Source organism: Bactrocera dorsalis, chromosome 1, assembly GCF_023373825.1.
Source record: "Bactrocera dorsalis isolate Fly_Bdor chromosome 1, ASM2337382v1, whole genome shotgun sequence".
NCBI lineage: Eukaryota > Metazoa > Arthropoda > Insecta > Diptera > Tephritidae > Bactrocera > Bactrocera dorsalis.
Window position 1 is genome coordinate 11,468,856 of NC_064303.1, and position 288,358 is coordinate 11,757,213.

At 35.8% G+C, this 288,358-nt stretch overlaps 9 protein-coding genes across 21 annotated transcripts; 5 read left to right on the forward strand and 4 right to left on the reverse strand.

Moving 5' to 3' along the window:
• Positions 1 to 11,450: 11,450 nt before the first annotated feature.
• On the reverse strand, positions 11,451 to 15,148 carry LOC125778490 (zinc finger MYM-type protein 1-like). Its single transcript, XM_049456655.1, has 2 exons — positions 14,480 to 15,148; positions 11,451 to 14,075 (listed from the first exon to the last, which is right to left on the reverse strand). The coding sequence occupies exon 2, from the start codon at positions 13,706 to 13,708 to the stop codon at positions 12,725 to 12,727; it is 984 nt and encodes a 327-aa protein (XP_049312612.1). The 5' UTR covers positions 13,709 to 14,075; positions 14,480 to 15,148; the 3' UTR covers positions 11,451 to 12,724.
• A 13,722-nt stretch (positions 15,149 to 28,870) lies between these two features.
• Positions 28,871 to 31,129, reverse strand: LOC125778489 (uncharacterized). The gene is made up of 3 exons (XM_049456643.1): positions 30,769 to 31,129; positions 29,582 to 30,716; positions 28,871 to 29,524 (listed from the first exon to the last, which is right to left on the reverse strand). Exons 2-3 carry the CDS (start codon positions 30,362 to 30,364, stop codon positions 29,264 to 29,266), a joined length of 1,044 nt encoding a protein of 347 aa, XP_049312600.1. The 5' UTR covers positions 30,365 to 30,716; positions 30,769 to 31,129; the 3' UTR covers positions 28,871 to 29,263.
• A 6,559-nt stretch (positions 31,130 to 37,688) lies between these two features.
• LOC109579779 (hemolysin E) lies at positions 37,689 to 39,386 on the reverse strand. The gene is made up of 2 exons (XM_049456663.1): positions 39,230 to 39,386; positions 37,689 to 38,755 (listed from the first exon to the last, which is right to left on the reverse strand). Exon 2 carries the CDS (start codon positions 38,732 to 38,734, stop codon positions 37,817 to 37,819), a length of 918 nt encoding a protein of 305 aa, XP_049312620.1. The 5' UTR covers positions 38,735 to 38,755; positions 39,230 to 39,386; the 3' UTR covers positions 37,689 to 37,816.
• A 6,998-nt stretch (positions 39,387 to 46,384) lies between these two features.
• On the forward strand, positions 46,385 to 47,906 carry LOC105229635 (uncharacterized). The gene is made up of 2 exons (XM_011210050.4): positions 46,385 to 46,543; positions 46,614 to 47,906. Exons 1-2 carry the CDS (start codon positions 46,478 to 46,480, stop codon positions 47,760 to 47,762), a joined length of 1,215 nt encoding a protein of 404 aa, XP_011208352.4. The 5' UTR covers positions 46,385 to 46,477; the 3' UTR covers positions 47,763 to 47,906.
• Positions 47,907 to 84,345: 36,439 nt separating this feature from the next.
• Positions 84,346 to 86,611, forward strand: LOC105229650 (maltase A3-like). The gene is made up of 6 exons (XM_049456583.1): positions 84,346 to 85,043; positions 85,098 to 85,351; positions 85,413 to 85,611; positions 85,679 to 86,130; positions 86,183 to 86,332; positions 86,416 to 86,611. The coding sequence occupies exons 1-6, from the start codon at positions 84,426 to 84,428 to the stop codon at positions 86,489 to 86,491; spliced, it is 1,749 nt and encodes a 582-aa protein (XP_049312540.1). The 5' UTR covers positions 84,346 to 84,425; the 3' UTR covers positions 86,492 to 86,611.
• A 4,075-nt stretch (positions 86,612 to 90,686) lies between these two features.
• On the forward strand, positions 90,687 to 93,256 carry LOC125778480 (maltase A3-like). Its single transcript, XM_049456595.1, has 6 exons — positions 90,687 to 91,369; positions 91,424 to 91,677; positions 91,740 to 91,938; positions 92,011 to 92,462; positions 92,515 to 92,658; positions 92,734 to 93,256. Exons 1-6 carry the CDS (start codon positions 90,752 to 90,754, stop codon positions 92,807 to 92,809), a joined length of 1,743 nt encoding a protein of 580 aa, XP_049312552.1. The 5' UTR covers positions 90,687 to 90,751; the 3' UTR covers positions 92,810 to 93,256.
• Positions 93,257 to 96,055: 2,799 nt separating this feature from the next.
• On the forward strand, positions 96,056 to 120,409 carry LOC115066416 (uncharacterized). 5 transcript variants are annotated; one of them, XM_049456619.1, is made up of 4 exons: positions 96,056 to 96,184; positions 96,237 to 97,298; positions 108,624 to 108,694; positions 108,751 to 109,165. In XM_049456619.1, exons 1-4 carry the CDS (start codon positions 96,139 to 96,141, stop codon positions 109,006 to 109,008), a joined length of 1,437 nt encoding a protein of 478 aa, XP_049312576.1. In that variant the 5' UTR covers positions 96,056 to 96,138; the 3' UTR covers positions 109,009 to 109,165. The 5 variants fall into 5 exon arrangements, with proteins under 5 accessions (XP_049312576.1, XP_049312565.1, XP_049312571.1 ...); XM_049456610.1 differs by lacking the exons at positions 96,056 to 96,184; positions 96,237 to 97,298 and adding exons at positions 107,343 to 107,506; positions 120,041 to 120,409 and having other exon boundaries at positions 107,559 to 108,694; positions 108,751 to 109,012; XM_049456608.1 differs by lacking the exons at positions 108,624 to 108,694; positions 108,751 to 109,165 and adding an exon at positions 97,427 to 97,963 and having other exon boundaries at positions 96,237 to 97,369.
• On the forward strand, positions 117,964 to 120,048 carry LOC105229637 (uncharacterized). The gene is made up of 3 exons (XM_049456661.1): positions 117,964 to 118,614; positions 118,667 to 119,753; positions 119,806 to 120,048. The coding sequence occupies exons 2-3, from the start codon at positions 119,037 to 119,039 to the stop codon at positions 120,034 to 120,036; spliced, it is 948 nt and encodes a 315-aa protein (XP_049312618.1). The 5' UTR covers positions 117,964 to 118,614; positions 118,667 to 119,036; the 3' UTR covers positions 120,037 to 120,048.
• A 2,628-nt stretch (positions 120,410 to 123,037) lies between the features above and the next one.
• LOC105229639 (uncharacterized) lies at positions 123,038 to 203,066 on the reverse strand. 9 transcript variants are annotated; one of them, XM_049456523.1, is made up of 11 exons: positions 202,508 to 203,066; positions 202,265 to 202,432; positions 165,305 to 166,206; positions 129,541 to 129,647; positions 127,856 to 127,967; positions 127,419 to 127,740; positions 127,131 to 127,345; positions 126,884 to 127,042; positions 126,374 to 126,801; positions 124,168 to 125,195; positions 123,038 to 124,070 (listed from the first exon to the last, which is right to left on the reverse strand). In XM_049456523.1, exons 3-11 carry the CDS (start codon positions 165,988 to 165,990, stop codon positions 123,909 to 123,911), a joined length of 3,219 nt encoding a protein of 1,072 aa, XP_049312480.1. In that variant the 5' UTR covers positions 165,991 to 166,206; positions 202,265 to 202,432; positions 202,508 to 203,066; the 3' UTR covers positions 123,038 to 123,908. The 9 variants fall into 9 exon arrangements, with proteins under 9 accessions (XP_049312480.1, XP_049312501.1, XP_049312475.1 ...); XM_049456544.1 differs by having other exon boundaries at positions 124,168 to 124,880; positions 125,004 to 125,195; positions 202,265 to 203,066; XM_049456518.1 differs by lacking the exons at positions 202,265 to 202,432; positions 202,508 to 203,066 and adding an exon at positions 200,828 to 202,167.
• Between the last annotated feature and the right edge of the window lie 85,292 nt (positions 203,067 to 288,358).

A 288,358-nucleotide genomic window follows, 5' to 3' on the forward strand; every position in this document is an offset into this window, starting at 1 on the left:
AGGGAAAAAATCCACGCCAAATGCACGGTGATACTCATTGTTTTGTTTTCGATGTTGGTGGTTTTGTGCATCATAAATTTGTTATGGAGGGACAAGCAGTCAAAAAGAAATAAGGAGTTCTATTTGGCCGTATTGAGGCGTTTTCGTGAGAACAACCGTCGAAAACGGCAGGAATTGTGGAAGAACAATTGATGGTTTAACAATGCACCATCGCTTCGAGCTACTCTTGTGACCGAATTTAAAGCGGAAACCGCAATGAATACCATCAATCAACCACTGTATTCAGCAGATTTGACTCTGCATGATTTTTTCTTATTTCTCAAACTGCAATTGCCACTCCGTGGAACCGGTTTTCAGTCGATTAAAGCGATAAAACAAAATTCACTGAAGAACAAAAGCCTCCAAAGGGTCTTATAAAAAGTATTTCGAGGACTGCAAAAAGCGTTGGTTTAAGTGTTTTACATCTAGTGGTGATTACTTTGAAGACGACAAAATAAATATTGTTGAATAATTAAGTATTTTTCGTTTTATTTACAATTTCCAGGTCCGGATTTTTGTCAAAATGTATTAAATAATGTAGCAATTGCTAACCCGTAGTCCAAAAATTGTAATGCAATCATCAATAACTGCACTATACTATATTTATGGACGTATTTGCATACAATACATATCCATATACCATACATACAGTAGCTATCAACACCCGTCATTCGCCTGCAGCAGCAGTTTAGGCATCATATAACGATTTTGTACATAATCAGCGCGTAACATCATCATTTTGAGTGCATATTATTATCAGCGCTAACGGCTCTTGCATGGACTAGAAGTTAATTTGATACGCTATGAGTTTAAATCGGTTGAATTATTGACCGTGAATGAATGTGAAATGTGAGCACAACTCTGTTGGAAAATACTAAGCAGCTACAGTGTCTATATTTTTGAATTTTTTGTCTATATTTTTGGTGTGAGAGGAAATGGAGAACTAAATGAGTCAAAATAGTTTATCCAGTCTCTTTTGAAATATTTATTACGCTTGATGACTTATTTAAATATTTTGATATAATTTTTTAGAAGTCGTCCGACGACATAAAATATATTTTTTTTTAAGTTCAGAGTTCCAATCGGGCTTTTGATATTGACAAATAAGAAAATTTTGAATCTCCCTGGGATGGTATTTACATTCCACATACATATGCTAATTTTTAGACAAATTCCATCATTTGCATTGATTACTATTCTACAAATGCATACACACCAAGCAAAATCAAAATGTTTGGCAAATTTAATTATAATATGACTGATTTTGAAAATTTATATTGAATTAATAATTTTGTTTGTTTCAAATACTAATCTTACAGGCTTTCGAAAACTTTAATAGTAGTACGATTTATGATTACTTCAAAAACAAGAGCGAAAAGTACCGACAAATTGTAATTGTAATGAAAAGTAAACCCCACCATATGCAATACACCTATGCCGATGCTTTTTCCAGACCTCGAAACACTTCTCATAAGCACTTTTTGGGGTGGCCTTTAGTTTTTTCAGCGATTTTTGTTTTATCTCAACGCCTCAATATGGTCAAATAGAACTCGTTATTCCATTTTGATCGCTTGTTCTTCCATAACAAGTTCATAACCGCGAATATCGAAAATAGTTTTTTTCTTCTAGCCAATCAGGTACTTCGTTAGTCGGTAAAACGATAATCAGTTAACTTTACAAAAACAAAACGCACGCAAAAACCGCCGAGTAATGACTATCGAATTCACAAAGCTGTTCTGAATACCCCTAATATGTGTACCGCTGAGCTTATGTTATCCACAATAAAACGACCCCTTGATTAGTCGTAAATCTCAACGGGAAATAAACAACATTGTTTTTACTAATTTACTACCGCATCAGCTTTTCCTCGCTTTATATCCTTACCAAAAAAGTTATGGGCTGGTAAGTTGAGGAATGTTGGCAAGCCTTAGAGGACCCACATTATATTAGTTACATGAAGGAAATACTCGTTAATGGCTGCTAATGGTTCTATGTAAACAGTCATACAAATAAATATATTTTCAAGTATGTATGAGTGGGTATATTTTTAGCAACAGCTTCTTACATGACTGATAATAAACCGTATATTGTTTGCATCTTACATTAATTTCACCAGACAGAAAGCCATATCCACAAAAACATTCACAAATTGTTATCAAAATATTTACTTACGTCCGTAGATGTTTACACACTTAAACTCCACACACTTCAGGACGATCTATTAATGCTGCGTATCTTTTATCAACCCAACCAAATTGGGAAGGAATGCCTTAGCGTGTAAACTTTCCTACTACCCAAACAAGGAAAATCCCTACCGCATAATGATTATACGGCTTATTAGCGACAACGTGGTAAGCACTTTCAGAGGAAAGAAGAATGTGAGGCTTAAACACAAAGTGGCAATTTGAGCTGGCTAAATGGAGCCGAAAATCTTGGAAATAAAACAAACACACGCCAACACCAAACCAGCGAAAACCAGCAGCACCCAGAACCACAAGTACTGGAATAGTGTAAAGTGTTTGTCCTCTCGACTTTTCTTGCCTGAAATTGATTTTCAACCCTAAATGGCATTTAACGCCTCTACTGTTCGACAACAGCAACGCCCCAATCAAAAGTATGAGATTATTAGCTAACCACTTGGTGTCCGCTGCATGAACCAAAGTATCTATGTGTTCTGTAGCATGCAATATAAACATGTTCATAGTCTTAAATACTAGTATATTGTATATGTCTTTTTATTAATATTTTCTCCTCCGAATTGAAGTGAGCCAGGTCCTTCTCCACTTCGTCCTTTCAACGGAGTGAAGGTCTTCCTCTGCTTCCGGCGAATACTGCGTCGAAGTGTTTTAGACGGCATGACCAAGCCAGCGTAGCCGCTGTCTCTTAATTCGCTGAACTATGTCAATGTTGCCGTACATCTCGCACAGTAGTATTCCTTGTTGCCAATACGCAAGGAACCATAAGTAAGCCCTCGGAACTTTTCTCTCGAAAACTCGTAACGTCGACACATCAGATGTTGTCATCGTCCATGCCTGTTCGCCCATCCACTTTTTTCGGGCAGCAAAGAGCCAAACATTTATTTATAACAATAATATGCGGACATATGTGGGCCTATGTGTATAAGTTGACCGCATTTGCAGCAAGGCATACATATACAAACATACAATTTATGTACTTAATCGTTTACAGTGAGGTGATATTGTCAAGTGCGCTGCTTGGGAACATGTGTAATGGTCGGCAACATATGTCATATAATACATATATATGTATGTATAATGTGTGTTACGTTAACTTTGAGGACACTCTATCATAAAGGCACAATAGGGGTGTATGAATGACCAGTGCAGGCCAACTAGCCAAATATGTCAGCACTGCGGAACACTACTTGTCCCATGCAGCAGCCGAAATACTTTCAAGTGTGGCAATGGATGCCAAAATGTCAATTACCGAAATGTACTTGCAACACTCAACAAAAATATTGGAAGCCAAGACTTATAGACGAGTGAGTTTATGAATGTTGGCATGGTAACCCTGCAGGAAAAAGAAAGAATAATCTTTTTAGTATATTCTACGTAATAAAGTCATCAAACCGATGCCGTTTCAACGTTTTCAAAAAAATCTCTACTATGCCTTCAATTGAACAGATTGGAAGGGTATAACATCTGTACTTGTACATATAATGTCTGCCGAAGACGATCGTATACATAACATTAATATAGAACCCACCAAGATTCTCATACTCTTATGTGTATATATAAACTTGTATACTTCCTCATAAAGTGTGTCTCCCTAACCCACAAAGTAAAAAATAAAATTCCAATAAAAAGAAACTGAGGCGCCGTCTGTGCTAGCATTTCCGCAGGCGCGACAACAAATCAGCGTTCATCCGTAAACATAAGTTTTATGTGCCTTATATCATTGTCATAGATATGTTATCAGTGTACAAACGCACGCACTGGCATTATGGTCTTATGATATTCATTACAACAATCAAAAGTCAGCTAGCACATATTCAGGGATTTATTGACGGTTGAAGGACTAAAAATATTTTTATGAGCGTTCAGTTATGTGTTATCCTGCTTGCGGCGTATTAATGCGCTGTGTGGGCGAAAAACAGAGACTAAACACAACAAGCAGACCGTTAGACATGCCAAGATACTGAATATTGGAAGAATAAATGTGTTTATGTCTACATACACAATGGCAATGTTGTGGTGGAGCGAAGCTCGAATTACCTTGATTTGGATGAGTTTAGGCTGTTTATTGGATATGTAAGCGAGTATATGTATATAGGGTTATTTATTTGATCACAAGCGTAAATCTAGACGATCTCGTGAATTGATGATAACAAAAACGAGATGTGCTACAATTTAGAAACCTATTAGCATCTTATAAGAGGAGTAGCCAGGAAGTACTACTCGTATTCTAAAATATGAATCTCAGATATGGTACCACAATGTTTCCAGAGTCGAAATGTGATTAAATTTTCACTCCTTGCTGATTTATATGCGGTCTAATAGACTATTGTTGCTCTTATATAAATCCGGTTTAAAAGTTTGTTGTGGAAAAGCTATAGTTGGTAGGTGTGCAACAAAATACAGAAATGTATGGTTAAGTAGAAAGTAATATTCATTATCGGACAAAATTTGTAACGGCTGACTACAAGCGATACTTTTTGCAATAACCTTTTTTCAATAGATCACGCATGAGTCGTGTCCACCTGTCATGTTTTCTTGGTTCAATATTGTTTGGCATTTCCTCAGACATTTGATCAGACGTATGTCTGAATATCGTTTAAGAATCGTTTATTATGAAAATTCACGTTCTGTAAATATTGTAAAGGGTGATTTTTTAAGAGCTTGATAAATTTTTTTAAAAAAAAAAACGCATAAAATTTGCAAAATCTCATCGGTTCTTTATTTGAAACGTTAGATTGGTTCATGACATTTTCTTTTTGAAGATAATTTCATTTAAATGTTGACCACGGCTGCGTCTTAGGTGGTCCATTCGGAAAGTCCAATTTTGGGCAACTTTTTCGAGCATTTCGGCCGGAATAGCCCGAATTTCTTCGGAAATGTTGTCTTCCAAAGCTGGAATAGTTGCTGGCTTATTTCTGTAGACTTTAGACTTGACGTAGCCCCACAAAAAATAGTCTAAAGGCGTTAAATCGCATGATCTTGGTGGCCAACTTACGGGTCCATTTCTTGAGATGAATTGTTGTCCGAAGTTTTCCCTCAAAATGGCCATAGAATCGCGAGCTGTGTGGCATGTAGCGCCATCTTGTTGAAACCACATGTCAACCAAGTTCAGTTCTTCCATTTTTGGCAACAAAAAGTTTGTTAGCATCGAACGATAGCGATCGCCATTCACCGTAACGTTGCGTCCAACAGCATCTTTAAAAAAATACGGTCCAATGATTCCACCAGCGTACAAACCACACCAAACAGTGCATTTTTCGGGATGCATGGGCAGTTCTTGAACGGCTTCTGGTTGCTCTTCACCCCAAATGCGGCAATTTTGCTTATTTACGTAGCCATTCAACCAGAAATGAGCCTCATCGCTGAACAAAATTTGTCCGAAAAAAAAAAAAAAAACCGAACACTGATTTTGGTAATAAAATTCAATGATTTGCAAGCGTTGCTCGTTAGTAAGTCTATTCATGATGAAATGTCAAAGCATACTGAGCATCTTTCTCTTTGACACCATGTCTGAAATCCCACGTGATCTGTCAAATACTAATGCATGAAAATCCTAACCTCAAAAAAATCACCCGTTATTTCGCGCGCGTCGCTCAACATATGGTCAACATAATCGGTCTTCAAAACATACTATTCCCAAACCATCATCATCTCGAGACCGAGCATTTATTAGGGGATAAGTGGAGAGTCGATTCGGCGTTTAAAGATGAGGTCCACTTCTAGCTCATTGCGTATGTAATAAAGCAAAATTGCCGCATTTAAGGCGAAGAGATTGGCGACCGTTATCGCGCCATGATAACGGACTATTTGATCCATGAAATTGAAGCTCGACGATGTTTGGTTTCAACAAAAAGGCGTCACTTCCCACACATAGCATCAATCAGTGGATTTATTGAGAGAACAGAAACAGACAGTTTACGTTTTAAGCTGGTCGATTGGCCACCAAGATAGTATAATATCACTCTTTTAAACTTTTTCCAGGATATTTAAATTGTAAAGTCTATGCGGACAACCCCGCTTCGACTCAGGCCTTGGAGCAAAACATCCCGTGTGTCATTCGCCTGTTACCAGTCGAAATGTTCGAATGAGTCATAGAAAATTGGACTCAACGAATGAACCATCTGAGACATAACCACGGTCAACATTTGGAAGAGATAATCTTCAAAAAATAAATGCCAAAGAATGTTCTTTCAAATGATAATAAAAATTCCTCAATAAATTTGAAGTTTCTGTGTTTTTTTTTTTTTTTGAAAGTAAGGAACCTCAAAATATATCAGTTTGTAATATAAAGTATTGTGTTAATTCGAACCTATTGAGCAGTCCAACAAACTACTCGTTATCGTAACACCCTTTGTACTTTAAATGAATCTTTCCGTAGATATCCTGGCATTTAACGACCTCATGTGGTCAGCATGAATAAGTCAATCGCATTTCACAAGAACATACATTCTTGGCATCCCCTCATTGATGAGCCAAATGTCAATCAATTATTACGAGATATTATTTATGTTTTGCTGGCTTATCACAAGCTTGTTAACTGAAATTGAATCAATAAAAATAAATATATTCCGTATTAGAGTGTTCTTGTTTTGATGTCTTTGCTGGTGGATAAGTGAAAGGCATGTATGTACATATGTCTTCGCAATCATTGAATACGAGCCGATAATCAGCCATACACATGATTTCTTTAAATTTATGAGTGTCTTGTACACAAAATTGCATAACTTATTGCAAGCAATATAGCATTAATTTGAAAAAGTGTGGCAACAGATCCCTGGAAGCTCAGAAGGAAGAGTAGGACTAAGTTTTATAGAAAAGATGAGATGAAAGGATGGTTTCTTTCAACATACGCATTATTATAGCCAAATGATAATTATAGCCAATTAACAGAGTCTATTCCGTCCATTGTGCTATATTTTGTTGCTCCAAATAAACTTCTAAAACAAAGTCAGATATTTAGGAATAATTTAATCAGCATTCATAAATATTATAATTTTCTTTTTTTTCTGCTCATTATGAAATTTTTTCAAAACTATAATACAAAAACCTCTACAATGGTCAATGTACATAGTTAACAGAATCGACATCATTCAACGAAAAGCTAATAAGGTAACGCAAATCGTTATAAATATTATGTATTAAAACGGTTTCATAGAGTCCTTTTTTAATACCGCTATCGTTTCACATCCTTCTCCACACTCCTGTCATTTCTGCCAACTTTCAACACAGCTTGTGCCACAAGTACTATTTACTTAGGTAAACGTTTGCGGCAATTGTGGCATTTGGCCCCGCAAATCCCAGTTTATTGCCCTGATTGCTGTGTTGGCAGTTTAATGCGACCTTAATGGTATACGGCTTATTGCCAACCACAATAAAAACCATTAACGTAACCGATATCCCTACGAAGGACTTGCCTACTTGCATGTCCCCGCTGCAGCTGACTCACACAAATATTTGCGCGAATTCGAAAAATAGATATATATATACTTTTGTAGATGTATATACTACTATGTATTTGAGTATAGGACTTTCTATGTATTTACGATTAGACTCACATAGCAAACCCCTATATGCACACGAAGCACAGAATTGGCTGAAGTTTTATCTTTCTATAGGAAATTAGTCTGAGTTTTTACGATGCTAACAAAACGTGAACTTTTTCCAATTTCTGTAGCGCTTAAACATTTTACTTATTTATACAAAATTTGTGGAATTGGAGTGTATATCTATACTCGTATCAATGTGACTTATACCAGTTTATATAGTATTATAAATGTCGTGATAAATTTTAACACACACACAAAAATGCATTTGTACATACATATATAATAGCTTGTTTACCATATGTAAGGCATTACATCAATTTATATTTTCCGGTGGAGTAGATTAAATGGTCAATTATTTGACAATTACATTCTTCTTCTTTATTGGCGTAAATACACTGTTTGACGCCAATTGGAGATTCCAATTATAGAAACATCCGTCTCTACCTGGTCTTTCCAACGGAGTTCTATATATAGGAGAACCATAAATCTTCCGCTGAATCTTTAGTTCGAAAACTCGTAACGTCGACACATCAGATGTTGCCATCGTTTCCACTAACCAAAAGCAACGAAAAAGAAATCTCACATATTGTCAACTTAAAATAAAAACAAACAGATGAATTTGAAGCAACACATGACGAATGAATGGTTGAGTAAGTGAGTACATACCAACATCATCTGGTACATACGAGGCAACTAAAACCAAAACCGTCGAAGAAAATACAATCAATTAAATTCTATAAAATTTTAACTACAAACCAACGACAGACGAATGTGCGATAAACTGGCAGTCAGTATGAGAGTGCTGCTGTCGCCAGAGCTTGTTGAGTGTCTCTGAATTTGGCACAGATCTTATTATATTATACGCTCACTTTAATTTATTTTTGTGGGTTCTGCTTTTAGTTTTACTCAACCGAATTGGAAGTGAAAGACAGTAGACAAGCTCAAGCGCATTCTAAGTGGCGATGATGGATGTGAAAAATGTTGATGAAGTTCTGTGTACCATACACTGACATACAGTATAGTTATATACAAATTTGCCAATTGAAAAGATTCAAATGCTCACTACATTGTACATAACAGGAGCCTTAAGAAGAACTCCAACGCAGGCTATTAAACTGGTACTAAACCTGCCACTTATAGACCTCTTCGCAGAAAACTGCGCAGCAAAATTGGCGGGACGACTACTGGCTGCAGAAGAACTTACATAAAGAGCCTTCAGGTATAGCTCGGTGGGTAATGGCGGTTGGGCAAACTACACGATCCCACTTTTTAACTTGGAAGGAAGGTTCAAAAAAAGCTTAGAAAAAGATGGTTGGCGTAAAGGTATGTTAACTACTCTCAAAACTATAAACACCTACACTGATGGCTCGAAAATGGACGCTGGCAGCGATTGTTTGACGTGCAAAAGTTTTGTGGCTGTGCACAGGCGCAACCCTACTACGTTTGTACTCACCGAATTTTGCTCACAGCCACATCCAGTGCCACATGCGTTCCGCTACAACATTGTGTGTTTATTTCAAATTCAATTAAAGTTTAAATCACATTTAATCAAATAAAATTAAGGCTGAGAATGAGAAAAGTGCTTCCTATTGTTTGAATAGAAAATTCTGCCGAGTAGCTGCCTCTGCTGCAGCACAAAATTTTTGCGTTAGAAGCACGAGTAGTGGCTGCCAACTGTTTTATTGGCAACCAGGCAGTTGAATTAACATACATATCTTCCCCTAAACTGCAAAACAACGTATCATCAAAAAAGATTTAAAATCGTTGTCAGATATAAAAACTAATATATAACCATTTTATCACGAAAAATATAACTTTATTTCAATATGAGTATATGATAACCAATATATAACCACTTTATCACGAAAAATATAACTTTGATTCAATATGAGTATATGATAACCAATATATAACCACTTTATCACGAAAAATATAACTTTGTTTCAATATGAGTATATGATAACCGATATATAAACATTTTATAACGAAAACTCTCACTTGCGTTCCATATGAGTGTATGATAACCAATTAATAACCACTTTATAACGAAAACTATAATATATAATATTGTAGTGTATGATAACCGCTACATAACCTTTTTACTCGTATTACCAAAACTCAAAATTTGTTTCAATATTAGTGCCTTCTATTATATCGCTTTTCCTTCGTCTGAAAACTTATGAAAAGTGTTGTTACGTCAATTCCTTGTACATTTTACTATCAAGAATAAATCGTTATTTAGGCAGGTGAATAAGTCACGCATAGACCACTTTTGGTCCTTTATGAAACCAGATGAAGCTCAATTCAATTCAGATCGATAAGGATTCATCCTTTACGTTGCCTACACTTGAAGGGAATTTTAGCAGACTCTGTTGCTTCACCAGAGAACATAAAACATAGAGAAGGTGCAAATCGAAATCTGTATGACGGTTCGATTGCGCGGCTAACAGAGCTGATAGAATCAGATCAAGGAATTCGCCGTGCTCGCTGGTATTTAGCAGAATTGAGCACGTGCAGTGGCAGAAATATATGTAAATGACTGAAAATAAATAAAGAGAATTTGCTTCGTAGAAAAATATACAAAATATACAAAGGCACACAGAGAATGTAAAAAAGCATTCTCTGAGTGACATATGTATGCATATATTGTATTATATGACCATTGTCACATATGCGTGATTTTCACATATGCATGCTTATATTGTATTATGTGAACCATTGTTACATATGCGTGATTATTTTGTATCAAATGAACCATTTTTTTCCGAAAAATGGTAAAAATTTTAATTTTTTTTACAAAATCGGGAAAAATTAGGAAAAATTATTTTAATTTTATTTCTCTTTATTTTTATTTTTTAATTTTTAAATAAATTAATGTTTATTTCGACTATTTCAAAGTGAAGATGTGCAAAATGAACTTCATTTCTTCAAAGAAAATTGATGACCTTCATGAAATATGCATATTCACATTATTTCGTTATCATTTCCATATTTGTACCAATAGAATTTCTATGACACATACATACATACATATGTATGTATATTATTTCTTTGGCACATTTGTAGGTATGTTACGAAAACAAAATGCGAGCCACATACATACATATGTACATACCTACATTCATAATAACAAGTGCCGCACGCATCTTTTCGCATCTCCTTTGTCACGGACAATCAATGGCCGAAACTCGAAGAGTCACGCCCGGAACACATAGAGCGGGGCAGACTGCAAGCGACATCTGTCAAATATTAAAATACACACGTTCTTATGGACACAGTTATGAAGTTGTGCAGCTGTCTAAATAACTGTGTCCTTAAGAATGTGTCTATTTCAATATCAGATTCAGATGGCACTTGCAGTCTGTCGCGTTCTATGTGTTCAGCACATCAATTTGTCGAAGCACTGACGCGTTCAGATTAGAGTCTGTCTTAATTTTGCGTAGGATTTCAGCATAGGTAAGATTCCCAGTTTTTGAGATTAATATGGCCTGGGGCTTTGTCTTCGGCAATTTCGTAGACTTTTGGTTAGCTTCCCTAGCTATTATGTTCCACGGTTCCTCCATTGGTTTCGGAGAGTCGCAGTTAGCCTCTTGTGATGTTTTTGTGCCCAACTGAGTTGCTGGTAGTGACTTTGTGGTGCCTTCTAAATTGTTGGTATTGACGCTGTCAGTGGCGTAACTATACCGTTCGAGGCCCGTGGCAAATTCATCGAATGGGCCCCCTGCCCTCCCACTTCCCCAATATATAAAGAAGCTGAACCAACAACAATAGTATTTTTTATTTTATAATATTTATTTATACACTTTTATTTGTAAGAGTTAACTAATAAATCACTACGTGAAGTAGGTACATACAAACTTTATAATTATAATTTCTTGATTTGCTAATTATTCACTTTTAATTAAAGGTACCTAATTTAAAGTACATATTGAACTGAAATCACAATTTTATTTTAAGTACACAATTTTAATTATTAAAATTCCTTTCTTCGGACTTTCTGTTCAGCAAAAGTGTTATTGACATCATCAAAGTTCAAATTTCGGGCCATAGAATTTTCGATGGATAGAATAGCCAAATTGCTTAACCTTTCTTGTCCCATAGAATTTCTTAAATAAGTTTTTATCAATTTCAGTTTTGAAAATGATCGCTCGGCACTAGCCGTAGTTACAGGAATGGTGAGAAATAACAGAAATGCAGTGCACACTTCAGGAAAGCTTGAAGATATAAAATGATTCTTTATTATTAATAAGACGACCTTTCTATTTCGTGTTTAAAAGAGGATCGAAAACTGAGAATTTCTTTGGAAAACGACATAGATATATCTTTTTTATATAAATGGACAAATGCTAAAGCCTTTTCCAATAAATCAGTATCATTCAAGTTTTGCAAAGTGGCAGGCTGCAAGACACTAAAATTGGAAACAATTTCAATCATTCCAAGGAAACGCGATCTAAGTTGATTAATGATGATGTCTAATACACGATAGAATACGTTCACTTTAAACAAGCTTTCAGGATCTTGGAGACGTTCATCCTCACAAATTTCATCAAAATGACGTTTCACTTTTCTCTGACGAGTTTTAGGAAATTCAGGGTTTATAGACCATTTAACTGCAATACTATTTGCTTCCGTTTTTAAATCTTCAAATTCATGTCGATACTTTTCAAGTTCTTCTAGACAGACTTGCAAACGCTTTGAAGCATTTGAAAGATCGACGGCTTTAGATTGAAGTGCTTTAGAAGCCGCGTCTATGGTTTGTAAGACTTTGCAATGGAAAACCAGCAACATAATAAAATTGTAGTTCTCTACCTTCTTCTTTAGCAAGATAGCTTCATTTCTCTCATCTGATTTGGAATTTGATAAAATGGTTTTTGTTAGCGCTTTTTGAACATCAACAAATCGAACCTTTAAAGCAAACATGGCATCAAAGCGTCCTGCCCATCAAGTTGGATTCATTGTTTTTAATGTTACTGAATTTGATGATATAACGGTTTCTCCTTTTTTGTTGTCAGATATAAAACTAGATAATATATTCCATCGTCTAATACTATGGCCAAAAAAATTATAAATTTGTTGCACAGTTTCGAATAATGTTTGTATTTCTATGACCTCTTTTACTGCATCATTTACTACCAAGTTTAAATTATGAGCAGCACAATGGACATACACTGCATTTGGCTCTATATCTCTTATGAGTTTTTGAATTCCGCCATAAGTACCTTTCATAGTATTAGCTCCATCGTACCCTTGTCTACGGCACTTATTCAGAGAAATACTTTTGCCATTTATGGATTTTATTATCTGCTTGGACATTGCTAAGGCAGTTTGATCCTCATGAAATCTTAAAAATGACTCTTTAATTACGAGAGCCTTTGGAGTTCCATTTTCATCTTTCTCGATTACACAGTAACGGTAAAGTTCACACAATTGATCTGTTTTGGAAATATCTTGAGTAGTATCAAACAAAATGGAATAAAACGGCGCGGTGACTATTTCATTTACCAGGGCATTTTCCACTTTTTGAACCAGAACAGCAATGAGGTCATTTTGTATTTTTGGACTTAAGTATTTAATCTGGTCCTTAGGTTTGCTTAGCAACTCTTGTAAAATAGGTTCGTATTTGGCTAATAACTCAACAATACTCAAAAAATTTCCTTTTGGACCAGAATCGTTGCCATATACCGTTTCTTTATGACCACGAAAAGCTAAATTACAGATTGAAAGTATCAGAGTAACATCAAGAAGTCTAGTGAGTACCTGGCGCCAAAAAAAATTTTCTCTCTTGATAATGGACTCTTGCTCTTCATCTAGTGTTCCATGTAACTGCCACTGTCGATGTACAAAACATGAATGCAAATGTTCTTTCGATGTCTCATGTCTTTCTATGGCTTCCACAATATGTTTCCAATCATCATTGCCTTCCATTCAAATATTTTGTATATTTTTAGACGCCCTATTTGCGAATAACCAACATGGTGCACAATATGCTTTTTGAAGCAATAGAGAATAGGACAGCCATGTACGTTCTAACTTTACGCCAGATTTAGAAACAGTGTAATAATATTTATCTAAGAAAGATCTATTGTTACTATCCCTTAACAAGGGGCCTTTTGGTTTACAGTTGTGGTTGCTCTGAATATAAATATTCACTGTTATCGGGCCCTGCGATATTGCCACTTCTTCTTGTATACTATCTTGATTATTAAAGTACTGACTTATTTTAGGTAACTTTTTATTTTGTTCTTCAGACTCCTTCTTTCGCTTTCTTTTTTCGCTTCCACTCTGATACTTTCTAGAACAAAACCGCAAAAAGTTTGTAATAATACTATAGCTTTTATTTATTGAAAAATCTACTTAATTGCTAACAAATGCCAAAAAAGCGACCGTAAAAATGTTTATAACGAAAGTCCACCGATTGTTCAAAGTTCAATTCAAGTGTCAAATTTTGTAAGTTTTGAAAGAACGATGAACATAGGTACCGAAATAGTTTTGGTGGTTACGAATGTCAAAATAGTGAATTGATTTTGAAATGCGCGATGAGAATCATTATTTTAAATAATAATTTCGTAACTTGTGATTTCAAACTTTACTACCGATACCTACCGACGATGTAAATGATTAATTTTATGGGTAGATTAAAAATTAAAATAATTGTAATAGTATAAATTAATTTAAATATTAGAATAAAATTCTTACCCAGTAGACATTGTCAACCTATTTTCACAATTAACTAATTAAATATATCTTCACTTGCAACAAACAACCAAATCTTACAACAATAAACTGCTAATTGCTTGGTGAGTTCTTGCGTAATACAATAGTGGAGTTTTTCATATATACAAACTCGAATCGGGGATTCCCCAAGCATCAGCAAGTATTACCAACATAAATTTTAAGCAGTGTTGCCGTTTGAGAAAGAAAAAAATACACCAAACTCATTTCAAAATTGCGCTAAATTTTAGCTGTGCATTTTTAATGGCAATAAGAGAAGATGTGCTTTTATGTGAATTTATTTAACCATTATTACATTTATCAAAATCAACTAAATTAAATAACTGAATATCTTTCTGGTCATCATTACGTTCGGGTGCGATTGGTGTGCCTTCACCAGATGCCGTTTCTTTTTTTACAGTTTTAGTCATTTTCTTCAAACCGTGTTCAGGCAACATAAAAGTGTGGCAATTTTTCTTAAGAACTTTCAACTGATGACGTATCATTATAATTGAACTCTGTTAGTAAGATCAGAGACAGTCATAACATAACACTTTAATGTAAAAAAGAGACAAAATATTAAACGCATCAATAACATTGTTGTCGGCGAATACTAAACCCTTTGGGGAATTCCCAGCTCGTTATTTTCCTAACGTTTTAACGGCTCTGACAATTAACTTATTGGCTTAAATTTACGATCGTCAATAATTTTTTACAATTTTCTACTAGATTCCGAAAAATATTTGTTAGCGCATTGTATTGAGAAAAAAAGCGCTGAAGAGTCTAGAATTGCGCTATCTAGCGCGAAATGCGCTTAAACGGCAACACTGATTTTAATGGCGGCAATATACCTAGTCTCAGCGAGACACCCTGAGACATGCCCAGTGAATATAAATATAAACCAATAAACAAATTTTTGAGGTATGTTTGTCCACACATGTTTCCGAAATTATTACGAGTAATTGGATTTTGACCATTCTTTCTAAAACTGGGTTAAATTTTTTTTTTACTAATGCATTGAAAGTTTAATACCTAGGTATATTTTTTTTAGCTATGTATGCAACTAAGAAGGTAACAAATAAATTAAAGACAAAACTTTTTTTTTACTTAAGTAATGTGTATGTGTAATAATAAATGTTGGGAATTGAGATTTCCTCTGACCGGGGGCCCCTTCGGGCTGGGGGCCCGTGGCATTTTGCCGACTTGCCACCCTGTAGTTACGCCACTGGACGCTGTCCTTCATTATAATCAGGCATGGGCAAAGTCTTAGCAGGTGCTAAAAGAGCGTAAGCTATCGTATACGTACACACACCGATTGTCACTAATACGCACAAGCGAAGAGCGTAAAACGAGCACTTACGATGGAACAAAGCGATGTTAAAATCAGTCTGCAATCAGAAGTTTAACTGAGTAGGTTGATGCGCACGAGTTGTATCCCGTATATAAATGAACACATATGCGAGTATAAACATGGAAGACCAAAAAACGTTTCAGACAGAGTGGGAATTTGAAATTTTTTTTCTTTTGAATAATTCTGGGAAGCCGCAGTGCTTGTTATGTCAAAAAGTTTTAAATTTTGTATTTAAGCAAAATTTAAAAAGACATTTTATAATCTTTCACAAAGAAATAAATAATTTAAATAACGAAGAAAAATTAATAAAATTCTTTGAATTAAAACACGTATTTTTAATTAACGCAAACGTTAATGAACCAAGTTATGATTTAAATTCGGCATTTTTAAAAGCATCGTGTATTGTAAGCTACGCATTAGCAAAGAAAGGAAGAACCTTAGAGGATGGGACTTTTTTTAAAGAAATGGCAATAGCGGTGCTTCATTGTTTTGGGGAAACTGGAATCGAATTAGCAAGAAATATCAATGATATTCCTTTGTCCCGTCGAACAGTTACCCGACGCATTGGAGATATTTAAAATTATATGTATTTAAATTTAAAGAAAAAAATTTTGTCCTCCAAATATTACTCGATTGCCTTAGATGAAAGCACTGATATCCAAGATATTAGTCAACTTTTAATTTGCATAAGGACCGTTGATGAAAACTTTAATGTCTCAGAAGACATGCTTTGTTTGCGAGGATTGCACAAAAATGCAACCGGGAAAAATATATATAAGGTTCTACAAAATAATTTGTTCTCATTTTCTGAAAAAGAAAAATTATCATCCATTTGCACAGATGGAGCACCTACTATGATAGGCAAAAAAGATGGTTTGATTGGACAGCTTATTCGTAATTATATTAATATTTTTACTTTCCATTGCATTTTGCACCAACAGCAACTATTTGCAAAAAGTTTTAAGGTGGGGAATGTAATGGAAACTACAGTAAAAATCATTAAAAAAATTCGCGGTGGACATAATGCTCTCACCCACCGAAAGTTTCGCCAGTTTCTGGAAGAAACCGAAGCAGAATTCCACGATGTTCTGCTTCACACCGAATTGAGGTGGCTTAGTAGGGCTAAATGTCTAGAGCGCCTATTTAACCTGAAGACAGACGTTCTTTTGTTTTTTGCGGAAGATACTTCCGTGGATACAAAAGAATTAATTAATAATTTAAATAATCCAAGTTTTTTGTTAAGTTTTGCCCTTTTGTGTGATATCACCAATTTTTTTCGCAATTAAATTTGAATATGCAAGGTAAATACAAATTTATTTTTGATTTTACAATTGCTATGGATGCTTTTAGAAGACGTTTGGAAATTCTCGAAGAACAATTTCGAGCTGGAGTATTGGATAATTTTAAATATACTAAAGAAATATGTGACCGTTTTAATATGCAACAAGAGTTTCGACAATATTTTAAGTCCTTTGAGGATCTTAAAACTAACCTAGATGGCAGATTCAAAGACTTCATCAAAGTTAAACGTGTAATAAGGTTATATGAGAATCCTTTGCTCTGTGACATCCAAGAGCAAGAGGAACATTTACACAAAGAGCTCAGTCAACTTCAGAATGATATCAACCTTCCTTTAGACCGTGGTATTCAATTTTGGAAAAATATTGATGAAAATAAATATCCTATTTTAAAAAACGAAATTTATAAGTTGTACTCAATGTTTGGAACCACATATATTTGCGAATCTGCGTTTTCTGCTATGGTAGATATACATAAAGAATTCCTATAGAACAAGGCTTTCAGACAAACATTTAGAAGACCTGCTTAGAATAAAGGTAGCAAATTTTGATATAAATTATGACGACCTTCTTAAATTTATTACAGAATGAACTCTTTTTTTTTGACACTCGGATAATTGTTTGAAATTAACTGACCTCTTGAAATGTGTATTCATAATATTTCATATTATAATAGCTTTCATTTTCTAATAGCTTTAACTTTATTGAAGTTTCGTTATATATTTAAAATATTCGATGAATTCAAATATAGATTTATATTTTCTTTTCATATACAAATTTAATTTATTTTTAAGTTTTTAAATGAATTAGATTACTAATTTATAATTAACTAATAACTTAAATTTTATTCTTGCTTGAAATGAAAAATAATTATATTTTATATTCAATGGTTTATGCACATATTCTTAAAAATGTACATATGTATATACATACGTATTCGTAGCATTGGGGCTTCGTGCGACATAAACCTACTCGTTCGACATCTGCAAGCAGACTGATTATTTTTGGTTGCTGGTACGCTTGGTCCCACAGTAAGCGCACTAACACAATCTCATTTTGTGATGCTTGTTTGATTGCGATGGTGCCCATCCCTGATTATAATTGATCGTTTAAACTGACCAATTAGATTTGTTCTCGCCCGGGTTTTTTGCGAATTAAAACAAGTTCGTTTCGTTTGTTGTTGTTGATCTGCTCCTCTGTTATTGGTTCTTCAGAGCTCTTTGCGCGGCCTCTTTTCGGTTGGGTAATTGGGAGAGATGCCGCCTCTCTAACTTCTCTTGTTGCTTGTTTTTGTAGTTTTGCTATTTGATCTATTATACTTCGCATGTGCTGGTTGACATGTCTTTGCTTCTGGCTGTGCGTGAGAGAGATTAGCTCATCTATTAGCACTCCCAGAGCGGAGAGCGCGTTCTCTCCTTCGCTCATTGATACCACCAAGCAATCACTGCTATAGGTTTTATTTGCAGAAGACATGTTGACTATGCTTGAGTCGTTAGTCGAAGCTAAGCCATTGCCCACAGGAGTCAGCTCGCAGGCAGATGGTTTAGCAACTTTAATGCTCTGTAATATGGGCATTGTTGTCTGTCGGTCCGGCGATCGGGGAGTCTTATTGCTCCGAGTGAATGGGCTAACATCCTCCTTATTACCAGTAAAGGTATTTGCTTGTTTGGCTTTAGCTGACATTTCCTCAGCTACGCCTGCAGCAATCCTTTAGTACTGGTGATCACGTAAATTCTTCAGGAATGAATCCTTCGGTAATTTCTTTTAGTGTGGAACGTGGGTTGTGGGATGTGTTGTTTTTTGTGGAAGGGAGAGAGAGAATATGCGCTCTCTGCGAATTCTCTTTTCTGTGACCTTCGCACAAGAAAAAAAATAGATATTATAAATATTTGTTCACTTACTTCTTTTACACGAGAGCACCTGCTCAGTTTTGTAATTAGTCTTGGATGATGTGGGCACTGCGTTTTCGCGCGCTTGGGAAATAATTTTGGGGTATTTTCACTAGTAGTTGGTGCCATAAACGGAGCACCAGAAAACACGTCACTTTCACTTCACTTCACATGTGTACGCATATGTATGTTTGTATGCTTGTGCATTATTTGTTCGGAAGTGTAAACAAATATATGTACATATGTATAAGTGTATATGAATGTATGAACATGCAGATCAATGCGCGCACATGAAATACATTGATAAGTGATAAAATCATGATTTGAATTTCTGAACGCGCACATGCGTATAAGTACATGCAATCATATGAGCAGATAATAAGATTATGATATGAGCATGTGCAGAGACATAAGATAATATGATGTATGTACATACATATAAATATGTATATTGTTGTGATAAATTTAATAATATTTATTAGTATAGTATATTATGCAAAAATCAAAGAAAATTATTAAATATGCAAGTCAAAACTCAAAAGCATACATTCATACATACATATGTACATATGTGCAAGTTAATACCACCAGTTCATATTACATGAACATATTCTTTATCTGTCATAAATATGTAACATGACACTTATGACCCATATGGTCCGCATTTAAACATTATATGTACTTTGCTAATGCTGTCCGCCTTAGGTGGTCCAAAAATATAAATATATAATTGTAAGATGAATCTTTCCACTTGAAACATATGTCCTACATATGTCCTATCTCAAGTGGATTGTAGATATACTTCCTAGAATGTAAGATTAATATTTGTATCTAGGCTTAAGCAAAATATTGTATTTAAGAAAAGGATAATAAAGAAAACGAGGCAGTTGCCCGTGGTTGCCCACGAAACTCAAACCAAACTATTAATTGGCGATCCTGCCAGGAGAATCGTAAAACTCCTGTCGGACCAAAAACAAAACGCAAACAAGTATCGCGAACTCGCGAGAAAAGAAATACAAAAATACTAGTGTGTTACTCGAAACACACTAAGCAATTAACGGCAAAATAAAAATCGCTAAGAGACATAAGAAAAAATCTCAGCGCCACAATTAAAAAAAAAAAATATATATTCGAGTGTTTGCCAACTGCCTATCGAACGCGCCACGTCTATACGGATTACGAGCGAAAAACAAGCTAACGTACGCGTTACAACAATTGAAAAAATAAATAAAATTGAGAAACAAAAAACTACAACAGTTTCACAAATAAAGTGATTTTAAAATGTGAATTGAAAAACCAAAAACTGAAAGTGAAAATTTTTGAAAATTTCAAACAAATAGAAGAAAGTGCGTGGATCTATAAACTATCCACATAAAAACAAATAAATAAAAAATTCTGTAAATCAGAAATTTCACCAAAAAACTGATTTCATTTAAACCTCGCACACGGCCGCCAACGACGACCATTGCACAACCAACCACCAAATTTCGACTTAAAAAGCAACAGCAGCAGCGAAGTCAACAAATAGCCGCAACAGTAGTAACAGGAGCAACAGCAGCAGTAGAAGCAGCAACATAAAATTAGTTGTAAGTAAGGCTTATACATATGTATTTATATTAAATTAAGTATAAAAATAGTTTATTGTGAGTATTAATTTGCTTCATGAAACTCGCAAATACATATAGTATATAAAAAAGGGCAAACCCGAAAAATAACGATTATAAAAAAGAGGCGATAGGAATAAAGAATTTTTAAGAGATCAAGATAATTTTATAATTTTTCAAAATGGCAGTGAATAATTTTACTGTAGACGATATAGCTAGATTAATAGCTACACAAACCTCAAACTTAAGAACTGAGATAACTCAGTTGAGTAATAGAATTAAAATTCTAACAGATGCGTCACATGTAACTGAGTATGAAACTCAAAGAATTAACGATTCCATAACATGTGACGAAAATTTAGACATAATAAAGTCTTTGCCAGAATTTTCCGGTAAATCTTATGTCAGCTGGAGAGAAGCTGCAAAGAATTCGATGAGCCTATATATTGAAGGTAGTAGAAGGTATTTTGGAGCATTAACTATCCTCCGAAATAAGATTGTAGGTAATGCCAATGATATGTTAACTAATCATGGCACAGTTTTGAATTTAGAAGCAATATTTGCAAGATTAGATTTTGCTTACGCCGACAGACGACCAATTCACGTAATTGATCAAGAAATGAGCGTTATGAGACAAGGATCGACATCCTTAATTGATTATTATAATGAAGTCAATCAGAAATTGACATTACTAATAAATAAAACTATAATGATGCACGGCACCAATTCAGATATTACAAAACAATTAAATATCAAGAATCGAGAAACCGCGTTAAGAACTTTTATAACTGGTTTAAATTACCCTCTAAACCAAATACTATTTGCATTAACACCTACCGATTTGCCAAATGCCCTTGCTAAAGCACAAGAACTTCATTCAAATCAAATACGATCGCAATTTGCTTTGCAATTTACTAAAAACAATCATGAAATTGGTTCACGAAACAAGCCTCAAGTTAACCGAAGATATTCGAATTTTCAGAATAACTTAAGGTACCCCCAAACAAATAATAATTCATACCAAATGTATGCCAATCACCCAGAACCAATCCAATTAACAAATAAACCCAATAACGTGCAAAGAAACCAACCACATGTGAGGAGTAACAGATATAATTGGCAGACAAATTATCAGCCAACAAATATACCAAAAAGGTCATTTGAAAGTGCACAAATAAGCGCACAACCTCAACCAAAAATTCAACGAATTAATAATATTGGTGAGAACCATTTTTTAAGGGTAAATTCCGATTTGCCGTATGTTATTAAAACCGATACAAAAACTGGGCAAATCTTTAGAATTCTCATAGATACGGGAGCAACCAGCTCATATATACGGGCCGGAATTTATAATAATAAAAACATTTTAGTAATTAAGAAGAAGGTTAGAACCATTCATGGTTCGACCATAATAAAATATTTTCATAATATCAATCTGTTTGGTATACAGGAACGTTTTTATGAAATTAACAATTTAGAGAGCGATCTTTTAATTGGAATTAATTTCCTAAATAAAATCGGAGCGACAATTGATATTCCGAATAGAAAATTGATTTATGGGAATAATAAAACAGAGAAAATAAATTTTCTCAATGATTTAATTATACTAAACCCCTTGGGACAAAAAAGTCCTGAGGCACCCGTCAATAATAATATTAGCAAAAATGATACTAAGGATAGAAAAATTAATGAAGCAAATGCTCGCAACATTTTGAAAATAAATAATGTTGAAATTTCTAACGAAGTTGCTGATACGTATAACTATAATAACAATGAAAGGAAAGATATCAACATTCCATTGCTAAGAGAGGATGTTATTAAAATAATAAATAAAGCTCATCAAAACGTGAACATGGATTTACCTTTTAGAACAGATATTAAAGCAGAAATTAGAACTGAGGATGAAAAGCCTATATGGTCCGAACAATATCCTTATTCTATATCTGCAAATAATTTTGTTAATAAGGAAATCGAAAGTTTACTCGTAAAAGGGATTATACGACATAGTAAAAGCCCGTATAATTCTCCCGTTTGGGTCGTTCCAAAAAAAGGAATAAATGAAGATGGTAGTCCGAAATTAAGACTGGTCATCGACTTTAAAAAAATTAATGAAAAAACAATAACCGACAGGTACCCAATGCCTAATCCCGAGGTGATACTTTTTAATTTGGGAGAATCAAAATACTTTTCCACAATAGATTTAGAGTCTGGATTCCATCAGATATTGATGGAAGAAAACGATATAGAAAAAACAGCATTTTCTGTAAATAACGGAAAATATGAATACCTTAGAATGCCATTTGGACTTAAAATGCTCCAAGTATATTTCAGAGAGCAATGAATAATATTTTACATGAATTTATAGGAAAATTTTGTCACGTATATGTTGACGACATAATAGTATATTCAAAAACTCTAAAGGAACATATATCTCATTTGAAATATATAGTACAAACCCTCGAAGAAGCCCATATGAAAATATCTATAGAAAAATCTAAATTTATAGAAACCGAGGTGGAATTTTTAGGATACGTTGTATCCCATAAAGTTATAAAAACTGATCCCAAAAAAGTAGAGACAATAAAAAATTACCCATATCCCAAGACGTTACGACAACTTAGAGGATTTTTAGGATTAACGGGATACTATAGAAAATTTATAGGAAATTATGCAACAATAGCTAAACCACTAACAAAACACTTAAAGGGAGAAAATGGTAAAATATCGCAGTATATGTCCAAAAAAACAATTATTAATCTTGATCAAGAAGGAATTGTTGCTTGTGAAACCTTAAAAAGAGCGTTACAAGAACAAGTTGAATTAGCTCAACCAAACTTTGAGAAAAAATTAATTTTAACTACTGACGCATCTAATGTTGCTGTAGGTGCAGTCTTATCCCAAGAAGGAAGACCAATAACATTTATTTCAAAGACATTAAATACCACCGAACAAAATTACGCAACAAACGAAAAAGAATTATTCGCCATAGTTTGGGCATTAAAGACATTACGCCATTATCTTTATGCAGTAAAAAATTTAGAAATTCATACGGATCATCAACCATTAGCATTTGCAATGTCCGAAAAAAATCCAAATGTTAAAATGAAAAGATGGCGAGCTTTTATTGAGGAGTTTTCTCCAAAAATTATTTATAAACCGGGAACAACAAATGTATTATCAAGACAAGTATTAAATAATTTAACTAGTTCATGTGAGTCGAGTGACTCAAGTGAATCACTAATAGAAACCCAACATTCCGCAGAAAGTAGCGATGAGTACCAAATTCATGAAACAAAAAAACCTTTGAATCATTTTAAGCAGCAGATAGTAATCGATAATGGAGCAAGAATTACTGTCTCAGAGACTATTTCTTCTTTTAATAATAAACGTTTTTTTAATTGAATATGACAGACCAGAAAATATAATTGATATTTTAAAAGAATATATGAATCCAAAAGTAGTTACAGGAATATTTTGCACACCTGAAGTGCTATATGCAATAAAAAACATTTTGAAGGAGACATTTCCCACGATAAAATTTCTATATACTAAACTATTCCCTAATGATATATGCAATAAAGAAGATCAAGGATCGATAATCGAGCAAACACATAATAGAGCACATAGAAATTATAGGGAAAATTTGGCACAAATTAGGCAGCAATATTATTGGCCTTTAATGATAAAACAATTTAAACAGTACGCAAAAAATTGTAGCATATGTAATAGTAATAAATATGAAAGACATCCGAAACTAATTCCAATAGGAGAAGCACCAATACCAAACAAAGAGGGAGAACAACTCCATATAGATATTTTTTTCGCACAAAAGCTTAAATTTCTTACATGTATAGATTCATATTCCAAATTTCTAATCGTAAAATATATAGAAGACAAATCAAATTTAGAAGAAAAAGTTTTGGAACTGTTACAAACATTTCCAAATGTTAAAAGTATAGTTATTGATAATGAACCAGGCTTAAGTACGATACAGTTCAAGTCTTTAATGGAAAGGATTAATGTGCAAATTTATTATTGTACACCACGCCACAGCACAAGTAATGGCCAAATAGAAAGAGTTCATTCAACACTGATTGAAATCTCCAGATGTTTAAAGCAAGAACACAACTTAATTAGTAATTTTGAATCAATTATGAGAGCAGTTCAACAGTATAATAAAACAATTCATTCTGTAACAGGTAAACAACCTTGCAACATTTTATTTAATAAAGAGCCTCATGATAATATGAAAAATGTGTTACAAAATGCTCAAGAGAAAATGCTAGAGCATCATAACAAGAAAAGGCTTCAGAAAAGCTATAAAAAAGGAGATATTATTTATGAAAAAATTTATGGGGAAAGAAATAAATTGAACCCCAAGTACAAAAGACAAGTAGTATTAGAAGATTTAGGAAATACAATTAAAATACAAAACAGAAACAGAATAATACATAAAGATAATATCAAATCTTAAATTAATATGCAAGAAAAAGAAATTTTTGTCTAAAAGTTGTCACATTTAAAAAGACTTCAATCAAAAAAATAATTATAAGTCAAGATAATATAAAAATGTATCTAGGAGTCAAATTTAATTGTACATATAAATTAAGATTTAAAATGGAACTGTTTAAATTGATAAAATAGTCAATAGCCTCACGTACTATATCCCTTTGAATCGGGACGCTTCAATTTAGAGGTGGGGGAGTTAATACCACCAGTTCATATTACATGAACATATTCTTTATCTGTCATAAATATGTAACATGACACTTATGACCCATATGGTCCGCATTTAAACATTATATGTACTTTGCTAATGCTGTCCGCCTTAGGTGGTCCAAAAATATAAATATATAATTGTAAGATGAATCTTTCCACTTGAAACATATGTCCTACATATGTCCTATCTCAAGTGGATTGTAGATATACTTCCTAGAATGTAAGATTAATATTTGTATCTAGGCTTAAGCAAAATATTGTATTTAAGAAAAGGATAATAAAGAAAACGAGGCAGTTGCCCGTGGTTGCCCACGAAACTCAAACCAAACTATTAATTTGCATATGTATAGCATACATTGCACATACAAGCGGTTGCCTGGTTGAAAGCAAAAATCTAACCAACCAATGGGCATGCATACATATATTTACATTCTCTGTGAGAGAGGTGTGTATTGTACCAGAGTTCGCAAATACTCATCACTGAGGAGTAAAATTTCTATCTTCCTCCTCAGTACAACACAATTGAGGAGCAATAAATTTTGATTTCCTCAATTGTGAGTTCAAAGGAAAGAGTGCTCTTCTAGAATATTTCTCTTTAATACTTATCTTACCTTTCGCTCTAATATTTACCGCAAACGTACGTGCTCCTCAAAATAATACTCCTCACAAGAGCGCTAAGTTTCTTTTTCTCATCTCAGGTTTCAGCACTCAGTATTTTGTATCGCTGATAAACTCAGTAATGCAGCAGAGAGTGCTCTTGAGCAATTTCTTATTCTCTTAGAGAGTATGTATATTTATAAATTTATGTTAAAGTTTAATTGTTGTTGGTGTAAATATTAACAGTTTTGGATACATGTATGATTAGCCGTTAATTTAAGTTGTATTGTGTGTATGTAAGTAAAAAAAGATGAGTTTTATTTTTCGCATCACTTGAACCAGAGAAACTAAAAACATAGAGAAGGTGCAAATCGAAATCTGTATGATGGTTCGATTGCGCGGCTAACAGAGCTGATAGATTTTTATTAGGGAATTCGCCGTGCTCGCTGCTATTTAGCATAATTGAGCACGTGGAGTGGCAGAAATATATGTAAATGACTGAAAATAAATAAAGAGAATTTGCTTCGTAGAAAAATATACAAAATATACAAAAGCATTCTCTGAGTGACATATGCACGCTTATGTTGTATTAATGAACCATTGTCACATATGCGTGATTACTTTGTATCAAATGAACCATTTTTTTCCGAAAAATGGTAAAAATTTTAATTTTTTTTACAAAATCAGGAAAAATAAGGGAAAATTATTTTAATTTTATTTCTCTTTATTTTTATTTTTTTAATTTTTAAATAAATTAATGTTTATTTCGACTATTTCAAAGTGAAGATGTGCAAAATGAACTTCATTTCTTCAAAGAAAATTGATGACCTTCATGAAATATGCATATTCGCATTATTTCGTTATCATTTCCACATTTGTACCAATAGAATTTCTATGGCATATACATATGTATGTATATTATTTCTTTGGCACATTTGTATGTTTCCGAAAGCAAATGCGAGCCACATACATACATATGTACACATGTACCTACATTCATAATAACAAGTGTCGCACGCATCTTTCGCACAGAGAACGTCTATCATATGATAGACGTTCTCTGCCCGAAGCTTCGCAGCAAATTAGACACTCGCTACGGCAAAATTTGTTCTTGCACTGAGCAAAAAAATGGATCAATTTTTTATGTATGAAAATGAAAATAATCTTGCGCAATGTATGTTGTGAGTACTTTTAAGAGTACTTTTAAGAGTAAGCGTCTTTTCATTTACCATCAGCACCACCATTGACACTTACATTGCGTTGTCCTAATTATGGTTTGGTTATGCATGAAAGAAATATACAGTGGATCGCCGATTGTTACCGCTTCCCTTGCCGCTGTAACTGCTTCGACAACAAACTAACGTAAATATGTATGCATATGTATGAGCTTGCATACATATCGACGCAGATTTTTGCGAGCCACGGAAAAATACTTATTTTAGAATTGACAATTTTTAGCTTTTGCCATCGTCGCGAAAAGACGCTTGTAGGCAAAGGCATGCTCGGGGAGATGTTACGGCGTCTGTTTATATGAATGAAGCGAGGTCGCTTGTGGCATATGCGCCTGCGTTTATGAATGAAATCGTTTTTGTTGTAAAATTTACTACAATTGGGCTTCGCCAATTCGGCTGCCATATTGACTTTTGATGCTTCTGCTATTTGAGCAGTTGTTGTTTTTGTCGAACAATGCTTCAATTTTTTGTTGGTGACATGTTCACATGTGTACGCTTATGTTTGTATGCTTGTGCATTATTTGTTCGGAAGTGTATACAAATATACATACATATGTACATATAAGTGTCTCTCTATACTTTTAAGTTCTCTGTATGAGCAGCGCGCACATGTTATATTATTGATAAGTGATAATATGATTTGAATTCGCGAAAGCGAACATAAACACATATGGTCATGATACATGTGCATATAAGTTTTGAATGATAAAATTTACGGTTAATGTACATTTATCACAATTGTAATATACATATTGCATTTTTTTAACAATATTATGATAGTTTGTTATATACATACATACATATGTTAGGAAGTATACATATGTATGTACATATGTTTTGATATATTCAAAAAATAATTATAAAATAGGCTTTATTTTCGCATTAACTACGAATATTGCTTTGAAAAAGTAATTTATGTAATTCAAATATATTCAAATTGGACATGTATTCATTAATAAGCACAAAAAAAATTCATACCAATACACATGTTTGCATATAAACATATAAGAATATAAGCAAAAGAGCGAACATACATATGTACATATTTGTATATGTTAGCTTTAGAAAAAGTCATACATATGTATGTAGCATACAGAAACTTCTCCGTCTACCAGAAATCACCTGCATATAAATACACTTGTATGTATATTGCCCTGCATTGGTGCTCTTTTATTTACTTTAACATGTTATTGCTCATAGACTCTAAAAACCGCTCAATCGCTGTTAAATATGGTGAAACACGCTCATAATTTGTATGTGGTGAAACTGGACCATCGCGACCGAGTTGGCAGTGGTGAAACTGGACCATCGCGACCGAGTTAGCCAAAAATATTTTTACGTTCTTCGCGCCGTGAACCTTCTCTATGATAGACGTTCTCTGCATATGTATGTGTAAGATGCCAGGCTGCAAATCTTTAACCCAAATGTATTGCACAAAATGTCGGTTAAATTTATGTTTATCATCGTCAAAAAAACGTTTTCAGTTGTTTCACACAAAATCATAAACACTTTTGTATTATATATTATAATATAACTAAATTTGAATTTTTACTGCTATGCAATATACTACATATATGTTTACTTTATCTTTTATTTTATTTAATATTGTTTATGAAATAATAGAACTAAACTTGAATTTGATACGTTTTACTTTAAATTATTGAAATAAACATTTTTCTTTTAAATAATTTGCAATAAATTAATCCGTATCTTTTTACATGCCAACAGGCAAGTATGCCTTAAAGCAGACCTCACTTTTTCCAACCTTGAAGGTGACCTATTGAATTTTTTTTTAAATCTGACTTCAGATTCTTGTTCCTTGTATAAACATTAGTGTATGGTAATTTTTTCAGCTCAAACAAAAATTGGCCGGTTAGAGGGTTAATCTGTTAAATATATTTAATATAATCTTTGAAGGTTATTTTATATTTGAAAATAGTACAATGGTTGGCAATGTAGAAACTGGTGTCACCGTTGGTGTAACACTTATAGCCCAAATTTCATATTTCCGATTTAGCAACTTTTGCCCATATTATATTCCTCAACATTCAATCATTGTTCTCGTCCAGGTTAACCATATCACACAAACATGGATGGATTTGGGATACAAGAAAAATCTACGGTTATTGGTTGCAAGCCCCAATCGTCGAGTGTGTTTTTGCACGGATTTTCTCCGTCGCATTTTTCACGCAAAATTGCTGTAATATCCTTTTCTGTGCAATCATCAATAGCACAATGCAGAAAAACACCGGAATACCGTCTTATTGCTTTGGTAATTCGAATGGTATAATCCAAGGGGCAGTTAAGTTCAAATTCGCTCGAACTAAAGCGAACAGGTCTCTGACATAAAATAAACAAATAGGTAAATTATACTTTTCTATACTTTTTTACTTTTACCTGTAATTCTTTTCTTTCTCTTAGAGGTGTTAATACATCCGCACAATAATATTCCACATCTACGTCCATAGCCTCGGTGTCTTTAAAAGAAAATAGGCATGACTTCTTGTTGTCACACAACTTTTTTATTCCTTCGGTTCTGTCATATTCTACGCAGTGACCCGTGATGCATGCTAGCCCAACCGTGAAAAGAGCGAGTGCCCAAGGGATGGTACTTATGGTGGCTCGTTTTACTCTAATGAAAGTATTTTTGGGACAATCAAATTCCATCTTATCGCTCACTTCTATGTATTTTTTATTGATCGACGAAAAATGACTGGCCGTTAATTGTCGCTGTACCGCTCTACAGAGACCAACATAATAATCGAAAGGATCATCATTAGTTGATGGCTTTGTGTTGCATGCGGTTGGCGGTTGTGGGATTTGGTTTTCGGATCGTTTCTCTCTATGTCTATCGCGAATGTAAAACTCTCCATTAACTATTTTCCAATCCTCTGCATCGAATGGAAAAGGTGTAGTTCTTCTGTTGACAATATCTAAATTGGTCATTATTTGATGAAACAAATTTACATCTGTAGAATCATTAATATAAAGTCGCATATCGCGATTGAGATTTTGTAGAGCAGTAAAGTGTGTGTCGTCGTTGATTATTCTATTTGCGTACTCCTCGAATGCGTTCTCGGGATCTCCGCCTCTCTGGTTCAGGGGATCGTCACGGTGACGAATATTCACCTGCGGCCCTATAAATATATTTCCGGGTAACCATGAAAGTGCTGCAAACATTTCTTCCCATGGATCAATAATGATAACCACTTCATCGTTGTCAGGAAACGGATTTTGATGTTGTATAGATTCGCCATTGGCAATAAATTGTGCCACTATTGTAGAAATGTATGCTGATAAATATTGTGTGACGCTCGACGCTAGTGTGGTTTGTAGCAAGGCAGAATGAAAAATTCACGCAGAATCTCATATGGTATTACGTGATGTCGGCTACCAGTATATCTAGAATTCTCAAATTGAATTTCACTAGGGGGCACCAATGAAGTATGACGTGGGCGGTCCCATATAGAAGAACATGGATCTTCTCGACTACTGAAAACATAACTTATTTTTTTGGTATTTCCTATTGAAACTAAAAGAAATAATTACAAAATCTGCATTGAACTCGAAATTCATGCCCTTACCGAAATAAAATAGGCAAAAGAATAACACAAAAGTTTTGAGCACCATTTTTCACCGAGCTAAGCAAACACTCGACTTGCAAACTTGCAGGATCAAAATTTCAACAGCCTGATCGCGGGCGAGTACTCTCTTGACTGAACGATTACACAGAACGGTATAACCTTATGCATCGAATGTTGGACATATTTATATGAATATTTAATCAAAGTTTTTCCCAGAAAAGTTCATCGGTAATTTTAAGCTTATCTGAAAGACATAACAGAGTACTGATCATGTTGAGTTGAATGCGTGAATTATATTTATGAGGTAGCTATAACGTCGGGGGCAGCCACATACATATGTATGTATGTATATTGATAAATATTTCGGGCGCGCGAATGCTTACGGACGGATGATTAGTTCTCTTTGTTATTTTTTTTCAGATGATTATTCTTTTCTTCTGATGGGTTTTAGAAATAAATTATGTTTGTTGCGAAGTAATGTATTCAAAATTCTAAGAAATGTTGCTTCGTTTGCAAGAATTGTATAATTGCTATATGCTACAAATGCTATAATTAGTCGCTTGCTTTTTATAACATGATAGCGGTCCTCTTATATTTTACATATTTGGTATCTAAGGGATTGAACAATTTTGATTCGAATTGAACAATTTTCGGACGTAAAGTGCTTACATCATTACATCTTATATTTCAAGAAAGTGTTCCACAAAAGGAACTCATCACTTGATAAAGATACTTTCTAAAGCACCCACGGCCAGTTAAAAATTGTGTTATATTAGGTTGTCAAATATCTCTCTTCCGCCTTTTTGTCTTTTGAATTTCGCGGCTATGTATAGAACGCTACAGCAGAGAACATAAAAACATAGAGAATGTGCAAATCGAATTCTGTATGACGGTTCGATTGCGCGGCTAACAGAGCTGATAGAATCATAGTAGGGAATTCCCCATATTCGCTGCTATTTAGCAGAATTGAGCCCGTTCTATGGCAGAAAATTATGTTAAATGATTGAGAATAAATAAAGAGAATTGCTTTGTAGAAAAATATACAAAGAAGGTTTTTTTACATTCTCTGAGTGACATATGCATGCTTATATTGTATTATGTGAACCATTGTCACATATGCGTGATTACTTTGTATCAAATGAACCATTTTTTTCCGAAAACTGGTAAACATTTTAATTTTTTTTTACAAAATCGGGAAAAATTAGGAAAAATTTTTTTAATTTTATTTCACTTTATTTTTATTTTTTAATTTTTAAATAAATTAATGTTTATTTCGACTATTACAAAGTGAAGATGTGCAAAATGATCTTAATTTCTTCAAAGAATTCATGAAATATGCATATTCGCATTATTTCGTTATCATTTCCATATTTGTACTAATAGAATTTCTATGACACATACATATGTATGTATATTATTTCTTTGGCACATTTGTATGTTTACGAAAGCAAATGCGAGCCACATACATATGTATGTACATACATTCATAATAACAAGTGTCGCACGCATCTTCTTTGTCACAACATTGGTAAAAAATCCAAGCTGTGCCGAAAAAAATAAACGAATGGCCACCGATTGTCACCGCTTCCCTTGCCCCTGTAGCAGCTTCTCCCGCCAACGTGCGTAAATATGTATGTATGTATACGTATGAGCTTGCATACATATCGACGCAAATTTTTACCCCGGAAAAATATTTTAGACAAATATTACAAATCTACAACTCCTATATTGCCACTTTTCTCGCTTCTTTCTCTGAAGAATCATCAGAAAGATGTTCAATTTATGATTTTTAGCTTTTGCCATCGTCGCGAAAAGACGCTTGTGGCAAAGGCCTGCTCGGGGAGATGTAATGGTGTCTACTTTTATGAATGAAGCGAGATCGCTTGTAGTATTTGCGCTTGTGTTTATGAATGAAATCGTTTTTGTTGTAGAATTTACTACATTCTTCGTTGCGAGTCTCTTCATATTTTCTGCTTCGACATGTGCATATATGCCACTTCATCATATGCCGTGAATACATATTCTCTTCATATTCTCGCTTAGAATATGTGAGAGAATGGTAAAAAATGTTAAAATTGCGGGGCGAAGTCCGACTCACAATGTTAACGAATCCGGCGAATTCCCTAATAAAAATCTATCAGCTCTGTTAGCCGCGCAATCGAACCATCATACACAGGCATGGGCAAAGTCTTAGCAGGTGCTAAAAGAGCGTAAGCTATCGTATACGTACACACACCGATTGTCACTAATACGCACAAGCGAAGAGCGTAAAACGAGCACTTACGATGGAACAAAGCGATGTTAAAATCAGTCTGCAATCAGAAGTTTAACTGAGTAGGTTGATGCGCACGAGTTGTATCCCGTATATAAATGAACACATATGCGAGTATAAACATGGAAGACCAAAAAACGTTTCAGACAGAGTGGGAATTTGAATTTTTTTTTCTTTTGAATAATTCTGGGAAGCCGCAGTGCTTGTTATGTCAAAAAGTTTTAAATTTTGTATTTAAGCAAAATTTAAAAAGACATTTTATAATCTTTCACAAAAAAATAAATCATTTAAATAACGAAGAAAAATTAATAAAATTCTTTGAATTAAAACACGTATTTTTAATTAACGCAAACGTTAATGAACCAAGTTATGATTTAAATTCGGCATTTTTAAAAGCATCGTGTATTGTAAGCTACGCATTAGCAAAGAAAGGAAGACCCTTAGAGGATGGGACTTTTTTTAAAGAAATGGCAATAGCGGTGCTTCATTGTTTTGGGGAAACTGGAATCGAAATAGCAAGAAATATCAATGATATTCCTTTGTCCCGTCGAACAGTTACCCGACGCATTGGAGATATTTCAAATTATATGTATTTAAATTTAAAGAAAAAAATTTTGTCCTCCAAATATTACTCGATTGCCTTAGATGAAAGCACTGATATCCAAGATATTAGTCAACTTTTAATTTGCATAAGGACCGTTGATGAAAACTTTAATGTCTCAGAAGACATGCTTTGTTTGCGAGGATTGCACAAAAATGCAACCGGGAAAAATATATATAAGGTTCTACAAAATAATTTGTTCTCATTTTCTGAAAAAGAAAAATTATCATCCATTTGCACAGATGGAGCACCTACTATGATAGGCAAAAAAGATGGTTTGATTGGACAGCTTATTCGTAATTATATTAATATTTTTACTTTCCATTGCATTTTGCACCAACAGCAACTATTTGCAAAAAGTTTTAAGGTGGGGAATGTAATGGAAACTACAGTAAAAATCATTAAAAAAATTCGCGGTGGACATAATGCTCTCACCCACCGAAAGTTTCGCCAGTTTCTGGAAGAAACCGAAGCAGAATTCCACGATGTTCTGCTTCACACCGAATTGAGGTGGCTTAGTAGGGCTAAATGTCTAGAGCGCCTATTTAACCTGAAGACAGACGTTCTTTTGTTTTTTGCGGAAGATACTTCCGTGGATACAAAAGAATTAATTAATAATTTAAATAATCCAAGTTTTTTGTTAAGTTTTGCCCTTTTGTGTGATATCACCAATTTTATTTTCGCAATTAAATTTGAATATGCAAGGTAAATACAAATTTATTTTTGATTTTACAATTGCTATGGATGCTTTTAGAAGACGTTTGGAAATTCTCGAAGAACAATTTTGAGCTGGAGTATTGGATAATTTTAAATATACTAAAGAAATATGTGACCGTTTTAATATGCAACAAGAGTTACGACAATATTTTAAGTCCTTTGAGGATCTTAAAACTAACCTAGATGGCAGATTCAAAGACTTCATCAAAGTTAAACGTGTAATAAGGTTATATGAGAATCCTTTGCTCTGTGACATCCAAGAGCAAGAGGAACATTTACACAAAGAGCTCAGTCAACTTCAGAATGATATCAACCTTCCTTTAGACCGTGGTATTCAATTTTGGAAAAATATTGATGTAAATAAATATCCTATTTTAAAAAACGAAATTTATAAGTTGTACTCAATGTTTGGAACCACATATATTTGCGAATCTGCGTTTTCTGCTATGGTATACATAAAGAATTCCTATAGAACAAGGCTTTCAGACAAACATTTAGAAGACCTGCTTAGAATAAAGGTAGCAAATTTTGATATAAATTATGACGACCTTCTTAAATTTATTACAGAATGAACTCTTTTTTTTTGACACTCGGATAATTGTTTGAAATTAACTGACCTCTTGAAATGTGTATTCATAATATTTCATATTATAATAGCTTTCATTTTCTAATAGCTTTAACTTTATTGAAATTTTGTTATATATTTAAAATATTCGATGAATTCAAATATAGATTTATATTTTCTTTTCATATACAAATTTAATTTATTTTTAAGTTTTTAAATGAATTAGATTACTAATTTATAATTAACTAATAACTTAAATTTTATTCTTGCTTGAAATGAAAAATAATTATATTTTATATTCAATGGTTTATGCACATATTCTTAAAAATGTGCATATGTATATACATACGTATTCGTAGCATTGCGGCTTCGTGCGACATAGACCTGCTCGTTCGACATCTGCAAGCAGACTGATTATTTTTGGTTGCTGGTACGCTTGGTCCCACAGTAAGCGCACTAACACAATCTCATTTTGTGACGCTTGTTTGATTGTGATGGTGCCCATCCCTGATCATACAGATTTCGATTTGCACCTGCTCTATGTTTTTAGTTTCTCTGTCTATACTTTACATTCTCTGCCGTAACGTCTCTCCGAGCATGCCTTTGCCAACAAGTGTCTTTTCGCGACGGTGGCAAAAAGCTAAAAATCATAAATTTCTTGCTGATGCTTCTTGCAAAAATCTGCGTCGATATGTATTCACGATTATACGTACATACATATTTACGCACGTTTGTTGGCGAAGCTGTCACAGCGGCAAGGAAAGCGGTGACAATCGGTGGCCATTACTTTATTTTTTTTTGCCCTTGGTTGCCCGTGGCAACGTAGATGCCAAAAAAATGTGTTCGTAAACAAACAAGACAAATGTGAGAAAGAAATAATATACATATGTATATGCCATAGAAATTCTATAATACAAAATAAGCATGCATGTGTCACTCAGAGAATGCTTTTTTACATTCTCTGTGTAACTTTGTATATTTTTTCTCAAAACAGTTCTCATTATATATTCTCGCATGTATTTAGTCATTTTACATATCGTCACCTGAAATGCAAATTAACGTAACAACATTTTCAGAAATTTACAGTGGCATGAATGAAACACGGAATAAAATGGAACATGAGTGAAACAAAATATTAATATTGGTTAAAACTTTATATATGACCGCAGAACCAGAAAATGTTGAACATATTTAAAATTATGTATATAATTTGAAGTAGTGAAGCGTAATCAATAAGACACTCAATTTCGAATTTTTTGATGATACGTTATTTTGCATTTCAGGTGACGATATATTTCTGCCACTGCACATGCTCAATTCTGCTAAATAGCAGCGAGAACGGCGAATTCCCTATTGTGATTCTATCAGCTCTGTTAGCCGCGCAATCGAACCATCATACAGATTTCGATTTGCACCTTCTCTATGTTTTTAGTTTTTCTGCTTTTACGTTCTCTGGTTTTATGTTCTCTGGTTTTTAAAACCATCCATGAAAGGTTCTTTATCATTAAACATTACTTTTCATCAGTAACGTGGTCATATGAGCAATTTGAGGCTGGAAAATATAGTAAAATTCACCCGAAGCTTTAGTTAAATTCACAAAAACCCAAACGCATTTATGTACATAATTGCCTTTGCAATCATATACGCAAACAATCGTACATAGATAGGTATTCCACAATTATACATGTCTCAGACGCACGAACGCATTCATACGCATGATTGCCATAGCCATCGCAAGCCACTTGCGACTCCGCAATCTCATGCTGCGGACGCCTGAACGCATTCAGGCCATTCTACAATGCGTCACAATCCTTCGTCGCAGACGCAAGGATAAAGCCGTGCGCTGGAATGAGAGACGCTCATGACGTCAGTAAAATCGGTACCTGTGCAGAAAAGAGAAGAACCGCTGTTCTGGAGTAGTACCTAAATTTTTTCCAGAATGCTCAATACTGTAAGATAACGTGGATAACACAAAAAATTACAGCACAAGTTGAGGGCTTTGCAGACTTTTTCAAATGCGGAGTGATTGCATGAATTTTGATTGACTGTGCAGACACAGATGAACGAACAATGAATTTGTTGCCGAGTCATGCAGTTTTGCAGAGTTTTCAAGATGAATTGCTCATATCACTCAATAAAATTACCACAATATCGACTAGTTTTAAATAAATAACAATGGAATCGAATCATCGCTCTGATAATAATCGATGTGGAGTGAAAGTCAATTCAAATCGAACTCATATGACAATGATTTTGATGAAAAATTAGTGCTGAATATAGGACGTAATCTAATAGCTTCAATTAATGCCCATAAAGACATGACTCGGTTAAAGAAGCTGATAAGTACAAGCAATATTAGTGTAGTGCTGCCTTCACCAATGGGCATTGGTATAAATGAAAATTTAAAATTGACGACAACAAATCTGATCATCGGTGGCAAATGCGAAGGTATTTGGACAAGTTATGATTGTACGACTCGAGAATACTATGTCGAGCAATGCAATGTCGTGCAAATGTCTAGACTCTAGAGCAAGAGCAGCACCAAGCTCATGTCCTTGGGGAACGATTTATTGGGATGTTACAGAAAGACTGGTAACACATGATGGATGGATCGAACCATCGACTTATGTATATCTAAGTGATGCACATTCAAAAGATTCACTATACTTTCATGGTCTTCAGTCATGCAGTGAAACGACACGAAACTGTCTAAATGGTATTTATTCCTATTAAGATTATTAAAATTGCAAAATACATGATTTGAGTAGGATAAATTGAGGGAAAAACTTTATTGAAACATCTTTTTTCGCACAATTTATGACATTACTTGAGAGAAAAGGAATAAAAAATTACCAACATGATGTAATTTTAAATATAAATTGGCAAAATTTTCTTATTGCTTTTTTCCATGTCTTGTTTGATAAGCGCTGCATTGACCTTTCAATTTATTAACAGCATTTTTTACAATAGGAATTCGAAGCGATCTAGAGAAAATGAGTTTATTTCCCTTAACCGTTCCTCTTAGTCCTGATATGTATATTACTTCTTGTGACAATTTTTTCTTAATTTCTAAGGCCTTTGTGATCGCGTTTTGAATTTTATCTCTCATAAAATTAAATGATCCCTCAATTTTCTCGAATTTTTTCCGTGCTTCGGGTTTATATGCTGTTTCCGTCATAATGAGGCTTATTATTCCCCCAAAAAAACTTTGACTCAAAGAATTCATTGCGTTCTTATTTAAATCATTAATTTTAGTCGTATGCTCTCTTTCATCTTTTCTAAAAGCTGCAGAAACGTTAGATATGACGTTCGTCAAGTCTTCAATACCAGTATTAACATGATTTCGACTGTCATCTAAAAGACCGATAGCTTTTCCCATTCTGTCTATTCCCTCATCTAAACTTGCTACAATCAACTCTTTTTGTTGCTCTTTAGTTTTGTCGCTATAATCTTCATATAAGCCAACAAATGACGTCATCATAATGTCGATGACAGAACACCATTCGAATACACAAGCTACTGCGTCGTAATAAAGATCACGGCTTTTAAGAAAATAGTCTCTAATACTCTGTATACTCCAGACGCTATATTCCCCACTATGATTGATCATTTCTTCAAACATTTTGTCAAAAGACACCCAGTCTATGTAGTCGTCCAAGCTTTGATCGAACACCTCGATGGATTGAGCCCAATTTTTTAATAAATCCTCGTCAGAAATGGGTTGATCGCTAGATATGTTTACGTTGTGGTAAGTTATAGTTCTGGCTGATGACAAGCCAACGGCAAACAGGACAAGCAATGCGGCCTTCATCGTGTAGAGAGCAGAATCAAACTGTGGAAAAAATTGGAAACATTGGTTGTTATGAATATACATGATATGATATTTCGAGGGACGATCCTCAGGAGTCAAATGATATCAATCCAAATGAATGTCCGAAAAATTACATTTATCGAAAGTTTGTTCAACTTTGTTTCAACTTTCGGTCCGAATCGGACCATCTTCAGGAAGGAATTACTTATTTTGGAGACACACGAAACACATAACACATAAAACACAAACACATATGTAAATGGTGATTGATTTTTTTTCGTGTGTCTTCAAAATAATTAATTTCTTTCTGAAGATGGTCCGATTCGGAACGAAAGCTTGAACAAACTTTCAATAAATGTAAATTTTTCGGACATCTATTTGGTTTGATATCATTTGGCTTCTGAAGATCGTCCCACAAAATATTATAAGCACAGGGAACTTGATCAATTTCATAAATACATGATAGAAATATAAACGAACACTTCTAGGACCAACCTTCGAGTATTCTTTTCAGCAGAATGAGTATTATTTTGTTGAAATCACCGACGTCCGTGCTCGACTGATGAAACTGTTTAAATGAAGATTGTGACTCCTCTATAAAGCTTTATATACTTCATATAGCGTACGCAGTCGTATACGACACCAAACAGTAAGAGTGAGCAAACTGATAAAAAATTGTACATCCGAGAAATGATCAGCGACATCAGTGGATTCTCATTTGGGTTTTTTCCCTTATCTGTCACAGTGATGCTCGCTCGGTTGGCAAATAGTTCAATCACTGACCCTTTGTTCCTTCCGGTATGACCGTTAAATTTCAAGTAAAAAATAGAACGAAAAACAAAATGACGAAAAAAAATTTACAGTCCCATGAAAAAATGTAATCATCAATTCCCCGGAATTCCCGTGCGTGACCATTAGCCTGTTCGTTAAAAATTTTTATTCGAAATTTTTATCACGAAAGCTGAAAATAGTTGAGACTTGATAAGAAAATGAATCTACGAAAATTTCACGCCTCTCGGACCACGCCTTATAGTGCCGATAGAAAATTATATTGTTAATTGCACGTCACTCATATCCCAATGGTACATTCGCTGAATTATGTATGATACATTACACAAAATTATAATTATTTACAACTTTTAAAAGTTTGTTTTGAACAATTCGGATACATTTCCCTATGTTCTTGTATGCATTGCAAAATATAACCGCAAGAAGCTGGTATCTATCTGCAGCCTTGAAAACAATTTGAGACTGTTGGAAGATATGAAATGCTCCATGGTCTCGTCTGTAAGACAATAATTTAAGAATAAAATAAAAATTTAAGAGTATTATTCTCATATTATACCTAACAATTGTCCCATGTCTTGTGAACTTAGAATAAATTTTTTGCATCCATCGCATCTGCCGGGTTTTTTAAGAGCACTGACCATTTTGACTTTTGTCTCTACTGATAGTCTGTCATCAAAAAAGGCTAAAGTGGCTGCTTCCTCTGTCAAATACCATAAATGGTTAGACAATTTTCGCAGTGCAGCATCGCTGGTTGTAAAATCAATGCTTTCATAATATTTTAAACTTTTTATTATATTTACATCGTCAACGGGAGCAGCAGTAGCGTCGGAGCATTTGAACCTAATCTTAATATAAAATCGCACTATGAAAATGCAGACATCAGCTAGTGCTGCTTTTTGTTCTTCCTGCATAGGATATTGAGCTCGGAACAGGAATATTTTTAAACAGTAAATAGCGGGAGGATGGAGTCATGTGTAGAAGTTCACGCAAGTGAGGAAAGTTCTCTGATCGCCATTCACTTGGGAGTGGCCAGAAACGATTATTTTACATATGACTCAAGCAGCTCACGACTTCCGGTCTTTGACCAAGTATTCTCTGGGTAGCCTAAGAACATCCGTTTGAAGGCGAGCTAAAGTGAGAAGGCGAAATATCCCCTACATAGGGTTGTGCGCTGGGTTTGGGACCCGCCACGTAAAAAAACAACCCCAGCGAATAGCAACAACCAGCCTCGGATGAGAGACCCCCTTTTGATGACGACCATGGAAAACGAAATAAGGACTACGAATTGAGGGCATGCACCTGGAATGTCCGGTCCCTTAATTGGGAAGGTGCCGCTGCCCAGCTGGTTGATGTCCTCGTGAAAATAAAGGCTGACATCACCGCCGTCCAAGAAATGCGATGGACGGGACAAGGACAAAGACGAGTAGGTCCTTGTGGCATTTACTACAGTGGCCATATAAAGGAGCGCAAGTTTGGTGTGGGATTCGAGGTGGGAGAGAGACTCCGTCGCCGAGTACTATCATTCACTCCGGTGAATGAACGTCTAGCCACAATCCGCATCAAAGCGAGGTTCTTCAACATATCGCTGATTTGCGCCCACGCCCCGACGGAAGAGAAGGACGATGTAACCAAAGATGACTTTTATGAGCGCTTGGAACTCGCTTATGAGAGTTGCCCCCGCCACGATGTCAAAATCGTGCTTGGCGAATGCAACGCCAGGGTGGGCAAAGAAGGTATCTTTGGCACTACGGTCGGTAAATTCAGCCTCCACGAGGAAACATCCCCAAATGGGTTGAGGCTGATCGACTTCGCCGGGGCCCGAAATATGGTTATCTGTAGTACTAGATTCCAGCATAAGAAGATTCATCAAGCTACCTGGCTGTCTCCGGATCGAAAAACCACCAACCAGATCGATCATGTTGTGATAGACGGAAGACACGTCTCCAGTGTTTTAGATGTGCGTGCGCTCCGAAGTCCTAACATCGACTCGGACCACTATCTTTGTGCAGCCAAGATTCGCACCCGTCTCTGTGCAGCAAAAAACGCACGCCAACAAACACAAGGAAGGTTCGACGTCGTACAGCTGCAACCGAAACCATTGGTTTTCGGAAAGTGCAAAAGAACAGCTGGTACGACGAGGAGTGCCGTGTCGCAGCGGAGAGAAAACAGGCTGCCTACCTCGCAACGTTACGATCGACCACAACACGTGCGGGATGGGATAGATACCGAGAGTTGAAGAGGGAAGCAAGACGCATTTGTAGACAGAAAAAGAAAGAGGCCGAAATGCGTGAGTACGAAGAGCTTGATAAGCTGGCCGACAGGGGTTATGCCAGAAAATTCTACGAAAAGATGCTGCGGCTTACAGAAGGTTTCAAGACCGGAGCATACTCATGTAGAACCCCCCAAGGTGATCTAGTCACCGATGCCCAGAGCATACTTAGATTATGGAGGGAACACTTCTCCAGCCTGCTGAATGGCAGTGAACACCCAACGCCAGGAGAAGACGAACCCGATTCCCCAATCGATGACATTGGAGAAGACGTTCCATTGCCCGACCAAGAAGAAGTTCGAATAGCAATTACCCACCTGAAGAACAACAAAGCGGCGGGGGCGGATGGATTGCCAGCCGAGCTATTCAAACACGGGGGCGAAGAACTGATAAGGAGCATACATCAGCTTCTTTGTAAAATATGGTCGGACGAAAGCATGCCCAACGATTGGAATTTAAGTGTGCTATGCCCAATCCATAAAAAAGGAGACCCCACAATCTGCGCCAACTACCGTGGGATTAGCCTCATTAATATCACGTACAAGGTTCTACCGAGCGTATTGTGTGAAAGATTAAAGCCCACCGTCAACAAACTGATTGGACCTTATCAGTGTGGCTTTAGACCTGGTAAATCAACAACCGACCAGATATTCACCATGCGCCAAATCTTGGAAAGGACCCGTGAAAGGAGAATCGACACACATCACCTCTTCGTCGATTTCAAAGCTGCTTTCGACAGTACGAAAAGGAGCTGCCTTTATGCCGCAATGTCTGAATTTGGTATCCCCGCAAAACTAATACGGCTGTGTAAACTGACGTTGAGCGGGACCAAAAGCTCCGTCAGGATCGGGAAGGACCTCTCCGAGCCGTTCGATACCAAACGAGATTTCAGACAAAGCAACTCCCTATCATGCGATTTCTTCAATCTGCTGCTGGAGAAAATAGTTCGAGCTGCAGAACTGAATCGAGCAGGTACAATCTTTTATAAGAGTGTACAGCTGCTGGCGTATGCCGATGATATTGATATCATCGGCCTCAACACCCGCGCCGTTAGTTCTGCTTTCTCCAGACTGGACAAGGAAGCAAAAGAAATGGGCAGAAATGCAGTGAACGAGGGCAAGACGAAATATCTCCTGTCATCAAACAAACAGTCGTCGCACTCGCGACTTGGCACTCACGTCACTGTTGACAGTCATAACTTTGAAGTTGTAGATAATTTCGTCTATCTTGGAACCAGCGTAAACACCATCAACAATGTTAGCTTAGAAATCCAACGCAGGATAACTCTTGCCAACAGGTGCTACTTCGGACTGAGTAGGCAATTGAGAAGCAAAGTCCTCTCTCGACGAACAAAAACCAAACTCTATAAGTCACGCATAATACCCGTCCTGCTATAAGGTGCAGAGGCTTGGACGATGACAACATCTGATGAGGCGACGTTGCGAGTTTTCGAGAGAAAAGTTTTGCGAAAGATTTATGGTCCTTTGCGGGTTGGCCACGACGAATATCGCATTCGATGGAACGATGAGCTGTACGAGATATACGACGACATTGACTTAGTTCAGCGAATTAAAAGACAGCGGCTACGCTGGCTAGGTCATGTTGTCCGAATGGACGAAAACACTCCAGCTCTGAAAGTATTCGACGCTGTACCCGCCGGGGGAAGCAGAGGAAGAGGAAGACCTCCACTCCGTTGGAAGGACCAAGTGGAGAAGGACCTGAAGAAGAAGATTAATGTCAATTCTAAAACCTCTCGATAGTCTTTTCTAACTATTCATCCTCCATGCCATACTTTGATATTTTTCTCTGTAAAGCTTTGACCAAGATTTCTTAAATTCTTTAAATAACGGAATATCGGGGCTTGATGTAAAGTGTGGAAGTTTAGCTTCAAACACTCCTCTCAGTACTATCTCAAATATATGGTGTCGACAAGGGAGATAAAGCAGCTCTCTATCAAGCATTTGCTCTAAGAGCACACAGGCACCACTCAATCGGTCAGTGTTTGAAGCTGTAGTGTCACAGAATAATGCCTGCACTTTCTCCGATACATTCCACTCCTCCAACGCATTATATACTGCTATTGCTTGTTCTTTGCCCGTTGAATTTGGCAGTTTTGAAACGGCAAGAAGTTGGTCATGGTCCATTTCTGAAACAACTATTGGCAACCGCTCAGCACTCTTATCATGGACATCTTGATTATAAAACGTATGTTATTTTTAGATACCTGCCTCTAATCTTTGTAAATAAAATCAAATTTGCACTTACTTAATGATGGCAGCATCTTACCATCCCAATGCACAACAAGGAATGGCGGAAGTGATGTTTTAAACTTCTCTTTAACTCTGCTTAGATAACGTACGTCTGCGAGACGTACACTTGTTTTATTTTTCGTTCTCTCTCTCACAACCGTTAAAAGGGAATATTCTCGCATTCAGTTTTCTCAGTCGTTAACTGCAGAACAAATATCCAAAATAAAAGTATAATAATTAAATAAAAGATCTACGTAAAAAATATCTGCAAAAGTGTTTCCATTGACATCCTTAAAGGACGAAAACTTGAATACGTCTCTCAGATGTACGTTATCTTTTCAGTACTTAAAAATAACGTTATTTAAGCAGGGTTAATCAGCTCAGCTTGCACAGAGCGCAGGTGTTTTCTTTGATGATAAATTGACGTTTGAGTTATAACCAAAGCGTCAACATTGTGGCTTGACTACTCTCGATTTCTTCAGTGACGGTATAGCTTCGGCTTGATCACTATCCACTTCGTTTGAATCATCAGAAATACTGCTAAATGATATTTCTCCCGGTTGAATTTTTGTTCAGCAATATTTCGCTCCCGACGTTCTGCTTCATCATGCCTTCTTTTTTGCCTTTTTTGCCTTTTTTCCTCTGCTTGACATAAATTAAAATCGACTGATCCAAGGTAACCAACACGACCCTGCTGTCTTTGTCCGAGAAGAAAAAGCCTATCTTCTTCAATCTTTACGAGTTTCATAACATCTGCATGCGCAACATCAAATAAATTGTCCAAATTTTTAACAAAAGCTTTTTCTTTTTCACGATAAGAATCAACGGACTTTTTATTATTTTTCTGCAGAAAACGCCACACGTCATACAATTTATGCAATTTTTAGTGCAATGGTGCTTTTCTTTAGTGGGCAAACGAGCCTTTTCCCAAAATATTAGTACTTCTCGAATTACAAGATTTGCACTTTCACACACAGATAACTTTACTACACGAATATTAAAAAAAAGTACCTGTAGAACTTGCTTATTTGATGGTAGTTTCGAGCCCAGAATACTCAAGTTGATCGAACCAACCAAAAATATTTTATTTTTATTTCTTAAATCCATTTCACTTCAAATCACTCTTTCTTGCTTGTAAATATAAACAGAATGAGCTCACCGTAAAATGAGAAACGCCAAAAAGCATTGACGCCGAGACGGTGTAACGGTACTATCTTGCTCATCAAAGAATCATAGTGCAAACAATACCAAAACAATAACGTAAGTGTTAGCAAAAGGCGTCTAGACGAAACGGTAAGTTGTCATCACTTGAGAAATATAGTTTTTGGAAATTGATTTTAACAAAAAAAATGTTTTCTTAATTCAATGCATTGATAATTTGATATAGTAAGAGACGAAATAAACTCGAATGAAGCAATATAAAATAAAAAATTTGTGAAATGTAAATAATTTTTTGTAATGTATCATACATAATTCAACGAAGATACATACCATTGGGGTATGACTGACGTGCAATTAATAATACAATTTTCTATCGGCACTATAAGGCGTGGTCCGAGAAGCGTGAAATTTTCGTAGATTCATTTTCTTATCAAGTCTCAACTATTTTCAGCTTTCGTGACAAAAATTTCGAATAAAATAATTTTCCCATACAAAGTAAGAACAGCCTAATGACCATATTGCACGACAACAAAGAGCCGAAGTAAACAAATTCTATTTGGCATTGAATCATGCAATCAACTGATAGAATTGCTTAGGGATCATTGGTCCATAGTGTACGTGATCATTTCGTAGAACAACAAAGAGCCGAAGTAAACAAATTTTATTTAGCCCAGAAACACGCGATCGGTTGATGAAATTGTATAGGAATCATAGGTCTGTAGCGCACTTGAATATTTCGTCGAAACTGTGAAGAGACGCTCCAAAATGATACCAGTTTGATTTCAGAAAACAACACAAGCACTCAATTACCAAGGATTGAGTGATAAGGAATGAGCTCGAGGAATAAGAGCTCATGTCGAAAACGGAAAAAAACAAAATAGCGATTCAAATGCTGCGAACTGATTCAATTACTTAACGCCCACTTAGGTTTTCCCCATTCAACTGAAATATGTTCTTAGTTGATAAAATTATAAAAGTATCAAAGGTCTGTACATCGTACGATGCCAAAAAAAAGTAACAAGCAAGCAAGATAATGTACATTTCACGGAAACAAACCCAATATCGCTCGAGTTTTTTCATGCGTGTCTCATCAATATGACGACGAGCGTAAAGATGCCTTCTTTACATGTATATGTGTTGCTTTCTATGACTGTGAGAGTATGATGAAGTAGCTATATAAGCCAAAACAGTTTACAGTAAACTTCAGTCGCTCATTGACGCTTATTGTAAAAAGTACTCTGAGTAAAGTCTTTTTGAGAGAAATCTTTCTTCAAAATGAAGCTGTTGTTTATAACATTATCCGCTATACTTGGCAATTTCGCCATAGCTGCTGTGCTGCAGGTAATTGAAACAAAAACATTCCATCATATATATTATTCTGAATCTTATAATTTTTTTATCATTTAAACAGACAACTGCACAACCGCCAACCGAAACACAAAGTGTAGAGTCAAATCTATACTTGAATAAATTGCAGAGCAAGAGCCATCTCGTTCGGGAATTGAAGACTGATCTACAACGTTTCAAAACTGATAGAAAGCTAAGTGACGAAACTGAGAAGTTGAACGATTACAGTGCAACGTATTCGTCTAAAGTTCAAACACTTGTATCTGGTATACGTCCTTTAATTCTCACATATCGTGATAGTGTCGTCGATGCTATTTCCGGTACATATGAATGGTGCAGTAGTGCAGATATCTTACTGGACGCAGTTCTAAAAACGTTCGTTACAAATGACACTGATTCGCGTTATGAAGTTTTACATGGTTTGTTCGATATAGACTTTGCTGCAGACTTGATGAGCAAGTTGAAAAAGACAACGGACACGTTGCACAGTGCTTCAGATTTGGTGTCAAACATTTTAAACGAATTTGATTCTGATTCAATCGTACAAAGTCCCTTGTTTGAAGTATTGTTGAGGCAAGAACTACTCAACGATGAGAATAAACGCTACAGTGGAGTTCTTATCGACACATTAGTCACAGCTATGAAAAAATTTATAAAAAATCCAGAGCTCTTACAACAGGAGCTTTCATTAACCGGGCTTGCGGATGCAGTAGGTTCACTTGTTAGTACTCATGTCAACCAACAACAAGAACCCAGACAACTCACCAACCAACAACAATATGGCCAACATCTCAACAACCAACAACAAGAACCCAGACAACTCACCAACCAACAACAATATGGCCAACATCTCAACAACCAACAACAAGAACCCAGACAACTTACCAACCAACAACAATATGGCCAACATCTCAACAACCAACAAAAACAATCAACCACCGAACAAACAACTGCCGATGCACAACTTTATGTTCAATATAGAGATCGCGTCTTGGCTCAATTTCAATTAACTAAAAATTTCTTTAACGATTATAAACGTACTATAGATAGCACCATCAGCAGCATAGACGGGCTGGAAGCAAAGATTTTGGGGAAGAATCAACAATCCTCACCAAATAACCGTGGCGCTTCTACTAATAATTTAATGAAGAATGCTGCCAGAGCATTGAAAACAAATTGTAAACAATTTACGACCTTGCGATTGTATGCATAAATTGAAAAAATTTATAATTATGAATATTCAGTTTTCAAATGTATACACAGTTTGATGGAAATTCAAAATTGTTGAATTTTTCAAAAGTATCAATCAAATGTTTCTGTTTCATAAATAAAATTACACAGAATTAAAAGATGTATATCTACTTTATTTTCTACATTGCCCTGTATTCTTTGGCCTTTTTTGGCTATATTAGAAAGTACGTGCAACTTTCAAATCACAAGCCAATATAGCGACGAAAAATAATGAATAAACAAATGCTTCATAATTTTGTTGGATGAAAAAATGAAGCTGAGTGCCGTTAGAATGTTATCACAATTACTTGTTTCAGTCACAATCAGTCGTTCTTCCTTCATCCATTTTGATGAGCAATTATCGCAATTAGTTATGTTTGTGGAGAAAAATGTCCTGGAATATGAAGATGAAACCAAGAAAAATACATGACTGTTTTATGTATTCTTGAAAATCGTATAACCAATTTCTTTCCCTTTGCTTCTCAGCTGACGTCGATGGCAAACCAGGCTAATTTTAATATACGCTCAAATGGTCAGTTGTAAGCAGTTGCTTATCAATGCTTGAAAATCGAGTGACGAACAAAATTTTATATCTCGGTGAATTTCACAGAAAAAATCTTCATGTATCATAAAATAAAGAGAAAAGTGTAATCTTAGCAGGAATATAAATATTGAAATAATCATGGTACAGTGGGATTTATTTCGACATAATATCTCATTCTGCATTAGTTAGCGTGCATGTCAAACAAACCATGTGAATATGGTATGTTCGTAAAACTATGAAAAAAACGTTATCCATCATTGAACATTCATATGCATCAATAGTATAGTCATATGAGCGATTCACGACTAAAAACTACAGTAAAATTCACGAAGACATAAACGCATTCATATACATACATAACCGCAAGCGTACCTGTCGCAGACGCACGAACGCATTCATATGCATGATTGCCGTCGCCGTCGCAAACGACGAGGCGATAGGTTAGTTTCTTAATGTACTTATTCCAAAGAGCAGCTGTTTTTTAGAAGTACATAAATGTCAAAATCGAAACTTCGGTCTTTCGTGAATTGTCATAATAAGAAATTCGGTCTTTCGGACTATGCGCTGACGAAAAAACGAATTCGGAAAAACGGGCATATACCGAAATATCCAAATACACGTATTTACATACATATCTATACTAATTATATAAAATCGCTTATATGAAAAATGTTTGTAACGGCTAATCTCCTAAAGTTCTGAAGCGATTTTTATAAATTTTTTTTTTAAATAAAGCATTTGCTCTAGGCTCGCGAGTGACATACTTTTTTTTTTAATTTTCCGAAATCAAATCCTTTTTCTTTCGGGTTGAAGTTTTTGAAAAACCAAAAATATTGCAAGCATAAGGTTTTTCGTTCACCAAACGCAGTCTACAGCGAAGCGCGCTTTGTGTGTGTGCGTGTGCCCTTGATCGTTTGCGGCACGCACTCTCTCTCTCTCTTCCATCTCTGCACATCTTTTCCAGCATAACGTAATGAAGTAAAGTACATACATATGTACATATGTATGCACTCTCTCTTCCATCTCTCGCATCTTTTCTACATAACTTATTGAAGTAAAGTACAAAGCAAAAAAGTTTGCATATATAAATGATCGCAGAACAAGTGAAATAACGCTAAACAGCACAATCAAATGCCCGCATAAATTGCCGTATGTATGCATGTATGTAGATATGTAAATACAGTGTCAACTATATTTATTCTGTTTTACAGCTACTTATTTTGCAGCAACGCACCGTTGCTTGAATTGCTTTTCTTATTGTCTTTGTACTTTTTTGTAACAAAGCACATTGAAAATAAAAACAGAACGCTCTCCGTAAGGAACATCCAAAAACCAATAAAATCAAATATTAAAATGTAATGTGGTTTTCATGTGTGTCTGCGAAATACTTGCTGGTTTCTTCTAACTTTATTGTATTTATGATCGTATTCTGCAAATGGTAGAGTAAAATTGGAAATTTATTGTCTTTAAATCAAAAGGTAAAAATTAGATTTAAGCGAAACTAATTTGGTTTCATTGGTCGAATGAATGGCATTTGCAATTTTTGTAAGGCTAAAAAGTGGGTGAAAGATGCACCAAGTATGTGTTGTAGCAAGAGACATGTAAGTGAGACATATAGGTGAGCCTTCGCTGACAATCAAAGCGCTGCTTACAGGTGAGCATCAGTCGTCCTGTCACTTAAAAAAAATATAAGAAAATGCAATGGTTGTGACTTCGTTTGGTGGTAATGAAATTAGGAAGGGTAATTTCATGCCAACGTTTAAAATACATGAACAAGTTTACCACGTTATTGGGAGTTTATTGCCAGCGCCGAACACAACACCAAAATTTAAATTGACTGCCAATATGCGAATAAATCTTTGTGGAGCTGGACCATCCAATCGGTTTGCAGAGTTCCTACTTAAAATAGGTAACGGTTGCAAATCTGTCACCAAAGACGGTTATGTATAATGCCAGATATTGCAGGAACCTGTGTTAGAACAGTTGACCAACTTATTGATAACGTGTATCCAGATATTATTAATTTGCACCACAAAGATTCTAAGTGGTTATATGAGTGAGCTATAATTACTTCGACGAATTCCGATGCAGACGAAATCAACAAAGCCGTTTGTCAAAGAATATTATCAGAATATAAAATTTACAATTCTTTTGACACAGTGACAGATGAAGGAGACGTTGTTCACTATCCAACGGAGTTTCTTAACTCTCTTAATCCCTCGGGACTACCTCCATTTCAACTAGAACTTAAAATTGGTACGCCAATAATCCTTCTACGAAATCTTAAGCCTCCCAATTTATGTAATGGCACTCGACTGAAGATAACGCACTTGATGCCTAATATCATTCAAGCAAACATTTTAACCGAACCTGCAGCAGGCGAAAGCAAAATGATCCCTTGGATACCAATGATACCTACAGATCTTCCATTTAGTTTCAAAAGAGTACAGTTCCCCGTTAAGACGTGTTTTGCGATTACCATTAATAAGTCCCAAGGGCAAACATTTAATACTGTTGGCATAGATCTTCGAAACGAAGTATTTTCTCACGGTCAATTATATGTGGCTCTGTCACGAATTGGTTCCCCGCAAAACAAACTGTTCTCATTTCTGGCAATGGAAATAAAACAAAAAATGTTGTATTCACTAAAGTTTTTAATAATTAAAATATATCCTTTTTGGTTATTGTTCCACAATACATCAATTATAGTATACCTTATTTCATATCTTGAATTAATATTTACTCTATACAATCCTATTTATTTTAAGTAAGACTTTTGAATTGTTACCTTTTCGTTATCTATTTTTAATTTTTCTGTAAAAAAAATTTAATAAACAAATTATTTATAACGTTAATGAATTTAAAAGTGTTTGCAATTAATTCAAATATGGGTAGTAAATATTTGTAAGTCTAACATAAGTTACACATTATACTCATGTATGTGTGTTTACATGTACGAATAAAGGTATTCTTTTATTTGCATTTTAAACTACATTAAATTCTTTCCAATACCCTCATCGTTTCAGTTTTTGCGGCGTAACAAAGTACGCCGGGTATTTGCTAATATAAGTATACATATATGAATATATGAACATGCAGATCAATGCGCGCACATGTAATATATGTATTGATAAGTGATAAAATCATGATATGAATTTCTGAACGCGCACATGCGTATACATGCAATCATATGAGCAGATAATAAGATTAATATGATAGACGATGTATTTATACATATATTGTTGTGATAAATTCGATTTCTATTACTAAGAAATAATACAAAAATATTTATTAGTATAGTATATTATGTAAAAATCAAATAAAATTATTAAATATTCAAGTCCAAATTGACTGTAAATAGTATCTACTATGCATTCATATAAAATTATACTCATATCATAATTATGTATGTTTACATGTCAATATTGAATTGCCGATGGCAAAACGCAAAAGCATACATTCATACATATGTATGTATTTGCATATGTCTCACACACAAGCGATCCTCTGGTTGAAAGCTAACATGAAGCATGAAAATATCACAATGCTGTTGTTGGGAGTATCATAAGGAGCATGCATACATACGTATATTAGACTTAGAAAAAATCTAACTACTTGTATATAGTATACAAAAGCATACCTACCGCCTACCAGAAATCACCTGCATATAAATACACTTGTATGTATATTGCCCTGCATTGGTGCTCTTTTATTTACTTTAACATGTTATTGCTCATAGACTCTAAAAACCGCTCAATCGCTGTTAAATATGGTGAAACACGCTCATAATTTGTATGTGGTGAAACTGGACCATCGCGACCGAGTTAGCCAAAAATATTTTTACGTTCTTCGCGCCGTGAACCTTCTCTATGATAGACGTTCTCTGTCTATATTATACGTTCTCTGCTTACGGACGCATAATTTTCTCCATATGTCTCAGTTTTCACCCATGTTCACTTAGAATTCGGGTTAGGTGGAAATCCATGTCCCCATGTCGTCTATTGATTCACGAACGAATGTCCGGTATCAGTCTGTCGATCCAACACCATTTAAGTGAGGTTTACCACCGCTGCTGACATATTGTTAAGCTTTTGACTCTCTCTTCTCTTTTGGCTCTCACATAGGACTCTGATAACGTTTGTACTCTCTCGTATTCGCCACCGTGAATGTCAACGGGCATCACTGTTACTTTAGCGGCGGCGTTTGATATTGTTCGGAGAGTACTGATAACTCTTAGTGCCGACAGCCTGTGCACTGTGCTTATTTGTCTGGCATATGCTGTAATGCCTAGCGCTTAGATCCATATTGGAGCCGCATATGATACAACCGATCTCATTACCTTTGCGAGTAAAAATCGCCGGCTGAAACTCACGCAGCCTTTATTTGCAATCATTCTTGTTTAAGCGTTCGGGATTTCATTCGCTTTACCTGCAGTGTATTCCAGGTGATCCTTAAATTTGAGCCTTGAGTCTATTAATTCTTTCAGATACTTTAGTTGAGGTTGAATGAAGTGTTGTGATCGAGTATGGATGCATCTAGTTTAAATCAATTAAACCAAGCAGCATAGCACTAAATTAAATGCGATTGACTGTGATGGCTCGCTTTTGATTCGAAATTAAATCGCTCTCTTTTTCAACATATTTATGTATTTCGTGGACTTCGGACTGCGGACTTCGGACTAATACAAACTAATTTTGAATTTTCATGATATAAAATTTATTTATAGAGTGCATTATTAATGTGGTTTTAATTGACAAAATATATACTTAATATTAATTCAGATTTTTTCTGCACTTTGGTCGACTCAAATTAAGTTTTCATGCATTTGCAACTGAATTATTCATTACATATTTTATCTCAAAACCAAAAATTAAAATTTAATTATATTCTATGTCTCATCTGCTATATAACATGACAACCAACAGCGCATTAAGAAAGTTCATAAAATTCCATTGACATTGAACAAAGCCAGCTCCATGAAATGTGACATTTTTATAGCGCTGACCTTCTTGTTGAGGCGTCCTTGGCCGCCATACAATGCATTATTATAACATTGTATTGATGTCAATCCAATGTCAACATTTTGCTGGAAGCTGTCCAATAAATGTCAACTCCTCTCATTACACTCAGTTTTTGTTGCTGTAGTATTGTACACTGTCGATGAACAGTTATGATGTTAGAAAACGATGTTTGTCTTAATTCAAATTTCGTGTGCGGAATCTTTGTGAACGTTGAAAAAGGTTTACGGTGATTCAGTTTTATCAAAAACACACGACAAGAAGTACTACAAAGCCTATATGTATATGTTGTGAATGGATGCTACAAATTAAACGAAAAAAGTTAATGTAAACGAAATTTCCTCGGTTTAAGAGCGAGATGAGAGAAATTGAAATAGCTGGGACTCAAACCTACGACCATCCAATTATCAGCCAAGTGAATAACCGCATTTAAGGAAGGGATATGTTCGGATGTAACCGAACATCTTACCTTCTTACAATTGGTAAGAATCAGGCGCGGCTCAATACTTTCAGGTGTTGCCAATATTGGAAAATGTAGCGAAATAAGTTAGACAGCATATTGTTCGTCGAAATCCTGTATGGATGGAAATAGGAAAACCTTTCCTAAGTACATGAAGGCTAAAAGAAGTATTGAACCTATTCGACCAAATTTTGACACGCAAACATACTATTATCATTTACTATTATCATATATTATTAGTAAAGGATTCTCTCCGAACATATTTTCGGTAAAAAATCAACTAAAGCCACTGGGGTCGCCATATTCGATACCTCAGTAACAGAGTTCTTAGAGGCAGAGAAATTAATCCATTTCCTAAATATGACGACATCAAGATCACAGTTGTCATTAACACCAACAACAGTTGAGGTAGTTGGAGATTTTTTGTTCCTAGAACTCACTGTTGATTTCAAAATACCATTAGTATTAATTGAAGTTGAAGAGTTCAAATTAACAGAATCACCCACATTATCATCAAAGGCAACAGATTGAGCAATATTAACAGCGAAATTTTCCGATTTGGTTTTACAGAATCAATTGGATGGTTTTTGCCACTGACTTTCGAGCACCTTCCTCACTACACATATTTAAACCATATTTTCATATTAAGTTATTTCTGGAATTTCAAAGGTACTTAGAATATACTATATTTACTAAATAATAAGAAAAAGAAATATTACACATTTAAAGCAAAATATATAAATTCGAGACACTTTGTATAAGAATATTAATTTCTTTCAAGTAAAAGCAATCAAAAATAATAAATGGATATGGACTTCCCAGTTATCAGACTTCGTAAAGTTCAACAAACCTATCAAGAGCTGCTGTCTAGGCTTTATTCTTTCAATAAATTAAATGAATAAATTTATGATTTTGTAATTTGAATCAAAAACGAAAACAGGAGAAGACGTACGAACTCCCAGACAACAGCATAGCAGAATTGGTGAGACTAGATTTTCAATTTGCAAACAAAAGCAAAAACACTAGGGTGCAGATTGAAGAACATACAACTATATAAAGGATGCATTTGTATGCAAATGCAAAACTACGACACATAAATATATGACAATCAAAATATGTATGTGCATAAGTTATCGATGCCATATCGTGCTGAAAACAGCAAGAACAAAATGAGGGCACCAATATTGCAGTTGACATACTCAACGTTCACATGGCGAGCGATATCAAAAGACAATAGAAATCGGAAACGAATTTTAAAAAGAATTTAACGTGTGTGTGAATTATGGTTTTGTGTTCGTCATACAACTTAGGGCTCATACATATGTACATAGTCGGTATGAATGAGCGGTGGCAAAGACGCTTGTGCCAAATGACTTGTACATATCATTAAATATCGTTTTTGTTGTTGCTATGTTAAACGCCATGTTGACAATTTCATTGTAACAAGTGTCATGTGTGCCAAGCGACAGCTGTAGGGGAAAAAGCTGGGTGCTTATACAATCAGCAATGGCGGGAGAGTGGCAACATGGTAGGATCAGTCGCTTGCCCCAAAGCGTGGAGGAGACACAACTCAGACATGCGACAAGGCAGTTGACATATGCAAATATGTATATATATTTGTTTATATTTTCCTCATACATAATTGCAAAGATTGATTACAAAGTTTTCAGAAATTTTACATACAGATATTCACTTAAGGAACTTAAATTGATTGAAAGCATCTTTGCATAAAAGCCACTCGGGTGCTTTAATATAAATGAAAAGCAGAAAAGTTGAAAGCAGACTAAAGTCCTTGGTCTGAAAAGGTGATATCAAGTTCAGACATAGCGGTCTAAAGCCAGTTCCGCTTCAAAAGCGGCTTTGAGCTCGAGGAAGAGTGTGGTGTGTGTCGCTCTTCCTTCCACTAATGTTTTCCAAGGCTAGGCACATGCTGAAAATCTGATCGATAGTAGATTTTCCATGGTTGATGCGGTTACAAACTTTTCGATACGGAGACACCTTCTTGTATTCTATTACTACAAACAACCATATTTCGGGCCCCTGCGAAGTCGATCAGCTTCAACTCATTTGTAGAGGTTTCGCATGGAAGCTGAATTTTCCGACTCTTGTACCAAAGATGCCTTCTTTGCCCACCCAGGCTTTAAAGTCACCAATCACGATTTTGACATCATGGCGGGGACAGCTCTCAACGGTGCGCTCCAAGCGCTCATAGAAGGTATCTTTGGTTGCATCGTCCTTTTCTTCCTTCGAAGCGTGGTCGCAAGTCAGCGATATGTAGAAAAACAATGACAGATTCTTTCTCCCACCACGAATCCTACGACCTCCTTTATATGACAGCTGTAGTAAATTCCACATAGATCTACTCGTCTCCGCCTTTGTCCCATCCATCGCGTTTTTGGATGTCAGTGATATTACGAGGATTTCAACCAGCTAGACATTGGCACCTTCCCAAGGGACCGAACATTCCAGGTGCATGCTCTTAAATCATAATATTTATAAACATATGTCCTCAATATAATTTCAGTTAGGCGGAATCGGGCCAGGCACATATTGAAATTATAATACCTTTAAAACCTATAGAAATGGAAATTCGAAACACAAATCATGCAATGCCATTATCACTTCATACTTTTTTTCTACTAAAAGCTGAATCTATTTCGGTCTCATTTGCAAATGCAAATCAAAAACGCTCAATATGCAAATAGAGCTTTAAGGAAAAATGTGTTTGAAAATAAATAAAGGAAAACACAAAATGCTCATCACATTGCGCCAACAAGCATGAGGAGCAGCGAAAAATATGAAACATGTCAATAAAAATGTGCCGACAGTCGAAAGCGGAACGAAAAGGTGGAATCTCCACAGTACTACGCAAAAGGAACTGTTTATATGTATGTGTTAGAGCAGCGGTGATGCTGTGAAAAAATGTCGCAATAAACGTCTGCTCGCAAGCGAGAAAAATTGTGTGTCACATTGCGAAATTGCCTGTCGTAAGCACACAAACACACTTGTCATATAGAATTAAACAACAATGGTGTAACAGTAACAACAAAAAACATTACAACAACATCACGACATTATTGCCAACATTACAATGCCGTGCCTAATGATGGCGTTGATGATAGCAGCGCTGATGACATCAAAAGCAATGAAAACTTCATTGAAAGCAAAGCGCTGTGTGTGCGCCATGGCGTATACGTAATGAGAAATTTGCAGTTGAATACGATTGAACTACAATTGGTTGGAAATTGCAAATGCAATTGTCACATGCATAAGTGTATACATTTATATCTTCATTAAGGTATGTTGGTATGCCGGGCGATGCAAAGCGATTGCTAAATAGTTAAATAGAACAAATGGGAGCGTTGATTTTCCACTTGCAAATACATATGGACATATTTTTTTGTTTAGGTATTTGGACTGATATTGTGTCGACTAAAAATAAAGGCAGTGGCTTATTCGTATATTGCCACCATGTTTTTACTTCGACCATATTGTTTGTTTGGTGGGAAGCTATTAACTTAAAATTAAAATATTTGTAAATTTCAGTATATCGAAAATTTTCTAACATTAAAAAATTGTTTTTTATATTATTTAAATTAAAAATTTTAAGTTTTTAAAATAACTAAATCATCAAAACACAATTACGATGAACTATGGTAGTATGACAAAAAATATTAGGTAGTCGAAAAAGTCTTTTCGTATTTCTGATCGAACTTCACTTATTTTTTTTTATATTTTTAATGACCTTTAATGAATCAAATATGTACCATTTTGATCGACCACTTCTTGCCATTTTTCCGCTAGAGATATTATTCCATCAGTGTAAAACTTTTCTGGTTTCTCGGCGAAAAACTGCGAAAGTAACAGGCTTCTCTTGAAATCAACTATAGTCCATGAAGGGAATTCTGCATTGACCGAAACAAATAATAGTCCAATGGTGCAAGGTCCAGGCCTATAGTTGAATATAACAAAACTTCTCAACCAAGCTTTTCCGGCTTTTGCCTAGTCATCAAAGATGTTTGTGGTTTCGCGTTGTCCTGATGGAAGCCGAAGCCTTTCTGTTGATCAGTTCTTACTTTTTTTTCTATTGCTTGCTTCAATCTCATCAATTGTTGACTGTAAAATGTAGAATCAATCGTTCGACCAGGCTGGAACAGCTCATAGTGAATGATTCCTTTCCAATCCCTTCAAACACTCAGCATAACCTTTCGAGGCGTCAATCCTGGCTTTGCGGCCATTTGTTGAGCTTCACCACGCCTGGACCATGATATTTTTCGCACATTATTGTAGTATTTGATCCACTGTTTGTCTCCTGTTACCATTCGCTTCAGAAATGGTTCGATTTCATTATGTTTCAGCAAAGAATCGCAGATTTTATTTATTTTATTTATTCGATCCATTAAATTTTTCACAGATAAGTCATGTGGTATCCAAACAAGCAACATCCAAAATATTGCTGACTGCCGATTTCATAGATCCCTCATTAAACTCTTTAGGAGTAAACGAGTTTTGGAGGTCTTTTGGAAAATACCTCGGCTTTCTCTGGCCAGTGGGTATCTAGATATCGGCATTTGTTTTGTCTAGACGCATACCAAATATTGTTTACAGTATTTCCTGGCAGCAACCAGGAACGTCTTTAGGGACTTGTTGCGAAGTTTCCAGAAAACATGCTTCAGCTGCTTTGTGGCATGATTGAGAAGTGTTTTGTCATAGGATTTCTACTTACCATGCATGACGAAGACATTTCTTCTCTCTGAGCTTGGTCATTGCCTCATTGGAACAGAGATGTTTGTTCCGATTGTGGACACTCTCTATGTGGTTATTGGTACTGGCATACTAATATGGGCAGCATTGTGTATGTTTCCGCAGCATAATCGATATCTGCCTCAGAGGAAATGGTGATATTGAGGTTCCAAGTACTCTGTTGGATTTATAAATTGCGAGTACCGACAAACCGACTTCAAGCAGAACTGCGCTGTGATCAGATAAGAGATCCGAACAAATGCTATGTACCTTCAATTAAAACCTTTCGAAACAGCAAGATCAAGAGCGCCTGAAATTTTCATTAGGTCGGATGGCCAGTAAGTTGGTTTACTAGCTGAATCACAGATTAAACCTTTGTTCCAAAGGCACTCATTAAAAACGGTACAGAAGGAAAAATATATATGAACTCGATATGGAAAACACATTGGTCATACTCTAATACATGCCAAATTAACTCTTTTTCACCCTTCAATTTTCAAGAATTTACTTGTATGAAAGAAAAATAATCAACAGATCAACCGCAAGCGTCACATAAAGTGTGTGAATTAACAGTAATTAAACTTGTCTCGGGTTAAACAGAGCTTTCATTTCATTACACCACTTGTCTGCAGCAAACAATTATACTATCTGTCTGGCATATCATGGCATTTCTATTAAAGATAAACCTCCACCACACACATTAATACTACCAATCTGGGTTTCCCTTAGCGCATGTATGCCGTCGAAAGTTGTCCTCAATGGGACCTGCAAGCATTGTCATCACCAGCATCATCATCATCAGCATGACCAACATCTACACTTACCAACAACGCATTGTACGGATGTGATGGACAGGAATGTTGATGGATGGACAAATGTGTGCTAGAACACTTGCAGAGGAGACAAAAAACAAAAAAAATGTAATAGCAATGTAAACACAGTGAGAATGCTAACATTAGCAACAGCAAATAAACACCGTTAAGGCAATAATAACAAAAAAGTCAAAGCGTAAAAACTGCAAACAATTTTACTATCATTGTTAAACTACGTAACTACCATACCAAAACCAACAAAAAAAAACAACAATAGTAAAAACAAAACATTTCTAACAATGAAGTGCTCCAATTACCCGTAACTGTAATGGAATTAGCTGAACGATAAACAATCAACTGACCGCATGGGCGCCCAGACGACAGAGAGAGAAAAAAAGATGATGTGCGGGTTGATAAGAGCTAAAAATATAGAAAACTAAACCAAAATTTGTGGAAAGTGGTAGAAACCGGAAGAATAATAAAACCCTGTATAGAAGTTTGTGCAAGTGAAGAAAGTTCTCTGAGCTCCATTGACTTGGGAGTGGCCAGAAACGATATTTTTAAATATGCAACAAGAAGCTCACGAATTCCGGTCTTAGACTTATCCTTTAAGTAACCAAAGAACATTCGTTTGAAGACAAGCTAAAGTGAGAAGACGAATCGTCCCTTCCTACGATTATGCGCCGGAATTGAGACCCGCTATGAAAAAAACACACCCAATGAAAAATAGCAACTAGCCTCTGGTGAGAGATCCCCCTTTTGATGACGACTATGGCAAACGAAATGAGGACTACGATTTGAGGGCATGTACCTGGAATGTCCCGTCTCTTAATTGGGAAGGTGCCGCTTGCCAGCTAGTTGGTATTCTCGTAAGAGTAAAGGCTGAACCCACAACCGTTCAAAAAGTTCGATGGACGGGACAAGGACTGAGACGAGTTGGTGCTTGTGGTCATATAAAGGAGCGCAAATTTGGTGTAGGATTCGTGTTGCATGAGAGACTTCGTCACCTAGTCTTGGCATTCACCTCGGAGGATGAACGTCTAGCCACAGTCCGTATCAAAGCGAAGATCTTCAACATTTCGCTGATTTGCGCTCACATGACAACGTAAGTGAAGAACGACGTAAACAAATCCATCTATCTTGACTCTTGAATCGCACCTATGAAAGCTATCCTGTCGCGATATCAAAATCGTGCTTGACGACTTCAACACCAGAGTGGGCGAAAAAGGTAGCTTTGGCGCACCCGTCGGTAAATGCAGCCGAGACCAGGAAACATCCCCATATGGTTTGAGGCTGAGTGACTTCGCCGGGGCATGAAATATGGTTATCTGTAGTGTTAGATTCCAGTTCTTTTTTAAAAACTTAAATTAAAATAATCGACTTTTACACGAATATATCGATTATTTATTTAATTTCTTCGTCATGATTTAATAAAAAAAACAGCTGAATGAAAACCCGTTACCCAATTAATTATTTCAACATATTTATCGCGTTGAATTGAGATCACATATCTCTACAACACCCGAAAAAAATGAAAACAAAGCAACAGAAAATACCACAAAAGAGAGGAATTATTCAACCGCCATGGCATGTCCGCGTGTCGCCGAGACCATGCCAATATGGTCCAGTTGATGTGTTGATGACCATTAAGCCTTACTAAGCTCCCTCACTTGTCTGACGATAAAAACTAAAGTATTACGAAAATGCTGGCCAAATAAAATAAAAATACAACTTTGCAAAGAACAAATGGTTCATTGTAGTTGTACAAAAACACAAGGAATATAACAGCAGACAGTTAAGTTGGAAACACTATGGACTGGCAGATTCAGTTAACTCAGTGAGTAACAATAATTTAGAACATTCGTAATTGAGGCAAATAAGCGCTAACGCACAAAAAAAGATTACAATAAACAAAGTATGAAACACAATCTGTACACCAAATGGAAATTTATTAAATAATTTATATATTACATGGAATGAATTCTGATCAGTCATTAGACGCTTTTGCGAGAGCATTCCCTACTTTGGCAAGAGATACTGAGACTTTTCATACAAAGTTTATGTACTACTCACTTTTAACTCATTAACAAAATTAACAGTCACAGATCTTACTGGCATCTTTGAAACATCGGAAGCATCAGTGAAATCAATCTAAAAGACAGAAAGCACTTTGGTTCCAAAATCACTAAATTTTTTCGAAAAACAGCATTGCGTTAATGTCTGTGAAACAATGCTTTCCGAATACCAGGATGTCATGAAACGTATATTCCTTGCGATGAGTCTTGGACCAGAACTAGGACGAATATCTTCTCTACGGCGAGCGAAACCAAAAAACCACGTCAAAGCAGGTCAAAAATCAAAATTATGCTGAAAGTTTTTTTCGATTATTGAGGTATGTGTACAGTCCGAATTTCTTCCGACTTACCAAACTATCAACAAGGAATACCATTTGCGTGTTAAGCATCGTCGTGCGAAGCTATTCGTAAGAAGAAGCTGGAATTATAAACCAACAAATCTTGGTTTTTACAACGTCGTATACTGAACTGATTCTTCGTGAGTGTTTCGCCAAATTTTCCCCCCATATTCGCCAGATTTAGCTCCATGTAACATCTGGTATTCAGCAACCTCAAACGACAACTTCGAGGAAACCATTTTAAGTTAAATTTTATTATTATTATTATAATTCTACAACATCTCTAGAATACAGTTCTAAATTTTCTGGTTGATCTGAGTAAAAGTTTTGGAGATAAACGCGTTTTTCTCGAAACAGTGTTTTTTATTTCGGTTGGCATGATTTCTCGAGAACTACTCCACTGATCTTCACAAAATTTTACACATTTTTTTGAGATACAATTTTTAAAGACTTGGATGAATGTTTTTTTTTTCAATTACAACTATTTGAAAAAAAATGTCTCGAAATTTTCACTTTACATTTTAAATTTTTGGTAAAAACGCCTGCCAAACTTCAATTTTCAGTTTTTTTTCTAAGCCAAGGTTTTTACTAAAACACTTATTCCTTTCACTTTAAATGATCCTGTAAGGAGTTATTCTGCCAACGCATGCACATCCGAGAGGTCCCCGGAAATGGCGTCGCAGTGGCATCGTTTAAAATATTTTTTCCAAAACCTTCAGAATTTCTCTGTTAATTATTAAAAAAATTCTAATAAAACATTTCATCACATTATCCGAATATATTGGGACCAAGAAGATTACTTTGAAGGAGATGACATTGATTTTGAAGAATAAATTAAGAGTTCTAAAATTATGAAGAAAATCTTACTATTTTTCGCTCATAAAGGGTGATTTTTTAAGAGCTTTATAACTTTTTTTTAAAAAAAAACGCATAAAATTTGCAAAATCTCATCGGTTCTTTATTTGAAACGTTAGATTGGTTCATGACATTTACTTTTTGAAGATAATTTCATTTAAATGTTGACCGCGGCTGCGTCTTAGGTGGTCCATTCGGAAAGTCCGATTTTGGGCAACTTTTTCGAGCATTTCGGCCGGAATAGCCCGAATTTCTTCGGAAATGTTGTCTTCCAAAGCTGGAATAGTTGCTGGCTTATTTCTGTAGACTTTAGACTTGACGTAGCCCCACAAAAAATAGTCTAAAGGCGTTAAATCGCATGATCTTGGTGGCCAACTTACGGGTCCATTTCTTGAGATGAATTGTTGTCCGAAGTTTTCCCTCAAAATGGCCATAGAATCGCGAGCTGTGTGGCATGTAGCGCCATCTTGTTGAAACCACATGTCAACCAAGTTCAGTTCTTCCATTTTTGGCAACAAAAAGTTTGTTAGCATCGAACGATAGCGATCGCCATTCACCGTAACGTTGCGTCAACAGCATCTTTGAAAAAATACGGTCCAATGATTCCACCAGCGTACAAACCACACCAAACAGTGCATTTTTCGGGATGCATGGGCAGTTCTTGAACGGCTTCTGGTTGCTCTTCACCCCAAATGCGGCAATTTTGCTTATTTACGTAGCCATTCAACCAGAAATGAGCCTCATCATAAATCGGACGTAAAGCGCGAAACACATTTCGAACCGAACACTGATTTTGGTAATAAAATTCAATGATTTGCAAGCGTTGCTCGTTAGTAAGTCTATTCATGATGAAATGTCAAAGCATACTGAGCATCTTTCTCTTTGACACCATGTCTGAAATCCCACGTGATCTGTCAAATACTAATGCATGAAAATCCTAACCTCAAAAAATCACCCGTTAGTAGTATATTATTCATCGAGCTAACAGTGTTTCGCATTGGGATGCCTAAAGATTGAACACTTTTTCCAACGAGTTTGTACAGTGAGTTGAGCTGCCGAGATATTTCAGCCGCCCTTTGTCAACACAGAACACTGGGTCAGCTGCACCGAGAATAACCCACATACAAAGTAACAAAACAATTTTTCCAGTTAAGCGAAGCGACGTGGACACAAATGGCATGGAAAATGAGTTGACAGACGGGTAGCAAGTTGCCTCAAAGTTAAACATGCGCGGTTAGAGAATTTACACATACAGAGGTGTAGCCCTCGTAGAGGGGAAAATAAGGTCACTAAGTGGTATCCAGTCTCATTGTGCTTTTATAAGAACGGCGCAGAATGGCCTGTTTGGTTGCTCGATTGGCGGCTCGCTCATTTGTGTTGATTAAAATGTCCGGTCTAACAGTGGTGTAATTATAAAAAAAGGTGAAGAGAGGTAAAAAGGACGTTAAGTGCTTGATGGCATTATAATCATAGCGAAAATAACTATTAAGAAAAAGTTTGCTTGCCATCAGTCTACAGTAAAGTATAGGGTTATATGCGTCTTGTCAAAAACTTAGGTATTACTATGTATATTTATTTCGTGCTTAATTTTGTCCGACTTTCTTTTGTTCTAAAACACAAACAAATAACAGAAAAATGTATTAAAAAATAAGAATATATAGTTTCAATTAAGCTATTTTCTTAAGAAGGTCCCAGTTGAATTATCCGCGTTTGGTATACTCATTCAACCCATAGTCCGACTTGACGTTTCTGTCAGTTTGACAAATGGGTCAGCCGTGTTTGTCCGCGGTTGAAATGAATACAAAACGCAGCAAGTCATAAAACCAGTTCACCGTGCATTGTCATGCAAATGAGTGAGTCCAACTGAATATCTGCAGGAACATATCTTACGCCAGTGAGCGAACAAGCACTTCCTTGTGGTGGGATGTGGAAGCTGTACACTTTCAATCTCCCCCTATATTCCGCGAAGAACAGCAACCGCAGTCAGTGCTTTCATTAGGATGAATGAGCAAATGAATTCTTAGGAATATCCCTGCGTTGTTTGCCTAAGTGATGGCAACGCTTAAGCGGTTGACAGTGGCAAGAATAGAAGGAACATTGTCGACTGTTTTTAAAGTAGCTGAACGATAACTGAACAGCCACGGCAAAGTTTTATTACGATGCGTGGCAATCAAGCAAACGAGAGGGTTTCGCAACATGAAGCTGTGGGATTTCGCTCGGGTCGCATTGCACAACTTGCATTGATTTGACTTGCAGATCGAAGTTGTACAGTGCATTAGGCCAAATGACTTAAAGGCAGAAATATATAAATGAGCTGCAGCTCGGAAGAAGAAGTGATGATGTACTAGGGTATGCTGCGACATAATATTGCTAAGAAACTAACGAGCGGGCAGTCAGGATGCCAGAAAATATATGAGCAGCGTTCACTTTGTTTGAGGCAAAGTTAAAGGATAATATTAACGAAAAAAGAAAACTTTTCAAGGTTTCAGAGCTACTTATTTCAATAGCCTTTTTTGACAGATCACGCGTGAGTCGTATCAAACTGTCATGCTTTTTGTTCAGCATTGTTTGGCATTTCGTCATGGAAATACATACGAATTGGCGCATTTTGCGTCGAGATCTTAATTTGGAAGCGTACCAAATACAGCTTGTACAAGAACTGAAGCCACTCAACCACCCCAAGCGATTTCGCTTTGCTCTATGGACTCTTCAAGAAGATGCGACGTTTTCGAGCCAAATTTTGTTCAGCGACTCAAAAGTGATGTCGTTGGGAACGTAACCGTCACTGACGACCGTTATCCGCCTTGATAACCGAATATTTGATGCCTGAAATTGAAGATCGTAAACCCGGCGACATTTCGTTTCAACAAGACGGCGCCACTTCACACACATCGCTTCATCTATTCACGTCAAAGGTGTTATTGAGATTAAGTCAGGTGGCTTTCCTTGAACACCGAGTTTCTTCATTACTTTTTCATACCGAAGTCCCCAGGCGTTTTTGTTAACCTCGCGTAGTTCCTTTTCCTTTCCAATTTTCTTTTCTTTCCTTCATTTAACATTTTGTCTCAGTTACAAATTTTTTACGCTGTTTTTTCTTCTTCGCCTCTTCACCAACGCTTTCATTCAACTTAACATCGCATATCTAAACATCAATACATAATCATCAAATAATTTGTAACCGAGAAATTTCACTACTTCAAAACCGGAAATAAATATCAAGAGCCACAATCACGTCAGTTCATTTACACTGAATATTATTCAATTCCAACTTTGAAATACATGAAGACGATGTTAGGTGTCCGCTCCCTCTTTGCAGTCATTCAGAGCATCATTTACGAGCTACCAACTCCAATTACTTGAACATGGATACGCCCTGCGTTACTCCGCTTACCCAAGATCCCATTCGTATGCAAGTCGCTTGCAGCACTTCTTAGTAAATTTAAGAGACGCAGCAACTTTACAGCCGAAGTTAGCTTGTATTTGTTAGTCAGAAAATATCACGTAAGCCATTGATCAGATCTGCGTGACGCGCAACCCAATTCAATATCAACAGACCCAACGGTAACCAGCCAAACTCCATCGACAAAGCAAGTAAGTACGAACGAAGCGCGAGCTTTGATATAAAAAAAATTAAAAGCCAGGAAGACGAATACTAAAAATAGAAAAAAAAAAAAAACAAAAACTCCAAGCAGCAGCATAGCAACACGTGCCAATTTTCTGGAGATGGAAATAGAACTGAAGAAGAAGAAAACGCAGTCGCGTAGTCCCATTGTCGTGCTGTCATTGCTGGATATCGAAGCAAATGAAGTGAAAGTAGTTCATGATGGCAAGCGAAATACAAAACAAGAAGATAATATCATTTGTTGTAGATTTACAGAAGGACAGACACTCTTTACGAGAACATGGTCCTTAAAGAAACTGAGTGTGAGGCAACTTCTAGTTCATTTGGAGCGTAAGAAGGAACTTTGGAAATTTAGAACGTCAATTATGTTTGAAGTCGTTACTGGCGAAATTTCATTTGCAAATTTTAAGAGTTTGATCTTTGTTGGTAAATACTTATTTAAATTATAACTTGATAGCATGATAGAGGAGGTTTTTAATAGTTTCCCTAATCTAGCGCAATTAATGTTAAGCAGGGCACTCATAAGGCAGACAGTAACATGACAGCTTGACACGACTCATACGCGATCTGTCAAAAGAAGGCTATAAAAAATAACTGTACTTGAAACACACGTTATATATGTATTATCTATCAAAAGAAAGCACTAAAGGTAGGAACTGCAATGTTAAGGACACAGCAGGCTACTGTCCGACTATAGAACACTTTAATATTTCCTTGAGCTCAACACTCTCACTCGCTCGACCTGAACACAATTAACTAAACATGATCAAACAGCAGCGCAGCAGCACAATGCCTAATTCGAAAATGCGATGCAAAGAGTTCGGGTGAAATGAGCGAGGGTAGATAATGCTGAAAGTTTCACTAATTGTTTTGTGAAGCAATAATTCTTGGCCGCCTGCTGACAACTTGACCTACCTCATACTGTCAAACTGGAGATTTACGGCTACTTAAGGTAACGGTGCTACTACGAATACTTCTTGCAACTACAACGAGTAGTGAGTAAGAGTGTGGCTGCGAAGAAAGGAGTTGAAACAAGGAATTCATTAAAAAAGTGGGGTAGCAGGCTTACAGTCATCATGACATTGAGATACGAATACAGAATACGGAGCTGCTTGGTTGGCTTGGTAGTTTGAAAATTAAAATTTCGATCAAATAGTTTCATAGCTTCAAGGCTTTCAAATTCAATGACATTTTCAATTGACTTTTCCATACGACTTTCACGTTGATCCGGAGGCAGCAGAGCCGGTTAGTAGTTAGGTGCATTAGTACATTGGGCATGGCGGGCCTCCAGACTGCGAAGAGCTTCGTTTGTTGCACAGATAAGTCCGAGTGAGTGTTAGCTTAGTACGTTTGCTTTCAACGTCACTACCACTGTAGTATCCGTGTCACAGTCTAGTTAACGTTAACAATGCAGTAAATGTTGTATGATTCCCCCTACCTCTTGCACAGTTTCCTGAAAAGAAGCATATAAATTCGACTCCTACTGCATAGATATTGACATCTACGGACACACATATATTCTTTCTCACTTTACGAAACGTAATCAGGACTTTTCACTTTCAAACAGGCAAACATACCACAGTCTACCTGCTAGGGTGAAGTGCAAATTTAATTTTGTTTCTCGAAATGAAGTTTCATTTAATGCACTCTGAGATTTTGAGGTTAGTAGTATAAAAATCGGCAAAACATAAGCAAAATTAAAGGAAAGGGCATCATCACTTTCTGCTAGAAAATATTATTGTGGGACTAATGCGAATTTAGTAAGCTACATGAAATATTTTTTCAAATATATTTAGATCTCATTTCACATAAATAACCCGTATCTTCAGCTCTATTAAGAGGTAGCTGGAATCTCAAACTTTTTGCTACTGAAATCTTTTGTAAGCATAAGATAGTGGGTAAAATAGCTGAACGATACACTGCGATTAGTAATGCGATTCAAAACCTCACCGATCTAAACGGGGTTAGATCTGCGAGTCCTTGGCCGCATAAAATCCTACTTATCTGACATCCCTCTCCCTATGGTCCGAACAACACTTTTCCTGGGCCTACCTTTGAATGGCCTAGCGAACAAATTATCTGAACCTTACCACCCAAAGGGTGCAGAATAACTGTTACAACAACAACATTAGTAATGTGATGAGTAAGTTCCTGAAACGTAATAAAATTTTCACCCAATCTGTTTTATTGCTTTCGTCTTAAATTTGTAATCCTTCTAAATTCTCTTCTTTCGATCTACTACTTGTCAACTATTACTAGTTTTGAAGCATACAGTAATTTTTGGGCGAGACAATGGCAAACACTTTTGAACAAACTTTTTTACGACCACCCTAATGCGAAAAAATTTGAGTGAAAGCGCTGGCAATTTTGGAGGCCTGCAAAGGTAAGTAAGGGTGCGTATGTATACAACGCATTATCTTCCATTTATACCGCCACTACAGCGAAGCATATTCAACAGTACTCGTCAATTAGTGTAATTAATTTTGGAGCATTGTGAGTGCCCGTGTACATATGCTTCTACCTGTAGAGAAAGTGTAAGTACCGCCAAACTTGCCCGACCCAACGTTTTATTATACTCTTGCAACCTATTGCTACAGAAGCAAGAGGCACATGTATTCTAAAAATTTTTAAAATTGGGCGTGGCGCTGCCTTCTTATATGTTTAATATATCTCTCAAACCCTTCAATTCAAGACAGTCTAATACGTCCAAGATCAATCATATAAGAACACCCATCGACAGTATGAAATTTAATGACATCGGACCATAATCTCGCTCACTTCCCTTATGACGGTAATAGTAAAAACTAGTTCAAGTACGATAAATCAATAACAGAGCACGCTACATACAATTTTATAATATTAAGTGATGAACATGGTATCGCACACTTTAAGGTGAAAACACATATCTCGAGACCCACTCGAACGATTTCAACTAAATTTGGTGAAATAAAATTGGGTGAAAACTTAACCTTACCGCCGTATAACTAAGATATAACATCCGGGTTATAGCAATCGGGTACAAACTCGGATCGATATCACCCCTAATTCGTATATATGTATATATATATATATATATATATATATATATGGTGTATATGAGTATATTGCTTGAATTGCGACCCTCTGGTTGACGTTTCTGCACCATAAGCCATTTCCATGGCTTTGATTAAAGGCAAGTTGCAAGAGTGTAAAATGTTCGGTTGCACTCGAACTTAGCTCTTCCTTACTTGTCATCTTTCAAGATAAGACAAAGTAGTCAGTGTACCACTGGTCACCGAAAAAACAATCAAATGCAGTGTATGGCTAACTAAGTGAAAGCACCACTGAACTAAAATGACTTGACTGAAGGACACTTTCAGAGAGAACCGTATAAAGGTTGTCAAGTGGGCCACCGAGAGTCGCCGCGTCAATCACAAAAAAAAAAGAAAACGAAAATGAAAAGCCGAGTTTCGCAAACACATATGTACATACACAGAAGCAATCAGCGGAGAGCTTCACATTTCGCAATCAGTTTCATTTTGTCACACAAATCAAAAGTGCTGGCAGTAGGTAACATATTGACACCACACACTAGGAATTTAGAAATTTTACGGGGACCATCACTTTAGTGGAGGAATTTTTTACAATTTTTTCTTTCATATTCGGTTATTGCAGCAACACTTTTCTACAAAATTTATGTGAAATATTCACTATATTGAATAGCACTTCAGGCTCAGCAATATTTTCGTCTTGATTGTAATATATTTTTGAAGAGTTGATAGAAAAGTTAAATATTTGAGCGGATGTTTAGTTTAAAGAATAATTTATTGAGTTACAGAAGCAGTCTATAGATTTTGATAGCCAATGTGTTCCATTATTCACCTAAGCTCCACAGATACTATAAACAACAGGAAAATTATAAAGCGAATGGAAAGATGGACTGAAAATTAATGTCTTGAACTGAAGGTACTCGTAGACACTGAACTGTCTCTCTAATATGTGGTATACCTCGCGGAGCGATCACAAATATAGACATTACTCGACATATTTGATTATATTCCACAGGCTAATTCATGCTGTAGTCGAATTTGTTCGAACTTTTTTTTATTAAACACGAAATTGAAACAAAGATGTCTTAATAGAGGCAACCATTATACAAATTGAAGCTAAAAGTGAGAAGTTCATACTCGTCAAGAAGAGTGAAGAAGGGAAAGAGAAAAGTTTCTAAAAGACATGAAGATCTTATTATATCCAATGTGTATAGAACGAGTGAATATTCTATCAGAACGTCATCAAGTGCACCTTATTTGGGTGTCAGGTCACCAAAGTATAGCCTGGAATGAACTGGCTGATGAGCTTGCCGGTTCCGCAGCTTCCACCAACATGGTAGAACCGAAACCCTTCATTGCGACTGGTCCTCACACAACAACTCACAGGCTAGCGCCAGGGTAAGTTGCTAACCTCAAAAGGTTTCCCAAGGGAAAAACTAAGGCTACACTGACCATTACAAACTCAAGAAGCACTTATTTAGCATGAGCCTAGCTTCTAGGTTCTGCGACATAGAGTCTGAAGCGCCTGCAGTCTGTAGGCGCAGAAGTAAGGCCGTGGAATCCATGTTTCCAAATAGGGATCGCATCGCCTTATTAGCACCTAGCAGTATATTGAAACTTATCAATTTGCTTGAGTTAGTTGAGACGTTGTGACTTATGAAAGCGCACCATAGACCGCAGGTTGCGCTACAATTATCACTTACTTATCTAATCTATTCTATTATATCAAATAAAACTCCGAAAATTTTTTAATATAGCTTTAAGTTTCAGAAAATGGCATTTTTGTATTTTTTATGTTCACAACTAGCACTCATTTTACAGCAAGCTCTGAAGTATACGCTTATCGACTATAAACATGCCGTCGAGGAGAGAAAGGTCTCAAGCTGTACACAGATTCATACAAAGGCGTTGACGTCGTCTTCTTCTATTTTTATGGGTAGAAAGACAGAAGGGCCATAATTTTTTTTATTACCACATTAAATTCGACAATTTTTATTAATTTTTTTTTTGTCTGTCAATACGAATCAATTTACAACCACTTGCCATTGAAGATTACTCACAATAAGTGGATCTCGCTGCATGTACTATTTATTACTACGACTTCTACATTTAATGAGTGCTTACGAAAACATTCCCTATTTTTATGACTATGTACTTATATTTACTACTATTTTCTTTCTCCTTTAAGTTCTCGTAAGAGCACTACTACGCCCTTAAATATGTCTTGGTATTTTTATGCTTTTATGTAGACTGCCGTCTCCTGATTATTTACTGCATAGTTAAGGGATATTGATTACTACAGTATATTATGCAGACGTAAGAGTACGAGTATAAGACCTACGCGCCGTAGGTCATATCTATTAAAGAGCTTCATAAATTCCATAGTGGAAGAATCGTCAAATGGATCGAAGAGAAAGGTACATCAGGGAAGCATTGTACAAAAACATGTTTTTCCCTTTTAAAGCGTTAACCAAAAATTTATAAGTCATACAAGGTGTGTTCCAAACCCACACTGATAAGAACCAATCAGTTTGTTGACGATGGGCTTTAATCTTTCACATAAAACGCTCCTTAGAACCTTATAGGCGATGTGGGGGAGGCTTATCCGACGGAAGTTGGCACAGATTGTGGGGTCTCTTTTTTATGGATTGGGCATAGCGCACTTAAATTCTAATCGCCGGGTATGCTCTCGTTCGACCATATTCTACAAAAAAGCTGATGCATACTCCTAATCAGGTCTTCGCTGCCGTGTTTGTATAGCTCGGCCGGCAATCCATCGGAACCCGCCGCTTTGTTAATCTTCAGACGGATAACTGCTTATCGAAATTCTTCATGGTCGGCCGGGCAAAGTATGTTTAGCGTCATCGATTAGGGAATTGGGTTCACTATCTCCTGACGTTATGCTTTCACTGCCCTCCAGCAGGCTGAAAGAGTGTTTCTTCTGTAAGTTCAGTATGCTCTAGGCATCAGTCACTCACCTCTGAGAGTTCTACAATATGCTTCGGTCTTGAAACCTATTGTTAGTCACACATCTTTTCGTAGAATTTTCAAGCATTACCCCTGTTGGTCAGCTTCTCAAGCTCGTCCTTCTCATGCTTTTCGTCTTCTATCTTGTTTGTCTGCAAGTGCGTCCCGCTCCCAATAATATTGCTGTCGTTGCTGCTGATTTTATGATTACTGTGTAAAACTTGTTGTATTTTGTAGTTGTGACCATTACGACGTGGAACAAGTTGGCTAACTCAACTTTTCATAATATTTTATTATTGTTGTTAGTGTTATGACTTCTTACTTTTTTTCTGGCTCGCTTCATACCTATTTTTCCACCCACCTTTCGTACTCTCTGCTGTTAACAAAAGAAATCCCACAGCTCAATCGAATTTGCTGAACCAATTTGTTTGCAAATCATTTTATCGAACCGCTGTGCGAAGAGAAAAAATTTATACGATTATCCTTTTTGGCACACTTTTCGCTCCCATACCAAGACAGCATCAGCCAAGCTGAAGCGTCCCAGTAAGTGGCGTAGGGCTATTTGCTTGATGCATCTCTGTCGTTCAGTGGTTTTGACTAACTGGTTGCGGCAGCCTCTGTCTGGCTAGCGAGGATTCGGCGACTACTTGTGCAAAGACCTACACTTGAGTGTCCATGTGTTGGTTCTCTTACACTCTCAACGTTATTTTGCCCTACGCACCGCTGTCGCTTTGAAGTAGCGTTTACTGCTCTGCGTTGACAGCTCTTTTCTTAGCTCTAACCTCGCAATTTGTCTATCTGTTTAACTGCTTGTTTATCAGCCACCAGCGTGCGCAATACCGTTAAGTGGCGAAGCGGTGATGGCGAAACTTTTGCAAATTTGCATTTTCATAAAAATATGATTGCTGTTGAACAGGCAGCAGTGCGGACAGAGGAGGTGTGTGTGCGTTGAGCGACGTTGGGCTGAACTGTAAACAAAAAACGTGGATGTGAATAAGTAAGAAAGTTGTAGAAACTACAAAAAGAACAATAAACAATTTACGGAAAAAAATCAGAAAAATAGCAAGCCCATTTTAAGCTCAAGAGTATTAGACTGCCCGCCTTGAGTGGCATATGAAATGGCCAGCAAGTGCCCCAGTATAGATATACTGACGTGAGCTCTACTACCATTACGAGTTTCAGTACTTTTTTTAAGAAAAAATGCAGATAAGTCAAATTTGATGGGGGGTGCTTATTATTATTCGAAATAACATTCTTTGGCATATATTTTTTCAAGATGAAATCTTTCAAACGTTGGCCGCGACCACATCTCAAATGGTCCATCCGTTGAGTCCAATTTTCGACAACCAGTTTGAGCATTTCGACTGGTAACTGGAGAATGACACCCGTGATGTTTTGCTCCAAGACCTAAATCGAAGCGGAATTGTCCGAATAGACTTCAGACTTTATATATCCCCACAGGAAAAAGCTTATTGGTGCGATATCGCACGATCTTGGTGGCCAATCGTCCGGCCCAAAACTTGAAATGATTTGTGTTTTCTTAAAACATACATTGATTGATGCGATGTGTTAGAAGTGGCACCGTCTCGTTGAAACCATATTTCACCCAGATCGCGAGCTTCAATTTCAGCCATCAAATAGTTGGCTTTCATGGTGCGATAACGGTCGCCATTGACGGTTACCTTACCACCGGCATTGATTTTTGAAGAAATATGGACCGTTGTCCTCAAAACACACCAAATCGTTGTTTTTTCCGGATGAAGTGGCAGTTCTGTCTTTGGAACGCTTTCAATATAAAATCTCGACGTAAAATGCGCCCATTCATACCATACGTCAGTTCGAGTTGCTGCGAACAGCGCCGACGGTGCTATATAAACTATAACTATATAATTTTGTACTTGCAACTCAAAGTCCCTTTCACTTGTCCCTTATGATGGAAATAATGTATAACTTTTAGTGAAGGAGAAGTCTCCGCAGTTTCGCTCCTCCCCCGTGGATCCGCCCCTGACATACAATTAAGTTCGAAAAGTCATATCAATAGGGCAGAATCATTCAAGTGCTTGCATATGAAGCTATGAAAGTTCTTTCTAACATATGAATTACAAAATAAATCCAAGTCAAGGAATAGTCTTAGGAGGTTCCTCTATCCATCTATCTCAGCTCAATATATGTAAATTTTCATAGCTTGAGCTGATAAAAAAACTATAGTACCAAACAACATTGCACTGAAAACCAAGCACACTTCAATGGGCCAACTCAACAATTTGGAATTGCTGTTTTCTCTAGCTTAAAGCAATTTACATAGAACTCTTGATGTAAAAAAACTTGAAAATTTTAATGAAAATTTTAAGTTGTATGTAATAGCAGTTCACCCAAACTGAGACCAAATTCATTCAAGCGAAATCGCTGCTTCACCTTGCGACGCATCTGCATAAATGACTTAAAAGCTTTTTGTCGTGCAACGGAAAAGACAGAAAGTTTATTGGCTTAGTTCACGGCAACCAACAAAATCAAGTAAGAAACAGCTACACTAATAACAAGCAAAACTCCTCCTGCTCTCCTCCTGCCTGACCGCTTAAAGAGTTTTCCTGTTGAGGATGGCACTTTCTTAAGAAGATTGCAACAGTGATATTGCCCCATGCCAAGAAAGCTGCTTAAATCGCTTGCAATTCAACTCCACACCAGTTAGGTATATACGTATACAAGTATATAATAGTAACACTGACTGACATTTTTGGTTTGTATGCACGGTGAATTTTCCGTTCGACACCTTAAGGATTTTAAGCGGCGGATACGCAAAGCGGCATTAAGCTTCAATAAAAGTCCGATAGTCGCGGCTTATACTAATTTTATTGGAATTTTACACTAGATAGCTTCTGGCTCATCTACGCGCCCTCTCCTTTCAAGTTGTTTGGATAAGCTGAATTGCACAACGGTTCACTGGTTACCGCGGATTTGACGGCGCTTTGATGGATTTAGACAACTAGATTTATCTGAGTACGAGCATTGAGTCCATTATCTGCCGGTTTGCGTCAACAGTCGGGAAATGTGAGAAAGTGGGGGTGGAAAATTGCAATGCTTTGAATTTGCTCATTATTCAAATGCTCAACTCTGGACATAATTGAGCGCGTTTAGTGCACACAATTGAGCTTTAGTGGTTTACGCGTTGCTACCAAATGCATTTATCTCATTTTCCCTAACACTAAATTCACAAAAATCAATAACTGAAGAAAACTAAAAGGTTTTTCTTTCAATTTTAGTCAAAAATTTCTTTTAATTCCTATATTGAAAAAATCAAAACCTTACATCAATAACAAGACAAGAACTTGAAACAGATATCTCCTTCTGAGATATTGAGAGCAATTCCTCAAGATTCCATGAAGAAGTTCCAATAGTAATTACCCATCTGATGAAAGACAAAGCGGCGGCGGCCGATGGATTGCCGGCCGAACTCTTCAAACACAGTCGGCGAAGAACTAATAAGGATCTTCTTTGTAGAATATGGTGGGCTCCGCCCAATCCGCAAAAAGAAAGACCCCACAATCTACGCCAACTACTGCCTCCTCCACATCGCCTCGGTTCTACCGGGCGTATTGCGTAAAAGATTAAAGCCCATCGTCAACAAACTGTTTGGACATTATCAGTGTGATTTTAGGCCGGAAAAATCAATAACTGGCCAGATATTCGCCATGCGTCAAACATTGGAAAATACCAGTGAAAATAGGATCGACACACGCTACCTTCTTTGTCGATTTCAAAGCTGCTTTCGACAGCACGAAAAGGAGCTGCTTTATGTCGCGATGTCTGAATTTGGTATCCCCGCAAAACTAATACGGCTGTGTAAACTAACGTTGAGCAACACGAAAAGCTCCGTCAGGATCGGGAAGAACCTCTCCGAGCCGTTCGATACCAAACAATCTCTCAGACAAGGCGACTCTCTATCGTGCGACTTCTTCAACCTATTTCTGTAGAAAATAATGCGAGCTGCAGAACTTAATCGAGCAGGTACAATCTTCTATAAGAGTACACAGCTGCTGGCATATTGATATCATTGGCCTAAACAATAGCGCCTAGTTCTTTTTTTCCAGAATGGATAAGTAGGCAATTGAGAAATACGTAAAGTCGTCTCTCGATGATCAAAGACCAAACTCCGTAAGTCGGCCATAGAAACTTTCGAGTGAAAGGTTCTGGAAAAGACTTATGATCTTTACGCTTAGGCAACGGTGAATACCCTAGTCGATGGAATAATGAGCTGTATGAGATATACGTCATGTCATTCGAATGAAAGAAAACACTTGAGTTCTGAGAGTTTTCGACGCAGTAGCCGCCGGGTTAAGCAGAGGAAGAGGAAGACCTCAACTCCGATAGAGAGACTAGATGGGAAATGACCTGGCTCCATTTGGAATCTCCAATTGCTGTCAAGCAACGAAAACGAAGAACAAGTGACGCGCTGTTGTCTACGCCAATAAAGAAGAAAGTGTTTCCTTGTGTGTTCCCTTTGTTGCACTCATTAACTTCATGAAACGCCATCCTCTATAAACTCCTTAAATTCTCAGCTATCTTTTGCTCCACTTTATATCTCTTAATAAATCTGGTTAATTCTACAGAGTTGAATTACAGTGTCAGATATATCTTACATTTAGCTAATCATATTTTAGTACTTTTAACCGACGTTGTTTAGCGCTTAAAATCTTATTTTCACAAATTACTTGAGCTCTTAAATGAAGACAACAAAGTGCAATCGCACCAAATTCCGTCATATAAAATCTGTTCAAATGCACTTTCGACACTTTAAACCGGCGCCAGACATAAACGAACGAAACCATCTTAAAATTATAAGCAACAGCAACAACACAAACACCAAATTACCACAAGCTCAGAGAAGAATCAATTTATTGAGACGTTAACGGTCTCCTTCCTACCCTGTGGTCAGCAAATGATATTATACGGACATGGGTAACGACGAAACAGTAAAAAAGCAAGAATTCAAAAAATTTTGATTAAGATCATTTCGGCATTGGCGCCACATAAATGCTTGGCAGACACTACCACCATGCCGCAAGCACACAAAATACTAAACATGTGAAAATATACATATACATATATGAAAAAATATAAATAAATAATAAATTAAATAAACTAAAATCCCAAAATCTGCTACCAAACTAACTCAAATTTCTCTTCAAATTTACATTTTAAGAATAAAACGTTTTCGATATATGAATTAAAAAAAATCAAAGTTCCCTATAATATTTATTCTTTTTACTTTCATCTTTGAAACACACCATTACTTAACTTTTAACGCTCAGATTGTCTTTTCACGCATTGAACTTATCTTGAATATTGTTATAATGACCTGTGACTTCATGAGCCGACGTTAACAAATAACTATTGCTACATTATCATAACTCTGTGAGAGTGCGCCAACAGAAGTTACTCATACGCACTGTTATCCGCCTCTGAACAAAGTGAATGCTTACACTTGAGTAGGCATTTTACTACTGATCGGTGGTTAGGCAAACGATAGAGTTCATGTAGATATACGTAGATGGCCAAAGGCGTTAATCAGATACGACAAGGTGTTCGTAGTTGGTGGCAACATCAAATAGAGCATTCAACTACGCTGGAGATCTTTATTTATGTGAATGTATAGATACGGCAGTGTGCTTATGGAAAATGTAACCACGCCATTTCATCGTTACAAGACGATGGACGCGTCAGTAGGACGCACAAATATGCATTACGCGCAGACAAAAGACAAATGAAAATGAATCGCCACTATTATTAATGCCGCTGGCAAAAGCTAAAACGTAAATTTCCACATTTCAATGAAAATTAGCAACCATTTCGTAATTTTTCTCATTTTTTTATGGGAAGACAAGTGGGTAATATTTGTGTTCTGAGGTAATGTGTATGCTGACGACGCAATAAATGCTTTAGATAATATAAAATGTAAAACGGAAAAGTTGAAATCCGGGCAACTGTCTGTCTGTCTATCCGTCCGTTCGTTCGGTCAAGCTGTAATTTGTGTAAAAATTGAGATGAAACTTAACCGATCACATATACAGTCCGATAACTAAGCGCCAAATTAAGATGTAAAACTCTAATTTGGTACAGGAAAAACATTTTGGAAAAGAGGGCGTGTCCTCGCCCTCTAACAAGTTTAATGTACAAATCTCCTAAACTACTTAAGCTGCATACCAAATTTGCTCGGCACAATTACTATAATAACTTCATGGATGATATCGGCAAATAACCCCGCTCACTCCCCATATGACGGTATCGTTCAAAACTACTAAAACCGCAATAAATCATAGGAAACGGTGTGAAAATTGGACGATGGGCATGGCACCGGAAATCACATATCTCGGCAGCGGACAGATCGATTTGCACAAAATTTGGGACGTAGAAATCTTTTTATATTCCTATGTCGTAGTATGAAATGAGACGAAATCGGATTACAACCATGCCTACTTCATATGTAGTACAATTCTAAATTCCACATGAAAGTAATTAATATAATGGGATTGGCACTAATAATGCCTTTATGACACCTTATGAACAAAAATTCCAACAAATCCAACAAAAACTGTTTTAGCCCCTAAGTATCGATCCGATACCTAAAGTTGAGTTTTGATCGGAAATGTCGTTAGATGTGTTATGTATATAGCTGGGATAAGGGATAATCTTTATCTAATAATGTCATGTCTGTATGTCAAAAATGGGTTGATTCGGACCAATACTTCCCTTTGTATCGCATATATCGACCAATATGTGTGGTATCCCAATGAAATGAGAAAGCGTGTTTACAGTATATTTTTATACATAAAATAAATAAATTTGAGCGAAAACTTGACCTAATTAATATCATGATTTTCGAACATCCGGCTGACTTTACTCTATATGATTGGTTTTACACCTTAAAGTATTTCCTTAGCTTTGATTCTTGCAAGTGTCGAGCTCTCTTGCCATCTCTCTAACATTTGCTTGACGACTTTCAAGCACTAAATCTTTCACGTTTTTAATATTCTCCGCAGTTGAGTCGTCCAGACGAAGCATGCCTTTAACCATCTCTGGATCGTCGTTGAAGGCTATAGTTTTTGATTTTTGAAAAATTTAATCACCGTAAGTCTACTTAAACATTCGCAACGATTCCACATACAAAATTTGGTGAGAAACACAAAAATTTAGACAAATTCTTTCTTCAAAATTTGTATCCATTGTAAAAATCGCAATGCACCACTGACGTGTACCGTCGCGCTTATAACTATTTGGCATAGCAAAATACATTTTTTTGAAATATCATTTACCCGGGGAATTTAAATAACATTTTTTAGCTACTTTTTTGTCACAATGTATTTGGGTTGAAAAAATAACAATTTTAAATAAAATTGAAATAATGTCAAGGTTTATTCGCAATTTAGTCATCATGTTTCTGCCTATCTAAGCTTTACAACTTTAACTGTGTATGTGCAACAACGCTTATGCTGGTTTGTAGGTCTTACAGAGCCACATAATCCTAGTTTTTCTGTTACTTTTCGAGTACTCGCTTGTATAAACATACATAAAAACACATGGCCCCACTCACGTAGAGTGGGCAATTACATTGCCTTTGCGGCGAAATGCACCAAATTTAGCTGTTAACTGCAATGCCGGCTGCGCGCGGTTTTCTAATAAGACCCACAAGCGCGCGTTTTGATGGCGCTTGAATGTAAACAAAACACGAAAAACTAAAACATAAAATTTTATGGGAACTTTCGCTGCAACGATGTCATTGTATTCAAGTTTGTTGGTTGTGCAATTGAATGCGTTCGCGAGATATCAGCGGATCATTGAAATAACACATTAATGAGATAGTAGGCAAACATTTTAAATAGCATTTGCTATTATCATCAACATGGAATACATGAAATGAAATTTCATTTATTTCGTTTGTGTACAATTTGCAGTGGAATTCCTGTTTAAAAATTCATATTGTTAATGTGTTTGTTGAAAAAGAAATAATATAAATTATTATTATTTTGTTGTCGACAGGCTATCAAAGGGTTAAGTTCGGGTAGAACCGAATATTTTATACTCCTGCAAGATTCAAATGAGTTGCATACACTTTTTTGTGTACACTCACGCTTGAAACATTTTACCGTGATTGATATCAACTTTTGTTGTTATAGTTGTTCCATGCAGTGTGCCAGGGAATTGTACACGGCTTGCGGAGTCTTCGTCCACTACAGTCAATCCTTGCAACTAACCTACCAATTGCACTGTGTATTTGACTCTACTGTAGCATCGGTTGTGTGGAAGGCAGCCTTGCGCCTGTGGCTATGCTATTATTTGCTAACTGCCGCGGAAATGTTGTTTCTATTTTCGATACATATGTTTTCTTTTGCTTATATTTGCGCCATTTTTTTTTAATTCAAATGTTTTAATTTTTCAGCTTGCTATTTTAATGTAGCAATTGTAGTCGGTTGCTATATGCACTACAAAAAAAGAAGTCGGACTGTGTGGGTGCTGCGGCTTGTGGTTAGAGGGTCATCCGCCGGAATTAATGCTAGGACTCGGCAACGGAGTTTCTCGCCCACCACGAATCGCACACCGAATTTTCGCTCCTTCATAAAGCCACCGTAGTAAATGACACAAGAACCTACCCGCCTCAGTCCTTATCCGCCCATCACATTTTTTGGACGGCGGTGAGGTCATCCATTACTCTTACGTGGACAGAAACCAGCTAGACAGCGGCATATTTATAATTAAGGGACCGGACATTTCAGGTGCATGCTTTCAAATCGTAGTCCTTATTTAGTTTGCCATGGTCGTCTTCAAAAAGGGGGTCTCTTGTCCAAGGCTTTTGTGACATTTTAACTGGAGGTATTTTTTCCGCGTGGCGAATTCCAAACACAGCATCTTAGACCGCTGTTCTTGAATTGTTTGAGCCATATGTAAAAAATCATCTCTGGCTACTCCCAAGTAAATGACGCTCAGAGAATTTTCCTCACTTGCATAAACTTTTACACATGACTCCATCTTCTTATCCTCTATATGTGGTAGTTTTTGTATTAATATATTTTTTCTTTAATTTTAGTTATATTTAATTTTAATTTTTTTATCCTTCATTAAGTAGCATAATACATCAGTATCTCAGAAGACCTATACTCTATATTTGTTTTGTTAGGAATGATATACTGCTGTGATCAAATTAAATGTTGTCCATTCTCCTTCAAAGTTATCCCCTTCCGTTGCCACTTATGCCAACGAATTTTCCAGTCATCACAGCACTTGGAAAAATCCTCCGTCGTGATGGCCATCAGAGCTTCTCTGATTCAGTTTTTCATCTCCTCAATTGAGTCAAAACCGTGTCATAGGACAGTTCATGTGAATTTGCTAAGCAGCGAGCAATTACACGAAGGTAAATCAGACGAATGTTGAGGCATGATATTAGTTGAAAATGTGGCGAAATTAACACGAATAACCAATGCAGTATGAGATGGTGCATTATCGCACTTCTTTGTTCAATAAATTCAGACCAAGTAAAAATCGAAGAATTCACTTTTATAGCCTCACAAAGCGACGCGTATCTGAAATACTAATAATATTTTTTACGTGAAATTTAACATAGAGTCACATCTATTGCTACCAACTTACAGAACAAAAAATTTACCGATTCAAAAAAAAAACGCGAAGTGTAAATTAAAAATTTCACTTTGATCACAGTAGTAGTTATAAGTTAACTTATAATTTTTTTGTCTTATCGTACCATATAGAATTAAGAGGAATCCCGTATGTACCAGGCACAGTATGCCGGTGAACCCAGCACGAAATAGAGCGGTTACCAGTCAAAGTACTCATAATATAAATTCAGAACCCTTTACCTCTAGAACAGTCATGAGAGCCAAGCAAAGCACATTGGCTGCTAAAGGAGAGGAACAACACAAGAAGAGAAAGAAATCGCTAAATCAAATGGAGAAAAGCCGGCACCATAAGTCAGTCTTCATAATAGGCAAGATTGTCAAAACCAGTGTAAATTAGAAGATTATAAAAGTCTAGCTATAGGAGTATTGGAATTATTTATCTTATCATAAGACGCTATAGGTCGCCTTAATAAAGTCTTCAAGTAATATACAAAAAGCACTTAAGATAACGTGCTTTAGAGATTATATACCTAAACTGTGAACTTTGTTAACATTGTTTATATTACTGTTAATTTTGAGACAGCATATTTTCTTTCGTACTGAGTAATAATTGGTCATATCATATCGTACACTTGATCAACTTTAAGTAGCTTGATTGATTTTGATTGACAGCACTATGCGTCTCGCTTTGTTATTTCGGTGGTGAAGGCTGAATTGCTTTTATAATCTGATTTTGTCAATCCACTTATGTATACTGCTTGAGTGTACAGGGTGTCAATGAATGAACGGTGAATGCAAGCGGAGTCTTGTTTACTTTATCTTTAATGAGATACAAAATACACTAAAACTACTTTTTTGGCTGGCGGGGTGTCGGAAAGTTGTCTAGTACCTTTCCGCTATTGATACTGCCTAATGACTTATCTTCTATCTGTTTCGATTGATTTGAATTAATGAAAGAAAGATTTATACAGTGTGGCACATAAGTTTTGGCACAGCAAACCAATACGTGTTTTACGATTAATAGGTTATGTCAAAATTTTTTCCATTATTAAATCCATTCTCGCTTACGCTATTATATGTAGCCGAGTTTAAAACAGCGTACCAAACGTTCTTCCTTTCCGCTGTTTGGAGATTTCTAGTGAAGCCAGGTCTGTCTCCACCTGGTACTAATACTCTAAGACGACTTCGGACGACATGACCTAGCCAGCGTAGCCGTTGTTTTTTAATTCGCTGAACTATGCCAATGCCGCCGTATAACTTTTCAGCTCATCGTTCCATCGAATGTGATATTCGCCATGGCCAACGCGCAAAGGACCATAAATCTTCCGCAGAAACATTCTCTCAAAAACTCGTAACACCTACTCATATTGTTGTCATCGTCCAGACCTCTGTATCATATAACAGGACAGTTCGTCGAGAGAGGATTTTACTTCTCAATTGCCTACTCAGTCCAAAGTAGTAGCACCTGTTGACATGAGTTATTCTGCGTTGGATTTCGAGGTTAACATTAGTGTTGGTGTTAATACTGGTTCCAAGATAGACGAAATTATCTACGAAGAAACCAACAACAATAGCTCGCCTTTAGACAGCTGAATAGTAAGAGTAATTCAACCACCATTAAGAAGCTAAATACAATATTACTGGACTACCTCGAAGGGAATAAATGCCGGTAGACTTCTATCGTTGAATTTTTTCGAACAATAAGAGATCCCACAAGAGCATGTTAAGCCTTATGTGATCCGATTTCGTCCTTCAATGCACAAATGCAGAGATATCTCTAACACTAACAACCACTTTGACTAGCAAGACGTTCGCAGATACAAATTTTCTTGCAATTCGTGCTCTTCTTGGCATCCTGACTTTGACCGCAGTATTGAAGGAGAATCATTTGTCAACTAGTGAGTTATTCAATAAAACCCACAGGAGAGATAGGCACATTGCTGTCATGAGTCGTGATAGATTCAATATGTTATTTAGACTTGGTCTGCGCCTCACCGATGCTTTTGTACCTGTTAGAAATGTGTGGGACCTCATAATGAAACAGTGCAACTAAAATTATACTCCAGGACGCTGGATCGACGAACAGCTGTTAAACACCATATTTATTTTAGTACGAAAACAAACACTTAGTTCCTTTCAGAGAAGACCGTCTTTTTATGTAAGCGTTATGAGACAAACAAAACTGATAAAAAAAAAAATAAAAAAAGTATCATTATGATTTCAAGGGTTAACAATAACGTTATGAAAGCAGGGTTAATGAATGGACTTAACTGAAGAAATCATTTGTAGCTTAATAACCTATTAGTCTGCTTTTAAAATAGCCGGCCGTAAAACGCAAAATAGTTGCTGCGCCAAAACTTATCTGCGGCACTGTAGGTAAAAATAAACATAATCAGTCTCTTTATCGCTCCTCAAGTCTGCTGAGCTGATAAACGGTTGAAACATTGTTAATAACGGCACATTAAAAGCTAAGCTAAACGCTAGTTACAAATAGTTTCATGCACTTCAGCATCGGGTTAACTGCTCGGTCTTTAATACTAATTTTCCGTGCTGCAAAATGGCTACACGAGCCTTAATGGTAGTGACTTTGTTAGCCTTTTGTGGTTGTGCACTCACAGTCGCGGCAAAGTCCTGGTGGGAAACCGCCTCGTTCTATCAGATTTATCCGCGTTCATTCAAGGATAGCGATGGCGACGGTGTTGGCGATCTGAATGGTGTCACCAGTATGCTACCATATCTGAAGGAGATCGGCATTACTGGCGCTTGGTTGTCTCCATTCCTCAAGTCGCCCATGGCAGATTTCGGTTACGATGTCTCCAACTTTACAGACGTCGATCCACTGTTCGGCACTATGGAGGACTTCGAGCGCTTGCTGGCCAAGGCCAAAGAGTTGGATATAAAGATACTTTTGGACTTTGTACCAAATCACTCTAGTGATGAGTGCGAATGGTTCATTAAATCGGCTGCTAGAGACCCCGTATATAAAGACTATTATATGTGGCATCCAGGTAAGTTGGTGGATGGTAAACGTCAGCCACCAAACAACTGGATCAGCTTATTCTACGGTTCGGCATGGCAGTGGCATGAAGGTCGCCAAGAGTACTACTTTCATCAGTTCGACAAAAAACAGCCGGATTTCAATTTTCGCAACCCCGCAGTGCGCGAAGCAATGAATGTGAGTCAATGCAAGATGAATATGTATAATTTTTGATTATGTGTTGTGTTGTAGAATGTATTGCGCTTCTGGTTGGAGAAGGGTGTCGATGGTTTTCGTATTGATGCCATTCACCACGTCTTCGAGATTGAGGCTGATGAAGATGGTAACTATGCAGACGAGCCCGTGAGTGGTTGGAGTAACGATCCACTGAACTACGGTTATGTTCGCCACATTTATACAATTGATCAGTGGGAGAACCCGCATCTGGTGTATGAGTGGCGTCAGGTCTTGGAAGATTACCGAGCAGAGCATGGCGGTGACGAGCGGTGAGCGGAGTGCATATTTCAATATGTACCTAAATTAATTTTTTTCCATAATTTCCAACAGTATTTTGATGATCGAGGCCTGGTCAGCCCTAGATATCATGATGCAATACTACGGTAATGAGACCGCAGAAGGTGGTCAAATACCCTTCAATTTCCAATTGATTTCTTATTTGGACAGGAATTCCGATGCATATCTTTATGCCGAAGTGATCAACAGATGGTTCCAATACATGCCGACTGGTAGAACACCTAACTGGGTGGTACGCAAACGCTATAAAACTCAATTGATAGGAGCAGTCTAGTAAGATGGCTTCTTCTTCTTTGCAGATCGGAAATCACGACAAAAGTCGTGTGGCTACGCGCTTTGGTGTCGAACGCATTGACTTATTCAATATACTCTTGCTCACACTACCGGGCTGCAGTATCACTTACAATGGCGATGAGATCGGCATGACTGACGTGTGGATCTCCTGGGAGGATACTGTCGACCCGCAGGCGTGTAACAGTGCGCAAGAGGGTTATGAGTGGCGTTCACGCGATCCGGCACGAACACCCCACCAGTGGAGCGACACTGCGAATGCTGGTTTTACCACGGGCCAAAAAACATGGCTACCCATCTCGGAAGACTACAAGCTTGTCAATGTAAAACGACAGCGCAGTGTGGCTTTGAGTCATCTAAACGTCTTCAAGAATCTACAACAGCTAAGAAAAACGGCAACCTTACAGGATGGTGAGACAGAGGTTAAAGCGTTGAATAACAATGTCTTAGCCGTCAAGCGGTGAGTTTGCGTGGACTATGCGAGATTTTTCTTTAACCTTCCTCAATTTCAGCTCACTACGCGAAAATTACACATACATAACGCTGCTCAACATTAACATTTTTGATCGCATTCAGAATTTCAACTTGCATGAACACTTCGCTGACCTGCCGGCGGAATTTGAATACGTCTTGATAACCGATCGCTCCATCAAGCGAAAGGGGTGAGTAGCCACAAAGAATCTAAGTAACTCAGAAATAAATTTGTTTAAACTCATTGTTTGCATCTTGCTTTTCGTATTTACAGCGATAAGACTCCCACCAGCAGCGTCACGCTTATGCCACACGAGTCCATTGTGCTGAGATCCAGCGTTCGAGTTTAGCACACTTCTGTAGTGTTTGGATGGGAAAGTGTTAGGCGGCACTCATGTCAAGCCAATTAGCTCATTAATATTATGATAATATTAAATATTATGTTAATATTTTTATTATTTTGATACAAATTATAAAGTGTTTTTATTGGCGGCATGGGCCTCTTCAGTTTTTGAAAAGAAAAAAAGTAACAGGGGCCAGATCTGGAAACACGATCAGTTATATATATTATTTTTGATCAAACACCCGCGCACAAGCAACGATGCGTGAGTAGGGGCATGGTGCAAAAACCCTATTTTTGTTCTTCGACAAATCCGGTTGTTTATTACAGATTTCTTTATTAACAGTACGATCTCTGAGCAGGAACTCATGATGCATGATTCCCCTGCAATCGATGAAAACTGTTAGCATAAACTTCATATTCGGCCTAACTTGACACGCTTTTTCGGTCTTAGTTCAGCTTCCATTGGCATGACTAAGCTTTGATTTTCACGTCATTACCAATAACCTATGATTCGTTATCGATTATGAGCCTCTAAATCACATCTGGGTCGTCGCGGACTACGTCCAACATCTTCTGAATAAACAATGTCAACACGACGCTGTTTTTGGTCGAAAGCAAGCAATTTTGGCACAAACTTCGTGGTGACCCCAAATTATTGATTAAAATCAAATGGAACGAGTCAATCGATATGTTTAGTTCCTCAGAAATTTGTCTGATAAGTACACTCACCATAAACCACAGTCAACAGTCAGTTGCCATAATTTTTACGGTCTCCCTACTCTCTCATGTGGCATTTTCGTTCTCTTCCCGCTCTCGCTTTTGGTAAAATGGAATGCCTTAAGTACATGCAAGATCTCCAAGATCATGTGCAAGAGCCCCGTAGAAAAACTCTCTTTACTCACACGGTTTCGAAAAGAATGCTGAACGGTTGTTGGTCTTTTGACAGGTCACAACCTGCTGGCATCACAAGCGAGCCGGGATGGGCTTAAGTAAGTACATCTAAAAAAGTCCAGAAAAGTAGGTATGAGAGAGACGCTGGAATTCCTACCTATGCCTTTTTTCAGCACTGTCTGGAAATCGTTGTAAATATCTAGGAAGTTCGCAGTTCAAAGGACTATATCTTAAATATCAACTCGTACTTATGACAAATTGTTCCAAGGCGAAATTGGCAAATTCACGATGTTTACGGTGGTTCAATGGCTTCATTTCATGAGTGAGAAAAATTCAATACTGAGGCAAGCTCAAATCCTTTCTCAAAATCCGCCAGGTTGTGGTATGAGATAGTCCCAATTCTTGATAGCGTCTTGGAATCGACAAACTGCGGTCTATAGAAACAATTGCCTGAACGGCAGCAAGAGCAACTATCTCAAGGAAACTCCTATAAGAACCCCTATCGACAAAAAAAAACTCTAGAAACATTGAATTTTACCATTATGATATTCATAAGAGCCGGAGTCAAAATTGGACAATGGTCGTGGCACCGCCTTCTTTTAGGCGAATTATCACACTCGAGATCCGCTCGACCGATGCCAACCAAATTCGGTACATGACATTATTTTAACATATGAATAGTACGTATGTATGTCAGAGTGTCAAAATGGGAGAAATTGGACTACAACCACGCCTACATCGCATATAACACAATTTTATTAGTCGAAGACTGTTGTTGTTTTATGTTTTCCTCATTTTCATGCACTTTTTTCTCTCTCCTTGGATTATTGTTATTTATTATTAGCATTCTGTGCATTCACGCTTGAAATATTTTGTTGTTTCTGTGTGTGTTGGGATCATCTTTTGTTGTTATAGTCGTCTAAGGTAGTGTGCCAGCGAATTGTACACGGCTTGCGGAGGCTTCGTCCACTACAAGCAATCCCTCCAACTAACCTACCAATTGCACTGTGTATTTGACTCCACTGTAGCAACGGTTGTGTGGTAGGCAGCCTTGCGCCTGTGGCTATGCTATTATTTGCTAACTGCCGCGCAAATGTTATTCTTTTCATTTTCAACCATTCCGCCTGTGATTAGTTTTGTATTTTCTACACAAATGTTTTCTTTTGTTTGCATTTGCGCATTTTTTTATATCTTCATGTTTCAATTTTTCAGCTTGCTATTTTAATGTAGCAATTGCAGTCGGTTGTTACGAGTATATGGTATGCACTACAAAATAAATATCCGTGAGTAGATGTGCGTGGTTTCGAAATTTTATTTTGAATATTTTTTAGTTTTTTAGAAAAGCTGGTGTAACTTAAGTGACCAGAAAATTAAATTAAACAATTGTAATATGCAGTTAAACCACCTTTTGCGGCTATAGCTGCTTGGACCCGAGCAAGCATTGAAACAACGAGATTTTCAAGGCATTCGGTTGAAATTTTCTGCTCCCGCACCTTGATAAGTATTTTGGTCAGTTCTGTCTTTGAGCTTGGCCCGTGTTGGACTACCTTCTTTTTTATGGTATGCCAAAGAGAAATCAGAAACTTCCATCCAAATCAGGAAGCAGAACAAAATGAAGGGAGCTCTGCCTAATAAGCTCAAGAAAGAGCAACACAGTGTAGCAACAGCAAGACACTTTAGTGATGTGGCTAGAGATACCCTGCAGGTGTCTGTCAAATGCACCAATCCATCTCACCAAGCAGCTTACAGGAGAGATGGATGTCGAGTCTAGTTTTATACTACTCACTCGATGATCCAGCGGGTGCTCACCCGGAGTTTGACTCTTCAGAAAAACTTAGCGGTTGAATGGTCATCAAATGTACGGACCAGGCTGGTTCAAAAAGTATTGCGAATTCTTTTATTTCTTATGAAAGTTTACTTCCCCCGGTGGGTACTGCGTCGAATATTCTCAGAGCTTAAGTGTTTTCAACCAATCGGACGACATAACCTAGCTAGCGTAGCCGCTGTCACTTAATTCGTTCCATCTAATGCGATATTCGCCTTTGCCAATGCACAAAGGACAATAAATCTTCCGCAGAACTTTTCTGTCGCAAACTCGTAATCTCGATTCATCAGATGTTGTTATCGTTCATGCCTATGCATCATATAGTAGGACGAAATAATGAGTGACTTATAGAGTTTTGTTTTTGTTTGTCAGATGTAGAGGTCTCCCTTTTTGTGATTTGGGTAGAGCACACTTAATACCCATCGTCGCTACCGCCCAATCATATCATGTGGTACCTTCCATTGGGATAATTGAGCTTTAATTTCCGCGTCATAACCATTAGTCCAAGTTTCGTCACCAGTTATGACCCTCTGGAGCTGATCTCGGCCATCGTGGACTGAGTTCAACGTTTCCTGATCAAGTAATGTCAACTTGATGCTGTTTTTGGTCGAAAGTGAGCAATTCAGCCTCCAGCCATTTTGGTACTTCAGCTCTAAAACAGCAGGGTAACCTTAAACCCAAAACGATGATTGACGGGCGCCTGCAACCCTCAAATGATTTGAGACCAAGATTTCAAACAATTCTCAATGCAGAGCTCAATCCGCGCAAGGACCCAGCACATGAAGCCAGCGGCAGTCGAAGCTGAAAATTCAAAATTCGCGATGCTTTTTGCAGAAACCTCGTATCTAGTTTTGCATGAGTACGTAGGAGAAGCTTAAATCTTCATATAAACAGTACTCTCTAGCAGTCCAATACAGAATGCCATAGTTATTAGCTAGTTCACAATAGAGCTCAAGGAAATCATATAGAAAGTAGGGATATAATTTTGTATATTTGCTATCCCTCCATACTGAAACTGCTTAAAATGCCATACCATTAAAGACAATTGGATATTGACTGATTTTAAGACAAGTCAGGATTTAAAGTTATATTTTAAATACACCGAGGACGCTCCAAACTGCTGCTGATAGATTTTTGATTATACTCCTGTCTGATGTTTTTAGATACTTATTTTTTCTACCTTTGACTTCTTTACTTTATCTTTCATCAGATAACAAAATACAAACTATTTTTTGGCAAGCAAGGGTCTGGAAGTAATCTTGTACCTCACTTTCCTATTTTGGTGCTGCCTAATGACTTCTCTTCAGGTGGTCTCCCTATCTATTTCGATTGAGTTAATCAAAGCAATACCGATAATATATCGTTTATAGGTTGAAAGAAATCTAATCAGTCTCTTTATCGCTCCTCAAATCCACTGAGCTGATAAAGCTGTGAAACATTGTTAACAACGGCATATAAAAAGCGGAGCTTAATTCTCGCTACAAACAGTTCTACGCATTTCAGTATCTGGTTAACTGCTCGGTCTTTAATACTAATTTGTCATCCTGAAAAATGACTACACGCGCCTTCTTGGTAGTGACTTTATTAGCCTTTTGTGGTTGTTCACTCACATTCGCCGCAAAGTCTTGGTGGGAAACCGCTTCGTTCTATCAGATTTATCCGCGTTCTTTCAAGGATAGCGATGGCGATGGTGTTGGCGATCTGAATGGTGTCACGAGTGTGCTACCATATCTGAAGGAGATCGGCATTACTGGCACTTGGTTGTCGCCCTTCCTCAAGTCGCCAATGGCAGATTTCGGTTATGATATCTCCAACTTTACAGACGTCGATCCACTATTCGGCACTATGGAGGACTTCGAGCGCATGGTGACCAAAGCCAAAGAGTTGGATATAAAAATAATTTTGGACTTTGTACCAAATCACTCAAGTGATGAGTGTGAATGGTTCATTAAATCGGCTGCTAGAGATCCCGTATACAAGGACTATTATGTCTGGCATCCAGGTAAGTTGGTGGATGGTATACGTCAACCGCCAAACAACTGGGTTAGCGTATTCTACGGTTCGGCATGGCAGTGGCATGAAGAGCGCCAAGAGTACTACCTACATCAGTTCGACAAAAAACAACCGGATTTCAATTTTCGCAACCCCGCAGTGCGCGAAGCAATGAATGTGAGTTACTTAAAGGTGAATACGTATAATTTTTGATTATGTGTTGTGTTGTAGAATGTCTTGCGCTTCTGGTTGGAGAAGGGTGTTGATGGTTTTCGCATTGATGCCATCTACCACGCCTTCGAGATTGAGGCTGATGAAGATGGTAACTATGCAGACGAGCCCGTGAGTGGTTGGAGTGACGATCCACAGGATTATGGTTATGTGCGCCACATTTACACGGTTGATCAGTGGGAGACACCGCATCTGGTGTATGAGTGGCGTCAGATCTTAAAGGATTACGAAGCAATTCATGGCGGCGATGAGCGGTGAATGGAGCACATATTTTCAATATGTACCTAAACTAATTGTTTTCCATTATTTCCAACAGTATTTTGATGGTCGAGACCTGGTCACCCATAGATATCGTCATGCATTACTACGGTAATGAGACCGCAGACGGTGGTCAAATACCCTTCAACTTCCAAATGATTTCTAATTTGGACTATAATTCCAATGCACATCATTATGCCGAAATGATCAACAGATGGTTCCAATATATGCCGACTGGTAGGACACCTAACTGGGTGGTACGTAAACGCTATAACACTCAATTGAGACTGCTACAGTTTAGTAACATTGCTTGTTCTTCTTCTTTGCAGATAGGTAATCACGACAAGAATCGTGTCGGTACGCGTTTTGGTGCCGAACGCATTGACCTCTTCAATATACTCTTGCTCACACTGCCCGGCTGCAGTATCACCTACAATGGCGAGGAGATCGGCATGACTGACGTATGGATCTCCTGGGAGGAGACCGTCGACCCACAAGCGTGCAACAATGAGCAAGAGGGTTATGAGTGGCGTTCACGCGATCCGGCACGTACACCGCACCAGTGGAGCGATACTGCGAATGCTGGTTTTACCACGGGCCGAAATACATGGCTACCCATCGCAGAAGACTATAAGCTCGTGAATGTAAAACGGGAACGCGGTGTGGCTTTGAGTCATTTAAACATCTTCAAGAATCTACAAGAACTAAGAAAAACGGCAACCTTACAGGATGGTGAGACAGAGGTTAAAGCGTTGAATGACTATGTCTTAGCCGTCAAGCGGTGAGTTTGCATGGACTATGCGAGATTTTTCTTTAACCTTCCTCTATTATAGTTCACTAGGCGAAAATTACACTTACATAACACTGCTCAACATTTTCGATCACATTGAAAATTTCAACTTGCACGAACATTTTGCTGACCTGCCGGCGGAGTTCGAATACGTCTTGATAACCGATCGCTCCATCAAGCGAAAGGGGTGAGTAGCCACAGGGAGTCTAAGTAACTCATAAATTCAAACTCATTGTTTGCGTTTTTTTTTTTGTATTCACAGCGATAAGACTCCCACCAGCAGCGTCACGCTTATGCCACACGAGTCCATTGTGCTGAAGTCCAGCGTTCGAGTTTAGCGCATTTTTGTTTGTTTTCAAAAGATTTTTCAACTATTTAACATGCCATAAATTATTATCGGTCTGATTCTAAACAACATTTTTGTACCCCAAAGTGCTTTATTACTTTGTGTTATTTATTTGTCTTTGATAACACATTTATGATGCTTCGTAAACAAGACTATAAAGTAATATGCGATTGCCGTTAATTCACATATCTCTATCACCCCCATCAGCGGCAGCTACCTTAGGGGGGCCATAAAGGTGTTAAGTGGCACTAAAGTACCCGCTCATAAATATCGCTCGACTTCGATATGCCATAAATTCTTGCATCCTACTTATATTGTCTCATAAGTTTGATTTAAAACGATTATCTTAGATTAATTATACATAGTATAATTTTGTGATAAATAAGTATATTTCCTTAAAAAGCTAAATGATTTTAAAAATTAAATTAATATATTTATTGTTTTGATAAAAATTATAAAGTGTTTTTATTGGCGCCCAGCAAATAGATTCGCTGTCAGATATCATTATTTTAAAAGAGAAAGACTTCCGAGAAAAATTTTGTGCGATCTGACTTTAGTGGATGTGATGATATATATATATATATTTATATATATATATATAAAACATAAGAATCAATTAAAAGAATAGACCTTACTTTCACATTAACTTGAAATATTGCTTTGAAAAAGTAAATTAATTAAAATATATTAAATTACACCTGTATTCATAAATATGCACAAAACGAATACATACATATGACTACACATATGTATGTATATGCATGTAAACGTATAAAACCATAAGCAAAGAGCTAACATATGTATAGTACATCTATAACAGCAATATATTATATAATTCTGAGCATAAATTATATTCAATGCTCAGCACTGTTCAAGCGCAACTGTTACAATTTCTCCTTCCGAGCAGGCAGTGGTGAAACTCGCTCATTTTGTCCGAGTTACCCGAAAGCATTTTTACGTTCTCTGCGTCGTGAACTTTCTCCGTTAAAAATGTTCTCTGTTTCCGCTTTATTTGCTGCCATTCACAGTAGTTAAATGTCAGAAATAAGGTCATTGTGAGTGCCTACCAAAACCAGAGAACGTAATTTATAAACGATATACGTTCTCTGCCAAAATTCACTTGTCGGTAATGCAGTTCGTTGACGTTCGCGCAGAGTAAAATAGGAACATATGGAGCAAATTTCATCAAGATACCTCAATGTTTAATTAATTTAAAGCTTAGACGGACGGACGAATGGACAGATAGATAGATAGTCACCCGAATTTCAACCAGAGAACGTATAATATAGACAGAGAACGTTTATCATTATGATTATGGCACATAACCGGGATTGACTGTATTTGTTGAAGGAATGTAAAAAATATTTTTAAGCGGCTTGCAAAAATCTGCGTCGATATGTATGCAAGCTCACACACAAACATACATATCTACGCTGGTTTGTATGCGAAGCTGTTTCAGCGGCAAGGGAAGCAGTGGCAATTGGCGAACGTTCGTTTGTGTTTTCGGCACAGCTCGGATTTTTTACCAATGTTGTGACAAAGGAGATGCGTGCGACACTTGTTATTATGAATGTATGTACAGGTATCCCTCGAATAACACGGTTAATTGGTTCCGTGTTATTCGAAATCGTGTTATTTGAAATTTAAAAGGTAAAACTTTATAAACGCAATAATTTTTAAATTACATATGTTCAACCACTGTCACTCTCCAAAGATTGATTTGTTTTTCCTTGAAGAGGTAGAGGATCCTTAAATTTCAATTTTTAAAAGGAATTTTCGCGGCTTCGTGTAATTCGAACCCCGTGTTATTCGAGTGTTGTCGCAATTTTTAACCGTGCTATTCGAGATTTCGTGCAACTCAAGTACCGTGCTATTCGAGGGATACCTGTACATACATATGTATGTGGCTCGCATTTGCTTTCGTAAACACACAAATGTGCCAAAGAAGTAATATACATATGTACATATGTATGTGTCATAGAAATTCTATTAGTACAAATATGGAAATGATAACGAAATAATGCGAATATGCATATTTCATGAATTCTTTGAAGAAATTAAGATCATTTTGCACATCTTCACTTTGTAATAGTCGAAATAAACATTAATTTATTTAAAAATTAAAAAATAAAAATAAAGTGAAATAAAATTAAAATAATTTTTCCTAATTTTTCCCGATTTTGTAAAAAAAAATTAAAACTTTTACCATTTTTCGGAAAAAAATGTTTCATTTGATACAAAATAATCACGCATCATACATACATATGTGACAATGGTTCATATAATACAATATAAGCATGCATATGTCACTCAGAGAATGTAAAAAAACCTTCTTTGTATATTTTTCTACAAAGCAATTCTCTTTATTTATTCTCAACCATTTAACATAATTTTCTGCCATAGAACGGGGTCAATTCTGCTAAATAGCAGCGAATATGGTGAATTCCCTACTATGATTCTATCAGCTCTGTTAGCCGCGCAATCGAACCGTCATACAGAATTCGATTTGCACATTCTCTATGTTTTTATGTTCTCTGCTGTAGCGTTCTATACATAGCCGCGAAATTCAAAAGACAAAAAGGCGGAAGAGAGATATTTGACAACCTAACATAAGGCAATTTGTAGCTGGTCGTGGGTGCTTTAGAAAGTATCTATATCAAGTAGGCCCAGGGTAACGGAATGATGTGTTCCTTTTGTGGAACACTTTCTTGTAATGTAAGATGTAATGATGTAAGCACTTTACGTCCGAAAATTGTTCAATTCGAATCAAAATTGTTCAATCTCTTAGATACCAAATATGTCAAATATAAGAGGACCGCTATCATGTAATAAAAAGCAAGCGACTAATTATAGCATTTATAGCATATAGGAATTATACAATTCTTGCAAACGAAGCAACATTTCTTAGAATTTTGAATACATTACTTCGCAACAAACATAATTTATTTCTAAAACCCATCAGAAGAAAAGAATAATCATCTGAAAAAAAATAACAAAGAGAACTAATCATCCGTCCGTAAGCATTCGCGCGCCCGAAATATTTATCAATATACATACATACATATGTATATAGTTATACCTCATAAATATAATTCACGCATTCAACTCAACATGATCAGTACTCTGTTATGTCTTTCAGATAAGCTTAAAATTACCGATGGACTTTTCTGGGAAAAACTTTGATTAAATATTCATATAAATATGTCCAGCATTCGGTGCATAAGGTTATTCCGTTCGGTGTAATCGTTCAGTCAAGAGGGTACTGCGATCCGGCTGTTGAAATTTTGATCCTGCAAGTCTACAAGTGGAGCTCCATGAAAAATGGTGCTCAAAATTTTTGTTTTTTTCTTTTGCCTGTTTTATTTCGGTAAGAGCATGAATTTCGAGTTCAATGCAGATTTTGTAATTATTTATTTTAGGTTCAATAGGAAATACCAGCAAAATAAGTTATGTTTTCAGTAGGCGGGAAGATCCATGTCCTTTTATATGGGACCGCCCGCCACATACCGTGTTGGTGCCCTCCACTGAAATTCGTCCTGGAAATACTGGTAGCCGACATCACATAATACCATTTCAGATTCTGCGTAGTTTTTTTAATACTGCCTTGCTACAAACCACGCTAGCATCGCGCGTCGCGCAATACTTATCAGCATACATTTCTACAATAGCGGCACAATTTATTTCCAATGGCGAATCTATACAGAGTCAAAATCAAATTACGATTCCTATAGACGATGAAGTGGTTATCACCGTTGATCCATTGGAAGAAATGTTTGCAGCGCTTACATGGTTACCTGGAAATATATTTATAGGGCCACCACCAGCTGTTCGTTACGGTGACGACCCGTTGAACCAGAGAGGCGGAGATCCCGGTAACGCATTCGAGCAGTACGCAAATAGAATAATCAGAGACGATACACACTTTACTGCTCTACAAAATCTCAATCGCGATATGCAACGTTATGTCAATAATCCTTTAGATGTAAATTTGTTTCATCAAATAATGCAGAATTTAGATATTGTCAACAGAAGAACTACACCTTTTCCATTCGATGCACAGGATTGGCAAATAGTTAATGGAGAGTATTTCATTCGCGATAGGCGTAGAGAGAAACGATCCGAAAACCAAATCCTACAACCGCCAATCATATCCTACACGGAGCCATTAACTGATGATGATCCTTTCGATTATTATGTTGGATTCTGTAGAGCGGTAAAGCGACAATTAACGGCCAGTCATTTTTCGTCGATCAATGAAAAAACCATAGAAGCGGACGATAGAATGATACTTGATTGTCCCAAAAATACCCACATTATAGTAAAACAAGCCACCCTAGATACCACCTCTTGGGTACTCGTTTTTCTCACGATTGGGCTAGCATGCCTCCCGGGTCACTGCGAAGAGCACGACAAAACCGAAGGAATAAAAAAGTTGTGTGACAACAAAAAGTCATGCCTATTTTCTGATAGAGACACAGAGGGTATGGGTGTAGATGTGAAATATTATTGTGCGGATGTATTAACACCTCTAAGAGAAAGAAAAGAATTACAGGTAAAAGTAACAAAGGACAGAAAAGTATAATTTACCAATTTGTTTATTTTTTGTCAGAGACCTGTTCGCTTTAGTTCGACCGAATTTGAACTTAACTGCCCCTTGGATTATGCAATTCGAATTACTAAAGCAATGAGATACTCGTCCAGTTTTTATTGGTGTATTATTGATGATTGCACAGAAAAGGATATTACACCAATTTTCCGTGAAAAATGTGACGGAGAAAACCCATGCAAAAACAAACTTGATAATTGGGGCTTGCAACCAATAACCGTAGATTTTTCTTGCATCCCAAATCCATCCATGTTTGTGTCATGAGGTTAACCAGGACGAGTACAATGATTGAATGTTTACCAATATAATATTGGGCAAAAGTTGCTAAATCGGAAATATGAAATTTGGGGTATAAGTGATACACCAATAGAGACACCAGTTTCTACATTGCCAACCATTGTACTTTTTCCACATGATCCAACGTTTTGAAGTTTTTAAATATAAAATAACCTTTAAATATTATATTAAAACATATATTTAACCGATTAAATGATGTTATCAGAATGTAAAACCTTCCAAATATACTGCGAGCAAAAAATAGTAAGATTTTTTAATTTAAATTTTGCGCGAAAACAAATTCGTCGCAATATTTTCTTGGTTGGTATGACTGTCAGTGTCATCTGTGTTAAATCTCACATCAAAATAATCATTGGTGCTTAGTATACGCTTGCCTTTCGGAAGTACATAAAGCCCAAGAAAGTAATTCCATTAAATTTGTATGCGGAATCAAATTTCTGGTGCCAAAACATTCTGAATGTTGGAAAAGGCGTCCGGTGAAAATTGCTTGGCGCGAGCAAGTGTTTCTGATTGGTACAAATTATTTGAAGAGCGTCGAGAACGCGTTGAAGACGAATAATGTTCAAGATGGCAACATCAACTGATGAACACTTCATTAAAATAAAGGAATGGGTGCTTGAGAATCAATGACAGTGATATCGTTGAAATATTAGAAGGATCAGTGAAAAATATTTTGAAATACCATTTGAGTCTAAGAAAAGTGAAATCACTCAATTTTTCAAAGAACAACTTCGCGTTAACGTCTGTGAAACAATGCTTTCCGACTACCAACGTGCCATTAAATGTATTATTACTGGCCATGTTTCTTGCATCTATGCTTGGACCCGGAAGCAGACGATCAGTCGGCCGAATATCGTGCCAAAGCTGCGCCGAGGCCAAGAAACCACATCAAAGCAGGTCAAAAATCAAGGTTATGTTGACAGTTTTCTTCGATTATCGAGTTGTGCTGCATACCAACCAGCCAAAAAAGTGCATTGAAGGCTATTCTGGGAATTGACTTTAACAGCTGTTTCGAGAATTAGAAAAAACATCCACACCAGAGTGTTGTGGCAAGAGTATAGCTTTTAAATGATAATTTAAGAATTGTAAAATTATGAACAATTGGTACAAAACATAAAGTAATCGAGATGGGTATAGTTGAATTCCGGGCGACTGTCTGACTGTCCGTCCGTCCGTCCGTGCAAGCGACAAATTAAGTAAAAATTGAGATATCTTGATGAAACTTGCTCCAGAGAATGTAAAGTCATAGAGAAGGTGCGCACTGAATTTTGTCACCGTTTCCCTTGCCGCTGTAACAGCTTCGCCTACAAACCAGCGTAAATATGTATAATTAAGTATGAGCTTGCATACATATCGACAAAGATTTTAGCGAGCCGCTGAAAAATATTTTCGAATTGTAAAATACTTAAAATCGACAAGAGCTATGTTGCCGCTTTTGTCACTTATTTCTGTGCTTTGCGGGTTTGCGGGGTTGACACTTTTCCTTCCACAGGAACAACAGAAATTTGTTCAATTTATGATTTTTAGCCTTAGCCGTCGTCGCGAATAGACGCTTGTTGGCAAAGGCATTGCTCGGGGAGATGTTACGGCGTCTGTTTTTATGAATAAAGCAAGGTCGCTTGTTTAATGTGCACCTATGTTTATGAATGAATCGATGATGAATTGTTGTAACTGTTACGCATGTGCATTTAGGGAGACCTGAAATAACATTTTGTGTAGTGCGGTTTCATAATGGCATAAAAGAGAAAGTTGATATTTAAAGAAACTATGTGAGTGCTGTGCTAAGTCTGTAATTTCCTTACACAAAAGTTGTCAAGAGCATAGATCAACAATAGCTCGTATTAAGAAAAATGAAGCCACCTTAAAGAAGTTCGTGTTGCAGGCTGAATCTGGTCCTATAGAGGAAAACGTTTAAGCCGTCAGAAGTTCCAAAAATGGAAAATGCACTCATGAAATGGTTTGCAAAACAACGAGCAAAGAACTTACCTATCACGACTGATATACTCAAGGTAAAGGCCAAATTTTTTCATGCAAAAACACAGGAAAAGCCAGGTGACTTTCGTGCTGGCAATGGAAGGATCAGAAATTTCAAAAACAAATATGGAAAAGGAACAATGCAAATATGTGGGGAAAAACTTTCAAATAAAAATCATTCACTTAACCAATTTTTGCAAAACTTAAGCAAAACAAAATCTGATTTAATTTAGAACAAGGAGCAGATATACAATGCCTATTCTACCTACGCCTGATAGAACTCTTATGCGCTCAAAAGATACCTCGGCTTCGGGACATAAAATCAGTAAAGAAAGAATAACTTTTCTTGTTTGTACGAATACGTCTGGTAATCATAGAGTAAAATTAATGGTTATTGGGAAATCATTGAATTCACGCTCACTTAAAAATTTTGCTGATTTGCCTGTTATTTACAAAGGAAATAAAAGTGCTTTGCTCACCTTGGCTTTATTTGAAGAATGGTTTCACAAAACATTTTTTCCAGAGGAGTGTAGATGTTTTGCTTTAAAAAATGTAGCTTATCAATTTAGAATTTCTTAAAACTGCAGATCAATGAGTTTCTCCGTGGCGAAAATCTTCCCGAAAAGGCTATCTTACTTATAGATAATGAGAGTTAAAGAGTACTGATGGTCAAATATTGGTAATGTGTCTTCGTCCGAATTGTACTGCTGTTATACAGCCCATAGAATGTCATAAGGCTTACGAAAATGAACAACAAAACAAGCCTTTTAGGTCACACCGTTCGACGATGAAAATCTGTAGACGAAGCTCTGCAAAGCATCAGCTTGAAAGACGCAATATGTTTTTTTATCTAATGCATGGAATGCCGTTAATGTGTCTTCAATTTGGTCATCTTTCAAAAATTACTTAGTTACGTTTACAGCTAGCAGAAGATACATTAAAAATTCACACCATTTCAAGTTTGCATCAAGAAGTAGAACCATTGCAAAAAATATCCAATTCTGAAATTGAGCAATGGATTGTTGAACCTACTTTGGAGTCTTTCGTACAAAATGAAGTTCACAGTGCCTATGATGATAACGCTACTGAAGGTGAAGAAACAAATGACGTGATCCTCAATACGAAGAAAGTTACGTCGGCGGAGAGAATATCAGCATTCCATATTTGCCTAGAATAGGCGGAGCAAAACAACGCTTCCTTAAACGATGTTATGGCGCTTCTTCTTCGTGCTTTGGCCGCCTAAATGCGCAGTTCGAACACAAATCGTGGAAATGAAATTATCCAACGGTTTTGTAATGCGCCAACAACCACCAGCCAAAACCACCAAATAACGCGCCAAACGCGGTTCAGCGCGAAAGCGACTTTGAATGCAACGGCTGGGCGCGCTAAGGCGACAGCGCACGTCGGTGGCACAAGCGGAAGAGTGCAAAGTCAATAAAATTCCACGCGTATGCAAATGCAGCTGGCGCTAGACTGCAGGGATGTGTGTATTAAAGTATTCCCAATGTGCCATGCTATGACTCTATGACCTCAGCATGGCGCTGCGAAGATTAATGAGTAGTTTATTAGGCGCTCAGTGGCGCTGCTGAGCCGCTGCTATCTCACGAAATCGGAAATCGTCTTTTAATTATTTATAGATTTGAAAAGAGATTAAAGTGCACAAATTTGTATTCGTGAAAACAAGTATTAATCGGAAATATTAATAAACAAACAGCTACAATGATGCTACGAAAATATATACCGTTTTATTAATCAGTTTGATATTAGTATATACTTTACACTACTAGTATATACACTGTAATTATAATATTTAGTTGGTCACCGCACCGAAGCTAATATACCCTTCACATGTGCATTTCTTTTAGTAACTATATATTCATTTTGTATGGAAGCTATATGCTATAGTAATCCGATCTGAACATTTTTTTCGGATATTATATTATAACCTAAAGCAGTAATCCATGTCGAATTTCGTGAAGATACCACGTCAAATGTGAAAGTTTTCCATACAAGAACTTGATTCGATCGTTCAGTTTGTATGGCAGCTATATGTTATAGTGGTCCGATATCGGCAGTTCCGACAAATGAGCAGCTTCTTGAAGAGAAAATGACGTTTGCTTAAACACTGAGGGACTTGTTCGTGTATATACAGACGGATGGACGGACAGACGGAGAGATGGCCATGGCTAAATGGATTCAGCTCAACATACTGATCATTTATATATATACTTTATAGGGTCTCCGACGCTTCCTTCTGATAGCAGAGCGCATATGCGCTGTTTTTGTGTAATCGTTCAGTCAAGAGGATACTCGCGTGAGTTATGTATGACTGCCCTAATAGTTGTAATTTGAAGCCAACCATTTATAAAATTATTTGTATAGAATAATATGTGGCTTAAGGCGTCTTAGGTTTTGATTTGAATAAACAGTTGAAAAACAGAAATCAGACAGTGAAGTAATTCTGTTGAGAGCATATAGTCTATGCGTTTAGCCCTACAAACATAACTCGTGCGATCAGACTGTTGAAATTTTGATCCTGCCAGTCTACAAGTAGAGTGTTTGTTTAGCTCGGTGAAAAATGGTGCTCAAAACTTTTGTGTTATTCTTTTGGCTGTTTTATTTCGGTAAGGGCATGAATTTCGAGTCCAATGCATATTTTGTAATTATTTCTTTTATTTTCAATTGGAAATACCAGCAATATAAGTTATCTTTTCAAGTGGCGAGAAGATGGATGTTCTTCTATATGGGACCGCCCGCGTCATACTTCATTGGTGCCCCCTAGTGAAATTCAATTTGAGAATAATAGTTATAAAGGTAGCCGACATCACATAATACCATATGAGATTCTGCGTAATTTTTTTCATTCTGCCTTGCGACAAGCCAGTGTAGCGTCGCGCATCGCACGTAACTTAGCACAATACATTTTGTATATAGCGGAACAATTTATTGACAATGGTGAATCTATACAGCATCGAAATCCGATTGCTGTAGACGTTCCAGTAGTGATCGTCATTGATCCATTTGAAGAAATGTTTGCAGCGCTTACATGGTTACCTGGGAATATATTTATAGGGCCACCAGTGAATCTTCGTCACCGTGACAATCCCCGGAACCAGAGTGGCGGAGATCCCGGTAACGCATTCGAGGAGTACGCAAACAGAATTATCAGGGACGACACACACTTTATTGCTCTACAAAATCTCAATCGCGATATGCAACTTTATATCAATAATACTTCAGATGTAAATTTGTATCATCAAATAATGGACAATTTAGATATTGTCAACAGAAGAACTACACCTTTTCCATTCGATGCGGAGGATTGGAAAATAGTTAATGGAACGTTTTACATTCGCGACAGACACAGAGAGAAACGATCACAAAGCCAAATCCCACAACCGCCAATTGCATACAACACGGAGCCATCAACTGATGATGATCCTTTCGATTATTATGTTGGATTCTGTAGAGCGGTAAAGCGACAATTAACGGCCAGTCATTTTTCGTCGATCAATAAAAAATACATAGAAGTGGATCATAAGATGGCATTTGATTGTCCCAAAAATACCTTCATCATAGTAAAACAAGCCACTCTATATACCATGCCTATGGCGCTCATTGTTTACAATCTTGGGATACCATGCCTCTTTGGTCACTGTGTAGAGCGGGACGGAACCGAAAGAATAAAAAAGTTGTGTGACAACAAGAAGTCATGCCAATTTTCTTCTGGAGACACAGACGGTTTTGATATAGATGTGGAATATTACTGTGCGGATGTATTAACACCTCTAAGAGAAAGAGAAGAATTACAGGTAAAAGTAAAAAAGTATAGGAAAGTATAATTTACCAATCTTTTTATTTTTTGTCAGAGACCTTATCGCTTTAGTTCGAGCGAATTCGAACTTAACTGCCCCTTGGATTATACCATTCGAATTACCAAAGCAATGAGACACTCGTCCAGTTTTTATTGGTGTATTATTGATGATTGCACAGAAAAGGATATTACAGCAATTTTGCGTGAAAAATGCGACGGAGAAAATCCATGCAAAAACACACTCGACGATTGGGGCATGCAACCAATAACCGTAGATTTTTCTTGCATCCCAAATCCATCCATGTTTGTGTGATGAGGTTAACCAGGACGAGTACAATGATTGAATGTTTACCAATATAGTATTGGGGCAAGGTTGCTAAATCGGAAATATGAAATTTGGGGTATAAGTGTTACCCTAATGGAGACACCAGTTTCTATATTGCCAACCATTGTACTATTTTCAAATATAAAATAACTTTTAAATATTATATTAAAACATATACATATTTAACCGATTGAATGATGTTATCAGAATGTAAAACCTTTCAAATATACTGTGAGCAAAAAATAGTAAGATTTTTTAATTTAAATTTCGCACGAAAACAAATCGTCGCAATATTTTCTTGGTTGGTATGACTGTCAGTGACATCTGTGCCAAAATTCACATAAAAATAATCATTGGTGCTTAGTATACACTTGCCTTTCGGAAGTACATAAAGTGCAAGAAAGTAGTTCCATTTAATTTGTATGCGGAATCAAATGTCTGGTGCCAAATCGTACCGGAATGTTGGAAAAGGCCTCCGACCAAATTGAACATAATAGCAGGAGATTTCAACGTATGGACCTTAGAATGAGGAAGTAAAAGCACAAATCAGCAAGGGCTTGCAATACTCGGAGCTTCGGGCTACTCGATATTGTGTTGCTAAACACATGTTGTAAAAGCACACTTGAAAAACAAACTGTGGCGGCTCTATTATTGATACAACGTTTGCTAGGAAATCCCTGGCTTGAACAGATGTATGACACATACACGCACAGTGACCATTTCGAAATTATCACAGATGTAAGCTTTCCTGTAAGGCTAAGTTTTTAGTTCAACATATCTGCAGCCCATGTGAAGCCGCCATGATTTGAAGAAAACAACACCCGATGCGAAAGCCCGCCCACTGGTGGAATAACGAGATTCAACAATTGCGAAAAATTTGTAATAATGCGATGCGCCAGAACTAGAGACGTACAGGTACGGTAGGGCATGAGGGTCTACATGAAGACTTTAAGATCAAGCGCAAGGTACACAAAATAGCTTTAAAAAATATTAAAGCTACATGATTCAGAGAGCTTTGTAATAAACTTGATGAAAATCCGCGGCGTATAAGTTGGTCATGCCCAAAGGGCAAGTGTCGACCTGTCCAGTTATTCTAAAAAATGTTGTGGAAATACTTTTTCCAACGCAAAACAAGCAGGAAGAAGATCGGGTTTTCTCCTCTAGTTGTGCCGATAGTTACCGACAAGGAGTTTATAAATGCTACTGCACGTTGCGGAAATGCTAAGGCACCGGGGCTGGATCCCAAATCGTGTCCTAAAAATTTCGCTAAAGAAAAACCCAAAATGCCTTGCAAAAGTATTTACAAAGTACTTTACCATTGGTATTTTCCGAACAATATGGAAACAACAGCGTTTGGTCTTGTTACAGAAACCAAACAAAACAGTTGGAGATCCCAGTGCGTATCGACCATTGTGCATGTTAAATACTATTGGAAAAATTTTGGAATGACGGATTTGTAAACGCCTTGAAGCCCATCTAGAAGAAGTTGAAGATGGATTATCTTGCAGCTCATACAATTTCCGCAGAAAGCGCTCGACTGTCGACCAAAATGGTGATTTCCCTGTACAGACTGAACGCCATCGGAGTCGATTTCGCAACGTATCGCACGAAGCTGAAAGCATTATATCAGGTATAATGCCACCATATATGTATAATAGCCCTTAAGCGTAAAAGTATTATATATACTATACCAGCAAAATTCTCGGCAGGTCGTTAATTACATATGTATATCAGAACGAAAGGCAGAAAGACAAAAAAAACCTAAACGAGTAACAAGCCCGTTGGGATGCAACACAAAAAAAGCGATTTAGTTCAAAATGCGCCGTTTCGTTCCATAATCTGTTTCCATAATATAATTCATAATACCCCCCTCCACTTTTCACAAGCCTCTTTTGAGTTCAACTTTACACCAACAAGGTCGTTCGCCATGGATAGGAACAGATGGTAATCACTTGGCGCTGTATCCGAGCTATATGGTGGATGCGATAAAACCTCCCATCCCAGCTCCCGTAGCTTCTGACGAGACATCAACGAAGTGTGTGGTCTGGAGTTGTCCTGGTGGAACACTACACCATTCCTGTTGGCTAATTTTGCACATTTGTGGTCGATCGCCTGCTTCAAGCGGTCCAGTTGTTCTCAGTAGATGGTAAAATTGAACGTTTAGCCATATGAGAGCAGCTCATAGTGGATAATTCCCTTCCAGTTCCACCAAACACACAGCAAAACCTTTCTGGCCGTCAATTCCGGCTTGGCCACTGTTTGGAACGATTCACCGGCCTTCGACCATGACTGTTTTTGCTTGATATTGTCGTATGTGATCCATTTTTCGTCGCCAGTCACCATCCGCTTCGTTCCGTTTCAGCAACATATCGCAGCCGTTGATTCGGTCCAGAAGGTTTTTTTGCGTCAAATAGTGCGGCACTCGAACATCAAGCTTTTTTTTTGTATCCAGCCTTCTGCAGATGGTTCAAATGATTTGGTGACTAATTTTCATCTTCTGGACGATGTCACGCGATGCCACATGCCGGTCTAACTCAATTTTTTTCATGATTTGATCGGTAATCGTCGTCACAGGTCTTCCACCGGCTGGCTTATCCATGGTGTCGTTTTCAAGCGCTCTGAATCGTCGAAACCATTCGTCCTCAGTGCGAAGTGATAGAGTACCATCCCCCCAAAGCACGACTAATCTCACGGAACGTTTCTCTAGCGGATTTGCCTTTATCGAGCGAAAACTTTAAAATAGTGCAAATTTCGACATTAGTAAACTCCATGTTTACACATCTATAACTGTTGAACGCAATAACCAAACTAATCATGCATAGCGTCGTTTTGTAGGTTATGTCAAGACCTTTCAAAAATGTGTAGTAGCGTTTTATACATAGCCGCGAAATTCAAAAGACAAAAAGGCGGAAGGGAGATATTTGACAACCTAATATAACGCAATTTTTAACTGGCCGTGGGTGCTTTAGAGAGTACCTTTATCAAGTAGGGCCACGATAACGGAGTGATGTGTTCCTTTTGTGGAACACTTTCTTGTAATGTGAAATGTAATGATGTAAGCACTTTACGTCTGAAAATTGTTCAATTCAAATCAAAATTGTTCAATACCTTTGATACCAAATATTTCAAATATAAGAGGACCGCTATCATGGCATTAAAAGCAGCCGCTAATTATAGCACATTTGTTTTGAATACATTACTTCGCAAAAAACATAATTTATTTCTAAAACTCATCAGAAGAAAAGATAATCATCTGAAAAAAAATAACAAAAAGAACTTAATCATACGTCCGTAAGCATTCGCGCGCCCGAAATCTTTATCTATATATTATACATACATACATATGTACACTGTGGCTACCACCGACTTTATACCTCATAAATATAATTCACGCTTTCAATTCAGCATAATCAGAACTCTGCTATGTATGTCTTTCAGATAAGTTTAAAATTACCGATGAACTTTTCTTAAAAAAACTCTGATTAAATATTCATTCCAGCATTCGGGGCATAACGTTATATCGTTCTGTATAATCGTTCAGTCAATCACGTACTTGCGTGCGATCAGGCTGTTGAAATTTTGATCCTGCTAGTCTACAAGTCGAGTGTTTGTTTAGCTCTGTGAAAAATGGTGCTTAAAACTTTTGTGTTATTCTTTTGCCTGTTTTATTTCGGTAAGGGCATGAATTTCGAGTTAAATGCAGATTTAGTAATTATTTCTTTTAGTTTCAATAGGAAATACCAGCAAAATAAGTTATGTTTTCAGTAGTCGAGAGGATTCATGTTCTTCTATATGGGACCGCCCGCGTCATACTTCATTGGTGCCACCTACTCGGTTTCAATTTGAGAATAATAGTTATAATGGTAACCGACATCACGTAATACCATTTCAGATTTTGCGTAATTTTTTTAATTCTGCCGTGCGACAAAGCAGACAAGCGTCGCGCATCGCACGATACTTATCAGCATACATTTCTACAATAGTGGCACAATTTATTTCCAATGGCGAAACTATACAGCATCACAACCCGATTCCTGTAGACGATGAAGTGGTGATCGTTATTGATCCATTGGAAGAAATGTTTGCAGCGCTTTCATGGTTACCTGGAAATATATTTATAGGGCCAGCCGGGAATTATCGTCACCATGACGACCCGTTGAACCAGAGAGGCGGAGATCCCGGTAACGCATTCGAGCAGTACGCAAATAGAATAATCAGAGACGATACACACTTTACTGCTCTACAAAATCTCAATCGCGATATGCGACTTTATATCAATGATCCTTCAGATGTAAATTTGTTTCATCAAATAATGATCAATTTAGATATTGTGAACAGAAGAAATACACCTTTTCCATTCGATGCACAGGATTGGGAAATAGTTAATGGAAAGTTTTACATTCGCGATAGACATAGAGAGAAACGATCACAAAGCCAAATCCCACAACCGCCAATCGCATCCAACACGAAGCCATCAACTAATGATGATCCTTTCGATTATTATGTTGGATTCTGTAGAGCGGTAAAGCAACAATTAACAGCCAGTCATTTTTCGTCGATCAAAAAAAAAACCATAGACGTGGATAATAAGATGACATTTGATTGTCCCAAAACTACCTTTATTTTAGTAAAACAAGCCACACTACATACCATGCCTTGGACGGTCGCTGTTTTCTCGTTGGGGCTAGCATGCCTCTCGGGTGACTGCGTAAAGCGGGACGGAACCGAAAAACTGAAAAAATTGTGTAACAACAAGAGATCATGCCTATTTTCTGATACAGACACAGAAGGTTTGAGTATAGATGTGGAATATTACTGTGCGGATGTATTAACACCTCTAAAAGAAAGAGAAGAATTACAGGTAAAAGTAAAAAAGTATAGAAAAGTATACTTTACTAATGTTTTTTTTTTTTTCAGAAACCTCATCGCTGGAGTTCGAGCGAATTTGAACTTAACTGCCCCTTCGATTATGGAATTCGAATTACTAAAGCAATGAGACACTCGTCCAGTTTTTATTGGTGTATTATTGATGATTGCACAGAAAAGGATATTACAGCAATTTTGCGTGAAAAATGCGACGGATTAAATCCATGCAAAAACAAACTTGATAATTGGGGCATGCAACCAATAACCGTAGATTTTTCTTGCATCCCAAATCCATCCATGTTTGCGTGATGTGGTTAACCAGGACGAGTACAATGATTGAATGTTTACCAATATAATATTGGCAAAAGTTGCTAAATCGGAAATATGAAATTTGGGCTATAAATGTTACAACAACGGTGACACCAGTTTCTACATTGCCAACCATTGTACTATTTTCAAACATAAAATAACCCTTAAATATTATATTAAAACATATATTTAACCTATTAAATGATATTATCAGAATGTAAAATCTTTCAAATATACTGCGAGCAAAAAATAGTAAGATTTTTTAATTTAAATTTCACGCGAAAACAAATCGTCGCAATATTTTTTTGGTTGGTATGACTGACTGTCAGTGACATCTGTGCCGAATGTCACATAAAAATAATCATTGGTGCTTAGTATACGCTTGACTTTCGGAAGTACATAAAGTGGAAGAAAGTAGTTCCATTAAATTTGTATGCGGAATCAAATTTTTGGTGCCAAAACATACAGAATATTGAAAAAGGAATCCGGTGATAATTGTTTGTCACAAGCAAGTATTGCTGATTGGTACAAATTATTCAAAGAGGGTCGAGAACGCGTTGACGACGAATAATGTTCAAGATGGCAACATCAACTGATGAACACTTGAGAATCAATGATTAACAGTCAGTGGTATCGTTGAAATATTAGAAGGATCAGTGAAAAACATTTTGAAATACTATTTGAGTCTAAGAAAAGTGAAATCACTCAATTTTTCGAAGAACAACTTCGCGTTAACGCCTGTGCAACAATGCTTTCCGACTACCAACGTCCCGTTAAATGTATTATTACTGGGCATGATTCTTGCATCTATGCTTGACCAGCGTAAATATGTATGTTTATGTGTGAGCTTGCATACATATCGACGAAGATTTTGAATTAGAATTGTAAAATACTTAAAATCGACAAGAGCTATGTTGCCGCTTTTGTCACTTATTTCTGTTCTTTGCTGGTTTGCGGGGTTAACACTTTTCCTTCCACAGGAACAACAGAAATTTGTTCAATTTATGATTTTTAGCCTTAGCCGTCGTCGCGAATAGACGCTTGTTGGCAAAGGCATTGCTCGGGGAGATGTTACGGCGTCTGTTTTTATGAATGAAGCTAAGTCGCTTGTGGAATGAAATCGTTTTTGTTATATAATTTACCAAATTTGGGCTTCGCATATTTGGCTGCCATAATGAGTTGTAATGCTTATGCTATTTGAGACAAATATTTTTGTTGTAGAACAATGTTTCAATTTTATTGTGTCACGTGTTGTCACGAAGCGGCGAAGATGGCATGCGCCAGCAAGGAAATCCGCCAAAACAGACAACCAAAACTAATGGTAATAAAGAGTGAAGCCAAAATCGATAGTAGACATGCTGGTACAGTTGTACCTCGATACTTGCCACACCTCAATTCTTGCAACAAAGAAGTATTTTCCATTATGTACTCAGCACTTGAGACATCCAAGAAATTTGACTTCGATACTTGCGACAAGACCTTGTTGATTTTGGTAACGGTTCCTTAGTTCAAATACCTTTTTGTAAAAGGACCGTTTTTTTCAAAGATGAATTGTTGTAACTGTTACACATGTGCATTTAGGGAGACCTGAATCAGTTTAAATTGACGTTTTGTGTAGTGCGGTTTCATAATGGCATAAAAGAGAAAGTTGATATTTAAAGAAATTTGCTATTAAAGAAAGTGCTGTGCTAAGTCTGTAATAAACTGTAACATAAAATCAGTAAAGAAAGAATAACTTTTCTTGTTTGTACGAATGCGTCTGGTAATCATAGAGTAAAATTAATGGTTATTGAGAAATCATTGAATCCAGGCTTTGCTGATTTGCCTGTTGTCTACAAAGGAAATAAAAGTGCTTTGTCAAATATTGTGTGTATACAGCCCATTGAATATCATAAGGCTTACGAAAATGAACAACAAAACAAGCCTTTTAGGTCACACCGTTCGACGAAGTAAATCTGTAGACGAAGCTCTGCAAAGCATCAGCTTGAAAGACGCAATATGTTTTTTTATCTAATGCATGGAATGCCGTTAATGTGTCTTCAATTTGGTCATCTTTCAAAAATTACTTAGTTACGTTTACAGCTAGCAGAAGATACATTAAAAATTCACACCATTTCCAATTCTGAAATTGAGCAATGGATTGCTGAACCTACTTTGGAGTCTTTCGTACAAAATGAAGTTCACAGTGCCTATGATGATAACTCTACTGAAGGTGAAGAAACAAATCACGTGATCCTCAATACGAAGAAAGTTACGTCGGCGGACAGAATATCAGCATTGTCAGTGTCACACGAGGTAGAGTGCAAAGTCATTAAAATTCTACCCGTATGCAAATGCAGCTGGCGCTAGACTGCAGGAATGTGTGTAATTAAAGCATGCCATGTGCCATGCTATGACTCTATACCCTCGGCATGGCGCTCCGAAAATTATTGAGTAGTTTACATAGGCTGCTATATATATTTCTGGACTAGGCAACACTAAGTGTTGCCAGGTGCAATCTGACATTTCCATTGGAAAGTTTGACATTTTTTAGCATAACATCACTCAGAACGTTTTGTCATTTAATCGTGAATTGTTTTATTTACAGGGAATTAAAAAATTCATCTCGGCCAAAAAATGGAATTAACTCGTGAACATTTTCGTGAGATCATTTTTCACAACTTTCGACGTGGATTATCACGACAAGAGTGCATCGATGAACTAAAATCTTTGTATGGCTATGAAGCACCATCCTATAGCACTGTGAAAAACTGTTACAACGAATTCAATCGTGGCCGATGCTCGCTCAAAGACGAATTCCGTGAAGGTCGTCCAAAAACAGCCGTTGTGCCAGAAAACATCGATGCCGTATGTCAGGGATGGGCACATTTTTAGCCCGAAAAGTTAGCAAAGTGCGCACGGGGGCTAGATGAGGGGAATATCAGTTTACGGAGAGAAGGGCATAACAAGTTGAGAAAAATTGCGAAAAAAATGAATTACATTCCTCCGTAACTTAATGTTCATCGCAGAGTGGTTGCGGCAATACTGACATTGTACACAAATTTAAGGGTGGAAGTTTACTTCATATCGGAATTGTACAGTTGTGTGAACAAAAAGGGGTAAACATAATTTGCAGAGTTTAGAGTTTCGCATTAAAATTTGTTTTTATTTACCTTTGCATGGTGGGAAATTTTAATCACTGTTAGGAAAAAATATATATATGTTATGTTATGTATCTAAAAACAATTTTATTTAATAAGAAAACAGCATATTTTAAAACTTCACAACACCTTATGGTTATTTCTATTTTGTTCACACCACTGTACATGTGATAGATCAGTCAATGGTGGTGATGCCAGTTGTAAAAATTCATTTTAGTTACAATTGGGAAAACTTTTATCAAGTTGTGGGCTTTTATACGTACATATGCAAGGCAGTTTTATATATATGCATATATAAAAAAACGATACTTGTGACCATAATATATACATATATATACATATAACGGGTGATTTTTTTGAGGTTAGGATTTTCATGCATTAGTATTTGACAGATCACGTGGGATTTCAGACATGGTGTCAAAGAGAAAGATGCTCAGTATGCTTTGACATTTCATCATGAATAGACTTACTAACGAGCAACGCTTGCAAATCATTGAATTTTATTACCAAAGTCAGTGTTCGGTTTTTTTTTTTTCGGACAAATTTTGTTCAGCGATGAGGCTCATTTCTGGTTGAATGGCTACGTAAATAAGCAAAATTGCCGCATTTGGGGTGAAGAGCAACCAGAAGCCGTTCAAGAACTGCCCATGCATCCCGAAAAATGCACTGTTTGGTGTGGTTTGTACGCTGGTGGAATCATTGGACCGTATTTTTTCAAAGATGCTGTTGGACGCAACGTTACGGTGAATGGCGATCGCTATCGTTCGATGCTAACAAACTTTTTGTTGCCAAAATGGAAGAACTGAACTTGGTTGACATGTGGTTTCAACAAGATGGCGCTACATGCCACACAGCTCGCGATTCTATGGCCATTTTGAGGGAAAACTTCGGACAACAATTCATCTCAAGAAATGGACCCGTAAGTTGGCCACCAAGATCATGCGATTTAACGCCTTTAGACTATTTTTTGTGGGGCTACGTCAAGTCTAAAGTCTACAGAAATAAGCCAGCAACTATTCCAGCTTTGGAAGACAACATTTCCGAAGAAATTCGGGCTATTCCGGCCGAAATGCTCGAAAAAGTTGCCCAAAATTGGACTTTCCGAATGGACCACCTAAGACGCAGCCGCGGTCAACATTTAAATGAAATTATCTTCAAAAAGTAAATGTCATGAACCAATCTAACGTTTCAAATAAAGAACCGATGAGATTTTGCAAATTTTATGCGTTTTTTTTTTTAAAAAAGTTATCAAGCTCTTAAAAAATCACCCTATATATAATTTAATGAAAATGCTTATATAAATATATGTATATATATATATATGTATTAATATTTGTGATATTTTCAGTTTGGTTGTTTCAGCAAAATATTCAAAGAATTTAGTTTTTTTTTTATAATTGTTCTGTTAAATTTTAAAAATCTAAGTTGCTTCTGGAAATGTATTAAAATAATAATACGCGCTATAGAAAGGGAACACATATTTTCAAAAATATAAGAATCATCAAATAAAAATATATTTGCGCGGTATGGCATTATTGATTGAGAGTGGCTAAGCACACAAATAGAATACAAACATTTGTAAACATGCTGTGGGAAAATACGTTGCTCTCATTTGTAAATATGGAGTGGTAAAACGTTGCTCTCACTTCCCTCTTCATGTTTGCCCGCGATGATCCCCTCACCTAGCCCTCAAAATGTGCACTCGTGCCCGAACGGGCAAAATGCCACTGAGGGCTAATGTGCCCATCCCTGCCGTACGTGAACTGATAATGCAAGACCGTCATGTAACATACCTTCAGATAGAGGCATGCCTATGCATTTCTCCCACCAGCATACATTCGATATTGCATGAACACCTGGCCGTAAAAAAGGTTTGTTCTCGTTGGATCCCGCACAATTTGACAATCGCTCAAAAAAAGGCTCGTGTGGATTGGTGTAAAGAAATGCTGAAAAAATACGATCGCGGTGCTTCAAAAGACGTTTATAAGATCGTCACAGTTGACGAATCATGGATCTATGCGTATGAGCCCGAAACAAAACAGCAATCGACCGTGTGGGTCTTCCAAGACGAGCCAAATCCAACGAAAAAAAAAAAACATTTTTGTTGATAAATATGCTTATTTTCATTATTAGGCTAGAAATATATATAGCAGCCCTCGTATTAGGCGCTCAGTGGCGCTGCTGAGCCGCGGCTGTCTCACGAAATCGGCAAATGTGCCATATTTTCACATTTCGCGGTAATTAAAGCTCGTATTTTAATTGTTTATAGATTTAAAAAGAGATTAAAGTGCACAAATTTGTGTTCGTCGAAACAAGTATTAATCGGAAATATTAATAAACAAACAGCAACAACGATGCTACGACAATATATACCGTTTTATTAATCAGTTTGACACTGTAATTATAATTTTTATGTGGTCATAAATATATATAAAAGAAAGTCGTGTTAGTTACATCACTTATAACTCAAGAACGGCAGAACAGATTTGGCTGAAAATTGGTAGGGAGGTAGCTTAGAGCCAGGAGACGGACATAGGATACTTTTTATCTCTTTATGTCAAAATTTAATACAACTCATAAATACAAAAATTATATTTCAAATCATAAGCATTTGTTCAAAATTCATGTTTGTAGGAATCATTTCAATATTTCATTTCTTCAAAAAAAAAAACAATAAAAACAACCTTACATCTTCGTCTATATAAATATGTATGTATGTAAAAATGAATCGCCAAAATGTATGTACGCTCATAACTTTAATACGACTGAACGAAATTTGATAATTCTTTTTTTAAAATATTCGTTTAGGTTCAGGGATTATTCGAATAATTGCCGGAAAACCCCTAAAAACAGTCCTTTTCTTTTTCTCATACAAACGAATGAATGTTTGTTCGTTAGTAACGCTAAGAGAACGGCTGAACCAATATTGATGAAATTTTAAGAGGTTGTTCGTTGTGGATTAAGGAAGGTTTAGAAATAAAAACATCTTATACTTTTCATGAAAAGTCGGCAAATTGGATAATTCCAAAAAGTAACTTTTTTCCAAAAACATTTTTTTTCAATTTCTGTTTTGTTTTTCAATATTTTGATTTGGAAATTATTTGAATAGTTCAGTCTCGATCGCTTGCTTTTTTATTCCGGCTATTCAAGAGAAAAATTATTACTATTACGATTTACGATGCTTTACGACAGGTTGTGAATTGAACAATTGAAAATTATTCAGTGAAAACTTTACGTGTGAAAGATCCAGTATTATATGAAGTGGTGGAAAGCAATATGGTTCATGGACCTTGCGGACACTACAATCCCTTTTCGGTTTATATGTCTAACAATAAATGCACGAAACACTATCCGCTTGCTTTTCTTTCGGAATCGCAAACTGGAAATGATGGATATCCACTCCATCGTCGTAGCTCATCAGACGACCATACAACTTAGAGTAGTGAATATCGAAGTTGACAACATATGGATCGTACTATATTCTCCACTGTTGTCTAATTCACATTCTAAACTCATATCGATGTTTAGTATTGCAGTTTGGTGTAATCTATAAAATACGTTTGTAAGTACGTCACCAAGGGAAGCAACATGGCGCTTAATGGTCTTAAACGATACGGTCCATACGTGAACTGCAATAAAGCGCTTTGTAGGATATTTACTTTTGCAATTCATGAACGGTTTCCGATTGTTGTGTGTCTCGCAGTTAATATGGAGATTGGCCAAAGAGTTTATTTCAGCCCAGAGAATACATTACAGCCGGTGGTAACACCGCCAACAACAAAACTAACATTGACGAGTTTTTTTCTCAACTTTCGTCAGTGATCCGCTTACGAGAACATTGCTCTATTTGAAAATACCTTGCATTCATGGAATGCATCGTCGAAGAAATAGTTACGCTGAAAGCAAGACCGAACAGTAGATGGACATTCAGGTGTGTTCTCAACTAATGCATTAGGATGAATTTACACAACCCACCCAAAAAACGATGATTGCTTCTACCTTCGGTTGCTACTGATTAATGTACGCGGCGAATTGCGTACTGTGAATGGTATGGTGTGTGCAATTACAATTGCTGGAACACGATAATCAGTGGAAACAAATGTTGGACGATGCGATAGCTACTTCGAATGCCACTGAAGTTCCCACACTTTTCGCGATAATCATTTCACCATATCAGCCTTTAAATCCGCGTCAATTATGAGATACGAACAAAAATGACATTGTCGAAGACATTTTACATCGTATTCGCTAAAAATTGGAAATGGGTCAATTCCGGTTGATGCTTCCGGTGGTTTGATATCAATTCCATCTGCGGTTTATCAATTCACGAAAGATGAACTCATCACCAATCTTCGGACATTGGCCAAATTATCTTAACTATGATTACTTAAATGCACGCGCAATATTAACTGCCAAAAAATACAGATGTTCTTGACTTAAACTGGAAGATTCAAAGTCAAATTCCGGAAGACTTGCGCTCATACAAATCGACCGATCGTCTTTCCATTGAAGACGTCGCCGTGATTTATCCAGTGGAGTTTCTATATTCTTTGGTGAGGCTTGGTATGCCTCCGCATCATTTGAGTCTCAAAGTTTGATCTGTCGTTATTATGTTTTGCTATATGCAATCGCCGAAACTATGTAATGGAACCCGACTGGTTGTGACGCAGCTATCGAATACAATGGGCTGAATGCTTGATTCAACGAATTTCTTTGAGTTCTATCGATTTGCCATTTCAGTTTCCAGCGAAAATTGCATTTGAGATGACACTCAATAGGACACAAGGATAGTCGCATAGTGTGTGCAATAAGTTTGGAAATTCTATGTTTTTCACACGGCTAGATATACGTGGCGTGCACACGAGTTGGAAAGCCATCTTTTCTGTACACCGGTACAGAAACCAAAAAATTTTGTTTATCAAGCTATGTTACATTGAAAAAAAAAAATGAAATGATAAATTCAACTTTCTTTTCATTTCAAAACACATAATTTCACGCAGGACAACGGCTGCGGGGCCAGCTAGTATTTTATATTTCAATTACATTTTTAATCATCATAGCGCAACGCAGGTGGTTGGCAAAATATTTAAAAAAATATTAGATTATATTATATGTTTGTCTACTCATATTAAGTTATATTTATAAATATTTTCTATTATTATTTTATTTTTATAAAAAATATATTTATAATATTTTATACCAAAAAAATATGGAATACTATTTTATTTAAATTTTTATAAAAAAAATATCATTATTTATTTTTATTTTCATTATTACAAGTTGTTAGTTTAAAATTTTGAAAAGCTTCAATGCTTTTATGAGTTTATTTACGTTATAAAAACTAATGGTAATATAATTAAAATAAAAAAAAAACAAATTTTTATGATCAAAAGCAAAAAAATAAAATAATTTCAAAATCTAAATTATTTTAAGGAGTCAGTGGGGTAATTTTTTTCGTATAGAAATTTTCAATTTTTTATTTTACAATAGAACTTTTTTCACATATCATGAGCTATATCGTGGAGTGTATAAAAATTTTTTTTCGCATTTTTTTGATGACATCTGTCGAAGAAATGGCTGGGTGAATGAGAGGCGGTTTTTCACTGGCGAAAACGATTTCTCATGTTTGGATCATCTGACACACAAAAATCCAATTTATTCTTAAAAAGTACGTGAATGGTTATTGTCCCTACTAGAATCATGAAAAAATGTTGATAAATAAAAAAGTAATTAACTCTTTTTTTTAATTTTTCTTAATTTTTTTTTACATACATAGATTTTGTCATAACATTGTCAATAAATTATAATAAATTATGAATTTAGTAGGGACGATAGCCAGGCGTTTTGTGAACATTTGAAAAAAATTAAACAAATCGGTTGAGTAGTTCGACCGGAATCATGTCCGCCAGTTTAAAAAAATGTGTTTTGAGAAAAACGCGTTTAAAGTTTGAGGTGTGCACTCCGAGCGCTCCGAATGTCGAGCGGTATTATTATTTTTGGGCCTCTAACGAAACCTTCTAATGGTAAAGTGGGTTACTACATTAATTCTAAGGGTATAGGGGAACAGAAAATGCAAAAAACAAGACAAAAATTCTTTGAAAAAAGATTGCGCTACTGACTCCTTAATAAATTATATTTCTTATTAATTTCTAGCTTTCTAAAAATTTCTAGAAAAAAATTCCGACATTATACATCATATATATAATCTATGATGTCTATCAGATAAGCTTAAAATTACCGATGAAATTTTCTTGGAAAAACTTTGATTAAATATTCATATAAATATGTCCAACATTCGATGCATAAGGTTATACCGTTCTGTGTAATCGTTCAGTCAAGAGAGTACTCGCCCGCAATCAGGCTGTTGAAATTTTGATCCTGCAAGTCTACAAGTGGAGTGTTTGTTTAGCTCGGTGAAAAATGGTGCTGAAAACTTTTGTGTTATTCTTTTGCCTATTTTATTTCGGTAAGGGCATGCATTTCGAGTTCAATGCAGATTTTGTAATTATTTCTCTTAGTTTCAATAGGAAATACCAAAAAAGTAAGTTATGCTTTCACATGGCGACAAGAGCCATGTTCTTCTATATGGGACCGCCCGCGTCATACTTCGTTGGTGCCCCCTAGTGAAATTCAATTTGAGAATTCTAGATATACTGGTAGCCGACATCACGTAATACCATTTCAGATTCTGCGTAATTTTTTTCATACTGCCTTGCTACAAACCACACTAGAGTCGCGCGCCACACAATACTTATCAGCATATATTTCTACAATAGTGGAAGAATTTATTTCCAATGGCGTATCAATACAGCATCAAAATCCCTTTCCTGTAGACGAAGAAGTGGTGATCCTCATTAATACATCGGAAGAAATGTTTGCAGCGCTTACATGGTTACCAGCCAAAAAAAGCCAAATATATTTATAGGGCCACCAGTGGATCTTCGTTACCGTGACAATCCCCGGAACCAGAGAGGCGGAGATCCCGGTAACGCATTCGAGGAGTACGCAAACAGAATAATCAGGGACGACACACACTTTACTGCTCTACAAAATCTCAATCGCGATATGCAACGTTATGTCAATAATCCTTTAGATGTAAATTTGTTTCTTCAAATAATGCAGAATTTAGATATTGTCAACAGAAGAACTACACCTTTTCCATTCGATGCACAGGATTGGGAAATAGTTAATGGAAAGTTTTTCATTTGCGATAGACATAGAGAGAAAAGATCACAAAGCCGAAAATCACATCGGCTAATCGCACCTAACACAGAATCATTAACTGATGATGATCCTTTCGATTATTATGTTGGATTTTGTAGAACGGTAAAGCAAGAATTAATGGCCAGTCATTTTTCGTCGATCAATAAAAAAACCATAAAAGCGATGGATAGGATGACATTTGATTGTCCAAAAAATACCCACATTATAGTAAAGCGCGCCATCAAAGAAGGCATGCGGAACGGTACCGAAGAAATAAAAGAGTTGTGTGACAACAAGAGGTCGTGCGTATTTTCTAAAAGAGATACAGATGGTTTGGGTGTAGATGTAGACTATTACTGCGCGAATATATTAACATCTATACGAAAAAGAAGAGAATTACAGGTAAAAGTAAGAGAGTATAGGAGAGTATACTTTAATAATGATTATTTTTCAGAGACTTAATCGCCGGAGTTCGAGCGAATTTGAACTTAATTGCCCCTTGAATTATACTATTCGTATTCGTAAAGCAATGAGCCACTCTGCTGTAAAAGAAACCGATATTACACCAATTTTCCGTGAAAAATGCGACGGAGTAAATCCATGCAAAAACAAACTTGATAATTGGGGCTTGCAACCAATAACCGTAGAATTTTCTTGCATCCCAAATTCATCCATGTTTGTGTGATGAGGTTAACCAGGACGAGTACAATGATTGAATGTTGAGGAATATAATATGGGCAAAAGTTGCTAAATCGGAAATATGAAATTTGGGATATGAGTGTTACACCAATGGAGACACCAGTTTCTACATTGCCAACCATTGTACTATTTTCAAATATAAAATAACCCTCAAAGATCATATTAAAACTTATATTTAACCGATTAAATTTTGTTATCAGAATGTAAAACCTTTCAAATATACTGTGAGCAAAAAATAGTAAGATTTTTTAATTTTAATTTCGCGCGAAAACAAATTCGTCAAAGTAGGTCAAAACTTAAAGTTATGTTGACAGTTTTCTTCGTTTATCGTGGTGTGGTGCATACCGAATTCATTCTCACCAGCCAAAAAAAGCGGCTATTCCGGAAATTGACCTTATCAAGTGTTTCCAGGATTAAAAACAAACGTTGGCACAAGAGTATTGTGGCCAATGCGGTTTTGTTTCAGGGGGACGGCATAGATTTTAGATGATAAATTAATGTTAAGATATCTTAATAAAACTTGCTCTACATGTTCCTTCTGTCTCTGCGCGAGAGACAAGTCACGTCAGCTGAGAACTGCTTTACCGACAACGTAACATATTCACAATGACTTTCTTTCTGACATTTTATTTATTGTGTATGGCAGCAAACAAAGTGGAGAAAAAACCTACTGGTTCAAACTAGGAAACTCTCGTTTAAAATTTGTAACCGAAATTTTTTAAATTTGAAACGAATTTGTCGGCCTTTTTAGCGAAAGAAATACCGGCTACCAATCCAATAGGACTGGAACTTTTCTTCGTTTGGAAAACGGATTGCGTTGAACATTCTTATATATCAATATTTTTGGTAGATCACGCATCCTTAACTGCCTTAACTGCATGTTTCGGTTCATCATCATACATGAATATCCAATTCACAGCCATTGATTCAAATTAGAATGGTTCCATTGTGTGTCTAAAGATGTTTAAACAGGAACACTGATCCATTCCAACACCAACTACGACCAACGGTCCCACTCAATTTCACGAAATTGCACACCACACTACGGCATTACTTCCACCAGGTTCAACATTTTTTTGGTGTAGCTTGGCTCTAAGGATTGGCCTTTAGAACGATGAATAAATGTTCTACCATCGGGTCCAATTCAATTTTCCTTAGTTTCATCGCCCGCTAATACTCGTTTCCGAACATTTTCTTACTCACTCCAATAGACTTAGCGAAAGTAATCCGCATTTTTATATTTTTTTTTTTTGAAAGAAGCCGGTTTTTCGGCTGTTGTGCTCATAAAGGCTCAGCGTCACTGAGGCGTCTTCTGCAAGCCCGCAGCAAATGTTAATCCAAGCACTGGAGGACCTAAAGGGATCAACCTGCAATTGTCAATAACCCTAAAGTTTTAGGCCTGACACTATACAGTATGTGCTCCTTCAATACTCGTACAACCGTGATTATTTTCAAAGTACAGCACATGGATAAAAGACAAAGAAACGTTGTTGGCAACATACAAGTATGTACAAGGCAATCTGCCGGACGGGCTTTAACTACGCCGCACCAATATGGTTCTCTGGATGCAGTGAAATGCAGACGAGAAAGCTTTATACATGCTAGAACACTGCACTCCGGACTATAATGGGATGCCTCTTGATGTGTCCTATCGAACATCTACACAGTGAGGCCCGTATGCGCTCAGTTAAGGAGCATTATAAAGTCCTCTTCAAACAGTTTCTGCTGGGATGTTTTTATACAAACCATCCCTGCAGTTACCTACTTGAAACGGAACCGCCTCCTAGGAGCAGAGCGACTCTTGCGCATCTTCGTTCTGGATACTGTGATCCTAAATCAACTGTAGTCCCTCAGTTTTTATGATATCGTTTTGAAATTTTGCAAACGTCATTTTCTCTTCAAGAAACTGCTCATTTGTCGGAACTGTCGATATCGGACCACTATAACATATATCTGTCATACAAACTGTACGATCGGAATCAAGTTCTTGTATGGAAAACTGTCACAATTGACGATATATCTTCACGAAATTTGGTATTAGTTATTGTTTATAGGAATAATGTAATATCGGAAGAAATTATTCAGATCGGTTCACTATAGCATATAGCTGCCATACAAACTGAACGAACGGAACAAAGTCTTGTATGGAAAACTTTCAGATTTGGCAAGATATATTCACGAAATTTGGTATAGATTATTTTCTAAGGCAACAATGTAATCTCCGAAAAAATTGTTCAGATCGGTTCACTATAGCATATAGCTGCCATACAAATCGAACGATCGAAATCAAGTTCCTGTATGGAAAACTTTTGCATTTGACAAGATATATTCACGAAATTTGGTATTAGTTATTGTTTATAGAAATAATGTAATATCGGAAGAAATTATTCAGATCGGTTCACTATAGCATATAGCTGCCATACAAACTGAATGATCGGAATCAAGTTCTTGTATGGAAAATTTTTACATTTGGCAGGATATATTCACAAAATTTGGTACAGATTATCTTCTAAGATAACAATGTAATCTCCGAAGAAATTGTTCAGATCGGTTAACTATAGCATATAGCTGTCATACAAACTGAATAATCTGAATCAGGCTCTTGTATGGAAAACTTTTACATTTGCAAGATATATTCACGAAATTTGGTAAAGATTATTTTCTAAGGCAACAATGTAATCTCCGAAGAAATTATTCAGATCGGTTAACTATAGCATATAGCTGCTATACAAACTGAATGAACGGAATAAAGTTCTTATATGGAAAACTTTCACATTTGGCAAGATATATTCACGAAATTTGGTATAGATTATTTTCTAAGGAAACAATGTAATCTCCGAAAAAATTGTTCAGATCGGTTAACTATAGCATATAGCTGCCATACAAACTGAACACATAGTTACTAAAAGAAATGCGCCTGCGAAGGTTATATTAGCTTCGATGGCACAGTTAACATTTTTCCTCGTTTTGTTTTTAAATAAAATATATTTGTTGTGTTAACTCATACACTTGTATTTGTTTTATTATTAGCAAACATCATCACGCTTAAAATTACCAGGCTAGTATAGTAGGTAATTGTATATTTAAGGTATTTATGTATATATTTATGTGTATATTCATTTATTTAAGTTAGGCTTTTAGGTAATTATTATTAGATATTATTTTAGTTTGTTTAGATGTACGTATATATGTATGTATGTTATTAATATATGTTATATGCTAATTGTATGTAAAATTGTTGTAATTTTAAAATTGATTTAGCATTTTTTGTTGTTTGCATTGTATATACAGGCATTTTTTTTGTTTTGTTTTGTTTAAAGACAATTATATTTAGAAATATGTATGTATATGTGTGTTTGTGTATATGTAAATTAGAGTGTAATTAAATTAAATTAAGTTAAAATATATATAGAGCACTTATATGGTAAGAATTAGTAGCTTGGCGTACAGTTAAGGCAACTAAAGCGTACAAAACGTGTACGCATGCGCGTTCAATTTCCATTTTATCAGCTAAGTAACTATGTTGAAATAGTATTGAAGCATCATCATACAATTAAAAAAAAAATTATTAAACTATTACAAATGTAGTTAAGTAAAAGTTGTATTCACGCGGAATTACTAGTAATTAATATTTAGTGTATATATAAATATATATATATATCGTTCATATATATGTATCTATCTATAGTTTATATGTAGTTTGAAAAAATTCTGCTAAAATCTGCTGCCCATATTTGTTTATATTTGTTTGTTTGTAGGTACTTGACGTAGGCGTGTGTGTGGTAAACTGCGCTTAGCGACTGTGAGCGTGTTGTTGTTGCGTTTTGTGCATTTGTTTTTGTTTTTTGCTACAACACTTCAATCATAGCGACTGCCACGCGAGTTGCACGCCTTGATCTTGTCCACAGTACATTCCAAAGCTGCCTTCAAATCGCTAAAAACAGGCACACCCTGACGTTTGGCCAAATCGATAAGGTACGAACGACCGCGGTTGTAATCCTTAATAGCAGCCGGCGTGAGCTATAGCACGAAAAGTAGAAAAAAATAAGTTAAGTTAATAATTTTCAGTACAAATCAAAAACAAATGTATAATAGTATATAAATATGTACTACCAACCTTCTCATTGTTGATCACACAATCGTCGGGCAGCATTTGCACGGCCAACACCACATTGTACATCAAGCCGATGCAATGCGCCGCCAGCGTCATGGGCGCCAACGAGCGCGTCTCATTCGTGATGACGAACAACAGCACGCGACTGGCATCCAGCAACGCTGGATTGTACAAACTCGGACGCATCGGTGGCAACGCCCAGCTGTAGGTCTCCTCCGACACGGTCAGCTCTTCCTCTTCCTCTTCTTCCAAAGCGGCGCCACGATATTTTCGACGTGTACGCTTTAGTGACTTCTCCTGTGCGGCGCCCAATTGACGTGCATCCTCGTACACTTTATCCGGCAAGCTGCTGTCCAGCTGTGTTGCTTGCAAACTCTCATGCAGCGCGGGCAGATGAAAGGTGACGCCTTTCGTCTTCAAATACGGCATAGCGATGTCTTGACGCCATTTGGTGCGCAAAAAGCAACTGCCACCAAGGTAGACATCACGGAAATCGGTGCCGGCGAAGGTTAAGAACTCATTATTGCCACCGTAATTGCAATTGACCGAATTAATGGAACTGCTGGATGAGAATACCGAATCATTGGAATCGCTCTCCTCCTCCGCTGTGACGCTGCTATCCGGATAGGTTGAGTGTAGTTGTGCGGCGCTGGCGTTCAGCTGCGCCAGCGGATATGCTGCTGCGGCTGTTGAGTGTGCGCTCAATATTGGATAAGCTGTGGCGGTAGTGGTAGAAGTATTAGGTGGTGTTGTTGGTGTATGAGCAGTTTGGATAGTTGTTGTGATTTCGGTTGTTTCTATAGATTCGATGTTGACAAGAATTTTTGTTTTTGCTTTACCTAACTGTGCGGCCGAACGTGATTTCATCGGTTGATCTAACGGTTGCGGTGAGGAGGTGCCACTATCACGACTGCGACTCAACAAATCCGTGCTGCTGTGACGTTCATCGCTGCCGGGTACGCTAGTTTGACTGGAGGTGCGTGAAATATTTTTACTGGTGAAATAGCTGATAGCGAAATTGCTTTCGTCACCTGAAAGAAAACCATACAATAACAATTAAGTTTCAATGAAGAAAAATTGAAAAAAAATAAATAAAGTAAAAAAAATTAAAACAAAAACAACAAAAAATTAAAAAAAAAAAATTAAAAAAAAAAAATTTTAAAAAAAAATAAAATAAAATAAAAAATAAATAAAAAAAATAAAATAAAAAATAAATAAAAAAAGTAAAAAGAAAATTAAAAAAAATTAAATTAATTAAAACAATAAACAAAATTTAAAAATTAAAAAAATAAAAATAAAAAAAAAATTAAAAAAAAAATTAAAAAAATTTAAAAAAATTAAAAAAATTTAAAAAAATTAAAAAAAAATTAAAAAAAAATATAAAAAAAATATAAAAAAAAATTAAAAAAAAAATAAAAAAAAATTAAAAAAAAAATATTTAGGAAAAAATTAAAAAAAAAATTAAAAGAAATTCAAAAAAATTAAAAAAAAAAATTTTAAAAATTAAAAAAAAAATAGAAAAAAAAATAAAAAATAAATAAGCAGGTTGCCTTCGATTGACTCGAAGCTTTAATTCTCTTGACATGTGATTTTTTATACCACAAAAATATCTACCACGATTTTGCACGATCAATTTGTATGACAGTTATACATACATATGTATATGCTATTATAGAAATCTGAGGAATTTTTATTCCGTCAATAATATATGCTGATTTTCTTGAAAATATCTCGTCAAATGAAAAAGTTATCTATACAAGCACTTGATTGCGATTGTTCAGTTTGTATAGCAGCTATATTCTATAGTGGTCCGATTTGGACTATTTCTGCGGAGACGGTAGAGTTGGCTTCGACAATAGTCTGTGCCAAATTTCGTGAAGATATCTTGTCAAACAAAAAAGTTTTCCATACAAGGACTTGATGTTTAACATTCCTTTTGTATGGCAGCTATATGCTATGCTGGCCCGATATGAGCGATTCCAATAAATGAGCAGCTTCTTGGGAAGAAAAGCTGGTGTGCAAAGTTTTAAAGCGAAATCTCAAAAACTGAGAGAGTGGGGTGCATATATGCAGACCGACAGGTAGACTGGACTAAATCGACTCAGCTCCCCACGCGGATTATATATATATTTATATAAGTTTCCTTCTGTGCGTTACAAACTTCGTCCTAAACTTAATGTACTCACTACCAGGTATAAAATATATTTACCTTGCATATTGGTAAGATAGACCGGCGGTGGTGGCACATTTGTACCCTTAATGGGCGAAATGCAACCACTTTCTTGTATTTCCTGCTGCAGCACTGAGAGATAAGCCGAAATCACGCAGAATAAATCAAAGTCGACATCCAATGTTTCGTTCAACGAAGCTGTGGGTGTGTCGGAGCTGCACGATGATGCGGATGAGCTCTTCTTAGTGGCATGCTCACTGCTGTTAAGCTCTGGCTGAGCACCAGATTTTGTACTGCGTTTTTGTAGCGCTTCCAACGTTTCGCGTTGTGTGGCGATTATCTTATTTAAATTGTCTAATTTAACTAGACTCTGAGCGTAACCTAAGTATAAGAGAGCGCGTTGACATTGTACAACTGTGATGGTGCCGTTCACGGGATTAACGCGATCGAAGGCGCCACGCACGACACTGTGTGGTGAGAAAATAAAAAAAAAAATTATTAAGTATTATTAAATATAAAAATTTATTTTATTTTCTGACATGAACTTACACTAAAATCGTTGCTATATTCGAGGGTGGATCTCTAATGCCAGCCAAAATGTCTTTGGTGCGCTGCAGACCCGATGGTATATCATCCATAACTGGTAGGCCACGACGTGTGACCAATTCCTTCAATATTAACTGATTGCGCCGGAGGTCAATGTATTCTCTGTTTTCAGTTTAGAAAAAAGTAAAAACAACAACAAATTAGTGTGTGTTTTTTGAGTTAATAAAGTCATCACATGTAATGGACTTACTGCTGGGATATTTGCTCATTAAGTATAGATTGATTACGTTTATATGGATGTAGTACCAACACCAGCTGCTTGCAGTTTTGACCCGCTATATGTGCCGCCTCAATGGCACCAGCAGAAGCGCGCGTCTCCGAATCCATAACGAAGAACAAAACTCGCGCCTTCTCTTTGGCGCGATGCTCCAGCTCGATGAGATCAGGCGTCCAATCAGATACTTGCTGTAAGTCGCAAGGAAGGAAAAAAAAATATGAAAATAAAAAAATTTTCACACAAAACCAACAAAGTACTTACGGGATTATAGAAGGAAATGCCCAGTTCATTCAACGCTGGTATAGCGACATCGGCCCGCCAGGTGGTGGGATTACATGAACCGCCTAGGAATACCTCAACCGGTGCCGATGTGTCGCTCTTGGACAATTTTCGCTTACAGTCTTCGACATTACTTAAGGATTTTGTACTACGCAATTCGGTGCCCGTTGCTGTTGTTGTTGCCGTGTGGCACAGGGTGCCGTTATTAGGCTCAACAACACGACTGCTATTGTCATTGTTTTCCTGCTGTAGAGAGCTTAATAGATTTACCTTGTCACAAATCGACGGCGAGAAAGTCGATGTGCTGTTGAGGTTAGGAAAAATTTGTATATTATCACAAAATTATTTATTATTCAAAATTATTTATTATTAAAAATTTATTTATTGTTTATTATATAATTGTTGTTGTGTTAACTCACCGAAAGCGTTTTAGATCGGCTGCCAGCACACAAAATTCACCAAAAGTTAGTCCATTCGATTGGCGGCTGCTTTTGCGTGCCAACAATTTGGCTGTTTGTAGCATTTCGGTGACTGGAAACGAAAAAAATATTAATTATTAATGACTTAAATTAATGATTTTAATTAATTCTTGATTAATTTAAATTAGATATTAATTATTTTATTTAGCTTTTACTTCTAATTAATTTTAATTATTTATTAATTAATTTTAATTATTTATTAATTAATTTTAATTAATTATTAATTACTTTTAATTATTTATTAACTATTTTAATTGGGTTTATTAATTATTAATTATTTTAATTAATTAATTGTAATTTTTTTTTTAATGAAAATCAGCTTCAAGTTAGCTGAAATTCAAAATTTTAATTCGATTTAATAATTTTTTAATTTATGTATTTTCCTAAAAGTTCACATTTTTTTTCTTTAAATGTTATTTTCTCATTTTTATACACATTCAGGTGTACCACGAAGTTTTTTACATCAAGAAAGATATGTCAGAGACCCCTTTTCGGATATTTTTAAGGACCTCTGCGTAGCTATTGCCTTCTGCTGGCTTAAATGATTATTGCCTCTGATTGTCGCTTGGTCCTATTATAGGCTCTCTAACTTGTAGTGTATTCTTCCTTTGTTGTCTTTCTTGTGTTTTTAAGGACTTCCACCACCTCTCCTCCCTGCGTGATACTTCTACGTCCTTTTAGGCAAAACTCTGACACTGATCGCCCTTTTCGTTACGTTGTCGCACCGTTTCTCGAGATTCCACAATGCTTTTCGCACCGCTTCAAGGTAATTGGCTTGGGGGTCGTGGAGCGCTTGCTTAATTGTCCTGCCTTTTCTTCTTTTTTGCGTTAAACCAGTTTATGTGTAACTCTTGATTACGCCAAAGCACTCGGCTAACTGTGCCGCTCGGTTCTTAACATCCACGCTGATACATTTTTCTGTTTTGTCATCGCTATCTTCTGATCGGCTCATTTGGCTGTTATACGCTAGTTTGGGTGAGTTTTGTCTAAGTTTGAGATTCTTCGGTGATGGCAGCTGTGTTGCTCTTCCTTTCTACTTGTTTTACGGATCCTGCTTCTGTAGCTAGGGTTTCGCTTAAGGCTATGTTTTCTCCAGTTTTGCCCGGTTGTTTTGAAGAGGTGGTTAATATAGTGGATCAAAGTATCCTACTACTCCTATGTCTGCTACGGTCTCGTATTCCTCGCCCCGACCATTTTGGTTTGTTTCTTTTTCTCTTCTTTGTTTTTGTTTGTTGTGGTGTGTTCTTTTTGTTCGAATAAGTCTCCGCTTCAAGTCACTATCTTCGCGCTTTCTAAGAATTGCTCTATATGAACCAAGCAGGAGGTTATGTTCAGAGCCAGGTTTGGGCACGAATCAGGAGTTCGTCTCCAACAAAAAAAAATTATGTTTTACTTTTTAATAAAATTTTTGTTTTTCACATTCAGCTGTATTCAATTTTATCAATTTTTTGTATTTTTTTTTTACAAAATTCCTTAGAATATTTTTTATATTATTATTTTTTTTTAATTTCATTAAACAAATTTTTAAGTTTTTTTTGGTAATTATTAAAATTGTTTTTCAACTTTTCACGCTATTTCCGGTAATTTTTGTTGTTTGCTTTTATAAAAATTTTCGAAATACTAACTTTGCTTCTCACTCGGATGGAAACTCAGCTCATGGAAGAGCTCCTGTGTGCGCTCCGCCGGCACGACATTGCAACGCGCTTTGGCACGCCAAGCGTTAAGAACTTCTCTGTAAATAGAAAAATTAAAAAATAAAAATTATAAATTTTGTATATATATTTTATTTAAAGATAAAAAATATGTAATTTTAAAAAATATTTAATTAAAAAAATTGTTTAATTTAAAAAATATTTAATTTAAAAAAAGTGTATAAAAAATACAATTTACAAAACAAAACAGGTGGCAACGTCCAACCGCACAGTTCTAACTTCGCTGTGCTGCTGGGCGGCACTAACGGTGTCCGATGCCAACAACCACATGGCGCTGGTATCTAAGTCGTTGAACGTGTGACGATTGTGCACAAATGCATTGCAGCCTCGAAGTGGCGAAGATGGCGTACGCCAGCAGGGAAAGCCGCCAAAAAAGACAACCCAAACTAGCGGTAATAAAAAGTGAAGCCAAAATCGATAGTAGGCATGCTGGTGGCTGCCGTGCGAGTTTTTGTTGCCCACAACAACAAGCGATTGCATCATTGCAGGCGGGCAGCGGCAGCAGCAACGCCAACGCACGCGCAGGCAAACAAGGCGCTCAAGAGGCGAGTGATCGCTAACTAGCCTACAAGTAGCTAGTTTTTGTTGTTTACTTCGGCTTCTTCTGCTTCTTCGCGCTTTGGACGCCTAAATGCGCCGTTCGAACGCAAATCGTGGAAATGAAATCACCCAACGGTTTTGTAATGCACCAACAACCACCAGCCAAAACCACGAGCGCACTTTGGACGGGCAAACAAATTTACAAAAACAAAAGCAAAAACCGAATATTAGACAAATGACGCGCCAAACGCGGTTCAGCGCGAAAGCGACATTGAATGCAACGGCCGGGCGCGCTAAGGCGACAGCGCACGTCAGTGGCACAAGCGGAAGAGTGCAAAGTCAATAAAATTCCACGCGTATGCAAATGCGGCTGGCGCTAGACTGCAGGGATGTGTGTAATTAAAGCATTCCTAATGTGCCATGCTTTGGCTCTATGCCCTGGCATGACGCTGCGAAGATTATTGAGTAGTTTATTAGGCGCTCGATGCCGCTGCTATCTCACGAAATCGGCAAATGCGCCATATTTTCACATTTCGCGGTAATTAAAGCTCGTCTTTAAATTGTTTATATATTTGAAAAGAGATTAAAGTTCAAAAATTTGTGTTCGTGAAAACAAGTATTAATCGGAAATATTAACAAAACAAATACACTGCGCAGCAACAACAACGTATTGCTACGAAAAACATATACCATTTTATTAATCAGTTTGATATTATATATTTTGTAATTATCATTTTTATGTGGTCATAAATATTTTTATTTTCAGTTACATTCTCAATCATCATGGCGCAAAGCTGGCAGTTAGAATAATATTAAAAAAAACTAAATTGTTTATAAAAAACAATAAAAATGTATTTTTGGTTTTATTATTACAAGGTGATAGTTTAAATTTGATTTTGGAAAATTCCAATGCTTTTAGGAGTTTTTAAATTAATTAAGTTTATAAAAATGTTATCAAATCGAAAAATTAAAAAAATAAAAAAAAATAAAAATAAAATAAAAAAAAAATAAAAAAAAAAATAAAAAAAAATATTAAAAAAATTAAAAAAAAATATATAATTATTTTTTTTTATAAAAAAATATATTTTCTTAACTAATTATTTTAATATATTTTTTAGACATATATTTTAACCCAATCAAATATATATATATTTTTTTCAATATTATGATTTTTTAGATATCATTATTTTAAATTTTTTTGAACAATAATTTTTTCAAAATTCTTAGATTTTATTTAAATTATTATTTCTTTATGGAATCACTACAATTTTTTTTCATATTTGACACAACTTTTAAAAATTTCGAATTTGGATTAAATAAAAAAAAAAATTAAAAAAATAGAAAAAACTCAGTTAAGAAATATATAATTTTTCAATTTTATATTATTTTATTTTTAATTTTGCTGTTTTTTTCTTTTGTTTTTATCAAAACAATTACAAAATTTTTGTAATTTTTTCATAAAATCGAAAAATTTAAAAAAAAAGGGAAAACTTATATTTTTTTATAAAACTTATAAAAATGTTTTAAAAAATCGATAAATTGAAAAAAATATATATTTCCTTAATTAATTTTTTAATATATTTTTTATACATATATTTTAAACTAATCAAATAATTTTTTTCTATATTATGATTTTTTAGATATTATTATTTTAAATATTTTTTGAACTATTATTTTTTTTAATTATTATTTTTTATTTTTATTAAAATTATTAATTATTTTTATTTGATATAATTTTTCAAAATTTCGATTTTGGATTAAAAACTTGGAAAACAAAAATTAACGAAATGGAAAAAACTCAATTAAAAAATAAATTATTTTTCAATTTTATATTATTTTTTTAACTACGTTTTATCGAAACACTAAACATTTTTTTTTGCAATTTTTTTTATAAAATCGAAAAAATTAAAAAATATTTTATTATTTTTTCGAAATTACAATTTTTATTTTTTTTCAAAATTATTATATTTTATGTTTACATATTTCAATTATTATTTTTTATGGAATCAATATACTTTTTTTATACAATATTTGATATAACTTTTCAATACTTCGATTTACACGAAAAAAAAATTAATGGAAAATTAAAAAAAAAAAAATATTTTAAGCCGAAAATGAAAAAAAAAAACATAATTCAAATATTTTATTATTCAATTTTATTATTTTTATTTTTTTAATTTTTTTGTTTTAAATTGTTTCCATTATTTTTGTATATTTCGTGTATATTTCATTATATTTTTTGCCTCAAAATAAATTTTCAATATTTTTTTTCCCAGCTCTCGCAACCCCATGACACCCTAACGATCTGATCTATACTCAAAAGCATCACAAGCTTTTATTGCATTAAATGATTTTTTGTTTGCGTGTTTTGTCTTGCGCTCTTAATTTCAATTAAGTTTTTGTTATTTGCCACTGTCACTGCACTTCCTATTTTTAAATGTCATAAATTGAATAAGTGAAATATGTGTAAGCATTTATGCCTGTCAACTGATGCGCTGATGCATCGAGGAGACTTTTCCTACTCACATATGTATGTCTGTCCATATGGCTATAGTATTCGCATGCATCATCATAGTTCATGTGAGCATCTGACGCGCAAAAACAAACGCGTCAGACTGTGAGTTGCTGCTACAACAAAAACGGCGATAATCGTTTGCATGTTATTGTTGTAGCGGTGAAATGTCATTGTCATCTCGACGTTCTATGGGATGAATATTTTTCGCCGGTTAATTATTATTTGTCAGCGTACTCAAGGTGATTATGACTAAACACCAGAAGTCAACGTTCTTCGAGAATAATTCTTACGCCAATCAACGTAACCGACCAGGATGCCAATATATAATAATTAAGATCAGTGAGCAATCGATCGCGTATAGTATAAAACCTGCATGCAACGCTTAGGCTTGATCAGTAATCGATAGAAGAAGTAATCTTTAATATCCCTTAATAACCCTATTACTAGATTCGAAGATTGACAGGACAGCACGATCAGTTGGGAACATGGAAGATCAGCAAATAAAAGGTATCGTTTTAAACAATGTTAATATTTTTTCATTCAAACTAAATATTAATAAAATCGATATATTATCGATAATGTACAATCAATAAAGAAATTTTGTATCGAAATCTATTAAATTGTGTTAAATGTTTAATTGTTCCTTTGAAAGTGGATATATTTTGATGTCCAGTGCGATCGACAAACGTAACACACAGAATATATCGATAATTTACAATCAATATAGAAATTTTATATCGAAATCTTTCGAAATTTGTTCTTGTTTAATTGTTCTTTTAAAAAATTTAAATATTTTGATGTCAAGTGCTATTGATAAAAGGATTTTCGATTAAAATCTTTACGATTATACATAAAAAACTTAAATTTTTAAATAAAAAAAATATGATCGGAAACATTTAAAGCATATAAGATAGGAACATATTTATGAATATTTCACAAATAGGCAGTAAACTAATTTTAAAAAAATCGATAAATTTTAATGTACAAAATATCGATATTTTTATCGATTTTTTAATCGATAAATTTAATTATCGTTTTATGCCGATTAAGTAGAATTTGTTTACAATAGTGATAATAAAATTAAAAATCGATAAATTGTAAAACATAAAACATCGGTACTTTCATCGAAATTTTAATCGATAAATTTTAATAACGTTTCATTCAGTTTAAGCAGAATTTGTTCACAATAGTGATGAAATATTATCAAAAATCTGTATTTATGTTAAGTCTAACCGCAATTTTACAACTGAATATAAAAAAAATTCCATAAATATGGTACCGTAGTTCTAAAATTGGAGCATTTAGAACATCTTAATTCACTTTTCGTACCGAATTCATTCCTGAAACATTAATCAAAAGTCCAAATATCTTAATGAGTTCTCATTTGCCTTTTGTAATTGGTTCTTCAATGAAAATAAACCAAATAAAAAATCACACTTCTTTTATTATATTATTTTTATTTATTATATTTATATTTTCCTCCAAGTGTAAGAGTAGATTAAAAAGCGGAAAACAAAACCACAATCGCTAGTGATAAAGCATACGCAATACTATTATTTAAACAATTTCTTGTGCTTATCAGTAATTAAATGAGAATATAAAAATATACGCAAACAAAAGGTCATTCATTTACAGAGTTTACTCACTTACCTACTCACACATATGATATGTTTAAGTAGGAGTGTGTACATGAATGTATGTATGCATGCATGATGTTTGTACGACTATTCATAGCGATATAATAGTAGTTAAAATAAAATGTGAAATATGTATAAGTGCACGTAGGTTCAGCCAGAAAAAATAAATAATTCGAATTAAATTAAAATTAAAAATTAATAATTATAAAATTATTGTTAAATAAAAAAATAATTAAAAATGCAAAACTAAAATAATTATTTAAAAAATAAAATTTCAAATTCAAAGAAATATGTTGAAGTGAGGTTAGAGTAATGTAGAAGAAGAAGAAATTTGAATGTATTCAATAAAAAAATATTGAAGCTATTAAATTATATTTAAAAAGTGATTAGAAGAATAATTAATTATATTATTAATTAAAAAAAAAGTAAAAAGTGGGTAAATATTTCATTCAATTATTGTAATTTTCCTGACCCTCATAACACTACTCTACAAATTTGCAGGAAAAAGTTGTGGGCGATGTGCTACAAAGTCTGCGGAGTATTTGAGAAGTGCTGATTATTAATTTGAGTTCAAAAATTTTCCATCACGTACAGCTATTTTCGTAGTTTTAATAAATAGTGATAGGTTTACAGCCTCTAACAACAACAATCACACGTGACTGTAAACTAGTGCGTTCCCACTACAGTCAAGTATACGTATCCGGATTGGACCCGATATTTTATCCACCAAGGACTGTCAACTCGGCAGTATTCTGCTGCAACAACAACAACAACAAAATTAACTGTAAACTAGTGTAATTTATTTAAATAATTTTAATAAACATTTATTTATTTGACAAAAAAAAAATTTTAACTTATAAAAACACAATAAAATTTATAAAAAAAAAAACAAATTGCAAAAAAAAATTAATTTTTTAATAATTTAATTTTTTCCTTTTTTTACATATTTTTTATTTCTTTTTACAATATATTAACTTTCAATATTATCATTTAAATTTAATTGAAAGTTATTTTTATTTTTCTAGACTTTTTTCATTTTAAAAAATTTTTTGTGATAAAATATAGTTGTTTTGCAATAATTATGTTATTTTTTTCAAAATTTGTTTTTTATGAAAAAAAAAGATTTTTTAAAACAAACTCCAAAATTGCAAAAAATTCTAGTTATTAAAATTTTTTTTTTATTCACTTTATTTATTTATTTTTTTATTTTTATTTTATTTTATTTTATTTTATTTTATTTTTATTTTATTTTATTTATTTTTTATTTTATTTTATTTTATTTTATTTTATTTTTATTTTATTTTATTTATTTTTTATTTTATTTTTTATGAGATTTAAGACAAATTTGTTAACAAAAAAAAATAAAAATAATAAAAAAATTTAATTTTATTAAGAAAAAATAAAATAAAAAAGTAAAATAAAAACAAAAATATATAAAAAAGAAATGAATAGTATTTAAAAAATAAAAATAATTTTTTTTTAAATAAATTAAGTAATTAAATAATTAAAAATAAAATATTATATATATTTATATAATAATTTATTTTTTTTATATACAATTTTTACATTATATGTATGTGCTCTTCATTTTTTTATTTAATTTTAATTTTTACTTATTATTTTTTTTTTCAATAAAATTTTATGTATACTTTTTCGCTTTATTCTAATTTAACTTAAATTAATTTTAATATTTTTTGTAAAAAATTTATTTTTAAGGTTTGCACAGAAATTTAATTTTTATTTTTTTGGAAGGTTGAATTAATATTATAATACTATTTAAACGTTAAAAAGTAACATTAAACAATAAAAAATAGTCTGTAAAAATCCAACTGAGGTCGCAACCAAAAGCCAGCCAAGCAAACCAATCAAATCAAAATCTAATCTAAAAATAACGCGAATAAATGCGATGATTATGTCATATGATTGTAAATGGTTTTGCAGCACGAAGAGAAATTGTTGCCATAGGTACAGAGGTACTAATGTACATATCTACATATGTATGTAGATACGATGGTGTTGCCATACAAGAGGTGGCATTGGTAATTCTGCACGCCGCCGACTGGCAACTGTGGAGGCAAGACAAAGCGTGGTTGGTACTTAGGTGGCTGATGATGAAGACAGCAGAGAGTTACTGGCAGATACACATACATATAAAGGTAAGTGTGTGTTTGCATGTGTAGCTTTTTTTTATTATAAAACCAATTGAAATTCCAAACTCATTACATTATCAACAAATTTCCACAAATGCGGCGTGGAGTGGCCGCTTTGCGCAGATCGCACTTATGACAAAGCGGCTGCTGGCCAATGACCACCCACACACGATTAGAGCAGCGCCAGACTGGCAGCCTCCAACCATGGCTGTTGGCTGATTGCTAACCAGCTGCGGCAACAACAAAAAATTCAGCAACTAAAAAACTCGAAAATAACAACAAACAAGCTAAAGAGACGAGAGACGTAAGTAACAACAACAGCAACAATTAAATCACCTAAAAAATTGAAAGGCAGCAGCACTGCAACAAAAATAACAACACCAGTAATGATACAACAACTTTAACAAGCCTGCAACAACAACAATGCCACTGGTTGCGCTGGAAAACTCTAAACGTGCGGCAAGTTGCTAAATTTGGCAACGCTCTGGCTTTTTACAAACTCATTTATTTGTTGATTTTTTCGAGTGGGCCGCTAAATGTTTGCTGTTGAGGTAATTGCCGTGAAGTGAGCGCACAAAATAACGCAAAAAAGTGTATTTGCTGAAAAAAGAAATAAAAATAATGAAAAAAAACAAAAAAAAATACGCCAACAACCAACACAAATCCCAAATAATCCAAACTACAATAAAAACTAATCCTAAGCATAAGCAAGATATTTAGCAAAAGCAACAACAGCAACAACAAACATTTGCTGGCATATAAATGAGCCCAATACAAACAATAATTGGAGCGAGGGCGTTGTGCTTGGTGAGAGCATAGACGAAGGCGAAGGCGAATGTGAGTATACATATGTATATATGAAAGATAAACATATGTGTGTATGTACATATGTTTGTACATGTGTAAGAAAGTTTCGTATGTACATATGTATTTGCAGACGAGTGTATGACGTTATACTGCTATAAAAAACCAAGGGCTTTATTCATTATTTTATGGTTTGTTATGCGCGCCACTTAGATTGTAGTATTATTTCGGCAGCGTTTACCAAATTTAGAAGGGTGTGCAATTAAAAAAATGAAAGTATATGCATATATGAGTATATGCGATAACAGCGGAAACAGTCGCGCCTTCGACGGCATACACAAACTTTGTAAATTTAATGCAATCAGGAAATAATAGAGATAAAAAAATTAATTTAATTGCTTGCCTAGAGTTCAAAGTATTAATTTTGATAAATAGTTCCGACAAAAAATTGATAACAAAAATATTTACTATAACAAGAGATAATGTATTAATTTGGTACAACTTGGCGTATACGTAATCTGAGGTTCATTCAAAGAAATTTGTGCTAAAGTGGGGACTTGACTACAACCGAAAAAAAAATATATATATAAAATAGTTTTAAGTAAAATTGATAACAAAGTTATAATTGGAAAAGCTACTCTAGCAGAAGAAATTAATTTTAGTACACATTGGCGTATACGTAACCTGAAGTTCATACAAAGATCTCTATGTTAAAGTAGCATAAGTCAACTTTAGCTAAGAAAATATACAAGAAAAAAAATATAAAAAAAAAAAATATAAAAAAAAATTTACCAAAAAATAAATAAAAAAGTAATAATTAAAAAAAAAATTAAAAAAAAACTCCAAAAAAATATACAAAAAATTAAAAAAATATACAAAAAAAAATAAAAAAAAAATAAATTAAAAAATAAATAAAAAATAATAATTAATACAAAAAATAATTTAAAAAAAATTAAAAAAAAATTCCAAAAAATATATATAAAAATTTAAAAAATATATATAAAAAATATATAAAAAAAATTTAAAAAAATATAAAAAAAAATTTAAAAAAAAATTAAAAAAATATATGAAATAATTAAAAATTGTTAACAAAACTATAATAAAAATATTTAGCAGAAGATATTAGTTTTAGAACACCTTGGCGTATACATATCCAGGAGTTCATTGAACGAAATTTTAGGATAACATTTCAGAAGTCCACTTTAGTAATTATTAATTAATAATAATTAACAATAATTAATTAATAATAACTAACGATAATTAATTAAATAAATTAAAAATAATAATTAATTAATTAATTAATTTTTTCTTTTTTAATTATTTAGATTTCTAGTAGAAATCTATTCACATATTTATCACTATCTTAGGATGATTCGAAGCTTTCATAACGAATGAAGTAATCGAGTCTCGAATTCTTTAAAGAGATTTACTCGAATTATATTTCGACTTAAAATGGTTTGCATATAAAAAAAAGAAGAAACACAAATATCGAGCTTAATACCCTTCACAGGTGCATTTTTTATAGCATAAAATAATATAAACGACTTTTAACTTGATTTTGATCGTTCAGTTTGTATGGCAGCTATATGCTATAGTGGTCCGGTCCGAACAATTTCCGCGGAGATTGTAGCGTTGCTTTAAACAATATAGTGTGTCAAATTTGGAAAAAATATGTCGTCAAATAAAATAGTTTTTCATATAAGAACGTGATTTGGGTCGGTTGATTTGTATGACAGCTATATGCTATAGTGGTCCGATCTGAAAAATTTTCTTGGAAATTAAACCGTTTCTTAAGGCAATGATTTATGCCAAATTTTGTGGAGACATCTCGTCAAATAAAGCCGTTTGCCATACAAGAACTTGACTTGGATACTTCAGTTTGTATAACAGCTATTTGTTATAGTGGTCCGATCTGAACAATAGGTTGGCAGATTATAACGTTGCTTTGAACAAGAATGTGTGCCAAATTTAGATCAGATATCTCGTCAAATAAAAAAGTTTTTCATATAAGAATTTTTCTACAGAACAATCTGTCTCATTCAATTACTATTATTATTATTTATTGATTTTTTTTTTTTCAAAATCAGCCTTAAAACGTCATACAATATCAAAGTTCTTAAAAAAAAATCTAACTAAAAATATTCACTCCAAATAACCTGGCAACCCTACAGCGCTCACTCAACAACCAATAGGAATAGCGTATCGCCACATCTTCGTATGTGGTTCGCAAATAACTTCGTTGCCAACGCCTGCGAGCAGAGATTTGAGTTGTCATTGCAATTTACTTCCTGCAAACCCGAGCTAATAAATCTAAAAAACTCCAGGCACACACAGCAAGCAACAAGCGACGACATAAAATATGCCACCAACCGGCCAACATAATAAATGTTGTCCCCGTTGACTTGCAAGCGGAAGCAATAATTGCTTACAACAGAGCGCAGCAATTGCGACAGCAATCAGTGCAAACCAATGCAGCCATAAAGAGCTCCCACGGTTGTGTGTCTGTGTGTTGGTAACGAAGTCGAGAGTCAACCGAACACGCGGTGAGTACAAAGTTAAGAGAGTGTGAGAGGAGAGGCGACTGAGTGTGCCAACGAGTGGTGAGAGACAGAGCGTTGTAGTTGAATGGTCTTTCAGCGAACCTACGAAGTCGAGTGAGCAAGAAAAAATGCCAACAAAACGGCAGCATTGGAGGGAACGACCGTGTGTGTGTATGGCTGTAGTGTTTCAATCGGAACCAGCCGCAAAATAATCGATGATGAGGTCATAACTAATAATAAAAATGATTCTATACCTGTACCGCTAGCCGCGAGCGCGCTGACGAGCCCTACAATCAACCAGCCAGCCAGCGAGCAGGCGAGGCAGCCAAGCAAAGCAGTCAAACAACTAGCGAGTCACACGGCAAGGGTGAGAGGGACCGGGAAGGCAGGAAACACTGCATTGTGCAGGCTAAGAAAGCAAAACAAAATAGCAACAGACACAATAAGCGCAACAACAAACCGCAAAAATATGTGAAAATTGTTGGAAAGCAGAGCTTGTGTTTGTGAGCTTTGGAGCGGAGCGAAGCCGAAGTGGGCACATAATACTCCGTTGTTACCATACATTTTGTTGTTATTGGAGGTGAATGGCAACTGCAGTCACAGCAGTGCACAGTTAGCACAACAACAACAAAGGCAATAATAAAACAGCGAGCGTGTAGGAACTGAATGGCGAATTAAACTCCCGATTGACAAGCACGAGTGCGCCGCGCCAACAGCGGCAATAAAACAAAAAAAATAACAGAAATTAACTGCGGCTGAGTCTGGCGCTGGAGGCAGAGCGAGAAGCGCATGGCTTCATGCAAAGTATATGCAGACTTGTAGACAGCATGTGTGTGTGTGTGTATGTGAGTTGGTCGTCGTTTATAGGCGGCACGAACAGCTGTTGCTTAGACTTGCTGACTACCATTCATTGCAGCGCTTTGCAGGCCTGCCTGCTTTGTTGTTGTGCGCTTTATGTTATTTGTTGTTTGCTTTTTTATTGTTTTGTTGCTTCATTAGCTAGCTGCTTGTTTTTTGTTGCTGTTGCTATCGCTTGTCCAGTTGAATTGTATTTTGGTTTTTGGTGTGCGTATTTATAACGAGCAATTTGGGCCAAATTGATTGCTTCATTAAATTGCTCGCTCATCTGCTGTTGGCCAAGTGCGGCACGCATGCAATGAATCATTTTGTGGGCATTTCGAAAGTTGGAAAATATTGCAGTTTACCCAAATTGTTTAGACTTTGAATGGACTATTTCTTGAGATGCAGCGAGTAGAGCTATTTGTTATGGAAATGTTTGTCTAAAGTGTAATTTTTTATGTTGAGGTTGGGATGCGTTTTAAGACAAATACTGATCACGTGTTTACACTATGCAATTAATTCCTGTGAGGTGTAAAAAGCAGACTTTTAATAATATTATAAACAAGTACAAAACTGACAAGAAAAATCAGAAAAAAAATGGTTTTGGAATTTAAAGCTGAAAACATTTTTTTTTTTGGAATTTTTGAAAAATGCAATATAAAAAATATATTGCAAAATCCATAACAGGGTCAGTAGCCAAAGTAGTTCAAAGGCTTCAGAAAATGGTAAAAAATCTAAGTAGACTCAAATCCACTATAAAAGGAAGGCAAATTAACAAAAATTAAAGGAAAAATAATCTACAAGCGATCTGCGGTCGGGATGAGGATATTCCTTTCTAAGGTGAGGAATCAAAATTTTTAGGGTTAAAATGGGGTTTAACTCTATTTCCACCGAAACTACGAGTCCTATCGAAAAAAGTTATATGTCACTAGTGTAGGTAATAACACGAGCTACAACTTTTGTATGAACACTGTTTACATATAACCTCAAAATTTATGTGGAAAATTCCAGTAAACAAATTTTTTGCTTTTTATTTTAATACTTTTCGAAAAAAAACAATTATTTAACTATAATTGGGGTAAACTATACCTCTCTTGTCACAAAATATATTTTTTTAAATAAAATTTGCCATCCCTCAAGTAAAATTTAAAAAATGCTAATTTTCAGTCGAGAATTCTCGTGTAAAAATGTCTATTTTTTAAATGAAAAAAAAAAAAATAAATAAATAAAAGAAACTAAATAATATAAAAAAAAAACGTAACATTAGAAAAATAATAATAAAAAGAAATAAATAATAAAAAGAAATAAATAATAAAAAAGTAAATTTAAAAAAAAAACTCATAAATTAAAAAAAATTAAAAATTATTTATAAATTAAAAAAAAAAATAAAAAAAAATTTATAAATAAAAAAAAAAATTTATAAATTAAAAAAAAAAAATAAATAATTATAAATTAAAAAAAAATTATAAATTGAAAAAAATAATAAATATAAATTAAAAAAACAAAAAACCATAAATTAAAAAAAATCTGATAAATCTCAAAATTAAAATCAAATTATAGAAATTAATTTAAATTAATATAGATTCCATAAGTTGTTGAAGAAAATTTGTTAAAAGTAAATTAATTTAAATAATTTTTTAAATTAATAGAAATAAATGAAACAAAAAATTAAAAAAATTTTAATAATTATTTTTATTCAATTATTAAATTATTTTTTTTTAATTGAAATTAATTAATAAATATATAAAATTATTAAAAAAAAAAAAACCAAAAAATTTAAAATTAATAAAAATATAAAATAATTAAAAAAAAATAAAATAATTAAAAAAAAAATAATTAAATAAAATGGTTAAAAAATTTCAGTAAAAAATTATTCAATTGTTAAAAAAAAAATTAATTAGAAATTTTCATAAAAAAACAATCGCGAAATTGTCACTGATCGGCACTGATCAACAAAGCACTCACGCTGACAGTAAACCTCAAACAACAAATATGTATATAAGATCTCGAAAATATAAACTTTTCCTTGTTTCCTTGCAATGAAATTTGAAGTAATTGCCAATCACTTAAAAGTACAAAAATCAAGTCAAGAAATTTTTCCGCATTGCAGTCAGCTGCAGAAAATAACTCAAGTAGCGCAAGAATTTCCATTGCTGTGACGTCCATGGCATAGCATCAGACTAAAAGGGGCTGCAAGCATTAAATACATTTTGTGTACATATGTATTAAATGCTATCAGCATGTTATCAGTTTATTGATTTTATATTAAGGCTAATAAAATATTTATTTTTGCTGAAATTTTTGGCCTAAGCGAACTTTTGTCTATATAATAAATAGCGATTATGGCATTTTATTATTGAGATTGACAATTTAATATACATTTTGAAGTAGAATTCAGTGGTTTTAAGAAGAAACCGGTAATCATGTGGTTTCGGTGTATATATTTTAATTACGAACACAGGAGAGAATTTTATATAAATTTCATTCAAATAAATTATTTTTATTAAAAAAAAAAATAGTTGGAAAAAAGTATCTTTATTTTAGAAAAAAAATCTTTACTTTGAAAATAAAATATACATATATAAAATTTTGAAAATATCTTTGTGTTGAAAAAATAATTATAAATTTTGAATAAAATAATAAAAAAAAAAAATTGAAAAAACTTTATTTTGGAGAAAAAAATCTTTATTTTGAAAAAAAGAAATATTTTGAAAAAAAACTTAAAATTGAAAATATCAGAATTATTTTGAAAAAAAAAAATTTTATTTTGAAAAAAAAATTAATTTGGGAAAAAATTTCTTTTAAGACAATATTTTAATAATGTAAAAAAAAATATTTACTAAAAAATCTACGTTTTATTATTTATTTTTTAATTCTTCATTTTTTTATTTTTTTAAAACCAAAAAATCAATCGGTTTCGCTCACAATTTCAATTCCACTTTACAATGTCGCGCCAAGCGGCGCATTTTAAATTAAGCAATCAAATGTGTACGCAAACAGACGACATACAATAGCAACAAAAGAAACAAAGTGCCACAAAAACAACAAACAAACAAGCGCAAAAGGCACAATTGAATAAGAAATCGTGTTGATAAAAATTATCAATTGAATTATTGCACGTTTGCTCAATTAAAACGGCTGGCTGATTGATAGTTTGAGTAATTGATTGACTTGAGTGTTAAAATGATTATAACAATATTTCGTTTCGAGAGTGTACAAATGTGTGTGTGTGTGTGTGTAAGTGAGTGAGCTTGGGCAATAGAAGCATGGACAAGGGTTACTGATTGGTTATAAAAGCTGAACAGTTGAACTAAGACTTTTAGGACTAGTTTGTAACTAGTTGAGTAGTAGTTACTTATGTTTTTACTTTACATAGTTTATAATTTTATTAAAAAAAAAAAAACAAATGTGTAAATTTTTTTAATTTATTTTTAATTTTTTAAATTTTTTTTAATTTTTAAATTTTTTTTAATTTTTTTAAATTTTTGTTTAATTTTTTTAATTTATTTTTTAAATTTCTGTAATTTTTTTTCATTTTTTTATTTTATATATTTTTTTATTTTTTCTTTTTATTTTTTTTTAATTTAAATTTTTTTTAATTTTTCCTTTAATTTTTCCTTTAATTTTTCCTTTAATATTTTTTTTCTTTTGAGACCAATAATGTTCCTCGAGCTCAGAAACGCATTAATAATTTTAAAACGTTTTCCAAATTTCGCCTTATGTCAACCTGAATAAATTTTAACTAATATTTGAATTAAATAATTTAGTTTCGAATAAAATTCATAAAAATTTCTCAAATTTTTTCGACTTCTAAATTTTCAAAAACGATCTTTTACATCAGAACGGACTTCAAAGAACTTGAAAAAACACCGCGCAAAATATGGCAACTATGCTTTGTAGAGAAGTACAACCCAAAACATTTTACTCCCTGGTTCCAGCCCACTTTTTACCATATCAGCTATTTAAAAACGCACAACGCAATAAGCGCGAAGTGCGGCCGAACAAATTAAGTTCATTGACGACATACGTCCTTGAACGAAGGCGCAGCCCTTAAACACGAACAGCAACAGACCAACAAAGGCGCACGTATCTAACGCCCGTAGTTGGGGTGTTACCGCCCAACCCCACCCCAAAACACGCGCAACCGAAACTCACCGCGTCATGTCGTCACAACTGCTTTTATTCCAATTGCATGTGGCCGCTGTACTCATAAACGTCACACTGCCATTACCATTGGCGCTGCCAAGTCCACCGAAGAAACTAACAACACTACCGAGACTGTTTCGCCTATGCGCCAACGTCAGTTTGGACACTGCCGCCGCGTTTGCTGTCGTCACTTTTGGTCGTTGCCCTGTAACCTTTTTACGGCGTTGACCCGCCGCCGCTGCTGCTGCTGCTGCTGCTTGTGTCGTTTGCGTTTGCGCGTGTTGGCAACGTCGCCATTCGCCCGACAAACGGCGCGTCGCTGTGACATCAACATTTATTTTAGTGATGATTTCGGTAATGTTAATGCCGCTGCAGCCGACGTCGTCGGCGCTACTGTTACGCTTCTAACTTGCTTGCGTTTACGACCGCAACGACTGCGTCGCTACAATGTTTTAATTATGTTGATGATGCGACTCTGTGGGCTGCTTGCGAGCGAACAGACAATAATGAATTTGTTGGCTTCGCTTCAGCAATTGCTTGATGTGTGCGCCGCCTGTCAGTCAGACAGTGAAATCGATCGTTTGATCGATCGAGCGTACGGTCGAATGGCAAAAAAAATAATTAACGAATTAGTTGTATTTGTTTTGCGCGTAAGTTTGTAGGCTCTCAGTTAATTGCCTATGATGACATCACGCACGCACTTATAGCAAAATTTTGAGCTTTTAATTGAAAAAAAATTTTTTTTTTTGCAATTCTCACGCACTCAAGTTCACAATCAACACAAACACAGTTCACTTCACTTCAACACATATACGCTTTCTTTCTTTATAGTCTTTCTTATAATTTTTTGCCAGCTAACAAATTTTTCTGACCGCTTCGCTTGTACGTCCGCACGCAAATGAATCGTCCGCGCGTTCGGCCGCAACTCCACAACTCGACTGCTCACAAATGAGTTTTTTTTGTGTCTCCATGTAGATACATACATATGTGTGTGAGGTAGAGAGGCGCTGCAACGCAACGAGTAAACAAAAGCGTAGTAATTTGAGTGTCAAGCAACAAACACAGCACGAAGTGCAACAAAAACAAAAAGTTAGTTATTTTATTCAAAAAAATAAGTAACCAAAAGCACCGATAAGTTATTGTAAATAGCGAAGTTATCAGCGCGATATCGGTTGTAATCTAATCACTAGGAAACTCCATTGATTTTGAGCGCCCATTAAGGGTATTTATTTGTGGCGCTAAGTGACATACCAGACACTGACGGACGACGACTGAACACTTAAGCCTCTTCGTTTAAGCGTTTATGTCCACTTGTGAGTTTCAATAAATCGATTTTTGTTTATGCAGAATTTTTAAAGATAGTGTAATCGACTCTCTAAGCTTTGAAAAAGTGTTTATCGACACGCTGTTCCCAGAGTCGGTGGAAAAATACTCCGAAACGACTGCACCGAACAACTTGAAACTTTCAAACGAACTTTATTTTGTTATGTTTTACAGTTAATGATCGAAGGTAAAAGAGTTTTGATAATAATATGGAACAGATTTTTTTGCACAGAAATTTGTAGTAAAAATCGAAGAATCTAATCTAATGAAAAATAAATATCAAGAAATGCGGAATTTTTTGAAAATAATATGGAATATAAAGTTTTTTTTGCAAAACAAGAAAAAAAAACTTTTTTAATTTAATTTTTTTTTTTTAATTTTTTTTTAATTTTTTTTTATTTTTTTTAATTTTTTTTTTAATTTTTTTTTAATTTTTTTTTTTTTTTTTTTTTTTTTTTTTTTAAATTTTTTTTTAATTTTTTTAAATTTTTTTTTTTTTTAATTTTTTATTTTACATTTTTGTTTTAATTCTTTTTTATTTTTTTTTAATTTTTTTTTTTAATTTTTTTTAAATTTTTTTTTAATTTTTTTTTTTAATTTTTTTTATTTGTTTAATTTTTTTTATTATTTTTTTCTAATTTTTTAAACTTAATTTATTTTTTTCTTTTTATTTTTATTCATTTTTTTCTTTAACTGGTTTTTAAATTATTTATTTAATTTTTAAATTTTTTTGTTTACTTCTTCTTCAATTATTTTTTAATAAAAAAAAATTGTAGTCAAAATAATTTTCATTATCTACATACATACATACATGCGTCAATAAAGAAGAATGTTTATATGTTTTAGGGTCTAAAATAAAATGTTCATAACCTATACTACAAATATTTGTAAGATACAGGACTGTAAGTAGCTAAGCAGTAGTACTAAAGTTATATAATATGTATAGGAGACAGACAATAACTTACTCAACCCATTAGAGACAACTACTGACAGCTGACCGCAAATAATGACAACATAACATACACAGTATAGTATACATTACATGACACAGTGAATGAGTAATAGGCTTACATAAATCAAATTGTTTATAACTATTAAAATTGTTAAAAGTTATGTAAAATTTAAAAAGATATGTAATTCTCGAAATGACAACTTTTAGTGACGATCAAAGCTTTGTAATTTTTTTATTTCAACACAACCTAAAAACAACTAAAAATTTTTAGTGCATGCTTTCACTACAAAAACAGCTTATCGTAAATGTTTTCAAAATAACTACCAAATGGCTCTCAGTGAAAGCTTTTAAGACGAAAGCTACAAAAAGCTTCAGCAGCAGCCAAAGTTTTCCAACAACTACAAATAGCCTATTGCTTTTAGTATAAGTTTTAAAAACAATTAAAAATTAAGTGAAAGCTTTTAAGGAGTAAGCTTCAAGGAGCTTTAGTGACAGTCAAACTATTATTTTTTTATGCTAACAAAATCACGAAATGGTTTTTGTGAAGGTTTGCAAAGCTTTACTGGAAGCCAAATCACAAAATGGCTTTCTGCGAAAGATTTACATATGTAGCTTTACCGACAGTCTGAGCTTACAATTTTTTTTGTTATTATTACCAAAAAAACATTTTATTCGCAGTGAAAGCTTTAAAATATTTTTAAAATAACTTTTACTGAAAGCTGCTAAGATGAAAGCTACGAGAAACTTGCTTGCCATTAAAGCTAGCGAAATTAAAAAAATGTATATTTGTTAAAAACATAAAAGCTTCTAAAGTAAATAGTTTTCGATGAAAATCTATACGATGAAAGCTTCAAAAAGCATTAGTTGACACCAAAGATTGCGAATTTAAAACATATTTGCTGGAGAAATTAAAGTGAAAGCTTTTAAAAACAAGTAACTTTCGATGAAAATCCAATGAAAGCTTCGAAAGGCTTTTTTAGTGAAATCCTAGTTAACAACAAAGCTTGCGAGTTAAAAAAAAAAAACAACTTTAAAACATATTTTCTGGAAAAATTGAAGTGAAAGCTTCTAAATAGCTTTCGATGAAAGTTTATACGGTGAAAGCTTCGAGAAGCTTAATAAATCTCATAATTTTATTTATTTTTATCCGTTTTCTTGCTAACTTTCTTTTAAATATTACCTTTTCGGTATTTTTATACGTTTCCTTGCCCACTTCCCCGGCGCCTTCGCACGTTTATTCAGCATTCAAAACAAACGCGACGCAAAAAATGTGTTAAAAGTAGGCAAAATGAACGCTAAACGCTCGTAACTTTGATGACCGACGTCGAACGCTTTAATGGCGAGGCGCGAATGTCTCAATTTTCGGCGATGATGTAAAAGTTATGACTTTACGAAATTTTTAATGCCCGCTGACACGCTTCAGTTTCGAATTTCCACTGTTGGGGTTAATGGCTGACAGCGGATATTTATTTCGTTTTATTTGCCGAGTATTACTAAGTGCTTATAATTGACATGCCGGCGGTTTGGGGCGGCAAATACACACATACAGGCACGTATAAAAAATTCCTTCCGATTTTGTAGTGTATGTAGGTATGTAATTATGAATGTGTGAGTGAGTTTTTGTCACTTTGGTATTTGCTTGTTGTTTGTATTGTTGTATTTGCATTTACGTTTGGCGCGCGCACTGCCGGCAGCCGAAGTTGACCCGTTGCCTGCCTTAACAAAAGTTCAATTGTAACTGATCGTTAGCGATTTTTTGCGATTTCCAAGAAGCCTCACAGCGCTCAGCGATGTCATGATCAGCACAGCGGCGGCTTACCACACAATTTTCTCAACGAAATACGTGTGTAATAAGTGTTTAAAATTAAACTGTTGCATATGTACGAGCACGTCTGCTGGTTGCCACGTGTTCTGTGTTGCGTTGTGTATTATGTGGCAACTCGCGCTGCAGCCAGCGTGACGGCAGCAACGGCAGCGCTTGGGTAGTCATCAATCGCAATTAGACATTAGCAAGTAATAAATAAGCAGCAACAATTGATGTGCTTAGCTTGATTAGTTTACTACTGTTATTATTGTTGTTGTTGTTCAGCTAATTATGTTTTTGTTGTTGTGGTTGCTTTGTATGACTGCTGCACTCGTTACATGGCAGCGAATACTTTTTTAACCGGATTGTTTTTATTGTTGCCTTTCATTTATTGCTGGCAACACGATCTCATGTCGCATTATTCGATTTCTCGGTTTATTCGCGTATGACGAAAAAAGAAATCATACATTTTATTTATAACTATTACAGCGGAAAATTAATAACAACTCTCGCCGTTTAACCATTCGACATTTCTAGCAAATTTATTATTGCCTTTTTCCACGCTGTTTTTTTTCTGCTTTTTGTTATGGTTATTGTTGTAGTTTTACCACATTGCCATGTATGTGTTAATCGCTCCATTCGCGCTGACTTAATCGTTTATAAGCACATTGCTTTTCATCAAATGTTGCTAAATTAGTAATTAGTAGAATATATTGGATTGCTTGGGAGCTGGGGATGATGTCATGGATTATTTTTTTACCATTTGCAGATACTTCAAGTTTCCATAAATTTCAAACGAAAAAAAAATTGCGTTGTTTTACAAGAGTTTCGCGTGCGTGTGCGTGCTATTTGGCATTGACGCGTGGTGCGTAAGAGGCGGCGTGAAAATCAGCAATATTTGAAAGGTGAAACTTCAAATGAATTCAGAAGAAAATACAAAACTAATATTACAAAAAACAAAAAATGAAAAAAACTAAAACAAAGAAAAAATAATAAAAAAAAAAATAATAAAAAAAAAATTATAAAAAAAATAATAATAATAAAAAAAATAAAAAAAAATAATAATAATAAAAAAAATAAAAAAAAATAATAATTTCGAAAAAAATAAAATTTGTAACAAAAAGTATGAGACAAAAAACATAAAATAAAAAAAACTAAAAAAAAAACCAAAAATAGAAAAAAAATATTATTTTTTAGAAAATCAAAAGTAAAACGAAAATTATAAAAATTAAAAAAAAAAAATATTTTCGAAAACATAATATAAAAAAAAGTTAATAAGACTAAATAACAATTATAAAAAAAAAAATTATAAAATAGTAAAAATAACACAAAGTCATAATAATAAATATGTTTTTCTAAAAGTTAACAAAGTTAAGAAACGTTTTCTTCGGTTACGTCGGTGCCCTTGGCAGCTATATGCGAAAAAGGGTCCGAAATTAAATTTCTTTTCAGAGATAATGCTATAATCTATAGCCTTAAACAATAATCCATGTCAAATTTCTTGAAGATATATTGTCAAATAAAAACATTTACATAGTGTACCGATATTAGCGCCTAAGCCTTGTGAGCAGCTTCTTGGAAGGAAAAGGATGGTGGCAAAATTTCTGAACTGAGAGATTGTGACTAAATCGGCTTATGTAGCTCGTTACCTCATTTATACTTGGTATATACGTACAAGCTTCGCGAAAAACTTAATACACCCTGTTCGGGGCATAAAAAACATGAAAAAATACATCAACCACTTTTCGAAAGTAGACAACACCTTAAATAGCTTGCACTCATAGCAATTATCTATATTTCGCTCAACACAATTGTAAATATGTATTTAGTTCGATTACTTCGAGTTTATCGTGCCACATGCACACACAATTAGGCCTACACATTCATCATCGCCAGCCAAAACTGTCGATATTGAAAAACATTCACAAATTGTAACATTGTTGACATGTGGGCGGCACCTTATCTGCCTTTTATGACATTTTTATGCTATCAGCTATGAATTAGATCATGTAAATACATAACTGAGTATTTATTTTTTATGAACACATATCTATATTTATGGTGGATGATGTGCAAAAAATTGGAGAAGTATAGATATCCAAATATCGAAAAAACTATTGGATATTGGAAAAAATAACTAAAAACGAAATTTAAAAAAAAAATTATAGAAAATAATAAAAATAAATAAAAAATTAAGAAATATATTTAAAAAAAAAAATTAAAATAATATTTAAAAAAAATTAAAAGTAGAAAAAAAAATAAAGTGAAAAATTTATTAAAAGAAACTTTTAAATATATAAGAAATAAAAAAAATATATAAAAATGAAAACAAAAATTAAAAAAATATACAAAAAAATAAAAATAAAAAATAAAAAAAAATAAAAAAAAAAATAAAAAAAAAGTAAAAAAAAAAAAATAAATAAATATTAAAAAAATTAATCTAATTATTTATATTTTTCAAACAATCATAAAAACCTAAAATATAAAATATAAAACAAAAAAATTTAAGAATTTAAGAATTTAATTTAAAAACTGTATAACAAATATTTAATATATTTAAAAAGAAATTAGAATTATATTTAAATAAAATAATTTTAATTAAGAAGATTTTTTGAACAAATTCCGTTGTTGAGCAACAAAGTCCACATACCAACGATTATCGCAATAAGCATAGCATACATTTGTGCGCTAAAAAAAACTTCAGGCAAGTTTTTTTACCCCGAAAAATGTTGCAAGGACAAAACAAATAAAAAATGAGCTGGCATTAAATATCACACAAAAAAATTCAAATACTTTTCATCTCATAAAAACTTACTTCCAGTGAAGGTAAAAAATTGCGTGAAAGACAACAAACAGACGCAGAAATGACCTTTACGCAGGTTCGGATCCAAATAAATATACAGAAAGATTTATTTCAATGTTCTTTTTCAAGAACTTTTGTTACAAGTTTCATAAAATGCCTGCGACGAACTCACATCAATGGAGGCTCAAGGCAAGCCAATACATAGAAACATATGTGTCCTTGAACGAACACACACAGGTGGTGGTCCCAGAGCAAACAGGCAAAAATCGAAGAATATAAGCAAAAACGAAAGATTGTGTGTATATTTATGCAAATATAGAGCAAAAGCGAAACTGTTTGACATAAATTGAAATGCGCCAATATAAACAAAAGCCCATTTTGGGTTGGAGAGGCAGGAACAGGCCGAGCAACAGGTACCCGCTGGCGAGTGGAATACATACAAGTATGTAGATATACGAAAAATAAGAATAATAATAAAGCAAATCATAAAATCAGAGTGCAAAATAGCGCCATTGAATATTTGCACTCGAACTAAAGTGGTTGCCTTTGTTGTTGTGCGGTGCGTAAAATAAACATTTTTGGTGGCAATTAACACAAGTCATTGAAAGTGAGAATGCTTTGCTTTGTATAAATATATATATATAATTTATGCAGCTCTAAAATATATACAAACTAAAAATAACTGTGTGCGTGCGTGTGTGTTGAAGTGCTTGTGTTCAAAATGATTGAGCAAATACAAAAGCTGAATAAATAATAAATAAATTATAATACTACTTCGGAAATAAGGAAAAAAGCAGAAAAATAAAGCGAAAAAATAATAAAAAAATATAAAAATAAAATTAATTAAAATTGTGCTGCATAAATCTGCAAACGTCGGCAAAAATTTGTTTACTCTGCGACATGGTTGGATTTTTTTTTGGAAGAAAAAAAAATGTTTTTAAATTTATTTCTTAACTTTTTTTTGAGCTGAAAGCATTTTTATAGGTGCGATGATCACATGAGCGCTGCAGAAAGCGCACACTTAGTCAAAAAAAATATATAAATACACACATACATACACACATTATTTGTCGCTTTTTTGCAAACAAAACACAGCAAAGAAATAATCATAAATTACAGAAGGAAGGTGCGAAAAAATCCAAACTCAGCGCATTCGCTAAAAATATACACAGATGTAGAAAGCTAGAAAGTGAAGTGAAATATTATTTGGAAATTTTTGCTATTTTTATAGGCAAACATGCCACGAGTTTCAGCGGGAGACGAGACGGGTGAACGCAAGTGGAATGAACTGTAAATACGCATACAAAAAATAAATAAATACATAAAATATACAAAAACATATATAACATATAGAAATATGTATATAAAATATACAACGAAAAGTGTGGTATGTAAATAAAATGTGTAAAAAACGAATTGGCAAAGCGCAAGCGAATAACCGCATGAACCGATGAGCAGCGGCGAAACCTTGAATTTTTAGAGGGCAAACAACACAAATGGGCACTTGCTTGGGTGGTTGGCCGCAATACATTAAAAAAATTAAAGAAAAAAATTAAATTGAAATAAAAATTATAACAATGTGTAAATAAAATTTAAAAAATATTTAAAAGAAAAAATAAAAATAAAAATTAAAATTAAAAATTTTGAAATAAAAAATTTAAAAAACTAAAAAAAAAAATGTTTTATTTAAAAAAATATTAAAATTAAAAAAAAAAATTAAATTAAAAAAAAAAATAAAATTAAAAAATAAAATAAATTAAAAAAAATAAATTAAAAAACTATTTTTTTTTATGAAAAAAATTTAAAGAATTAAAGAAATGCTTCAGGTTTTTTAGGCCGAACCCTCCTCTCCTGTCGCTCTTGGTCAGGGACTGCTTATTGGGTATTCGCAGCTAACCTAAAAACTTAGGCCGTCAACAGTTCGCCAAGCTGTGACCCTGGTGTCCTGAGCTCAGCTCAACAAATATCTATATAAAAATTCTAATTATGTAATGTTTAAACAAATTAAAAACAATATCAAAAAATTGAAAACATAAAATTATAGAAATATAAAAAATTACTTTAAAAAAGGGAATAAATAATCTAATAGAAAAAATTAATAAGATAGTTTTAGTTGCTTTTAAATTTATTTTTTATTAATAGAAATTTTTTGTAATTATTTAAAAAAAATTAAAGTATTTAACTTTTTTTTGAAAATAAAAGCAATTTTTATTAAATTTTATTAAAAAAAACAGTTTTAATAATATTTAAATAAAAATAAATAAATATTTTTTGTTTAATTTTCTTAATTATTTTTTATAAAAACATAGAAATAAAAAATTAAATTTGAAAAATTAAATTAAAAATAAACTTTTAGTGCCTTTAATATTTTTCATTTTTATTGTAATGTCTTTAATTTTTTCATTATTTTTATTTTTTATTATTTTAATTTTATTTTTTAATATTTTTATTTTTCATTATTTTTATTTTTTATTATTTTTATTTTTTATTATTTATTATTTTTATTTTTCGTTATTTTTTAATGTTTTTATTTTTTTTTAATATTTTTAATTATTTTATGAAAATAATAAAAATCTCTACTTTTATTAAAAAAATAGTGTTAATCGTTTCTATTTAAAAATAAAGAAATAAATTACTTATGTATTTTTTAACTACTTTTAATTTTTAAATTAAATTAAAAATATTTTTTTTTCTATTTTGATTTCTTTATTTCTACAAAAACAGAAAAAGTTTTAATTTCTAATTTTTTTACTATTTATTTATTTTATTTTTTTATTATTCCTGCACTTATTTTATTAAATTGCACAATTTTATTAAAAACAAAAAATAGTTTTAATTTATTTTTAAATAAAATGAAGAAATATTCTTGTTTTTTTCAATAAAAATAAAGATTACAATTTAAAAATTAAATTAAATTAATTTTTTATTTAGTTTTAATATTTTTCAATATCTCTCAAATTTCTTTATTTTTATAAAAAAAAATATTTTTATTTAATTTTCAACTTTAATTTAATTTTTTTAAATTTATATTATTAATTTTTTTTAATTTATATTATTAAATATTTTTAATTTATATTATTAATTTTTTTTTAATTTATTCACGCATTAGAGTATTTATATTATTAAAATTTATATTTTTCATGCTTATTTATTTATTTGAATTTTTTTACAATTTATTTCATTTTTTTAATTTATTTAAAAAATTCATTTTTTTTAAATTAAATTACTACTTTTTTTAATTTTTTCACGCACCAAAAAATATGCCCGTTACCAAGTACAATTTGCGCTGACCTCAGCGCCGAAGCGCACATACACGCATTCACCCTAGATAAAGTGAAGAAAATGCCGCCCGCATAGTGCTCCACAGCGTATGAGCAACATTTTGCACGCTGTCATATGCCAATGTGTGAGGCACATTTTTAAATGATTTAGAAAATATTTGCACTTTTGCGTATTACGACATAATTAATGCTGACAAAATACACCAGGAACAAAACCAACTAATACAATAACAAAACCAACTAATACAACAACAAAACAACAAGTATAACAACAAAAGCAACAAAAGTGCCAAGTACAACAAATTTCATAGCGAAAAAAAGGCAAACTCATTGAAATTAAAATGCCAAATGTGTTGCGACACATTACCGATGGAATGATGAGTGTATTGAAGAATGCTTGAAGGCATGTGTTATTGTTGTTATACAAATTATTATGCTTATTGTTGGTGGTTTAGCGTAAAGTTGGCGCGGGGTGGCGCGCCCCTTTTCTATCGAGCAATTTAACGCTGCTTTTGGAAATGACGCGATCAAAGAAGCTGACCGCGGTCGCAGCTGCAGATTAGTTGCTGCTTTTGTTGTTGGTTAAAGCGCGCGCGCGCGGGTGTTTTATACAACAACAACAGCTTAAAGGCGCAACAACACAAAGTACATTAACAAATTTGTGCACGAGCAAGAAATATGTGAGTAAATTTATATATATTAAACACATATTATATCGTACATACATATGTACATACTTATATATACATAAGTACATAATGACATACTCAGCCGGAATAAGCACGCTGAGCACTGATTAAAATACAAAAGGGAGTTAAAGCGCGGCAACATTTGATATTTCAATCAAAAGCGTCGAATCAGCAAAACTATGCACGTGTGTGTGTATGTATAGCAAATAGCAAACAACAAAAGTACAATTACAATATAATAAATCAGCAGGCTGTTCTTTAGCGAGCGCTTAACGTCAGACGTTGAGTCGCTTCAAAACTGGTACGTGAGACTTTTTCCATTTTTTCTTCGTTTTTTTCCTTTGTTAGCTCCTATTATTCATAGTGTGAGCTAACTAGGTTCAAATGTTGCGATTTGGGCTACACGTGTAACTGCGTCAGACGCGTGCGCCCACACGGCTACACACATATTTAAGTCTATATGTATGTATATACATATATGTATATGAGAGCAGTCAATTGCGAATATTAATGAATATACATATGTACATACACATACATACATACATATGTACGCATGCATGTTCATAAGTCGTTTTGACAATTTGTGCTCAATTATTAATATATGTATGGCGTGGGAGCGTGGGAGTCTAACAACGACGAATTTTTGTGATGCGGAAATTTATTTATTTTTGCGCGTTCGAAAATGTTCAGCACAACAAATAATAGTTTCGGCTAAATATTGCCAAAATGCCAAACAAAACAGTTTGAATTTGTGTCAAGTTGTGGCGAATGGCGAGGTCATTGCGGTAAACAATATGCCAAATTTTGCCGAAAACAAAGCACACACACACTCATATACAAGTATATGAGGAAATTAATCCTTGAAGGCAGGAAATGCAAATACAAAGGTTTCAGCATATTGTACGCGCATGGAGTTGTGTGGTTATGTATGTAAGAGAATATAAAGAATTCGAAAGATTCGATTTAAAGAAAAATGTGCAATTCAAATTACTTTTTAATTAAATTTTTTTGTTTTGTAAATGTAAAAATATATAAAAGTGTCAAATTTATAAATTTGCTTTATTATACAAAATTAAAAAAATTTCTAAAAAAGAAAAAAATTTAAAAAAAAATTTATTTACAATGCTTTGATTATGTAAAAATGTATTTATTTTTATACTCTCGCAACAAAGTTGCTAAAGAGAGTATTATAGTTTTGTTCACATAACGGTTGTTTGTAAGTCCTAAAACTAAAAGAGTCAGATATAGGGTTATATATACCAAAGTGATCAGGGTGACGAGTAGAGTTGAAATCCGGATGTCTGTCTGTCCGTCCGTCCGTGCAAGCTGTAACTTGAGTAAAAATTGAGATATCATGATGAAACTTGGTACACGTATTTCTTGGCTCCATAAGAAGGTTAAGTTCGAAGATGGGCAAAATCGGTCCACTGCCACGCCCACAAAATGGCGGAAACCGAAAACCTATAAAGTGTCATAACTAAGCCATAAATAAAGATATTAAAGTGAAATTTGGCACAAAGGATCGCATTAGGGAGGGGCATATTTGGACTTAATTTTTTTGGAAAAGTGGGCGTGGCCCCGCCCCCTATTAAGTTTTTTGTACATATCTCGGAAACTACTATAGCTATGTCAACCAAACTCTATAGAGAAGTTTCCTTCCGGCATTTCCATATACAGTTCAAAAATGGAAGAAATCGGATAATAACCACGCCCACCTCCCATACAAAGGTTATGTTGAAAATCACTAAAAGTGCGTTAACCGACTAACAAAAAACGTCAGAAACACTAAATTTTACGGAAGGAATGGCAGAAGGAAGCTGTACCCAGGCTTTTTTTAAAAATTGAAAATGGGCGTGGCGTCGCCCACTTATGGACCAAAAACCATATCTCAGGAACTACTCGACCGATTTCAGTGAAATTCGGTTTGTAACATTTTTTTAACACCCTGATGACATGTACGAAATATGGGCGAAATCGGTTCACAACCACGCCTTCTTCCAATATAACGCTATTTTGAAATCCATCTGATGCCTTCTATGTATAATACGAGTATGTATATACATTAGGAACCAAAATAAAAAAAATATGTAAATGACGGATAATGAAATCTCGATTATCACCTTATCATGCGAGAGTATAAAATGTTCGGTGACACCCGAACTTAGCCCTTCCTTACTTGTTTTAAATAAGAAATAAATTTAATTAAAATAATATTATAATGATGTTTCGGTTATTAAAAACAAATTTATTTCCGAATAAGAAAAAAAAAAATGAAAATAGAAGTTAAATAAAACAATATTATAATAAAATTTCAATTATAAAAAAAATTGTGTCCAAATAAAAAAAACATTTATAATATATAACAACATAATTTCGATTACTAAAAAAAAATTGTTTTATTTTCGAAAGGAAAAATTTTTAATAAAAGTCGGCTTATTTTATATTATTTTTTTTTTTCAAATAAAAAAAATACTTACAAAATAAATAAAGTTTCAAATTTTCAAATAAGAAGAAAAACTTCTATTCAAATGCACAGGTGAAAAAAATATTGATTTTTATTTTTTTAAATTAATTTTATTATTTTCTTATATTTTTCGTTGATTTTATATTATATATTATATATTTTTATTTATTATTTATTATTTATTATTATTTTTAATTTAAATTTTTTCACTCTTTTGTTTTTAAATTTTTATTTAATATTAAAAAAATAGAATATTACTATTTCATTATTTTAATCCTTTTTATTTTTTTTTATTTTTTTTTTTATTTTGTTTTTTATTATGTTGTTTTTTATTTTTAATATTTATTTTATAATTTTTTTATGTTTTTTCAATACTTTTTTTTTACATATTTTTATATTTTTTTTATTTTTTTTCAATACTTTTTTACTTTTTATTATTATTTTTTAATAAAATTTTTTTTTTCGTAATCTTATTATTCTTTTTGAATTTTATTATATTTTCATTTTCATTATTTTTTATATTTATTAATACTTTTATTTTTATTTATTATAAGCAAAATGTTTTATTATCCTAGCCTAATAAAATATTATTATTTGCTTATTTATTCTTTTTTAATTTTATTTTTTAATTTTTTTATATTTCTTTTTCCAATATTTTTATTTTTTCATGTTATTTTTATATTTTTTCATTATTTTTAACTATTTTTTTTTTAATTTTTTATTTTTATTTTAAAAATTTTATTGTGTTATTTTATAATTATTTTAATATTTTTATTATTATTATTATTATTATTATTATTTTTAACTATATTTCCTTTTTTTTAGAGCACCAGAGCTCAGATAGTTTAAAGCCATAACTGAGGTGCTTCCACCAAATTATTGAAACAACAAAAATTCTTGCTGATCATCGGGTAACGGTAAATTTATCTTTATGTTTATAGAATACCATAAGAATCCTTTTAGAAGCCTATACAAGCCTCGCTTGCAACCGACAGCCAATAATTCTTATAAATTTGGTTTGGACACTATGCGGTTAGCGCTGAGAACTCCAAATTGAGTGCAAACGATCAAATGTCAAGAAAACCAGACTGAACAAAGGCAGTACAATGTGCCTATAATCAACTAAAACGAGCAATTAAAAAAATATAATAAAAAATAAAAAACAGTTATGTCGCCTAAATGTAGGCAAGATTTTTTGAGTTTTCTCCTCAAATTTTAGGCATAGTGCAATGTGATAGAGTAAAACTACAGACGTTGTGTCAGAAAGGTATATTCTTATGAAATCTACGCGATGCAAAAAAAGTACAAATTGCTAGCAATGATTTTCTATAGAGATGAGCTACAAGTAAGGCAGCATTTTTCAGATTTGATTACTACAGAAAAAAGCTGCAGGTTTTCAACACGCGACAGCTAGGTAGTGAGGATTATACCTACTCTGGCACCTGGAATCAGATTGAGCAAATCATTGCTGTTAGAAAGCCAAACTTAAGCCTAGCTTAGGACCAACATCAAAGATCTGCTCGGCAGCAAATGGCAAACTTCAGAGTATTTTATTTCTACCACGAAAAAGCTTCACATAATATTACAGCTGCCATTCGGAAATTATTTAAAAAAAATAATAATCAGGGCAGATCATCTTTTATCAGAGATTCGGCTTGCGGAAACAACGAAAAATTAAAAAAAATTCAAAATGACCCACCGATTACTTAACTACATTACGTACTGTTATTAAATAACCTATATCTTCAAAAAAATATTCATAAAAAATGTTTTATCACTGACTTGTAGGTGGCAGTAACAGCTTAAAGAAAGCTTAAACAATATCAGCGTCTTGTTTACTAGAGAAATTACACTATTTTTACAACTGCCGTGAGTAACGTGACAAACAAACTGATTAGCTACTTTTCTGCCTATATATAATTCAAATATGCAACAACAAAAAGTTGATTCCAAAGTTCACGCTTTACGGCAGCAAAATAACAGCGCGACAACGCGTTAACGGCGCAACAATTGCTACCTTTAAAGGAAATCATTGCAACAGCGCCTGCAACTTATTTCGCCTAAGCGCTAGAACAATAACAGCAGCAACAAATAAGCACACACACATATACAAATACACGGCGGAAGATGTGAAACAACTAACGCGCCTAAGCGCATGTGTGTGCGCGTTTGTGTTCCGGCGGCTGGTGTCGGTGCTGTTGTCAGCCTGCAAACGCGGTTAGAATATTGAAGTACGCGCGTCACCAACAGCCAACGGGCGCATCCATCGCACAATTATCAATAACAACATTTTAGAAATATTAGCGCGCACAACGGCACACGCACACACAAACGAATACGCGACGCCACATGGCGGAAAATAAATTAAACAACAGCAATAACAACAACAGTACAAAAATTATTGCTCACACAACTGATGTGGCATCAATCAATTTTGTATGCGCGCCGCGTATGCGACAGCTAGTTAGTGCATGTGTATGTGCACGGCATGGCATGTAAGCGCTGCGTCAGGCCGTCAGTGTTGGGAATATGCATGTGCTATATGCGAGTGTGTGTGCGCGTTAAAACGCGTGCGCTTGCGATTTAAAGATCAAGTTCAATGAAACGCAGACGCAGCCGTAGCTGCGGCAAGCAACAGAAACAACAACAACGAGTAATATAAAACAATGTAAAGAAAGAAAATTAACTAAATAGCAACAATAACAAGTAATTGCGGTATGCATATACACAACGAAGCATGAGACAGCAAAAACGCGCAAAAATAAATAAAAATAGTGAAAAAGAATAAAATTAAAATAAAATACAAATTCATTTAAAAGGAAAGCGTTGCGGCGGCAAAAGCACGAAAAACAGCTAGTATGCGAAAATTGTGTTAAAAATAGCAACAACAATAACAAAGTATATAAACAATTTAAAATAACGATGACAAAATTCAGCAGCAAAATATGGCGCGCTACTGTTTGTTTTTATTGTAGTTGCAGCAGACAATGCAAACGAAATACGACTTGAAATAAATACATATACAGCTGCGAGCATTGAAATAGTAGTGGATGTTAGAGCTTTACATATCTGTGAGTTATGTAACATGCCAAACAATTTTAACATCCATTGAAATGCGAAAGTGGATCATATTTACCAGGCTATGTTTACCACTAAAAATATTTAGATTTGAATATGTACAAGATATGTTTATTTACAAAGATGTATTTATGTATGAAAATTTTGGGGAGCAGTAAAATAGTAGTAAAGTACTAAAAAATTTTTTTAAAAAATACTGAAGGATTTTTGCAAGTTTCGTCTATAGGAGATCTTAGTACTTGGTAGCATGGCCATGATTTTTGATAACAGCAATACATCGCTTCTTCAGAGAATCTACGAGACTGTGGCATCTTTTCAGTGGTATGCTCTGCCATGATTGCTGCACTACGGTCCACAATTCGTTGTTGTTTTTGTGTTTATCCTTCCACACGGCTTTCTTGACATCTGCCCAACGGTTTTCAATAGGATTGAGGCCAGGGGATTGAGCTGGCCTATCCATGACCTCAACTCCATTGACCCGAAACCACTATTTTGCCACCCTACTGGTGTGCTTCGGACCATTATCCTGCTGAAATATCCTTTTCAGCGGCATGTCTTCTTCAGCAAATAGTATCATAATATGCTGCATTATATCCACTATGTGTATCGGATATTATGCCAGTAATCTTGTAAATTGGGACTACACAAAAAAATTTGGCCTGTAAGATAAACAGCCCAAACCATGATATTCAAACCGCCATGCTTCAAAGTTTTTGTGCTGAATCTGGGGTCGTACTCTGTATTAGGGGAGCGTCTTAGACACTGACAGGACCCTTTACCGCCGTATAGAACAACTTTCGACACGTCTGCCCACAAGATGCTGCGCCATTTCTCAATCGGCCAATTCAGGTGTCTTTTGGCGAATTTAAGACGTCTTGTTACATGATTTCTTTTAAATAACGGTACTTTTCGAGGACTGTGGGCATATAAATTATGTTCATGTAGAAGTCTTCTCACTGTATGAACACCGCAAGCCAGGTTCAGTTCTTTCCGAATCTCCATAGCTGACATTCTAGGTCGGGTCTTGGCACATCTTACAACTATTCGTGTAAAATTCTCAGAAAGAATCCGTTCTGCGCCTCTTTTTTCGTTTTTTTTTTATAACTAATTGCATTGCGAATCATTGTGGCTTAACACCCTATAAGTCTTTCCACTCCCTTGTAGGATCTACCGTTGTTCATGAGAGATTGAATCCATTCTCGGTTTTCTTCACTACAGTGCTCCCCGTGGCCCAATAAAAGGTGAAAAGTCATATTTTGTTTGCTTTTTGCATTGAATAATAAATAAAAGATTAAGAAACTTACTTTTTGTTTGATATTTTTTAGTAAAAATTATCTGTTTGCAATCAGCTCACCGCTCACTACTATTCTATTGCTCGCTCATAAAAACAGATATCCCAATAAAATTGGCTCTAAAAAAGTAACGGTAAGTGTTTCACACTTATTGTTGTGAATAACAGGACCGTTATACTTCAGAGAATATAACTAAAATAGTGATCGACGGCAATATCATAAAATAAACAAAATTTAAAGCAAAACTCTCTTGCCCAATAGGCACTACTATTTCAATGCTCGCAACTGTACATATATATACATACATATGTAAATTTGTTATTTGACGAATAAGCGAAATGCGCAAAACACGATATTTTCGTAAAATATGATTTTTTTTACACGCAAAATATTTTGTCGCCGAACCGTTGAAGAATAAGCAGTGTCGCAAAAACCACAACAATTATTAAAAAAAAAAAACAAATGTATGTTATACGAAAAAATAAAACAAAAAAAAATAGAAAAAAAAACAAAAAATATTAAAAAAATTAAAAAAATAAATAAAAAAATTAAAAAAATAAAAATAAAAAAAAAATAAAAAATTAAAAAAAAAATTTAAAAAAAATTTAAAAAAAAATTAAAAAAAAAAAATAAAAAATTAAAAAAAAAACTAAAACCCAAAATTAATAAACCAAAAATTACATATAAAAAAATAATGAATCAAAAAAAATTAATAAACACTTAATACAATTTAATTAATAATATTCAAGCTAATAATTTTTAATCAAGAAAAATAAATTTAAAAAAAAATTTTAATTAAATTAAAAAAAAAATTAATTAACACTTTTTCAATTAAGAAAAATTAAAAAAACGCTTTGCAATACTCAGATGTAGTATATCAAAAAATAAATGCGGAAGAAAATAAATTATAATAAGACAATTACAAAAAAATATATAAAAAAATAGAAATTAAAATTTCAAATAAATTAAAAATATAAAAAGGCAAATTAAAAGACAAATTAATAAATAAATAAAATTAATTAATAAAATTCAAAAAAAATAATAAAAGTTAAATTAATAATTTTTTTTTAATTAAGAAAATTAAAAAAAGTGAGACAATTAAAAAAAAGTGAGAAAATTAAAAAAAATTAAAAAAAAATTATATAAAAGATAAATTGAAAATATGTAAATATAGTGAGAGAACATGTAGTATATAAAATATTCCTTTTTTCAAATAATGTGTTACTCAGCACTGCACTAAGTGCTTAGCTTAATCGCTGTATTTTCAAGTCTTCCGATAATCTGAGTAGAAACTTGGTTATGTCGGGATTTTTATCTTTTTGAACAAGTTGATCACTACTACTACAGCAACACAATCAATAAAATATCAACATTAAACAATAATAGCCGTAGATGAGCCAAACATGTGTTACCAGTTACACTTAAAACACTCTCAATATTCGATTCATCTTTCAGATTCTTCTAGTATACTTTCGAGAAAAAGAATCGACCGCTCACGAGCAAAGTTGTCAGTCACTCCAAGTATCAGTAATATATATTATCTCAACAAAAATAACCAGGACCGATCTCTAAAAGTCTTATTTTGTGTTTTCCAGACAAGACTTCCCCAACCTTTTAGTCTGGAAATCTTGAATTTATTCTAAATATTCAAGCATTACCGAGCTAATCGAGTTTTAAATGATAACACTGTGGATTTATAGCCTTAATTTGAATAAAAAGGATCATATCTAGTCAGATGAGGTTTTCACTAACACTAGATATATGTAAGTACATTACCGACCAGAGGAACTTGAAGATTCTTCAATGAGGAAGTGATACTAAAAATCTATTGATTTAGATATTGTAAGAAATAAACAGAATAACACACCAACAACGTTGATTAAAGCATACACACAGACTGGCGATTATGAAAATGTTAATAGCAGATAATTTTGAGTTTTTAATACTCAAAATTTCACAAACACTAGTAATATCGGTAAAAAAAATAGCTGTATTTAAAAGAGAATTAATATCAAAATCCGTCTAAATAACGATTTGGATGCCGACAGCCTAAATGTAGGCAACATTTTTAATGAAAATTAAATGCGTAATTTTCCTTTCAATAGAAAGGAGCGTTATTATAAAGTTGGTTGTAAAAAAATCTGTGCTAACAATGATTTTGATTCCGATAGCCTAAATGTAGGCAACATTTTTAATGAAAATTAAATGCGTAATTTTCCTTTCAATAGAAAGGAGCGTTATTATAAAGTTGGTTGTAAAAAAATCTGTGCTAACAATGATTTTGATTCCGATAGCCTAAATGTAGGCAACGAATTTTTTAACTTACTTCGAAAAGAGTGAAGAAAGAAAAAATACGTTTTAAATATTCAAATTTAAAATTTAAAATAAAAAAAATTAATATCAAAATCTGTCCAAACAACGATTTTGATGCCGACAGCCTAAAAATATGCAACATTATCAAAAGAAATTGAAAACGATATTCTTCTTTCAATGAAAAAGAACCTTACTATAAAAATGGTTGTAAAAATTCGAGACAACACTGATTTTGAAGTTGACAGCCTAAATGTAGGCAACGAAGCTTTTAACTTTCTTCGAAAACAGTGAAAATAATACATTTTAAATATTCAAAATGCATCGAATCGATATAAAAAATAAATAGTTTTTTAAAGTAGTAATTCTACGCAGTTTTCAAATCAAATAAAAAATAAAAAAAAATAGAAAATTAGAAAAAAAATATTAAAAAAAAAATTTTTATTTTAAAAAAATATAATCTTCCACTAAAATAATAATAAAAATAATAACTGTATGTAACATACCGTATGAAAATCTGCGTTTGATCCGATGGCGTCTCGCGCAAATGATGCACATTCAACGTTTGTGGTCGCATATGACCCGCCGTCATGAGCGCCGATGTGCTGCTGCTGCGAAAGGTGGTCGTAACTGTCATGGTTCTATTCTTATTATTCACATTACTCGCATCTGTGCTAGTTGCATGGACAGCCGGACAGGCGCAGCGCAGTTGCACACTGTCAGCGTCTGGCTGCTGCGCCTCTTGCGCCGCCAAATCGTGCTGCTCATATTCAATGTCATCATCTTCCGCTGCCGCTGCAGCGGCAATGTCAATGTTCTTCGCACACTTCTGCACCACCAATGTCAACTTATTTTCACCATTTGTTTTCACTTTGCCGGGCGATTTCTTGCCACCGCCGCCGCCAACACCACTGTCCGCCGTGCCGCCACCAACACATTGTGGCAAATGTAATGCCTTCAAAGCGGAATTGAAAAGCTGCTCAACATTGCTGCTCAAATTGTTGTAACTTTTACTACTGTTGTTGTTGTTGTTGGTTGGCGCATTTGAGGCAGCAACAACACCACAATCACTGCTACTTTTGCCATTCAATAGTTTAACTGTGTTTTTTGTTGGTGTTAGCGGCTTATTGTTGGCCAGAGCGGCACTGCAGCTGCTGCTGTTACATGAATTGGTGGCATGTAGAGAGGCCATATTGTGCTTTTCAGTGGTGGGTGTGGGTGTGTATTGTTAAATGTTGCTTGAGGCTGCTTGGCCGGCTTTCCGAACACTTGTTTCACTAGTTGTGACAACTGACATTCACTTTTATTTATTTTTTGTTGCAATTAGCGTATTTTAGGTTATGTTGCAGACGCTGCCTGGCGTTTAACTATGTTGCCGTTGACATTTTTTGAGCATTTCTTTAGTGAGCTGCGCGTTAAAGAATTTATTTATGTCGCAAGATGTCGTTTTTATTGTTGTTGTTGTTGGTGTAGAGTGTGTATGGATAACGGGTATGGTGTTGTTTAGGTTTATGTTTTTATATTTTTAAAAAATTTTAGTAATTTTTTTAATTTTGAAATGATTTTTGTTAATTTTCATTTTTAGATTTATTAAATTTTTTTTATTTAATTTTTTTTTAATTTTTAATTTTGTAAGTTTTATTTTTTATTAATTGTTATTTTTTAATTTTTTTAAATTAAATTTTTAAATTTTTTTAATTTTTAATTAATTTTATTAATTTTAATTTTCAATTATTTTTTTTTAATTTTGTTAGTTTTATTTTTTTTATAAATAAAATTTTTTAATTTTTATTTTTTTTAATTTTGTTAGTTTTATTTTTGTTAATTAATCATTATTTTTAATTTATTTATTTTTATTTAAATTTTTTTAAATTAAATTAAATTTTTTATTTAATTATTTGAGTGGTTTTTTTAATATATTACCAATGTTTATTTATTTTATTTGGTTGTGTGTGCGAGTGTTGCAAATACACGACGAAAGTGACATAGAAAGAAAAAAAGAAAAGAAACAAAATGAAAAACAATTAAAATAAATAAAATTAAAATTTGTTATAAATACAAAAATTAACACACACATACACATACGTCTATATAAATATATATAATAAAAATTCTTGGCAAAATTTCAAACAAAAATCAGCGAAAAAAACTGTAAAAGCACACAGAAGCGGATATAAATATTTATTATAAATCTCGGCACACATACATACATACATAGGAACATTTAAGTCTATTTTTGGCACTCACCAGGAGTGACCGTAAACACGTCTAATGTGTTGTGCAGCGCAAACGAAAAATAAAATGTAAATAGATTAATAAAAAAAACATCTGAAAAAGTGTGCGTTCTAAGTGTCGCAATTGTGGGCGGGGCCGTCGACTTTCGGCCAGCTGTGAATTTGCGACATTCCTCGCTGAAAATGCCTATAACCGGCAATCGGCCGTCACCAGCAATGACGCCAATGCCAGCGAAAGGACAAAAACATACATATTTACAAACACACTTACATATATGTATGTGTTTATAAATATATATTCATATTTATATGTATAACCAATTTTGTTCTCAAATTTTTAATGATGATTTATTTTGGAAGGCTGTGATAAACTAATAATTTTAATTAGAAAGTTGTGTAGTTTTAATAAAACATATTTTTTCGATCTTCTGATTTTACGTTGTTGTATTTTCTTGCTATGATGGGCATTTATTAATGCATACAAACAATATTTTGACACTTGTCAAAGCGCAAGAGCGAAAAAAGGCTTTTTAGAGGTATGAAACCAGTGTGTAAATTATTAAAGATTGATGAACTCACATTTAAAGAAAAAATAAGTAATTTCTTATATATTCTATACACAAGTTTTGTTCAACAAATTGTATATGAATATTTTTATTTTTATAAAAATTTTCGAATATTTTTTTTTTGAGTTTATTTTTAATATTTTCAATTTTATAACTTATACTATTCTTTTTCTAGTTTTTGGCCAACAAATTAAGAATAATTTTTATTAAATGTTCATATTATAATTAATATGCGCTTTTTATTTTTTTGTACAAGACACTTTTAATTTATTGTGGCCCCCATTCAATTAACCATCAAAATTAATTGCTGTGTTGTCTGGTTTTATAGGCAGACATGTGCTTGTACGTTAGTAGGTATGTATGTAAATATCAGCGCCGAAATAACCTGAAGACCATAAAGTATGCATTACAATCACAAAAATATGTAAAAGAAAATATTATGGGAACATCGAATATAAATAAAAAAATTTTAGAATAAAAAAAAATTAAAAAAAAATTAAAAAAAAAAATAAAAAAAAAAACTAAAGCAAAATTATTAAAAAAAATTTTAAAAAATTTAAAAAAAATTAAAAATTTAATAATAAATATTTCCTAAATTTTTTTTTTAATTTTAGTCAAAATTATTAAATTAAAATAAGAATATATTATTAAAAAAAAACTATAATATGAAAAAAAATTAAGAAAAACTAAAACAAAATTATTAAAAAAAATTTTGAAAAAACTAAAAATTTAATAATTAAAAATATTTCATACAATTTTTTTTAATTTTAGTCAAAATTATTTTATAAGAATATATCATCAAAACAAAACTACAATAAATAAAAAATATATAAATATATAAGTAAAAACATACTAAAGAAAAATCTTAAAAATGAAAAACGTTAAATGGTAAAAAATTATAAATAATTAATATTTAGATTTACTACTATAAGCAAAAAATTTTAACACTTTGTTCATATTTAGATATTCCTAATTTATTCTTCAAAATCTATGTCATCCCTCTTTGCCCTAATACACTTGCGACAAGGTTTTTCCAACACTCGAAAGAGTTATTAAAGTCAATTTCCAGAATAGCCTTCAATGCACGTAGCGATTCACGTTTAATGTCTTCAATTGACTCAAAAAGGTTACCTCGGAGCGACCGTTTGACCTTGCTGAATAACCAAAAGTCACAGGGAACTAAATCAGGCGACAACGGTACGATATTGCATAGTAGCACTCAAATAGTATTCCTTATTGACCGTTTGACCGGTCGAAAGGAATTCGGATGCACTACGCCTCGTTAATCGAAGGAAACTTTCAACATAACCTTGATTTTTGATCAACTTTGGCCAGGGTTATTTGCCTTCGGCTCACTTTGCCTCGACATTCGGCCGACTAATGGTCTGTTTTGGTCGTAAGCATAGATCCCAGACTCACCGCCAGTAATAATACGTTTCATTATATGCTGGAAGTCAGACACAGACACAGGACGTTAACGCGACGTTACTTTTCGAAAAAATTGAGCAATTTGGAACCAATCGTGCTTTCATTTTTTAGGCCCAAATGATCTTCTAAATGGTTTTCACTGATCTTTCCAATATTCCAACGATGCCAGCAAGATCTCTGCCTAATAATCGTCGATTCTCAAGTATTTTTTTTTTGTTTATTTTATTGAGGTTTTGATCATCAGTTGATATTGATGGCCATCCTGGATGTGGCTCATCGTCAACGCGTTCACGACTCTTTTGAATATTTTGTATTTGCTTATCAAACACACTTGTTCGCGACAAACAATTATCATCGAGATATCTGAACGTTTCGGCATCAAAAATTTTATTCAGTACACAAAATTAATTTAACTTCTTTGTTGACTAATTTCACTCAACGTAAAAATCGCCGAATGCACTTTATGTACTTCAGAAAGACAAGCGTGTACTAAACACTGATGATTATTTTGATATAAAAATTAGTACAGATGTCTCTAATAGTCACACCAATTTAAAAAAAAGATATTTTGACGAATGAGTTTCCGAGCGAAATTGCCATTAAAAGTCTTACTATTTTTTGCCCACAGTATGCATGCTTTTGCACGAAAAGCATAAGATACTATTAAAATAATAATATTTTTAAGTCTGACAGTTTTATGGACGCTGACATTTTTTATGAGTTTTTTCCACGCAGAATATATACTATAAAAACAAAAATAAAAAACTTAATAAAATCTGGTATTTCGGAATTTTATATTTTGCTTAAATGTTTATTTATATTTTTTTCTTTAAATATATGTATTATACATACGTATAAAAAATACTTTTAGAATTATATTTATTTTGGTTTAAAAAAAATTATAGATTCCTTAATTAAGCATTATTAAAGTTTTGAAGAAACAATCATATTTTGGTTATTATACTTTCTTTCATAACTGTACTATTTATTTATTTAGTCTTTTGGTTCTTTCGAAGATTACTTTGAAGCGCATTTTTAGAAATCACTATGTATAATAATATAATTATATATTTTTCACGACTATCTACTTTTTATTTATTATTTATTTCATTTACAGCACTTTAAACAAGTTAAAAAAATCATTTAAAAAACAACAGAACTATAAAAGCACTAATAAAATGACATGAAGAAAAAAATTATTTTAAAAAACCATAAAATAAATTAATAAAAAAGTTTACTTGAAAAAATTTAAAAAATGTTATAAAAAATTAAAAGTAAATTAAAAAATAAAAAATTTAATTTTAAATATTAAATATTAAAAATAAAAAAAATATTTTTAAAAAATTTTTTAAATGTAATTAAATAAAATTAAAAAAAAAAATATTTTTTTTGAATAACAAAAAATAAATACAAAATTTTAATTAAATTTCGCGTAAAAAAAATTAGAATTAAAATTAAAAAAATACTAATAATTAAAAAAAATAAAAAACGTAATTAAAAGAAATTAAGAAAAAAAATATTGAAATTATTTTATAAAAAAAAACATCAATTTTTAATTAAAAAAATTTAATTTAATTTTTAATTAAAAAAATTTCAAAAATTAATTTTTAAATTAAAATTGAAATTAGTATTCAAAATACAGAATTTTGGGGTTTTCAATTCTTTAATTTAATTTTTTTATTTTAATTTTTTTTAAGTAAAAAATTAATTTCTAATTTAATTAATTGAAAAAAAAAAATAATTTCTCAATTAAAAAAAATATTCCAAATACAAGATTGAAAAAGAAAAAAATTACATCACTTCTATAATAAAAAAAATTAATTCAAACTTTTTTCCGTTTTGTACTTCGTATTCTACTATTTAGAACTAGAGCTCACATAGCGCCATCCCGAAATTGGAATTAAAAATATAATTTTAATTTCAAAATTTTTAACTTTAAAAATTGGCAGTCTCGATTTAGTCAAATAATTCACCGCACATATGCTATTAAACAAAAATAATGCGCAAATCAAAAAAATAAAATAAAAATATTTGAGCAAAACTTCCTAAAACAAGCAAAATTTTACAGAGCACCACATCCTTTTATACTAAAACATAAATATTTTTTACAATTTAACACTAGACGCTCACATTTTTGTATGTTTTTGCTGCGCCACACGCTGCAAGTGGCAATGTTGAATATGTAAGTAGAAGAAGCCTTGGCTGCACAACACCAACAAACACTTTAGCCGCCAAGCTTTTATACATACAACTATTTGTTGTTGCTGCCACTGACACGAACTATTGCTGCAGAAGTATGGTATGGCAAGCAAGCAGCAATAAATGGAGAAGAAGAAGTGGGGAAAAAACAAACACAACAACAACACCAATAACTATAACAAACAACGCCAACTGGTTGGCTGTTAAATATAGAAATGATACAGCACAAGAAACGCGCGCGTCGGCGGCGTCCGCCTGCTCCTTCGCCGCCTACTCCACACACCGACACCGATTGCAAAAACAAAACAGCAAGACAACAAACTTTGCCACTGCGCGCGCACAAAACAGCAATGCGATAGCAATAATACAACAACAGCAACACAAACAATAAACTTATTCAACAACCGATACAAGAGGAAACGCGTCGAGATGAAGACAACCTGTATGTGTGTGTGTGTGCGGGTAAATATGTAGAGGACGTGTAAGAAGAAGCAGCAGTAGCACAAAAGATTGGCGTCTCGGATTATCGCAACGATGCGCGTACCGAATTTGTATGCGCGTGTAACCGGCGAAGTCTGATGAGCGAATGAATTGCGCTAGCGAGAGTAGCCAGCGCGAAAGTCAACCAAACACCGCGACCACGAGCACAAGCGCCGCAACCACCGCCGCCGCCAGCGCTAATAGACAGCCGGTGCGAATAAAATCAATTTTCATCTATTATTGTTGTTGCTGCTGTTTTTGTTGCTTTCAGCTTTGTTGCGAATATTGTGTGTGCGGCAAGTGATTGACAACAAGAGCGGACCGGTTGGTTGGTTGGTCGCTTAGTTGTTGGCTTAGTTGTTTGCTTAGATGATGAAGCGCTGGTTAGTTGTGGCGCTGTTGTTTTTGTAGTTGTTGTTGTGTCGCTTTTCTGTCAAGTCAGCATGTTTCACCACAAATTTAGCGCGTATGCGAAGAAGTCGTCAGCAGCACTTTTTTAACTGTCTTACTAAATGACAATAAACTGACAGGCCCAACAGCTAACGCAATAGCAACAACAAAAACAATATTAATGCTAACCACAATATTATGATTGCGTAGCGACCATAATTAATCTCAAATACAACTATAACAACAACAACAAGCTGTGTGTAGTATGTTGTCGCTGTTATTATTGTTGTTGTTGGTTATGTCTTATTTTGCGTTGCTGTTGTAAGCTTTAGTTTTTGGTTTTTTATGGCTTTCCTGTTTATTAGCTGACGCGAAAAACGCAAAAAGCAGCCAACGCTGTAACCGCAAAGGTGATTAAGTGGCTAATTGGCAGCGTTGTTGTTGTCGTCGTTTATGATGTTTTCGTGTAAAGTGTCATCTTCATCATCAGCCTCATATGTTGTTTATTTGTAGATATGTAAATAATTTTAGATTTTCGTATTTTTGCGTTGTTAGGCGTATTGGAGCGAAAATAATATTAACGCTTTCTCCACACGCTCACCACACACGCTCGACTGGTTGACGTTAATTTGTTGATTTTTTTTGTTGTTCTTTTATTTTATTTTATTTTTTGTATCTTTTGACTAGGCTATTTGTCATTTGTTTTGCTGCTGCCACTTTGTTTTTGTTAAGCTAATGTTTATTAAAATTAATTTTGTTACATATTCTTTATTGAAAAACAAGAAAAATGTTCACCGAAGCTATAATACCCTTCACAGGCCCATTTTTTTATAGCAAAGAAGTGTGTAAAAATAACATTATCTTGGTTTTGGTACATTAGTGTGTATGGATGCTATATGCTACAGTATCCAACTCAGACGCCATGCTTCTGCCTTGGCAGATCCTACACGAGATTCAGGCGCAGAGGAGCCGAGCAATACCAAGCAGCAAAAAAAGTGCTCAAGCATCCCATCGATGATATAAAAGAAAAAAAATGGAAGGAACTACGCGAGGATGTTAACAGAAGCTGCTGAGGACTCGGGTATAAAATAATAATGAGAAAACTCGGCACTCAAGCAAAGCCACCTGACTTAACCACTGCCAAAATGGATAACATCGTAAACGCACTCTTCTCCACACACGAGGAAGGGGCTAGTGATTCAGAATAGACTCTAAGTCTTCCATAAATCCCCCACTTCACCTTCGAAGAGCTGCATCTAGCCATTGGCAAACTCAAGACTAACTAATCACCCGGCCGGACGGGATCCCATTAGAAATCCTGAAAATAATCGCTGCAGATCGATCGGCAGTACTACCTAACGTATACAATACCTGCCACAAAGCCAGAATATTAACTGAAAGAAGCAACGGGTGGTGCTAATCTGTAAGGGAAAAGGAGAAGGGCTACTTAAACCCGGACTCGAAGCGGATTTCAATGATGCTGGAGGACTCCCCCCTAGACAACACGGCTGAAGTTCGCTTCGAAAAAACAGTGCTATTATTGCTAATAAAGAAGCGAAAGACTGGACTCCATACTAACCTTCTGGGTACAAAAAGAGAGGAAGCTCGTAATGCCGACCACAATCAGCGTCCAATTATAACTACGAAGCTGAAATCTGGCCAGATGTGCTTAAAAGGGTCGCGGCAGATGAACGGCCAAACTAATAAAAGACCTCAATTCAGTTGTTACCCAGTCACAAATACTTCCAAAGAATGGGAAAAGTCGAAGAGCCGTCATACCTATGCAACGACGCGACAGACTAAGGGATTATAATCTTCTTCTGAAATACTTGTATTTGGAAAAAATATATTGGAAAAAATATTGTAGGTAGAAGTTTGTTTGATCAATTTGAGCCTGTAAAGAATTTCTAAAAACTTAGATTTTTCATATTTAGCAAATATAAAGAAGTCTATGGGTGAAATGTAGCATTTAATCTTTAACAAACCATAAAAATAATACAAATAAAAATAATAGCTGAGTGCAATAACCCTTTAAGCACAGTGTCGCATCACTGAAGTATAAATTACAATAAAAAAAAAACACAAAAGATTACCCAAAAAACAATAATAATAATAACGCCAAACAAATAAATCTCACTGAGTTTAAAAATTAAAAGCCATTGTCGAAAGTGCTCAAGTACAAAGGCTAATAAAAATATAATAACAATAAAAAATATATTTAACAATAAAAATGATTGTTAAATGACAATGAGATCACCGATGACGGGAGGAAATTACAAAAAAAGCAAAAAAGTTAATAACGGGCAGTTTACTTGATCTCATATGAATCTTAATATTATATTATCAAAAGCAAAAATTAGATGAGCTCTTATTTTCACCTAACGGTTGTACGGTCCTAAACCGTTAAAGCTACAACAACCAAAGTCATCAAGCACAAATATTATAAGAACTCCTACCAACAGTGTGAATATGGATGAAATCGGATGATAAGCCCGTTCACTCCCCATATAACGGTACTGTTAAAAATTAGTAAAAGGACGACAAAGGAATAACTAAATACGCTAGAAACATTAAATTTTACCTCCAGATGATATGAGAGGCCTTTAATTGAGCCGAGGTCCAAATTAGACGATAGACGTGGCACCGCCCACTTTTTGGTGAAATCACATATCTCGAGACCCGTCCGATTGATTGATTTTAACAAAGTTTGGTACGTGACATTCCTTTGACATTCTTATATTATAGTGTTAAAATGGAAGAAATCGGACCACAGCCAAGTCTTCTTCTCACATAACACAATTTTAAATTCCATTTGAAACTATATCTAAGGATAAAACTTTGCACGAATACTGCCTTTGAGGTACTCCTTCTTATGCCTAAAAATCGCCTAAATCGAACCAAAACTGTTCAAGCGCCTAGTTACTGAATATGTGGACCCAGTGCTTAAGGGGTTATATGGGTTTACGGCTTTCAAAAAATCTAATTTTTTTATTGTCTTATTAAATTCTACAACACCTCCAGAATATTGTCCTAAATTTTCAAGTTGATCCGAGTAATAGTTTCGGAGATATAGCCTTGAGAACTTGTGCACTCGAGGCTAGCTAGGCTAAGTGCGCCGTCTTTAAACGCGGTTTTCTCGAAACTATGTTTTTGTAGTCGGTTGGCAAGATTTCTCGAGCATTACTCACCCGATCTTCATGAAAGTTCTTTGAATACAATTCTTAAAGACTTGGACGAAGTCCTTTTTTCGATTACAACTATTTGAAAAAAAACTGTCGGGAAATTTTAATTTTTTTGTAAAATTGTCAATCCAATTTTCAGTTTTTTTCTTCGTCCAAATTCTAAGTTAAGGTTTTAACTAAAACACGTATTTTCTTTATATGATCTTGTAATGAGTTATCCAGCCAACGCGGGTGTATCTTTTTTCTGAGGGGTCAAACTTCTGACGTCACTTCCTTACTTGTCATTATTCATATACATTCGAACTTCTCCAACTCGAATCAGCATAATCCACCAAAAAACTGTTAGTCAGAGAAACTTCATGTTATGGAAGGAAATTTTTATGAAATTTAACGTCTATTGCCAATTCAAGCCCACGGATTACGAAGAAATTCGAGTTATAGAAGTTCGGCTTATGAAGTTCAATTTATGGAAGTTCAACTATATTTCCTTTTCTAAAATATTTTTATAATTTAAATTGCAATAATTACAATTCCAGGAATCTAAAGATTCATTCACGAATCATAACTACACACAATTCATTTCCTTTAATGAGAAAAATTGGTGACGAAATCAACTAAATTAGCTCATTCATTGAAGCCACAAAGTTCAAAGCAAATTCCTAAAAACCGAACATATACAAACAAATCCACATAAAAAATCAAAGGAATGGAAAGCAAACTGAACTTCTGAATACTGAGAACAAGTGGTGCCTGCGATAAAGATGCTTTATAAACCAAGAACAAAAGAAAACGTCATACAATTGACGAGACTAAGCTTAAATGCGTCGAAATCAATTTTCTTAGAAAACTATGTCGACTTTTCACGGGTTCGTATCACTTATGAGTTGGTCTGTATTTTTGATAATAAGGATACTCTTAGTCTATGAAGTTCAGATTCATAATTCCAAATATAGTACCAAGCTCTAACATACAAAGTTCTCAAGCATCAATAGCTATTCTATCTATTTTAGAGAATATGATAGTTTTCAAAAGCGGCTAACAACCAACTGTATATTTAATATACACTTAATCACACACAGCCATACAAAAATATGTTGCTGTTGCGTGTGCGCCTTTGGCTAATTGCCTGCAATCAATCAACACTCAAAGGCACAGCGTGTGCTCAGCTCAACCGGAATTCGTTTGAACGTTGTCAATTTCTTGCTATTGACTCGCTTAACAGAATATTATTTAGTTTGTTTGTTGTTGTTGTTGTTAATATTCAAAATCCATGTATTAGTGTCAACTAATGGCATATTTATCAGGCTTAGTGGGAGGGATCATGTACAATTAATTCCAATATCCAATTAGGTAAACAAAAGTATTTGAAGACAACGAAAAAAACAACAACAACTAACAAGTGTACAACCAGCTTTGGGTCAAGTTTAATTTCAAGGTTCAAACATATTAAAAACGGTAGTGTTTTTAAGATGACGCAATTAGGTCTTTGGGTTAGCAGGGGATTAAGTTAATGGTTTTGTATGGAAACTTTGAGGTTATGTGGCGTAAGAAACGTCAAATGTGATGGAAAAAAGTGCTGTAACTATTTTTTCTTAATTCTTGCAAGATTCTTATCGGGTTATAAATATGGTAGCGCTTACTTGTTGTTTAACTAAAACCTCTACATTCCATATTTCAGCGCTTTATGTGGAAACTTTGAGGTTATGTTGTGTAGGAACGTCAAAATTGATGCCAAAGAAGCGCTGTAACCATTCTTTTTTAATACTCTCAAGATTCTTATCTCATTACAAATATGGTAGCGCCCATTTGTTGTTTATCTAACAGCTCACACTCTACATTTCATCACTTAATAAACCGAAATTACTTAAGCAAAATAGCTCGAAATCGTATTTATTGTTGTTGTACTATGTAAACATATAAACATAAATTAAAATAGCGATGATACAATTCGTTCATTTTGCATATTAAACACATAATTTAGCATATTAATGGAGAAGTCAATGAATATGTTAAATTATAGACACCTGCACGAATGACTCCTGTTGTAAGCTCGTAAATGAAACTACACACAAAAATCTTAGCTATGCGGAGACAATAAATGAACCAGTTAATTTTGAACAAAAAGAAAATATTCAAAAAGAAAAATACAAAATATTTTCAACAAAACAACACAGTAAACAGAGCGATTATGGCTAAAAGCAAATGCAAACAAAAATATTTTGCCGAAAGATTGCAGCGACAAACTCGTGCGGACCATTATAAACAGTATTTGCTAAAAATATGACTGCTAATGCCTGCTAAAATATTGCAATAAAGAGTAGGGAGAAAGAAAATAAAAATTTAAAAACATACACGAAAATACATACGTACATATGTAGATTAAGAGTAGAGGAGGCTTGCGGTAGTGGAATGGGAAGATTAAGAAAGAGGTAAAAAAAATAATACCTTTGAACAAAATATGAAAGAAAATTGTTTTTAAAATTAAAAAGATTATGAAAATTTATTTTGAGAACGAATATAAAAATGTTGCCTACTTTTAAGCGCGGTGGTAAAATTTTGTAACAAGAGGGCAAAATAATTCTTGTAAGAAAAATATGAAAGAAAATTAATTTCAAACAAAAAAAATTACGAAAAATTTATTTCGAAAACCAACGATAAAAATGTTGCCTACTTTTATGCGCGGAGGTAAAAATTTGTAAACATAGGGCAGAACACGACGCAAACTATTGCGAAATTTAAAAACTTTATATTCGAAAATATAAGGTAGTGAAGTGTTGCCACCCGTTTACACATCTGTTTCAAGAAAATGCACAAAAAATAATTTTTACAGTATAGATAGCATAAAAATCAAGCTTAACAAGCCTTTCAGTTAAAAATATTTTTGTGAAGTGCTGTCAACTATTAAAAAATACAGTTACATTTGACAGCCGAGCAGCAATCAAGGCAGTAACCTCGTATCGCATATCGCCCAGAAGTATCTTGAGAAGCAGGGCAGCAGTGGAGGGTATTGCCAGAAGCAAGCAACTTCACTTCTACTTGGCCGCAAAAACATCGAGGGCAATAAAATAATGGATAAATTTGGGAGTCTTACCGAATCTGAAACAACCGAGACGCAGAAGAGGCAGACCGCTGGCAGCCACAGTTAAGCCATCATTAAGCCCATTCTGCTCCCGAGTAGTAACCAATTGAGCCTTATCCAGCAACTATGTGAATATTGACAAATACCTGATTTTTTGCAGCCCTGCTGAGCAATGACTTTTAAGTTGGAACACTGTCAGTCGTGGAAAATATTCCGTCTTAACCTACTGAAGGCTGAAAGGTAATGCTCCTGCGTTTCATCACAATCTCTGCAATCCTATGAATTCATTTGAAAAAGTAGTTGTAAGTGAAATCTTAGGAGTAGACGCCCTGTGATGACCCCTTCCAATTTGTCTTCGCTCTTTCCCAATAGTAGTAACTTTTTGGTATATTCACCATCAACACTAACCCACAGTATAATATGCCCTGTGTTACTAGTGCTCCATGAATTTAAGTGTTCCTGTAGAGTCCATTGCTCTAAGCAACTCTTGAAGTTACTGAATGGCCTAGGACAGCTTAGAAAGTTGTGTTTCTGACTACTCTCACCAACCTGCCTGACTTTTCGTTTCCTTCTATTCCGATATGATCTGTTATCCAGATAATTTTTACCGAGTTTCCGCTGAAAGTTTAGTTTTCCTGTTTGAATAACTTAACTGAGACTTAATGCCACTTTGTTATCTAGTAGAATGTTGGTCTAGAACTACCCTTGGAATATCCAATTGGCGCCAGGTAGCGAAAAGAAGAAACGACTGGCGCGCTGTTGTTAACTCGGCTTCAATCGCGTAAGCGATGTCTATGCCAACTAAGAAGAAGAAGAAGAAGTTATTTAGTTTGAACCTAACTTCTGCGTATGGAATATTACAGACGAAGTCCGCTACTATTCCTATCTCAACCCTTTCTACCGGTGAATACATAGGATTCATAGAAGTGTTGACCACAGAGCAGTGATACATCCTTCTTCTTCTAAGAACGTTGTGTTTAAGTCCACAAGAACCTACCTTTATAGGTTACATTGCCAATTTAGACCGAGTAATTTTTCGCCTGAGTTACTAGTACTGTGTCCGAAGTACTCAATATGGTTCCAAGTATCAATATAAAGTACTATGGTATTTTCAAAACGCTCTCTTAAAACAATGATCAATGCCTATTGAAAGTCACTCTGAGTCAAGCTGCAAATTGCTTCTAAGTAGACATTAGATGTTTAAAGTACTCAGTGTTGGTTGAAAGTACTCAATTTCGACACATGATAGTATATTTAGCACCCTCACTCAAGAGCCAAAGTATGCAATCTTGATTCACGGTCTTCAGTATCGATTCAAAGTGCTCAACTTCGATTTAAAGTACTATGGAAAATCGAATTAAATTTTTGTCTCTCAGTTTTTGAGAAATCGTTCTTTCTTCCCCAGAAGTTTATCATTTGTCGGTACCATGGATATCGGACCAGCATATGGCTGCCGCACATATTGATGAAACAAACCCAAGTTCTTGTATGGAAAACTTTTTCATTTGACAAAGTATCTTCACAAAATTTGGCATGGATTATTGCCCAAGGCAATGACACAAGATCCGAAGAAATTGTGCAGATCGGACAACTATAGCATATAGCTGTCATATAAACGGATCGATTTTACTCAAGTCCTTATATGGAAAACTCTTTTATTTGACAAGCTATCTTCACGAAATTTGGCACGGATTATTGCTCAAGGCAATGATGTAATATGCGAACAACTTGTTGAGATCAGACAACTATAGCTTATAGCTGTCATACAAATTGATCAATCAAAATCAGGTTTTTGTATGGAGAACTTTTTAATTTGACTAGATATCTTCACGAAATTTGGCACAGATTATTATATAAAGCAACACTTTAAGTTCCGAATGTATTGTTATGATCCGAATACTACATGAAATAGCTGCCATACAAACTGACAATCACAATCAACACAAAGATCAAGTAGTTAAATTTTTTTAATGCTAAATCACGTTTAAAAAAATTAAAGTCGATTTATCAAAATTTATGCCACGCGTGAAGTCAAATCCATATAACATTTTTTTAATTTTTTTTTTATATTTATACCGCAGTTATTTGCACGCGCCTATTAACATACATAACTATGTTATATGCATGTGCCATATGTAGTGAACAAACTATAAGTCATTTTTCAATTCGTTTCAAATTCATTATTGCGCCTAGTTACCGCTAATGTGTCAACTATTAACCCCCAACACGTAATCCGATTGTAATCCAATTGTGTGAATGGGCGACGGTTAAAGTGTGCGCGAGTGGCCGAACGATGAGGTAATACCAATTCACACACTCACTCTCAGCTGCTAAATAAATTCAATTAAATAAAAACACATGTGCATGCGCACACACATACATGTACATATATAGCGTGCGAGCGGCGGCAGCAGAAATTTTTTGCACAAAACCGCAGCAAGCCGCTGCTCATAAGCACAAATATAGTATGCGCGTGTGTGTGTTGACAAATTCTAACAAAGGCTATTGACAACATAACAAAAATGGAGTTGCAAAATTTCGTAGCAAAGTGTCAGCGGTGACGGAATCGCCTAGGTGAAATGAACGCAACACGAATTCTAGGCTCCAATACATATTTATATACATACATATATCTAATAGAATCACATGCGCTAACTGGTTTAATTGAGTGAAAGCTTCATACAATAGATTTAACTCTGATTATCTTTTATTATGTTCTTGTTCTACAATTGTTATTGTTATTGTTTGAACACAACACTTGTGTTGTTAAGATAACGCTGAGTTAACAGTGTTTTCTCATTTACTTTTTTTTTGCTGAATTGTTATGATTACAGAATGCATAAATATTTGTTATCACGTAGCGAAAGCTCGAACGCATTCGAGCATGTTGACGACGATATAGTAACGAGAATTCGCTTACAACAACAACAAGCAAAAATAATAATAAATAATTGATGCTAATTAGTGTTGTTGTAAGTGTGGTAAATTAAAAAAAAATTATGCTGACGTTAAGGTGGCTTAAAAATACTACGAAAAAACTTTCATCTTACGGAGAAAATTTTTAAAAAATCCAAAAAAAAAATAAAAAAAATGTTTGGAAAAAAAAATTTTGAAAGAAGAAATATTAAAAAAAAATATTTAAAAAAAAATATTTGAAAAAAAAAAAATTTTGGAAAAAAATATTAAAAAAAATATTAAAAAAAATATTTGAAAAAAATATTAAAAAAAATATTTCAAAAAAAAATAAGGTTAATAGCCAAGGCCCAAGGCAGCGAAACCATCCTTTGGTATTTTCTTCGAGTCCCAACCTGCAGTTAACCCAGCCAATATTAATGCGTGCCTGTCGCATCAGTACGTCAGCTTTATCCCGATCAAGCGTTATACATACATATATGCTATTATCAGCTTTCTTGTCTTAGGTGCTGTTATTTTTACAGTCGAGTCTTCGATGGGGTCCTGTAACGCTTCTTTTACAGCCCATGTTACTTTCTCTTTTGTTCTAAGTGAGTCAGGTGTCCAATATCTATAGTAGCTTTTGATTTAAGATCGGCCACAGTTGCGAATTCTTGAAGGGTAGTCTTGAGTGTCCCACAGAAACCGGCTTTTGTAGCCTGTCTCTTTTCCAGTTCTAATATTAGCCCCTGGATCTTATTTTGTGGATCCCTTTTATTTTAACCTCTGTTTCTTAAAGACCCTGGCAGCTTGGGTGCTTTTCCCTCCTCCTTGTTTAGCTGCTGGTGCTTGTGTGGGCGGAGTTTCCCTTAAGACTATCCCTTCTGTAGTTTGCTCTGGTTGTTTTAAAGTGATGCTGAGTGCAGGGTATCTAAATATCCTACTACTTTAGCGGAAGATGGTACCGTATTCCTCGTCTTGGCAGTCTTTATTTTGTTGTTATTTCTGTTATTCTAGTAGGTCTCCGCTTGAAGCCGCTATCTCCGTACATTACCCTCTATGTTCCGTGGTTATCTACATATGTAAGAGAGAGGCCACGCGAGGGTTGTTACAAGTCCTTACGGGAGCTTATGTTCAGAGCCAGGTTCGGGCACGACTCAGTAGCTCATCTCAAGTGAACCTGTAAGATGAAAAAACTATGGCGACGTGCACTGAACGTACTTGAAGACCTGCCAGGGTTTTTACCGAAACGGAGGTGAGAACAGAATGAGCCGGTCAGCCATTTCGGTAAGATATTACTCTTATTACCTGAAGTGATAGAATACTGCACTCATATCTTTGTCAAACTAATCCGTTCCGGGTTTCCACTACACCATAATCAGAAACTTACTAGCTACGATTCTGATGTGCACTTGCCCAGGGTTTTCACAAGGTTTGATGCTGATCGCTGTATTGTTCCCTCGTCGCTTTGTTCTCTCGCTGTCATAGGTCAGTTCTGCCTTGGTGCAAACCCGGTGGGGGTTGTGGACGCCTGGAAGTGTTTTGCAATCTGTAGTAAAATAACGATGCCCGTCCCGGGTCAATGACGGCATCTTTTCGCCTCTTCGCCGCAGTTCATTGGGCGCCTGAAGTGTTTTGAGACGTGCCCTAATCCCGTGCAGCTCTTAGTCGAGGACATCGTATTACAATTCCAGCAGACCACGGTAGTATCCTGAGCTCAGCCTTACTATGGCATATAGTTTGATTGTTTTATTTCTTTTGATCCCTCATAACTGAGCTTTTCCCCCCCTCAACTGTTTTTATGCCCCTTTTTCTTTTTTTTTTGTACACGTATCGGCTTTTCTTATTCTTACAGTTTCTATTCTGTGGCTATATATCAATTCTAGAGAACGATCCTCACCTTAAAATTTTCTTCATTTTGATTATACTCTCATGTGTATCGCTAAAAATCAGCATTTTTCTCACTCTTGACTATCTTATAAGAAATCCGCATCAATTGTAATATTTCGGAATTATTTTCATAGATATACTTTTTTTAAGTAACCTCACAACATTTTTCTAGCACTGCTCTTTTGCTCTCTTCTTAGACCATGAATATGACTTATTAATTCTATCATATTTTTTTTTCTGCTTTCTTTTACTTTCAAATTGTTTTGACTTCTTCGTCGTTTTCTCTCATCTGTTTCTCTGGATATACAATTTTCCTCCACACACAGTTATATTTTCCTCTCCTCACACCCTTCGCCATATACGTTTTATTTAATTTATTTTATTTTACGAATCTGCTGTCTTTTAGCAGCGCTTTTGGAAACTTTGACAGTTGACAGCTGACGGCTGACAGCTGAAAACAGCGAGCCTTTAAAGACAAACTGAGCAGCACCACAAAACACATATACCTTTAAGGCACACCCTCATAATACAAACATACTTTTTACGATATTCAAACAAATACGCAAACGCGATTGTTGTGATCGAAGAGAAAAAAACGATTGCATAGGTACCACATCGCTTATTTACGATCCGTTACCTACCCTACAAACGTGCGTGTGAGCGTTCAATGAAATTTCTATACAAAACAAGAACAATTGAAATAAAATAACGTAAAATATAGGCATACATAGTTGTAGAATATATATAAAGTAATAGCTGATATTGTTTGCGCGATCAACGAATGAGTGAATACACAGTCACACAAATGTATGTAAGTGTGTCCGTGGCTGTGTGATAATGCTACAAATGTAGAGCGTGTGTAGCGAGCTTAGGCGTTCAAGCGTATATATAAAAAAAACTGTGCAAATAATAAACATATTTATGTATGTATATTGCGTATACATATTTACAACGAGCCTTCAGCGCTTAGGGAGCACGGCCGCCCAACTGCCCCTCTCCACCTCTTGAAATGACTAAACTCTATAACCAACCGCAGATATGCGCGCTAAATGCCACAACAATTGCATATCTAGAAATATATATGCACATATATGTTTTGCGATTTCGATTTCCGTTATTCTTGTCCTCTTTTTTCCGGTCATATGTATGATATATAAAGATAAGTACGCTTGTGCAGATATTTTTATGAGCTCATTGTTTAATATTTACAAATTTAAATTGCGTTTTGTTTTCATTTTTTTAGCTCACATTTTTTTTAATTATTTTAATTATTTAATTTTAATTAAATTTAATTAATTTTAATTAAATTATTAATTTTTTAATTTTTTTAATTTTTTTTTTATTTTTTGAATTTTTTATTTTTTGTTTATTCTTCTTTTGCTTTCTTTAATTTAATTTTTTTCTTAATTTTTTAATTTTTAGTTCATTATTAATTTTTTTATTTTTTATTTCATTTTTAATTTTTTATTTTTCACTCTTTACTTTAAATATTATACTTTTTTTCGCAATTATTTTCCTTTTTTTACCTCAAACTTTGTTAATTATTTAAATTTTCTGTTAATTTCTTTAATTTTTCTATTTGACATCATTATTTCTTTTTTATTTTTTATATTTTTATTTTATTTTATTTTTTTATTTTATTTTTTTACTTTACTTTTATTTTATTTTTTTATTTTGTTTATTCTCTCTTGAATTTTTAATTTTTAGATTTTGTTTAATTTTAAACATTTTTTTATTTTTAATATATTTTTTAAGTTTATAATTCATTATTAATTATTTTGTTTTTCGCTTTTATATATTTTAATTATTAATATTATTTTTAACTTTTATTTTATTAATTATTATTTATTAATTTATAAGTATTATTTAATTTTTCTGTTAATAATTTCAAAGTTATATTTTACAAATAATAATTATTTCCTTAATTTTTTTTAATTTGACATATTTTTTTTCAATTTTATTTATTATTTTAATCTTTCTTCTTTTTTTAACTTTTAACACTTTTTAATAAATTTTTTAAGTTTTTTATCTACTAATAATTATTTTATTTTTCACTTTAAAAAAAATTTAAACAATTAAGTTAAAAAAATAATAATTAAATTAAAAAAATTAATAATAAAATTATTATTTTTTCGACTTAATTTTTTTAAACTAAAATTATTATTTTTTTCAACTTAAATTTTAATTTATTTTTAAATTACATTTTTTTGTAAATTTTTAGTTTTTATTCTTTTATATATTTTTTATCTTCTTAAATATATTTTTAAATATTTCATATTTTTCTTTTATATTTTTAAATATTTTATATTTTATTATTTTATTTGATTTATTTTTTTTTAATTTTTACAAATTTTTAATATATTTTTTTAGTTTTTAATTTGTTTTTAAATATTTTATTTTCCACTTTTATATATTTTAATTATTATATTTTTCAAATTATATTTTTTCAATTTAAATGTTTTGTAAACTTTTGGTTTTTTTATATAAAATATATTTTTTATTTTCTTTGACTTCAATTTTTTCTATTTGGTATATAAGGTTTTAATTTATTATTTATTAGTTCATATTTTATTTTTTTTTTTAATATCTTATTATTATTATTTATTTACATTTTTATTGCTGCTCTAATTTAAAAGAGTGAAAATATGTATTTAGTTACTAATTGTTAAATTTAAAAAATATTTCGGCTAAACTAATTAAAAAATTAATAAGAAAAAATAATTTTTATTTTTAATTTTACTCAGCTGACAATTTTTTATAACTATTTTTATATATTTATTTACTTTATTACTAATTTTTGATGTTATCATTTTTTTAATTGCTTAATTTTATTATTTTTTTACTTTCATATTTATTGTTTTTTTTTTGTTTTATCATAATTGTTTATTTAATTTGTTTTTTTTTATATTCTACTTTATTTTTGTTTTGAATTCGATTTTATAATTTATTTTATAGTTTTTAATTTTTGTTTTTTTTTAATATTTTTAATTTTATTTTACTTTCCTCTTTATTTTTAATTTTTGTATTTTATATTCCTTTCATTTTTTTTAATTTTTTTAAATTAATTTTTTTTTTATTAATTTTTTTATTATTTAACACGGCTATAGCCACATAAGCGGTGTCTACGCCAATAAAGAAGAAGTAAACGAGTTATTAGTTTTTTATATTATTATTTTTTTTTATTTTAAATTTACTTACATTAAGTTTTTTAGTCATTTTTAAGTATTTTATCACCTTTATAATAGAACAAATTTTATAGTCTTTCTTTTATCTTATCCATTTTTTTAAGTTATTCTTTAAATCTCTTAATTAATTTTTATTATATATCCATTCTTTTTGAATTTTTTATTATTTTAATATTTTTTTTTAATTTTTTAGTTTTTTTTATTATATTTATATTTTAACTTTATTTTTGATTAACTGATTTAATCATTTTATATTTATTTTTTTATATATTTCAATTTTTAATTAATTTAATTTAATTTTAATAATTTTTTATTTTATTTTATTTTTTAGTTTTTCTGTAATTTATCTGCTCCAATTGCAATTTCCTTCAACGACATGCTTGCCGCGCATTCATATACAAGTATACACACAAACATACAAATAACTGCATAACAAATATGTAAATGCTCACATAAAAAAATGCTTAGATAACTGTAAACAAAAAGTGAGAATATAAAATATCGCTTACATTCATAAAAAGGCGCTAAAACAACCGCTACTGGAAGCGCCGCAGCTGCGAGTCAGTCTTTGAACCACACAATATTTTTTTTTTATTATTTTTTGAATTTTTACAACTTTTCATTTAAAAGCAACAATAACTTTAAAATTGTTATAGTTAACTTTTTGCACAAAAATTCTTTTGTTTTTGTATTTTTATATTAATTATTAACAGTTCAAATATTTCACGACACTCAATTAGTTCCCAACAACAATTTGTTAAGTAAATTTTTTTGTTATTTTTCTTTTCAGACACTTTCTACAAATTAGCGTGACTTGCGCTACACTATTTTGTACACTCAATTTCCATTACAATTCTGACTTTCGCCAATTTGTTTTCACACTTCATTTAAGCACAAATAATTTATTATAGAAAATTTGCTTTTGTTTGAATTTGTACACGCGCCGCGCGCTACTCACTCTGTAAGTATATAAAAAACGTGTGCACGCTGCAGGCAGATTCGCAACTTACTGGCTGGGAATGGCAAGCCAAAGCTACGACAGAAGTCGTAGCCAGTCGGTAGCTAGGGAGCGAGTAGCTTTTTGCGCGCGTTTCACCTAAAACAACAACAAACCCAAACTACATATGTATATATAGCAACAAAAAACAACGTGCTAGAAATGCTCATTCAGAAAATCAGCGTGCACTCACTCTCTCTCTGGGCACACTCACTCACCTCCGTAAGTGTTATATGGTATATGCTCCCTTTTGCCTATTATCACATACTCGCTGCCTTTCTTTCGGTTTGGCGGTACTCACTCGTAAACAAATTGAATTTGTATGGGTCCCTAAGCAAATTTTATTGGACACAACGCGAATTTGGGAAGTTTAAAATTCACCTAATACATATCCACGATTGTACTTATACATACAATATTATAAATACTTATATAAATATATACATATATGTATGTATGTACCAAAAAAGCATCCAAAGGGAGTAGTAACCGAACCACTTATAATGAATGGCTGAATCGATTTCGTTGAAACTTATGACATATTCAGAGCGTGCTCCTTTGCGATACGTTCCTCAACTGGCGAGTAGAGTCGAAATTTTGATTATATATGTGATCGCAACTTTTCGTCGGTTTGTAAAAATTATTTTTGTTTCAACGAATTCAATAAAATTTTAGTCTCTATTGTGTACTCTTAGGAGAAGGTTATATGCGTAAAAATAAAATTACGATTATTATCGTTTAATTGTCCAAGTTGACAAGTTAATTACCACATATTCTCAGAGATGGAGAAAAAATATTCTGCTAGATGGCGCAAATTCGCCTTATTAACCAAAATCACTAATTTACGATTTTAAGTTTTTAAAGTTCCATTTCAATCTTTTTAATGTTCCATTTCAATATCGATGATTTAATGGGGAATTGGATATAATAGCAACTTGCTACCAGCTATGAGTATGAAGAAGGGTTCGGATAGTTTCGTTGGATATATCTAAACCTTTTGTCATTAATTTTGCTTGTACTTGTCGCACTGTTAAAGCAGGATTCCGCGGAAACAGATTCACTATTCTTTTTTCATTTTTTTTTGTTCACTATATATCGCTGTATCCACTTCTGTACAAATGCCTTCGACTTTCTCCGGCTTCTGGTTGCTCTTCACCCCAAATGCGGCAATTTTGCTTATTTACGTAGAAATGAGCCTCATCGCTGAACAAACTAAGGTAATAAAATTCAATGACCTCAAAAAAATCACCCTTTATTTAGCAGCCGCTGATTGCGACATTTTGGGACCTTTCGGGTGGATGCAAAGGAACACAGCTTCGTAGCGCGACGCGTACTTAGCACTCATGGCGTTTAACGTGATTCTCTTTCAAAAGATCAACGACAACTGAACCTTTGTTGACAATGCATCAAGGACAAAGCTTCTCTCTATCGGCTCGCGAAGGAATTGAGAGCAATCTTTCATTAACTGTCGGTAAAGTCGCCCACGCTCTTACTTGACAGACTGTATGTGAATTATATGAATTGTTTGTTCGAATCACCACTCTCTAAAAGGAATGGAATGAAGGATGGCTGGCATAAATTCAAGTTTCTCGTTAGTACTCAATATCCTACTTTAAGCTTTCCGACATTCTTTTGAACCCTTTTTATTAACTCATAACTGATCGTTTGACTTGTTTCTCGCTTGCCCAACAGCTTTTTAGACTCAAATGATGAATTCAAAATCCGTTAAAAACATTTGGTATTTACCCATAAGGCGCGCGGTGGCTATGTGTCCGAATTTCTGTCTTAACACAGAAAGCTATAAAATAATGAAATCAAAATAAGGCCTTGCTCATAAATTGTAAGATGATTGCAAATGAGAATCTTTACAAATTCTTCCTTTCAAAAATGCAATGAAGTTTGTAGGAAAATTTTCATTTTTCCTTGGATGCAGTGGGAATTTTGGACTGAATCGAATTAATTAAATAATTGGTAAGTAATTTGGTAAGAAGACACAATATATCTTAATGCACCACCATCGGTTCATGCGCTATCGCAAGATTATTTTAACCCAAAGTCAATCTAAAGAAATCCTTTCCCTAGTTGAAGGAATTCTACCAGTTCATTGCGCTATGGGCGTCCTTGCTCTAAGGATAAAAATCTTACCGAACGCCAGCTGAAAGTAGACGAAGTGGAAGCATCTCAACACTTTCTTTTTCTTCGTCGCGCGTTTTTAAGGTCAAATAAGAATCCTTTCAGATATCGCACCGTGCTGGTGTGAATAGAAATTAAACACCTGAACAAATTTGTTTTGGTCACAAGGCACTTTGCGGAGTTCTGGTTTTATGACATTGCACTGGACTGCAAATAGTAGTAAAAGGGTGATCTAAACCTAAACAGAGCCTATTTCTGACTCAATGTGTATGTAAACATACAAAATTGTCTCATTTGGGACAAAGAACAACCTGAAGAGGTTCAAAAGCTGCCAATTCATCCAGAAAAAACAGAGGCTTGGTACGGTTTATGAGCCGGTGGACTCATCGGTCCATATTTCTTCAAAAATTGATGCCGATTAGAGCATAACCGTGAATGGCGATCGTTATTGCGCCTTGAGAACTGATGATTTGATGCCTAAAATTGAAGCTCGTGATCTCGGCGATATTTGAGTTCAACAAGACGGCGTCACTTCTCACACATCACATCAACCCATCGATTTATTGAGAGAACACTTCGGTGAGCACATAATTTCACGTTTTGGACCAGTCGATTGGCCATCTAGAACATGTGATATCACACAGTTAGACTTCTTCCTGTGGAGATATGTAAGGTCTAAAGTCTATGCGGACAATCCCGCTGCGATTCACGCCTTGCAGCAAAACATCACACGCCACTTAGGAGTGGAAATGCTCGAACGAGTCATAGAAAATTGTACCACCCGAAACGTAGCCGCGGCCAACATTTGAAAAGAATAATCTTCAAAAAAATACCAAAGAATGTTCTTTCGAATGAAAAAAAGCATTTCCCATTAAATTTGAAGTTTCTGTTTTTTATAAATTTTCTGTGTTTTTTCTTAAAACAAGGGAACCTCGAAATGTATCACCCTTTAGCTTCAATGCAACCGAAGTTAACTCTTTCTCTTGTTGACTCTATCGTTTAATTTTTGCAACACACTGTTATTTACATTTAAATCTGATAGCTTTTTAATTAATTTATCGATTTTTTATTGATATTTATTTCGCATAATTAATTTAACATACATTCGGATACACATTCATTTTTACAGATTTCTGACTTAATTGATTTATTTGCGCAAGCATTTAATAAATTTCTTTTGTGCACTTGTACACACATAAAAACATACGTAAATATGTATGTATGTGTATTTTTGTGTGTAAAAAATTTTTATTCACATTTCCATTCAACAACTTCCGCCGACAATGCATCGCACAAAAATTCCTGCGAAGGTCAAGCGCTTTTGCATTACGCATGCGACGCGTCGCACCGCACAGCTACACATACATACACGTGTAAGTATGTAGTTGCATGTGTATGAATGCGAAAGGGAATTGGCCGCGCTCGATATTTTCAATTGTATTGCCCATCAACGTTAATCGAAGCAAATTAAATTGTCAATCTTAGCGCAGAGGCAGAGGCCGAGGCAGCGGTGGCAGGCAGCCGCAGTGAGTGCAAGCAAAACTGGCGTGTGAAAAGAATTTTTTGTTTACTTAACAAAAACAACAACAACACAAAATCATAAATATGTTCATAAATGCACGCATTAAGTGCGAAATTGATTGCGCTGTGTTTTCTACATATTTGGCAATGCGGAAGCGCAAGTGGTCAGCGCCTCTCAAACTGTGCTGAATGGAAGCGCTTATTTAGAACGTTGAGAGATTACCGTATACGGAACAAAGGATGCATCTTTGTTGTTTAAATATTTTTATTGCTGTTGTTGAACAGAAAAATTTTACTGGAATTTAGGAGCCTTAGTATTTAGGGGCAACGGACTTGTCTGGGTTTTTACCAACTCATAAAGGCCTTTGTTTTATGAACGCAATTTTAGGTATAGATAAGAACTATAGATTTCGCAAGATTGCTTTTTTCTATAAATTATTGCATTTCAGTGAAATTATTGTGAAGTTAAAGCACTTATCAACTCTGTGCTAATTATAGTAATTTCAAATGTGCACAGTCTATTTATAAAAGTTTGTCAAGAAATGAGATAAGATGTTTAGATAGGCCAAGGTAGCTTAAAATATTTGATTTTATACTCATATTTTAATCGAAGTGGGGGTTTATATATCCTCCGAGGAAAAAGTCTAACGGTGTGATACCACACGAGCTTGGTGTCCGGTCGATTGGCGCAAAACGTCAAATTATCTGCTAACCGAAGTGTGTTTCTCAAAAAATTCATTGTATGATGCGATGAGTGGGAAGTGGCTCCGACTAACATAATGTCGTCGAGATTACGAGCTTTCATTTTAGGCATTAAATAGTCGGTTATCATGCCGTGATAACGGTCCCGATTGACGGTTACGTTCTCTCCGGCAACATTTTTGAAGAAATATGGACTGATGATTCCACTGTCCCATAAATCACTACAAACCGTTGCTTTTTCCGGATGAAATGGCAGTTCATGAATCTCTTCAGATTCATCTTCGTCTCAAATACGGCAATTTTGTTTGTTTACATACCCATTAAGCCTTATAGTTAGTTGAAAAAAATTTGGCTGGAAAACGTCGGATCTTCTTGGAACTTTTCAAGAGCCCGTAGAGCGAAAAGCGATGTCGCTTGGGGAAGTCGAGTGTCTTCAGTTCTGGTACAAGCAGTGTTTTGTAAGCTTTCAATTTAAGATCTCGACGTAAAATACTCCAAGTCGTTCCATACGTCGGTCTGTATTGCTGCCAACGGATTTTGAGATGCGAGCGCTATTTTTATTGTACAGTGACTTAAAATATTCATCTCCGCAAAAAAATGGAATTAAATCGCGAACGTTTTTGCGCAATTATTTTTTACAACTTTCGTCGTGGATTAACTAAGCAACAGTATATCCAACAATTTCGGCTTTTGAAGATCAATCAAGAGCCAGGTATTTATCGATGGTATGATGAAACGAATCGAGGTCGCAATCAGGACGAATTTCGTGAAAGTCATCGAAAGTTAGTTGTTGCTCCGGAAATTTTTGATGCTGTGTGCAAACTGATATTGTAAAATCGTCATGTGACCTGTCGTGAAATCGAGACAACTATAGGCATTACTGGGACTAACATACATTTCCTGAATATTTCACTGTAAAGAAATCGTTCACACACAATTTGTCAATCGCTCAAAAAAGGCTCGTGTCGTTTGGTCCAAGAGAAAACGAGCCGCCGAACGATTAATATGTGTTTTTGTTTTCTAATCTCGAAATATAAAAGACAACCCTCGGAGCTTGGAAGAAAGATGGGTTTTCCCATAAAGATCGTTGGCAAACACAAGAAGCACTCACAGAAGTTTTGAGAGTCACTCAAGCAGTCATCTTAAAAATTTAAGAGCAACCGGATATAGTATTCAAAAGCAGGGGAATCGGGTGCAATGTTAATTGAGGCTAAGAGGTCCTGAAAGACGATGTACATATCCGAAATGCTGCTTAAACGATTCAAAAAGATGTCGTATTTGCAATGAATTGTGATTGGACATGAAAAATGGATCTTAAATGACACCCAAACACAAAAAATCATATGTGAAAACCGGCCAACTAGCAAAATTACCGACTATGTCGAATATCGTTGGCGCCAAAGTAATTCTATGTTTTCGATGGGATCAGAACGATGTGTATTATTCTAAAACCGGGTGAATGGCTCTCATGTCTTAGGTTAAGTTAAAGTAGGTTATGATGTCGATCCTAACAGGGATCTCACTTGAACAGCATAGAACACGGGTATGTTGTATTATTTCACCCTGGACGGGTATCGATATTTTGCCGCTGTTGGCAAAACACGATTATTCTTAGTTGAATCGACTTACAAAGCATATCCAGGGTTACAACTCCTATATAACAGAGCATAAGACGTTTACAAGTCTGAAAAAAAGTGCCTGGATGTGTCCACCTTAATCTCCTCCATGCGACTTTGACAAATTGGGTTCGTCAAAGTGTTTAGCTTTTATCGCAAGAATGCTTATTGGACAAACTCTAGGAAGAATCCCTACGATTGCGACAAGAAGAACTTTCCCTGATGTTGTAAGACCGGTTAAAAAACTATTTAGAAAACAGCGGTTGGGAAGTATAGCCCAAACTTTACCGCTTCTGACTGCCATCTGTTCCGCTCGATGCAGAACGGCCTCACTGGAATGCGGTTCACATGAAAATTCAGTTCAGTGTGGAGTCGCACTGCGGCCGGGCACCGGATCCATAGAACGGTAGAGGTTTTAGAACGGTCTCGAACACGACCAAGGTGTAAAAGATGTTCCTTCCACCTAACCAATTGGAATATTTGTGTTGAGCTGTGCATACATGTATGTTGAATAATTTTGTTACTGCTTTCTCAAGAAAGCAGAGTTCACAGCTAGCGAGCAGAGAAGTGACGAATCGAAGAGTGCTCTACTGAGAGATAAATAAGCCTTTAAAATTACGGCATTAAGAGAGAAAACAGTGTACAGAGCTACGTCAGCAAAGTAAGCACACATTTTGTGAAAAATTACGAAAAATACGTACATATGTATGTAAATTCTATTGCCCAGTAGCTAAACACCACAATAATAAATAATTTTTTTTCATGCAAACAAGGCACAACAACGCACACAGAAGACACGCGGTATTTACTCATATTAAAACTGATTAGGAAGCGCCACAACGAAAATAATATTTGCCAAAGCAAAATCATCAACGACGCCTACACCAACAACAACAACAAAAAAAGCAAGAACAACTGAACCACAAGCAATGTCGATAAGTGCGAAGACAGCAATCATGGGCTGGACTGCACTGGCTGGCTGACTGGCTAGCTATCTGAATGGCGCCATTTCAAGTGGTTGTGGTGAGTACAAACGCTGGAATGTCGCTGCCAGAATCACCTGCGTTGCAAACTCGCTAAACAACAATTAGCATAGTTTACATGACCGAGCGGCGTTGTTGTTGTTGACGAGCAATATAACACACACACACGCGCATATACATATGTGGTTAGGTATTTACAGTTCCAGCCTACGTATGTATGTATGACGAGTGAACATTCGAGTGCGTATGAGTCGTATATCCCGTTGGCTGTGAGTCAACCAGCGGCGCAGTTGTGATTTTATCATGGAGAACAATGAAGTAAATGCCAGATAAATAAATTAATATAAATGCATTTGACTGCCGGCTAGCAACAAATGCAATATAGTGTCATTAATTAATTGCTAATTATTGCTGTGTTATCGATTGTGATGATTAATGCTTTAATTAGGAATTAGAAAGTGGTGATAGTGGGAATAACCTGGAGTACTTTGAACTTTGTTGCAGTGATTTTTGGCGAATTTATGGCATTTATTTGCATGCCCACGGCCATAAAGGTGAATCATCTTTTATTATCCTAAAAGCGTAATGCGGTGTCACTGCTTCATGTGTGTGTTATTAACAGAATTTTAATTATATATGGATACATGCATAAACACAATCACACATATGTATGTAGGCTTTGAGTCCACGTTAGATTAGGTCACTCACTGTTGGCGAAAATATATTTTTGAGAAAGCTACATACATATATGCTTTTATATCTACATACGTACATTAATTTTTCATTCATGTATTCGTTTACCTATAATGAATGACTCCAACTCGCTGTATTATTATTGTACAACCGAAGTTTACCGATTTTCTAGGAAATAATCAAAATATTTTTCTACCACATTCCTGTGCAGTGACTGCATAGTTTGAAAAATTTTGTTTATGACTATTAGCTATTTTAGTTTATCAAGAAATTCCAAAAATTTTAAGCGTGTTGGGGAAAAATAATCAAAATTTAGAACAGTCCATAAATTTTTTAGCGACTAATTATTTTTTTTTTACATTAGTAACACTTGCATTTAGTTGGCAACGCCACTTATTTTAAAATGTAGAGCAATTTTGCAATTATTGACTATCTGTTATCAAAAAGTTATCGAGAATTGAATTTTTATACGTACAAAATTATCGATAGTGTTATTTTGTTATGTAAGATTATTGATAGTTGCGTTTTGAGACGTCCAAAAATTATCGATAATTTATTTTAATAATTTGACAATTTATCGATAGTTGTATTTTCACAGTTCACCAAACTATCGATTATCTGTTATCAAAACCTTATCAAGAATTCCATTTCGATACGTAAAAAATTATCGATAGATGCATTTTGGTATGAAAAATTATCGATAGTTACATTTTGACAGGTCCCAAAATCATTGATAGCTTTATTTTAATAATTCACTAATTCATCGATAATTGTATTTGTTATCTGTTATCCAAAGCTTATCGATAACTGCATTTTGATACGTACAAAAGTATCGATAGTATAATTTTGATTTGAGCAAAAATTATTGCATTTTAGCAGGTTTCAAAATTATCGATAGTTATACTTTAAACAGTCCCAAAATTGTCTATAATTGAATTTTAAAGGTTCGCAAAATTATCGATAAATAGATTTTGATCGATAGTTGCATTATAACAGGTCCTAAACTAACTGTCAGTAACATTTTTACAAGTCACAAATGTATCGATAGTTGTATTTTGACAGATGATAAACTTATCGACATTTTTATTTTGACAGGTCACAAAATTATCGATAATTGTATTTTGACTGATGACAAATTTATCGATAATTGCATTTTGGTAGATCACATGATTATTGATAAGCGAAAAACTATTTTACCGTTAATTGTATTTTGACAGCTCCCAAACTATCGATCATATCATATTGACAGTTCATAATATTATCGATAGTTATACTTTGACAAGCAAATAACTCGTTTTTAGAGGAGTATATAAGATGTATGTATATAAGAACTTCCGAGTATGTAAGTCGTTTTCAATTCGTGGTTTGCCAGAGCACTGCTCCCCTGCTAATAAGATCACCTGTGAAATTAAACACAAAGTTATCATCAATGAAATTCAAGACCTTAGTCCGCTTTTTCTAACCTAAAAGAGCGATAGCGCGTGCTTAAGCGAGATAAGACAGTCAAAATTTTGACGTTTTGTCAAACTCTCACATTCTTTCGTATAGCTCAGCAGAGGCATAAACTCTGAAATTTTAAAAAGTGGTTCAAGTCCTCGCGTGGTTCAGGAAACGAACTTACATCCCAAAAAATTCACCGTTTGGTGCAAATGGTCCTCGGAAACTTATTAGTTTCGAAATGACGCAGGAAATACCATTACCATCAATAACGAGCGCTATAACAGGATGTTGACCGCTTTTTTCCCCCAGTAATTTGATGAAATGGACGTAAACGATTGGACGTGGATCTCTACTTTCATCAAGACGGTCCGCCGCTTCGAGTTTCACGTCTAAATATGAACTCACTGCGTGTAAAGTTTGCCGACTCGTTAATTTCAAGAAATGGCTCAGTCAAATGGCCGCCAAGAGCATGCGATTTGACGCTTCTAAATTATTTTCTCCGGGGTATGTTAAATCACGAGTTCACATCAATCAACCAGCCACGCTCAAAGAGCTCGAAGACAATATTCAGCTTACTATAGTAGAACTTCCAGCCAAAATGCTCCATTGGTTCAACGAAGAATGGTGTAAACGGGTAGCTGTGAAAACGGAGCCATTTGGCCGACATTTTGTTAAAATCATAAATGACAAAATTATCTACATCGATCTTGCAACAAGAGCCCGAGCATTTTCTTGCCGAAATTTTTGTTTAGTGTCTACACTCCACTTCCGGGAGTTTTTTGGCCAACCTTTACTTCGATGTGATGAGTTGTCGGTAGCGTTAGCTATGGCGAAGACGGTCTACTGAAAATTTGGTAAAGTACAATTTTGAAGTAGTATGATTCATTGTCCCCTTTTAGAGGGAGAAACTCTGACATTTTAATAGTTATTTTGACAAGTCATGGCAATTTTTGTAGGCTTTTAATTTTAAATTGAGTTAAGACTCTTTGATGACAAATTTCTTGAGGAGCGGCAGTAAAATCGATTGATTGAAACGAGATTACAGAGATACAGATACAGTATACAGAGCGTTGCCACAGTGCAGATTTAGGTTGGTGCAATGTTTAACTGTTGGAAGAATCTTGAAGTTGTCAATTGCTTGCAAATTTTAAGTCAAATTTTATATTGAGAAGTTAAGAAATATAACTTAAATAAGGTTGCCACCTTTTTACAATTTAATTCAATATAATTCTTAATATAAAAATCTAAGATAAGCAAAACTGTTGATGTTAAATCAATTTTACATTTAGAAAAATACTTCAATTTAATTAGAGTTGCCACTGATTTATAATTTTATTTTAATCAAATTTATTTGATTTTATTAGAATATAAGAATCAAACAAACTTTTTAGTTAATTTTTATTTATTTAAATTATTTTATTAGGGTTGTCAGATGCTAAATTTAACATTTAATTAAAATTACAGCAAATATAAAATATCGCTAAAATCAAAATACAAGAAGGAAAACATTTTTTCAACAATTTAAAAAGAAAAATAATTTATATTTAATTAGAGTTGCCAACTATTTATAATTTTATTTTATTAAAATTTATGTGATTTTATTATAATATTAGAATCAAACAATTTGTTTTCTTTAGATTATTTTATTAGGGTTGCCAGATGCTAAATTTTACCTTTAATTAAAATTAAAGCGAATATGAAATATCGCTAAAATACAAAACAAAAATCAAAATTTTTATCAACGATTTTTTTGAAAATGGAAATAGAAAATTAACTTATATTTAATTAGAGTTGCCACCTACTTATAAATTTAATGGAATAAAATGTACCTGATTTTATTATAATAATGGTATTAAACAAAAAAATGTAAGAGGCCTAAAAATAGATTATTTTATTAGGGTTACCAGATGTTAAATATTATAATTAATAAAAATTATAGCAAATATGAAATATGCCTAAATTAAAAAACAAATAGGAAAAAAAAATTTATCAACGATTTTTTGGAAAATGGCAATCGAAAAATTATTTATATTTAATTAGAGTTGCCACCTCTTCATAAATTGCATTCAATAAAATTTTTTTGATTGTATTATAATAACGGCATCAAGCAAACGAAATTAATGAAAGCTTAAAACAGATTATTTTATAAAGGTTGCCAGATGTTAAATTTTAGATTTAATAAAAATTATAGCAAATATGAAATGTCTCTATAAAAAAAAAAATTTTTATCAAAGATTTTTTTGAATATGTGGCAACCATGTTTATTACATACTTTTTTATTCAAAGAAATCCGTGAAATAAAGACACCCTAAGTTTTTGACCCATCCGCTAGTTTCATTTTCAAACTTCAGTGAGTCTTTAAACTAAGTATAATCCATGTTGTCAGCGAAAATTAAAGAAAGACGCAGAAAACTGTGTCATTTTGCACCGTTAATCACAGCAGTTCATTGCTGTCATTATTGTGCCTACCAGATAAACTGTTACTTTTATTTATAACACCACTGCAATATTGCGCTTTGTCACTTGACAGCGCTTTATCTCCGACGAATGTATTGAGAAAAGATAAATATTGGTTGACTGTTGGCGTACTTCTTTCTTATTGGCGTTAATATGAAAAATGGGTATGTTAATTTAAGATAGCAAAGTACAACTTAAAGTCTGTACGATATACTCGTAAAAACAAAAGCAATAATGGTGTTGCTCTTCTTATCTAAATTGGTTATCAGGTTTTATAAACATTGGCATTTTTACAGAACTTGACGTCATCTGGATAATGGACTTGCTTATCAGCGAGAAAATATGCAGAATTGGTTTCATTTTTTTGTTGTTGTTTGATACTGTATTTAAGGATTTCAGATAAGATATTACCGTTAATTATTTGCAAAGAGTGTATTCAAGAATTAGGAATAGCGGCGCTTATTCAAACCGAATTGGAAACAATTTGTCGCGAATTGGAAAATCGAGGAGGAGCCATTATTTATTTGACAAGATATCTTCATGAAATTCGACACGAATTATTGTCCAAGGCAGCGGTACAATCTCTGAACTTATTACTTAGATCGGACCACTATGGCACATAGTTGACTTACAATATTATTCTAACACTTACCGATCCAAACGAGGTTAAACTCTAAAAGTACAGCCCTTGGCGGTTGGATCCTTGCATGCCCTGCTAACCTTACACATCTGACACCCCTCTCCCTATGGTCCGACCCCCTTGTTCTTGGACCTAACGTTGGATGACCTCGATGACAACTTATCTATTCTTTTTCATCCTAACGGGGATTATGTACATATCTGTTATATCAACAACAAATGCAACATAGTTGACTTACAAACGGAGAGCTTAAAAAAAAGTTCTTCTATGGCAATTTTTTTATTTGTGAAGGGTATATATGTAGCTTCAGTGCAACCGAAAGGTTAGGTGATAGAAATTAATTGAGGTTTTGCACTGCGAGGTTGGTCTATTGTGCCTTCTACTACATCATATATGGTCACAAAGGTTCTGCTGGGCACAATGTATGTAGGTGATGCGATTCCCGTCCACGAAGATGAAACTAAGGGCCTTGAGCCTGCTTCTATAAATTGTTGGGAAATCTAGAATCAGGTGTTCTGAAGTTTCTGATTCCATATCGCAAAACCGGCAGTTTTCACAAGAGAGTTGGACAAATATTTCTTGAGCCTGCAGTGTCAGTATAGAGCGCGGCAAAGAGACGGAATTTATCTAGAGATAGGATGATTATATTATATCTCTACAGCTCGGCGTGACGCATTCTTTTTGCGTGCTGCCAGTGCCGTTCTTTCCCACTCTCTCCTCCTTGCGAAGGAACTCCTTTATGGTTTAGGGCCCCAGCGCAATGCATGATTCTGGCAGCAACATCCTGGAAACTGTAGCAGAGCAGGATAGTTTGTCGGTCAGCTCATTGCCGGCTACCGTTTTATGTCCCGGCACCCAGATCAGGTGTACGCGGACTGATAGGCGATTCAGCCTTCCTATACACTTCTCCATTAAAAACGATCAGACTTCTGCTTGAAAGATGCTCAGAAAGTAACCCATTGGATAGCTTGGTATGCGGAACCACTATGCCTTCTCTGAATGTTTCGATTTCTTATTTCGATTTTTCATATAAAAATTAAATTTTAAGTTTTCAGCATTGCAGATTTTAGGATAAAAGTTAGATTTTCATTATACTTAAATTAAAAAAATAAAAATAAAAATAAAAAAAAATTAAAAAAAAAAATTAAAAAAAAAATTAAAAAAAAAAAATTTAAAAAAAATTAAAAAAAAAAATTAAAAAAAAAATTAAAAAAAAAAAAATTTACAATTTTTAAAACCGATTTTGAAAATTGAACATTTTATTTTAAAACCTCTTTTTTGATCCTTATTCGGTTTTAATTATCAATGTATAATCCACGAACCTGTATAAGACCCCAGTTTATGTATATAATCTGATTAACACTCTAACCAGCACATGCGCTTGCCGCCAGACACTTTGAAGCACTACTGCTTTACAGGAGCTTTATATGCAAACTGACATCTTTTTTATGTAGAAAGTCTTACGAATTGTGTAATTTTACCATTCAAATCAGTAAGCATTTATTTTTAAACTATGATCCAACCAGACACAACAATAAGTGCAGTGCAGTTGACAATATTGCAAGTAATCAGGAAATCGATAAATTACCATCACGTGTGTGTAGCGATAATGGGGTCATACTTCAGTTTTAAATTATAGCCTCCCCCCACCCGTTACCCCATAACATTGCGAAATCCTTAGTAGCGTGCTGCAAATGTTAAATTTTTGCCAACCAAACAGCCTACAACAAGAACAAACGAAGTTATCTACACTAAACAATAAAAAATAGCGTTGCATTAGCGACGTCATCAACGTAAAAATAAGTTGTATCAAAGCATGTCGGAGAGTAACAGTGGTGTGATGGGTCATTGACCAAATTTCAGGCAACGCACAATGTTGTGGCGACTTCCCATAGACACAAACTACAAAAACTTGTGGGGTAATCATCAACAGCGTTGAGGGAAAGAGCAAAACCAAAAAATTATGAACAACCCACACAACAACAATAATAACCGTTGCAGCAGCGCCTCCGCCACTGTCGCAAGCTTTAACAACAATGGACAAAACTACAAGAAGTGTGTGTACAACACATTAAACGTATGTAAGAAAAGCATGAAACCAGCTTCAATACAAAAAAAAATCATAAAACGCCAAAATGACTACCAACAACGAGCGTTTTAGCCGCTTGCGCGTGTCATTTTTTCCCCATTTTTTCGTATGCATTGTTTTTGTAGTCTTTGTGTACATTTATAACATTTGGATTTAAAATATACGTGGATTTGCTAGCTGGGCTCTTTGTGCCCGTCTGTTGGTCGTTGCTATTGGATCTGTTAGGTTGGCTGTTTGCTAGCGCTTGTGTGTGTGTGTTTCAGTTGTGTACGACTGCTTTGCTCGCTGCTAAAGCTCTTGGCATTACGTCATTCACAGAAATAAACCAGCACACGGTAGAGCGCGTAGGCACGCATAACCAAAGAGCAGTGTATAAAAGGCAGAGAGTAGTGCTTCAGCACCGGTATATTGGACACAGTACCAGCCAACTGAGGAGCTACGGCATTTAGAGTAAGCGTTGAGTTGCGTAGGTTCGAAGTTGTCGTCAATTCCTAAAGCGGTTACGTTCTCGAGCGTTAGTGCTTGTGTGGACTGCACAGCTTTGCATTTCATTCATAATCATGTTTAATGATTCTAACACGTTTTTGATTAATGAGCGAAAAATAAACAGAAGGAAGTATATAATATACTGAGATATGTATGTATGTACAGAACGGATTTTGACACCTACCTGAAGAATAATTTGACCATTTTCATTTTTGCGTGCGGCACTACAGCAAAAACAGCGACAGTTATCCAAACGCTTTAGTTTGGAAAGTTTGAAGCTTATCCGTTTCCAACTTTCACATGTATGCTTATGCTGTCAAATGTTATTCCTTGTTCCAATGACAATTGAAGTCTACATAAATGCACTCGGACATTACAATTGTAGCTATATTTGTCACAAACGCTTGTATACTATATGCACATTTACCTTGGCGCACAGCATTCGAGAATGCATTTGCTCTTCCTGCTTTGCACTAATTGGATTCTTTATTGCTGTTGTTGCAGTAACAAACAGCAGCCACAACCAGCACTATTTCTGTTTGCTTTTCTTAAATAATTTTTTTTTGTCTTACAATTACTCGTTCAAAAAGGTATGATTCATCGCACCTGGAACGTTGGTGCGGGATGCGCGACGTTTAATTTACAACGAGAATAGACACACCGTGGACGGACCGACAGACGAGAACGTACATAGCAGCACACAAAAAATAAAACATACATACATTTGTATGCATATAACACTCACACGACACTGTTGAACATATAACGCTAGCGTTCGCTATCCGAATTTCACTGAAAAGTATTACGAATACATATGACGTTTATGAATTTAATAAATTGCATGTTTTGTAAATATTAATTAGCATTATTTGCTGCCTTTGCTTGCGCAGTTTTTAACGGAAATATTTTTCTATTGATGTAGAATCACACAAAAAAAAACGAAAAAACATTCGATACACGAAACAAATTGTGCAGCAACAATGAGAAAGCGAAAGCAAAATAAATTTACAATGTTGCCAGAAGAGTGCGCTGTTGAAAAGTTGTAGAAGAGCGGCGGCGTAGATATAAAAATTTGACGGCGTTGAATATCTGCTGGTTGACAATTTTTTAGTTGAGAAAGCATATTTTATAAATAGAAAAGTTTTGAACATCAACCCGAGTTTTGGGGTAAAATTGGTGTGGGGGGTTAGAGGTGAAGAGGCTAACAATATAAGGAATCAAGATATGGTTATTAGAAACTTCAAACGCATTGCTTTATTTTCCAATCTAAAAATATTGACTTGATGTAATGATCTACAGATTTTAATTTTGGTTTTCGGTCAAAAAGTAGTCTTTCAGCTAAATAATTGATTTATGGGTTTATAACCCCTTAAAAGTCAGAAAAACAGGTTTTCCTCGATAAGTTAAACTCGGTAAGTTAAACTTCTTCTTCTTCAAGTCGAGATATCAAGTGCAGCCAGGTTCTTCTCCATCTGACCTCTCCAACGGAGTGGAGATCTTCCTCTTCCTCTACTTCACCGACGGGTACTTTCAAAGCTGGAGCGTTTTCATCCATTCAGACGTCATAGCCTAGCCAGCGTGGCCGCTGTCTCTTAATTCGCTGAACTATGTCAATGACATCGCAGCCCATCATTCCATCGTTTGTTATATTCGCAAAGCACCATAAATCTTCCGCAGAACCTTTCACTAGAAAACTCGTAACCCCGGCTGACAGATGTTGTCATCGTCCATGCCTCTGCGCCATATAGAAGTACGGGAATAATGAGTGCCTTAAGAGTTTGGTCTTTATTCGTCGAGAGAGGACTTTACTTCCCAATTCCCAAACTCAGACCGAAGTAGCACCTGTGTTGGCAAGAGCTATCTGCTTTGGAATTCGAGACAAACATTGTTGTGGTCTTCATACTGGTCCCAAGATAGGCGAAATTATCTACTACTTTCGAAATTAAGGACTGTCAACAGTGACGTGGAAGTCAAGTCGCGAGTGCGATGACTGTTTGTTTGATGACAGGAGATATTTTGTCTTGTCCTCGTTCACTACTAGACCACATTTGCTTCGCTTTCTTATCCAGTCTGGAAAAAGCGCGACCTGGAATGGATCCATATCTAGAAGTTCACGCAAGTGAAGAAAGTTCTCTGAGCGCCACTCACTTGAAGTGGTCAGAAATGATAAATTTACATATCGTCTTACGTCTTCCGTTTGTACACCAGGTATCCTCTGGGTAGCTAAAAAAAAATTCGTTTGAAAGCGAGTTAAGGAGAGAAGGCCATCCCTTCCCTGGGTAGTGCGCTGAGTTTGGGACCCAACCAATGAAAAGGAAAAGCGTCATGAAACTTAATATTTTTTGAAAAAAATGCGAAGAAAACTTTTTTTCTTTTAAATATATTTCTAACAACTTAATTATTTGAAAAATAAAACTAAAAAGTAAATAATAAAATTTCCATCAAAAATAACTTTCAGCCTATTTTTTAAACTTCCTGTAAGCTGACACATTTTCTTATCTCTGAACCTTTGCTACTTGCTAGAATTTCCTACAGATGGCACTGCAAACAGTAAAACTTAAATTTTTTCCTAAAAGCCCCTGCTGGCAACCTTGCACAAACGAATCAAACTGTTGATGACTTAGCATGTCACACACACTCAAACTGTTCAGTGCCTTCAAAACTGTCAATATTTATTTATTGTTTATAATGGTGCACTTTTCGTGACTTTATTTGCATGAAAATATTTTCTGCACACATTCCGTAGGAAGTGAACACACACATACATAAATTTGCCTGCTCTCATGTGCAATCAAAGTGTGAAAAATTGTGCACTTCCACAAGCAATCCCCGAAGGACGCTGCAATTAGCTAAATTAGTTGGTGAGCGAGTGCTAGTTGCGCAATGGCACTCTGGCCGCCGCACACCTGCCGAACACAAGCACTCAATTTACAACGCTATCATTGGGGAATGCGCTAAAAAGCTAATCCAGCTGATTTATACCGCATATTTGGCGCTAAAAGGTGACGCTTACACACAGTTGGTTGATTGTGCATAAAGCGCGGCGCATTGGGTATGCGGCGGTGTTTTTGACAGCAAGCATGCATGCACGTACATGCACACATTTAACATAATTTTTGTATTGAAAATTAAAAAAAAAGAATGTAAGGTGCATCAGCAAAACAATCAAGAAATTTACACAAAGTGTCAGTTGTGGCAGCTTGTGGCGTCAGTGACTTTAGTTGCACACTGAGTGGCCTAACGCTTGTGAGACTACTCTAGGGTTTTAATGCATGCATGCATAACGGTGTATGTAATCGCACTTGTTTCGGTAAGTGGTTGCATTTCCTCTTCGACGATTTTATTGTCATTTTTGCAATTTCTTAATTACAGTTGTGAATTGCTTAACGAACAGCTCGCGCTATATGTACATAGTGTGTACATATTTTTAAGAGCTTGATAACTTTTTTTTAAAAAAAAAACGCATAAAAATCTCATCGGTTCTTTATTTGAAACGTTAGCTTGGTTCATGACATTTACTTTTGAAGATAATTTCATTTAAATGTTGACCGCGGCTGCGTCTTAGGTGGTCCATTCGGAAAGTCCAATTTTGGGCAACTTTTTCGAGCATTTTGGCCGGAATAGCCCGAATTTCTTCGGAAATGTTGTCTTCCAAAGCTGGAATAGTGCTGGCTTATTTCTGTAGACTTTAGACTTGACGTAGCCCCACAAAAAATAGTCTAAAGGCGTTAAATCGCATGATCTTGGTGGCCAACTTACGGGTCCATTTCTTGAGATGAATTGTTGTCCGAAGTTTTCCCTCAAAATGGCCAAAGAATCGCGAGCTGTGTGGCATGTAGCGCCATCTTGTTGAAACCACATGTCAACCAAGTTCAGTTCTTCCATTTTTGGCAACAAAAAGTTTGTTAGCATCGAACGATAGCGATCGCCATTCACCGTAACGTTGCGTCCAACAGCATCTTTGAAAAAATACGGTCCAATGATTCCACCAGCGTACAAACCACACCAAACAGTGCATTTTCGGGATGCATGGGCAGTTCTTGAACGCTTCTGGTTGCTCTTCACCCCAAATGCGGCAATTTTGCCTTATTTACGTAGCCATTCAACCAGAAATGAGCCTCATCGCTGAACAAAATTTGTCGATAAAAAACATTTCGAACCGAACATGATTTTGGTAATAAAAATGATTTGCAAGCGTTGCTCGTTAGACTATGATGAAATGCATACTGAGCATCTTTCTCTTTGACACACTGTCTGAAATCCCATGTATGTACATATGTATGTATGAATGTTGGAGGAGACAATTCATTGCAAGCTTTTATATCGGGCGTGGCTTATAATGACAGCAGCGTGGAGTGTTGGAAATTTCCTTAATGGCAATTAACATGGAAATGGTGATGCTTTAGGGGAATGGAGCTTATTTTAATTGATTTTTTTAATTTTTTTAGATGCGTTTTTGTTATGTGACTACTTTGAGCGGATCCCTTGGCTTTATTTGATTTGCAATATTGAGGCTGTAATTTGTCATAAAACTGGCGCCAACTTTGATAAGGTTCTTGTGGCGGAAACGACGTGTGGAAAATTTCAGCTTGATATCACAAAAACTAAGGGACTAGTTCGAGTATATACAGACCATAACTTTTACAATTTTTACTGTCATTTTTTTTATATATGTACATATGTATAGATAACCTATGGAAAAAAAGGGTTCCAGGATTTTCACTTGGCTCGAAATCCAACGCAGAATAACTCTTTAAAATAGGTGCTACTTCGCACTAATTAGGCAATTGAGAAGTGAAGTCCTCTCTCCACGAACATACAGAGGCATGGACGATGACAACATCTGATGAGTCGACTTTACGAGTTTCCGAGAGAAAGGTTCTGCATTCGATGCATAGTTTTACAAAGCTTAATTTCCCATCGTCAATAGACACTCAAAAAGCAGGTCAAGGGCTATACCAATCTATTACTATATAGAGCATCTATACAGCGAGGTCCACATGTTTCCTGTAAAGGAACATAACATACTTCTCTCGAAACAGATTCTTCTCGGGTGTTTTCGCAGAAACGATCCCTGAATTTACTTCCTTGAAGCGTATCCGCCTCCTGGGAGGATCAGTGGAACATACCGCCATCACGTCGAGAAACTGGAACAATATACCTACCACATTTCAAATGCAACCAATTTCCACCAGGCACTGAAAGCCATTCACAGTGGAGCTGTTAATACCTTCATTGACTCTTTCTCAGTGAATGGCGTAATTGAAATCCACACACCAAGTATTCTAGATTAAGAACTCGAGCTGTCGCCTGAAACAAGAGAAACCCTATTGTATTGTAACACATTAAATTTCTACTTATCCAGAATAGACCCTCAAATAAAAAATCGGTGATCTATACCTGCTTTGGTAAGTAGTAGTAACAGAGCTAGTCGGATTTTCAATCTAGGTTGGAGCTATTAAGTTGGAGTTGAGGAGGAATTATCTAATTGTAGAAGTCGTAGAGATATTACTGGTAATAATACATACCGATCCAACCAGATTATATCAAACCTCGATCTACCCAAAAGATAGGTTCTTCATGCAATAAATTCCATGTCTTGTATGGCTATTGAAACTAACTCCTCTGACGCCTCTTTAATATATTGGGTACCGTTTCCACGACAGTCGGGTTTAAGTAACCGATTCTGAACCGGACTCTGATTTTTATCCGGCCAAAGATTGTCAAATTGGTATCATGTTTCCAAATTACTTTAGGAATATTTTCTACTGCTACAACAACAACAGCACAGCCTATTTTGATCTAATCTAATGGAACTTTTGATCGTCCGAACTTTAGCCAGACTCCCTATTCACTCGGTTTAGGAAGTTGATAATAATTTCCGAAGAATCAATTCTCCATGAAATCCCTCAAAAAGCCAAGTAAGGTGCAGTTAAACTTGCTCTCATATCTTTGAGGTTACATTCGACCTAACCTAAGTCGTTTGGTTGCAAACAAGCTCCTCAGCTCATTTCACTTTTGCTCTCGGTTCTCCTTCCAAGTTGCCAGCTTCTTTTAGCTTGGCTGAAGTCAGATGGAGGAGTGGTAAGCATTTTTGAAGTGTCTAAAACTCCAGGTAAGCGCTGTTCATCTCACCTAATAATAATTATTTTGCATTCGTTTCAGCAAGCCCAATTAGTGATATATTCGTGCGTGAAATGACCATTCACATAATCAACAAAACCGTTAGACTAGCAGTAAAGACTGCTGAGACTTCATACCAGTTCGGGGTTTATGCGTGGCGTAACGAACTTAACTCACAGCACTTGCGGGCCGACCATAGCATAACAGGCTCCAATGCCTCAACGGTCGCTTTGGCCTGGCTGTGGTCAGCAACAATATTAAATTAAGAACATAAAAGTGAAATTCTCAAGTACCGCAGCCGGTACTCAACATTGACCAACAGCACTTTCTTGCCATTATTTTTGATGTGGCTGATTGTTGTTATTATTCGTAAGCAGACTGAAGAAGCTCTAAGCGCACAAAGAACCCGCAAAAAGGACAGTCAACAATCAGGAAAGCGCGTAGCTTTTAAACCGTTATGCATACAACGGACACAATGGCACGCTGAGCAACACGTTGTATGAGTAACTTCAAACGTGCGCTGACCACTGACCACCGCTAGCCACTTGCAACATGCACTTGCGTCGAAGAAAAAATGTGTTGCCTTTGTGGTGAACATCAAAAAATAGTATTCACGGAGTTTTAATGTAATTTACTGCAGTTGTTGTTTTTTCCAGTTTTTGGTTGTTGTTGTTGTAATTTTTTGTTCTCGTAATTTTTGCTGTATTGAAAAATGTTGTTGTTTTTGTAATTTTTTGTTGTATTCATAATTTTTGTTGATTTTGTATTTTGCTTGTTGTTGTAATGTTTGTTGTTTTTGTATGGTTGTGGTTGTGGCAATTTTTTGTTTTTCTTGTAGCTTGTTGCTGTATTTTTGCTGCTGGTTCTGTTATTTCAATTCTTATTGTTTTTGTTTTTTTTCTCTTTATATTTCGCATTTTTTGTTGGTTTTTGCAGTTTTGGTTGTTGTTGTAATGTTTGTTGTTTTTGTAATCGTTGTTATATTTTTGTTTATGTATTTTTGTGTTATTGTAATTGTTATTGTATTTTTGTTCACGTATTTCTTGATATTGTTCTTGTTTTTGTATTTTTCGCATTTTCAAATTTTCGTAACTTTTGTTTTTTTTTATATTTTTTGTTGTTTTTGTAATTTTTGGTTAGTTGTAATTTTCATATTTTGTTTTTGTTGTAGATTATATATTTTTGTTGTTGTTTTTAATATGTTTTCATATAAACAATAGTTTTTTTTGTAATTCTTCTGTTATTGTAATTATTGAAGTTTTTGTAAATTTTTGTTGTTTTTGTATTTTCTGAGTTGTTGTAATTGTTTGTTGTTGTTGTTATTTTGTTGTTTTTGCTGTAAATTTGAATTGTTGTTGTTTTTATATTTTTTCGCAATTTATGAATTTTTGTAGTTGTTGTAAATTTTATATTTTTGTTGTTGTACTTTCTTTCCTATAAAAAATCGTTGTTTTTGTAATTTTGTTGTTGTTGTAATTTTTGTGTTTTATAATTTTTTCGATATTTGCACAATTTGTGATGTTTTTGTAATTTTTTTGTTTTTGTAATTTTCATATTTTTGTTGTTGTAGTACTTTCTACGCTTTCCCATAACCGCTCATAGCCTGCAACTACACAGCTTTTGCGGGTGTGGCGGCGTCTAACGGCCGTCTCTACGAAACACTTGCAGTTAACGGTACTCCGTGTGGCACTCACCCTTCGCTGGCAGGGTTATGACTTGTTTTATGTATCGTTAGGTTGCAAATTGAATTACTCAAGTATATTTATTATTTATTTCGTTTTGATTGTTGTTTGTTAGCTCTTTAGCCGGTGTTACCCCCGCAGGCATGCCGCATGCAACAACAACAGCAACACACACTGCCGCATCTGGTTGGGTGGGAAATCAGTGTCTGTTTTTAATTCTCTTGTGGTTTCGGCACAAACTTAACATTGTTTTTGTTGTTGCTTTAGTTGTTGTAGTCAAGGGTGCGTTGCCTGCCTTGTTGTTTTTGGATTTTTCGGTTTTCTCTCGACTGTTGCACGCATATGCTTTATGTCCAATTAAATTTTAAGCATCGCTGATTTAATGCGTTCACTCGCCGTCCACAGTCTTCCCCAATAGAGAATCGCCTCAAGCCGGCTCTTGGGCTCATCGCTCATCTGCTTTCCGGCACCCAAAGCGCTCGTCGTTTGTTTACTATCTGTTAGCTTTGCGCGTTGATTTGATTTAAATTATGAAATTATGCAAAATCAGTGAAGCTGCAGCGCTGAGTAGCGGCGTCCGTCAAGTCGCTTTCGTGCGTTTCAGCCTTCTGCGGCTGATGGGTGTCGAAGTTGCGTAAGAATTTCAGATTTTCGGTTGCGTGGTGCCAAAAAAGGTTGTGGCAATAATAAAATCTAGAATATGCTTTGATTGGATTTGGATTTTCTTGCATTCCACTCTGCGCACTAAAAGCGATGCTTGAGTGATTCTCACTCATGGGGAAAATATAAGTTTATGAGGTGTTTAATGTGTGGACCGCACATATATGGGGTTATAAAGGAAGCAGGGGTAGCAAAGTGGTGTGAGGTAAAAGGTTGTTGGATTAGTAATATAATATAATAAAGAAATTGAGATGTAAGGTAGGTCGCCTCCGCGCCGCGCACCCTAGGTAACGCTAAATGAACTGCGTCCCTCACGGTTTGTAAAGACTTGTAACAGACCATTAATCTCCGGTTTGAGTCGGACTATGATTTCGAGGCTGAAGTTTTTAGATTTGGTTGAAGCATGGGTTAGTGGGTAAAGTATCCCGTCACATCAGTTTTGTGGGAATGGCAACCCCGTTAAAATCCTGGTAGGCCTCAGAGTACGTTCCTTCTCCGTCGTCGTTATGTTGATGTGGTCGGTATGGGTTGAGACAATTCCCTCTTTACGCTGACCAGCTTTAAGCGCAGTGCCTGCATCAACCCTCGTGTTGGCCTCCAAATAAAGATAAGATTGGGACCATTAAATACGACTATTCCGTAGGTTTGATAACGGGTCTGATTGGGAATAAAAACAAACATTAATAACGGTAAAAAAATAACTAACGAAACGGATGTGGGTCGGCGTAATTCGGAATCGACCTTGAAATCGGACAATGCTCTTGATGGGCCACTGTAAGCAGCGTCGCAATCGTCGTCTATAAAAGGCAGTGGAAAACTGACCCTCTAAAAGCGTGATTACCGCCAGCAAAAGATGGTAAACAAATCAAGAAGGCAGACAACTGGAACTCTAGGTAAGACAGAGGTGCGAGATGGAATCGCTAGCACCAACAAAGCAGCTTTTAGGTTCAGGTGGAGTTCGTCAACGTTAGGTAAAGTTAAAAGTTCCAGCAGCAGGGACGTTGAAACGGGATCCCCGCATGACAGCAAAGATCAAAGCTCGTTAAGGAGTGACTGATGGTATTAGTAATAGCAACAAGCTGCTTCCAAATTATACTTGATTAAAGCTCCTTGCGCTCTAGCGCTGGACATAGGGATCTCCCGTGAGCCCGAACAGCGCTGGTCTACAACCAGAACTAATGGGGTTACGAGGTTTCTCAAGCCCTGAGTTAAGAGTAAGGAATCCACTGAACTACTTGCTCTTTGCAAAATCCATCTCGCCTCAATTGTTCTGACTGGTCACTGTCCAGCAGGCTTAGCTGGGATGCAGATTAAAATTTTGATGGATAGTTTTTGTCAAGGCTGTATAGAAGGAGGTGAGTTGGAATCTTCTAGAACATTTCTCCTCTGCTGCCCAGCTTTTGCATTTTTGGGTACCACATGAATTGTCTGTGAAAAATTTAATGGACCGAATAAACATCTGCGATTCTTTGCTGAGTCGAAACGAAATCGAACCATTTCTGACGCAAATGGTAACAGATGATGAAAAATGGATCAAATACGACAATAATGTGCGAAAAAGATCATGGTCCAAGCGTGGTAAAGCTCAACAAATGGTCGCAAAGCCAGGATTGACATTCCGAAAGGTTATACTGAGTGTTTGGTGGGATTGGAAAGGAATCATCCACTATAAGCTGATCCAGCCTGGCTGAACGATTGATACTACATTTTACTGTCAACAACTGATGAGATTGAAGCAAGCAATTGAAAAAGAACGGCCAGAACTGATCAACAGAAAGGGCTTCGTCTTCCATTAGAACAACGCTAGACCACACACATCTTTGATGACTAGGCAAAAACTGGGAGAGCTTACCTGGGAAGCTTTGATGCATCCTCCATATAGCTCTGACCTTGCACCATCAAACTACCATTTGTTTCGGTCAATGCAGAACTTCCTTAATGGAGTAAAGTTGGCTTCAAGAGAAGCCTGTGAAAATTACTTGTCGCAGTTTTTCGCCGAGAAACCAGAAAAGTTTTACACTGATGGAATAATGTCTCTAGCGGAAAAATGGCAAAAAGTGGTCGACCAAAATGGTACATATTTGGTTCATTAAAGTTCATAAATATAAAAAAAAAATAAGTATATATATATATGGAATACGAAAAGACTTTTTCGACTACCCAACTTCAAACTATGTCATAGAAATATTTTACTGCACTAAAAGAACGTTCAAGGCTCAGAAGTCGCTAAAATTCGTCCAATCGGAGAAAGGGAGGCATGACTGATAGATAGAGACAGAAGAGACTCACAAAAGAGTTTCAGAATGTTTTAGACTTCGAAGGAATTATGATGATATGCAATATGAAATAATATTGGGAAGAAAAATTCTTTAAGTATGCCTGAAAGCACTTACTGGGATGATGTGAATATAATATAGACTTTGGAAGGGTTGTATCTTCAAATATGATTCGGGAAATCGGATAGTAGTTTTTTGACAAATGAACATAGATGAGAATGTCGGTATGAGGTTTCCCCCTTTATAGATGCACTGTATAGCTTGAAAAATCGTAAATTTGACCTAAGCTTCATTAACTACCTTGAGACTAAAAAAAAACTCCATTAAACTGTATTTGAAAACCCTTTTACTGATTCGCTGCGCTCTTCGATCACAATCTCTGTTGACAAGCACAAACATTACCGTTATCGTCATATTAACACGTACACGCAACTCGCGAGGCCGTCTACCAAGCGAAGCGCGCCAAACCCTGCAACGGACAACTTAATAAGTACGGTAAATAGTTGAAACTCGCTGTTGATAGACCGGAGCGATGAGGAGGTGGGAGGAGGCTGTGTAAAAAACGGCGCGGCGCGCTAGCACCGCCTAAATTGAGTAGCGCATCACCGCAACGAAGCGCTGCGGTCACACGCTGGGGCACAGGTCGCGTGCAAACTTACGCATGCACGAGCATACGTTCGACGAGCGCGCCACGTGACCAGCGAGCGACATGAAATTCGCGACGTACGAGCAACCCACTTTAAATTTAAATCTAATCAAATTGATTTTCGCGGCGGGTGGGGGCGGCCAGAGCTGAAGGGGGAGGATGTTGGTTGCTGCCAATGCGGCTGGCGCAACTTGAACGCCCACACAGCGGCCAACAGTCAGGCAGATAAGCAACAGTCATTAAAAATAACGGTATATGCCAACAGCATTTCGACTGCGCGCACTTTTTTGACACTTTGTGGCAGACAAGCAGGCAGGCAGGCAGGCTTTGTTTAACGATTTGCCGTAGTGTTGTGACAACAGTGTTGCGGCACATCGCTAGTGTTTGTATGTATATAATTGAATGAAGTTATCGAAAGGACTTTTGCAAATGCAAATAGAATCAATGCGGCACGCATGTGAGGCAATTGAGAGCTTGCAACACTTGTATACTAAGTCAATACGTGGCGCAGAGCGCACGACGCTTGTGTGGAGGGGGGCGTTGATGGTTGGTAATTTGATTTGAAAAACGTGTGACACGCTGCTGTGACGCTTGGCTAAGGAGCGCACACATACACAGTTACAAATGTACATACACACAAACAAATGTTGCATGTATACGAAGCCAGCGCTGAGTGCTGTATGCCATAAAGATGTTGCTGTTGCCTGCGCCTGATTGCCTACCTACGTGCAATACGCTGTCCATGGACACGTTTCTGCCTAATGGAGTTGCTCGAGTGGCGTGCAATGCAAATTAAATTAAATTGAATTAAAATAAAATAAATGTAACATTTTATTAAGGCCATTAACGTGCATTAGCAACGCGCGCACACACATATATTTGTGTATATATAAATATATGAGTGTATATATATAAAAAGAAGCTGCCACTTAAGCACGCTTATAAAGGTGCAACACTTACGCCTCCTTTGTGCCGTCACACACACACTAAACACTAAAAGGGTTCAGCAGTAGAAAAAGGTAAGAAACAGCAGCAGTAGTGGCGGCGCGAAGGCGGCATGAAAAATTAAATTAGGTGCTAGAGCACTTAACGGCGCGCTGCAAGTGTTGCATGCTGATGAAGTTGGGTTAGCGCGCACCACAAGTGAAATACTAACGCGCGCGCGCACACATATACACATACATAAAAAAGGTAAGTTGTAGAAAATTTCCTCCAAACAGTAACTAAGAAAAATTCGCAAAAAACTTAACACCTTCGCACTTCTCTGCACAAAGCGCGCGCGTTCGGCCATACGACAAGTTGCTGGCTAGTTGCTGGGCGCGCTAGCGCACGGACTGTTTGCTACAACACAGTAGAGCGCGGCAGCAACTCCCCTACGCCATAACTGTATATGTACAAGTATCCACTTTTGACGCCACGCCACACTGCCCACACAAGTGAGGCGCGCGCACGGTCGACAAGCTACGCCCGCGCGCGGACGGCAAGTGACAGCGCTTAGCGACGCGTTGCAACTGTAGGTGGTCGCCGCGCTTACAACTAAGCTAAAGCGCGCCTTCATACGGGCGCCCGCGCTTGGTGGTTGGTAGGCGCAAGGCATGAGGCACGCAATTAAAATGTCCTCGCTTCGTAGCCAAGCGATCAATAGGCCATGAAAACTCTACACTTCTTATTTGCTGTTGTTGACGAATGCCTCACTGCCGACTATGGGGCGGCGCTGACAACTGCCTTTGCAACTTGAGTTTTGTGGTTTTCGAGCTGTAATTTCGATTTCGGTGCGATTGCTGTAAATTAACGCCTAGACGCGTTGTGCGCGCTGGGTAAGGGTTATTACGCGCCGCGCATAAGAAGTCTGAGCGAGTTAGATATTTTTGAGGTAAAGCGCAGTTGCTTTGGCAGACTAAAGAGTGCTGGCGCGCAGTGAGCGTAAATACTGAACAATTTTTGAAGCACTCAAGGACACTTGAAGCATACACGCCTCAACGCAATTGCTAAGGCGCGCGCAAAGGCGGTGGAACGCGTAGGCGGTGGTAGCGCGGCAATGGTGCGATGTGCAGTTGCTGCGCTGAAGGGATGGGAAATGGAAAGTTACTTTGAAACATTAGAAAAAAAAAAAATAAATCAAATAAAAATATAAAAGCAACAAGAAACATGAAACACACAGGAGACGCCTTACCAAAACGCGCGCTGTATATCAGCGTTGCCACAGCGCGCGCGTTAAGCGTAAAGCAATTGCAACACTTGTGCAGCGGCGATTCACGAAAAATATATATTTATATACATACAACAAAAAAATAAGTTTAAAAAAGTTGCAACGCGCAGAACTTCAAGGAAAACACAGCACTTTGTAGCGACGCGTACGCGCGTCGAAATTCACTGGCGTGAGTTTAAAAAATTCGAAACTCTTTAATTTGTATGGAGGCCGCTATGTGGCAGGAAGGTCGCTTGCCGCAACCCTCAATGCGCGGCGGTGGCAAACTTGCAACATGAGCCAGCGCAAATAGTAGTTTGTGCAAATACAATTTTAAAGTGCTTCGCTCACGTCAAACAAAAAGGAGTGAGGAATAGTGAAGTAAATAAAAATTACAAAAAAGTACTTACGGCATCAGTTACCCAACGAACACTTTAAAGAAGTAAAAAATATTGAGTTGAAAAGCAGATATATTTGACTCATGATATACTTTTCGGAGAAATTATGTAAAATAGTAGTGGAGTCCAAATGGCTCTACACAGCAGTTGTATACGCTATATTGGTATGGTGGCTAATGGTAATAGAAAACAAATACACATACACAGCTTGTATAAAATCAGTGGAGCTCTTAGAACAACATCAAGTCAAGCACTAAACATAATTTTCTGACTTACAGACTTGTTCTATAAGCATATGATAGCGAAGTCAGCTCTTAAACCGAGCGAATCCTCCCTTTCAGTCGCCAGTAACAAGGAACATTTATGATAGTTAAAAAGTTTCCCTTTCCTCCCATTTCATGTTTGAAATCCTGCAAAATTGAATCTAAATCCTATCCTCAATATTGCCTTCCCTTCCCGAGGCATCCAGAAGAATGGCTCCAAACTAGATACACCGATACCAAAATCGCCTTCCCTCTATCAGACCACTGTAATGCCTTCTGAGCGGAGATCAAGGCAATTAAATAAAGTCTACTTGTTCTGACAAGACATGTACGCACAATAAGGAATATATCTATATTCTCTATAGCCAGGCGGCTTTAAGATCACTAAAGTCTCTTAGGGACTCGTCTACGTTAGTGAAAGAATGTATTGATCTCTTAGTGGATCTAACGTTCTGTTTCACGATAAATCTACAATGGGTTCCAGGACATATCCAATGGAACTGTGAAGCAGCTGCACTAGCTCGAACAGGCATTAGATCTTGGAAAAAGGGGAATTTTCATGCTTCAGGTATCTAATCGACAAATATGTTATAAATAGAGCTGAGTCTCGGTGGAATGCAATCTCTGACTTGCTTTCAACAAGTAGACAAACGTGGCAAGAATGGAATATAAACTGCACATGCCGACTACTAAAATTAAAGGTATGATATAAGAACTCTAGAGGAGTACCAACAGGTCACTGTCTAATCGGCCGACATTCTAATAGACTGGGAACGCCTTATAATGACTATTTTAGAACCTGTCAGGGAAAGACTATCAAACATCTTCTATGCGATTATAAAGTTTATGTAATGGGAAAATCATCGCAACTATCGATTTATGGGTTTTTGACAACGTTTTGTAGGTTGCTCAGATTAAATCTTTCACGCTGATGAATTTCATCCGAAGCACTGTTCAGAGAGGAGCCGATAGAGTGAGAAGACTTGAATTAAGAACTTAGGCGATCAGCAACTCCACCTTGTTTGGTACTTGATCAGGGTCAACACCTCTGCAATATCTCCTACAAGCGATCAGAAATATATAGTAATGCGTAATAGCGTCACTTTTCAATTGTGAAGAGAGATTCATAGTAAACTTGGAATGAGATGGTTTGTGCAAAGGCTTGGCACCTGCACGCAACACATTGAAAATTTATATGGAAGGCTCGAAAATGGAAGACGGAGTTAAGGCGAGGATATACTGTTCGAAGTTAGGCTTAAGGTTAGCCTTTTCAACTGTTAGAATACTACAGTACGTTTCAAACTGAACTACGGTATCAGCAGGTAGCTCTGGTGTAACCATACTCGACAGGCAAGCAATAATCAAGGCTATAACCTCGTTCGGGAAAAAGTGTCTTAGTGAGCGGGGCAGCAGTGGAGAAGATCACCAGGAAGAAGCGATTTTCCTTCTATCGGGTGCCAAGTCACACAGGCACCGAGAATAATAATATAGTGGATAGTAGATAGAGTTTGCCATGAGTGATAGGCGGCTGCCATTCGAAAATGTGACCGAGATTGGTAAATTCATGCACTGTCCATACGATATTCTAGACAGGAACATGGCAAAGAGCTGCAAATCGAGATTGAACCATCTACCTAAAGATAAATTTAGTAATAGCGGAAGTCTTCTAGGCCTAAACATTCCAATTCAGGAATTTAAAACTAACTTAGAACAAGGCATCAGACTTTCTTACCTTGTTCTAAGTTAGTTTTAGATAGTGAATATATTAAAAAACCCTCCAAGAAAATTTAGTACTAAAGTCTATTGGGGCAACATTTCTATATAATCCATGAACTTAGCATTAGCTTGATATAAGGACTATAAAAATTACTATAAAAAGTGCACTAAAACACTGAAACAATATTTTGTACTAAAGCCTAGTGGGGGCTTCAATACCAATTCTCGAATTTAGTACTAGCTTAGAATAGGGTTAGAAAATATTTATTATAACAAATGTGCTAAGAACATTAAACTAATTTAGAACAGAGTTAGAGAAGGCTTACTATGAAAAACGTACTCAAAAGCTCAATACAAAATTTAGTACTAAAATTTATTGACAAGTAATTCCAATCTACGAATTTAGTACTAGCTAGAAGTGGCTTAAGAGAAAATGCTTATTTTTAGTACTAATTAGCTTAAGTACTAATTATTTTTTAGAATTAATTAGTTTTAGTACTATTTATTTTTTAATATTAATTAATTTTTAGTACTAATTATTCTTAGTGTTAATTAATTTTAGTACTATTTAATTTTAGTACTAATTATTTTTAGTACTCAATATTTTTTGATACTCATTACTTTTAGTACTCATTATTTTTACCAATAATTAATTTTAGTACTACTTATTTTTTAGTACTAATTAATTTTTAGTGCTAATTGTTTTTAGTACTAATTATTTTTAGTACTAATTTAGAACTTATTTTGAATTAGTATATTTTGATCATATACACTTTAATTAATGAATTTAGTACAAGTAATAGAAGTACTAATTGCAATTGTGAATTTAGTACTATTTTAGCACATATGAAACACCACCCCCCAACCCAATAGCTGAGGCGCGCCAAGCAAGCTAGTAGCAAACGAAATAAAATTCACTTACCCCTCAGTTTGTCTCCGTCACTAGGACAGCGAGACGCCACTAATGTCAATGCGGCATAACAGCTGCTGGGCGTTACACGCCATTATTGACTTTGTTATATTTTAAAATTTGACACAAATGTCAATAAAACATATGCAACTCATCATACACACACAAATACAAACATACAAACATAAAACTTTATTTGCTTCCTACAAATCGCACAAAGGCAGTAACCCTTGAACTCAATTTGTTTAATGTTGCCACATGCGTCAACAAATATCAGTTTTCGTGCAGCGCTTTAAAGTGGCACTTTCGCGTATGTTGCCACCAAGGCGCAGCACAATAAGATATATGTATGTGTGTGTGCATATGTGTTACTTTTACACATGTACATAATCCAAAAGTGTGTGGCATGCATATTGACTTTCGCGCCGACTGACAAATCGCGCCTTCCTGTTTCCGCGTTTGAAGTTTTCACTTGCCACAGACAAACTTTCTACGCACACAAACACACACATACTCATGTAATTTCAAACATATGAAGCACAAGACAACTTGCCACATGCTGTTAACGTTGTTGCTACTTCACTGCCTAAGCCGCCTGGGGCAGCAAAAGTTAGCGCCGAAGAAGCGCGTCTAACATGCCACAACTTTTACCTTACATATGTGCAAGACACTTGCCACATACACACATCCAGACACAATTTAATACACATATGCATGTGTGTGTAGGTGTGCGCTTGTTAGAAGTGTGGAAAATTTTGTACAAATCTTTAAAAGCATATGTGGCACGCGGCACGCGTCTCATGCTGTGCAACAAATCATATATGGCTAAGTGGAAAATCTTACAACACGCCACATTCGCGCCACAATTTGTTAGGCTTCACCAATCTGGACTCGAAAACGTTTTATGGTCGACCCATCTGGGCTTGCTTTCATGCGTTGCATGTGTTTGGCTTCAACAATGTTGTTGCAACATTTATGCGCACTTTGCATTATCAGTTGCATTTATGCATCTTGAGTGTTGTTGATTTTTATGTGTCAGCTAGCGTTGGTGGCAAGCTTTTTTTGTCATTTAGAATGGTTGTATGCGCTTAGCGACTGGTAAGTGCCACAATATGTGGCGTTATGCAAATATCAGCAGTTATTGGACATACTATTGGCATGTTGCAAGTTCATACCAGCCAGGTTGACATTCAGTGTTATGAAATTATAAGGTTGCAAGCAGTTAAGCGGACTAAATTTCATGTTCTGTTGGATTAATGTGAAAGAGTTCTGCAGTGAAGGTGCTTAGATGTTGTTATTGCATGCAACGAATTGGGAGATTTATGTGAAGTACCATATATTTGTAATTTATTTAAATGGCGGATGTACGGTGAGGCTTTGGAAGACACTAACGGAATCAGCATTCCTTCAGCGAATATGATTTTGCCACCCAATTTGTATACTAAAGGCATTAACAGGGCTTATTAAGACAGTGTATTAGTGAAAACTTACTTAGGACCGTTTTCTTAATACCTGGTTAGCAGCCAGCAAGGCTCAGTTAAGTTCTTGTTAGCTTAACGAATACATCTTCTTTTGGTTTTTTAACTAAAACTTAATTGAAAGATGACTGCTAACCAGGCATTGAGAAGACAGCTCTAAAAGTTTAATTCGAACTTTCCATAATTTTCCTAAAGCTTCTTTCAAGCAATGTAGTTGAGTCAGGTTTATATAGCATGATCCCACACAGAAACGTAAAATTTAATATGATATGTTTATAATCATTCAAAAGAACATTTTTAGCATATTTTTTTGAAGATTATCTATTTCATAAATTGGGCGTGTTTACGTCTCTGATGGCCTATCCGTGTGATGTTTTGCTCCAAGGCCTGAATCGAAGCGGGATTAACCGCATAGACTTTAAGCTCTACATATCCGATGTGTGAGAAGTGGCGCAGTCTTTTTCAATTTAAGGCATCAAATAGACGGCTATAGTGGTGCGGTTACCTTCTCACTGGCAAACTAAAGAAATAGGGAAAGTTGTTTTCACCGGTCCACAAACCACACCAAAGCATTGTCTCCGTCCCAAATGTGGCAATTTTGCTTGTTTACATATGAATTGAGCGAGAAATGGACCTCATCGATGAACAAAATTTCGTTCGAAAACGTCAGATTTTCTTCGAACTTTTCAAGAGCCCATAGAGCAAAGCGATATCGTTTGAGAAGTTCTTACACAAACTGTATTTTGTACGCTTTCATGTCAGTCCGAGTTGGTGCGAACGGCGCTGAATCGATTCTGTATGCTCTCAGCTATGGCTGGTTATAAAGGGTGATTTTTTAAGAGCTTGATAACTTTTTTTTAAAAAAAACGCATAAAATTTGCAAAATCTCATCGGTTCTTTATTTGAAACGTTAGATTGGTTCATGACATTTACTTTTTGAAGATAATTTCATTTAAATGTTGACCGCGGCTGCGTCTTAGGTGGTCCATTCGGAAAGTCCAATTTTGGGCAACTTTTTCGAGCATTTCGGCCGGAATAGCCCGAATTTCTTCGGAAATGTTGTCTTCCAAAGCTGGAATAGTTGCTGGCTTATTTCTGTAGACTTTAGACTTGACGTAGCCCCACAAAAAATAGTCTAAAGGCGTTAAATCGCATGATCTTGGTGGCCAACTTACGGGTCCATTTCTTGAGATGAATTGTTGTCCGAAGTTTTCCCTCAAAATGGCCATAGAATCGCGAGCTGTGTGGCATGTAGCGCCATCTTGTTGAAACCACATGTCAACCAAGTTCAGTTCTTCCATTTTTGGCAACAAAAAGTTTGTTAGCATCGAACGATAGCGATCGCCATTCACCGTAACGTTGCGTCCAACAGCATCTTTGAAAAAATACGGTCCAATGATTCCACCAGCGTACAAACCACACCAAACAGTGCACCCGTTATTTTCTTCACCGCGTGCTGGACGTGGTCTATTCGGTCAAATATTATTCCATAAAGAATGCTGGGTGTCAAGATGGGTGAAGGTCGTGCGAATAGTACGCTCAGTAGGCCGTTTATGTTGACTATAAGTTGAGCGACCATGTGTTTCGCGACATTCTTTACAGAACGTGAATTCTCGTAATAAAGTTGAAGGATTTGGATTTGGATCTGAAAACTGAGCAAAAATAACATGACAGCTTGATACGACTCAAGCGTGATCTGTCCGAAAGAAGCTACTGAAAAAAATACCTATACTTGGATCACCATTCGCATTACTCAATTCGACGAATCCAACCATGGTGGTCTGTTTCGATTGCTTAGGGGCCAAATTTTGGCACAAAAAGCCGTTTGGAATCATTAAATGGGTATAAGAACCAGTTTGATGTATGGGTACCTCCCGAATTAATGCAAACAAACTTTATGGAATAGCAACTAAATCAATTAATTTTTGAAGCAGTTGCTGGTATTGAAGAATGTCACTTATGATAAGAACAAATGGAAATGGCCGCGTATCGCGGTGGCCAGCGTAAACGGTGGTTAAGTCAAGATTACCGGTCAGAAAGGTTTCGCAATGAGTTTAGTGACTGAACTTTTAAATTGGGACTTACTGCCAACAAACGGAATGAAGAAAGCAGTCCCCTAGAGAGCCAATAGGAAAGTAATTGGGTTCCACCAGGACAACGCCATGCCACATGCAACAAATTTTCGAACAAAACGTTGCATATCGCTCAGGATAAATTTCTTAAGCAACCCTACCGACACAATGAAAATTTTTGAAATCGGAGGGCGATAAATCAGGCTTACAATTTTATATTGAGGATCATACAGGAAGACTTCTGAGGAACCGGGGTCAAAATCAGAAGGTGAGCGTACCACATTCATGCGAAAATCCATATGCAAGGACTTACTCGACCGATTTCAACAAAATTTGGTATGTGGCATTCCTCTGACATTTTTATGCTATAGTGCGAAAATGTGCGAAATCGGACCATTGCCACTACTACTTCCCATATAACCGTTTTAAATTCCATTTGATTCTTACACTTTCCAATATGCAAATCAAGCGCCAATCAATGTATCGAGACAAAACTATGGGTGAATAGTGCTTTTGGGGTGTGTCACTTTATGGCCAAAAATTGTCCAAATCAGACTGAAACTATTCAAGGCCAGAGACATGGATCAAATTTTTATCGAAAATATTGGAAAATCTGTAAGATATGTGTATCATATCATAGAAGTCCGGAGAAAATCAGTTTCTTACAAAAGAATGCCTGTACGACAAAAATGAGTTGAATTGGATAAATAAATCCCTTAGCCCCCATATACCTTGATATATGTCATATATTTCGGCAAATATATAAGTCGTCTTAATAAAATTTGAAGAGTGTGTACTTCTAATAACGGTTCATCTTTGTGCACAAAATGGATAAAATTAGGCGAAAACTTACCCTAGACCCCATATAACTAACAAACACTATTTCCGTTCCCAAGACAGTCGGGTCTAAGTAACCGGAATCGACCCGGATTTATATATGGCCAAGCACTGTAAACTCGCACCGTGCTTCGAAATTACTTCAGAAATGTTTTCTGCGGCTACAACAACAACAAACCTCATTTCCCTAGCTTTGATTGTTACAAGAGTATAAAATGTTTGGTTACATCCGAACTAAGCTCTTCTTTGCTTGTTATAGGTTAAGTGTTTGTTGAAATTTTTCATAGTATCGATGATTTTTGAGCTCGTTTTGAAAGTGAATATTACTCACTGATCGGTATGAAAAAGGAATGGGAAGACTGCTTTCAAACTCTGATACCACAAAGTCTCGACTTATTCCTATAGAGACACTATAAAATAGTCCAAAATACATGTATGTAAATAATATATGTTCATATACTTAAGAGTACATATGTACATATATTGTATGTACTGTATATCTATATAGTTAACTAAAGACTTCAAAAATAAATTTCCCAAACAGGTTCTTAGCAAAATTGCACCAGCTTTGTGTTATCAGTTCATTAAAGTCATAAAATTTAAGCAAATGTTGTGTCAACTAAGCGACAACTGTCAGCGAGATTTAAATAACTCCCTGAAGAATTAGCATAAATGCAAGTGATTGCCGAATAAGTCAACGTTTTCGCTTTCACTTGCGAGTGTCAGCAAGTGCCTTCAGTAGATACCAGTCTACTATACATATATTATATATGTACAACACCCTCATAATTAACGCCAAAGAAGGAAGTCAGAAGGGCAAAATATTTATACATGTGCAGGTGTATGTTTGTCACAAATCAACGAAATCTACGAAATCATCAGCAGCATCATCATCACTGCACCATCCCCGGCCCATAACCCAGTAAATACTTAAGAGCACATAGTTCGCGCTTGTCATCGGCACTACCCCACCAACACATCATCATCAGCAGTAGTAGCGGGGGCAATAAGCACCTCATCAGTCTTAGTTGCTCCCAAGGGACGAACAAACATGGCCATGAACTATGGGAAGATAAATTTAGTTACACGTATGTGTTTGTGTGTTTTTGGAGGAGTTTCTGTTGATGCCACATGCCACCCCTTTACCAAGAGATATGGATGTAGCTAGCAAATGACTGCAGCCGGAAGATGTCGTAGTGAAATCAGTAGAATATGGGACGCAGAGAAGTGATTTTTAAATTTTGTTGTTGTTGTATTTTTAGTTGTTGGTGTTTTTTCTAGTAATTATTGTTGTAAATTTCGTTTGCTCTGAAGAGGAAAACAGTGAAATATGGGACGCAACGAGGTGATTTTTAAGTGTTGTTGTTGTACTTTAGTTGTTGTTGTTGTAAATTTCGCTCGTTGTTGGAATTTCTTTTTTTAAAATGGTTGCTGCACAAATTTCATTTATTGTTGTAGTAATTTTCACTTGTTGTTGTTGCTGTAATTTTAACTAATTGTTGTTGTAATTCTATGTAATTCAGAAAAATTATGAAATGATTTCTAATTGCTATTGTTGTTGTGATGTTTTTATATGTTGTTATTGTTGTTGTTGTATTTTTCTCTGGCCGTTGCCGTTGTTCTGCAACTTTTTGTTATTGTTGTTGGAAAAATATTTAGTGATTATTGTTGTAATGTTCACTTGTTGTTGTATTTTTTCTTGATTGTTGTTGTATTTTGCACTTGTTGTTATTGTTGTTGCAATTATTTGTTGTTGTTGTTGTATTCTCCACTTGTAATTGTTTTTTATTTGTTGTTGTTGTATTGCCAATTGTTATTGTTGTTGTAATTTTTTCCTTACAAATATTGTTTATCACATATGTTCTTATTGTTGTTGGATTTTACCCTTAATGTTGTTGTACTTTTCACTCGTTGTTGTAGACAAAACGGAGCCTGCCATGGATTTCAGGTAGGAAATATCTCATAATGCATATCATCATCATCATTATTGTTGTTGTTGTAAGCATTTTCCTTTGTCACTGCAATTGATGGCTATGATGATGCTAAGAGTGCGCCTGCAAGTCCCGCCACCCTCCATGCCACCCTCATATGTATACGTATTTTACCCCTCTCCCTTCCTGCATAAAGAGTTGACAACAATACCACGCACATCTTCAAATGCCAAATTTCTCGGCGCAGCACACACACCGACTACCGTTTGCCGCGCCAGTTTCCGCCTGACGCTAAGCTCCGCTGTCAGCGACTGAAAGTTATGGTAATCACATTTGCTGTGGGAAAGCCGTTTTGGAGGTTTTTTGCATATAATTTTATTATTTTTTTGTTGTTATTCTGCCATGTCACATGACTAATATTTTATGATATATTAAAATATATGACGGAAGCGTCTTAAATTGACATCAATGTCATTGCCGTCGAAAGATGGCGTTTGTGATGGCAAGTCACGTTGTTGCCGATGATGTGGCAGTTTCAGTGAGGAGCGAGAGAAATGCATTTAAGCACGGAGGAGCAACGTGCCGCAGCTTATGGACTACTTCCAGCATGATTATTAAATTAAAGCGAAGTAAGCGGTTGCAAGAAGGGATTTAATTTTATTTGAGGCTAGTTGAAAGCTTGTTCCCACGTTTCGTTCACTCAGGACTCTGAAATATTTTTATAACACACAGATCAGATACGGTCTCCATGACATCTAGATTTTTTAAGATTTGATTTCTAAATGTTTGTTGGAAGAAACTGCAATAACGACTATAGCTAGGCATGTAACTGATTCCTTTAGGAAAAATTTTAAATGACACTCTTTCACCGGACATGAATTTAGACCTGATTCCGCAAACCTGACTATTTATTTGTGTGGGCGCTATTAGCTTCTGATTCTGCGAGATTTAAAGTCTTCGATAGAAAAAAATATCAAGTTGTATGAGATCTTAATACTTTCAGTATCGCGTTCTCGATCTCATAGTGGAGTTTATTTTCATCGTTGACCAAAAGCATTGACAGAGAAATTGGGTTCTCTTCTATTGCTTGTAGTAAGAAAACTTTGCTGAAAGATATTCTAAACAAGTACAAAGCAGGAAGTAGAACTTCGTGTCCAAGACATATGCGCTTCGTAGATAGGGTACTAGTGTGAGGATGGATCTAAATTGGAATAGAGATCTCGCCGGCTAGGCCTATAATATTAAAATGCGCTATAAATTTCGAAACGAACTGGAAAGTATAACTAACTATTGGCATCAGAGAGATCGTGGAGGACAACATGTCATGCCAACATGACATGTCTCTTATGAATCGAGTCAACATTTTTTGGGTCTAAAGTGTGTCAATGCTAGGCATGTACTACAAGACTTGAATATTTTGCAAAAAAAGATGCCAAGTAGTAGTAGTATTCGCAAAAGAGAGGCCCGACAGCGTAGTTGTGGACCCTAAATTCATTAAACTCATTACTGGTGACGAGGCGTGGGTTTATTAACACGTTGTCGAAACTGTCAATTCAGCGATTAATGCATCAAAAATGAGCCGAAACCTAAAAAAAAAGAACAAATTCGCTGAACGTTCTATCATCCAAGCCGAGAGAATTACAAGTGTATAGACAATTCGATTAAGCTTTGGTTTGGTTGTATTGGCTCAGCAGTCTATTTGGAATGGGGTATAAATATTTGTTTTGGAATATGTAAAATTTTTTTTTAGTTCGGGTCTAGTTTGTTCATATGATATGAACGGATATTCGATAGAGATTAGCATTAGTCAGTTGGGTTCCAGCCCAAATACCAAGTTATCTCATCCCATCAGGCTCAATTCTTTGGATCACATAGTTGTCGAACAGCATAAAAGCAGTAAGCATCTTGGACCGTCAGGGTTAGAGATGTTTTTTATTACTTGAACATTAGGTTTCAGGTCGAATACTCAGTACCTTGTTTCATCAGACTCAACTCACTTGGATCCCATAGTTTTCAATCATTTCTAACAGCAGAAAAGCAGCAAGCAACTAGGGCCGATGAGATGTTTGAATGAAGATATTGAAAGATCTTTTAGATCAAGTGGCGGATGTCCAAGAAGAATATAGTAGATTTGTGGGATATTCTCTTTGATGAAGGTTTTTCCTTTACAACCGTTATAGCTGAAATATTGGATGTATTCCTCAAATTCGTGTGAAAAATAGACGCAAATGACATCCGATTTCGAAAACTTGCTTTAATGCAACCCTTGCTCCAAAGAGAGAAAAAATTAAATGTAAAGTATATAGGGTAAAGTTCTTATTATTGGTAGCTCCTCGACCGATTCCACATTTAATACCAAAATTTTAAGACTGGTTATGCATAAACGAGTATATATCATTGAAAGCTTGATCTAGATAAAGTCTAAAATTAATATATTTACCTGAAAATTTAAAGCTTTTACTTTCAAAATTTTTTTATTGTGTAAAGATCTTGAAACCTATAACAATGTAATTCGTTGCACGACAACTTCTTATCAAATGTCTTATCAAAATAAATATCATTCGAGCAATACGGCAGCGCTCATGCTTCAAGCGCCATTGAGCATTTCGTAGGGTCAATAACGCGCAGAATCGCTCTTTTGTCTTCGGGTGGACTTTATTGTGCCGTTTTGTTTTTGCTTTTCACGAGTATATAAATTAATATATATATGTACATATATGTAATTATATATAATATGCAGTCATTTATGTATATAAAAGTATGTTTATCATAGAAGCAGCTGTTGGTCCGAGGTACTATGGTATATATGTACACTCGTATATTTTTTATGCTTAATAAACTTGTTGTTTTTTTTATTATTGTACAGACATAAAATACAGTCTACACACTTATGTACATTGTGCTCTTACTTTAGTATAGCATCAATGACCTTATCGGCAGGAAATGCCACTTAAGTCTTTATGTAGTGTGGCAAGTGGCTGAAAAGCGTACATTTTCTAGGAAAATTGAGCATAAATAATTTACAAATAACTATTTTACAGTTAAGCTTTTATATACTTTTATATTTACTTATAGATAATAACTTTAAATTGTGTAAATTGTATTTTCTATTAAATTTTCATGATTTTGTTGCATGATGAAACACGGAAGTGATGGGAGCTTATACTATACGTCTAAGCTTTTAGTAATAAGCATAATTTTTTAAAATAAGTACTAAATTAACTGGGTATAAATATATATTACTTTTTTTTTGATATTTCTATATGTATATACATACATATGTAGATAGTTCAGTTTGATCTCTGTAATAGACCAAGGATTTTTTAAAGTCTATGAAAAACTACCCAAAAGTACTAGTTCTCGTAACAAGAAAGAACCAATGACCTCTATAAGATATAGAAGTATTACAAATCAAGTATTATGGTTTCGCTTAATGAGATCGAAAATTGAATTCAGTTATTTCGAAGAAGTATACAAGATTTTAAAGAACTAAACGTTAAAGTTTTGATGCAAGTTCGGAAGAGATTTTATGACTTTAATCGAATAGACCCATAAACATAATTATTTATTGTTTTTGTTTGTTTTGAAATTTTTGTATAAAAAAGGGTAGAATGCCACCCAAGCCACCTATGAAATTTGTGAAGTTTACGGAGACGATGCTGTTTCAGTTCGTGTAGCATAACAATGGTTCGATTGTTTCCGTTCGTAGACCTTGGTAGACCTATGGTTGAAGAAGTCAATGAAATTATGGAAAATATTGACCAGGACCGTCACAGAAGTAGACATAACATCGCTAAGGAACTTAATATTCATCATTAAATGGGTTTGAACCATTTAAAAAGGCTGGCTACAAATAGAAACTCGATATTTGGGACCCACATGAATTTTCTCTGAAAAATTTAATGGACCGAATTAACATCTGTGATTCTTTGCTGAAACGAAACGAAATCGAACCATTTCTAAAGCGAAAGGTAACAGGAGACGAAAAGTAGATCAAATGCGACAATAATGTGCGAAAAAAAATCATGGTGCAAGCGTGGTGAAGCTCAACAAATGGTCGCAAAGCTGTATTTTCAGCAGGGAGGAAGTTAAGCTTATAAGTCTAAACTCTTTTGAGTAGGTTCGGTTGTTTTTACCTGCCTTCGGTATGAAAACTACCCTAGGCTCTCTTCATGAGTGTGGTACATAGCTGAACGTCATGCATTCCCTACAAAATGGTATTGGCCAGGGCACGGATAGACAGCGCGCATTCTGTAGCATTGCTGGATTCCGTCAGTACCAGGAGTTATGTATGAGTTGAATGAGCGGATTGCACATTATATTTCATTCTCCGTAGAGATGTGTTCGGGAATGTTTACCGCACTACTCCCTTCGTGGCTAGAACTTACCGCGTCCTTACAGCCTGGAAAGTGCACACCGACTTCCAATGAGTCCTGGCAGTTTTCCGTCCACTCTCAGCAACTTTTGTGATGCAGGCCAGGCGAGGCTTTTCAATAATAGTTTCTTAAGTTTCGCTACCTTGATGGTCTTTTCAAATCCACTAAAAAAGTTTTTCCAGGATTCTAGCTTTGTCATGCGCACCAACATTTCTCACTTTCTGCTAGCTTGCCCCAGTTGAAGCATTCTCGTACTTTGCGTTTACAAAACCCAAGCTGCTTGTTCTACCAAGGAAGCTTTGTGTTGTGCTTGTGTCGAAGCGTAGGGCTGTGAGAAGATCTGTAATTAGGGAATTCGTAAATTCAGTAACGCCCTTTTCAAGATCTTCATGTGAGTTATACACGCAACGTCTAAGTCTGTTGCATAATAGTATCTGCCTGCAGAGATTCTATTTTGTATTACTGAAACGTTAGATTGGTTCATGACTTTACTTTTTGAAGATAATTTCATTTAAATGTTGACCGCGGCTGCGTCTTAGGTGGTCCATTCGGAAAGTCCAATTTTGGGCAACTTTTTCGAGCATTTCGGCCGGAATAGCCCGAATTTCTTCGGAAATGTTGTCTTCCAAAGCTGGAATAGTTGCTGGCTTATTTCTGTAGACTTTAGACTTGACGTAGCCCCACAAAAAATAGTCTAAAGGCGTTAAATCGCATGATCTTGGTGGCCAACTTACGGGTCCATTTCTTGAGATGAATTGTTGTCCGAAGTTTTCCCTCAAAATGGCCATAGAATCGCGAGACGTGTGGCATGTAGCGCCATCTTGTTGAAACCACATGTCAACCAAGTTCAGTTCTTCCATTTTTGGCAACAAAAGTTTGTTAGCATCGAACGATAGCGATCGCCATTCACCGTAACGTTGCGTCCAACAGCATATTTGAAAAAATACGGTCCAATGATTCCACCAGCGTACAAACCACACCAAACAGTGCATTTTTCGGGATGCATGGGCATTCTTGAACGGCTTCTGGTTGCTCTTCACCCCAAATGCGGCAATTTTGCTTATTTACGTAGCCATTCAACCAGAAATGAGCCTCATCGCTGAACAAAATTTGTCGATAAACACATTTCGAACCGAACACTGATTTTGGTAATAAAATTCAATGATTTGCAAGCGTTGCTCGTTAGTAAGTCTATTCATGATGAAATGTCAAAGCATACTGAGCATCTTTCTCTTTGTCTCACCATGTCTGAAATCCCACGTGATCTGTCAAATACTAATGCATGAAAATCCTAACCTCAAAAAAATCACCCGTTATGTAGGTAGGTTCCTCACCTCGATTAGCTGCCACTAGACTTCTTTGTAAAATATAATATAATTTATTTTAGTTGAGAAAGTTCTTAATTATATCCTTTAGTTTGTCCATTAGGCAAATGCATCCAAAATCAAAAGTGCAATAATTTTTTTGCCTCACACCATCAATCGGAAATACCAAGGTCAAATATATCTCATACAAATTTTAGATTTCAATGAAGGCAGTCGGTGAGTGGAGCATAGAGGTCAAAGCTCGAACGAACTCATTCAGACATAAGACATTAAAATTTTTCATTTCCATATTTTACATTTTGACCTCTATGAACATAGATATGTACATACATACATACATACTATTCACAAGCACTCACCACAATATAGACACACATACAAACGAACGCTGAAGTGCCATTTGTAGTTGTAAAAGTGCGTAAATTCCTATTGATTTTTACTTTACGGTGGGTGTTGGGGGTGCAAAATTCTTTTGTTTCTTATTGGAGCACCGACTTTATTACAACAATAACAGTAAAACACAATAACCGTCAAAACGTTACAGTTAAGTGGCAGGAAAGAAAACCCCGAAACGCTTATATCAAATAAAAATCAACAACAACAACCACTCCAATATCGATGCGCACAAATATCGCCCCATCATTATAACAACAATTTGCCAATGTTGAAACAAAGAGAAGGGATGCAAGCAGACCTCTGTTATAAAAAAATACAAATAAACAGTTGTTGGCTCGGCTAGTATACTTGTAGTAAGTTTGGGGGTCTTTCGCTTGGCGTCTGCGCATTCGCGTTCGTGCTTCGTGTTCGCAGCTATGATTTTCGTGCGGCGTTTATGACACACAGTCGCTAATGCTTGTTGCTTTTGTTTTAGCACGTAGCGTGTTTGGTATTATTTTACTACTCTATAATACACATGCATACAAACTTATAAGTGTCTGTGGCATTTTGCGGCGTCAATGCACCATTTTGTTAAACAGTTTGGCGTTTACAACGCTCGCGCAGACAAGTGGATTTCCAATAGATGCAATTCGTCCCCAAGTCAAACAGTTGATTTTGTATTGCCGCGTGGAACAGTAAGTGTGTGTGTAAAAATATGCATAATATACATTTTTTGCAACTTGCAACATATTGTGGTATGCCACATTTTCGTAATTTTTGCTTTTTAGCGTTTAATTGCAACTTACAATACTTGCAACATTTTGTGGCATGCAACATTTTCACATTTTTTCCTGTTTAGCGTATAAAATTAGCGACGTAGCGTCCGAAAAATTAAATAAAAGTACTCCTCCTCCTATAACTTCACCCCTCAACACTTTTAGTCGAGTGTAGCAAAATGTTGTGGCATGTAATATTTTCATAATGGTTGCTTTTTAACGTATTATTGCAACTTACAACACTTGCCACATTTTGTGGCATGCAACATTTCCGCATTTTTTGCTTTTTGGCGTATAAAATTAGCGATGTAGCGTCCGTAGCGATGTAGCGTTAAATAATAGTACTTTTGCTCTTATCACTTCACCTCTCGACACCTTTACCCGAGTGTAGCATATAACTACAAAACCTGTAACACCTTTATAACTTTTGCTACCATTTTTGCATGCGTCATTGCGTACAATTTCCGTTGCTAATCGATGGCTAGATGCATATGCCACACGTCTGCACCTTTACATACATATAACCTCAACTCAGAGTTCAATAATACAAAATATATGAATGTGTGTGTTATATACGAAACACGTGCTAGTTGCCACCAGCGTTGCTTCAGCACACATCACAATGCATAAACAAGCCGCCCACTTGGCACCTACACATGTGTCGCATCCACAAGCTATGTAATACAAAAGCTTTTTTGTTAGGAAATATAAAAAGGAAACAAGTAAGGGCGTACTTGAGTAAGTTCTAACCAAAAAAGTGGATGTTTTCCTGAAGTAATAGACAATCATTGTCCTCCTATAAGATCTCTGACTTGGGTTTGAGGACGATCCTAATGAAAATCCCTCTATATTCCACACCTTTTTGACTGCCACAAAAAATCATACATACATCCTACAAAGTTATTATTCTTTGGTAAGCAACACTCTGAGCTCGAGGTACAAAAACTATAATTTTTTCCACCACACTAGGTATAAATATTATTACTAAACTGCGTGTTTACTCAACCTAACACTTTGCGGTCTCAGAGGGTGGAGTTGCAATATTTTGCTCCCTTGCGATCCAATTGCATGAAAAACCAACAGAAATTAATTCCACTTCATAAAAATGTCAGTTGCCGTGACGCTTTGGTTTATTACTCATTTTTTCCCTTATTTTCTACTTCTCCTGTTTGTTGGTTGGCTTGCGTGGCCTTTATTGAAATTGTCATTTTTTACATGTCCGACATCCATTTGTGATTTTTGCTGCAAGATTGAATCGCAGCATGACCACCGATCATCCGCTGAAATTAATGGACATGCACAGGGTGTCATATGCTTGTGTGTGGGGTTGGCTGCAGGCAAGGACACGTGTTCGTGAGCGGCATATATTCTAGTGGGTAAATATATGCGTAGTCTAATGATGTATCAGCCACCTATGATTATTTAAATATTCACAGATAAATATTAAAAATATTTCTGGTCGAGTGCTTCACAGGTCATAAGGAATGATTAATTTTGATTTTTTTAACCTTTAGTTATATGTTATGTATGATTAACTATTCATAGTTCTTCGTAAGTTGTCGATGAGGTGTGGCACAACAACTCCTTTTTGGGAGAAGTGTGACGCCATTTTTGATGTGAAGAAAAAGGTTTGAATTACTTAAATATTTCCAATAAATAAACAGAAAACGGCTCTATGAAATATTTTATGAATAAAAAAAGAAAATATTAGAGTTATATATTATATTAGGATACCGACTTTAGACTAATCCTAGTGATCACTTGACTGAAGTAACTTGTGGGTGAGTGGAAAATTGGCAACATTGCATCATACCTTGCATCTTCCTTCGACCAGACTTTGTTTTAAGAAATAATTTCTATTCATTTACTATGCCCAATGCGATGTAAATGTGTTTACTACAACACAGAAACTTCAAATTTAATAAGGAATGTTTATTATCATTCTTTTGCATTACATTTTTTAAGATTATCTCTTTCAAATGTTGGCTGCGGCTACGTCTCAGATGGATCTTCCGTTGAGTCCAATTTTCGATGACTCGCTCGAGCATTTCGATTGGTAACTGGCGAATGACACGCGTGATGTTTTGCTCCAAGCCCTGAATCGAAGCGGGATTATCCGCATAGACCTTAGACTTTACATATCACCACAGAAAAAAGTCTGTCAATGTGATATCACACGATCTTGGTGGCCAATCGACCGGCTCAAAACGTGAAATTATCTGCTCACTGAAGATAAATCTATTGATTAATGCGATGTGTGGGAAGTGGCGTCGTTTTGTTGAAACCAAATGCCTCCGAGACCACGAGCTTTAATTTAAAGCATCAAATAGTCGGTTATCAGGGCGTGATAACGGTCGCCATTGACATTAACGTTCTCACCGGCATAATTTTTGAATAAATATAGACCGATGATTCCACCGGTTCAGAAAGCACATAAAAAAAAAGCTTTTCTGTATGAAATGACAGCCTTGAATCTCTTTAGGCTGCTCTTCATCCCAAATGAGAAAATTTTGAGTGTTTTCAGAACCATTGAGACAGAAATGGGCCGCATCGCTGAACAAAATTTGACTTGAAAACGTTGGATCTTCTTAGAAGCGAAGCGATGTCGCTTGGGAAGGTCGAACGCCTTCAGTCCTTATTCAAGCTGTATTTTGCAGGCTTTCAATTTAAGACTTCGACGTAAAATGCGCCAAGACGTTCCATATGTCAGTCCGAGTTGTTGCAAACGGCGCCGAGTCGACTCTCCACGGTCTTTGTGTATACTTTCGGCTAGGGCTGCTCTATTTTCTTCTCTGCGTGCTGAACCTGGTCTATTCATTCGAGTATTATGCAGTAATGAGTACTGGGTTTTATAAATAGTACGATCAGTAGGGCCTCTACTTGAATATCACGTATAATATACATATATATATACGTGACAAAGAAGCTGCTCATTTCACGGAACTGTCAATATCGGACAACTATAGCGTATGGCTTGCCGTACAAATTGTTCGATCAAACTCAAGTCCTTATATGGAAAACTTTTCTATTTGACAAGGTAACTCTACGAAATTTTATACGATAACGGTACAATCTTCGAACAAAATGTTAGAATCGGACAACAATAACATATACGTAGCTGCCATAAAAACTGAACGATCGGAATCTACTGCTTGTATGGATAACTTTTTCATTTGACGAGATATCTTCAATAAATTTGGTACAAGTTATTATCACAGAAAATATTATAATCTCCGTTAAAAGTGTTCAGATCGGATCAATATAGCCTACAGCTACCATACAAAATTACCGATTAATATTATGTGCTTGTATGGAAATCGTTTTATTTGTGAAGGGCATTATAGCTTCGTGTTATATCTATTCGGCTTGTATGCGCATTTTAAATGGATCAGTCCGTGTCAAATTTGATCAGATGAACAACATATGAAATTTTGTTATTCATTACTTATGAACTTTTTGTTGTCAACCCACAAAGCATATGCAGTAATTCGCGTTTTATCTCTATTCGGCTTGCTTGCGCACTTTAAATAGATCAGTCCGGGTCAAATTTGATCAGATGTTCGTCATATTAAAATTTATTATACTGCACTTACGAGCTTTTTATTGTCATAACCCACAAAGCACATGCTATCATTTGCATTTATATTGCAACTTGCAACATGCTGCTAAGTAGTAATTTATTATTAAATTTTTATGATTTACAAATAATAAAAAATACATTTCCTCATCTCATTTAATTATTGCGCTGTATTTTCATTTAATTCCTAGAATTTATTCAACAAAGTCGACTTAACCTTGACAAAGAAAACCACAATTTATTGCCAACGCCGTCAAAGATTGGACGGACTTTAATTACGCCTGCCACAGCTGTGTCATACAAAAAGCAAAAGTGCTTGCAACAAATATGCGCCCATAATAAATATAACAATATCGAATGTAATTGCAAGTAAAGTAAGTCAATTTATGTTAATTCCCGGCATTTACAAAAGATTTTCGGTGTCATTATCATTACCATGACATATTTACATGGAATTATCCCACAATATTTGATGAGCGAAAATCCCTAGTTGGAAGTAGTTACACCATAAATATATACATATGTATGTGAGTGTGTGTGTTTGTGTCCTCGATGTGGATAACAAAGGTCAAGCGGTGCCCGAAGTGCGAGCGCCGAAAAGCAGATTCACACACAGTGCCACACTCACACACACATGCATTTTTACTTATATGATTTCTATTATTTGCTCCGACTGTGTTGCATGCCACAATAAAAGTGTGTGTTTAGCCACAAAGATGCCACAAAGGCTCATCAACAACGTCAGCTGACTGACCTAACACACGCCACTTTAACTAAAGCGAAATAAATGTCAACCTTTTTGTGTTGCAACACGCACACACAAAGAGATAACTGCGGCTACAGCATACTTTAATTGTTTACAAATAACCGAAATTAATAATATCAACAACAACAACAAATTCAACCAACAACAACAACAACAACAACAACAACTTCAACCAACAACAATTAAACAACCCCCTGTCTACGCTGCCTTCATTGCATATGCAACATGCCACACCAGCCAACCGCTTCGCATGCAAAACTATGCTGTATACATGTGTGTATGTGTGCGCATGCGCGTATTTCCGCCACAATTAGTTGTTGGATTTACGATTATTTTCACTGCCGTCTGGTCATTTGCCTATTTATCCGTTATAAATTAGTGGCTAAGCGCAACAGCAGCGATTTCTTCGCCTGCGCCTTGCACTAAGCACTTCGTACGCTTGATTGTTGTTGTTGTTGTTGCATCCGGCATTGGCGTGTCGTGTTAAATTCGTTTAGTATAAGGAAGCATTAAATGCAATTAAATGAAAATGACAGATTATTGTGGCATTGTGGCGCTGTTGCAACTGCCACAGTTTACAAACGCAATCAAAACGAAGTCGAAACTGAGAACTGAGACTGAAAACGAAACCGAAACTGTGTAGACCCATTAAGCAAATGCCATTCATACAATGCATTACATGGATTCATTCATTCATTCACTCACGCATTTATCCATTTTGTATAGACAAAAGTGGCAAACTGCGCTTTGTTGCTGAAGATCTTCGCCCCTCCATGCTTGCCACATTCACTTTCAATGGCAAGCGAGGGGGGCAAAACGGATATTTAAACCGCAGGCGGTTTACGTGCAACATATTCTGCAACAAAAACACACACATAATCATACAACAGCACACACACACACATATAAATTCACATTCAAATATACATACTTATGAATCTCACATATACATACCTACATACATATGTATGTGCCGCCCTGCAATTACCATCGTTTAATCCACACGTCAATTGCCCTGAGAAAATGCACAGATTTCAATGGTTTTCTTGGGAAAATTTCAACTACCGCTTTGCGGCAACTTAATGTCTCGTCCTGTGGCTTGCTGCAAGCTAACTGCAACGTCGCAGTTCCACAATATGTGTGTCACATTCTAAGCCACATGTGCCCAGCATTATTGTTATGGCCCGCCTCTGACCTTATGTGGCTGCCACAGCCTCTTTTGTTTGCTGCCAAACCGTTATTTATGCAACTTAATGTTTGTATGCAATTAAATGATTAATTAGATAAACGCAAGGGGAAGGCTGTGAAAATTTGTGGAAAGCCACAAAACAAACATTAATATGAAAAGAAAAGCCAGAATTGTCGCAAAAGAAAATTTCGAGATTTTTCCTTCCAATTTAATTGTATTTTAATTTATCAGATCGCAGTTATTGATAAGTACGCTTTTGTCGTTTATTCTTCATATTTTGTCCGAGATTTTGAGCGCGTCTAAACAAGATAGCATGCGGCGTAATTTTTCCTTATGTTTAGGAAATAAAATTATGAATTAAATTTGAGAGGAAAAATTTTGTATTATTATTTCTTTTGCCGTTGTCAATGTTCATTTCCAAAATGTGATTTTAAACACGAAACGTCTCTGCCTTCCGAACATTAATTGTTAAGCAATTAAGAGCCTGTGGTTCAATTTCCGTTACGATCGGTTGTTGCTTAGGTCCATCACAGTTTACTGCTACATTTATGGTTACGTAAACTATTTCAAAAGCACGGCCTTTCCATCACAAACCAAACTTTTCCATAAGCACTATTTTAAAAAGCATGAAACTATCTCTCAATTTACAGAGAATTTACAAATTATCAACATTAAATAAAGGGTGATTCAAATATACATAGATAACTTTTTCAATGCAATTGTTTTGGCAGATCTAGCTGTCCTGTTGAAAGCCTACAAAATACACCTTGTACAAGAACTGAAGCCCTTTGACCTTCCCAAACGACATCGCTTTGCTCTACGGGCTCTTGAAAATTTCTAAGAAGATCCGACGTTTCTGAGCCAAATTTTGTTCACCGATGAGGCTCAATGGGTATGTAAACAAGCAAAATTGCCGCATTGGGGACGAAGAGCAACCTGAACAGATTCAAAGGCTGTCATTTCATCCAAAAAAAAAAAAACTACGGCTTAGTGTAGTATGTGCGTCAGTGGAATCATAGGTTCATATTTCATCAAAAGTAATGCCGGTGAGAACGTTACTGACTATTGATGCCTAATATTGAAGCTCGTGATCTCGGCGAAATTTAGTTTCAACAAGACGGCGCCACTTTCCGCACATGGCATCCATAAATAGATTTATTGAGAGAGCATTTCGGTGAGCACATAATTTTACGTTTTGGGGCAGTCGATTGGCCACCAAGATCGTGTGATATCACACCGTTAGACTTTTTTCTGCGGAAGTATTTAAAATCTGAAGTTGACAGTCCCGCTTCGATTCAGGCCTTGGAGCAAAACATCACGCTTGTCATTCGCCAGTTACTTGTCAATTCGAACGAGGCATCAAAAATTGGAGTCAATGGATGCACCACCTGAGGCGTAGTCGCGTCCAACATTTGAAAGAGGTAATCTTCAAAAAATAAATTCCAATGAATGTTCTTTCGAATGATAATAAACATTCCACATTGAATTCGAAGTTTGTGTGTTTTTTCTTTTAAAAAGTAGGGAACCTCGAAATGAGTCACTCTTTATTATATCGGTTATCCTTAGACAAGCATCGGTACCGAAAACCATGTAATGAACTCGAAGATTAGCGTAGAATTACTGAATTCAAAAAGTGCTTGTTTAGCCCGGGTCTATAATTGAAAAGTCTCCACTCGATTAATGAATGTAAACCTGTAAACCTCTCAATTTACCCCTAAAATATGGTGTTACCAAAGAGAACAACCGATGAGTTAGCTCTGGGATTGTTTAAAGATATATTCTGCGGAAACCTTACGAGTGCTATGCTTAGGTGGCTGCACCTTAGCAAAAGATATCTACGAGATATGTATGTAGATGATGATTGTACCACCCTTATGACAGCACCAATATATTTCTGCAAATCTAAAATATTTGGCTACTTTACTTAACCTATTCCATTCGAATGTGTCAGAGTCTCCAGCTCAGAGGGTATTTAGTTCCTTATCAGCCGATTATAGCGTCCCATGAGAAAATGGAGGCCACCTTTTACTGGAAAGGGTAGAGTGGACAAGGTATCGACTACAAAAAAGTTTTGGCGCATAAACAACTTCATTCAAAAAGTAGCAAAATATTTTACAATACATCTATGTATGTATATAGAAGAAAGTTGTGTTAGTTACACCATTTATAACTCAAGAACGGCTGAACCGATGTGTAAAAAATACGCAGTGAAATAGATTATAACTAGCTCAGTAATCAGTCGTCGAGTATGTACTCGTATTATGCCACGTACATCCCAAAAGACTGATGTCATAACCTTTCCAGCCGATTTTCTCGTCTTTCCACGTCTGAGAACCGGTTCATCATCCAACTAATGGAGATCATATAGATGGTAGTAGTAGTCTATGTATCAGACACAGTGCAGCGTGAATGGGTCCTCTAGTATATACAATAATATTATTTGAATCGTAAATGTATACAATTGCTCCAGGAACTACAAAAAGTTGCCTCAAAACCCTTATTGACTACCATTAGGCGCTCCATTCGATTTTTGTACCTCATTTCTTAGTAAAGACAAACACCCATTACTTTCATGATATTATAAGTTTAATAAAAATTATTAATTAGTATACGAATTACTTATAGTGACAATCTTTCACTTACATTTCTACCACGGAGAAACCCCCCTAAATCGCTGCCTGAAATTCCATTGCAATAACTTTTTTTAATCAGCATATATCCACTTATTCTCCGCTTATCTTTTAACAATTAGTTCTTGTCATTTATTTTTCCGTTTGCGACAATTTTTCATTGTCCACGTACCGCTGTCTAGCGAAACAACGACAGAGAGACGAGAGAAAATAAGGCCAAGGACAGTAAAATTTGTGATTTTGCAGTGCAAACTCCAGCCAATGATTGAGGAAGGAAGTTGTTGTGGATACTTAAAGGCAGAATGATAGCAGAGTACTGATTGTATGATGCTCGGAACGGTGAGTCCTCGCAGCAAGCGAAAGTAAAGTACATGGAGAGATATTTGTTGCGTGAGGCTGGCTGCGGTGTGTTTTTGCTGTCATTGATTATCTCCGGCTGGACATCTAGTGTAGATATTTTTTTAAGCTGCTTTTTGGTAGGAAATTTTTCTGTTTTTCTCTGTTGTTGTTATGTTTCGTCAGAGTTTCGACGGCCATTAAGCAGAGACAAATGTTGTGTCGAGTGCGCAGTGGCCAAGCGAAATGCCGAAATGCGTGGGTTAGCCGGCACGCGATGGGTAATTTGGCGATGAGGGCTGAGAGATTACCTATTTCTATGTATGCTTGTGTATATCAATATATGTTGGGGTGTTGTTGGCAGTTGTTGGCAGTTGTCTGCATTTTTTGCTTTACTTAGCTATGTGCAACTGATAAATGAGCTTTCGTTGGCAAAGTGAAGCAACGAAAAATTTTATTGAAACGTAAATTTACATACACATCAATATTTTTTTCATGTTATTTAATAAAAAAATGTTTATTCTAACTCACGCGCTCTCCAGTTTTTTCATATTACTTGCGTGATGTCCCTTCTCTAAATAAGAAAGACATGATTCTTGCAACATAGCATACCTTCAGGCGCCATGCAGTAATAATACCAATTTCTGACTTCCAATTTCTGCTGTCGAAAAAAATTTAATAACCAAAAAGTGGGCGTTACCGCAATAACTGTACGATGTTCGTGAAATTTATGTGCTACACATATTAATGTGGCTCGAAAGAAGAAGAAGGCGCACATACGGAACTAATAAAAAGCAATAAAGTTGCGGGTTTCGTGGCATGTCTTGACAAGGGGTACATAAACGAAGTTACGAAATTAATTTTTTATAAGGACACTGTGATAAATTGAAATAAAAAACACAATTATTGAGAAAGTAAAAAAGGCTGCGGTTGAAAAAGAAAGCTTAGCTCTGTAAGGGAAACAGTTGAGAACGCTTTAGGTATTATACTTTCAAGTATTATATTTATGTATTCATAGCAGTATATCGGAAGATTGATAAGAATTTTTTACCAATTTCTTTTCGGAGTCTAAGAAATCGTTCTTCTTTACGCCAACAATTCAACCGTGTTTGCAAGACTGTTCACTAATATTCGACTTCACCCTAGATGTAGGCAACATTTTATGTCAGGTATATCTTGTATAGTATAACACAAATCGTTGCCTACATTCAGGCTTGAAATTAATCTATATACAACGGCATTTGACCACAAGGACATGACTGAACTCAGATGTTCTGGTTTCATAAAAAAAATAATAATTTGTTGAAGAAACATTGCTGTAGTAAAGCTCTCCATACTCTCCATAAGAAAATAATTATTAATTAGAGAAATCCTAAAACTTATGATTAACAAAGCAAAAATCTCCTATAACTCTAAAAAAATTCAGCATCGGATAATACACCAACTACAACTACCAAAAATAAATTATATCACAACTTACAAGGCCACTCGTAAACTTAGCGCACGACAGTTAAAAAAAAAATAAACGCGAAATTACGGTAATTTGGCGACGAAAAAATAAGGTACAAGAAAAAAAATCAGACAAATTGCAAATGAAATAAAAAACAAAAATAGTAACAACAAGATGCAACTGATAACGGAATCTCGCTGTGGAATGAAAAGATAAATTAGAACGAGTGTAGCCAACCGAAAGACAGAGGGACGATTCCGAGTGGCGAGTTTCATTTGTGACGGGGTCAAATAAGTCAACACTGATGTTTTTGGGTAGATACGAGTGTAGATATGACTATACAAATTAGGGTATGTTTGTGTTTTATTCGAATGGTCTATTGCGGGATATTAAATGAAGCTGAGGGATATTGAAAAGCACATAGTGGAGATTATAACGATAAACAATGAGGAGCAGTGTATTCCAATTTTAAGAGGTTCTCATAATGTAGTGAATATTTTAAAATTCACGAGCCGTACTTTGCTAGAAGGATCATGTCATAGTATAATTGTTCTCTTGATCTACAGTAAAGTCTGAGATCTGTATATACAAGAAGCCTCTGTTTGTTGAACTCCAAAGGGTCGGTTATCATGGTTTTAAGAAACGCTTACTTTGCTTACGAGTTCCAAGATGTCAAGGACAATCGCCAATCAAGAGAGGAGGGTCAGAGTAATTTTTAATAAAAAATAGGAATAATCTGTCTTTGTCCAGTTTTTAGCCAATTTTAGACTTGGATAAATTTAAAGAATTCAAACTAAGCGGTAAAATTTACGGAAGTATAAAGATAGAACAAAAGCAAATGCCAAAAGACTTGAATTCAACGTCACGTATTGAATATCTTAAAATAGTTATTAGGTAACTTGGAAAATAAGAGATTTTTAAAAGTATAAAGTGTTTTCGAAAAATATAAAAAAGTTCGAAAACCAAAGGATTTCCAAAAAAAAAAAATTAAAAAAATAAACAATTTTTGAAAAATAAGAAATTTTCGAAATATAAAGGATATTCCAAAAATAAGTGATTTTCAAAAAATAAAGATGTTTTGAAAAATAAAACATTTTCAAAAAAACTTAAGGATTTTCGAAATAAACGAATTTTCAAAATATAAAGTATTTTTGAAAAACAAGACATTTGCAAAAAATTTAAGATTTTCGAGAATTAAAAAATTTTCAATAAGATATTTTCAAAGTAATTAAGTATTTTCTAAGAAATAAAAAAGTTAAAAACCTAAATGATTTTCGAAAACCATAAGAAATTTTTGAAATATAAACGATTTTTGAAAAGCAAGACCTTTTTGAAAAAATTGGGAGTTAAAAAAATATGAAATGTTCAAAAAAAAAGTATTGAAAAATTCAACATTTTTGAAAAATTATGGAGTTTAAAAAAAAATGAATTTTCAAGAAAACAGATTTTCGCAAAAATTAAAAAAAATTCAACATATAACAGATTTTTGAAAAGTAAGAAATTTTTGAAAAAAATATATAATTTTCAAAAATTAAGGATTCTAATAAAGAGTTTTGAACAAAAATAAATAAAGGTCAAAACTAAAGGATTTTCAAAAAAACTTCAAAGAATTAAGCGTTTTTGAGAAACATGTCATTTTTGGAAACATAAGAAAGTTTCAAATTAAAATAAGATTTTTTGCAAAAATAAGAGATTTTTGAAAAACAAAGAATTTTTGAAGAAATATGTATTTAGAGAAAATACGAAATTTTTGAAATAAATATAGGATTTTCAAAATAATAAAGTGCTCGAAAAAATTAAGAATGTTCCAAAACTAAAGAACTAAAGAAAGAACAAGAAATTTTCGAAAAATAAAAGTTATTTAAAATAATTTCAAACAAGATTTTTTTCAAAAATTTGGGTGTTTTGAAAAAATAAGAAATTAAAAAACGTAGTTTTGCAAAAAATAGAGATTGTTGAAAAATAAAGAATTTTTGAAAAATATGTATAAGATTTTCGAACAAATATTGAAACAAACGATTTTCGAGAAAATAAGAGATTTAACATTTTTGAAAATAGTAAGAAATTTTGTATTTTTGATATTCAAAATTTAAATGATTTTCGAAAAATATAAGAGATTTTCGAAAAATAACGCATTCTCAGAAAAGGCAATTGGTAAAAAATTAAAAAATTTCAAAAAAATAACATAATACAGAGAAATAAAATGTCTTCGGTTTCGAAAATGGCGCTTTAAAATTATTATTATTTTTAATTCTCTTATGATTGTACAGTAGGTTCTAAAGCAATGAACCACCCTAGTATAATACTTGAATCAATGACTTTTATGGCTAAAAACTCGAATGGACAAACTTTGTTGACATTTTTGTTGTAATTGCTCTATATAAATCGTTGCTGTTAAGAATGTTGTTTACAAATGTTGCGTATATCTTTAGATCTATTAGATATGGTTGAAATGAAAATGAAAAGCAACAACAAAACAAACAATAATGAAAAGTTAAACGTGTGTATATGGAAGTATGTGTGTGTTTATTTTTATATGCGGCAGCCGCAATTTGGCCAGTTGGTAGGCACTTTAGGGTTGGCAGGCTCAAGCATCCATACATACAAATGTACAAATATATATGTATGTACATATATGTGTGTGTTGTGTAAGCGCGCAGTTTCGGTAATCGCCTGCTGATAAAATTTTGCTAAAAAACAGACTTTCAAGTGTTTGCTTGGCCGTCGCTACAAGGGCGATAGCTGGCTGAATTGCGGTACAGATGTGATACTTAAGCGAGCATTGGCGCATGTGTGTATGTATGGGTAGGAATATATGTCTGTGTGCTTGCTCAAACTTTGATTGCCACTCGAGTTTTTGGCACAGCTTGTGAAGTGCCCAGCTCTGTGACATTGTTGCAACTTGTGTGCGTGGCGGCAGTGCAACACACATACACAAAAACGGCCAAGCAATAGTAACACAACAATATTATGATATTTTTATGTTTGTGGCCAAATTTGTTGCTAGTATCGATGACATTGAGCAATGTGGCATGTGGCAGCGCGCCCTTTGAGAATCTCGACAGCGAGCAGACCAACGTTTCTTCAACAAAAATAAAAAAATTATTAAGCTTGTATTATATATTGTTGCTGCAGCTGTGGTGTAGAGCACTGGCCTCAAGTTTAGGCTGTTCAAGTGGGTTTGCCTGTGTATATGTGTGTTTGTTACATACATATGTATTTTTATACCCTCATCAGGTTATATTAGGTTTGTCACGATGTTTTGTAAAACAGAAAAGAAAACTATAGAAATCTATAATAAAAATATATAAATATATATAAAAACGATCAGTTGAAGGAGCTGAGTCGATCTAGTCATGTTCGTCTGTCTCTGTATATATTCCCTTAACTATTGAGATATCGCTCCGAAATTTGGCAAAAATTGTTTTTTCTCCAAGAATTTGCTCATTTGTCGAAACCGACGATATCGGACCACTATAACTTATAGTTGCTATACAAACTGATCGATCAGAATCTAGTTCTTGTATAGGAATCTTCTTTATTTGATGAGATATCTGCACCAAAGCTAGCACAGATTCTTATTCTAAGAAATCTTATAATATCCCAACAAATTGTTGGGATCGGGCTACTATAGCATATAGCTGCCATACAAACTACTTGATTAAAATCCAGTCTTTGTATGAAAAAGCTGTTAATTTGAGAAGATATCTTCACGAAATTTAACAGGTATTTTTGCTAAAAACAATGCTAATAATATCTAAGAAATTTTTTCAGATCTGATGACTATAGCATATAGCTGCCGTACAAACTGAACGATTAAAATTCAGAACTTATATGCAAAAGTTTTTTATTTGACGAGGTATCTTAACGAAATTGAGCGTGAAGTATTTTCTAAAGCAATCCTAAAAGTTGTGAAGAAATTGTTCAGATCGGACGACTATAGCATGTAGTTGCCATACAAACTGAACGATTAAAATTCAGAACTTGTACGAAAAAGTTTTTTTTTTAAAGAGATATCTTCAGGAAATTCAGCGTGAACTATTTTCTGCAAGAATCCTATAAGTTTCGAAAAAATTGTTTGGATCGGACAACTATATCATATAGCTGCCATACAAACCTGCCGAACAAAATCAAGTTCTTGTATGGAAACATTTTAATTTGTGAAGGATATCATATATTTGATATTTGTTTTTGGTGTTTTTATATTTGCTTTTATTGTTTTTGCTATTGTTGTTATTCTTGTTGTTGTTTTTACGCCACACCACACCACTTCACTGCAGCTTGCGTTTAGTTCTCATTTTGTCCATAAACCGTGCAACTCTTTGAAGTTACCACATGCAAATGTCCAAATTTTCGTTTGACACACATACACATACACATAGTGCATGTATGGCAGCGCACATACACATATAAAATTACATATATGTATACTCACACTGATGCTTGTCTGCCGTTTAAATTTGATGTTATCCGCATGTTGCACAGCTGTTCGGTCCAACAAACTGACCGCCGCTTGCAATCACACTACCCTACTCTCACTCTTCTCTTACACTCATCTCTACCCTACCCTTCTGGCGATGCTATCATGCTTTGCAACTCGTTCTGTAGTTGTTACGCTTGTCCGTTGCGCTTATATGCACCTTTAGTCTCAGGATTATGCTAGTTAACTTGATTGCTGTCACACACGCACATACGCACGTATACATCCACTTTGCTGTGTTTTCAATTAAATTCATTTTTCACAATTTTAAATGCCAACTTTTCTTTGCGAAAAAAATGTATCACTTAAGTCCTGGCATTAGTGTTGTAAAGCATCACTTTAAAGGCGATTACAACTCAAGTCTGCGCCGCTTGCAACGCCCACAGTCATACTACCATATACTGCCTATCTACCACCCCAACCCTTACTCTCAACAACAAACATCAAATTAGGCGGCTAAGTTTGCGGTTACTGTGGTTTCACCGCACGGCATTAGCATCTATGCTCGCACACATACACACATACTCCAGGTCGCGTTGTCATCTTAGTTACCAACAACGACATGAATTATGCCACCAAAAGCGGCGTCCAACTACTCATAAATATGCATAAATCCATGCACACATACAGCCACTTCTATGGCTATGCGCCCCTCATCATCACCTCATTGGCATCGCTTGCCTCCGCGCTCGCTCGTATCTCCTTGCTTGCCTCCTGCACTCCTGTCAAGTTTAGCATTTGGTTGGGCATGAAAAATTAATTTGATTTGGTGGTTGAAAATAATTATGTCGCATTAATAATCATAATAATAATGCTGGAAATATGCGATGCTTCTGGGAGGGGGTGTGGTAGACTAAAAACCACCCTTTCGCTGGCAAGGAATGTACGGGCTATCAACCCAATTGCCACTGTTAGCCATGGGTGCGAGGTGAGTACACGGTAAAAGTTCTAAATAGCACATTTGCGGTTTTTTCTCATCATCTTTTGGCGCTACAGCCTGAACCGAGTTCCTTGTCGTTGTTAATTTTTCGAGTTTTTGGGGTCAGGCTTGTTATTTGAGGCTTATGTGATGCTTTCATAATAATTAATTTCCAGCGTTGTCGGGGCCGATCTCCAGTCACGTGGCATAAATCAAGCTGTCAGGTGGCAGTTTCCTCTAAAGAAGTCGGATGTTAAAAAAACAGCTCCTTTTTGCACAAAATATACATATTTTCATGTTATGTCACTTCACGATCTTTCCTGTCCTGTCTCAAGACATCGCCGTCTCTTGGACCCGAAGCCATGGGCTAAAAATTGATCTTAGTTTTTGGAGTTCAAAACCCGTTCCTTTTAGATGTTTTTTTTATTTGTTTTTAATTAGGGAGAAGCATGAAAAACCAGAGTGCGGGACTTCAATTCGCTAAACCTAATATACTCCCAAATCCAGACACTCTCACGGAACCACCTGATTAAGTATTACTTGAAGGGAGTGATAACACATTTAGGTCACCTCCAGGGGCGGATCCACGGGGGGAAGAGGGGCGGCGGGAACTGCGAAGAGTTAAAAGTTATACATTATTTCCATCATAAGTGACACGCCGCGAAGAAAAGGACTTTGAATTTCAAGTACAAAATTATATAGTTCCTAAATCCCCACAGACTGACGATAGCCTACTCTGCTCTATATGTCTCAGTTTTGTCATGATTGAGGCTGCGGCTTCGCTGACAGCTTTCCAGTTCTCAGTGGACTGACGCCGAGTATAGTTTTAAGTTTTTCTCTTGTATTTAAAAAGCGAGGGAAATAGAAGAATACATGCTCAGCGTCTTCAAAGCACTCTGAACACGTCGGACTAATCTGTACAGGTAGTTTATAAAGCACCCATGTCCACTTAGTATTTGGGTTACGTGGAAATTCAGGTCCGCATGCCATCTGCCGATCCAGAAATGGAGTTATTTTGAATGAGGTTTGCCGCTGCTGCTGCTACATTGTAAAGCTTTTGACTCTCTTTTCTGTTTGGCTCCTATAGACGGCTCTGGCAACTTGTTTACTAGCTCGTATTTGTCACCCTGGATGTCAATGTGCATCACACTGGCTATTACTTCAGCAACATTACTTCATATTGTTCGGAAAGCACTGATAACTCTTAGTGCCATCAGGATGCTTCCTCGGAATGTTAAAGACACAACTCGTATGCAGTTCTTCCCATATATCTTACTCACGGATGACATACTTCTCTCATACTTCTCCAAACTCGTACATTTTTTCTCAAAGTAATTTTGGGTTTAATCATTAGCTCGAGTTTTTCTCGGGATCTTCTTTTGAGATCTGAGAACCGGAAATAATCGATGGGGGCCAAATCTGGAGAACATGATAGATGCGGAAGCAATTTCTTGGCAAAACGCACTTTCTTTTCCTTAAAATGCGCCTACTTTTCGGCGATTTCTTCCATAAAACAATCCAATAATGCCATTTAATATTCGTTCTTGGTGGTCCTTCTTTTTTTAAGGTAATCAATAACAATTATTCCATGCCCATCCTAAAATACATATTCCATAAACTTGCCAGTTGCCTGCTATGTTTTTGCATCCTTTGGAGCGGATTCATCATATGAAGTCCACTCAGATGACTGCCGATTGACTTATGAGTGAAATGATGGAGCCATGTTTCATCCAGTGTTACATAACGTCGCATAAACTCGGATTTTTTACACTTGAACATCTCCAAACACTGCTACCAATCATCAACTCGTCTTTATTTTGGTCAAAATAGAACTCGCGCGGCAGTCACTTTGTACACAGCTTTCTCATATATTAAACATTCAGTTGATATCTTTACAGTGCTTTCTATCTTGAACAATTTCACTTTATGGTCCTCCAAAATTGCTTTATGGACTTTTTTGTTGTCTTCGTTGGTAACAACCCCTTTTGAGCGTCCACTGCGTTCATTATCTTCGATGCTCGTTTCACCACGCCTAAACTTAGCACACCAATCCTTGATGACTGAGGGGATCTAAAGCCCCATTTGGAACCTTCTACACGGTAGCATTTTGACTTTGTACCAAAAATCGGACTGCCGCTGCTATAAATTCTTTAGGCATTTGTATTTTGGAACAGATCAGAGGCAATTTCGAGAGAAAAACACTAAGATGACGGAGATATCAGAAGCTGACTGAGTTGTGTCACTAACAGAGAAAAATCTTCAGAGATTACTAAATTCAATAGATAAAATATTATACAAGTATAAAGCCCTGTAACAATCAACTTAAAGTCTTCGAATCCATCAAATGCAAGGTTTAAAAGACAGATTTACAGATTGAAAACAAGAAATCTGATTTCAGAAAAGCAGTTCGAATTTCTGAGAGCAACTGAAATCCTCTGTAAGCAGTCTTGAGCAATGGGTTAGATACATAATCTTAAAAGAAAGTGATTCAGTAGTCCTTTGAAAATGAATCTGGTTTTAAAACTCAGATAAGATCTCCGCAGCTTTTAAGAATTTAAAGAAAATACTTTTACGCAATGCTTAAGGAAATTTCTCACTGATCTAGCAGACCAAGACTAATAGTTAAATGTAAAAAAGTTAAAAGTTAAAAGATGACTAGTTGAAGTTGTCATAAAGGATGACTAGACCATAGAAAAAGCTCAAAATCATTATTTGAATTAATATGAAATAATTTCAAAATTTTTTTCTAAGTGTTTCTGATTGTATTTGCTTTGTTGTTGCAATACTTCATGGCCAACTGAATGAGTTCAACCAGATTTTATTTTTTGTCCTTTTGGTTTTGCAACGATAACTTTTCAGGTCGCTTACGTGGATAACAACAACATTTTTCAGCGTTAATTGCCGCTCGTTTGCAGCACATTCAACGAGGCATTTTGCTAACGAGCCGAGCGTTGGGCAAACCCGGCTGGGCGGCAGGCAGTCACACAAGTACCCCTGGCAATCGTCGCATCTCTTCGCTCGGATTGGTTTTGTACTCGTAGCTTTTTTACCATATGCCAAGGGTTGACGGTCCGTTTGTTTGATCCTTGTTTCACCAATCGGAATGCCCCTTGCGTTCTTTTCCTTTGACAACTAAGGCTTAGGATCACCTAGGGCGGAATTCAGGACCAATTTTATGAAGAATTTATCGATGTGTGTTATATTTTAACGATGGACATAATCGTTCCCTCCGTATAAATTTCTCTGTCGGACGGGTCGTAAGTGCCGCTACTTCAATCATTGAAATATTATTCATAAAAATTCCTCTATATTTGGTAGTAGTAAATCAGCTGCTTCGGAGTGCATCCTCCTTCAAAGAAGTGACCATTCACTCAGATAGCAGAGCGGCGATACTAGCCTTGAACTCATTTACAGTGCGTTCATGGTTAGACGAGGAGATCCTAACCTCGCTATCAATAGCATCGAGTGACTTTGAGATAACACTGGTATGGCTGCCGGACAAACAAAGAAAGGCATCCTAGAAACGCTATCGGTAGAATGGGACCGAGTCGGTGCTCCCGTATTCTCTTATGTTCTACTACTAGATAACTGGACTTTTAACAGGCCATTGCCCTTTACAAGTCCGAACACAGGAGTACTTATTTTCTATGGCTTCACAAAAGACAACATATAGCAGTCCAAGTGCAATCTTCCTTCAGCCGTCTAACCTAACCTAACCTCTATATTTCGGAACTTCTTTTCAGAAAATTTTAATACGAAGAGTTGAGCAGAAATTCCTTATATTTAATTGACTCTCTTCTTCGTTACTCCATTCGATCATGTTCTAACTTCATTGACACGTGGCCTTCAAATACACTCACTTTAAGTCCTGTTAGGCTATTTGTAGCAACACCTTACCATCTCTCTCTCTCTCTCTTCTCTCTCCTCCGCCACGCAGTTTCAGCCCGGCGCAATATTAATGACGCGGCTAACGGAAGCCTTTTCGAATTTGATTGATTGGATTTCTTTGTATTCGGTAAAAGTCTACGCATTTTGCAATTTAATTTCCGAGCGCGTCCTGTCAATCTACACACCCCCCATGCCTAGGACACACCGCACCTTGCAGCTTCGCTATTAATACCAGCGGCGGCAGCGGCAGTTCAAGCGTGCAACCTCATTCGTATTTACCGAAAATATAGTCGACCTTTAAAATGAGTAGCAGGTGGACAACAATGCTAACAACAACAACAATTGCTGCTGTAGGCAGCGGCCGCGCAGCAACAGGCGCGTCAGCAATGTAGATTGATTTTGCTTTATTTTATTACGATTATTATTATGAATGCTTTTATTTCCTTGGAGACCTGTTCGATGACTTCAAAGCGTTCTTCCTCACCACCAGCAACAACACCACCAACAGCATGGCAATCACAACGTGTCACAACCCAAAGTGGAGGCTGAAATGTGTCGCGTAATTTTGTTTTCATTATTGTTGTTGTTGTTGTTGCCTATTCAGCGACAGTTTTTTAAGCTCTATCCACAGTGGTAGTATATCGTAGTCTCCCCTGACACCTGCCAACTACGCCTGCATGTGTGTGTGTGCGTCTGGCCTGCCGCTTTTGCAGGGCTTCCCATTTGCCGCGTTGGTTACTGGCTAGCCACGAGCTGTTTTTTTTTGCATTGTATATCAAAATTGTGACATAATGTTGAGGCACTCATAGGCCTACCCACCTAACATGGACCCCACACCCACTCTTAGCGGTTATCCGCTTGGTTTTGCGCATTTGTACGGCTGCTTATTTTTCACTTTGATTATGAATTTGCTGAGGCGGCAATTTATGAAGTTTATTTGCCACATTTCAACAGCCTCCCCCCTCCAAATGCCGCCGCTCCTAGTATTAATGCAACTTCTAATAAGTATTCCAATCCTCAAAGACAACTTATGGTAAATATAGACTTCAAACACATTTTTTAATTTGTTCTTCTTTATTTTTTGGTTGTTATTGCTATTTTTGTTGTACTTAAGTAGATCACGTGTGCTACTACTTTGTTAAAAATATTGACCATTTTAATATTCATGTGTCACTTCAAAGGAAGTGGCTATTTGAAATCGTTTAGCCTTAAATGACCGGAACTGCCTGCTCGTACTCGCCTTGCAATCGGCAATATACATAAGTATGTGCTTATCGTTTGTGCTTTTTGTTTGCATATTTTAATTGTATTTTAAGCAAGACTTAGCAATTAGTTGGCATTAAATAGACGAGGAAGAGTTGGAATATTGAATTTTTTTACTTTGAAAACTCCTCTGTACTTCAAAAATTATCCACATACCGTTAACTCTTTAGTCTATTGTTATAATGAATAAAAGTTTTTATAATAAACGCAATTAAACACAGAAAGGTTTAACTTTTATAGCAAAACATTCTCTTTGTTAGTACCATATGCGTAAACTATACTCTTCAAACCGACTTTAAGTCCACAAAAAAAGTGGTAAATATTATTATGAATTAATATTAGAAGATAAAATTAAAAACAGAAGGGGTAAGGCTGAGCTTAGACTACTACCGGGGACGCAGTTGGCGGATAGTGGTCAGACTATACTAAGTAGGAATTAGTAGCACGCAGGCCTAGATCATGAGCTGCAGGAGAGCAATGCTTGGACTTAAATACCTCATGCGTCCAATAAACCTCCGGTGAAGAGGCGAACAGTTGCCTCCTTTAAATAAGCGTCCACTACACCTACCGGGGTTGCACAGAGAGAGAACATACCCACGAGGGATCTTACTGCGACCAGCACTAAAAGTGAAGATCCTGGGCAAGCGCCTATCAGAATCGAAACCAATAAGGTTCCGATTTTGGTGGTTACTACAGACACGGAACATGTTAGTTTGTACAAAAGGCTGGTGAGAAAAGCATTCTGTCAATTCAGTAGGTAAAAATGGCATCTCACCAAAATGACTGGAATATTAAATCTGTTCTCATCTCTGTCTCATTAAAAACCTGGCAGGTCTTCAAGTAGGTTCAATGCAGTTCGACATATTTCTGGCCATACAGGTTCATTTGAGTCGAACTCCTGATTCGTGCCCGATACTGGCTCTGAACATAATCTCCCATAAGGACTTATGTTAACCTTCACGTGGCCTACCTGCTTGCCTAGATAATCACGGGGTGTATATGGGGCTACTGTTATAACGTGCGGAGATAGCGACTTGAAGTGGAGATCCATTAAAACAAAAAGACCACCAAAAAGACCACCACAACAACAAAAATAACAACAGAAAGAACAACAAGAGAAAATACAACAAAACAAAGGTAGTCAAGATAGAGAACCGTCTTTCTTAGGAGTAGTACGGTACTTAAATCGGCTATACTAACCAACTCGTCAAAACAACCGGACTGGAAAACTGGCGAAAACATAGCCCCAAAAGACACTCCAACTGCACAAGCAGGATCCGCAAAGCAAGGAGAAGAAAAGAGCAACTCATGAAACGGGTTCCAAGTTAAAAAACTGCACAATGTCGATCACATCCTGTGCTCCGTAAAATGTACATTAAATAGGAATTATCACAATAAATTTTTAAACGGCAGAAAAATCGTCTAGGTTTAATTGGTAAAGCTATATCCATAGAAAAAAGAACTCCTGTGTTCGAACTTATAAATTAGCAAAGAGCCAATCTCCCGCCAGTTCGGTGTGCCAGCCTTACAGCACGGACGCCAATAGGGCAATGCCAACAAGGGAGATGCTAGCCTTACTGAGGGCAAAAAGATCACTAGATCTCCCGCAATCGATCTTGGGCCAAAAGGCTTTTGCGACAGAGCATGTACCGATGGTGGCCCAGCGCTTCCCAAGCTTCTGCGAAGCCTAACTATCTAGAACAAGAGGATAGGAGATTACGGACTGGCTCCCATTCTACAGATAACGGTTTTAGGGTGCCTTTCCTTGCTAGCTCATCAGCTTTGCAATTTCCTGCGATTCTACTGTGGTCTGGCACCCATACGAGTCTTATAATAAATACACTCGATGTTATTGATAGCGAGGTTAGGAACACCTCGACCAACCCTAAATTCACTGTAAATGAGTTCAAGACTAGTATGGCCTCTTTGCTATATGAGTGAATGATTCTCTGAAAGAGGCTGATCTCTGGAGCAGGAGATCTACTGCTACCGTAATGACTGGTGTTTTCTAGAGCCCTCCACCACATTGAACATAATAGGCTTGACTATGATGTAAGACCAAAGGACCACTTTCGCTGAGAGACCCCACCTTTTGCCAATCTCCTCTACAGCAGTGTAAGGCGATCGATGCCTTTTTTGCGCTGTTTTCCATATTCGACTTCCATGAAAACTTGCTATCCAGGATGAACCCAATACATTTCACTGTATGCGCTTGTTGCAGACGAATGTCACTCATTTGTTTCAGCGGTGCCGCCGAGATCTTATATATTCTAGAAAATAAAACCGTCTTGCTTTTACTTGGGTTGATGGCGAGACCACTTCTGACTTCCCAATTTGTTACGACGCTGAGATACACCTACGTCAACATGTCCACGGTACTCAAGAACTTTCCTTTGAGTATAATCGCAGCCGCGATTCTCTGTCTGAAGTTTGATTTAACCCCACGGTCCCTCAAAATCAAGAACGATATCAAGGAAGGTCCCAAAAGCTGAAGGATTTCGCCCTAATGGCTTCCTCAAGCCATCACAGTAGGCAGGGCAGTATTCACTGACTTGCCTTAATAATAAGCACTCTGCACTCCTGATAAATAGTCCCTCGGAAGGCGTCTCTTTATGTACCAGTCCAACAGCCTCTACAGAGTTTTTAGTAAGAAAAAGAAGCTTGGTTCAAACACAAAATTTCATATGTCCGTCTTTAAGGATAAAGAATAAGAAGGCTAATATTTTCAAGACAAGACAAGAATTTACTTAAGCAAAAACCTCTAGCACAACATTTATAACTTAAACTAACCCCAGCAATCAGCCGGTCAAAGACCGTCAACGGAAGTTGGGTAATTGCAACAAATAATTCGGAAAATATGTCATAGGAATGCGGAGCTATAAATTACGCACAACACAAAAAGGAGGAAGAAACAAAAAATGTGCGATTGATACACATAAATGCCGTTATTTTTGCAAAACCCAGCGAATGATTTGACATAACGAGAGTTTCGGGACGCAATATCAATGTTTTTATTGCCCATTTTACTGTTATTTTTTGCGCCTTGCAATAGCAATCATTACAAATGCGACGCATTGCATTGACGATGACGATGACGTTGTGAACGACGGCCGCATCGAGTACCGGATGCAATTCCTACAAAATGATAATTTATGATAATGACATTTCCGCTTACGGCTCATGGCTGACCGACCCGTCCGCCAAGCCGCACGGCAACGCGCAGCGCAGCGCAACTATTTACGCCATTGTGTGCATGCGTCTAACCGAGCCGCGCGCACAACCGATGATGCGTAACATTGCGTGGCCACTGTGCAACTCCACAATTTGTCTCATTTTCAAATTTATACGAGCATTCACTTGTTGGTTATTATGCCAATGAGGCGAGCGATTGGCGAAATTTTTGGGCGCGAGCGGGGGCGCGCACATGCAATATAGACGCGGCAAGTATTTATTGATAATTTCCGCAGGACGCGCGACCGTAATGGCGGGAGTAGGTGGTTGCGAAAGGCAAGCGCGTACCAGCGCGCGTACAAAATAAAAGCGGAAGTGCTGCCATTTTGTGTAACGGCGTCGCGCTATCGATTGTTATTGTTATTGCTGTAGTTGTAGCTATTATTGTTGCATTTTCGTAATGCAAATAGTTGAACATGAAGCGAAACTGATGAACAAATAGCGTCGCGTACGCGTACGCGTTTGTAAGGCATAATATAAATGCTTACGCCTGCCGCGCCACCACCGCCCCCAACCAGAAACGCGCTGCTCTTGCTAGCGCCTATTGTTGTGCGGCTTTTTGTTTCACGCGCCACAGCGCACTTGTATGCGCACTCAATTGTTTACGGCAATTTATGAGATACGCGGATGTTGGTCAACGCCAGTGTGCGTATGGCTCACGTTTGGGGCGCCGCTTGACATTCAAGCGCGCGCTCACACAGTTGTAGTTATGGTTTGTATTTATAAGGACATACGCGGCACTTCAGTGTGCAGCGCATAGTTGGCGCGGCGCTTATTGTTATTATTTATGGCGGTAAGCGCAATATTATGGCGTCAATCTCTAATGACCTTGAAAATTAGTTCCTTGCGAAAAGCCGCTGAAACGCGCGCTTTGCAACTACAAGCGCGTACATATAGTATTTGTTAGTTGTGTTTATGCACAATTATTTAATATCAATTGTTGTTGTTTTTTTATATTATTATCTGTAATTATTTGCTCATTGAATCGCCAGGCACGTGCCGCGCGTCCAACAACAAGTTGTCCATGGTATTTATAATACAAATAGTAAATGTTGCTGGCGCACCACCGCCCTTGCAATTATTTATTACACACATACATATCTCTATAATAATTTATGTAAATATTTAATTGTTTAAAATAACTAAAAGCTTGTGGCATTAATTGCGTATGCCGAACGCATTACAGCGACCATATTTGTTGTGCATCCGTTAGAGGGGAAAGGCCGACTGACAGGCGGCATGTGGCGGCGAGATTTGTGGCTTTGGCGGAATTTACGCACAAATACCATTTAGGAGCAGTGTTATTTGTAGGAGGAGTGAAATTTATAAAAAAAATTAAATTTTATAATATAAAAAATTTTCTTAAATTCTGCCATCTGATCAAATTTGACCCAGACTGAGAAGAAATTACGTCTTCACGTATATTCATATGAATATTTATTAACGCATTCAAAATAGGTTTTTCCACCCATTTGTCGTCTGATCAAATTTGTTTTTTTTCATATTCGGTTCATATTTGATCGTAATTTTCCAGAGTATTGGACAGTCTAAACGATATATGCATAAACCGACTTTCTTCACTAGTAATGATGCGTTCAAGGAATGTAGGGTCCTCAATTACGTTGTCAATCATCCAAACTCTTCGTAATTTTTGCAAAAGAGTCAGGTCTTTTGGTACGAGCTAAGCATTCAAACACTTCATATCCAAAACATTAACCAAAATGTGTTTAGTCGATCCATAAGAGATGCTGCAAAAATGAGCCGAGAAGCCGAAAAAAACACAAACTGTCAACAAGGAATACTATTTGAGTGTTATGTGTCATTTGATCATAGCTATTTGTAAATAGATGCTGGAAGTATAGCCGACAACTCTTGGTTCTTGGACCACGATAATGCTCCATCACATACTGCATTAAATCTTCGTGAGTGTTTCGCCAAATATTCAACCAATATTCCATAAACTCAAACGGCCGATCCGGGGAAACCGTTTTGAGTCAATCGAAGACATTAAACATGAATCGCTCAGCATATTGAACGCAATTCCGCTAGTCTCATTGTCTTAGACTCTATAATAATTTTAAATTAGTGGGTCTCAACCATATCTACAGAGGTTAATGTGACTAGAAAATACAAATGATGTAATACTCTAGGTATCTCTGAAAGATCTGTGAGCCTTCACGTTCAGCAAAGCTTTGGTATTATAACAGAAAATTATACCCAAGGCATGAATGATGAAATCCTTCATATTGGTCATCAGTCCATAAGCGAAAAAGCAAGGATAATTTCTTATTTGTTATATAAATATAGCTACTGCTTTCGAAGGATCCAACACAAGGCTAGAGAATAATAAGCCTTCCGTAATAATTGTAGAAGCGTGAATTAACGTCAATCATAGAGTCTTCAGCACAATCACGGAGGAGCCAAAGCTAAATGTTCTGGTGATGTCATAATAACGTACTCTCCATCTAAATAAGAAGGCGATAACCAGGCAGCAAAAGTTGTCAATTGCGATTTTCAAAGAAGATAATGCAGTAATGCGATACAACTCGAACTATGCTTGGAAGTGTATCAAAATGTAACTTTTTACTAGGACAGCGACATTAGTCTTGGGCTTGCTGACTGTAGGCTCAAGACTAGTGAAGGGTTTTATAAACTTCTTATCATACTAAGTCATCAGTGTGGTTTGAGTGCCTGACACATCGGTATTGCAGAAAACTGTAAGAGTTATGTGCTTGTTGGGTTAAGTATGTATTTCAGTCTCACTGTCTAGTGAGCTCTTTGTCCTCAGCAAAGTTCACGTAACCGGAACGGACACGGATTTTTATCCGGCCAAGGGCTGTCAACTCGCAGATTTCTGCCGCTACCACAACAACAACAACATTGGAACTCATGAAGTAAGAGTGAAAGTTTTACCGAAGGCCAAAACTGTGAGTTTGGAGGAATCTGACATGGAATAACCCAGTACTTCCTTCACTAATGTCACGCCTTTACCAAGACTTAAAAATTTGGATCTCATACTTTTACATATCTGGGCAGTGGAAATATAAACAAAATCCTTCATCAGATTTGTGATAGGTTTAAGGCGCTAAAGTCGCGTAGCTGATATCATATTACAGTAGTTTTTATCTGGCTTCACAAAGGACTGTATTTAGTAGTTTAAGTGGGATCTCCCGCCATCGTAAAGCATCAGACTAAGCTAGTAGTTCTGGTGGTTGTTGTCGTTGTAACGCTAACCTAGTCCCCGTTAGGGTGGTAAGGATTAGATAAATTGACAACGAGGTCATCCAACGGTAGGTCCAAGAAACGTGCTGTTTCGACAGGGTTGGACCATAGGGAGAGGAATGTCAGATATGTAGGCTTAGCAGAGTATGCAAAGAGTTGCTTAGTTTTATGCGGGGACTCGTTGCACGCTGGACTTATGCTTGATATGTCATGGTCGATTCTTAATAAGTAGTAGTTGAACCCACTACAGTATCCAGAACGAAGTAGCGCAAGAGTCACATCCAATCTCCCGGCAATTCGTCTTCAATGGGTGGTGGCTTGACTCCAAGTACGCTTTTCACTGAGAGGGAGTCGGTGAAGGTGTAAATGGCTCCAATGTGAATGGCCGACAGTGCCCGTCTGAAGTTAGATGCGTCCGAAGTCTGGTCGGCGTACTGTTTTATGTCGTTGATGTAGTTAAGGAAGTACCTCTAGATGCTCCTAGGAGCCGGCTCCACTACAAGCAGGTGACTGAAGGGGTGATTTCTACGAAAGCACACCAGAAGAAACTGCTTGGAGAGTAGTTCATTATACTCTTTAACTGGAAGCATACGGTCCTCATTGTGCAGGAGTTCGACAGGAGACATCAAGAGACATCCCGTGTTAGCTTCCTCGTCGGCGTTTCACTGCATCCAGATGATCATATTGGTGAGGAGAAGTTAAGTTCTGCTAATAATTAGTAATGCTTACGTCTTTGTGTGTTGTGAGATGAAGTCATTAGTTTACTTTGGTCTTAGCTTGGCGAGAGAGTGTTGGATCTAAAGCCGCTTACCTTAGAAAGGAACGATGTTTTCGAAAAGCTCAGTGGCAGGTTCTGATTTGAACCCATCTTTTCTAAACTTAGTTTTGAGCCATTTAAAAGCTTTTGGATGAATGGCAGGCTCGTTTTCTAAGACGGAGCTTCCCTACAACTTAACTGGCGCGATCTTAAAAAATTGTCTGTATTGTTATTAAGAATATTCTTATAATATCTACATGTACGAGTACTACATACTTTTTTACCGTTATAACAAGAATATCTTGTTTTCTTAACCCAAGTAAAGGATAATATTATCTTAATTGGACCAAGTGAGGCGTATCAAAGTAATACCCGTACAACCACGTGTGTGAGAAAAAAATCTAATTTCCAACTTACCAGCAAATTGCATAATGATCCCGCAGTGTTGCAAGGAAATTCGTAATTAAATGTTTAACGAAAATCACGCGTCCGGAAGACTTGCAACAAGACCCATGCTATGGCCACACAGCGCCAACGGCGGCAGCAAGATGCAACATGAAAATGCCTGCAAAGAATAAGGAAAATTACATGCATCGCAGGAAGAACCAGCGCCCACTACAGACAAGCTGCATAAATAACTTAGAAAGCAGCAAGGCGAAAGAAAAGTTAAATGAGAAGCAGAAGAAGAATAAGAAGAAAAAAAACGAAAAAACTCAAAAGTTAAAGAAAGCAACTTTGCGTAGAGAAGTAATGCAATTTTTTGCTTGTTAACATTTTTAGCATTCAGAATTTTTAGCCATTATTTCGGTTGCCTTAATGGCTTACAACGCAGCACTAACCACTAATATGCGGCCAGCAAAGCGGAAGTGTACCGCCAGCAATGCACACTGCTTGTTGTTGGCGCGCGCGCACACAGCGCTACTACCACACAGCCCCTGCAGGTGACCGTTGTGGTTATCAGCTTTTAATAAGTTTTTAAAAAGCATAAAATTTCTTTTAACTAGCGCTTACGAATTTCTAAAGCAGCGCGCGGCTACCAACACAACAACAAAAACACTTTTAACAACAATAACAAAAGCGTCGTAAGAAAATGCAAAATATTATGCGGTGGGAAAAGTTTTTATCAACGCGCTGCCATGAATTGCACAAAGCGCGCTGTGCAGTGTCAAAGCGGTAAAGGTGCGCGCACAAGAAGTTTGTCTGCATTGCATATACTTACATATATATTTGTATAGCGCGACAACGCGCTGGCTGCATTATGTCCAATTTACAGACCGCGTCAGCTAAGTTACATTATTTGCTAGTCGCTTTTATGGCAGGCGCGTTAATTTTCATAACGCGCGCACACTAAATGCTTACCCGCGCGGTACGGCGTTCAAAGCGCGCGTCTTAACTTTGCTGTCGCTTTGCTTTGTGTGCGCGCGCTCACACTTACTTTATGCACCGCGGTGTAGACTACCGCCATTTTGCGTTTAACTTTACTTTGTCGTGTACAGTTTTTGGTGACGCCATTTTATAGAAAATGAATTCATAATTAGATGACACCATCGGCGCGTAAATAATTTTCGCCACCCATAAGGCTCACACTCAAAGGCGCCTTGCATAAGTTGGTCGGTCGAGTGATTGGTTGGTTAGTTGGTTAGCTGCTTAAAGCGCGCCATATTAGCGTTTCGTTGCGTATACTTTGGGCGCGGCTCAACGCGCTTCCTTTCGGGTTACTTTAACGCGCGCGCTTGCCAGCTCGTCTTAAATAGTTGCTGGGCGCGTTGCTGCGTTGCCTTGCGCGCGTACTTTTTCCCTTTTTTATTATGCTGACTGTGACTTGGCGCCTCCACCACTGCCAACTTCCAGTTTTGATTTGCACATCTCCAGGAAATCTTGGTAAACTTTTCTTTAGCAGTGCGCGCGAAGGTTGAAAAGTTTGCTGCCACATAGCCGCCAACGAAGCGGCAAGCAACAACGTCGTTTGCATTTTGCCAACCCACACCAAACGCTTTACCACTGCGTACCGCTTTACCGCCAGTAGCGCGAACGCTCTACGCGCGCGCCCCCATTTTTCTTAGCGCATTGTTAGCGCTTTGCCGTTGTCTTGCTTGCTCTTATTTCTTACGTTTTTCTTTGTTGCCCTTGTTACTGTTGTAGCAGCAACGATGTTTGTGTATGTGTGTGTGTGTGTGTATGTGTGCGCTTCTTTATCGCGCATTTACCAAGTGGCAAAGTTTTCTCGTTATAAGTTTCAGCGTAGCCTTTGTGCGCGCGCGTTTTCTAGTTTGCGAAAACTTTTCGATATTCTTGTCGCGTTTTTTCTTGTTGTCCAAAACTTTCAGCATCTTTCCCGCTAGCCTGCATCCGTTATGTATCGAGCGCGCACAGCGCTGTGCTGCTTTTCTAATACCGTGCTCCTTTCCAATGCGTTACGCCGCGCCGCGCCGCCCAGCTTACCTAAAACAGCAGCCACTTTACCTATCTCGCCGCACATCTTCTGCATTATTTTTGGTTTTACATTAATGTATAACTGTTGTTGCTATTGATGGTATTATCATATTTGCTACTGCTGCTACTTTTTTTTTGTAATTGTTGTTGTTTTACCTTCATATACGCTAGCTGTATGTATTTACCACTTCCACGCATTTGTCGCTAGTGACGTTTCACCGTTGCATAATAAGCGCGCAAGTTTATTTCTTAGGCAAAAGTTGGCGAAAAAGTTTGGCGCTTCGTTTGTTCGTTTCGTCCTCTCCGCTACTCCGCTGACAGCGCTGCGTTTCCGTTAGTATTTGTACTATTTTTCTTAACAGCGCTACTTCTTCTGCGCCTATATGTATATTATCTTCTGCTACTTGCTACACCGCTTCGGAGTGGGTTGCGCAAGGCACGCAGCGAAAAAACTTGCATAACTTCAACTTGAAAGTGTATTTTAAATTCTTGCAAATGAGCGCATCACCAAAAAATAACTTTTCAACAACTTCAATCTGTTTGACGGCGTTGAAATAAACAATTGAGGTGCTGCGCTTATGTGGTGGTGGAGAAAAAATTATCGCGATTTAAAAAACAATCAAAATATAATATTTCTTTGATACCATTTATGAATTTCAAGTGTGTAACGGTTTACAGAAGCTCAAAAACTGAAAAAAAGTTCAATATTTTCCTGTGAGGAAGTACGACTATTACACAAAAGAAATAAATCAGTGGTATCGAAGTAATATAATGAGAGAAATCATCCGCAGTCTATCATCGCTAGATGGCGGTCGGAGCGAAAAACTAATTTTGGCTGCAATTCTCCCAAGGCCAAGCATAACTAGAGCATCAGCGTTCCAATCCAAAAAGACGACTCCAATATGTGTCAATAACATCGAGTACATGGATATATCGTGAACATAAAGGATTCATCTCGGCACTACAAGGTGTAATCGGAGGGCTGAAAAATCCTGGGTCTGCAAGCCAGAGATCGTTAGGTGATTGTACACCATGATCATGTGACCTATAATCACGTATGGCACGGTGGTCTGGGTAGGCCTCTGAGGGACTCCAAAGCTGCGACGACTGTATGTCGGGTGCAATGCGCACTTCTCCAACGGCAGACAGTCAGCTAGAGCTCACACCGCTCCATCTGGTGATCGGTCAGGTAGCCAAGCACACATTTCTACAAATGAAGGTAGAAAGGTGTGGCAGAGGTAAGGAAATCTCGTCCCAGCGGATGAAGGAGTTAAGTGTTACTATACCATTGGCCCTTCTCCTAAAGGACAACATTACTAGGGTTAACTTCACCAAGAAATTCAAAGTTGGGCTGAATGGAATGACCGAGGAGAAAATCGGTGCAGGGGTCGCTGGACCACTCACCAAGCTCTCCATACCTATGGAAAGTTTTTCGAGTATTTTTATGAGGTTGTACAAACTCAGCAGGTTCAAATATGCAATCAATCTCCCTAGGATTAAATTCAGACCACTTGTTACATTTTACACTGGCCACTGGAATCTAAAGAAGCATTTACGCAAGAAGTGTCGGTTCTGCGAACGGGAGCCTGAAACAGCAGAACATCTGCTAATTGACTGCATAGCAGTCTGCAGACGCAGGTTTAAAGCCCTTGGATCCATTCTTCGCCAACACCTAGCAGATATTGAATTTTAGCAAAATGTTGGGTCTTTGTGATTTAGGAGAGGACACAATATCAATCAATCAATCAAAATAGTTTCACCAAAAATATGTATAGTTTAAAGACCGGGGAGAGGCCTGCTACCTCGCCATTGCAAAAGTGGAAAAGCAGGTTCATACACAATACATGGCATATATAAGATTCTGTCTTCCATATAATATTTTTAGCGCTTATTAGGTGGAGACATATATGGAATCAAATTCTTTGGAAACGTCTAAGATTAAAAAATCAAAATATTGCTGTGTGGTCCCAGAACACAGACAGACGGAGCTAGTCTTCGTAAACCCGCATATTATCGACACTCTTGATTGACATTGATTAAAAAGAGACCATGCCTTCCAAAAAAGCCAGAGTGAACTCATAACTCCTGTCAACTCTGTTGAACTTCAACTTTCGGCCTTCAACATCAACACGAGTTCCGCAACCATCTGTCGCCTCTGTTTCTTTGGTTACAGGGTTCAAAAAGATGCCTGGTAGAGTTTGACTAAATCGGAGCTTCCATGGGTGGACTCCATTTTTAACAAATTAGGTAAATACAAATAAAAGTATCATTTGATTTAGCTGAGGATTATGATAAAGTGAATTTCGACAAAATTACGATCTTTTTATTATCTTAAGATAAGATATTTTTTATGCTGCCAAAAACTTTTGGTGACAGAGATCGCGGATATTAACTAGAGGAAAGTATTAATGTTATTCCTCAATTTCTTTGAGAGAGCTTAGAGCTGGTTTAGACACAATTTTCCTAAGCAAAGTTACTCTCAGAGTTATCAAGTTAGTGATGGAAGTCTCTTATCACTATCAACAGCATCAATCTCCTTCATTCTCAGACTCGTATTGGTACATGGATATAATGTAGTCGATGGAGACTGCAAAGCTGATGAGCTCGCAAGAGACAGCACAAAATTAGAAACACTATAACACAAGAGGACAACGGAAACCCAACTCGTTTCCATTCCGATGTTACCATGTTCTGTTTCTTAGTTTGGCATTTTAACGAGTTGAGTCTCCGTTGTCCTTCAGGGTTCTAGCTCTAGTCATTTGGGAGCTTAGAAGGCGTTAGTCGATTACCAGTTTTGGCGACTGCGAGATTTTTCTTGTATTGAGTAGAGTCTGGAAGCTCCACTGGAGTACTTCTCTTTTCGCATTAGTAGGAGTTTTTACTGGACATATAAGCATCGTATAGAAATCCATGCGGCAAGTCTTTAAGTCTTTTTGGGCACAAATTGTCAAAGCTCTATGAATTAAGCTGAGGTACAAACATTCCAGCATTTTCTCCTCCATTGTCGAGCTTTTGCAAGAATGAAATTGATACATCTCGGCAGTCATACTTTCGGCGAACCAGTAGAGATAGCCAAAATTGAACAAATTTGTGATAGTCTCAAAACGTATTGTTGAATTTTGATGGTCTTTTTAATCATTATAAAGTTCTAGGTATCAAAAGGGACCGGCGTTTTAAGTTGTCCCTGTTGGCGCTTGTAACAGAATCGACATTTTTATCCAACCTAACCTAAACTTTAGTTAGACATGTTGACAACTTCCTCCATCGGGAAATGAAACTGAAGACGTTTGCAGTTGCAGAAGTACTCTCCAAAATATTTAGCCCTCAAAAAGTTAATATTTTCGACATTCATCAAAAAAGTATAAACAAAAATGTTCAGTTTTACAACTCATCACCCACTGAGTGTCATTCCAATTAACCATAAAAATGATGCACGAAATAATTTATGTGTTCTGCGAACACTAATAGTCAAATTTAACGATGAAATCGATGAGCTGCCGGACTTTTTGTTTTACAAACTGCCACAGTACTTCACCTGTCTGCTCACACATCAACAACAACAACAACGGTTTGTCATTGCATAAATAATTTCTCCCCGAAAATGACAATGAGTGCGCCAATAACGATACGATGACGGGACGAATGATGATTATGATGGCGTTGATGATGAAGGCAGTGATGTTGTTGAGGATGTGTGAAATCATGAATCATCAACGGAGCAACGCTAAGCCGCGCCGCAAATGGGCAACACTTCAATTGGCAGACGTGCGAGCACGCGAGGCCTGCATATTTGCCATAAATAATAAATAATTCCAATAAAAATTGTGCGCACGCGCTGAATGCTAATCGGAGGGGCTACTCATACACATAAACACAAGTATGAATTGGCGGCGAAGGCAATAACAAAAAGTGTGGCATTTCTTTAGAGACGCCAGGCAGCCTCGATCACGTCGCATTTGAGTCAGAATGCTGGAGCTGCAAAAACAAAATAAGTTTGAAAAAAAAATAATGAAGTGCGGATTGGGTGCAAATTGAACACCTTTTGTTGTTTTTGTAGATTTATTGCTATCATTAATAGAGGAGGTGATTTGTGCAAATACAGCAAATAGTCTTTTGTTTCAAAAGTACTTAATAGTTTTGAAGGAAATTTTTAATAATGGTAATCGATTGTATGTAACGAAATTGTGTTACGCAACAAAAAAAGGTCACGCTCGAAATTTGGTTTGTTTAGTTTTATAGTTGAAGTTTTGCGGTGTAATACTCATAAAGTTAAAAATAATAATAAAATAAAAAAAGAAGGTTGCCACCTGTTTGAAAAATACCAAAAAAATTGTAAGATAAAAGCACTAAAGAGAGGTAGTTTTATTGTATTCAATCCTGAAATTATTTTTTTGAATAAAGTTGCCATCTGTTTTAAAATACAACTTCTAAGAATATACATTTTTAGTGAATTATTACGAACTGAAATCCAAAATCAAAATTAAGGCGTCACAAAAAGTTTTCAGTTAAAAAATTATGTGAAGGGTTACCAGACTTCGGAATTAAAAAATTATTTCGTTAGTTAACGCTTGTATTATTTGATATATACATATTTACATTTTGAAATACTCTAAGAAACCGTTCCTTAAAAGGACATTTAGTGATCTTCAGAATACACAAAAAATGAGGACTTGCTAGGATTGCCAATTTGCTCGCAATGATATTGAAAAAAGTCATAAAATTGTTGTGGTGAATTAAGATTTGGAAATGTAAATTGGGTAGATTCGAAATAGAAAGATTTTCGAGCAATACTGAGAATGAATATGAGATCTTTGGCAGCAGTGAGTGGTTTAAAAACGAATGAGTTACCTAATGTCTGGCGAAGGTTTTATCACAGATATATTAGCGAAAAAGTTTAACTGAGTCATTCTTTCAACAATGCATGATAGCCCTTGCCACGGTCAAATCTCTTCCACTTAAATAAGACTTTTATTTATCTTTTTGATAAGCTTTTATTATGCATGACTAATAGTGGATGCTTTCCTTGCTGTTCTGAATATTGAGTTGCTGGAAGATCTCAAAGAGGGCTACCTACGCCAACAATCCTCTTATGGCAAAATGAAAATTTCTAACTACCGTCTACGAGTTAAGCCTGGCTATCTCAATTGAACGAACAGAAGCTGTTTAGCCGTCAACTGAAGTGAAATTGAAACGAGATTATTTACCAGGATTCCTAATATCTCTTTTTCCTAACACGACGGCTCGCGCCATCATACTGCTGACAAGACACCTGGCGTTTAGTCAACTCCTGAAGGCTTTTCTCTGGTCACGTTTCGACGAGAAATATGTGGATGCGATGAATTCGCTGGTAAATAAGCGCAATGAGCTCCAGCTTTGAGAATCGAAGCTTACAGGGACGGTTGTTGGCGTAGCTCGACTACACTGGATTGGAAACGAGCTGGGTCTCCGTTGAGTTCTCGTATTCTAGCGCTGAAACTCTACACTACGCGTGAACTTAGCAGGTACAAAATAAAAAAAAAAGAACTAGCTCTTGTGTGACTGCGAGGTTCCTTTGGTCTAGACTCTAGAGCACTGCTGAGGAAGATTTACTGAAATAACTGCTAGTAGTAAGGTTAAGCTTGTAGCAATTGTAGGATTTTGGATATTAACCAATAGGTATAAGGCTGCAAATCCTATCGGTCGTTGATTGTCGAAGTTGTATGGAGGAAGGTGAGGTGGAAATATTCGAACACTTTCTCCTCCAAAATGCATGATTCACCCACATCAGATTCATCCTAATGAAAACTCATCACATCGTTGATGAGTTGCTGATGTGATGAGTTTTCATTAGGTTTGATTTATTGCTATGGATGGTACATTTCGATCAGATCTCAGGATTATTTCTGTAATGAAGTTTTATAACTGAATTTGTATACCCTTAACAGAATATATTAAAATGCTGCTATTCAAATACGGCGGTGAAGAGCTGATAAGGAGCATGCATCAGCTTCTTTGTTGAAGTTTTTCGGACGAAATCATGTTCGACGATTGGAATTTAAGTGTGTACAGCCCAACCCACAAAAAGGAGACCCCACAATCTGCGCCAACTACTGTGGGATAAGCCTCCTCACCAGTGCATATAAATTCTATCGAGCGTATTGTATGAAAGATTAAAGCCCACTGTCAACAAACTGATTTAACCTTATTATAGTGGCTTTAGGCCGGGAAAATTACCAACTGAGCAGATATTTACCATGCGCCAAATCTTGGAAGAGATCCGTGAAGAGAGGATCCACACACCACCTCTTCGTCGATTTCAAATGTGCTTTTGACAGGGCGAAAAGAAACTGTCTCTATCACGCTATGTCTGAATTTGGTATCCTCGACAAGGCGACCAATTCGAGTTGTACAGCTGAATCGAGAAGGTACAACCTTCGATTAGAGTGTACAGCTGTTGACGTACGCCTATAATATTGATATCATTGGCCTTAACAACCGCGTCGTTAGTTCTGCTTTCTATATTCGAAATATCTCTTGTCATCAAACAAACAGTCGTCGCACTCGCGACTTGGCTTCCACTTCACTGTTGACAGTCATAACTTTGAAGTCGTAGCCAATTTCATCTATCTTGGAACTAGCATGAACACTAACAATAACGTCAGCCTTGAGATCCAACGCAGAATAACTCTTGCCAACAGTTGCTACAACATACTGAGTAGGCAATTGAGTCCTCTCTCGACGAACAAAGACCAAACTCTACAAGTTCCTTATTATTTCCGTCCTGCTATATGGTGCAGAGCCATGGACGAAGACAACAGCTGATGAGTCGGTGATACGAGTTTTCGAGAAAAAGGTTCTGCGGAAAATGTATGGTCCTTTGCTCATTGGCAACGGCAATCGTTGGAACGGTAAGCTGTATGAGATATAAGACGTCATTGACACAGTTCAGTGAATTAATAGACAGCGGCAATGCTGACTAGGTCATGTCGTCCGAATGGATGAAAATAGACCAGATCTGAGGATATTCGACGCAGTACCCGTCGGAGCAAGCAGAGGAAGAGGAAGAGCTCCACTTTATTGGAGAGACCAGTTGGAAAAGGACCTGACTGCACTAGGTATCTCGATTTGGTGGCAAACAGCGAAAAGTAAGAACGAATGGCGCGCTCTTGTAAATAAGGCTATAACTGCGTAAGCGTTGTTTACGCGAATAAAGAAGAAGAAGAATGACTACATTATATGTAATGACTACTACAAGCCTTTTTAGTCCATTTGACATATTTTAAAGAAAGCTTTTCAGATAAGAGTTTCAAGTGTATCCTGTATACTATTGGAGAGCTTCATATTTTATATGTGCATTTATATACGATGTGCATATATTTATACATAAAATAAGATTTTTAAGTAATTGAGACAATTTAACAGTTATTATGATAGCATTTACTACTTCACAGACAAGAAGGAGTGTATGCATTACGGCGAGCTGCGGCAAAAACAACACAACTAGCACTTCAGCAGATGGATTGCTCCAATTCCGGTCACACAGAGACTCACACACACACACACACACACACAGGCAATACTTGCAGACAATACAAGCATAATTTTCCACTCTTAAACCGTTTTGCATTAACGGTACGCGTGTGTTTTTCGCGACCATGCCACATCCCCACCCCCACAAGTACATATGTATGTACGAGTATGTGCATATCCAGCATATAATTTTTTGTTTCGCCGCTAATTCGAGCAGCTGCAATTATCCACAACCAACTGAGCGTGCATTATTTTTTCACACACAGGAATCCATCAAGAGTGATGAGTAGTTGAAACGCTATGTGTGTGCATACTTACGTGTGGCAACACCATCTGCAGCAGCAGTAGTAGCGGCAACACCGGCGGTGGCGGCGGACGGCGCTTCACCAGCATCGTCATCAACTCGGCTAAACGGTGCGCCGATTCGCCGGTACGCAGGCGAGCTGCATCGACAGCAACAAAGACAAATACAACAAAAACAAATATGACTACAATAACAACAACAGTAGCAGCAACATCATCAGTGGCAGCAGCACTGGCAGCTCGAACAACATGAAATCCATTAGTGCATGGCTCATTAAATCAGGAATAGCCTCCATTTTGCTAATGGAAAATTCTCATCATCTTCTTCGGCCGGTGCCGCGCATCCGTCTGCGTCATTACAGCAGTTTTCGTGCTGTTTTTTCTGCTACTTTTTGCTGCTGCCACGCTGCTGTTTGCCCGGCAGAGTGAAGGCGATGACGATGTCGGCGGCCTCATTGCCATGCTGACGCCACATTGGGTGGCTGGAGGAGGACGCCACGGCAGCCTTCAGCGCTTAACTAATTCGGCAGAAAATAAGCTAAGCACTCAAATACAACAACAACAACTACTTATACTTATGTGTGTGTTGGGTGGCAGGGCTCATTGGTCCGCGCGCTGCATAGCAGATCCGCATGCCACATGACTGTGGCACATACACACTGACAGACACACACATATGGTGAGTTGGTATGCTGGTTGTCATGGCCGCATACTTTGCCGCCCACATGACACATGCCACTGCTCCACTCACCAAACACCGTACATCAACATAGAGTCGACTAGCGCCATGACTGCTATGTGGTGGTGGCTAGCCTGAGGTCCTCTACCTGCCTGCCTGCCTGCTGCTGTTAGGCGTCACAGCAGCTAATAAGAAGAAATGCGCGCTGAGTTCTAAAATTGGAAATAGCACACAATTTCCCTAATTGGCGAGTGGCTGCTTAAGCCGATGCTATATTGTTGTTGTTTTAAGGTTTTTTTTTGCCACAGTAGCACCTGCCTGTCAGTGTTGCCGCTGTTGTATTTTTCATATACACGGATGTAGTGGCTAGTTGCCAGTGGCGCTGTTTTACAGTTGTTGGACGTGCCAAGGTGGCCTCATGCCGCAACATGTTGACGGACTAGTTTATACTGCGAGAAATTCCTTCATTTACGTCCAAAGCTCATTTTTCATACCTAGGAACTCAATATCGGTTAGGTTAGGTTAGTCTGATAGACCAGTTTTATTCCTTAGCGATACCAGAAAGAGTGCCGTGATCCTTTAGGCTACCAGCGCTTGATGCGAATTTCAAAAGGAAATGTGGCTTCACTAATGATAACAGTATCTCATCTGTGTTCCTGGTGTTCTTCACAGTTCCGGCAGTTTTCTCGATATGTCCCCACAGACGTGAGCGAACAGCAGACGGTATGAAGTGAAAGCAGGTTCTTACCGTCTCTTACGTAGGGCGCTGGTAGGAATTTCGATGTAAGTTTCACAAAGTTTATTAAATTACGGAATGAAGTCCTCTCTTCAAAATATTAAATAAGTGAGTTGGTGCGGGTTCTCTTACGACTTCAATCATCTATTTCATAATGAATAAATTAGTTTTGTGGTTTAAGTGGCTCCAAAGACCTAAGGATTTATTATATTTCAGAAGACCAAAACTCTAATATGATTAACGAATCGTTTCTACTTCATGCCTTTCAGATTTTAGTTTTTTAGTATAGTTAAAGTTAAGATCCATTGAATTTTGATCAGACCAAAGAATCTGTCCTTAACATGTTAGCAGTGGTCGTCATCAAAAGGTGGGTCTCTCATCCGAGGCTATTTTAATCTTATCATTGGGGGTGTTTTTTTCTTGGCGTGTCCCAAACTCAGCGGATAACACTATGAAGGTTCCGGGAGCTTCGCCTTCTCACATTAGCTCACCTTCAAATGGATGTTTTTTGGCTACTCATAGGATAAATGGTCTAAGACCGGAAGTCGTGAGATGTAAAAAAATGTAAAAAGTTGTTTCTGACAACTCCCAAGTGAATGAAATCAGAGAACTTTCCTCACTTGCGTGAACTTCTACACATGGGTCCATCCTCCAACACCTATAAAGAAGAGGGGAGAAAAAAGAATCTATTCCAACTAACCTATCTCACTGTGAAGAAATGTTGGAATCAATGCAACTTGTATTCTATTTTCCGTTTATCACTTTCAAATATAAGCTTTCATTATCTTAACTATGTACCATTCAACCTTCAATAGTCCGAGAGTCCTTAACATTGAACCACTTTCTCTTATTTTCTAAATGGAAGTAAACTAAGGAGTAAAATCCGTATAAGTTGTAGATGCAGGAGACCTTATACAATGTATAGGGTTCTATCATGCAAAACGTTCCATTTGAAGGGTATGATAGCTTCGATCCAGTTGAATGAATGATATTTCTTGTTTGATTCGACTTCATAGCTTTAATGGCAATTTTTATGTAACGGGTGATTTTTTGAGGTTAGGATTTTCATGCATTAGTATTTGACAGATCACGTGGGATTTCAGACATGGTGTCAAAGAGAAAGATGCTCAGTATGCTTTGACATTTCATCATGAATAGACTTACTAACGAGCAACGCTTGCAAATCATTGAATTTTATTACCAAAATCAGTGTTCGGTTCGAAATGTGAAAATCCGCTTTTTTATCGACAAATTTTGTTCAGCGATGAGGCTCATTTCTGGTTGAATGGCTACGTAAATAAGCAAAATTGCCGCATTTGGGGTGAAGAGCAACCAGAAGCCGTTCAAGAACTGCCCATGCATCCCGAAAAATGCACTGTTTGGTGTGGTTTGTACGCTGGTGGAATCATTGGGACCGTATTTTTTCAAAGATGCTGTTGGACGCAACGTTACGGTGAATGGCGATCGCTATCGTTCGATGCTAACAAACTTTTTGTTGCCAAAAATGGAAGAACTGAACTTGGTTGACATGTGGTTTCAACAAGATGGCGCTACATGCCACACAGCTCGCGATTCTATGGCCATTTTGAGGGGAAAACTTCGGACAACAATTCATCTCAAGAAATGGACCCGTAAGTTGGCCACCAAGATCATGCGATTTAACGCCTTTAGACTATTTTTTGTGTGGGGCTACGTCAAGTCTAAAGTCTACAGAAATAAGCCAGCAAACTATTCCAGCTTTGGAAGACAACATTTCCGAAGAAATTCGGGCTATTTCGGCCGAAATGCTCGAAAAAGTTGCCCAAAATTGGACTTTCCGAATGGACCACCTAAGACGCAGCCGCGGTCAACATTTTAAATGAAATTATCTTCAAAAAGTAAATGTCATGAACCAATCTAACGTTTCAAATAAAGAACCGATGAGATTTTGCAAATTTTATGCGTTTTTTTTTTTAAAAAAAAGTTATCAAGCTCTTAAAAAATCACCCTTTATAATGGGTTCTTTGAGCCTCGTTCATTGATCTCAGGTTTGGGTTGCTAATATGTTAAGGCATATTGATTAATTTAAGCTGATAAGGAAATATCGCTGTCTCGGTTGTTTGGAGAATGCTCAAAGTTCTCAACAACTGCTCAGCTCTTTCATTGCCTTGGGAGTTCTTGTAATTTGGATGTAGTCGAAACTTGGGAGTTTGTCTATCAGTCTCCAAAATCAGCTAAAAAATTTGAATTTACATATAGAACCTTCGGGCGTAGCTCGGTGTGTAATAGCGGTTTGGCAAACACCGACCACATGATCCCATTTTACAACTGAGAAAGAAGGTTCAAAGTAAACAGAGAAAAATATGGTTGGCATAAAGGTATGAATGCCTCAAAATTGGACGATGAAGTTGGTGGGGGAATATACTGTCCAGAGTTAGGAATAAGGTAGTCTTTTAAGTTGCCGGACCACTGCAGTATATTTCAAGCTGAGGTCTCTGCTATTGCGAAAGCCGCGGAGCTGGCCTCTAATGCACCTGCAGGCAATTTCAGATTCAACGTCTAAGTAGACAGACGAGATTGCCAAGAATGGTGTATGGCTAACACACGAAAACGTGATCAACATTGGGAAACCCATGCATTGTCTTTTCAGCGATATGGACAGAAGCATTATAAAGAAAATCAAAACCAGATGGAACGAGTTACCTGACTACTCTTCATGAACCCAGTGACTGAACTCTATGTGTGGATTATTGGCCTACCAGATTAACCTAACCTAAGCTATGTTCAAAAATGTGGAACCCTTGCCGAACTTGTGACAGCTGACAGAATGGGATTTCGAGACAAGAGGGGTGGAAATTGACCCACTATAACATGAGAACTGATGAAGTGAAATGGGGTTCAAGCAATATGGTCTTAAAGTTCTCGAACTATATTAGAAGCTATGCAATCTCAAAGCAATTTTTAAGGCCGTTACGGTTGTTTTTATATTTTCAGTATTTTTGAAGACAAGTTCGAATCATTTTGGAACTTAGAAAACAGTTTTCGAGCAAAAAATTGCAAAAATACATTTCTAATTGAATTCGCCGTTAGAAGTATGCAAAGTTTTGCCTGATAAAAAAACGTGACGTCAAAATAAAAAAGTTCAACTTCTTGCCACCGCAGGCCTTGCAATATGGAATGTGCAACATGCCGCATGCTTGCATTAGTTGCGAGCTTGGCTACACTTGCCACGCACACGCACTTAGGCATAATTAGTCGTTGCCGCATGGTTACAAGTATGTCTGTGTGGCATGCCACGCCTCATGCACAGCGTTGCGCAACTAAATAGTAACCTTGTAAATTTAACGAATGCCTCGAGTGCAAAAAACCACAGAACTTGCAATATACAAACGCACATACCTATATATGTACTATATATACATACAGTTATAATACATATGTACATGTTTATAACTGTTGATGAATGTTGCCCCATGCACTTGTGCGCCAGTGTTGGCACTTCAAAAATTTAATTAGCTCACGAAAATGTTACGCTGCATGTTGAATGCATCATGTTGCATGAAGTGTGGCCTGAGGCGCTAGAAATTTATTGAGTTAGTTTTGAGTGTTGCCGGTTATGGTTTATTAATTTCAAGTGCCACACAAAGTCGGAAACTTTTCGTTCGTTGTGAGTGTGTTCATATATTTTGCGGAGGAAAAGAGTTTTGATTAATTTTTAGCTAATTAGCGTTTTGTGGAGAGCTAAATTATTTTTAAGTTTTTTGAAATACCTTCTCATTTAAGAAATTTTGGAATTTATTAAGAGCCCGAAAAACAAGAAAAAATTTCAGGTGTCGCTAGACGCGGTTCAAGGATCGGTAAAGCTTCGGAGTTTTCTTCGACTGAGTTATGGGTTATGTGTTACCGCCTTATAAATAAAACAAATCTCCAAAATCATAATTTCCTCTAACAATCGGGGAAAGCTTTGAAGCTTTTTAAGATTGAATTATGGATTAATCTCCACCCGTTGAAAATACGAAAAAAAAGTACAAAAATTCCAGTTGCTGGAATGGACTCTGGTCTCCGGTTGTCATCAAAAGCTTCGGAGCTTCTAAGACTGAATTATGGGTTATTCACCAAAGCCTTGTAAACAGAAAAGTTCCGTTTCCTAAAATTGAACTATCGAAGTCAACAGAAGCTTTGGAGCTTTCGAAGACTGAACTACGGAATGCTGGAAAAAAATTACTACATTCGGATTTTTGAAATTTGTTCCAAACTTCTTAAGTCACCAGAAGCTCTGAATCTTCCTAAGAACGATTTATGGGTTATTCGATATACCCCTGAGAATGAAAAATCCTTTTTCAGAAATAAATTGTGAACTTCTAAGATCACTTGAAGCCTTGGAGCTTTCTAAGGCTACCATTGGAGAAAAAAAAAATCCAAATATCTAGTTTTCTGAAATTGACTTTGAACTATCGAGGTCATCAAAAATTTTGGAGCTTTCTAAAACTGAATTAGTGTTATTCGCAAACTCCTTGAAAATAAAATAAATCGACAAAAATCGCTATTTCCGAAATTGGCTCTGAACTTTCCAGGTCATCATAAGCTGTGGATCTTTCTAAAATAGAAGTATGGGTTATTCGCTGACGACTTGAAATTAGAAAAAAAAACAGATTCCTGAAATTGACTCGGAATTGATTTCCTGAGGTCATCCGAAGCTTCGAAGCTTTCTTAGACTGAGTTATGGACTATTTTCCACTGCGCTGAATATAGAAGTATCCCAAATATCCCGATTCCTGACTCTGAGTTTCCAATCTCACTAGAAGCTTTGAATCTCTATATGGCTGAATTATGGATTAATCGTTACCCCTTGAAAAAAAAAAAAAACAAACAAATTTCAAAGTCGACTTTGAACTTCTGAGGTTATCGGAAGCTTTGGAGCTTCTTAAGTCTGAATTATAGATTACTTACTACCGCCTTGAAAATAAACAAATTACAAAATCTCGATTCCTGAAATTGACTTTGAACTTCTGAGGTTACCAGAAGCTTTAGAGCTTTCTAAGACTAAATTATGGATTATTCTTCATGAAAATTTAAAAATTTCCGTTTCTAAAATTGACTTTGAACTTCCGAGGATACCAGAAGCTTTGATGCTTTCTAAGACTAAATTTTTGATTAATTGCTACTGCGTTTAAAAAAAAGTCCAAAATTCCGATACCTGAAATGGACTCTGGTCTCTCGAGGTCAACAAGAGCTTTGGAGCTTTCTTAGACCGAGATATGGATTATTTACTTCTATCAAAAGCAAAAACTACATAAATATTACTAATTCTTGAAAATAAAATGGGTAGTAAAGGTCCATACCAATGAAGAAAGCTATGTTTTAGAGCCATAGAAGAGTCTTATTTTTTTTCTATCTTTCACTGGAATATATGTATGTGAGCCGCTAAGTTTAGTAATTGCTAGATTTGTTACGTTTCATGAAATTATTGATGATAAATAAGCTAAAGTAGTGAGCTCCAGCCAAAAGACTCTCTTGCTCTTCGGAAAGGAACCAAATTTTTTGTTATTTCGAAAGGAATTCAAATCTATTTCCAATACTTCGAAGTTAATCAATCTTTACAAAGTTCTAGTAACTCCGCCAATTTCTACAAACACTTTAATGCATTCCTTTCATTTGCCAATCAACAACACCTCACAACTTCTGCAACCTATCTTTTTTGTCAGCGCCGATAGCTGTGGCTCAAACTGTCATTACTCTGTAAAACTCATCAATTTTCACTTTGGCTGTTACCTCGGCAAACCACAACCACAAGAATTCCAAAGGCGGATATTGACGCGAACAATAGATACGTAAATGCGGACAACTCAACAGCAACTCCGACTTTGGCTGGCAGTTTGGCCGACTAGCTAGCTAATGGTTGTGCAGCGCGTTGACAGTCGAGGTCACCGAGAGTTGTCAGCCGACAAACAGCTTGCGGTTCACTTCACACCCATATTCATATCGGCGAACGGCTCAAATGCCAAATCAGCGCAAATGTATCATTCATTCGGCTCATTTTTCATTGGTCTCTCGAGCGATCAGCGGCGTGTGTCAATCGCTGGACGTGGAACGTGCAAATGAGCTTTACTCACAATTCTAGCAAAGATATTTATGGCTTTAAGTTGACGCATATGTTTGTAGGTGTATGTGTATATAGCTCTGTGAAAGTCGTGTGTTAATAACTCACTCGTGGCCTTTGACGGCCGAAACATGAAGTCGTCAACTTGTCAAATCGTGTTGTTTACCAAGCAAGCAGCGAGAAGAATGATACAGAATAAGGTAAAATACTCGGGAAAGTCATTAATTTACATTAAAAGTTAATTAGTCGGTCATTTGGAGCACCATGTGATTGGTATAGTTATGTGTATGTATGTACATATATTATATAATATAAAATGGTGGGGGTAATATATACCACATACATATAAAGATATTTACAAATACATATGTGGAAAAGAAGGCTAATAAATAACAATGCATGAGAAGTCAGTCGAACAAAATTCAAATCCAGAAATTTCAGATATTTGATTTAAAATTTGCATCACAATCACAAATTCAGTGGCAACTCATCCAGACTTTCATTAAGATAATAATTTTACAACACACAAGAATACAATTATTTTATTTTTTTAATTTTTGGGGGGTTTTACAAGAGTATACCCCGGTCTTGAAACCTCCTGTTAGTCGGCCCCAACTTTTCGTAAAATTTTCGAGCATTACTATTGTCGGCCAGCTTGTACGCAAGGAACTTGAAATGCCGTCCGACAGTTCCGTTATACCGAGTTGTTGATGAGTGCTCTCAGAGAGAAGGAGTAGGAAATTATTCGGCTGTCTCTTGTGCTTGCAGATCTGGACCTCGAACTTTCCTTGTGTTTGTTGACCTGTATTTTTTGTTGCATAGAGGCGAGTGCGTATCTTAGTTTCATCAAGATAGTGGACCGAATTGATGTTAAGACCTCGGAGCGTAGGCATGTCTAAAGCACTAGAGACGTGTCACAACATGATCGATCTGGTTGGTGGATTTTCGATTCGGAGGCAGCCAGGTAGCTTGATGAATTTTCTTATACTGGAATCTAGTACTATAGATAAATATATCAGCCTCATTCCCTTTGGAGATGTTCCGTCATGGAGGCTGAATTTACCGACCGTTGTGCCAAAGATACCTTCTTTGCCCACCCTAGTGTTAAGGTCGCCAAGCACGATTTTGACATCGCCACGAGGGCAGCTCTCATAGATGCGCTCCAAGCCGTCATAGAAATCATCTTTGGTTACATCGTCCTTCTCTCCCGCCGGAGCATGGGCGCAAATCAGAGATATATTGAAGAACTTCGATGCATATTGTGGCTAGAAGTTTATCCACCGGGGTGAATGACAGTTCTCGATGAGGGAGTCTCTTTCCCACCACGAGTCCCATTCCAAATTTGCGTTCCTTTATACAGTCGCTGTAGTAAGTGTCACAAGGACGTTCTCGTCTCCGTCCTTGTCCCATCCATTGTCCGTCTTGGATGGCGGTGAAATCAGCCTTTTCGTTTAGGAGGATATCAATCACTAGGTATCGGCACCTTCCAAATAATTCACAGGACATTCCAGGTGTACGCCCTTAAATCGTAATTCTTAATACGTTTTCAGTGGACGTCGTCAATAGGGGGGTCTCTCAGCCGAGGCAGTTTTTTTTACTCTTCATTGGGGGGATACTTGGTCTAAAACCAGAAGTCGTGAGCTGCTTGAGTCATGTCACATCAAAACAATTCTTATTGTTTAGTATACGCTTGTCTTTCTAAAATACATAAAGTGCAAAAAAGTAGTTCCGGTGACAATTGTTTGTCACGAGCAAGTGTGTTAGATTGGTGCAAATTATTCAAAGAGGGTCAAGAACATATTGACGAAAAACTACGTCCAGCACGGCCATCAACATCAATTGATGATCAACACGTCCATAAAATAAAAGAATTGGTGCTTGAGAAAAAAATATTTTAACAGTCAGAGAACTTACTGGCATCGTTGGAATATTAGAAAGGTCAGTGCAAACCAATTTGAAAGATCATTACGGCCTAAGGAAAGTGAAAACACGATTGACTCCAAAATCACTCACTTTTTTCGAAAACAGCGCCGCGTTAACGTCTGTTGAGCAATGCTTTCCGATTCGTAGATGTCATGAAACGTATTATTACTGGCGACGAGTCCTGGCTTACGACCTGAAAACTGACAATCAATCGGCCGAATATCGTGGCAAAGGTGAGACGAAGCTGAAAAACCACGTCAAATTAGATCAATGTTCTGTTGACAGTTTTCATCAATTATCTATATCTATATCTATATCTATATCTATATCTATATCTATATCTATATCTATATCTATATCTATATCTATATCTATATCTATATCTATATCTATATCTATATCTATATCTATATCTATATCTATATCTATATCTATATCTAATCTATATCTATAATCTATATCTATATCTAGATATATCTATATCTATATCTATATCTATATCTATACCTATATCTATATCTATATCTATATCTATATCTATATCTATATCTATATCTATGTCTACAATACCTCGAAATACTTGTGACGCCTGCACGAGATTATAAGCACATGCGAAACCCCTTCAACGATAGTATCCACCACTTCCACGTAAATGGCAATCTGCTCTTGAGTATCTGCCACTGCGCATGTAAATGATAATGCAAGACTCCAACGGAATGTGATGCACATTTAATGGCTTCCTTTGTGTGAAAAGCTCCAATGTAAGTGGATGAGTGCTCTGTGCGTGTGGGCGTGTGTGCGCACGGCATACAACAAAATGGCGTATGACAAATATGAGTTAATGCCCACTCAATGGTGGGGCGACACACACCCACACCGCGCACTAACACCTTTTTCACACAAAAAAAAATATAAAAAAAATGAGAAGGTGTTAAAATAAATATAATTGCTTGACGCGTTATTGTTGTTTTTGCCGTATGATGACATTTTTTGTTTAGCCAAAGGATGTGTGAGAAAAATGACAATTTGTAAATGAGTCAGCGCGGTCGAAAAAAACAATAAAAATACACACCGCGGTACACCAAACTTGCTTATAAGCATGGAAGGGGGGCAAATACCTGTGTATCTATGTATATGTGTGGGACAAAGCCGTATATGGCGGCATGTAAAAGTGCCGCAAAAGACAACAACCGCTGAATGCGAAGTCATTTTTCACTTGAGTTAAATTTGTGCTGGCAGAAAATAATCTTTCTTCTCCCCTGCACCTTTCATCGGTAGTGACTGGAGCATGTCATAAAAAATAATCAACACTGCACTATAATGGTGGGTAAACAATGCATACTCCAACACGTATATACATACATATATCGCTAATGGATGCGTGGAAAGCAAAAAATTAAAGCTTGGAAATTAGCTGAATGCTACGACAGAATTTTATTCACTTCGAGATTCGAAATAAGGCTATAAGGCAAGGAGACCATTTTCTCCAAAATCAGAAAGAGAAAAAATCTATAATACTAATTGCTGCTAGAGCTTTCTCAAAAGGCGTCGTCAAAATATATTTTCATAGATTATCAATCTTTACTTTTACGAGAATATCAACCGGCTGAGTATCGACATCTTCCCAGTTTAGGAACCGGATATACCAGGTGAAAACCGTTTAATCATAGTCTCATTATGTTTTCTGTGGTCGCCATAAAAAGTGGGCTCTTTCCATCCTAGGCAGTTCTTTCATTTTCATTGTTAGTTAGGCGAGTAGTTACAAGCTTCAAACATATTTCTATAGAGGCGCTTGTTTCAAGAGTGATGTCCGCCCGTAGCAGAACCTATGCAGAACAAACGCTGCAATTAGACTTCAGCGAACCCTTGAACCGAATTTGACGGAGTGGCTGCGCTGAAGCCGCTCTCTTTTAACCGTGACCCCAGGCTCCACGCTGGTTAGCTACCACATCTTACACAAGGGTTAATCACGTTTTCAGGGTGCGCGGCGAAGAAGCAAATATAGTAACTGCTTGCAGAGAAGCATGACTATACCTCATTACACTCCTAGGCACTGAAAATTAGATTTTCGATGAATCTGCTGTTAAAGAGGCCCTCATCACATTGCCTCCTGAGTTGAATAAGTCAGATACCTCGACACTGTAATAAGATCTTTGAAATTCACATGATGTAAATCTTATTTGTAAATGGTGTTGCCAACAACTCTTTTTATATAGTACTCGCAGGATCGCCAAGATAAGGCGCAAGAGCCCCTTAAAAAAACTCGAATGATTTTTACTCATGCGGTCTCGCAAGGACTGCCACACGGCTGTTGGCCCCTTGACAGGTCACAACCTCCTGCATCACATGCGAGTCGGATTGGCATAAGTAACGATGATACATACAGGAAGTGCCTTAGGTATCTAGGTGCTTCGGAGTTCAAAGAACTAGTCGAAGTATCAAACTTAGATATCAAGTCGCTCTTAAAGATTGCGAAAAGCGTTGACGTCTTATTTGACGAATACTTCGCCTCAAACTAAACTGAACCTTCATCTGACTAAGAACTACTAAGAACCAGTCGGCCAGCATAACTTAGCTTAAACTATAGGTGGAAATGTATTTTTCTTAATTGTGAATCAGGAAGGTGGTTGTAGAAGATCATGTGTAGAAGTTCACGCAAGTCAGGAAAGTTCTCTGATCGCCATTTACTTGGAAGTGTCCAGAAATGATTATTTTACATATGGCTCAAGTAGCTCACGACTTCCGGTCTTTGACCAAGTATCCTCTGGGTAGCTCAAGAACATCCGTTTGAAGGCGAGCTAAAGTGAGAAGGTGAAACATCCCCTCAACAGGGTTGTGTGCTGGGTTTGGGACCCGCTACGTAAAAAACACCCCCCATAAACAGTCAAAAACAGCCTCAGATGAGAGACCCCTCTTTTGATGACGACCATGAGAAGGTGCCGCTGCGCAGCTGGTTGACGTTCTCGTGAAAATAAACACTGACATCACCGTCGTCCAACAAATGCGATGGACGGCACAAGGACTGAGGCGAGTAGGTCCTTGTGACATTTACTATAGTGACTACATAAAGGAGCGGAAATGGGTTGAGGCTGAACGACTTCGCCGTAGCCCGATATATGGTTATCTGTAGTACTAGATTCCAGCACAAGAAAATGCATCAAGCTACCTGGCTGTCTCCGGATCGAAAAGCCACCAACCAAATCGATCATGTTGTGATAGATGGAAGACACGTCTCCAGTGTTCTAGACGTGTGTATGCTCCGAGGTCCTTTTTTTGTTTTAACTAGGGGAAAAGCCGCAGTGCAAAACTTTAATCCACTAAACCTAACTTACTCCCAACTCCAGACTCTCCCACGGGAACACCTGATTAGGTATTACTTCGTGGGAGTAATAAGACATTTAGGTCACCTCTATGGCACGGACTGACGGACGCCTATTCTGATCTAGGTCCTAAATCGCCTCTATGCAGCGCAAAACACACGTCAATAAACATAAGGAATGTTCGACGTCGAGACGTTCGACTTACACTCCTGCTCTCTGAGTCAACAACTTGGAATAAGGAAACTATGGGACGGCATTTCAAGCTCCTTACCTACAGCAGCAACCGAAACCATTGGTTTTCGGAAAATGCAAAAGAACAGCTGGTAAGATGAGGAGAGCCGTGTCGCAGAAGAGCGGAGAGAAAACGGACTGCCTACCTCGCATTGTTATGATCGACCACAACACGTGCGGGATGGGCTAGATATCGGGAGTTGAAGATGAAAGCGAGACGCCTTTGCAGACAGAAAAAGGGAGAGGCCGAAATGCGTGAGTGGAAAGAGCTTGACAAGCTGGCCGACAGGGATAATGCTTAAAAATTCTTCGAACCCGATTCTTGAGTAGCTGTAAGTTTTTTTCAACTTCCACGAATTTAATTTTTTTTTGGTTAAATGAAGCTTGAAATCTCTCCTTTCGAACACTATATGGTACGATACAATGTGATTGGTAGCACTGGAGATATACGACTGCAACGACAGCTATTAACAAAATACGAAAATACTTTTTCGACTACCAATATTTGAGATGTTGATTTAAGAGTTTAGTATAATATTTCTGAAAGGATGTCATATTGAAATATAACAAAAGTATTTTTGTTTTTAATTTCACACTATGTAGATGTACAATATCCTTAAGGAAACCGCTAAATGTTGGTAGGGGCAAAATTAAAGAGAAAAGTTATTTTAAGCCCAAGTTCTCATGATTTAATTCTCGATTTCATGCGTTGATTTAAGCAAAAGTGAGGTAAAGTGGGTATTCCATTTTTTTTTCCACATTCCCTTTATGATATACATATGTATGTACATGAGTTGCATGCCACAGCAATTTGATCGCCAATATTTAAGCATATTCTCAAGCCAAATCGACGCATTAAGCAGGATAATTGCACAAGCATTGTTCCAAAGCAATCAAGCTGGGTGCGCAATTTCGGGACGAAATCACACAAAAAACACACACATTCGCAAAATGATTTCAGCGGGTGATTTGCGTTCATAATTGAGGAATATGAATTGAATAATGAGAAAGGAATAGAGAAAGCGCTGTGAGTCGGTTTTAAACGCTGCGGGATTAGCGGGCGCCAAAGGTAAACAACATAATCAGACACAACAGGAAGTGCCACAAAATATGGTATATTTCTGTAGAACTGTGTGCGTGTATGTGTATGTGTGCGTTGGGAATAAAAGGAAGCCAAAATAATGTGGTGAGACACTGCCATGATGGGAATTAAAACAAAATTAAATAACAGACCGACGAAAGGCAAGAAGTTTGGCAATGAAAAAAGTGGAAATACTAAAAATGTGAGAAGAGGGTCGCAAATATTGTAAAATAAAAGCCAGTGAATGCTATTGGGAGCCAACTGCTTATAACTAGAGTTCCGTGTGCGTTTGACGGCTGTCCAAATGGAGTTGTGTGCGCCGTGGCAAGCCAGCAGCAGTAGAGAAGCTGTGTGTGCCGCGCGAATGAGTATGAAAACAAACAAAAAAAAAAAACACCCAACAAATAGCAAAATATAATAAAAAGTAAGTAAAATAAACAAACAAACGCCTCATTACATGCGAAATTAAGTTTAAATGTTTGCTTAATGTGTTTATAAGCGAAAATGCGTGTGTGTTTGTGTAAGCGTTGGTGCGCCACTGGCGTTATATCGAGCAGCACGTTGGCTTTCAACCGGCAATGCGACCTTGCTAGGTATGTATGTAGTAGCTGCCATCTATATACTATATAAGTACTCGTATAGCATTTATGCCGCCCTCCTGGGTGGTAGGTTGCATGTTGCTGCCGCATTCTGTGGCACTGACGAATGTCAAACGGCGGCTGTTGTGTTGTCATAGTAGTTGATGACTGACGGTTAATGAAATCCAGGCGAAAATGTTGCCTTCAGTGGGATGGCGCAACAAACAAAAAAAAAAAAGAAACGAACAACAACAATAATAGCAGCAACAACATGATGATGAGCGACGTGTGCGATAACAACAATGACGGTCATAAAATGTAATTTCATTTTGATGCCTAAGGCTTCCTCGTCAGCGGCGCGACCACAACGCCACGTCTTCTTCGGTTGGCGCAGGAGTTTTGGCGTAAGGCAGCGAGTTGTGGTCATTTGAAGGGCTTCCAGCAGCATTCCGCTGTATCTACTTATAAATATACATATGTACATACTTACGAGCTATTTATTTTCCTTATTTAACGCGAATGGTAGGCGGGTGAGTTTCTCAGGGCTGTCGTTTTACTCCTTTAAAGTCTATGTGCGAAGATGCGAGTATGAGGAGAACCAGAACTGTGTTTAAACCTGTTTTTTTTGACAGAGTAGGTGCAAAACTGCTGATGAAAACTTAAATTGAACTATATACGATAATGAACAATAAACTATGGCAACTTTCGGGGAGATATCTTGTCAGATAAAAAAGTTTTCCATACCAGGACTGGATATTCATTTATATAGTTGTATGACAGCTATATGCTATAGCAGCCCGATCTAAACAACTTCTCGGAAAATTACGCCTTTTTCTTCGAAAATAATCCTTGCTTAATTTCATGAAGATATCTCGTCAAATAAAAATGTTTTTCATGCAATTCCTTGATTTGGATCGGTCAGTTTGTATGACAGCTATATGCTATAGTTATCCGATCTCAAGAATTTGCATGGAGATTGTAGCACTGCTTTGGACAATACTACATGCAGAATTTCGTAAAGATATCTTGTTAAATAAAAATTCTACCATGCAAGGACTCCATTTGTTAGAGCAGTTTGTATGGCAGCGATGTCCTACAGTCAACTCATATTGATGGTCTTGACAAATGAGGAGCTACTTGGAAAGTAATAGATGTCTGCAAAATTTCAGAACGAGATCTCACAAACTGCGGGAGTAGTTAACGCCTAAACGTACTAACGGACACGAATATGACCAAATCGACTCAGCTCGTCACTCGGATATTACAGAATCTCCGGCGATTGCTTCTGGGTGTTGAAAAACTTCAGTGCAAACTTAATATATACTCTTAAAGATAAATTAATACAGAAAATGGAAGCGGAAGCTCTCCAAAGTCAAGTGTAGGGGACGTCAAGGTGTCATTGCCGTCCAATTATCATTCATTAATTAGTTTTTTCTTTACGAGCTAAAAAAATGAATGTTTCACCGAAATGCGTTCTTGTTTAACATAGTTCCATGCCGTAACTTTTAATTAAGTCCTCGAGGTTACGTCTTGCCGCTGCAGCAGACTGGCTGATTGGACCAACTGATTTCATATCGAGGTCGGTACCTTCGGTAAAAGGCCTCAACTTTGTCTCAGTACTTCCATAGCTTTAAATATAACATAGAAGCTCAGTTTACTCAGTTTTTGAAGCTCATAAGAGTCGCAAAGTTTCGTAAGCTGTACAGATTTGAAGAAGCTGAACTTCAATGATAGCTATATGATGGATTTGTGGTTTAGGTCTAGTTTTTAAAGTAATCAACGTTCGAGCTATCTAGCAACTTGCTACCTGATAAGAACTGTACAGTCAGTGGATCGATTCGCCTGACGGATCCATTAAAATCTGCTTCGAAAGCAGTTTTGTGTTTCCTTTAAGACTTCTCCACTGTAAATTTTTTAGACTTGATCTGGTATAGCTTTAATCATCGAAAAGTTATCTCGATCACTTTATCGGTTCTCGAATTTTCGAAAACAATTTCATTGCGTATTGAAGAGCAAAAGAAGGAAGAGTTGTTAGCAGGCCAAATTCCATGGTTTCTCGTATTTAATACATAGATAACTCAAAATTAGATAGGAACCAAGAAGCTTAAAGGTAGTCTTAAAGTTCGTTTTCCAAGGTATATGCATGTGATTTGCTCTTTCTGCTCTGGAAATCGCAGTACTGTAACTTTTAGTTCTCATGATGGAGAGTTGAGTTTGATGCATCCTATGAATATCTAGAGTTCAAGACGTCGTATATGGTGTGATAGTTATATTTTCATAAAGAAGAAGCGTTCCAGAGCAATTCTCTCATCAAGTTCCCCAGAGAATCTTCTCAAATAGGTTTCCAGAAAGCCAGCAAACTTTTCAGAAGAATTGAGTTCGACGTGTATTTATATAGAGAAGCAGACATCACTGTCTTTTCATGAAAAAAGAGCCGTCCCAAATATGAGTACAACACTTCTCTCTCCCACTTCTCTGGTTGATATTATCAAGTCGGATTCGAAGTTTTCAGAAGAGTTGACTTCGATGTACCTTCCATTATCGAATATGGAGATCCAGATATGCTGTGACAGTAATACTTCCCTAGATGATCTTATTTTTGTAGTTTAGTAGGAAAAGGCGGAAGAGTCGATAAAGACGTTAGACAGCCTGCAGAAGGTCAGCCAGATTTTCAGATCATTGAGTTCATCGTACCTTTCCTTATTGAATATGGCGATCCAAATATGGTGTGATAATCATATTTTCCTGGATTATCTTACCTTTAGAGTCCAATAGGATAAGACAGAAGAGTCGATAGATATATTAGTCTGCCTCCAGAAGGTTAGCGAACTTTTCAGGGCAGTTTAGTTTGGACGTACCTTCCATTATTGAATATGGAGACCAGATGTGGCATGACAGTCATATTTCCTTGGATGATTTTATCTTTGGAGTCCAGTAGGAGAAACAGGAAGAGTCGAGAAAGACGTTATACTGCCTCTTTTTAGGAGAGCTGTGTTCAACGCAGTGAATATGGAATATGGAGACCCATATATAGTGTGACAGTCATATTTTGATGGATTATCGTATCTTTGGAGTCCTGTTGGAGAAGGCGGAAGAGTCGATGGCGATAGAGACGCTAAACTGCCTACATAAGATCAGCTAACTTCAGGACGGTTGAGGTGGACGCATCTTCCCTCATTAAATATATGGAGTCCCAGAAATGGTGTGACAGTCATATTTTTATGAAGAAGAAACGTTCTCAATTGGAAGAAAATACATTTTTCAGAAACATTTCTTGATGATCTTGACTGATGGGACTCACTAGAGGAAGACAAGTGTATCGATATAGACATTAGACTACTTCTTGAAGAGTAACGAGCTTCTGGGGCTACAACAACAACTCCGAAATATTTTTAAAATGAAGACTGCGTGAAGAAACGTTCTCCAGTTCTCTTATATTTGGCATTCCACACTCGCTTCTTTACTAAACTTCCAAGTCTTTCCATTCTTTAGTGCTGGTTTGCGTTAAGACGAGCTGTTATTCGCCACGAGGAGTTGGTCGCTTGAGGTTTGTGGGTGGAAACTGATTTGCTTGGACCGGACTTTACTTTTTTCCACAGTTGTGCGCATAGGATGTGGGCTGCCACACGCTGTTGATAAGCATTCATTTGGCTTGCGGTAAGT

Coding starts and splice junctions, on each gene's coding strand:
- LOC105229635 (XM_011210050.4), top strand. CDS start 46,478: ATGAAGCTGTTGTTTATAACATTATCCGCTATACTTGGCAATTTCGCC. Junction 46,544..46,613: donor CCATAGCTGCTGTGCTGCAG/GTAATTGAAACA, acceptor TCATTTAAACAG/ACAACTGCACAACCGCCAAC.
- LOC105229639 (XM_049456523.1), bottom strand. CDS start 165,990: ATGGCCTCTCTACATGCCACCAATTCATGTAACAGCAGCAGCTGCAGT. Junction 126,802..126,883: donor AATATAGCAACGATTTTAGT/GTAAGTTCATGT, acceptor CTCACCACACAG/TGTCGTGCGTGGCGCCTTCG. Junction 124,071..124,167: donor GTGTGATCAACAATGAGAAG/GTTGGTAGTACA, acceptor TTCGTGCTATAG/CTCACGCCGGCTGCTATTAA.
- LOC115066416 (XM_049456608.1), top strand. CDS start 96,139: ATGGTGCTCAAAATTTTTGTTTTTTTCTTTTGCCTGTTTTATTTCG. Junction 96,185..96,236: donor CTTTTGCCTGTTTTATTTCG/GTAAGAGCATGA, acceptor TATTTATTTTAG/GTTCAATAGGAAATACCAGC. Junction 97,370..97,426: donor GAGAAAGAAAAGAATTACAG/GTAAAAGTAACA, acceptor ATTTTTTGTCAG/AGACCTGTTCGCTTTAGTTC.
- LOC105229637 (XM_049456661.1), top strand. CDS start 119,037: ATGGTTACCAGCCAAAAAAAGCCAAATATATTTATAGGGCCACCAGTG. Junction 119,754..119,805: donor GAAAAAGAAGAGAATTACAG/GTAAAAGTAAGA, acceptor ATTATTTTTCAG/AGACTTAATCGCCGGAGTTC.
- LOC125778480 (XM_049456595.1), top strand. CDS start 90,752: ATGACTACACGCGCCTTCTTGGTAGTGACTTTATTAGCCTTTTGTGGT. Junction 92,463..92,514: donor TATGTCTTAGCCGTCAAGCG/GTGAGTTTGCAT, acceptor CCTCTATTATAG/TTCACTAGGCGAAAATTACA. Junction 92,659..92,733: donor CGCTCCATCAAGCGAAAGGG/GTGAGTAGCCAC, acceptor TTGTATTCACAG/CGATAAGACTCCCACCAGCA.
- LOC109579779 (XM_049456663.1), bottom strand. CDS start 38,734: ATGAAGGCCGCATTGCTTGTCCTGTTTGCCGTTGGCTTGTCATCAGCC.
- LOC125778489 (XM_049456643.1), bottom strand. CDS start 30,364: ATGTTTGCAGCACTTTCATGGTTACCCGGAAATATATTTATAGGGCCG. Junction 29,525..29,581: donor GAGAAAGAAAAGAATTACAG/GTAAAAGTAAAA, acceptor ATTTTATGTCAG/AGACCTGTTCGCTTTAGTTC.
- LOC105229650 (XM_049456583.1), top strand. CDS start 84,426: ATGGCTACACGAGCCTTAATGGTAGTGACTTTGTTAGCCTTTTGTGGT. Junction 86,131..86,182: donor AATGTCTTAGCCGTCAAGCG/GTGAGTTTGCGT, acceptor CCTCAATTTCAG/CTCACTACGCGAAAATTACA. Junction 86,333..86,415: donor CGCTCCATCAAGCGAAAGGG/GTGAGTAGCCAC, acceptor TCGTATTTACAG/CGATAAGACTCCCACCAGCA.
- LOC125778490 (XM_049456655.1), bottom strand. CDS start 13,708: ATGGAAGGCAATGATGATTGGAAACATATTGTGGAAGCCATAGAAAGA.